The sequence below is a fragment of the Siniperca chuatsi genome, linkage group LG9 (genome assembly GCF_020085105.1).
Source record: "Siniperca chuatsi isolate FFG_IHB_CAS linkage group LG9, ASM2008510v1, whole genome shotgun sequence".
Taxonomy (NCBI): domain Eukaryota; kingdom Metazoa; phylum Chordata; class Actinopteri; order Centrarchiformes; family Sinipercidae; genus Siniperca; species Siniperca chuatsi.
Genome location: NC_058050.1, coordinates 14,194,955 through 14,435,769, shown reverse-complemented (window position 1 = coordinate 14,435,769; position 240,815 = coordinate 14,194,955). Strand labels below are relative to the sequence as shown.

Here is a 240,815-nt window from a genome sequence, read left to right as displayed (position 1 = left end):
TGACAGAATGTATTTAATTTTTACCTGTTCGGAAGGAGGATTTATCATGTTTGACAAGCTGTTACATTAACCACCAGATTTTACATTACCAGCTTTTGCAAGCCACAGTGCTGATTTTAAACCGTTGAAGCCTGAACCTGAGAAACAGCAACCAGCAGCATCGTCCATGCAGAACTTCAACCGAGGATAATAAGATGTGTTATTTTATGGTCCATTTCTTCTTTCGTTGAATAAAGTCTATGATGTTGGAATATGATCTTTTGAACAATAAAATCTGCTTTGCTTTTTTTTTTTTTTTTACAGATCAGTGTGTGAAGTCACCTGGGAGGCTGTGGTTTAATTCAGCATGAGCTCTCAGGTAGGAAGATCGTTCTGGACTTTCAGAACTCACTGTGTGATCACTTCATGGTGTTTTTCAATTATATTGGATACATCATAGTCTGACAGTAGCCATCATCAAAAAATCACAAAGAACAAGCTTCACAAAGCATCCCCTTAGGATATTTTTACCTGTTCCCAAAACATTTAAAACTGCAGTTTCATCCAGTCCACATAGCTTTTCTCTCTGTGTCATAGTTTCTACAGTACAGCATTAAATGTCCTACATTTTCTGGTGTCCCACATTCAGCACTGACACTGTATATAGATCAAAAATACTTTTGTCAGTTGAAAATAAAGTACTATACCTAAATGGAGAACTACTTCTTTTATTTCCTGTAACACAATGTATAAAACACAGATTTTTACTGACTCAAATATCACAAGCGTGAGAGTACTTCCACACATTTAACAACTTTCATTTGAATATTAGTAATATGAATATTATCCTGTGGTGTTTGTTGATTAATTTACTGGAGACTTGAATTGAAAGGTGCCTGGCTTTACCAGCAGCCATACTGTAGCTTTCCGTGGATTCGATATTTATTCTTTCCATCTGTCCAGAGCCTCGCTGACACATTGACAATCTGTAAAGCCTTCACAGAACAGATGACACCATCTGACTCAACTCACACAAACACAGAAGGAAGGTTTCACTTTTATTTATAGATTTTGAATACATGCTTTTTTTCCCTCCTCAATTTGTAGCCTGCTTCATAGTCACACAGTTCAACATAATCCCACCTGGAAGCTGCCCAGTACGGCTCAGTCCTCCACTGCAGGCCAGTAAGCTGTTTCTGAAGGAGTTGCTAATTAAAGGGAAATTTCACACATTTCCATTTGTAAAATATTTTTATATTATATATTATTATTTTTATATATTCTCTTACCTTTAGGCAGCGCTGGCAAAAAGTTAAACTGCTACCAGAACTACGACTGCGTCATGATGATTGGCTCTTGTGCTAATTTCACACAGAACAATATTCTGCTCTGTGATGAGAATTTTATGCACACATTTAATAACTCATTTCAGACACATTTCATACTCATTATTGTTCTAACTACCGAACCTTAGCTATCCCTCATGTATGCATTAATGTTGGCAGAACTGGTTTCAGGTACTATGCACCTTAATTGAATGAACTGCAAACTGCCCTCAAACTACAGTCTTAGATTCCTCTTGGAGATTTTAAAGCTTTATTATCTGTTTTCAATGACTCTTGTAACTGTTTTGATTAATTACCTTGTTTATTGAGTTGTGTTGATTCTGTTTTTGCTCTCAGGTCTCTCTTGGAAAAGAGATCTTAATCTCAATGAGACTGTCTGTCTAAATAAAATAAAATAAGTCAATGCAAGTATATTAGCAGTTTAGCAGCAGATCAAATGTTTTCTTATCAGTAAACATTCAGATCCTCAGACCAACCTGTGAAAATGGCCAACGTAAATATTTTTCTTGAAACAAACAATTAAACCCTCCTCAGCTGAGTGCTGACATGAGTAGTTGATTAATCGATCAACAGAAAATTCATGGACAACATTTTACTAGTAGTACTTTAAAGACAAAAAATGCCAAACATTTGCCTGCTCAAGCCTCTCACGTCTGGATTTGTCACTTTTATTTGTTTTATATCATTGCAGTGGTGCAAAGTAACTAAGTACATTTACTCAAGAACTGTAATTAAGTACAATTTAGAGGTACTGGTAGTTGAGTATATAGTTGAGTATTATAGTTCTACTCCACTACATTTCAGAGATTATTATTGTACTTTTTACTCCATTACATTTACATCTCTTAAATTACTAGTTACTTCACAGATTAAGATTTTTAATCCAAAACATATGATCAATTTATAAAATATGATCCAGGACCTTTACTTAAATTGAGTATTTTTACATTGTTGTTTTGGTACTTTAACTTGAGTAATAGATCTGAATACTTCTATTTCCTCTTCCTTCTACACTATTTCCTAAAATTTTATAGACCAAACATTTTATAAATTCATTGAAAAACAATCATCAGATTAACCGACAATGAAAATGATCATTAACTGCAGTCCTAATTCAGTCAAAAAGCAAACTACTAATGAGGCACCAAACAAAGCCACTGCAGTTTATAGGATAATGTTTATTGTGTCAGTGCATATCCAGTAATTCAGTTAAACAGTGAAACTGTTGCTAAACCACATGCTTGATCCAAACCAGAACACATCACAGCCCTCCCACCCTCAGGCAGCTAACACAGTAGCCATGTATGTGCAATGTGTTGCATTACATACACGATTCATCTCTACAGCTCGTTTATTAAAGCTTCAAGTGATGTAAACTACTTCATACTCTCTGTTCAGAGAAGTGCTCTGACTGTAGTTTAAATATGGAGTGGATGAGTTGAGTTGACAGTCACAGTCTTACAAAAATACTCAACTCAAACTTGTCAATATCAATGTATTCTGAGTGTAAATGTGCTTCAATACTGACAGGTCAGCTAAGCGTGTTAAAAATGAAAAGCTTGGTTGCATGTATGTGCGTATGTGCAGTCACAGTGTGTTAAAAAAAATTAGGTTAAGCTTGAAATAAATTAAAAATGTAAAAACAGAATCCCTCAGTAATCCTCTGATCTCTGGATTCAGACCAAACTGCCTGAAAGCAGGACGTCTAATCTGATCCACTAAAATAGTCGTCATCAGAATAAACCAGAGACATTTGCTACGATTCAACCGTACAGATACTAAAAAAGTGGTAACAAAGCCTGACCAAGGAAGAGCAGGAGTGTGAGTCTTTGTTAAAGCAGAGATCTAGTGTTGCAAACTCACAGCTACAATCACTGAAACGTGAATGACACATTAAGTTAAACTAAGAAACAGTCATTGACTCCTTCTCTTGAGCCAGGCGTGAGGATTTTCTATGGCAAGAAGTGTTCAGTTCATCTTCACTACAAACTCTATTTGTGCCTCCATGAGGAGAGAGGTAGGGAGTACAAGTACTGCACAACCACATGTGCAGGGTGGAAATCAGGGGCTTTGTAGATAAAATATATCATCTTACAATTCACCATAAACTGCAAGAAAATTTTAGGCATTTTTAAACATTACAAAATCAATTTAGGCACTGAGATCTGAGAGGTGATGTAATTAGCATCAACGTCTCCACCATTCATAATCGTAAAGCCCAATGTGAGGTCATTGGTCCATGTTTGGGATCAGGATGAACGCTCGCATCTGTAATTTTTAGGGTCTTAAATGAGAGCAGCTGGTGCCATATTGCTCAGAGAAACCGTCTGGTAAGCAGACGGCATCATGGTTGACCAGCCATTACGCCGCCATCTCTTCTTGGTCGGGGGCCGACTCCTGTAGAGCCGGGTGGCATAGGGAGGAGCTTCAGGGAAGGGAACACTTCCCCTGACTAATTAGCCAATAGGAAGCCAGGTGACATTCCACAGGGACACACCCTCTCGCTCTCACTCACTGGTCCTCTTCAGGACAGAGGGGGTGGAGTCTGTGAAGGTCCTGAGATCGACAAGCGAGAGGACAACGATGGTATGGCAGCATTTTATTTAAATATTTTATCAGCACACTGAATGTGATCTGATCTTTACCTGATGGGGTGGAGCGGCCAGCTGGACTGCACTGGTGTTGGCACTGCAGAGCTGGGGCTCATCAGCATGGCACTGTAGATGTTGGCTGCAACTACCAGGATGCAGAGGAGGATGGGCCCGATGATGGCACCCTCCAGACCCAGATAGTACGCTCCGCCTGCCACCGCCAGACCTGTCAGATACGGGTGTCCACCCCTGACACACAAAGACAAGAAAACAGATCAACACAAAGAAATATTACAAAATATAAATGTATAGAAATGTAGTAGTACATATTTGACCTTGCATATACACAATATAAATCATGTTGTATATTTCACAAGAAAAAACACCAATATGGTTCTCAGTACAGTACACTGTCTCCACCACAAAGCTGTTGTGCTGAAGTCCTTTTCCCAACTAGTCCTTTTTGTGACACCAAATCTTAACCTAACATTAACCTAAATTAAGTCCTAACCATGAAGGGCAGCGTTACAGGAAACACTGTTCCAAAGGGAAACAGACACAAGGCCGGGCTGCCAATAACGGCTGAGATGGAGCATTATCTGGCCCGCTGTCTGGTGTTGTTTTCTAACAGCTGACAGTTTATAAAACAGACCGAGGCAAACGGACACACTGTTTATAGACTTCACCAACAGAATGGTTTCCTTTCAAAGCCATATTCGGGTACCAACCAGGTGGTGGGTTTGTTGAAATTTTTTTGGGTAAATGTGTCAGTGCTACGAAGTAACAAACACAAGCTGGTAACAACAGTGTCACACATACATACCCTGATATGTCAGAGTAGATAGCCGTATCTACAAAATATGTTGGAAGCAGATGGCAGATCAGCAGCAGCACAGCCTTGACTCCTTCGCCCTGCGCCAACCACAGGTCACACATTGCCGGCACCGCTGCCCAGTAGGTCCCCAGGAACGGCACCGCACCCAGGATGGCAGCCAGGGCTTCAGTCCAGGAGAGAGGGATTCAAAGAGTGAAAAAACAATGACTGTGGCTGGCAGGTGCAGGTATAGTGACGGCACGATCTGCTGTGAGCATGCTGACTCACCAGAAGGAATGAAGACGATGTTGATGCCAAAGATGGTGTGAGTGAGCCAAGTGTAGAGGCCGTAGAAACCAGCCATTTTCAAAGAGGCGTCAAACACTCCTCTTCAAAACAAACACACACACGAGGTCAAAAGTAATCTCCTTAAGGCACATGTTTAGATTGTTTAAATGTCATTGCACACTCGGGATTGAGTTTTTGTGAGTGTGACTACCTGATGGCCTCTTCTACAGACTGGCCTATGATATTTGAGGAGGGTCCGGGCTGGGAGAGGGGTGTCAAGCTGATCACCCATTTGACAGGTTTGTAGTATTCACCGCTGGAGCTCAGTAGGTAGAAGAGAGTGGTCAGGAAAATCACCTGCGTATAAACAGGAAATATGATGAGCACAAATATGATGAGCAAGGCGATTCCTCATAATGTCAATAAACCACCCCATGTAATTTTGTGCTGGACGGTCAATGTTTCATACCAGACTCAGGGCAAAGTTGAGCAGAGCAGTGCCACTGTGGAACAAGACAGTGAAGAGAGTCGTTGTGGTGGAGATGAGGAGGCCAACATTTCTACTCATTACCACCCACAGAGACTCCAGAATCTACAAAACAACAAGGCAACAGTAAACATGTCATCCACAGGAACACTGTACACCTCTTTGAGACAGAATTGTATATGTCAACAATTTATGACCTGCAGTTGTTCTACGCCCATTTTAGGCCAATTAGGGCAGTGCTGACATGCAGCATTCCAGCACGATTTATCGAAATCCATTCACTGATTCTCATAAATATCAGGGAAACAAATAATGTAGCACCCCCTGGGCTTTAGCCAAACTTTTTTCAATTAAGTGTCTGTAATATTGCATGCGATGATGGACCGGCACATCTACGAAAGCAAAACATATGCAAATCCTCTGCCTCATACAGAAGAGAGTATTAAACACATCCATACTTACAGACAGCAGAGTCTCAATATTTTCCTGCAGAAAAGAGGCAATGTCCTTCCAGTCCAGGATGTCGACCAGCCAGCTGTTCTGTCTTGGAACCATCATCTTCTGACCACGTTGGCGTCCAGGGTGGGTCATGTTCTGGAAATGGAATATTTTGTGAGCATGACATTTTAAGGGGATAAACCTGTCCCCGACATCAAGGAATTAAATGGACTGGCCTGACGTCTACCTTCACAAACCAGGAGTGGTACAGTCTGTCCCAAAGCTCCAAAACCTGTTTCTCAATCACAGCTGTGTGGTTCACTTTGTCTCCTAACATCTTATGGAGCTACACAAAAGAAGAAAGATTCAATGCATAACAGGCCACTACAGTATTCTGTTTTTGCTTCCATATTTTGAGTCAAAGAAATCAATAGAAAATATAAAGGCAATTATTAATCTTACCTTTTGTGTTATCCATTCTCTACCATGTTGATAAACATTAGTAGCAGCTGAATTCAGAGCCTTCTGCACCACACGAGCCTCTGGAAGCCAACTAGAGGAGGACAATGTAAGAAAAAAGGGTTAGAAATGATATACTCCAAAAGAGAAAGATACAAATAAAAAGAGAGTAAACTGTCATACTTGGCCCATTCTGGATGGTTAGACACAGTCTCGTTGATGAGGTTACTGGTTACGTCAATGATGTGAACACTTTCATGATGAACCTAGAAAGATAAAAGTTACTTTATCTAAGAGAATGTCAGCAATTAATTAAAAGTCATTCGAAAAAACTAAAACAGTACCATAGCGGTGAGCAGCAGAGCCATGAGCAGGGTTCCTGTGACCAGGAGGAAGATGATGAAGATGCTGATGATTTTATCCAAAGATCTCTCCAACCACACGATCATCTACATACATATAGAGAGAGAAGAAGGACACAGACAGAGAAATGAAGTGGGGGGGGTAAAAGATACAAAGTCAGTACAATTCTGAATAAGTTGAAAACATACAGTGATGGAGTGACACATGGAGAAACCTGTGTCCTTCCCATGTGAAGAAGACATATTGGATCTAAAAGCTGCCCCCTTGGGCCCTGAGGACAGTAAGGTAGTCGACTGAGTGAACCAACAGCCAGGATATCTGTACACATGCATGCCCACATCCTTGTACTTTAACATGGAAACATGCAAGTGAAAAACTCTGGCTGTGCGCGTTTGAATGCATGACTTTTCTGTCAGTATGTTTTTAATTGTTGCAAGCCTGTCCATCAGTCTTTCAAAATTAATTCTGTTGAAAGGTGGTGAAAATTTAAACTCAGGTTTCTCAATGCTCCCAAACTGCATCAACAGCTGACTTATAACAGCTTTAGTCTCTATTTGTATGTGTGTTAATGTCCCAAAAGCCATGTGTTACTGGAGTCAATGGCACGTTACTGGAAAAGGCTCTGCTATAGTGGACACCTCTCTCCCATAAGGCCATGTCCTAATGGTTTGTCATTATATTGATGGTGAAATGATATGGCAGTGAAGGTCCCACTGCATACTAATACAGCCCTAAAGTCCAGAATAAACTATTTAATACTCTCGGTGAGTGTTGGACTTTTTTCTTTCCGTCTATAAGAATGTAGCCTTACCTTACAAAAGAATGATACTTAACACGCTGACTGATACAAACCAGTAAAAATAGTTTTACAAAAAAATGGAAACACCACATCAGCAAGAATTTTGAAATAACTAAACCAGGCAATTAAACAGGCATGTTAGCCCAGTATGTTGAGTACCAATTAGCAGCAAGGGTCTGCTTTAGAAGAGGTCTAAAAATCACCACCTACTACAACAGAAGACCACTAATGAAGCTTCAAACCACAGTCAGTGCAGTAGTTACAAACTGCATTTTTTTATGCAGCAAGGGAAAAACCTCATGAATAAGCACATATTTAACCTTATAAACTATGTATTCAGAAATCTCAGGATTGCACCCTCTGTGACATTTTAACTAAAGGAACCCAGTGGACACCTTCAATGTACCTCTGATGCTGGCTGTTTAAACACTGGTGGATCTGTAACAGCAGCAATCTTGTAAAAGTCAACAGGTTGTTATGCACATTATGCTATCAGGGCTTCTTATATCACCATTTAAGATGGGTTTCATGTTAAAAACCTGCCATGACCATGCCAGGGTTCAAGATCTAAACTTAACATTTAAAGAATAATGCTGGCATTTTTCTCTACTCTCTTACTGTCAACAAATCTCATGAAAGACCAAAACCAACAATACGTTAGTCCATCTCTCAGTACCCTGTCTGTAGCACTCAGCCCCAAGCCCATCGGTACCTACCGAAGACGTAAATCTTCTCACAGCTCACAAAGGTAGTTTCCTTTTCTTCTTTTTTTTAAAGGGCTCAGTAATTTCCTCAAACAGCTGGGCACTGTAGTTTTTAGCAAATGTTACCCAAACAGGAGTACATTATGTATTTCTAAGGAGAAAAAAGGAGAAGTGAAGCTCTTCTAAAGGTAAATCTTGGCCCAGGTTTTCATTTAGTGCTTCATATTGACAAACTGTTAGGTGTTTCCATTGTTTTGTCCATTCCCAGCCCCACTCCCACCCATAAAAGCTCCTGAAGTGTAACCACATATTTCCAATGGGTTCTCTGGGAGACTACGGGCAGTGTTTTCTCCTACATCTCTATTAAAAACATAGTTAACCATCAGGCTTATTGACCAACATGTATTCAGAAACACTGCTCTCTCCTCCCACTCAGCTCTGCTCTCTCTACATCAGCCATCTTCTCCATGCAGCTCATACACTCTCAAGCCAAACCTGCCAGTTAGCCAACAGCAGAGAAGGTACGGACAAGGCTGAGGGACCAAAGAGTCCCGCCTCCCCGACCGCAGGAAGCAGGAAAGCAGCAAGAGGACAGACATACAGACAGGGATGAGAGGGTGATGACAGTGGATGGGTAAAGCGCCAGTCCAAGCTACTACAAGGTGTACTCATGCCTTCACACAGACACACCCACATATATATATATATACAGGTTATTTCTTTCTCTTTGTTATCTCGCCTTCTCTCATACACACTCTTTCTGTCAGTCTGTCAGCACTGTGCTCCTCCAAGTCATTACCTGCTTGTTAAGCCAATGCCAGAGCTTGGGAAGGAGACAAAGAGACATTGGGAAGATTATTATTGGAAAGATCTGTGCAGCAGTTATCACATGTACCCGTGCAACAACAACACAACCTCTTTGGGTACATACAGGAAGTGGAGCGTTACAGGCCATACAGGGGGTGTGGACTAGCTATACAGTGGGATGCAAATCATTGTGATTACAAACATGCAACATAACTACATCCCAAAAACATCAGGAGAAGGACATCTTTTAGTTTAAATAGTGTCAGCAATGAGGCCATTAGTGTCATTGTGGGAAACCTTATAAGAATTTCTTGTAACCGAGAAATGTAATTGTCTCTTTCTAAGACACACTTCAGGTTGTCTTGTTTGGAAAATTCTGAAAATTCTATTCATTACTTTTTAAGGCCTTTTTAGCGCAACATTGATGCATTTTTTTTATCCACTGGGGGCAGCACCACAACACAGACATATTATCGCCTTATAAATTTATTATGATGAAGAATGTTAGCAAACAGTTGCCTATTGAGACATCCAGCAGACATGGAGCAACATAATCATTCATTTGGAGTCGTGTTTGTGCTCACCTGAAGTCCAATATTCACTCTCTTTTAGCTCTGTTTTTGGAAATATCTGGTTCTTTAGCTGCTAAATGCTCCACTATGTTCACCAGCTAGTTGCTAACTTTGACCCTCTGCTGATTGGTGCTGGACAGATAGTGTATAGTTGGTTTATCAGACCTTTTTCACTAAAAACAGAAGGCTGCTGCATCAAAACAACACTATGCAGTGAGAGTGAATCAGAACAGAAAGGGTCCGGGCCGGACCAAAACAATGAGCTGAAAGACGCCATAAAGCTACGTAAAACTGAGGGAAACTGCAGAGTCGGGTGATAATTCTCTGTGGAATCATCACTATATGACACCTTCCACATTACACATTATGCTTTAATACATCTTTAATATACAAATATTGATTAGTGCAGCTTCAATGCTTGTTTTGACTATATTTAAGAATAAGTTGGTATCTGAAAAATAAGCATAAGAAAATATGGTGCAAATAAAACATCGGAATTAATACATGATTTTTTTTTGTATGTTTGTATGTTATTGAAGGAGATTACATATACAAGATTTCCTTCTGCACTTGTGTACTGAAGTCCTAAAGGGACAGGTGCATCAGAAAGGCACCATCAGGACAAATGATAAAGAAAGGATTCCACACAATCACAAAAACCTATCGAAACTTATTTGTCAAGGAAATGTCCTGGCTGCAAGCTTCAAACAACGTGACGAATCCTTTCTTAGCGAACAATTTAATACCCCTACACACAGACTTTCAAAGCTGTTATACATTGTAGAGAATTCCATTTTTGCTGAACTACTTCAATATTTAAAGAATAATTTATCCCCTAATCTTTAAACTGCAGATACTCAGTCGGCCTGACGTAGCCACAGTCCTTGACAGCCACTGAGGGCTTTTAATGTGGACAGTGACGAATATACTATATGAACACTAAAAAGATGTACTAGTGTAACAGAAAATGTGTGTGTGCCTGGGTGAGGATGTTTGAAATCAAAGATAGAGGAAATAAGGACAGCGTCTGCACCAGCGGGACCTGGAGATCGGTCAGAGACATTACCTTGGTGTCGATACGCAGCAGGAACTGAGCCAAGCCTTTGATTGGTCCAGGCAGCAGGGCCTCCTCTCGCTCACGTCCAAGCTTCTCCAGAACCGCCCACCACGAGGTGAGAGTCCGCTCTGCAAAGCTCTTCAGGCCAAAGTGGACCACCAGCTTCTTCAGCACCCACACTGAAGTATCAATGCGACATCAGTCTGAGTACAGCAGATCTGAGAAAGAAGCATGTGAAAGGGAGTGTGCGTGCATGTGTGTGTTACCAGCCACAGGGATAGGCAGCAGTTGTAGGATCCAGAGGTTGAGCCAGACCTGAACTAGTACAATGGCCCAGACCAGTAGAATAAAGTAGATATCACTGGCTCTGTGGGAGCTTTTCTCTTTCTGGAAGAGGCCGCCTGGTAATGAACGAGAGCCCCGAGGGAACCCAGGCGTGGAAGGAAGCGGGCCCGCAGGCTGCGAACCATCTTGAAGGAGATACAGAGGAACCACATAAGAGGAAGAGAAAGAAAGAACAAAGCAATGAGGATGGACTTTGGTTTGTTGTACCAAGTGCCAACCACCATGGCTAAATAGTGAAACCAAAGCAGAAATGTCTTGAGCTGCAGTTAGGCTCTTAATACTTCATTTGACTTCCTTCTTATGTGTATCTCTGTGATGATTTTCAGATTAACATCCATTAAAGAGATATAAACACCTATAGAACAGTATGTTTTAGGGCCTGTTTGCTTGATTAACCATGGTGGTTGTTGACTGCTCATCCCAAATCACCACCAACCTTCCTCCTCTTTGCCTCAATCTAGATTTTCTCACTCTAGTAAGCGACAAAGATGGAAGCAAGTGGTAAATCCCAACGCAAGGTCACAGAGACGACACCTCCACATTATATTACAGCACACAAATTGTACCTGTAACAAACGGTCCTCTGAATACACAGAGTAGAGAGTGAGTTATCTTACCTGTCGTAGAATTTTCACTGGGCTCAGTTTTCAGCTGAAGGTTGCTACAGGAGATTGCCATGTAAATAGTGTTAGCAGCGAATGACAACACCTGCCCTGACAGCTCTCCTGGGGAGGTGAAGAGAGACAGAAAACAACAGTAACACATAATGGCAGAGGCTGTGCAGAGCAAAAAGCAACACACTTCTTTGTGTGTGTTTCCCACATGGTCTAATAGTCCTAACTGTTACAGGACAAACTGTCCGCCTCAAGTCGCTTACTATATGTTTCAGGTAAAGCTGGACTGAGAAAGCCGAGGCTAGATACTGTATAACTTTAAGCACTGGTTGAGCTTGAGGACCAGAAAAGACAAATTATAATAAAGGCGATTACAGGAGGTATACTTTTCCACTGTTAAAAAAAAAAGATAGTTGGTTAACAAGATTCTTTCCTAACGCAGTTCAGCAAAGTTAATTATACGCTGATTTGACCCTCTTGACTTTTTAAAGCAGTAGTTCAACATTTTGGGAAATACGCTTATTTGCTTTATTGCTGAGAGTTAGATGAGAAGATTGATACCACTCTCATGTCTGTGCAGTAAATAATAAGCTACAGCCAGCAGCCAGTTAGCTTAGCTTAGCATAAAAACTGTAAACAGGGGGAAACAGCTAGCCTGGCTCTGGCCAATGGTTACAAAATCCACCTACCAGCATCTCTAAAGCTCATGAATCAACATATTATATCTCTATTGTTCATACAAAAAAACATTTAGCAGCACTATTTTTACCATGTTTATTAATGCCCAGTCGATGGGGGGTAGAGGCTTCTTACTCCTTGGTAAATGTGAATGTGTGTGTGTCCATAAATTTTCACCTCTGCCAGTGACAGGTGGTTTCTCTTGGGAGCCCACGATGATGAGTGTAACCACAACCACAAATATGGGCACTCTCCACGAGCCGGTCAGAGACACTAAAAACAGACACAGATATCTGGGTGATCACTATGCATTTTCTCGCTATTTTGGAGAAACATGTTGCTCTTAAACTGCACAATATTTTATTGACATTACTGGTTATTTCTTGGCAAAAATGTTGACCTCTGGTGCGCTACTGTGTCTTGTTGGACCAGCTGAAACGTATTTCTAGATATGTTTTGCCATAAAATTATAAAAATATATCAGGATCAAATAATTACTGAGATAATATTAATCATTTTAGCAAAAAATATGGTCACATTTTTATTCAGGCACATGCCAAATGGAGAACACTTTCTCAGATTTGCCCACAGTCATGTGAAAACCCTCCTCCTTGCACTCCTCTTGAGCAGAACTTCTTCCTACTAGTTCTCAGTCGCTTTTAACATTTCACGCCTAAAAGGTCAACATCTCTTTTCGGCACGCCTTAAGTGGGCTAAAAATACTGAAGACTTCCTCATCGTACTATGTAACTCTGCATGAGACAGCGCCTTATCTTAACTAGAAAACTACTTCATTTCCTCCTCTTTGGAAAAACACAGTGTTCAGTCTCATTCTGTGAAGCCTGCTTCGAGCTACCTGCCTCCTCATGTGGCCAAAATTTGAAGAAATCTACCCAGGGGCAAAGAATTTGCATAAAAGTATGAAATGACAACCAGCGTGTCTGAGCTGGCTCTCCAGCCCCACTCCACCCTCACCAATGTAGAAGAGCAGGATGGCCCAGACAGGAAGAGCCAGAGCCCTCAGGTAGTGCTCAGTGTGGGGACTCCACTTGAAACAAACCGCCAACAAGTAGCCAAACACCACAGTGCACACCTGAGAGGATAGAAAAGAGGCAGAGGGGCAAAATTTAAAGGGGATGTTATGTGGTACAATCAGATGAACAGAGATCAGAAATCAGAGAACATGTTGTGGCTTATGCTCAGTCGATGCTTCCCCTTCTGAATATCCTGAGTTAAGAATTTCAGTGTTTATAATGTACACTCAAGACCACATCAGCCAATACCTCAGCAATAAATATCACCATACCTAGATCTCAATGTGTCTCCTACTATCTCAAAATGTCATTAATGTGAGTGTAACATGACAGAATAAAATTTTTCCTAAACTGCTGCACATCTCAAAAACATTTAAGGATCTTGAAGTGATGAAACTGTACTTTCTGGGCTTCCCAGGCCTCCGTTAACCAACACACTGCAGCAAGCAATATGCTGCTGTTTGGAAGGAAAAGCATGAAATATGACGCTCCTGTCTGTAATCAGCTGGTCACAAAGGTCTTAGCTGGTTGCACTCCACACAAAGACATCTTTCGATGTAATTTAATATAGTGTCCTCCATCCTATTTATAGACAAGGGCCCTGTGTCAGTCTACCTCTGCATTTAGAGAAAGGACAGGCTGTCTGAGGAGGAACATTTAATGCAATTTGTAACTCGTCAAAGCGTGGCTGCTCCCCTGGAGCTGTTTTAGAATAATAAGGTATTGATCAATCAGACACTGAAACCACAGGAAATTAGATCAGCTGAGATACAAGTTTAGGCATAAATTCCAAGAAAAATACTCTGCATTGAGGTTAATGGGATAGCCTATAATAATAAGATAATGCAGTTCATACATTTTGCAGCTATTTGTCATTCTGCAAAGCTTTTCATTCAGTATATTACTATTGATTATCGTCAATGCAATTATGTTGGCATGATAATATCAAATTGTGTCTTATCAATGTAACTTGAGCACATTAATGATTCTGAGCTTGTCATCATTTACTCCACAGATTATTTTCTCAAGTAATCAAATAATCCTTTGGTCTATAAAATGTCAGATAATAGTGAAAAATGCCAATCACAACTTCCCAAAGTGCAGGTTTTCATATTCAAATTGCTTGTTTTACCCTTCCAACAGTCCAAAACCAAAATACATTTAATTTACTATCATAGAAGTAAATTAACAGAAAACAGAAGATATTCACACTGGAGAAGCTGGAACCAGTGTACTTTAAATGATAAATCGAGCATCAAACTTATTGCTGATTATCAAGCTAATTCATTTTCTGTCATCAGCTCATCAATTGGTTGTTTTAGCTCTATATTTGAATTCTTGTTTTACATAGATAACAGTGGAAAATGGTTCTTTGCACTACATCATTTTGGGAATCTTATATCTGATTTTGCACACATTTTCCATACAGTAATATAATCAATATTGGAAATAATATTCTTATTAATATTGTGATATTGATTTCAACCATACGGCCCAGCTCCACTCTGAGCTGCTTACAGCCTGTTTAGGGTGACGAAGTTGAGTGGCATCCACACTGGGTGACACAGAGGGGCTTTGTTATCATTACTGGGGGGTGTAACCACTTGCCAGTGTCCATGCACTCACCCACACAGTGTGGAAACAGTCCAGCGCGGCCCCGATGACCCCACAGACGTGTCCGAGGATCACCTGCATGCCGATGACGCTCCAGAAAAGGTAGAGGAAGTAGACCAGCGGCGCCCCGGCCCCGATCACCAGCAGCACCATCAGCCTCTCCAGCACCAGCCTGCCCATCGCCTCCACCCCATAGTTCACGCACCACACTGGGATCAGAAGGGTCCCCAGCACTATGGGCGTCCCGGTTTCCTGCAAGCCGCTGAGCCACGAGCGGCCGAGCCGGGCCAGGGAGTACTTGAAGGGGTGGAGGAAGGTGCCACAGAGCACTGCCCAAAGCAGCGGGCGGAGGAAGGCCTCCAGGATAAAGTAGACCAGGACAGCCGCTCCGCAGCAGATCGCCACAAAGATCATCGCCCCCGTGTTGTAGAAGGCCTGTTTGATGTTTTTGTCAAACTTGAGGGACGAGGGGTGGGTTAGCAGCTGGCTCACCATCCCGACGGCCGGCTGGACGCTCTCGGAGAAAGAGACGGTGTGAGGCTGCCCAGGGTGAGGGCTCTCCGGGGGAGAGACAACAGCAGGTTCCGGCGCCGAGTCCTCCTCGTCTGCCATGTTCCCCGATTCCGCCTCTGTAGTCTACCCGAGGGATCCGCGTGAGGGAGGAAAATATGTGACGTAGCACTAACGAAATGCTGAAGGGCACTATGGGCAATGCAGTGTAAGTGGAAAAACAGCACTTCCTGTATTTTATCTTTTATTTAATTTCATATCATTCTCAGTTTTCTTTTAATTTTATTTTGTTGTTTTGTTGGTTGTTGTATTGTTTATGATTATTATTATTATTATTATTGTTATTTCTTATTATTGTTATTGATTACTTTTACAATAATATCTTATCTAAAGAAATGCAGTTTATTTAATCTAAATAAACAAATAATGTTCTTGTTTTTGTGATGTGGTGCTGCATAATTTATTAAGTTATTTTAAAACTATTCTGTGTAGAATTTTCCAATTCACACTTCAGACAGACATAGTGGAAGACAGCAATGCACTTCACCTACAGTATGCCATCAGAACAATTTTAAAGATGCTATAATCACATGAAATGTTTACACATGGAGATTTTAATATAATCATAACCCAGTTTTTTTAAATACTGAGGTTAAGAGTCCTGCATGTGGCTTTTGTGGATAAGAAGTGTTTTTATCCGGTGTGGTGAGAATAATTACTTTACAGTTGGCTTATGATAACAGCCACTATTTGATCATTTTTATGTAAATGTTTTTAAAAATGTGGGCATGGAAGCCAATAAAGCAGGCCCATTGTGACAACGTTGATGGTTAAGTATAATATACAATGTTCATTTTATTTAATTCATAATACATGGCATCTGTGACTTTTTTTCAGCTACACAAAAGAAAAAGGTATCTGTAATAGGTGAGACCAAAATTTCTATTTATTGTTTTTTACATTTTCAAAAATTTGGTTTTAAAGTTTTTAAAATGCAAGTTGGGTTAGTCACTGACCGTTACTCTGGAAGACTACTTCCACACCTGATTTCCATCTCAATTTAAAGTTACACATAGTAACAGGCTGCTAAAACCTGTGCATTCTCAAAATACAGGGGACATGACTTCAGTGTCCTCAATGGTAGCTACAGCCCTAAATATAATTACTTTTAATTCTATTAAAAAATCATCACTGGCTTTATACAAACTGAGTTGTCTGTTCATGTACAGCAACATCTGTATTTTCTTGTGTATATTGTATTATTTCTTAAAAGGTTTATTGATAATAAACACAAACATGGCATATTGTTTCATTGGGAGATGTTTTAACATAAGGCTACAATAACAGCATGGGGGGGGGGGGTTCTTCAAGTCCACAGGTTGTTCCTGCCTGTTCAGTGTGTTATTGCTTGCATAGGCAACAGTAACAGTAATGTTGCAGTCTCTCTCTGTCTGTCACAGTGCCACAGTACTGATAAACAAACCCAACAGCCACTGTGGTTGAGAAAGGAGGGACTCTTTAAAGGAAATTATGGAAAAGTGAGTTGAGCCAAGTGTTTATGAGTGCCAAGCATAAACACTAGAAAAAGAAAAAGAAAATCTTTTACGTGGTAAACGCATACTATAGGCAGTCCCTGGGAAACTATATTTTGTGATAGTACGAACCACCAAATAAACCGTCTTTTTTCTTTTGTTTTTGCAAAGGTTGATATCCGTATAAACATAACAGGGTAAAGGGACAGGAAGAGTGTGTGCAAACAGCTGTGAGCCGCTTGGTTTCTTTTGTCCTCAGAAAACCTTTGTGTTTCAGCCAAGGTCAACAGGAGGCCCTGCCTCCTCATCACCAGTGAACAGTGGGTTTTTGAAATCATTCCCAGATTTCCCAGTGCAAGCAGTATTTCGAAGACTTGTGAGGTTTATTTATTGGCATGTGCAGTCCTCATATTGTTTTAATACTTAGAAGCTATCATAAATACTGAAAATAATTGGCCTATTTATACTATAGCTACTCTTTTCTCAGACCTTTTGTTTTGTACTGACAGCAGTACATGACACCTCTACAATACAGGTTTAATACTTTGTCAAGATCCTCTGTATGAGTTCAGAGTAATGTATATATTCTCTATGTTGTGTTTAATATATCTAATACAGTGTCTCTTTGTGTAAAAAGCACACACTTGAATGTGGCATCAGACAAAATGGCAACTTTTTTTTATTGCTGCTTCATCTTCTCTTCCCTCCTTTTCCCACTATGTGCCCTGCTGTGCTTCATTAAGGCGTTCCCATTAGTAGATAGAAGGTGAGGGCTACTATGAGCAGTAAGCAGAGGGGAGAGTTGAAGGTCTGGTAGGCTGTAGAAGGCATGAAGATATCCTCATACTTATAGATACTGATCATGTGGTCACTGACTGGCGGACTGTCGATGTCATGCCTCGTGATGGAACCTGTTGGAAAAAGTAAAACGATGTAAGATATCTTAAAAGACACACAAAAAACCCCCCTGCAAAGACAGCTGACTTGATGCTAAAACTTGATCAATCACCTTGTATGGCAGGTCCCCATGCAAACAGGTAATACCATGACAGGTGTAAGTCCACAAGTGTTTCCTCTCTGGGGACGTATAACGGCCGTTTGAAACGGCAGGTCACCCGGTTGCTCTCAAAAACGCCTTCTTCGTCTCTGGCCGGGTTCCTCTTTATCTCCTTGGCCCACTGGCCAACATTGTAGAAGTGATGAATCCGTACACGACCGTTATCGTCATGGACACAGCCCATGACATCGTCTCCTCCCTGAGGAAAAAGGAGGGGACAGGAAGAGCTTTATTCCAAACTGCTACATATTCATTTCTTGAAAAAAAAAAAAGATAAGATTCTTATACAAAATATAAAGACACTATACTGTTATTGTTCATGCATGTAAGCCCAAGTGTTTTCTGCCAAAGAACTGTCATACAATGACTGGAGACATATTTTGACTCTACAACTGATTCTCTAAACTTTTTATGATGAACATGAGCGCTATGTGTGAGTTTTCCATGTTTTTCCTGTAGGAATTGGCAATATAGGAAAAATAAACAACAGTAACTGGCAAACCCTCTTTTATTATTGATGTACTCTAGTTCACCATATCAGCTGAAACACTGTCTAGCTGATGTCCATCACAATGAACTGCATGTAAGCTGGATGTCAAACTCATCTTCAGCTGGCTGATACAGTATGTCAAAGTTTATTCTTGGGAGAAGTGTAGACAATTTTGTAAGTGCTTTGAATTGTTAGTTTAAAACTGACAAACTATATAAGAAATCCCTCAATATGGTTATGTAGATATCGGACAATAAATGATAAATATTGATATAGTGCCTAGCCTTCATTATGGGGCTCTAAACATTTGATTGCATTTATTGTTAGTGACCCCAAAGAGTTCAAAGAAAGTATCCAGTATATCCAAGAAAAGGGAAAAAATAAGTCAGAAGAGGTAAATGTAACTTTGTGCAACAGAAAGTATTTATGCCTTTAATAATCTTGTCTAATCATCTTTGGACCCCCGCTGCTTTAAAATATGGTGTATACATCCTATATTTATCATTAAATGTCTTACCATACAATGTATAAAGCTTTTTAGTTAATCATTTGGTTTCATAATTAATTGATTTCATTTGGTTTCATAATTAATTGACTGCAAAGATGCATTCATTTCAACACATCCATGTGTTTGATTATATATTATGGACCATACATTTGCAGTAACTTGATCTGATAGAACAAATAAAAGTCAAATTAGTTGTGCTATAAAATAACACAAACATCTGCTGTCCAAAACTGAACGCAGGAATTTCTTAAAGTCAGAGATGTTGTGCAGCCACTCACCATTTTCTTGTCCGAGGAGAAACCTACGGCCACCCAGCCGTCTGTGTCTGCACTCATCTCATACTCCACATCTGTCCCGATGCGACGATAACTCAGAAAGTAGTCACACGTCTCTGCATCACACCCTGGCTTCCCATATCTGTACATAGACAAATGAATATAAGCACTCACGCTCACTCATTTTAAAGGCACTACAGACAAACAGACCTCAGTTGAGAAGGTAAGGTTCACAATATCATAATTATGTTATTGTAAAAGCCAAACTAGGGCACTTTTTAAATTAATTTCATCCAGGATTCAGAGAAGTCCATGTTTAGCTCCAGCTTTCTGAAGTCAGGACACAACATAAAGCAGCCCCTGGGGAATACAGCTGCACTGTAGCTCTGTTTACAGAAAGTGAGAGCAGGCAAAAGATGTATCCTTCTCTAACCTTATGCAGCCTTTGGTTATTCCACAGTCGCTGACTTTGATCTTGGCAAAGGGATCCACTGGTGGGGCAGTGGGGAATGGATAACCTGCGAAATGCAAAATCAGCACTCTGTTGGTTTTACACAAAAACAATTGATGCTGGTTTTGAGGACAGTCAAAGGGCCAACTAGGGGGAGGCCATCTGCACCGTGTGTGTGTGTGTGTGTACGTGTGTGTGAGGAAAAGGGGGTGGGCAGCTAGCACCGGGGAGCTGGCCTGGGTGCTGAAAGGCCTTGCACAGTGGAGACAGGTTGGATGCATGACAAAATAAACAGCTCATGATCAGTTTCTGCTTACAGTCTCAGGCCTGTTCTATAAGCTTGTGTGTTATAAGTTTGTTTGTTGCGCAGGGCATGTAAACAAAATCCACCAACGGGTAATCTTTAGTACAACGCACGAGACCCTTACCGTCATCGGACAGATATCTGGACTCCAGGAACTCGGAGGCGAAGGTGCTGTAGGAGTCCTTGTGAGGCTCCTGGTGTCCCGGCTCTCCGTGCTCCCCGTGGCCGGCCCGGAGCGCTCCCTCGTCGGTGGGGCTCGGCGCGACCCCCCACCATCCGCTCTGGACCAGCAGCACCAACAGCTGCACGAGCCTCCGCAGGAAAATCATGGCGAATAATGTTTAAAAAAAAAGCAGCGATAAAAACGACTAAACCAACTTGTCAAGTCGGATCCTCGTTATTGTTTGAATTTCGGTATCTTCGCAGGTACCCATTGCAGCGTCACCAAAATCATCGCCGCATCCTAATTGCCTGTTTGGCTGCTTATTCGCATGGGTGTGGGGGGATTCAGCGCCGATGGCCGTGTGATTAGGAGGCTAATCCAATCCGAAATTACCCAGATTTGTAATCTTACCATCTAATATAGCTACACACACATAATCCTCTTTGAAATCCGAATCTAGATTCCTACTAGAGCTCATAAATCTTTACATATTTTTCTGTCGGAGTATTGGCCGGATGAATGGTTTCGCCCGGCCTCCCACTCTTCTCCTTCCTCAGTCAATCACAGTAACAACCAATGAGGAGCCGCTACGTACTGTTATCAGGATCAATCAATTGGGCATTATTATGCCATTATTATACAGAAGTCAGAGATAGAGGTATTTCAAAAACAGTTCACACACAATCGGTCAGAGATTTGGAGTACATGGATCATTACCCCTCATGTAATGCTCAAAAGGCAGGCCACAGGTGAGCAAAACAAAAGTATGAACAGGCTTAAATAAATAAAAAAGAGATTATAGTTGGTTGGAAATGACATTACTGTAACAGCCAAAGCCATAGACAGGATTTTAGTCGTTATCGTCCCCCGTCACCTTATCTCCCAACACAAAGGTTTAAATGCTGTTTCAAGGCCCTCTCCACACTACCAGGAATGAAACTCTGGAAAAATCCTTTGTTTATTTTTGTTGGTCTAAAAGCAGCTAAATTTAAATGTACTGGGTCTAAAAAAAGCCTAAAAAAATACCCACCACTGATTACTTTGTTTAAATTATCCTAATTTGCATTTTCTTGAAACTATGTGTATTTTTATGCAGGTCCGAATCTAGATGGAAATAAAACATTTATAAACGATTGTGCAGCCTTGTGTGCATTCTCTGAGCGCATTATTTATTTAATATTCTGCAGCTCAGCTTTAATTTGTGAATTTGGTTCACAATGTCCCCCGTGTTTAGGAACACTGCAGTACCGGTGACCACGTAGGTGTACCTACAGTACTGGTGAATTTCTAAATTCATACACAGTTTGTAGACATACATGATTGTGTGAATGGATGCATTGTTTCAGCTGAACAAAAGGGTAACTCTTCTTCTCGAAGACATCATCTAACCATCCTCACTCACATCCTTGAACTCCATCCTCTCTGTCTTTTTCAGTGGTTGTACACAGTCCTGCCACTTGATGGTGATATAAAGCCACGGTCTCTACGTAGACTACCATCTAACTTTTTCACTCTTACATTTCTCTGTTTTACACCATAAAACATTAAAACACTACCACTTTCCAACTGATGCAGTGCAGTATGTAATATCTTGGACTGCCATGGGTTAAATAGATGTCTCATCAACTTTTGTCCAGGTAAAGGACAAATGACGAGCAAAGTTTTACATATTTGTACAGACTTCAGTCACTTCAATGGGCTTATGTCTTACTTAGGAATAACAGATGATGAAATCTTGGTAAATTATTAGTATGTTACTCAATCTCCATAGTTCAGAAATACAGAAGAAATCTGTAGCCATTTGATAGATTACTACTGTGCCCCTTGTAGAAATAATGACTCATGAAGACACATAAGGGTGACAGTGAAATTAATATTTTTACACTTGATCTGTGCCCAGTCATCATTCTCTAATTTCCTCAATACTTCATGAGTCAGTCCATTAGGTCTACACTCTCAGAACTGTAATCAGAACTTTAAAAGCTTGCAAGCTAAACTGATTAAATATACAACACAACAAGTTACTTAATAAATTGTTTACTTTTGTTTAGTATTTGGCCAAAAAGTTAACAAAGTGTCAAAAATCCTGTGAGTTTCAGATTTTTTGCAGGGACAGTGAGGGAGGCACAAATAAGGCTGAGAAACTTTGCTGTTCATGTCTGATTCCTGTAGGTGGTGCTGGTGTTACACAGTCTGAAACAGACTAAAAATGTAAATAGACAACAATGACTATCAGAGAGATTATAGGGCTAACTGACATCCATAATCACACACACAAACACACACAGCTTAGCAATGCAACTGTTCGAAAACACATGAAGTCTGATGAATATCTTCACTGTCACAGTAAATAATACAATAATAACACTCATAACAATATAAACCTACGGCATGTGATCACTTTTTCACTTTGAGTTTTCATGCATGTTCCAGCGTGTGTGTGTGCATGATTGCATGTATGTGTTGCATGTGTGCATCCATGCTTTTAATTATTTTACATTGGAGACATACATACATTTACATGTCTAAAGAGCATCCACTCTTGCATGTAAAACGTGTGGTTTTGTATCATGCATGTGCATATACATGTGAGTACAAGTGTGTGACCTTTAACCCTTCCTCTCTTCACACCGTTTCTCTTTGCAGACACAAATCAACCTGATCAATCGCTCCTCTTGTTCTCGATCTGCCCAATTATCCCTCGTTTATTCTCCTATTATTTCCACTTCTACCCCAAACCTCTCTCTCTCTCTCTCTCTCTCTCTCTCTCTCCTTCCCAATTACCATTCTGTGTAGGGGGCAATGCTTGCTGGGTAATGAGGGACTCTGGGCGTACCAATCTTATCTTAATAGCCTTAAAGGGCCACTCATTAACACAAACACTCACTCTGTCTCACACACACATATATCCACACACATCTGTCCCCCACACATCATGCCATGGAGAGAAATGGAGTGACAGGAAGAGAGAATGAGCGAGGGACTTGATGGAAGCAGAAGGAGAGAGAGAAAGAGACAGGAGAGAGGAAAGGGATGGTGGGAGAGAAGCGATGAGGAGAGGGCGGGGGGTTCTGGTAAATGTCAGTGGTGTGTCTCCTGGGCCTGAGAGACGAGTTAGTGACAGGAGAACAATGGCCGCTGGACCCATTCAGAAACACAGCTGCTATGAGTGTATGCCTGGATCTGTCTTCTGCTTAGCCATCAACCGGCACTTGTAAAGGCAGAGCTAAACACAAACACACACATAAGCACACACTCATAGAAAAATACATGGCTGGTGCACATCCAGCCACGCACAATTGTACGTCCGGACACACAAGTTAAGCCCTGGATGTTATGGGGGATCAGCAGCAATGTGGATGACTTGGTCAGGGCTGTCAGTCAATAACAGCCCCTGTAGACTGGTGAAGACTGGCCAGTTGAACAGACGTCCTGCATACTCATATCTACTCTGCCACTGCTTCTTCTCTTCCCTCTGTCACCTTAAAGGATAAAGCTGGCAATATTGTATATTTCTCTTATTGTCAATAAATGCTATGAAAGGACCAAAACCGACAATGAACTGATCCTACTACAGTATTGTTTGTGTTGCCAGATATCTCTTATCCCTCTGTGTCATAGAGCTTGTTGTCCAAAAGCTATTAAAAATGCATAAACGACATGTTTAAGAGTGACGTGTTCCTTCATCAGGATGAACACAGGCATTGTAATTTCGTTCTTAGTCAATCTCAAATCTAATCCCAGATTTTTAGATTTTTCTCATTCATTGGTGTCACAGAGCTGAGCATCAGTTTTTCCAAAAAAAAAAAGTTTAAAAAAATACCCAGCATTCTGTGAAAAAGCCAGAAGGTCGTTTCACAACTCTTACCGTTGTTCGGAAGGCATAACCAGAATCCTCTAAGACTCTATTTTAATGCAAAATAATGTATTTATATTTTTGTGCCAAACAAGCTGTCATTTCCAGCTACCTGGATGGGACTCACAGTTGCAACTTGGGAAACAGGTTAGAGATTTTTTTTTTTATTGCGTAGTGGACAGAATTTTTTTTTTCATCCACATCGTTAGAAGAGTCTTTAAGTATTCTGGAAAATTCCTTCAGAACAGCAGTAAGCTCACCTCTGGGTTTTTCAAAGATCGCTGGGTATTTATCTTTCAGAAAAACCGATGCTTAGCTCTGTGACTCAATTGTAATGGTAATACATGAGAGGCAAAACTGGGGCTATCCCACATACTCCGTCCTGCTGCCTTAAATATTCACTAGTGCACCAAATGTGTATTTGTCACGAACAAATGCAGTATTAGCGTCTGTTTGAGCAATTTTTGTAAAAAAAAAAACTATACAGTGCCCAGCTGTTTTTAGGAAATTACTGAGCCCTTTAAAAAAATGAAACTAATGTTTTTTACTGTATTCAGTAGGAACAAATGGGTTTGAGGCTGACTGGCACGGACAGGGTAGGGAAGTCAGAATGTATTGCTGGTTTTGGTCTTTTAATGGGATTTGTTGACAATAAGTAAAATATAGAATAACTCTAGCCTTGTTTTTTAATCCAGGTCTACCTCTTCTTTGCCTGTATATCTCCTGTAGTTAAAAATATCTCACCTCTTCCCAATCCTTTTGTTCTGTTACTATTTGGTGGCTCATGGCTAACACTGTATGTGTAGTAGAATTGCAGAGGTATCATTTTATTCCCTCATAGAGCTGCAGAAATAAACCTGTAGGTTTTATCTTATTTTGGCATCTAAACGCAACGATGAAGCCTCCCACCTCATTCTCTATCGGAGAGTGGCTAGATCACTTATCGACTCAACTCCTCTTACAACGGCAAGCTATTACCTCTAACTCTCTCACACACACCAACACTCATAAAGCAGGTCTGTGGTCTAGCTGCAGGTCTTGCCACCCCCAGGGCTTCATTTAGGAGTTGTCAGAAATCACTTTACTCACGGAGGACAGTAAGCACTATTGGCATGTTCTTCTGTCTGCAGAACAAATACACCTCCACCCCACCCCTCCCACCTTCACACCCACAGAGACACTAAAAAGACACTAAAAAGACACGCATCTTTACTTATTACACTTATTGGGTAATTCTCTGTTACTGTGGGGAACAAAAGCATGTCTGTCTTTGTCTTATTTGCATACATCCTTTGGCTTGTGCAGTTTGTCTGGTGGGGTCTCTGTGTGTACCAAAGGCTGAAAGATTCCATTGTGCTGATAAAATGTTTGCTTTAGAGATAAGGCGTCGCAGATGAGACATCGATCAGCACTCATTAAACACATCCAACTGTGGTGACACACACATGCACACACACAAATACAGAGGCACACATTCACATGCATCACTCAGCCACATGAACACGTAAAGCTGACAAACACAGAAAAATGTATTTAAGCTCTGAATGCATTTGATCTCATTGCAACCTCTCATACATTGGTGTCCTGCCATGTGAGTGACTCTCAAAGCTTGTATTGACAGCTGACTTAAAATGCTTGTTGTCAGTAGACTTATCCATTAAGCTGTGACACTGCTCTCTCTCCATATAGACATGTCGACTGGCCAGGGCCTTAAGCAGTGATTATGGTGTTGGGCAGTGGGAGCTGGGGGCTGCACCGTCATTAGTCTGGTTAATCAGAGCCTTGCTCCAGGTTAAGCTCCGCAGCCTCAAGAGACAGGCTGATGAGCTGAGAGCCGTGCCCAGCCTACAGTTCTCGGGTCTGGGCTCCAGCGGCTCCCCTGGCCCCTGCCTGCTCCAGCCAGTAATCTATAACTCTTCCCTGGAGCACCGCACGGAGGCTCAGCCTCCTGGACAACACTGACACATGATGCATGGTAATGAGACACACACAGAATGACACACTGTCACACACACCTGTTCGCACACCCCCACACTTCCCACTGATGCAGTGTTAGCAATCATCACTGAGTTTCTATGAGTTTGCTTTGCCTGGCTTCCAAGAGCAGTGTATTATGCTCAGTCGCACTCGAAAAACAAGTCCCTCTGGGTCTTACCAGTTAGCATTGACCTTGACTTAATGGTTGATGTGATTCGACATCTAAATGCTTAACTACCCCTGTCCATGGAGCGCAATAATAACCAGCTCAGCAGAATGAGTGTATAATGACCACAGGGACTGTTGGGTTTTCAAACAGGAGCTACACACACACTCATACACAAACTAATTCTCATGGGGCCGTGAGGGTCTCAGCTCAGCAGGGACCCTACAGAGAGGTGCATCAGAGCCAAGCCTGCCATTGGCCAGCCACCTCTATCCCAGCATCCCATGTGAGCTCATTAGCCCCAATCATAACCACTTCCCTATGTCTACATTACATGCTCCATCCATTGCCACCCTGCCACACACAAATTACACTCTCCATCAGGGTCGGACAGATAGTGTGTGTGCCTGTGACTGCAGGAGTGCATGTGTGTTTAAAGGACAAGGAAAGTCAGAGAGCCCCGTGAGCCCCAAACATTTCCCAGTGGACTTTGCAGACCCTAGTAGAGCAGAGAAAAGTGGGCAGGAGGCGGGAGGCGAGAGGAGAGGAGACAGCCGGGGGTGAAAAGTAGGTAGAAGGAGGTTAAGAAGTGTGTTTCCAAGTGACGAAGTGGATGACCAGGTTTCAGTTCGGGCCCCTATATTTCTCTTATGTGCTGTGTGACCCAGATGGGCGGCGAGGGAGAAAAAGAGGAAGGAGGGGGAGGCAGAGAGAGATAAAGAAAAAGGTTTCTCAATTAAAAATGAGTGTATGCTGCAGACACAGGAAGGACCCCAGAGAACCACAGAATGGGATGAGACAACAAAGAGCCCCATCATCAATTTAGTGAATAGATCTGTCTATCTATCCCTTTTATCTCTCGCTGCTCTTCTTTTTTTCACCATCTCTTCCTCTCTTAATCAGCCTCTCATTGTGCCATTAGCTGAACCTGTGGTCTTAATCAGAGGCTTGGCACAGACATCATCGCTATCCACTTCCCTTCTCACACACACACGCGCACTAACACTAAATAAACAGATTTTAATGCGACACCAATCATGTCATCTACTCAATGAGCCCTCCTCCCCTCCCTCTTGTAGCCCACCACCCAAACATAACACATGGGACACCCGTCTCTCCCGTCCATCAGTCAGCCAACACACTGCCGGTCTAAAAATATGTGTGTGTGTGGATATGTGTGTCCATGGCTTTTTGGCGTAATTCCCGAGGGAAGGGAGAATGATTTCAACACAGTAACCTGAATCACCTCCTATCCCAAATCTTTGCTGCATGAATACTGTACACATACACACACACACACACACACACACACACACACTTCTGCATGTCAGTGAGTGTGTATTGATAATAGCCATTAGCATATTTATGATCATTGCCAGCCTCTTATTGTTTGCACGCTCCATTAATCTTCATCTGCTGCCTGCCGACTGACAGCTCAATCTAACCGGCCATCACTGGGCACTGGGCACACACACACACACACACACACACACACACACATTAAGATTGCATGGTTGTACATAAGGCATACTTGCATCAACAATCGAGGGGCATTGTCTCACACATGCAGACACACACACACATTCAGGCAGACAGCGTGATTGACATTCACCCCTGTGAGTGTAATCACCGGGGGTTATCCTCCTCAGCTATGTGGGGGTCTGCTTTGCTTCTCCTGCGCAGCGCTGTGGAGTCGTACCCACAGGCGAGTGTGACTCCCTTCTGGGCCATAGGTGGGTGATGGTACTACTTAATCAGGGTGCACCATGACAGCCTCTCTCTGTGTGTCTTCCTGCACACACATCCCACAAATGCACTGTTGTCTATACCAACCATCCACCCTCATCATTAAAGATCCCTTCCTGTGGTGGCCCTAAGCCAGTGCCCACCAGAACTACACTAAACGCACCTCTGAGGCCAACGTCTGTAAAGAAACAAACACTACTTCTGAGGGCGAAAAGCATGAAAGTCAGGAAAATGCACCAGGTAAGAGTGCAGCAGAAACACCCAGGGTGCTAAACTGTGCCTGGTTGTGTGTGTGTGTGTGTGTTATTAATGCATGTGTTTGTGCGTGCGCAAGTGAGCGCCCGTGTAATGTGCACTCAAATGTTAATGTGTTTGTTTAAAGCCAGAATGACTGACTGACTCACAGCTGATTACTGGGTGAATGAGTGCTGGAAGAGAGCCAAGTTCAATGGGAGGTCTGTTCTCTATTGCCTCATCCCTTTCTCTTAACCCCCCACCCTGCTGCTCCAGGAAGAGCAACCACAGAGCCAGGATATCTGTGTGCATGCATGTCTGTGTTTGTGTGTGTTCAAACATATGCCTATCTGGGACATTTAAGATAGCAGATGAATGAAAGCAGAAAGTTCACGACATAGTTTCACCTCTAAATTGAATGCTATTCAGCATGTCGACCTGTCTTAAAGGAATAGTTCAACATTTTGAGGAATAAGCTTATTCACTTTCTTTTTGAGAGTTAGATGTGAAAATCGATAACACTTTCATGTCTGTGCATAACAGATGGAGCTGGAGCCAGGAGGCGATTAGCTTTAGCTGATAATCAGACTGAATTGCCATTTGTTTCACTTCATTCATTCAGCCTGACATTATATTCATGTTAGTCGATTTCTTGTTGGGAGTGGTATTTTCTTTTGGTTTGTCCTGACCAATCAGTAGCGAGTGGCATATCTGTCCCACCGAAGTCATTTTCAGTTGACACAGAACCTGCAGTAGTGGTTGCTAGTAGCAAACAGCTATTTCTGTACACTGATCTCATCTACTCTGTTTTTCTATTGCTATTTTCATTAATATACCTAGCTAGCTAACTATGTAGGAAGATGACATTCCTACATATGCTCCATTCATACAATGTCAGCAGAATGAGAACAGGAAAACCCGTCCACCCAGCATGTCTCTGTAGCCTCTCATCTGGTTGCCTGGCAACTTCAGCAATACTCCATGAAGTCACTGATCCCGGCTGTTGTTCGCCAAGTTATAAATGTCTTCTTTTTCCCATCCAAAGTCCATTTACCCTTTAAAGTTTTGAATTATCTTCATGAGAAAGTAGTTTGCTTTTATGTAGACCAGTTTGGATAAAACGCTCATATCGCTCTAGATAGTATCTTCATTACTAAACTGCAGGGCAGGTTTGAGGTACCAATTGTGAAGTGGATTTATAATGCTACAAGCCATCTTGAGCTGTGAGAGTGTACAAACATTCCCGGGTTGTGCCTGCTGGGTTCACACTGTGCAATAATAACTGTGATGTACTGTGAAACCTTTCCGCTGATACACCAGATGTTTTAGTTGTAAATGAGAGCATCTGGAGCTAGGATGTAGAAAATTGACAACCAGTTAACATGTGACATTATCAAATAATATTCACAGACAGACAGAAAATGTGTGTCACAGTCCAAATGAAACATTAATAAACATCGGAAGCTCACCATTGTTTTGTGGAAACTTTGATGACTATTTAATCTTATCAATAAGTTACAAGTCTGTGTATCAGAACAGAGTGTGCAGCATCGTTTGTTTTTTCACAGTGTTATCTTGTGTTGTTTCTTATCTGACTGCACCCCATTAATGCTGGTGAACATTTCCTCATAACTTTACATCTGAAACAAGACTCCTTGCATTTTTATGGATAAACCCACTGTGAATTAGATGACGTTTGATGTATGAAATCTATGGACTCGTTTATCTTTAAGCTATAAGATGGTTTAGACCACAACACACAGGGTAGAACAAGTCGTAATGCTTCTCTTTTCCTGGGCCATAAAGCTATTTTTATAGAGGCTATCTATAATATTCCACTATCACAGATTATAGAAGTTTTATTGTGATCTCCCACAGAAAGAAGAGTTTTATGTAGCTTTAGTAAATCATTCCTTTCCTCTGTGAAATCAGCTCCTAACACTGTTTGCCTGTGTGAGTATAAGAGTTGTGCAGTGTTAACATTTATGAGACGTAAGCTAATATATTTGAATAGTTTATGGAAGCAGTAAAGAGTGAAATACATAATTTGCTAACATGCACCATGTAAAACAGCTCTTAAAGATGAGCTGTGAATACAAATGCAGATTTTCTATTGTTTAAACATATTCTGTCATTCATAACCAGGAAGGCCCCTTCTCCTCGCTACAGTTTTCCAACAGTAAAACTTCTCCTATGTCTTGTGCAAAATGTGAAAATATTTGCAACAAGGAGGAAGCCTATGTTATATTACACTAATGCATCTCCACACATCACAGAAAATTGAGTAGTGTAATCTTGTAGGTCCAGAATTTTTTTTACATTGATCACTGATTAAAACACTTTTCATTTTTGTATATTTTGTACTGAAAAATAAACATTTAACCTATTGATTGGTTAAGATTACAGACACACACTAAACTTGTTTTTGCTGCTGCGATATATGTAAGACTGGAACTGCACACCTCGCTTTTCAGTTAATATTGCACATCTGGTGTACAGTATTTTAAAAACAACCACCCTGATGAAGGCAAGATAACAGGAAATACAATAACATAGTAAGATAGAGTGGACTTGTTTCTGATAAATTGTCATGTGACCTCTTTGGACATTAGAATAATTCAATGGTGAAGAATATGGTTTTGTTCCCATTATGTTTGTACTACATTTGCTAAAATGTTATAAGATCCTCACTAACAATAAAAAAAAAAATCACAAACACTTTGATTAAATTACTTCTAAGAATCTTAACCCTATATCACCCAATACGTTATATTTAAACCTGCATTACACACACCATACGCTGCTCTAAACACAATCCAGTACTTGCATTATGTTTAAATCTCATGTACATTTCTCTGTTTCAGGGCAATGAGTCGATGACCTGGTTAGTGTGCCCGAGGAAGTTCAGATTGATGTATTAACACTATAACTGTGTTTCTCTCATCAGCTTCATTTAGCCCATGATTAACTCCCAATCATAAGGTGTGATTAAAAGTCAGAGTAAAAATATTCCATACATATTTAATATTCCACTAACAAGGAAACCAGCTCCCAAACTGCCAACAAAATAGATATATACCCATAACACGCACACACTCCCACATACATCTCTCCTTTCCTCGCCTGAAAACACACACCTAAACATTTGGCAGCTATCTCCCCCGCACCCCGGCGCTGGCTAGGTGGAATTAGAAATCCAACCCCGCGGTCTCATTAATTAATTAAACCCCATGTGCCAGTGGCACCTGGGTACCGGTTATCACTGCCACTCAGACACACTGTGATCTCAGTAACCACCCCCACCACAGGGCACTGAGAGAGGGTAGGTGGGGGTGGAAGCAAGGGAAGGGACATTGATTCTTTTTTCACAATTTTGAGGAAAAGACAGTTTCTGTAAAAAGAAAGGAAAACAGCAAGAGATGGAAAAGAGACTTCAGACACCATCTTTCATTTACACTGAATGGAGCCTGATGAGTGTTTACTGCTGTGTATTTTCTTTCCCTCCTTTACAGGCTCCACAGGGCCTTTTTATCATCTTGCCTAGTGGGGCCCCTAAATCACTGCAGCACTGCCCTACTCGTCATCTGCTCTTAATACCTCTGCATGTGGAAACACTGCAGTAACACACACACATGCACACACACACACACACACACTCACACACTGCTGCTGCTTTTTGATTCTTGCCCTAGTAGCATTTTACATTCATAAAACAGTCTTTTTACTCTTAAAAAAGGTTAAAGAAATGTAAACTCTATACAGAAGTCACTGTACAGAGTGACATCTGTACACACCTTGTTTTCTTCTTGGTCACGATGTATTTATTTATTTTTTTATATCCAACAGTGTTTCATAAAGGGTTTCAAAAGCCAAAAGCTCTGCAATATTTGTAAACCATAAAGGGCCATGTAATCTATAATTTCTTTTTTAAAACAAGAGTTAAATATGAAGATCACACGTATTGGTCTTGTTAGTTTAAAACAACAGCAACGCGGATTTCATTAGGTCATGGTTTATTTTATGAATTGTGGACCACAGACCTCACTCATAACAGCTAAGTCACTAATGTTACACCCACATATTGTCTATGTTTTATGCAAAAGTTTTTTACTGTTTACTGAAAATGTTTAATTTATGCTTTTATCGTAAGTTTTATGTCTTAAGAGTGGTTTGTTGTTTTGTTTTTATGTGAGCTCACAAAGCAGATTCCTAAAAAACTACCGGTAACACTTTATTTGGATAGTCTGCCTACAGACTATAGAGTATTTGTAACATTTCAACTGTTTTGCTTTGTCTGTAGATGTTTAACAGATTATCAATCGAGCATATGTGACAATTCATGAACATACCCTAACCGAGATGTTTTTTGTACCTAACCCTAACCAAACCTTTATTTGTGAAACAGCTGAATTGTTGAATCTCAACTAATAAGCTGTTCAAATGTTACAAATACTATATAAACTATCTGTAGGCGGACTATCCAAGTAAAGTGTAACCAAACTACCTTAAAATGGCAATAATGTATCTCATTTTGAATTTTATTAACAATTCTATGTCTATGTCTATTATTGAATGTACAAGCAAACAACCCACAACAAATATATATAGAACTGGAATTTCTTAGTCTATTCAGATCCTGAATTTTACATAAATAAATATACAATATATACTGTATACATTTTTTATTCTATTTGCACATAAAAAATATCAGGATCACTAACATAAATTGACTGACGTCTATCTCTGTGATATTCCAAATACTAGACTTTAGTATCTATTTCAAATCAAACCAAGACCACCTGCACTAATTGGACCTATAGGGACAAATCATTTTCAGTTCTGAAAATCAAGTGGTATCGCTGTTGGTCTCTTTGCATTTCAGCTTTTGAAATCGACTCTGAAGAAATATCTGAGTCAATATGAGAAGCGGGAATTGAAAACTCAATGCAGGTTACCCACACATTTTAAATAAACTGAAACAAACAATAATAATAAAAATATAATTTAAAATAAAATAATATATTTTTGAAAGGATTGTCTCAGTGTCTGTCTGAACCTGAATAACAGAGCACATATTATATTAATATGTAACATATTAGGCTGCCTATCATCTTGAAATAGTCACAGTCAAGGCTATCTGCGACTAATGATTGGAAAACGCACTTCAGTCCGTCCGTTGACCTCAGCTCACAGCAACAATGGACTTTTTGAGAAACTGGAACAGCATTTTTTCCCAAATGACAAGCCGGCAGGTGAGCATTATTTTATATATCCAGAAATGTTTCTCGATGCAGCTGTGCCTACAGTCCTGTCAAAATATGTGCATTTTTGTTTGTTTGTTTGTTGACCATGTTTTCCAGTTTAAAAAGTGGTATAAACAGGTACATTTTCCACAGTAAAGGTATGTTAGAGACAAGGACTATGAAACTTCGAAAGGGTTACTCAGAAAACTAAAATGTAGCAGGTTCATTTTATTGAAATTTCATCTCTTTTATACACTTTCTTTCTTTATTTCCCCGTAATACTAAGATGAGAACATGACACAGAAAGCCTGCCGCAGCCTTCTTTAACAAATGGTTACAAAGTCAAAAGGTGATTGTGTTCTGAAGAAGACCAGAATCTGCACACAGCACATTACGGAGATCACAGTGCCTCCAGGAACTTGCATCAGGGTCAACAACAACAACAAGCACAACCTGGTTCCATGTCCACAGGAGATGATGAGGAATTGCTGCAAGACTTTTCTGCACCAGGAGTTCAAATACGACCTGTTGTACTTCAACAGTGAGCATTTGCCACATTTGTTCGATATGGCCACGCTGTGAGCAACCAGGTAGGTTCAAAGAGTGACTGTGTGGTGTGCTAAGTATTAGATCTATAGCCAATCAGCGTGTAATTTAATGTTCCAATTATTTATTTACTCTTGCGTTAAGAAAAAAAATGACGTGGATACAACTTAGACTCTGCAAATGATAATGCAGTAATGGATAGAGACACTTAAGATCTTCTGTGGTTCTTCTTTTGTACATTTGTCACTCTGACTTTGTTAATGAGCAAAAATAAACCTCCATTGCTGCTACTTTGTCTGAGAACATTTCATTTAACAATTCAAGGCACAATAAATCTGTTCAATGTAAAGAAAAAAAGGATGGTGCAACATTAACAACATTTCTGTGCCTCCACGTTCACCCAAAAAATCCTTAGCAAACTCTATTAAAGGCCAAAAAAACTTACCAACAAAGCAAACCCCATAAGAGTCAGGAAACTATGTGTCCTCTTGTTTATTAAGTCTTCAGGAATGTCAATAAGAGCATTTCTATACAGTAGGAGAGCTGAGGAGGCCAGCGCGCAGACACAATGACCTTCTGCTATTCTCCTAGTTGATAATGACCCAGACAAAGACACACTGCCCATCAGCCAGACCTCTAATAAAGCCAAACACCATCATCTGCTAATAACCTCCACAAAGCAGCAAGAGTCATGGACAGGCCAGCATCTTCTGAATGCGAGGAGGGGAACAAAGCTCTGGGCGGACAGGAAGTAGTGGAAAGCATCCTGTTTATCGATCTGGGACTGTGCACTGCCTGATAGCACGTAGTGGTAACTACATACTTCTTCATCATCCCCCAAACACACAAAGACAAAGACTACTGTAGAAAAGCAAGGGGGAAAAAAACAAACACAGTGCAAAACATTTCACTCTAACAATCAATCCTTTTGGTACACTCATTTGCTAGGCTCTTGGTTGCTGCGCTGCTACACATGCAGTATTACACACACACACACACACACACACACACACACACGCACGTTCACACTTGCAGGGGTGCTATGTTTCCAGAGATAGGGTAGGTAAACTCGTTACTCTTTTCTTAATTGGTATAGAGATTCCGTCCTTTTTTCCTCTCAGCAACCCCTCCAGGGGAATGCTGATTGATTGTCCTCATAATACGCCCCTCCCCACACATATACACATACATTCTCTGTTAGAAGAAATTCACTTCAACTCTCTGCACACCCCAGTCGTCCAAAATTCACAGTTCAGTAACAAATAATTGTTCCACTGTTACACTGTCTCCTGCCTCCCCTCCAATTTTCACATCACTGGCTCAGCCTGACAATGTACCCATACAGCTGGTCTGAGAAGGCCTGAAGAGAGAATTTATCTCGTACCCTCCTCCTCCCAGCTTGTCCCATGTCCCTGCGGAGCTGCGGCTCCCTCACGAGCCTCTCCATGGCCTTAGAGAAGGCCTCTGCCGTGGGCTTGCACAGGAAGCCGGTCTCCCCGTCTGCCACGCTCTCTAGGGGGCCCCCAGAGTTCACAGCAATAACAGGGCAGCAGCAGTACATGGCTTCTACAGGAACTATCCCAAAATGCTCCCTGCTCGGGGTGTACAGCACAGCTGCGCTGCCCCGCAGCAGTGCCACCTTCAGTGAATCAGAGGGGGAGCGCAGGAAAGTGACACAGTTCTCCAAATGGATCTGCGCTGCCAGCTCTTTCAGTTCAGTATAATGTTGAACATTCTCAGTAACTCGGTCATCGTAGCCCCCCGCCACCACCAGGTGAATGCCTTCTCTCTGACATGGAGGAAGGCTGCTCCTCAGGGCTGCGAGAGCCTCCAGAGCCAGCCCCAGATTCTTCTTTCTCTCATATCGGTTCAGAGAAAGAAACAGGCAGGAGGTTCCCTCAGGGAGCAGCCCTTCCAGGCCTTGTGCTTCAGTGGACGACTGGTCAAAGGTACGCGTGTTGAGTGAGGGATAGAGGACATCTGTCTGGACTCCTCTTAGACCATGAAAGGTCTCCCTGAAGATGCCTGCGGTGAACTGGCTGTTTACCAGAATCTAAGAGGAAGTATAGAGAGATTAGTTCATAAGGATCTCACATATATCACAGGTGTTTTAATTCTCTATGAGTTGGATGACAGCCTGCAGTCTTTGATTATCCTAAAGTCTAGACTAAAATCGAAATGTCATTTCCTTTCTATCAGGGCCCTGAGCTTTTACAACAGCCTGCCTGTGGCGATCAGGCTGTATCACATTTTAAATAATCACTTTGGTTCATTGAAGCTGTTAAAAATAATATATTTTGATTTATTCTATTTCACTATAGTTTTCAAGAGCCAAGCTCAGTTGGAAGTAGACACTTCACCTCTCTTAAGCTGTTAAACAACATCTGGGTGAGATCAAAATAATTCTGAGCAAATCAACTATTTGTTTGCAGGCACACAAAGCTCAGTTGGCAACAGAATGTATTCTGGGTCGTTAATTACAGGTTTGTATGAACTGCAGCAACATTGTGTTGCACTGGAGGTAGACAAAATTATAAAGACATCATTTCATCATCATCATCATTTAGAAACTGACAAACTTCAACCACTGAGCTATAAAAGAAACAATTTGTTTTAATTTTTTTCTTGACGGCATCCTGTACCTCTATCCACTTAAAGTTTTTTTTTTATAATTTGTATATATTGATAGATGTCTTCATTATATTACCTGACCCACGTACAGAAAAAATACATAGCTACATCTTGGCATGATTGCAAGGTATCACATATATAACAAAAATACATCAGTATGTAAGAACAGTAGTTCTGCTTTTTCTGAGCTACCCTTATATTCTATGTCATAAGTATGCAATATGTAATAAGTCAAGAAGACTAACATTACCATTCTGTAGAGGAGATAACAGGCTGTGATCATATATTAGGTCTGTCATCATCACCACCAGTTTGCTGTGGGACTGTGTACTTAACATTTTACTCCTTTACCTTTCATGACTTTTAAATGATGATTTACTGTTTTATGTACTGTGACAGCACTGAAAATGCCAGTATTAATATAGTTGATTGTATGCATGATCTATAAGTATATGGCTCTGAGATTTTCTGTCTGGTGCTATAAACCCACTATGTGCACCAGAATTAACAAATTTCATAAAATAAAATAAAAGAAAACTCTTAACTCTTGTTACTGCAGTTAAACTCAGAAAATGACTTTCCCTTTCTGAAACCTGTGTAAAAACAAGCATTTAAAATAGAATTGAGATACTGAATCGTATTATCCTATTAGTTTTGAAAATTGATTTTGAATGTTTTTTATAAGACATGCATAGTTTTAGCCCTCGGCTCTCCTGTAGACTCTGCTGAAACCCTCACATAGGACTCTCTGGCCATTCTCAAATCTGTGCATAAAAGCACACAGCATTTACTATGAGGGCCCATCATATCATGTACTACACTTAATGTGTCTTTTCTTTATTGCTGGCTGAGCATGTTTTACCACCATGCTATATAAAGCAGCCTGCAATCAGACCACCACAACCTGTAGTGCCGTTCCATACCATATCAGCCATGCCAGTGGTGCGTTCCTCCAGCCAGTCAATGGGAGCACGGTAAAGCTTCTTCAGGGCCGACTTCCTCTGAGTCAGCAGCTGGTCTGGGAAGTGACAGTAAAACAAAACCTTCTTCCTGTGACGGGACAGACGTAGCACTGGGATACACACTGACACCTGGAATGGAATGAAAGGGGTATGAACAAAAATGTCTTCCCTAACAAATTATTCTCCTTCCTGGCTAATCAGAAGCAAATATGGCAGCTGAATAAAACAAACAAATAAAGCACTAAAAAGTAAAGAATGTATAACTCTGTGCAAGTATAATTATAAATCATATACTGTGTTAATACTAAACAATGTATCTAACCACTAAATACACATCCTGAGACAAATACTGTAAAAGCTCTATGTGACCTTTGCATGACATGTTTTGTTTGATTTCAGGTTTTTTTACATTTCAAAAGTGAGGCTTCTTCTAGTGTCACACTGTAAGTCGATCTGAATAATGAGTTTTTTTGTACTTTAATAATGTGAAAGAGAAAGGTGGTAGCTGTGTGTTTTTGTGTGAAAGACAAAACAGTAGAAAATAAGCAAGGGAGTGTCCACTTCATGGCGTGGTATAGTTAAAGGGTGTGACACAAAAAGGGAGACACATAGAGATGGGCCACTGATAACAATGGAAGCTGTTCTCTGAGCAACAGAGACAGTTACGAGACACAGATGGCTCAGAAGAACTCAAATGAGTGATGACCAAACAGAAAGATAGTTATGTCCTGTATGACACAACTCACTTGATCACAGAAGATGACGTCGTACTCCACCCCGCTGAGGAAGACCAGGTAGAGTGCCACATAGATCATCCTCAGGTAGGCACACAGGGCATGCAGGTAACCAAATACATTGGTGGGTAGCCAGTCACCCACACATACCTATTAGAGGAGTAATAAAAACAATAAAATCATATGTGCGTGTCTTTAAAAAAACTGCCTTTACATATGCTATTCTTTGTCTTTGTTGTGTATCTTTGAGGGACAATATTATGCAGTAAGATCTGTGTTACTTACCACAGGCAGTTCTGGGTCCAGGGTCTCAGAAAAGCAGTGTGTTGGGTCGTAATGGGCCGTCCAAATCTGAACGCTACATCCCTGAGACCTCAGAGCTACAGCAGCATCGACCACCAGTCGCTCTGCTCCACCAATACCAAGGTCTGGATGGAGGAACACCACCCGTGCCATCCTGCACACAAAAAATAAATAAAGTTTCAATTGAATCTGGAATTTATTTTAAACATAAACATCCATAGGAGTGACTGTCTTAAAGAAATTTCATTTTCAGGGTCATTCAAACAATCTAAAACTTAATGTTGGCGAACACAAACAACTCTCTCTAACAGAAGGAACCAGAGATTTATGAAACCAAGAATTTGTCCTTGTGGTTTTGTAACATAATTCAGTTCATAACTTGTACCTTCATGTCATGACTGTTTAACAGAAAACCTCTAGCTGGCACCGAATTTGCGAGTAAGAAGTCAAACTGATTGCAAGAACACACATGAGACTTCTGATTTAGTTAGCAAGATAACTGTTTGCTTTAGAAAAGGTAAGTGCCTTTAGCTACGGTGATAAGATTGTGGATAGTAGCCTATGTAGCTAATGGACATATAACCCGTTTTAGATAGCTAACCTGTTGGGCAGTTATCTTTGTAACTGGACATCACAACTACATCTCCGTACAATTTAATTATAACGCACTTATGTTTACCTTTGGAGCTCTTGACTACCTTGTCCAAGTTTGGGAACCTGTAATTATGCTCGACTAGATGCACGTAGCAGCAAGAACAACTGTCTTGAAACTCTACCGTTTTGGACGCCATGATGGCTCAAATCAACCATTGTGATCAGGCTAATCGCGCTTCATGTTGGAACCACAATGGCGCCTGTTTCCTCAATGTAACGAACGCGCTTCCTGTGAGACACGTCTCCCTCAGAGTCAAGGCGCACCAATTATTTGCCTTTGAATTAAAGTATAAGTGCATATCTAAATTCAGCATACAAAAATGTAGATGGGTTTTAAAAATACGTTGTATTAAAGCGGAATAAAAACAAGCTCCTCAAATAATGCTTGGTTCATTATTTTTGTGGTGAATGCAATTAGCCGGTCAGGCTTCTGCTCGGTCTCTTGCGCTGGTCTTGTGTTTTGCAGTCGTGTCCTTTTTAGACAAGCGTCAGCTTTGTGAGACCTCTTCTCAAGTTTTGACCAATTCACACATCGACTGCTTGCTGTTCATTTGACGTGGACATCAGTTTGAAGAGAGGCTCAGGGTTTCAGCTCGCATCGGAACAAATAAAACAAAATGGTAAGATTTTCAGCTCTATCTGAAACTGTTACTAGTGTTGAAGCTAACCATCTATATTGCACTCATTTGACGTGAGACCTGAGCTAACGTTTCGCTATCTGTTAGCTAGCTTGCTAACGTCAGCTCATCAATTGTGGACGTGGCTGTTCTTCAGCAACTCAAACTGTCCCAAAACACATATTTTAGGCTGGCCACCACTGAATTCATTAATCATGTATGTACGTGAAGATATTTGGTTGAGACTGCTTGTTAACCACCAGAAATTGAAAGCAATGAACAGTGTGGATCAATAGTCAAGGCCTTTGCCACCAGTCTCTGACAAAACACACTGTAACGTTACTGGTCAGAATCAAAAGTAAGCTAGCTATTCAAGAATCATCTCTTTATCTGAATGTTGTTGGTTAGCTTTAGCTGTAAGTGTGTCTGTGAGTGAATAACAGAGATTTGACAGACGGTCAGAAAGTTCATATAATGGAGTTGAATCATGTTTATGTGTATTAATTCTGGTGTCTTCCCCTCAGCCTGGACCAGCAGCAAGTGCAACCAATGTTGGGGCATCTAGCCGTTCCCCCAGCAAGACAGTGGCTCCCCGCGCAGCAGGCTCCACAGTCAGACAGAGGTACACACACACACACAACCTACCAGACTTTTAACTCTAATGTTTATTATCCAGTAGAAAGATGGGTAAAGTTTCCATCAGTGCATACAGATAAATGATGAATTAAAGGAAAGACCTGAATAAATGGGTGCAGTAACATAATGAATGAAGATTCTTCTATGTAGGACTCACTGCAATTCAGTGAGTCCTACATGGAGTGTGAAAATGATGTGAATCATTTGCTAAGGCTGTCACAGTCACCAGATTTCAACCCAGTTGAACTCCTATGGAAAATTTTGGTCCGACTTTTTGGCCTCTCGACCACCACCACCATCATCAAAACACCGCCACAGTTCATCCCTCCAGTAGAGTTCAGAGACTTGTCAAGAAGCACTAACGCTGTTGTGGCAACTCGTGGTCTTCATTGGATACCATGACACTTTGTTAGTTTTTTCCAATTCATTTGTCACACTGGCCACCACTGTGAAAAAGTATCCATTGAAGACCACTTTACATTACACATGATAGATAAGTTATGCGGTCGTTTGGCCTGCAAACACTCTCCATAATTATTTTCCAAATCCTCCCAGCATTGACCCCGCCTGCTCATGTCATCATACTGTAAAGAGTGATTGATGATTTTCAGATAGCCCTTCCCTATATTTTTTGTTTGTCTCCTCCATAGATTAGAGCAGCAGATAGATGTTGTGCTGTGGGCTTAATCAGTGTGTAATCAGAGGCTCACTGTTACCTCTCTCATTATTACCCATTACTATCACCCTCTTCATTACCTCATTAACCTCTGTTTAATCTCATCACATGAGTGAAGCAGCCATGAATCATTCTGCTCTTTTGGCACCAGCTACTGTAGTTTTCTGAATACAGGTTATAATGGAAATTTGTTTTTATTTTTTTATTTTATTTTTTTATCAGTGTTGTCAAAATGTTTTAAGAAGCTGCTGAATGAGTAAAAGTTATCAGATTTTTACAACATTGTGTTGTGTTCCCTTAAATTGTGTCTCTTTGTTCTTGTTTTCTTGTTGTTTTACTATAGAGTACTTTGTAACATGAAAATTGCTCTAGGAAAAAAAAGCTACAGTTTAAGATCAAATTAGTGGTCATGCAAAGCCCTTGATAATGAGATGTCGACTCATACTTGACAGTGTCGATATATTCTTGACGTGTGTGTGTGTTCCACAGGAAAGCTACCAGCAGCAGTACACGCAGCGGTGGCAGGACCACAGGATCGGCAGGCACCGGTGGCATGTGGCGCTTCTACACAGAAGACTCGCCAGGCCTCAAAGTGTAAGTGCAGTTTATAAAAACAGTTATACCTCCACACAGGAACATACACACCTAGCCTCTGACATTTTTAACTTTCCTCCTCTCACAAACACAAACTAATTCTCAGGATTTACGACACACGCGCTATCGTTAGTGTTATTTATGTTCATCAGGTAGAATGGGAGGAGTGTTTAATGGCAGGAAATTGGGCAGACGTGCCTCTGTGGTAAAACTAATCATCTCTGAGCAGTGGATCAGCTTGATTTAAGTGTTTGTGTCTATATACACACACACACGATTGTGTGTCAGGAAAGCCCACATTTAGAAAACTCTCAACTTCATAAACTTATATTCTGCTGCATCCTCGCCCCTAATATTAGAGAAAGCGTCCTGTCTCCTGGCCATAGCTGGCCGTGGTTGATCGATGGTGCTGTGGTGGTTATTGAGTGTGTCTCTCAGCAGTCGAAGGAGGGCAGACTCGCCATACAGTGCTGTATATCGAGTGCGTGTTTGTTCCTGCGTTAGACGTCAGCCTCAAAGCTTCATTAAAGGATCCACTCTGAAAGGTCAACTCAATTACAGCCTCCTGACAGGGGGAGGAGGGGGACGCTGAGGAGATGGTTGGCATGGCAATGCTGCTACTTAGCGATGCACCCCCACCCCCACTCACTCTCTCCTTCAGCGATGAGAGCCCCTCCTTGTTTCCGAAGCTCATCAATAAAATCACCCACTCCACTAAGACTCTCAATGTGGTTGGGGTAACAGCAAATGATAGGATTTTGTCTGTCTGTGTGTGTGTGTGTGTGTTTGTTAATCAGTTTTTTTCTTTGTTGTGACAGCGGCCCAGTGCCAGTGTTGGTGATGAGTCTGCTCTTCATTGCTTCAGTCTTCATGCTGCACATCTGGGGGAAGTACACCCGCTCTTAAACTCTGCCTGATGACCTCTGACCCTGCGCCTCGGCTTCTTAACGCATTGGACCTGGACCAAACAACAAATGAACAACAACCTTATCCCCTTAGTTCCTTCTCCGCTATCACTACAACACACACAGACACACAAACTGGATTTTTATGCGACCGTTTCAGTACATGATTATCATCTGCACTGACGTTGGTATCCACCTTGTTGCTTTTGCTCATCCTGTGTTTTTAAGATCTAATGGGGTGAATGGGAGAAAGCCATGCTAGCCCACCTCAGATGAGATGTCTGTGTGTGTATGTGGCCCTCCCTCCAAGCAGCAGCAGCATGTTCCTGCCTCTGCTGCATAAAGGTTCAGTGCTCAAGGACTTTGTTGTTTTCGGGCTCCAGCAAACATTTCTTCTTGTAGCCTGAATTGAATTTTTTTTTTGTGAACACCATTTGTACAAATGTGATTGTAATATTGTACAATAAAAATTTAAAATCAATGTGTTGAAATGTACCCTTATTTTGTTTTCTGAACTAATAACCCTGTTTTGTGTCATTTCGAGTTGAAATGTCTGTTTGTTTAATGAGAAAAAATGTTTCTCAACCATATTTTCAGTGAGGTAGTGTTCTCACTTTGAACCTTCTGTAACTACTACCAGACTATTGAAAGCTGTACATTTTGCCAAAAAGCATTTACAAACCTTTGCTTCAACAAAAATTGCATTCTGGATGGTTGTGCTTTCAGACAGAACAAGATTATTAGAACCACAGAAATGTGAAATGTTATGTTTCAGTGTGATTGACAGTTCACCTGTTCACACATTCCAGCTACTTAACAGCTTATTTGACTGAGGTTTGGGCCTGACTCAGTAATCCTATTAATTTTCTGTTTAATTTGTTTAACCTTGTAAGTACATGTATACTCAGCCTTAATTGTTTAAACTAATTATGTCATCCTATGGCTCTGCATGTAACAAGATTACACAGCGCACACACATACTGTATGGCATCTTATCTGCATGAGTAGAAAAGCCTGGTCTTGTCTATACATATGTGTACCAGCTGCTTTAAATTGATGTTTGACCAGTGTTTCAAAGTTTCAAACCTTTTCAGTTTGCATACTTCTATAGAGGTTCAGAGGCATCTGCCTCCAACATGGGCTGCCCCAGGGTTTGTTGGCAACACCCGTACTGAAGCTTTTTTCTGCTGCTCTCAATAATTGCAGACAGGCAAAATTAGTTTTTGAAAAGTAGCAAGTTTCCATAGTGTCAGAGTAATACCAGAAGGCATACAACATGCAAGACATCAGAAATTGGCTTGTATCTGCTGAGCTAAATACTGATGTTACATACTAACTACATATTAGGTTTCCCCTTCCCACTTGACTGTCCATTTGAATCTGGTTTACTGCGTCTAGGAGAAGAGAGCATAACAATCAGCATCACGGATGTATAATAAGGTCTTATTATACATCCATGGAAAGCATATACCTGCATATATCCAAAGCACAATAATAGTTTTTGTTTAAATCATTCTCTAAAAAACATCAAATAAAGAAGTTCTTATAATGTTCTTCAAAACATTATATTGCACTTTCTTGTCCAAAAACCTGGCTTGCAAGTTGTGTTGATGTTAATCTAATCAAAGGAATACTGTGTGCATTTAGGTTTTCCTGTAAAATTACCCCAAATGCGCTTTTTCCCCAGGTGTCTTTTCCTGAGGGGGGCGCTACAGACTATTTTCTGAATATCACTGGCTCAGAGCATATCAAGAAATAACTGTCCTCACTGAGGGAGGGGCATGAACACATGTTCTGTGTGATGTTTTTTTACTTAGTCAAATCATTATAAGCCTGTGTGGTGTAACATGTAACATGTTTGTATTGCCACACTCAACGTAATCATTCAGCCTGTTTAATAATGTTTTCCATAAGCAGACTTTTTAAAAAAAATCTTTTTGGATTAAAGTCACTAGAACTGAGCTGAATGAAAGAAAAGTAAATGATGAGAAACAGCTTCAGTTTTGATTTGTCCACATTAAGTTAAACACTGTGGAACCTTCAGAAGAATTAGTGACATGATGTTCAGTATAATGGCCGCTGCTGTGAGCTGCTGGTTGAGTGTTTTGTAGTTGTAGAAGTAGTTCTGGCCCAACCTGCAACACCAGGTTATCTGTGTTGAATATGAAACTAGCAGCTGGCATGGCTTGTGCTTCTGTGTGTCAGTGTGTGTGTGTGTGTGTGTGTGTGTGTGTGTGAGCTTGTACCTTGTGTTAAACATAGCATTCGGATCCTGTTCATTAATTCATTCTGTTGCTATGGCTCTGCTTTCCCACAGGCTTCCAGTGTTCGTGGCAAACTCAAGCACTCCTGCCACATCACTCTCCCTCTTGTCCCTGTCATACACACACACACACACACACACACTGAGATACACTCAAAAAATTCACGGCCCAATTCATGGTGGCACAACACGGCAGTGAGCCAGAATAATTCAACATAACAATTAAATATGAAGGAGCTGTGGCGAAGCTGTCCCTCATTGTTAAGGAGTCAAACAGGCAGCATGTGGAGCGCTGTGACCCTCCACACTGCTGCAACCTGTAGGTCCAAACTCCTCTTGACACCGTCTATACAAGTCAACTCAGTGTTTCATCAAGGGGTAGAAATGAGGTAAATTAGGTTTTTATTTCCTTAATACTAGGTCCAGAGTCTTCATTCTTTGTGTTTTGGACAGACAGACACATCCAAAATGCTCTTAAATCACTCAGTATGTAAGCTCTAAAATGTTTTCTGTATAGATTTTTACACTCCAGTTTGTGCTTGTTGGTTTTTTGATATGTGGAAATGTTTTTCTTGCAGCCCTTCCATGGTTATGATTGGCCTTTAGGTACTCTATTTCTATGTCCTTCAAGTCCTGAGAGCTCTGCTTTGACGCACCTGCCCTAGTTAGTATAAATATTAGTCAGGTGGCTGCTGGATTTTATCCTAAAGAAGGCAGTTTGCCAAAATATTGATGTTTAGAAGTTGAAGTTTATATCAAGCATTAAGTTGGGAGTCTTTATTATTCTTCCTTTGCTGCACCTCACTAAACATAGGTGTGTTTCCTTTAATTCTTCAGCAATCACTCAGTAAACATTATTCATACTGGGGTGACATAGAGGAAGCATGGCTTACATTCCTAGTTACATTAAATAACAATTTTTAGATTAAATAAGACACATAGGAGGAGGATTTTATGCATCCAACTGCAACTTGATTTTTGAGCTCCTCAAGTCAATGTGGTCTTTGTTAACAGTCTCAGGAAACACTGCACGTATTTCTTTATACTGGAATTTACAAGTGATTTTTCCGCTTTGCAGATGAGATTATTAGATAAAAGGGGTCTGGATGCATATTCATTTCCACTACATCAAAAAAGATTTAATCAACGTGAATGTTAAAAGTTACCTGACAAGCGAAGCCTATATCTCTCTATTCTACATAAATCATCCTGAACATCCACATGTGAGACAACGTTTGCCCCGTGGAAAGAAAGAGAGGAGTGAGAGATGGGAGGAGAGAGAAAGAAGAAGAAGAAGAAGAAGAGAGGCTCTCTCTAGAGCGCTTCCTCTCTGTGTCTTTTTCACCAGAAACCCATATCCTGTGAAGAAACCACACGCTTTTACAAGGGATGGTCCCTTACATAGAGAGAAGTATGCATGCACACGTGCACACACACACACACACACACTTTTGATGAGACCTGTAAATAGGTCACATGTATTTTCTGTTCTACATAACACATGCGGCTCTGTGGTTTAGCATGGAGGAAAAATGAAACTGTTTCAGACTATCAGGCACTCTCTCTCTCCCTTCTCTATGTCACCCTTTCACTTATCCATCACACATTGTTTATGCCCGGAGATGTTCTTCCCTGCAGGTAAACACAGCTATCAGGATATCAGGTGCAGCAGAGGGCTTATGATTTGAAACTTCTTTCCTTTCAAAGAAGTGCAGAATATTCCTTCTTTAGATGAGTGAGAGCCCAGTCATGCACACACATATGTCAAGTATGTGTGTGTGTATTTTTGAACAGATCACATGGTTGGTAAAGCGTGGAATGAACAGAAAGGCGGGTGGAATCGATCCACGCTCACTGACCAAGTGAATCCTGAGGGACGTCCCAAAAACTGAGGGCTGGTTAAGGGGATGAAGGGACATCTGTGACAGGATCAACACTGTGAAATGGTATGAAAGCTGTACACCCGCCCTTCAGCGAACTCATTTAATGTACAGAGATCTGCTGTGTATGTATACAAGTATTGGCAGTGGTGCAATAAGTATTCAGCTCCTTTACTTGAGTAAAAATAGCAAGAAAACAATTTTGAAAATACTTTATTTAAAGAAGAAATCATGCATTTTAAAGTAAATATACGTACATAAAATAAAAATTTTGCTCTTAGCAGCAACATGTCCTATCTTGCTTTAGTCTCAAAAGTAAAAGTACTTATTCAAAGTGTTATATTACTGATAATGTATAAGAAGTATTTAAATATTGTGGTGGTCCCCTCGATGCTAAAACTGACCATTTTATATACTTCTGGGAATCTTAATCCACATGGGGATGCATCATATTCCGTGAGCTTATTATATGTTTTATTTTACTGTACTTTTACTTGTAAAAGCATAAAGTTACACTCAAGTAAGATAAAGAATGGCTATTTATGGCCCCTCATTGTCTTTACCTCACTCTGGTTAACCTCCACTTGCTTATAATGCACTCTATAAATACACTTATGTTATTATTATTATTTATACCAGTTCCCTTAAAATACTACCTATGTACAGTTATTAAATAAATGTACATAGTTTAACTGCTCCTTTCCACCTCCGAGGTTCAGAACATTGAAGGAAGATGTACAGCATATCATACATGTTTATGTTGGTCTGCTGTCACTGTGATCATGAGACCAGTGATTAGTCAGTAGCATAGCAGCCAATTGGTGCAACACTCTGTTAATGGCCAGTGATCAGTAGCACAGGCTGGTCTGCTGAGAGGTGAGAGCTTGTTCACTGTAAAATAATCTGACTCCATATTCTGCCACCCAGACCACATGGTCACTGTCATATAACTGTATTGGGTCAGGAGGGTCAGAGGGAGCTGGGGGATGTGTGTGTGTGTGTGTGTGTGTGTGTGCCAGCTGGAGGCTCCCTGATCTTTCTGGACTTGGATCCTCCTTCACAGAGAAATAAGAGAGTCAGACTCTGAGCCAAGGCTGAGTCTGCATCTATCAGTACCTCAGCTCACGCTCTCTAATCTTCTGTGTGACACACACTCACCTCGTGCTTTCTGCATGAAAGATGAACAGTGTGAAAAGAGGTTCAGCTGTTATAGCAAATAGAAGGCATAACAACTGCTTACATTTCTATTAAGTTCTGCTGCATCTGTCCATTGTGCATTCCAGCAGAGTTGTAATTGTTAGTTGTAGTCCCAAAATCAAACTGTAGTCTTGTAAAAGTTAATATATATATTTACAAGGTTTTAATTTTCTAATATAGTGATATCCAGGTTGATAACAACATGTAGTGGCAGAGCTGTTTATTGTGTTTAAACTATTACTGTAATATTTTATCCACAGTACTTTAACACAAGTAACTCCTTTGATGGATGTACTGCATCACTGTAAAAGATCAGATTCTCAGATCAAGTATTTAGAGGTGGTATGTCTACACTCCATGCTGGCCATTATCTGCACCATTTACAACCAAATACACAAATTACACAAATTGAAACAGAGTTCCACTTTTTCCAAACAGAAAGTAGCTGCTCCACACTTAACAACAAAAAAGCAATGAATACATTACCTGTAACCATGACTTCACCATCAAGTTAAACCGGCTATAATCAATATTTTTATAATAACAATGTATCAAATGACAATATGAAAACAATGTGAAAGGTCTCGCTCGTAGTGACAAACCTACAGAGAATTATCATCTGAATCTGCAGCTCCCCTCGACTTTACAGAGCTTCATAGTGAGTTTCAGCTCATTGTTTAGCTGTCCGGCCCGCAACTTTAATGTTTTGGGCCACTCTCACCACTCTCATAGTGTCGTTTCCGGCCGCAGCAGGCAGCTGTATTCAGTGAAAAAGCTCTAAAAACCCACTGTGCATTACCTGCTCAGCACACAGTAGACAGTCACAGTTAGCGACTACCTGGTGAACATAGTGAAGCACTTAGCAGCTAAAGAGCCAGACATTTTCCTCAGGAGTTGGTAGAGACCAAAAACAGAGCTAAAAGGAGAGTGACTATTGGACACAAACACGACTCCTAATGAATGCTACTGTTGCTCTGTGTCTGCTGGACGTGTAAATAAGCAACTGTTTGCTAACATATTCGCCATATCAACTTAAAAGGTGATATTATGTAAGTGTCGTGTACATAACTTGTTTCCGTGGCCAAAAAAATCAGGCATTGCAGGTTTAATTTAAAATTCATTCAGCAACTTTGTTTGACAAACTAATGTCATATAGGAATGAGTCTAGACAGCTGCAAAGTCTGTATTCAGTCACCCTGTTGTCAGACCCTCAGTCACCATGGACACATTTTTTTACATGTTTTGTGAGGTGGTTTCCACAGTGCTGGCACTCACTTTCATGCCTGTTCTGAATGTGGAATGGACAGAGCAAACATCACATATTATAGCTAATACAGGTTTATGATAGACATCTCTGTGTGAAATGATGTTCAGAGCTCACACACAAAAACAGGACATTTCCATCAGTTTAAACCTAAAAGGTTTCCTGATTTGTTCGAAAAGTAAATTATATACAAATCATTATTTGTAAGCCTACATTTAAATGTATTTCTTGCATACTAATCAATTTGAACAACATATTTAAGAATCACATTAAAATTAAATATTTCTCAACAAATGCATAAGATCTAGTGTAACATGTTCAGATAAGACACATGAGAAGCATAAAGAACAAATATCAGAACACAAAGGACATAAAGAGAGAAAAGAAAAAGGAGGAAATGTAAAAACAAAAAACTGACAAATGAGACTAGAAGTTGTTTAAAAATAGACAAGTCAAATAGAAATGGAAATTAAGATCTTGAAGTAGGATATAAAAGCACAAAGGAAAGAAAACATAAATACAGAGAGTTGAAAGAAATAGAGGTTGAGCACAAGCAAGAGGTAAAACAAAGAGAGAAGAAGAAGCACAAGGTGTTGGAGAGAGATATGAATAACTACAGGAAGATGGAAACAAGTGGAGACAGTCGATGGTGGGAGAAAACCAAAAGAAATTGAAGAGGTCTATAGTGATACACGCAAAGAATTTAAAAGAGTGGAACAATGTGGAGGCTCAACTAAAGACAAAGATGAGAGCTGAATAAAACCTTAAAGAAGAGGAAACCAAACACAATTCTTCTTTTTGACGAGAAGACAAAAAAACAGGTGGCTCAAACCAGAAGCAATTAAAATATATCACACACTAAACATTTTGTAGAAAAATATACTGTAAATATAGTAAGCTTTTTGTGTGTATACATGTCGTAGTGTGTGTATGTCTGTGTGTGTGTTTGTGTGTGTGGGGCAGGGGTGATAAGGAGAATCCCGGGATGGAGGCCACGTTGGTTTTTGTGGCCACGTCAGGCCTGGTGATGCCCCGTGTGACTGCCACAAGCATGCAGGGCCAACTGGGCTGTGATGTCATAAGCATGTGTCCCCCAGCCCCCGTCCCCGCACACACACACACACACACACACTATGCCAGCCTGCAGCAGAGCGGATCAGACTGGACCCTCAGGGACACACTGACTACGGCTGGACTAATTTAGGGAGGAAGGAAGCGTGGGGTGAGGAGGGTGACACCGCTGCGCTGAGTGTCTCAGGTGTCAGCCTTGTGTTTTCTAATATTAAAGACACTTGGCTTGTGTGTGTGTGAGGGTGTGTATGTACCCATGTGTTTGTAAGTGTGCTGTTTATGTGCAGTGTATTTTTAGGGGACTGTATTTTCCACTCCTTGTGCAGCGCTCCACAGCAGCCGGGGGGTGGGGGGTGGATCTGGGGATCACCCGGCTCTTATATAATAATGTTCCTCATTAAAATATATTGATATTGTCTGAAAGACATTCTGTGCATGATTTCAGTTTATTTTATCACATAATTCTTGAAAATAGTTGAAATATTTGTTACATTCCTTTTGCATTACAGCCTAAAACAATGCTGGGCTTACTTGTGTTCATTGAGTCAAACATTATTGAACATAGAATCAGAATCAGAAATACTTTATTGATCCCCGTAGGGAAACTCTTTGTTACAGTAGCTTGCCTTTACGTCAGTGCACACAGGAGAAAGTACTAAGAAAACGATATGATACACTATAAACACTATAAACAGGTAAGAAAATAAATAAGTATCATGTCGGTATAAGTATGAGATAAACTAAGTGTCGAGTACCAAGTGGGTTTACTGGTTGATGGTGAAAGTACAGTATAAAATACAATGTAACTAAATATGTAATAAGTAATAGTAGTAAGCGGAGGTGCATGTACTGTCGAGAGTAATAGAGCTATATAGTATCAGTAACAATAAATAAGAAAAACTAACATGGGAAAACTAATATTGCACGGGAGTAGTACACAGAATATTGCACAATTATTATTAATTATGGCGGAGATGTAATGCTCAATGTCCAGTTTAGTGACCTAGGGTCATACAGACTAACCCTTAGAGGGAGGAGTTAAATAGTTTGATGGCCACAGGCAGGAATGATTTCCTGTGGCGCTCTGTGGTGCTTTTTGGTGGGATGAGTCTTCCGCTGAATGTGCTCCTTTGCTTGACCAGCACGTCATGGAGCGGGTGGGAGACACTGTCCAAGATGGCGTGTAGTTTGGCCAGCATCCTCCTCTCTGACACCACTGCCAGAGAGTCCAGTTCCACCCCCACAATGTCACTGGCCTTACAGATCAGTTTGTTGAGCCTGTTTGCGTCCGCTACCTTTAACCTGCTGCCCCAGCATGCAACAGCATACAGGATAGCACTAGCCACCACAGACTCATAAAACATCTTCAGCATTGTCCGGCAGATGTTGAAGGACCTCAGCCTCCTCAGAAAATAGAGGCGGCTCTGGCCCTTCCTGTAAAGAGCTTGAGTGTTCTTGGTCCAGTCCAGTTTGTTATCTAAGTGTACTCCCAGGTACTTGTAGTCCTCCACAATGTCCACACTGACCCCCTGGATGGAAACCGGGGTCGCTGGTGCCTTGGCCCTCCGTAGATCTACAACCAGCTCCTTTGACTTTGTCGCATTGAGCTGCAGATGGTTCTGCTCACACCATGAAACAAAGTTACCCACCACAGCCCTGTACTCAGTCTCATCACCACCGCTGATACATCCCACCACAGCAGAGTCATCAGAAAACTTCTGAAGGTGGCAGGACTCTGTGTGGTAGCTGAAGTCTGTGGTGTAGATGGTGAAGAGAAAGGGAGAGAGGACAGTCCCCTGAGGGGCCCCAGTGTTGCTGACCACGCTGTCCGACACACAGTGCTGCAGGCGCACGTGCTGTGGTCTGCCAGTCAGGTAGTCCACAATCCGGGACACAAGGGGGGCATCCACCTGCATCGCTGCCAGCTTCTCTCCCAGCAGGGCAGGCCGGATGGTGTTGAAAGCACTGGAGAAGTCAAAAAACATGATCCTCACCGTGCTTGCCGGCCTGTCCAGGTGGGTGTGGATGCGGTTAAGCAGGTAGATGATGGTGTCCTCAACTCCCAGCCGGGGCTGGTAGGCGAACTGAAGGGGGTCCAGGAGGGGTCTGACCATGGGCCGCAGCTGTTCCAGCACTAGTCTCTCCAGGGTCTTCATTATGTGGGAGGTCAGTGCAGTCTGTAGTCCTTGGAGCCACTGGGGCGTGGCGTCTTCGGCACAGGAACGAGGCAAGATGTCTTCCACAGAATGGGGACCCTTTGAAGACTCAGGCTCAGGTTGAAGACATGTTGAAGGACTCCACATAGCTGGGGGGCACAGGCTTTTAGCACCCCGGGGCTAACGCCATCGGGGCCTGCAGCCTTGCTTGAGTGGAGCTTCATCAGCTGTCCTCTCACCTGGTCAGCAGTCAGGCACACAGCAGAAGTTACAGGTGGGGGAGGGGGGGAGTCGTCGGTCTGGAGAGGGCCGTTAGCCTGATGGGGAGGGGGGAGCAGAGTACTCAGAGGAGCTTGAGGGCCGACAGCAGCTGAGTTAGAGGGGGGATGAGGAGGAGCCGGTGTTGCGAATCTGTTAAAGAACAGATTGAGTTTGTTGGCCCTGTCCAAGCTGCCTTCAACTCCTCTGCTGCCAGTCGATCTGAAGCCAGTGATGGTCTTCATGCCGCTCCAGACCTCCCTCATGTTGTTCTGCTGGAGTTTCCGCTCCAGCTTCCTCCTGTACTTCTCCTTGGCTTCCCTGATTTTCACCTTCAGGTCAGCCTGGATAGCCCTCACCTCCTCCCTATTACCATCAGTAAAGGCCCTCCTCTTGGCATTCAGAATGTCCTTGATGTCCTTTGTAACCCACGGTTTGTTATTTGGGTAACAATGGACCATCTTGGTTGGGACATTGCAGTCCACACAGAAGTTAATGTAGCCAGTGATGCACTCAGTGAGCCCGTCAATGTCCTCTCCATGAGGCTCACAGAGTGCATCTCAATTTGTCACCTCAAAACATTCCTGCAGTGTCTCATAGGCCTCCCCTGACCATCTCCTAACTGTCCTTGTGGTCGCAGGCTGCCTTTTAACCAGAGGCACATGGCAGGGTTTAAGGTAAACCAGGTTGTGGTCTGACCTACCCAGAGGGGGGAGGGGGAAGAGCTGTATGCATCCTTAACGTTAGCATACAGCAGGTCCAGTGTCCTCTCCTCTCTATAAGCCCACATTAGTAGCAGAAATAGTCCAAATAATGACAGTCTTTCTTTTTAGGTTTTTATTAAAGACAGAGCCAACAGCTTTTATCTCTGAATTTCTGAGTCACATTTCTAATTTTCTTGACTCGTTGATCTGTGCTGCGCTCATGAATGTAATACTTCCTACATTACATAAAATAAAACAATATTTTGAGATCAATATTCGGAATGTGAAAGAGCAAAATTAGGTGTATATCTTGGCATGGACAAACATCCTGTAGAAGTGCTGAATGGGATGAAATAAAATAAAAAAATTCTCTCCAAGAAATTATATTATCAGATTTATGACTTTGTGACTTTGTGTGTGTGTGTAATTGTGCACACGACAGGTGCATGACTTGGGTGTGGTTTTTTTAAGGGAATATTTTTATTACATTTTTATTACAAGATGTTTCATTAAGGGATGCCAACATTCAGATTATCTCTCTCTCTCAGCACCATTTCAACAGGCTTGTAAGCTACAGGTATGCCAGTATATACAGTATCTGGCTGTTTAGCTGCTAAATTCTCCACTATGTTCACCACCTAGTTAGCTTGTCACTAATGTTGTTTATCTGACATTTGGTGCTGGGCAGGTAGCATAAAGTGATTTTTTCAGAGCTTTTTCACTGAAAACAGCTGCCTGCTGCATCTAGAAATGATGCTGATAAGAGCAATGACAGTGAACCAAAACAGAAAATATGCAGGTCAGAAAACCAAAACAATGAGCTGAAAGATGTTATAATCATCACTACGAGCGTTGTTGCTTGTAGGTTCCTGCCTGATTTGCATATAGTGTGTGTTCTTTCGGATCTAAGGCATGTTCATTCCTTCTTAACAGGTCTGTCAGGGCAGGTTAAAGCATGTGCTGTGTGTGTGAGTGTGATTGCGGCAGGTGAAGGTGCATTACAAAAAGTGTTCAGGGAGTGGAAGCGCTTAAGGAGTGGGGACATTATGTGAATCGGTTTCTCATGCAATGCAAGTCCCCTGCTTCAAATACAGAACCCAGCCAACAGAGCTCTGTTTGTGGGTGAATCTTAGATTTTATAATATATAATAGAAGTCCTTCACTGAGTGTTTCTTGCATTTTGCTGTGGGCCCTGCGTCAGATTAACGCATGTGGATGCAAAGAATGTGTGTGTGACAACTTTTTAAACTATACTTTCATTCATAATTCTCCTACAGCTGATGTCTGCACTGTCTTGCTGTGACCTGGCAGGAAGCAACCGCAGTCTTGACACACTGCTCTGACTTTCTCCAGAACTGTTACGTAAGCTTTTCTCTCTGCTTACGAGATGCAAAAATTTGCATTTCGCTCTTACATTCTTGGCACTGTTGCGCTGAATGAGTACATACCGTACTATACTCCTGGGATGTCTACTCATCTCTCTCTCCGTCTCTCTCTCTATCTCACCTGCCTACCTGCTGCAGGTCTGATCAGGGAATTCCCTCATAATGCTCAATTGTAAATCAGGACTAGAAGTGTTTGGGGGCGTATATGCATTTGTTCATGTGTGTGGATGCGTGTGTATGTGATCATACACATGTCAAAGCCCCAGGCAACAGAGAGGATAGTAACATAATTACAGGCCAGTCCTCTAATCATAATTCTCTGGTAGCCTCAGAGTGAGGTGTGTGTTTGTGGGGGTTGGGGTGTGTCAGTTAAAAAACTGTTAGGAGCTTATTCATCTTCTGTTTACCATCGCGTAAACCCTTTCCCTTCCTCCCTTTCTTACAATGGTGGAAGATGTATTCAGATATTTTACTTAAGTAAAATCACCAGTACAGCACTGCAAAATACTCCATTAAGTAAAAGTCCTGCATTCAAAATCATAATTAAGTAAAACTATAGAAGTAAAAGCAATCAGCAAAAGTATCAAAAGTACTCTATGCAGAAAAATGTCCTCTGTAACTGATATATTATTATATATTGTTTATACTGATACTGGATCAATGCATAAGTAGCATTTTACTGTTGCAGCTGGTTGAGGTGGAGCTAGTTTTATTTACTTTATATACAGTTTGTTACAGTAATTAAGTCCAGTGTTTTACAACCTAGGGGTCAGACCCCTCCAAACAGTCAGAAGCTAAATCTGAGGGGTCGTGAGATGATTAATGAGAGAAGTAAAGAGAAAAAACATTTATATTTAGGACTTTTCTCTAATTTTTGCATGTTTGTGATATCATTTTACATCTTTGGGGCTCAAACAATTATTTATATGAAACCATATGAGATGTTTAGAGGGGAAATTTGATGAAACTGCTGACAACTCATAAAAGATGGCAAGGGGACCCCAAGTAGAATGGTTTTTGTAAGTGGTTAAACACCAAAAAGGTTGGGAACAACTGGTTTAATCTTTAATGATGCATTGTATTTCATAAGCTTATAATACATTCTTTTAAATAAAATCATAAACTGAAAAGCAACTAGTAACTACAGCTGTCAGATAAATGTAGTGAAGTAAAAAGTACTAGTAGTAAGTAACATTACCCTCTGAAACTGGAGTAGAAGTATAAAGTAACATAAACTTGAAATATTCAAGTAAAGCACAAGTACCTAAAAATTGTACAGAGCTTGAGTGAATGTTACTTTCCACCACTGGTTTCTTCCTCCTCGTCCTTTCACCTCATGCGCTCTGAGCTCCTGCTTCCCCTTGATGTTCACCAGTTGCTCGCATGAATAAAGTGAAGAGAAGAAGAACTTGTAAAACAAACCCAAACACACAATCTGCTGGGAGAGAAAAATGCAGACTTGCAGATTTTTCTCAGAGATTTGTCACGGTGAATGACTGATGAATGGGTACAGACAGTAAACCCGAGTGTGTGTGTTAGCTTTGAACATTGGACTTTAGCTGTTTCTCTATGTATTATTAAGAAGCTTAGAAATACAAGGAAACACAAGAGCTTGTCTTGTTTGGCAGGAAAATTGTTAATCTTTTATGAGGGTGATTCATATTGATGACTGTTGTGAGTCAGTGATTTGTAGCCAAACAGAAATAACTTTGATTCAGCTTCATGTTTTGGGAATTTACAGATGACCTTTTGGATACTTTCATTTAAAATGTTTTCACAGTTAGACAGATTAGACTGGATTAGTCGCAGATTTACAAGGTTACATGCGAATAGGCACATGTGCAAGTGTGTCTTTGTGTGTGGCTCTGAGGAGTGGTGGATCCAGGTTGTCGTTGGATGTCATGTCTAATATCGTCACATGGCCACTGGAGCTCTATTATTCATGGGATCAATGCTGAGATTTAACCAGGCCTGATACAGGAGAACCTGTCTCCCTCTGAGGCTCTTCCCCTCCGTCCTCCATACTTCCTCCTCTCAGAAGATTATTTTTCCCTTCACACTTCTCTTTTCTTCTTTTATTTATTTATTTTGAGTTTTAAATATATTTTATTTTACTGTGTTATTGTATCATATATTTTTTCTTTTAATTTGTGCAGCACTTTGGTCTGCACCCGTTGTTTTTAAACGTGCTTATAAGTAAACTTGACTTGACTTGCTGAGATTGAATTGTGAGAGTTGTGAACATGAAAACTGAGAGTGTTCACCTCAAGGGATGCCAGCCAGTGACAGACAGTAAGAGGGGGAGCACCGCTGTCAGACACCCAACAACGATCAGGGAAGTGTAAACTTGTGCTACGTATCCCACAATTCCTAAGCTATATCTCTTGGTCATTCATTCACTATTCCCTACATGATAAACACTCAGTAGACTACTCTTTAGTGAGCAGTAAATACAGTGCAATTGGTTCACTGTAAAACACCATACTGGAATTTTGTGGAATCAAATAATCTTCTATCATTAACTTAATGTGAATATAGAATTTCTATTAATTTCACGGTAATTCAACTTAAAGTTTCTAGTTTTCAAATGTTTTACGGTGTAAAAAGTACACTGTAAAATGTTTAACAGTGTAACAAGCACAAGTAAATGTCCAGCACAAGGTTTGATAAAAATAGTAAGTGTTACTCAAATGTAGAAAGAACAATGTTACATATTACAGTCAATCCTGATTACCCTTTCCACAAATCCTCCAACATGCAACAATTCCACCCACACAAATACTCAAACATGCACATTTGTATTCTTCCATGTGGAAAACATGACTGGTGTGCCGGGAGCAAGAGTGACAGGGAAGGAGGGACTATCGATGCATGCTGCTTGGTTCAGGTCGGGAATCAACCAGAATCACTATACATGAAGAATCACACATACACACCAACCAAGACTCTCAGCAGCATTCACCACTTGTACAAATGTGAGAATCCATGAGCTTGACTCAAACTGTGTGTCAGTTTTTGCACACATAGGAGAGGCAGTTAGAGGCATTTTTCACAGCAGACATTTTGACATCACAGTAGAAAAAGCACAGGTGTTACTGATAACATTAACAATGGCTCTGTTCTTTTTGAGCCAGCATGCACAATACCATGACCCTGAAAATGAAGCTGCTGAATGGAATTCAGTCATCATTACATTTATTATTTACACCTGTGCTGTTCATACTGAGACCTGTCAAAATGTCTTCCATGTAAAATGTCTATAAGAATGAGAAAAGTGTAAATTGTCTCACCTCAATAGGTGCAGCACAATTAACAAGAGAGTGAGGGAGATATCAATAAAGCACAGTGTGTACATGCCAACACGGTCCAAAGAAGAGGTCTAATCAGGCAGAATAAGTAACGCCTGTGGGGGTGGACCATGGGTGTGTAGGGCCTTTAAAACAATCAGCCACATAACAACTTACAGTCAAAATTTGATAAGTTTCATGATTTTCTAGATCAAAAAATCAGACTAAACATTTGATGCTTGACAGTTGTTGATACTCTATACTATAGACACATTTCAAAAAGTATTGAGGTTAAATATCCAGCCCCATGCATGCTACATCTCATGTTGAACTCTGTCTTGTTGGTCCAAGCCATGTGTGCCATATGTACTTTTAGAACTGCAAATAAAAATGGGCTACTAATGATATCAGTAGATACATTCAAGTGTTCACATTAGGTCCTTAATGTGAACACTAGGTTCTTAATGTGAACACACAATTTGATGTGGCCGATCCTAGCCATGTTAGCACATTAATTCAGTGTAAATACACCTTTAATAAGATCTGTTCTTTCTGTGTGTCCCACCAAGCATGTCAGTGTTTCATAGCAACTTACAAATATTTCCAAGTCCTGTACCCATAATGCTTCAACCCCTGAGAACTACAACTCAGAGGCCATGGGAACTACAACTTCCACAGAGAGACATCAATGTGTCTGCGTGTCAGTTGTCGTGGCTGTGACGTCTCTGCAGGAGTGAGTATGTGCTGGTCCGAGCTGCCTGTGCGTGGACGCCTGGACAGTGATGGCAGCACACAGGCTGCGACTGTGGTCAGTGAAGTTGGGTTGAGGTTTGGGACCGTGTGGAGCTGCAGCAGCTGGAACAGGCTCCCGAGGGAGAGCTGGGAAAGTGGCCACAAACCTCCCCCCAAAGGACTCAGCGAGAGACAGGAGATAGGGGCCGACTCTGACTACAGCATGTTATTAAAGGCTGTATTGTGATGTTGTTCTCTCAGTCTGTGTGTCACATTGTTGTACGTAGTTACTAAATATTTTTGTGTCTGTATGACTGTGTCTGTGAGTGTAGCAGGAAGCAGTGATGACGCTCTCACACCACCCACCATAGTTATTACAATGCAAAGCCCATACTACTGAGCAACCGTGCCCTCTGCCTTCCAACACACACATGGAAAACTGCCATAGAGTTATCCTATGGTTGTACTGGCCAGCTGGCGGGTATACTAACTAACACTGGCACAATAAAGGCTGAGTCAGGACACATTAGTCTCTGTATGTGTATCTGTGTGTGTTTGGGGACAATGGAGAGATGATGGCAAAGCAAAGTGGTGTACACACACTCACATGCTTCTCTCTTGACACGTGTGAGGATAAACATCGATTTCCTTGACTGATGTTAACACCCTGTTGAGTAAACACACACCTTAAAGGGACAGTTCGACCCAAAATCAAAAATACATGTAGGAACTATCAGTAGAAAGAAAATTGTTCCTACATGAAACTGCTCACAACAAATCTGGATGGATCTGGATCTACATGTAAGAGGAATAATATGTATTTTTGATTTTGGGGTGAACTGTCCCTTTAACTCACACCACTGCAGCCACATACAACAGCCAGTCCGATGCCTATAAGCACCTCGGCTGCGTCTACAGCCGCCTAGTTAACGGCGACAGGCCCAACAAACAGCGTCAGTTCAGGGTTCAGAGCAGCCTCGCTACAGCTCTCCCACTAAACACAACAGCACATACCTGTATTATGGTTTAACATCCTCCAATTGTCAACACAGTTCACTGTCATGCCCCACAGGGAAAGAAACAGAGACACACAGGTCACGTAAAAAGTCTTCACTTCATGTTTTACTTCAATTTAAATAATTGAAAATGTTTTAATGTCTGTGCACCTAAATCACCCTGAGGTCAAACTAAACATAGTTAAAGTTTTGTCTATTTTATAGACTGTTCTTCTGTTGTAAGAACACAGACTTTCTGTTCACTTGTAGTTTAAATGTGGTTACAGTTCTGGTTATCTATATACTAATCACTCTAGATAAAGAAGGGCCTTTAGGTGAAAGAAATCTATCTCATTTCATCTGCATAGTTTATATTGACCTTGTTTGTTCCCTCTGACAACGACACAAACACAACAAGCCCGAAAACAGAAGCAGTGTCTCAGAAAGGAGCAGTGAATTTCTGTGAGCCGCAGGCAGGGAGGTTACAAAAGGCTGAATATGAAAATAGCTTATTGAGGCAAAAAAGCCATTTTACTTAGGGAAAAAAAATGTTAAATATTCTCACAGCACAATGGGGTTTTGTTATGATGTGAAGGAAACTTAATTGTACTATCTTCCCTCAGGCCGCAGGCTGATCAAAACACTGAGCACAGGACGTCAGAATTGGATACGAAAATGTGTCTCTGGGCGCAGTGTGAGGTTATTGCGTGTGTTCCGAAAAAATTCTGAGAATTTTGGTTTTTGGCCTCCTTTCATGAACAAATGTGATCAAATGCGTAATTTGGTTTATTACTTAACTGTGTGTGTGTGTGTGTGTGTGTGTGTGTGAATTTGTGTGTGTGTTAGTGATGTTGTGCACAAAGAGACAGAAACAGAGTCACAGCGAAACAGTCCAGAGGGGGCAGTCATGATGCTATGACAGAGTGCCTCTCCTGTATCAGAAATCTGAGAGTCAGGTGTGCGTGTTTGTGTAAGTAAAAAAAAAAAAAAAAATCGTGTGAAATCCTTAACCACATTTAAAACCCTTCACTTATCTCGCCTGTTTTTCCTGTCATCCTGTCCTGTGTAATAGCTCAGTCAAGCCATGACAGAAACAGGGTTAAGTCCCTCTTCTCTCCTTTCATGTTGAGAACAGACAGATCTGTGAGAGACGAGGAAAGAAAAGACTGAAAGCACACAGAGCGGCGAGGAGAGAATGTCCTGAATGTGCGAGTGTGAAAGGGTGGAGGGCGGCTGGAGCGTGGTGAGGTTGGGTTTGCACAGGAACATGCTAGAGGATAAGGCGTGTTCCCTTTGGCAGGGCAGTGCAGTGTAAATCCACCGGTGCCATCTGATGCCTGTGTTTGTGACGGTGCAACAGCGTGCGGCAGACGCTGAGAAAAGATCTGGCAGCTATAAATAGGCTGTGTGTTAAAGAGGTGCGTTGTAAATACACTGTGTGTGTGTGTGGTGTCACTTTACACTCCACCCCCCACCCCCTCTTGGTCTCAGCCCCAGCCTCTACTGGACTCCTCTTAACAGTTTCATTATGCCAGAGTGCGTCATGAGCACTGGAAAAAAAGAGACCTGAAAACACAGGAAGAAAGGGAGGAAAGGGAGAAAGAAAGAAATGAAAGACGGGGGCTGGCAGCGGTGTAGTTATGGGACAGAATACGCTCAAGTTGTGTGTGTGTGTGTGTGTGTGTGTGTGTGTGTGTGTGTGTGTGTGTGTGTGTGTGTGTGTGTGTGTGTGTGTATGATGTAATGTAACTGAGGCCAGGCTTCCCCGAGTCCTCTGGTGTCTGCAGGTTTGGGAAGCTTCCAGAGTACATGAGAACAGAGGAGAAGTATTGAGAGGGAGGTGATCCTCTCCTCTCTTCTTTTTTCCTCTCCCTCTCATCTTCTCTCCTCCCTTCCATCTCCTTGCCTTTCCTCTCTTTTTGTCTCATGGATTCTCCTCTCCTTTCTATTCTCGTTTTGCTTTCCCTCCCTGTCCTCTCCTCTTTTCTCATTTCCTCTCCTCTCCTCCCCCCTTGTTTCCACTCCTCTCCTCTCCTCCCCTTTTGCCTCCTCTCATCTTATTTCCTCTCCTTTCCTCTCATTTTCTCTCCACTTGTTTCCTCTCCTCTCCTCCCCCTTTGCATCCTCTCCTCTTATTTCCTCTTTTCTCCTCTCCTTTCCTCTCCTCGCCTTGCTTCTACTAATATTCTCTATTCTCTTCTCCACACACTCTTCTCTCATCTCCTACCTGTCCTCTCCTCCTCTCTCCTCCCTTCCATCCTCTTGCCTCTCCTCTCTTTTCTTTTCCTCTCCACAAACCTGTTGAGAAAGTGCTTTGCTGGGTGTGGGGTGTGGTGTGGTCTGTGTGTAGTCAAACTCTAACCACTGTGTCCACTGTGCTTTAAGACTTTGTGTGTGTGTGTGTGTGTGTGTTTGTGGGGGGGGGTTCTCATATCGCATATAAAATCCTTCCTATGACATCCCACAGTGACGTCCCTTGACATTCAAAAATCCACTACACCAACTTGACAGTGTCAGTGTGTGTGTATGTGTGGTTTTTGCTCTTGCACATGTGGCAAGGATTTTCAAGAGTTTTTTTCTTTTTGTTCCTTTTCAGCTTGAACAAGCGACTTCTTTACAAGAGACAAGTCTGATACACTCTCCCTCTCTCTCTCTCACGCACACACACACACTATGTGACGCAACAGCCACTGGTCATGTTCCCAAGGTCCTGTTCTCAGAGCAGTCTGACTGGAGGCCTTTGTCTGAGCTCACTTTAAAAATAAAACTGGAGCAGGGTTACCACACACACGCACACACACACCTACACACACACAAACACACACACACACACCCTCACTCACTCTTTGTGCATGAACTAAGCCTGACCTGAGGTGGAAAAGGAGCCCACTGCCAACTCATGATGCTGTTTAAGTAAAATGTGTGTATGTCTGTGTACCCACATACTGTATTCATGTGTGTATTATTCCACTCAGCCTCCTCCTGACAGTGTAATTATGGGCTTGTGTAACACCTATGTGTATATGAGCACACAGACACACGTATGAGTATGTGCCTTGAACATGATCACACCACCTGTCATTTTAGGGCTGTGCACAGAAACATGATCCCCCCACAAATTACAGGACCCAGATTAAACTCGTCAAACTCTTCATAACTCCTCATAAGTTGAGGAGACTTTCTGTTCTTACAGTGTTACTTACTGACCCTCCCTAACACTCCCCATATAGTACTCCAGCAACATCCCGGATCAGCGTCTGGAAGGAGTTCAGGATCAGCTATAACTTTGACCGCTAACATGTCATCGCTGTCAGCTGAATATTTTACAACGCCAATTTATAGATTTGGCCTTGTAAAATTTTATGTTATGTTATAGCAATTGAAACGCCACATAGTCCTGAATGGGATGAGATAAAACTCTATGACCCTTAAATTGATGACTTCTTTACAAAACCAATTACAGTTGAGAACTTTGGGTGTTAATCAGGCTGCACTAATGAGGATAAGCTGATGACGGCCTAACAAGGCAAAACATATGTTGTTTTCACCCTCCAGCTGTAAAAAAAAATGGTGCTAAAGAAACTATAAAATATATAAAGGTGCTTTAGATTCTTTAGAAAACTTTCTGGCAAATTTTCATCCAGACTATGCAAATTATCCTGAAAGCACCATGAGTACTTACATTTCCATCATGGACACCCACACTGGGATTCAAACCCTTCACTGTGCCATGTTTTTCCAATTGAGAAACACTCAAACCAAGACGCACTTAATTAGCTTTGTCTACTAACTCCGAGATCCCTTCCCTTCTCCATTAGTTTCTACTCCAAAAACACCTTGGCCACAAATGAATCACTGTCATCCTGAAGTTGTCAAGGGTGCATGTTGCCAGCAAGCACAGATGATACCCAATGAGAGCTCTCACAGCGGATTAGCAAAGCTTTGCCACAACAAGGCCCCGGAGGTCCACATCAATGATAATAGAGGTGGCAAATGGAGAGCCAATTGGTAAAAATTTAAATAGAAAAAAAATTGCATTAATTTTTCATGTAACTTCATGTCGTCTCGTTTTTGTTTTTTTTTTACTCAGTTTTTCTGTTTTTCATAAAAGAAATAAAGAATAAGGTGGCAAATTGTATTTAAAATGATACTGTTATTGTGAATTTAAGTATTTAATTCCATAAAAACAGTTGATCAACTAAACTGACAAATTACACACTTTTAATTATCTGTTTATTATTTGTCTGTATCCCTTTTCAATTTTATCTCTATTGATAGAGATAAAGCAAATAGATGAAATATCAATGAATAAACTGCTTTGTAAGCATTTGCAAGGCTCTCTAGCTCCTCCAGAGCCCTCAGCCCCATCCCTTTGACTGAAAAATATGACTGCCCTGGTTTCACATTATGTGTGAGTATGACCCCTGGCAGGTCAGCGGCCAGGCCACATCACAAGGCAAACCCTCCTCAGGACACTTAGACACTTTCCAAGGAGCCAGAGAACAGCGAGGACATTCAGGGGGGACACCTGCTGAATCAGGCGCTTCTGCGCCACAGAGTGTGATGGAAACTGATCCACTAATATCAGCCATGCAGCTATTAGTGGCCTGTACAAACACACTGCCATCTATTAATAATGTAACCTGGCACCTGGCACAGGCGCTGCTCTATAAAAGCACACTCACGCGGTGGCTGTCACACATACCTGATCTGGTTTCAGCTGCACAAACCTTCCCAGCAACACATTATACAAACGAGTACACTGGCCCACACATGCAGACACACACATATACATACACAGACACTAGTTGGCCGTGGCTCTCAGTAGTGTCCCGTTCAGCAGACACTTGAAAGGACACCCTAGAGAGGGGTCCTTTTCACAGTAATAGTGCCCAGCAGCACTTAGCGCAGACCTGGTGGTTCACTCCCACTGTTGTGAAGGGGATGAGGGTTCTCAATTCCACGGCAGCCCACTCTTCGCTTCCCGCCGAGTGGGGGAAGAAGAGTCTGTCATGGACACAGCACTCCACCGGCTGCACACTCACGCACACTCCAAAGCACTCACTCAGCCGTCGTCCACTATGGAGTGCGAGATCTCAAATTTGAGTGAAAGAGAACAAGTGGGAATTGGCGATGAGTGTGAAATATTTCTGATTATGTTCAGATGGTTCACACTCAAAAAGCTGAAACTCAGCTGCCACAACAGAGTGAGCACATGAAAAATGCCCAGCATACACATAAAGATGGGTGATAAATTGAAGGAAAAACCAAAATACAGTCTCTACGTAAGCTATTGTGCCTCAACAAACTGCCAGAGCAGCTTCAGTGCTCTTTGAAATTATCTCTTCAAGTCTCCAAAAGATATTTCCTCTTTTGGTGTTTTGATGATGATGGAGGAGAGTGCTGTCTAAGGCCATGTTCAGACACACCTTACTACTGTGAGAAAAAACGCAGTCTACTCATTCATTTCATTTCATTGGCATTGTTGGTATAGCAAAGTGCCAACAAGTGCTCTGTCGGGTGGAAAAAAATCACAGTCGTACGGCAACAGTTGAACCTGGCTCAACTTTACCATAACACAATATAACAGATCACTTTGTAACATGAACACCCTGTTTCTGCTGTTTACCTTAAGATTGTTAAGACAGAGGACAAAATGATTGTCACCATTATAACTTTCCAGAGTTCCCCATATTATTATAAGCTACTGTTCAGTGTTGTAGCAGTTGATAAGCCTTCAAACCTAGTGATCTACTACTCAAACCAGCCACTCAAAATTGATCATATTTTATTGTCTCTGTCACGATATCAGCCTGATTCTTGCCATTTTCCTCTCCCAGTCTGTTCTCAGTCTTGTTTCCTGCCTCCTTCCTGCCTTTTGACTCTGAGTAAAGACAATCTTTCATCCCTATGTACTTGGTTTTCGAGTCTTGCTTTTGGCTCCAAACCTGTGACGTTACAGTTTCACTGGTACCTGAAACAACAGACCCCGACCCCAAAAAAAAAAAAACCACATTGTGCTGTTTTCGGTCTAAACACATTGGTAACAAATTGATACAAAATCTCCCATAGGTGTTCAATTGGGTTAAGATCTGGTGACTGCAGAGGCCACAGTATATGATTCACATCATTTTCATACTCATCAAATCATTCAGGGATCCCTCATCTCCTGCATGGAAGCATCTGCATTTTTTAATGTTTCTATACTCACTTCTCTAGTTTCTTCCTTTAATTTGTCACAGGTTTGTACACCAAAAGTATACATATGAGGGGTGTCAAAGTATGACCTCTTTTGTATGGGACTGTTTGATGTTTGTTGACCAATTGTTTGGGTTAATCCCCTTAGTTCCAGTTAAGGGAAGTATTAATGCTACAGCATACAGTCATATTTTAGACAAAAGTGTCCTTCCAACTTTCTGGCAACAGTTTGGGGAAGGCCCTTTTCTGTTTAAACATGTCAAAGTCCCTCTCCAGTCCCCCTTATCTGGTGGAAAGCCTTCCCAGAAGAGTGAAGGCTGTCATAGCAGCAGATTAATGCCCATGGTTTTGAAATGAGTTGTTCAACAATAATATATGGCCATGTATTGTAGCTGCCACCGCTTTCGAAAGGGAGATCCTGCAGCTCCTTGTGTCTTTACCAGCTGACTCTGTGTTGTCTAAACACAGTAGAGTGCAGAACCTCACTTTACCCTCACAGTGGAAAAATTAACCCGAGAGCCTGTGGGTCTGACACGGACAGGCATGAGAACAGCCTGAGGGTAGGAGGAGCTGTGGTGAAAGCCCACCTCTCATGTCCACAGCACGTATTTAAGTCAAGTGAGACACCATCTTTCAACAGGTTATCTATCTTTTTCTCTCCTTATGTCACTCTCTGTCTTTCTTCCTCTCATCTCTCCTGATCATATTGTGCATATTCTGTTGCCTCTGTGGTATTCCTGCGTGTTTGCCAGCTCAGCATCACCAATGGAATTCATCACTCGTGGGTCAGCATGGTCAGGATTACAGCAGCATTCCCTGCTGCTCAGTCACAACGTAAATTCAGCTCGTCCAAGTGGATTTCTGGGCTTGTTGGACTGTACGTGTGTAAGTGTGTTTCTTGGCTGAGGATCTAGACAGGATGAGCATAATGCTAAGCCTTTAGGAATCAGGAAGATAGTTCCTGAGATGCCTGGAATTCCTTCCGGAAACCTTGCTGTCTGACATAGAGGGTGAATTAGAGTACAGCCAGTGTGTGTGTGTTTGAAACAGAGAGAGTGAAAGTGAGAGATACAGCAACTATCTCCCCCTCTCTCTCTTCCTTTTGAGGCCAGAGCCGGCTGTATCTACTCACGAGACTAGAATTATGGGACAGTTATTCAGAGAAGCCTATTATGGTATGAGGACACAACACATCCCACACACCCAAACACACACACAAACACACTCATAGACAGAGACAGTTACACCATCACAGGTGATAGGAATCAGACTGTTCCAGTGTTATCAGACCAGTATGTGATGATGCTGTGGATTCCTCAGATACCTAAGTGGTCAGCTTTATTCCTCACTATAGATGAGTGTTGCAGACAATTGCCTAATAGCAGTTGGAAGTGCAATAAAACAAAATCTATGATTTGCCATTACGCTCATGAAGTCATGCAGAGGAAAAAAGAAACCAACTCACAGATGAAAGGAATGTAGAGGAAAAGTGAAGAGAGGGACAGAGGCTGAATCTAACAAAAGTAGTGACAGACTATAAATACTCACAGGCTTTCTTTGTCCCTGTTACTGTGAAAGAATAATTTAGTATTACTCGTTATGTTTAACAAATATATATTTTATATACTTCAACCCTTCTGTGCTTTGTGTTTATTGTGTCCTGAGTGCATTATTAGATCATTTCCACAACATTTTCTTCACAGATATTAGTTCAAAACCCATGTACAGTGTGTTGACATCAGCGACAGAGAAGTGTTTACACAGGCATGTAAGGCCAAACTACAAAACCATGCCTTAAAGGATGATTCCAATTTATTAAAACGTCTTATTTTCGTCTCATTGTCATAGCTATGGTCATTGTTTCTATAAAGGATGATAACATTTTACAGAACATTTTGAGATCTAAAAACACAACAGGATCACAACAGAAAAGTTTGCAGAGACAAGAAAAACTGTCAGATGATCAGATTATGAACAAGCCAACAGTTTAGCCAGATTATCCAAACCACTTTATTTGGATGTGAAATTGACAGTGAGCACACCCAAAATGTCTCATTGCTCAGGACAACTGCGTGTGCGCACAACTACGTTAAGTATGGTAGGTCAAAGTTGAACCAGAAAGTTGGTCTATATACTGTGATGACAGCAGACAGTTTGGGTAATAGTTTTACCATTGGCCTTTGTTTCTCTTCTGAATAAGAGAGGCTTATTATGTGACTTGTCAGTGTTTCTTGCTCATCTTTTTAGTGATGGCACCATGCTCCCAGATCTCAGCAATAAAAAGCATTCTCCAGATATTTAGTATCACACTTCCATAAAGTTGGAGGACTTGCAGAAGACAGACTAACAATAGCAAGTTCAAAAGTGATGCAGCATAGGCTGAAATATCCTAACTTTCAGTTCCTAGTATAGGTCAAGCCCAAGCTTAGATAACTGTGATCTGAAATCATCAAGGTTATTTTCTTAGACTTTACAAAGCTCCTCTGGAGACACGGAAGACATTATACTAACTTTTTTCACTCTTAGTAGTGCTAACAATGACTAGTAAACTGATATTTATGCATAAGATCTGTGGAGTAACCCTTTAACTTGTTGAGTACAATCCTATTATTACTGATAGAATTGATGTCCAAAACTATGAAAGTTTTAATAAACCAGAATTATCCTTTCACATGTGGTTTCATTATCTATTTATCAGTGTGTATCTGTCCTTCTATCTATCATGATTTTTGTCACAATAGCTGAGACAATGGACGTGGATCAGGTTCACCAGGCAGGTAGGAACTGATATTAACATGATGTCAGAAACAGCACAGAGGCACACCTTGAGGGGCGTTAGAGCAGTTAAAAGAGAAAGAACATGACACACATATTTTACACCTCTCACATACAAAAAGGGCACATAGGAGATTAACCAAGACATGCAGTTGTGGGCATCCCTCTCCACACACACACACACACACACACACACACACACACACACACACATATAGGCATGAACAAACACACTTAACCACATATCTGTACAATGCCAGAGTCAGAACAAAGACATTATACATTTTTACTGCATGTTGGCAAATGAGCAGTCCATTTGTCCAATTCTGATTTGTTTTAAATCATAATGTACCACACATTCGTGCTTGTTTCCCACTGTTGGAAACTTGCAGCAGAGAATAGTGCCCTTGAGGGCCTTTGTTTTGTTTTGTTTTTTGGCACCATTTTTGCCATTTTCTTCTACTGCTGGTTTTGTGATGCCAACATTTTCTACTATTCTACTTTAGGCTGCATTTTCTTTTCTTTTTAATTCAGATAAAAACCATCAAATTCTTTTTTTCACACCCAGAAGGCAGTGGAAAAAGCATCCCACCGTCACCAGTTCCCACGACTCACCTACAGTAGCCCATGAGGGACAATAGATGCATTCAATCATGAATAGCTGGCAGCTTACCGAAAACTTGTAAGCAGGGTGAAAGGATACTCCTAAATTGCTGTGCTATAAATTCACAGTCACATCAAGAACCTTCAATGTCATTTCTGCCCCCGGCCCTTGTTAATTTCTGATTTTGCATTTGACACAGCACACACACTATCTGTCCAAGTGCAACCTCCAACTATCTCTCTATTGTACTGAGTAAGTTCACACTGTGATGCTGCATCTTTCCTCTTACCGGCTTCTCAAGCACAGACATCATTACTTCAGAGAATCAAAAAACTCAATGGATTCAAATCTCCGGAGAAGCGAATGCAGCGTCTAACAGCTGGCTGACAGAGTTTCACTGATAATGAGGTCATTTTCTGTTTCTCCTAATAAATGGGCAGTCACTTGGGATGAATGCTTTGATCTCAAAATGACCTACTGATCATCCATTGTGTATATGTGTGTGTGTGTGTGTGTGTGTGTGTGTGTGTGTGTGTGTGTGTGTGTGATATCTGTCACTTAGAGGCTCCCAGCACTATTATAATGAGCATATGGTTGGCATCACACACAGCTCATATTAACCCGTTGGCTCTCTCTGTGTTTGCAAGATTGTGTGTTTGTATCTTCGTTTCTATCTTGTACACACACATTTCAATTCACTCATGCGGATGGCCTCATCCACAGCGAAGCGATGGCTAATGTAAGTGTTTTACTCATGTTTTAATGTCTGATTATGTGCAGTGAGTCAAGGAGAGAATGAGGCAAAGTCTCTGGCTCAGAGCTACAACTTGAGTGCTGCCTCGCTCTCCTCGTCTAGCCTCATCATCCAGCTTTATCAAGCCTGCACCCTCCAGTCGCTGTCCTAAACTTTCGTGGTCAGTGCCCTGAGAGAAGTCAGCCGTGCACCCAGAAAACTCCCTCACACTCCCATAGCCGCTCAATAAGGACTATTCATGGCCTACACTATTGGCAGTAACAGAACAGAACATTGTGCTTACACACATTTATGCCAGCGTAAGGGTGAGCAAGAAACCTCAAGAAGTCCCAATCCGATTTTCAACAGAGAAATTCACTGTAGAAAAAAATTCACAGAGACACAATGAGATGTTTCAAGTGCAACTACAGTCTCTGAAGAATTGAGTCAAACAACCCGACGATCCCACACTCCCCGCCACGCTCGAATCCCTGCTAGAACAAGATCCATGAGTGGCTCCTGCAGATATCTAACCTGGCAAGCATATGAATGTGTGTGTGTGTGTGTGTGTGTGTGTGTTTGTGTGTGTGTGTGTGTGTGTTCCTTGGGCTGTCCCACAGGGGATACGTGCGTCTCGTCTGTGAGTCACAGGCAGGGTCTGTGTCTGTGTAAGAGTCCATCAGAACATATCAGCGTCAACATCCCCTTGTTCACCTCAGGCAGACACACACACACACACACACACACACACACCCACACACTCACTTGCATTGTACATCGTTAAACCTCCCCAGGGCTATGTGCTATCCCCCCACGTCCCCTCAAGCTGAAACCTCAGTTTCTCTCCTCCCTTCACTTTCCATGTTATACAGGCCGTCCTCTCACACTGGACAACTGCTAGCATATGCTGCTCGCCTGGGAAACACAGAGAGCTGTCTGGGACTGGATGAGACACTTCATAACACACACATTTTTCACCACAGACAAACTACAGTATGCATAAGGGTCCAAAAGGACCAAGAATGCCCAACTGATTTTCACTCAGATTTTATGTCAACACACACAAAGGTTGTTGTGTTGTCTGGTGTAAGAAGCCACCACACATCACAGTTTACAGTAAACAATGTCCCCTTGTGACAAGCCTGGCTCTGAAAATCTTCCAGGTATAGAAACTGAACAATTATGTAGAGAAAAGTGGCTGATTACGCACCAGAGTCTAAGCAATTGACACAAAAACCAAATGATTAAACAATGAGTGTTTGTCCTGTAAATGGTATTTTTAAAACCAGATTGTCACACAGATTTTGGATTTTTTTAATGTAATTTCCACAATTGTTTCATGATAAAAATAAAGGCAGATCAATTCCCAGATTTTTTTTAAAGAAAAAATTAAAGATAGATAAGTGTGTGGAATATGCAAAAACACAGCCGCAAATTTGCATATTGTGGTTTGGATTTTTACTTTACTTACTGGCACACCATTAGGAAAAACTTAAGATGTTTTCCAGGAAGTAAAAATAATAAGGTTTGACACCGAGTAAAACAAAAAAAATGTGTTTTTCATATAAATGAAACATTTGTGAAGTAGTTTTCATTTCTTTGTAAGTCCATACATTCTGACTGCTGGGGATAATAAATTTGGCTTGTAGAAGAGAGATAGCAAGCAGATAGAAACTGAGCAATGGAGACAAAGACAGACAGAAGAGACACGGGGAAACAAAATCAGGGAAATAGACAAAAAGAGGAGAGCATGGAGACAGAGAGGCAGACAGACAAACACAACAGATAGACAGGGTAGTGTAGAAACAGACACAGACAGACAGACAGACAGACAGACAGAAACAGGGAGGTGTAGAGACAGATCAAAAGAAACAGGGGAGCGTACAGACAAGCTGACTGAGTGGACAGCAAAGCTTTACTCTCTGAGTGCTTCAGCGAGGCTCTCTGTGCTGAGAGTCATTAACGTTCTATGACACAGATGAATGGTACATTAGCATTAGGGAGGGCCTGACACGACACATGACAGACACAACTAATTCTCTTTTGCTCCGTCACCATTTTATGAGCTTTCTTCCACCAAAATGCACTAGTGACATCTTTTTCCTGCCTGCAGCATGTGTTTGCTGTTTGTCTGTTTACGTGGCGTATGCATGTAACTGGGTGACAGGCCATTGTACTCGATCACCCTAACCAAGCCAGCCGTAATATGGTACGCAGGGTGTGTTTGTGTGTGTGTAGAAGAGAATAAAAGAGAATATAACAGCTCTGCAGAGCCTCACTACACAGTGAGTGTTAGTTAAGAGCCTCTGTATGGACTTGTGGCCTTGTTTGGAGTGCGCCTCATTCTGGTGTGTTGTTTAACGAAGAGGCTCTTAGAAAATACACATATCCACACTCACACACACACTCACTACAAATGGTATCAATGGTTTTCTAGCACATGGAAAATGAGTGCATGTTTAGTGGGTGAAAGCAGCATCCCAAAGTCTTCCATCTGTTGATTGTTCTGCATTCCTGTTAATAATTTCCAGAGTGTATATGTCCGTGACTATTCCTGGCATGTGATTAGGAGTTTTGTGTAGACAGAGCCGAGTGCGTAGGGGAAAGTCTCTTACCCTGGCTAAGCTCTGGGTTTTCAGTTCACCCTCTGCAACTCTGCTGACTGAGTGGAAGTCACTTCTTGGCTTCTTCCTTGTCTTTGTTGACTCACTGGGCAGGCAGCGTGTATGTCCACAGAAATAGCAAGGGGATCCTTGGTGCGTATGAAGTGTCCGCCTGATGTGGACCACTTCAGCACCTTAGAGCTGGGAAACACCGGGATTGCCCGGCCTATCCATCCAGTAATAATTGGCTCAGTGTGTGTCCGATGAGGCCCGGGCCAGGCTGTTATCAACTAATGTCCTAATTGGATTAGTGAGCGTGGCTATATGTGTGTGCGTGTGTGTGTGAGGGCTTCCCCAGCTTACCGTGTCCCCGGCGTGTATAGTAAAGCTGCTGAAGTAAGACGTGCATGTGACGTCACTCTCTAAGGCAGTTGTCCGGTCACTGTTGTGACCCGATGACAGGCTTTTTCCTGGCAACAGGAAACACCAAACAGGAGATTCCATCAGCAACACGAGCATGACGTCTCTGAGCAGGAAGAGGAAAGACAGAGAGGAAAAGACAAATTTACCTGACAGAATCCAACCAAGCAAACTGTTGATGAGTCGCTAACTCTGCTGCCGAATAAAGTCTGAGTCTTGACAGATGGGGATGGAGCCTATTGTGTGCCCATTACAGCGATTACAAGTTCTACTTGGGATCACAAAGAACAAATACACAGACTAAATGTCACAATTTTTTTATTTTATTGTATTTTCTTTGGCATCAGGGTGGATCAGAGGTCAGCACCTTTATAGTTTAGTCAGTCATCTCATAGGAAGAAGATCCTGGGTTCTCCAGGTGCTTCTCCAGGTTTCCTCACACACTCCAAAAACATAAAGGGTTGGTTAAGTGGTGACTAACATTTTTTTGTAGGTGGGAATGTGAGTGTAAATGGTTTACAATATATGTTGCAATGTCTATCTAAAGTTTGCTAACATTAGCTAGCATTAGTCACCTACTGGTCATACCAGACCAAGAAAGGCTGTAGCAGCAAACCCACTGAGTGTCTTGAACTGATCAAGAGTGTGTTTTATTGCTTATGAATTGAATTTGCATTTGTAAGAGGAAGATTGTGTTTTTTCTTTTTCCACGAGTTAGATAGTCTTGCTTTAAGGGGTAAGGGAATGGATGTATTTCGTTAATTTAGCCCACCTGCCATTTTTAAACTCTTCTTTTATTCAATGTGTCACTAAAACCAAGCCTGGAGGTTGTAGAAGCTTCTCAACCTGCAGAAGACCATTTCATCCTTCAGTAAATGTGAGCTGACATTAAAATCACCAAATTAGCCATCCTAAAAGAGTAAATTCTCAGTACACCTAGCAAAAAAGTATGCCATTGCTATTTATGATCCTGAATACGTGTGTGGATTTGGATTTATGCCTTTGAGAAAAGAATTAATTAATTCAAAACATGAACCCACAATGAATTCATGCACTGGCTGTCCAACTCAGGACACAAACTCATTCATAGAAAGGGCGAACACAAAGACTCTTCTTATGTATCACTAACAGTGTGTGGTATCAGTATTGACAATGTTCTTAAAGAGACAGCATGTTCTGCTAGTCCATAACTAAAGAACTGTTAATTAAGGCTTAAGTTTATAGCATCTGCTAGGCCTTAAGTTATTACTCTTGATTACTAGCTCAACATCCATGCACAAATACAGAGACCACGTGCCACCTTGACATGCATGATGCATTGTGATTTATGTGAAAGAGCTCTCTGTGTGTCTGTAATTAAGTACTTAACAACAAAAAAGTGGTTAACATGACAGGACTATTTAGTTTTTTTAGTCTTACTTAATATATATTATATACATAATAATGCTCAAAAAGTACCCCTTCTGTCACCTGACCAGTGCAACAAAGTCTGAATCTAGTTTGCTCCTGTGTTTTCATGTGTGGGCGGGTGAGTAGGGGCAGAGATGCTGAATGCGCCAATCCATAAACCCCATCGACAGAAAAACTACTGTTCCTCAACCGGAAAGAGCACTGGAGGAGAAAGACTCAAACTGTCCTCAGAGCAGTTCAAACACACACACACAGACACATGCAGCAGGCAGGCAAAGATGTCAATACTCAATTTTGGCCATAGAAACATTGCACAGTGTTGTGAGTGGGAGACTGAGCAAGAGAACTTGTTTGAAGAAAATCTGCATTCATAACCAATAGACAGTAATGATATCAGGCTTTGTCCAAGTCAAAACATAAGCAGACAATTATGAAGGATAACAGACATGTAACTGGTAGCTGATTGAGTCTCGCTACAAACATTTCCCTCAACATTAAATGGCTGTCTGGTTGCTACTGTACATCACAACTTGGCACTGCAGCATTTGTGTCAGTTCGGCCTCGTTCATCAGTAGTTACAGCGGGTTATCAGTAAATCCCAGTTGTCTAGTTTGTAAAACTATCTGGTGTAAAATGTTCACTGCAGAGGCATTGGTGGTGATCCTCAGCTCTCCATCAAGGTGGCTCTTCACAAAATCAGTCCACCTCTTCCTGATCTCATCATTCTTGGGAAATTTAAATAAGGAGACCAAGCTGTTTAGTAAATTTTTACATCCAGGGAATATGCATTGGTGGGATGAAGGCAAAGCTAGCTAGCAAACTGTAGGCTGTAACTAAGGGTAAAAACTGTAACTCACGATTTAGCGAGAACCACTGATTCTAATGCGCTCTAGTTATTATATAGTGTTAGGGGAGGGCCATGCTCTGTGGCTCCAGTGCATCAGCGAGCCATGATTTCAGCCCTGCCCACAAAATCCTGAACACAAAAGTGGTGAAAAACTTTTTAACGGTCTAACTCCACAATTCAGTACTACATAGTTAACAGTCTTTGTAACGTGTTTTAAGCAATACATTTCTAACATTTATAATGTGTTTAGAAACAAATTTCAGAATTTCCTTTACATGGACTTTAAGCAAAATATTTACATAACCATCTGACTCTCATCTGAAGACTTCTAGCAGGCGAGGCATGAGGTGAACTGTGTTAAAGGGTCAATTCACCCAGTTTACAAAAAAACATATTTTCTCACTTTTCTCTTGTGGTACCTGGCCATGCAGATTTGCTCAGAATTATAAAATATAAAACCTTTGTGAATTAAAAAAAATAATTGACTTTGTTTGCAGTTTGAGGTGTTATGTCAACAGTTTTACAGACATCTCTTTTATAATATGTGGTCTATGGGGAAAATTCTTTTCCATTACAATACCGCCACTGGGACAAATTAGCAGCAAGGCTGTGTGGTGGCACCGTATCCAGCTCTCTTAAAGGGACAGTTCATCCCAAAATCAAAAATACATATTTTTCCTCTTACATGTAGTGCTATTTATGGATCTAGATTGTTTTGGTGTGAGTTGCCGAGTTTTGGAGATATCAGCCGTGGAGATGTCTGCCTTTTTTTAATATAATGGAACTATATGGCAGCACTGTATCCAGAACCATATCCAGCTACAGTCACGGGATATCCACACCTGAGATTTCTTCCTCCACCTCAGTACAAAGGAGGTGAATGAAATTTTGTCTGTGAAGCTGAACTGAAGTTGAAAAGTGACCACATTTATTAAAAAAACAAACCACAACATTTATTTTAAGAAACAGTGTCCCCATCACTCAGGATTATCCATTTATTTTTTCAGTAGAAAAACTTTTCAAAAAATAAATTCCATTCATCCCCATTATATTGGAGTGGAGCCAGGAATCTCAGAGGTAAATACAGTATGTAAAAACCTGAGAAACAAAACTAAAACCACCACAATATGTTTTTTGTCATTTGGATGAACTTACCCTGTAAATTACATATTACTTATAGCAGACTTAAACCTACAGTTAACTATGATTTGGACATAGTAATGCACTAATCTCTTCAGGACACCCACAAAATAAACCTAGAAGAGTATATGTCTACAACAGAACACATTGTGATTGAATGAGTCAGTGTACAGTAGAGAATACCAGTTAGAATATTGAGAGCTTTATTCTGTGAGCGTGCACGTGCATGGTCATGTGTGTTTGTGTTTTTAAGCCCTGTATGTGGCTTGTTACCACAGATCTTTCATGGCATGTTAATCAAACATTCAGCTCTTCATGTAAACTGTCCATGAAGCAGCATAACACTATAGGGAATTCAAACATAAGGCCGCAACTTTCCGCATGTTGCATTTCATCAGAGTCACATTACAAAAGGATCAAATGAAAGTCACCATGACCCTCATGCCCTCTGACACAACCTCTGTCATTTTAAACCCTAACCCTACAAGCCCCACTCTTTCACACATCAAATAAACACCTCCTCCCACACAGACCACTACCACACACACCCACACACAAGCACACTAACACACAATTCATCTGTGTATTTTCGGCACATGGGTAGTTAGGTACAGGACTGCACATATCCTATGATATTCTCATCAAAAAAATAAAAATAAAAATACAACCTCAGACTTGGCATGTATGCATTATCCAAACCGTGGTTCATTCATTTAGAGTATGTGAGCATAAATGCCTTCCAGCCAGTGTCTGTGTGTGTCATTGCTTACATACAAGCATGTGTATATAATGTGTGTGCAATTTATTTTTTCAGGACTTGAGGAGGTTACACAAAAACTTGAAAAAAGTGAAATGTCTTGACAGCATTTACAAAACCACTTCAATAGGCAGGTGAAGCAACCTGCTATCCAGCATGCAAATCACAGGGCTGATATTTTATTATTCCAATAGTGGCATTAGGTTGAGTGATAAACTAAAGGACAAAATTGTACTTAAAGCAAGAAACTTGGGAGTTCATTTATTTAGACCGTTATGAATATGTATGTGAATATGAATATGAACAAAGCTTTTTATTTTCAGGTGAAAGATAAATAAAGTAATAAAATCCATGCAAAACAGATCACAAAACTACAAATCAGGGAACAAACCTTGCCTGTTTGCTCAAATACTTTGGCAATCTTGGCCCAAGACGACCTTGTTTACTGTAAATTGATCAGCGTAAGGTCCAGGAAACAACAACTCTTTAGTTGGGAACATAAAATCTGGATGAAAATCAGTTTAAACCAATCTCCATTCAAAAAAGTAAAAAACTTAAACAATTTAAAACAACCACCTTAAATATGCAACAGGGAAAAGCATATACTCAAAAATGTTAGTCATAATCAACAATGCTCAATGCTTCTGTTTTTGTTTCATGGTTGAGTGATGTAAGATTTGTCATTTTGGTGAACATATCTGTTCCATACCATCAAGAAAATTGCAAATTATTTGATAGCTGTGAGGCTGCTGCAGTCATACTTTGAAATATAAATTTGTTCTTTTTGGCGTGGGCTGAGTGACATCATTTGGAAAAAAAAATTAACTGTTTCTCTCTCCCTTGGAAACAGGATGTTTTTATCAATTATCTCTGAAAAGAGGCCCGCTGAGACCCCTCAACACTCTGGCCCACATGCATATACGTGCAAACACATACACACAATCACACAAATACTCCCACAAAAAAAACACACATTCACAACTACCTCAAAGACGCACAGTCTTTGCCATTGAGAGGAGAGCCTTAGCCAATCAGAGAAAGGAGGGCGATAAAGGAGGAAGTTAGTGTGGTCGCACTGTATGTGTTCATCATCGGCGCTGACAGAAATAGCTCTGTCAGTGAGTAAACAACACATCCCATTCATAAAAAAAGCCAGAAAACGCCTACTCACCGACAGTGCAACGAGAGGAAAAGCAAGAGATAAAGACAGGGAGAGAAACAGACAAATGCACAGAGAGACAGATACTGTACAGAGACAGACACAAAGAGAGACGGAAATATAGACACAGACGAAAAGAAAGCGACAAAAGAGTAGCGCGACACATGGGGCCGCAGTTAGTGAGAAAGAAAGCCTGATGATGACATCACATCCTCGTCACTGCTGGTTCCATTTCTTTGGTTTGGAAAACACCAGAAACCTACGTCACGTGGTGAGACACTACTTTCCAACTCTCAGTCACACACACAATGACACATGCACACACTCACACACACACACACACACACACACACACTCATAAATGTATATACACATGTACTATCGTACTATCGCAGATGTACATATACAGTATAGTAACCCTAACACAGAACTCTATGCATCCACGTGTGTTCACAGGAGTATCCAGCTGTTTCCCAGCCCACACGTTGTGCCATTACACCAAACCACTTTCCATTCACACCACAGGCAGACACACAATCAAACACACACACACAACATGATTACCACGCAATGCCAGATAAGGAAATTGTTAAGCGTTGTTAAGTTACGTGCATCTATGTGTGTGTGTGTGTGTGTGTCTGTGTATGAGTGCATATATAGTTTGTCAGAAAGAGGAAATGATGCAAGATGCAATGGAAGGTATATTTTTAGAAAAGAGCGGACGTGTCCATCTCACTTCTCTTTCCAGGATTAGCACATACACAAAGTACAGACATTCACACACACACACACACACACACACACACACACACACACACACACACACACACACACACACACACACATACACGAGACTAACAAGTGAAAGTGCACACTTCCTTGCCACAAACAACAATTCAGTCTTCCAGTGGTGCACAGTGGCAGATCTGATGCAATGTGTAGCACTTTAAAATAAAATACAATCATTACTTGGTGGTAGTGTTCTTCTAACAATGTACAGACCTGCAGCCAACAAACTTCCACTCATTTCCATTAATGTGGTAGAACAACAAGTTATAGTCCATGTAGAAAACAGGTATGAAAACACCCACAGGTCATAGTTAAGGTCGTAAGATACAGTAGCTTGCTTTCATATGTACTTAGACACAGACACACCCACACACTGTTTCAAATCAGTATAACCAACCAATCAGCAACTTTCTAATCCTACTTTCTGAAATCACTCACAGGACTATCCAGGTGATAATAAAGCTGTGTCATTGCAATACTGATGTCATATGATTGTCATGGCACTGAGGAGAGAGTGGGTGTTTTCACTTCCATTTACATCACATGGTAACAGGATGAAACCAGCATGTGAGACTCGAGTGGGCGACGCTGTCACTACCTTGATCAACGGACCATAAACCTGCTTTCTATGTGACCAGAGGATTCAGGGAAAAAGATGGCAGATTGTCTGGGCGATTCCAGTCTTACAGTTTAAACCTCAATCCCCACAGGACTGTCTGTGCAAGTATTGATAGAACTGGCCTCATTGCTCACGCAACATGATTAGTGACATGTAGGTGTTAGCCAGTCTGTTCTGTGTTTTCATTTTTCACTCAAACATAACATTTAGTTACTACCGTTAATTACAGTTTAAAGTTTCTGCTTTAAAAAAAGGCTGTCTTGTTATTATAAAGCAATACATGAAATAATCACAAACCAGTACCGCCATTAAAGGATCATACCATGTCTTGGGCCTTTTATCTACAAATCACATTTTCTTTACATTGTTGAATACCACTATCTTAGGCAGTTTTTAGTTTTGATTTCCTCAATTTGGAACTTGTGCTACATACTATAGGTAATCCATTGCAAAAAATGCAACTGATATAAGCACATACTGCTTTAAATACTCCATGTACTGCATTCAAGGAAGCACTGACATCCAAAATTTGACATTTGACTGCTGAAAAGCATTGTTTTCATATGAAGGTTGCCAGAAAATGAAAACGAGAGGAATCAGGAAACAATAAGGAAACATGGATGTCATGTAACATAATGTATTTTCTTGCATTAAAATGGTTGTTGTTGGCATCTCATGTGGGAAGTTGGAGTTCCCCACAAACACCTGAATGCATCAACAAACAAGGAGTTTTCCAAATAGTTCCATTTCGGAGCTTTATTACTTCATGAAGACAACGCAACACTGACAAGAAAATAAAGATGATGATGGATCACATGTCTCAAACAACTTTCAAGTCTCTTCAAGTGATTTTCACAGCGTAATGAAATGAGTGGAAACCAATGGCTGCTTGAAAGGTGGGAGATCAATACAAAGACGTTGCATTAAAGGTGCACTCCATTGATTTTACATGTCAAAGTCAATTTACACAACATGGGTAGTACGATTCAGTCTGAGAAAACCCTTGTATAATGTCTTCTGTTGCTCTGTCATATCTGAGAAAATTAGTCAAATAACATTACCCAAGTATCTCAGCTTTGAACAGGAAACATGAAATACAAACTGGGGTGTGGAGTTTGATAAAAGATCAAAATCAGGGAAGGAGGGTCTAACAAAGAGATACTATAGAGTTGCATTATGCAAAGTGTAGGATCCAGTGTTTCTTGACCCATACAAGTACTAGCGAATAACAGTCAGGATATCTACCAATCTTTGTCTCTTGCAATGCCCCCAACTTCAGGAGGGAGCAACATTGAATCACTAGAGTGCCTCTTTAATGGACTAAAACATAAAAAATAAAATAAATAAATAAATTATATATATATATATATATATATATATATATATATATATACACCAGTAGAGGTAAGGAGGAGACAAAACAACAAGGTTTTCTGATGTTATGGGTGCATGACATCATAGCATGGGAGAAAGAAAAAGAGAGAGGATGTTTTTGATGCATTTTTTCAGAACCAACTCCACCAAACACACACACACACACACACACACACACACTTAGCACAAGTACAAGGCCCAATCCCCTCGCCCCCTGCGGTGTACCTTTGGGGGGGTTAATGGACGCACTCACTTGCTCTGATACTTTCCTCCCCCCTTAAGCTCATCTTCCACTGCCCCTGTCCTCCCACTCCCCTCTTTTTCCCACTCCACTAGTGTTTTCCACCCCAGTGGAAACAGGGAGGGGTGGGTAGCAGGGCTGCTCACCAGCGTCTACAGTGTACACAGGAAAATGGGTCAGATACAGGAACAGAGGATGGGGGTGTGGGGGGTGTGGGGGTGTAGTGTATGTGCTGGGGGTGTGTGTGTGTGTGTTTAGAGGTGACTGGGGTGAGCTGGTGGTGAGAGCCCTGAGGGTGGCATCACCTTCAGGCACATGCTGCTAGGACTTCTCTCTCAAAGACGCTCTTTAATGTTTTTGATGACAAAAACAATCTATCATCAATTCTACCTTTGATTTTTTTTTTATTCTGAATCACTGTCTTTCGGTTTTGGATTTATATTTTGCTAATGTCTACATGTTAAAAGAATACAAAATTAAAACAGGTTTGGAAGTAATTATAAATGAAAAAGGAGCCAAAACGGTGTGAGTGATATGAAAAGTTGTTTCATTTCAGGACTTCTCATTTCTTACATCAGTCTGCGCAGAGTAAACAACGCTAATTTTATCTCATAAACAAGTATCTCTGTTTTGACACTCAGTTTTAAATCTGTCGTATACATCGTTGTGCGTGTGGGTGTCTTTGTTGTGTGTGTGTGTGTGTGTGCAAGCGTGTGCATGAGCGCATGTGTGAATGGTGTTGATGCGTAGGAGACAGTTACGTGTTTTGGCTTATAACATGGCTGTCGATGGCTTGAGTTGTCATGACGATTTTTAGTAGGACTTCACCATGGTGACCATGACTGGACACACACACACACACACACACACACACACACACAACACATTTTTAATCCAGTGCAATGGAATATTTCTAATATAAATAAGTGAATGACACACTCATGTTAATTTTTTTACTTTTTAAAGAAATGCTTTTCTGCCTGACCCAGTTTTTTAGAGAAGAAAACAGGCTTTTTGTCAAAATAGCTCCTGCTGCCACACTATCCACTACTGATCAATTTTAAATCCAGATCAAAATCACTTTTAATATAAAAATTTGGATATGAATTGGAGGTCTTAACTGGTCCGCTCGGTTCCTAGTTATGGAGACCTGACCCAGAATTATTCTAAGTATAATCTGGTCAAGTAGGGTCCCGTTGTATTACCATGGGTCTCAGGTCTGTGTAAATACGTATATCTAGTACCTGGGTGGATCCAAATGGAATCACTATCAGCTTTGATCATATGGTGCGTCATAATTATTACACACAGCACAAGCTGTCAGACATTAAGACCGATTTTAAACAAACTCCAGAGTAAGCCAGCCTCATTTGGAAGAGAAAAATAAGGCCAAAGGTAAAATTTGTACCCAAACTGTCTGTTGTAAACATCCATCACAGTTTATAGGCCGACTTCTTGGTTCAACTTTGACCTACCATACTTACCATAGGTGTGTACATACAATTTTCCTTTGCAAAGATTTATTATTATGAACATTTCGGGTGCACTCACTTTTTAAAGGGGAACTTAACACATCAAAGTCTGCTTACAGGTCTTGGGGAGTACTACTATATATGTGAAAAAAAAGATGTATAAAGCCTTTTGTGGCTCCAGAGGGAGCTGCCTGAAGTCTGATAAATTGCCTCAAGTGATGTCCCTTGAGTCAGCGTTGGTTGGGGCTGAAGACTACAAGTTTGAAAATGAAAAAAATCTGGAGGTGTGGAGTTAGAAATTAGTGAGCTTATCGGGCCTTGGTAGCCCACTCTTCATCTCTGCTTCTGGCTAGCAGCTCGAGGCTTCATTAGCTGCTACTAGCATAACTCACCTGAATCTCCGACCAAACTGTTGGCACAACTGTTTCATTGTGGGTAATGTAGGGCACATGGGAGAAGTTTCCCCTCAGGGATTTCTGCTAGAAGGCCTTTCTGCCAGAAAGCCCTGAAGGCAAGGTTTGACAACAAAAAGACGATATCTCTGGTTCTCTAGCATCGATTGTGATCCTATTTTTTAAACTGTCCATCGTGAGTCAGACAATCTGCAATACTAAATTGTTGGAGTACTCTTTTAACCCCAGATAAAGAAGTTTTAAAAAAACATTTTTTTTGCAACCTGTCTGGTTGTCTGACCACTCCTGTTTATTTCCCCATCAGGCTTCGTTGTAGCAATGTCACCAAGTACCCAAATCTTTGCAATTAATTTGGTGAGAACCATGTTACCATAACTGATATAAAACATAGCCAACACTATAAAAATGAGACCCAAATTGTAAAAAAAAAAATTACTATGTAAAACATTATTATAGGTTTAACCTTCTCTCCATCTCTGAAGTTACAGACAGCCTGGGTTAAACTTTAAAGTGCAATGTTGTCATGCTATCACACACATGCCCACATGAGTTATGGGTCACTAGTATATCTGTAGCAGTGTAACTCGCATCCGTGACACAAACGTAACACGTTTTTACACTGCGGTGACAAGACAGACGTAAGTGTTCTACTGTAGGATAAGAGGTCGCAGATCAGTTGACCACGACTCTCTGTGGCACAGAGAGCGACAGTCTCCCACATAGTACCTCCCACATACACAGGACGCACTCAGACGTCAGCCAATCACACACAACAAAGCTCTGACATCATGGCTGACATGACAACTAAGCAGGAACAGCTGTCTAGTAGTTACAGGCCACACCACAGGAGAGTGACGCAACAGTGTAAGTGTGTGTGTGTGTGTGTGTGTGTGTGTGTGTGTGTGTGTGTGTGAGCGTAGGAGTGTGTGTGTTAGTGTGTGTGTTTGTGTGTGTTGGCGTGCATGTACTGTATGACAGTCTAGGTCAGCAAAGCGTCTGTATAGGATAGACAGCACTGGTGTGGTCAGTGTGGGAGAGATGAGTCACAAGGTCAAACTGAAGTTAAATTCCAGTGAAGGGGGAAGAAGAGGGAAAGAGAAGAAAATTCAGAGAAAGTGAGAGCAAAGAAGTCAGAAGTAAGACAGAGTACAAGAAAAAGCAGACTTGACAGACAGACAGAAGCAGTTTGTGTTTTAGTGATTTGGTAACACATCCTCAATTTTCAGATTGTGTAACCTAAAGTAAAGATCTCATGAACTGTGCAATGAGGTTAAGTCCACACAAATGGATGGGTTTCCATGCTTTGCTGTGCTACGTGTTCATGTTGCGTACAGATAGTCGTGTGTGAATGGTCCGCTCCGCTGGGGAAAAGAGGGAATCCTGCCCAGACATTCCATGGCACAGATTCCCATAGAGTTTCCACTACAAGTAAGACACACACTCATACACACACACATCCTGCCTCTCAGGATGAATTCCTGTCTAACGTACAATATTAGACAAAGAAAAAACAGAGGACAATGTCTTAAAAGAGGCACAGGCACTCTGACGGCTAATAACCTATTGGTATATTAGTGACATGAAGAGTGGCATATGAGCACTCAATCAGGAAGGTGGTTTCAGAGAACTAGCACATAGCCTGCACCCAGCATGCAAATCCCTCACAGGACACAGCTCCAAATGGGGTTTCCCATAATGCAAAGTAAGGGCAGTCCCTCTGATATAGAAGAAATACACACTGAAATACACTACACTAGAATATATGAATATATTAACACCAATGTTGTGAGTTTCAAGGCCATTATGCTTCATCAAACAAGACAGGAGAGAGGGAATTGAAAATAGTCTACTAAATATTTTATTTACATACCAGTACAGTGCAATGTCATATGACTTGCCACAAGACTCCAAGCAAGTGTTATACTTAAGTAGATGATGTAAACGCACTGTATGTTCTTGTATGTTATGGGAAAAGAATGAAAAATACACATATTTTTCAAACATTTCTTTACACAGAGGGTAAACAAAATTTAAATGAAAAAAACATTTTAAGTTTCACAAAGGTAAGATTTATTGATGGGATCCTGTATTGGATTAGTTCAACAATCATTGAGACCCACCCTTCATAATCAAAAAACAAATACAAACCATTTCCTCAAATAGAACAAGCTGTCTAGTGTACACAAACTATCCACCAAAATCAAGCTAAAACAAAAACTGCCATTTTGAGTCTACAGCCACACTTTCCTATGAGGCTGTACATGGGCACAGCAATGCTTTGAGCTTAATACTAGCATGAGCATGCTCACAATGACAATGCTATTATGTTTAGTAGGTACAATGTTTACAATCTTTGTATAGCGTGTTAGCATGCTAACATTTGCAAATTAGCACTATGCACAAAGTACAGCTGAGGCTGGTAGAATTAGTCATTAGTTTTGCAGGCAGTCATAAACCAAAGTATTGGACAAATTTAAATTTTGATCTGATGGTGGTGCTAGATGAAATGTCAGGGGATCACCAAAGTTTTTACAATTCATCCTGAGGGGAACATGAATGTCTATACCAAATTTCATGGCAATCCATCCAAAAGATATTTCACAAAAATATCAACATTATAGTAGCGCTAGAGGAAATCACCTCAGGAAATCAGTCCAATAGTTGTATATTTTAGTATGGACCAAAGTGGTGGACCAACTGATTTGGACGGTGGCTAAAAACCATAGTTGACAGTGTATAGCTACTTAAATGTAGAATGAGTAGGATTTTCCTAAAAAAAAAAAAAACAATGTATAGACCAATACAAAAATAATCCCTTATTTTCTTCTTCGTTTGTTGTGTTTGGGATGTTTCTGTGGGATGTGCGTTAACCTTTGTGCAGAGGTGTGTAGCCTCCAGCCAATAACAGCGCGCAGGCCGTGAGGTCAGGACTCTGTAAAAACGTAGGGACCAGGTTACATCGCTGTCTCTGTCTCTTTCCTCTGCTCTCTGCTCAAAATCCTTCCCACAGGGTTGGGCGGAGGTGTGGGCGCATTTATTTGTGCATTAAAACATAACCACTGTGAAACAATCAGAAAATAACATTTTATTTATCTATTCCACTGCTTTGTTCTCACTCGCTCTCTCTCGTCATTCACTCTCTTGCTCCCTCGACCACCGCTGCTCTCGCTCTCTCTCTAGCTCGTTGAGCCGGGAGGAGGGGCCAACTTTGAATCATGTGTTTACAAACAGCAACTGACAAATCCTACTCATTCTACCTTTAACAAGAGCATTTGAAGTTTGACCTGCTTGTTTTGGCGAGTTAGACAGCTTCCATGTTGCACTGTACGCATGCGGCAACAGTCACGAAACAAAAAACAGGAAACAAGACATAACTGTGTCACATCAAGTCAATCCCAGCTGCGACCAAGTGAAAACAGAGGAGGTCTGGTTTACATAAGATTGAAGTAAGCACAACTTTTCCCCTCTCCTTTTGCCACTGTTTTTCTGGCAGCGCCACAATTTAACAGTTCCCCTTCTCCATCCAACCATCAGAGTCCCCACTCACCGATCATCCATTCATTCATTCATCCATCCGCCTCTCCACCACTGTCCCCACTGAGCAGAGTGGGGCAGTGGAGTATTTCCACAGCCATGGCCAGGAGAGCTTCCAAGGCGTCATGGACACACACACACACACACACACACACACACACACACTCACTCACATACAATCACACAGTTGCAGTTCCACAAGCTTTCCAGATACACACACTGAAACTTAAAGCGCCAAGAATTATGTAAGTCCCAGGCATACCTTATATAAAGACCAGATATGTTCATGGAGAAAAGGAATATCTTGACTATGGAAAAGCCATCTTTGACAGCCACATATGCCTGTACAAACACACACACACAGAAACAATGAAGGCTACTGGTCATGGTCATTGTTGAGGTAATGGCTACTTGCTTACGCCCCTGTGGTTACCTCATGTATTCTGTTTCTATTCCTGTCTGCTTTGAATATGATGACTCTTCTTCCCGTGTATCCTGGATGTGTGAATGCACATGTCTGCGTGTGTGTTCTCCCCAAAGTGCCTACCTATGTGTCTTGTCTATCAATTAATGTTGATAAGTAGCCAATTATAGCAGGAGAAGATCAAAAATAACACGCACACATTGACAGGTATAGACCTCTGCTTTGCATGTTGCAGTCGTTTCGGATGTTCGCTGGATGTTAATTTGAATGGGAGTGCCGCTACTGATGGATGGTGATATAAAAAGCGATCTTTCTCTAATGTCTGTTAAATCATGTGTTGCCAGGCTATTTGAAATTATTTGTTTGGTAACCAAAAGAATAAAGTCGTTACAGCATGGTGTGAGTCAAAAAAAGAGATGTATGTGTGCTTGTGTACATACGTGTTTGTGGAAATGTGTGTGTGGATGCAGTTACATGAAGCCAATCTCCCCCTCCCCTGCGTGGTGTGGAAAGTGAAGCGGAGCAGTCTTATGTAGCTGTGTTTCCACAGTGGAAGCCTGTTTCTGGATAGAAGCTGCAGTGGAAGTTCCCCCTCATGGAGCGAAGGAACACAAGGAGGGAAAGAGGAGAAGGAAAGAGGAAAGACAGAGCAGAGGAAGGACTGAGTGGTGAGTTTAAAGAGAGGGCAACAGAGAGAGGAGAGTGTATCCAGAGACGGCAAGAGAGGAACAAAGAGTAAGGGAAGAGGAGAGTGGAACAGAGACAGTGATGATGAAGGGGTTGAGGGGGAGGGGGAGGGGGCTATTGGCATTGGCTAAGTGGGTCAGTCTGAGGTCATGACCTGCCATTGACCTGAGTCTGGTCAGGCAACTGAGAGATTTTAAGAGCAGCCTGTCTGCCTTATGCTGCCATGTTCAGACAGAATACACATATGAAAAGCTAATTAAAGGTACCCTGTGGAGTTTTTGACCACTGGTGGCGCTGTGGAGCAATGTTTTTATGAGCCTGTTCCTGTTTTATTTGCATCTTGTGCTTTACTAGCACGCGCATGAGGACATGGGTGGCGCGATAAACATTCCTGACACCTGTAGAAGGCGATAACGCTAATGTGTAGCACATGCAAGCCATACAACATGAAGGAAAAGACAACCAGGGGAAACAAGAAGCAGAGGAGAATTCTTTGAAATGGAAATGGTGATCAAATTGTCAGTTTCGGAAAGTTACAGATGTCGGACATTTCAGTCGCATTAAAAAGTTTTTAAAAAATGGATTCACAAATGTTTTATAAGGAACAAAATATATTCATTACGTTAATTAAGGATATACGCAATGCGTAACAAACTGTGGCATTTTCTAGTAAACTAACACACCTTTGATTAAGGAACAAGCCATGATGATCAGTGCTGTTAACAAAAAATATAAGGTGACACAGAGTGCATTATTTTTCATAACTGCATTTGTTGAATTAAATTATCTCGATAACAACATGGCCACTTTACAGCAATCAAAATATATAATATAATATAATATAATATAAGTATAGTTTCATCATATTCTGGGTCTGTTCTTTAAATAAATAGAAACTCTGTTAATCTCGGGAATGTTCCTTAGCAACTTCAGCATGTAGGGACGCCGTGACCTAGTACCAGCTGAAACAAGTAGCCTTCAAGCTCTGAGTTTTAAGGTTATGAAGCCACACACACTCTCCGGCCAATCAGAATTGTGTATTCTCTGCTGTCACAGTACAATCTAAAACAATAACGTCACTGTGTGTGTGTGCAAAAATATCTGTCCTTTTCTAATGACCCCCTTAGTCACTTATTGGATGAGGATTTCAAAGCAGCACAGCAGCCAGCCAGACCGAGGCTCAGATGAAGTTATTTATCTCACAAGCAAACTTTCCAAACATTACACAAAATTACTGACCAAACATTTAGACAACAGAACCCTCTCTCTAACAGAGTTAGTTAGGTGAATCACATCCGGTGAGTAAGCAGATTATTCAACAAACAGGGAGGGGAGGAGTGCTGTCTACTTCGTCCCAGTGACAGAGCTAAAGCTGCTCTGATGGTCACTCCTGCTATCACCAAAGGATCAATAGCACACAATCACATAAACACATCAACATGCTGGTGACTGACAAGGTACAGCTCACTGTAGCATCGCTATTATAATAACAGCCTTCAAAAGGACAGTTTGGTTTTAGGGCAATTTGGGTACAAAGAGCACAATGTCTACTCAAAGTTAAGGAAATATACCTTTAAACCTTTCTAAACATGGATGGCTGTTCAAACTAAACTACATGCTGCAATTTACATATTTATAAACAAAGGTGGAAATTCTACTATTAAAGGGGCACTCCACCAAGTTCAGTTTACTCATCATGAGGAGCACCCCTCTGAAATATCTTCTGTGGCTCTGAAAGAAGTAAAAAAAAAACACAAAAAAAAAAACCCTAATGATGCCATCAGGTCATCACGCTACTGAGTTGCAATACAAGTGTAGGATTCTACGTTTTTGGAGCTTGATCCTACTAGAAACTAAAAGTCAGGATACCTCAGCCTCTGCTGATTTGATTCTTTTTCTTGTGAGCCCTCCAACTTTATGGAAGTGAAACTGGAGTGCCCCTTTAACAAAAATATGAGATCATATCAAAGGTCCAGTTCACATCTTGCTTGCATGTGCTCACAGCCATATTATTTTCCAGTGATAACAGAATTGATAGTATATGTAATGGTGAAAATATTTCCTCCAAAAAGTTTTAATGCTAGGATAAAAAACAAATTTTAACACTTGAGAAGGTGCATTTCTCAACCATATAGAGCAGCTGCTACTAATCCTATAGACATCCCATGTTTGAGCTCTTCTGTCATTTGCCTTTTTTTAAATGTTCTAATATATGAAAACTATTACAGAAGGTTTATCTAAGAAATGTTTATGAGTAGGGTTCAAAGTATGTACCCTGTTTGCTTGATTTACCAATATCTGTCACACTTCCAAGTGATTTTAAGCAGTGGATCCAAGGTTTCCTATCTTGACCTATCTAGAGGTCAGTGCTGGCAAATTGCAGCAGATCACTATGTATGTATCACAGCTTTGAACAGAGAAAGCAGGACCTTGGTAGTCTTGGACTTGGCAAAACCCTGAGCCTCAAAAACCTCCAGTGTGGTTGGAGCTCTATTATGTGGTCATCTGAGTGTGCGTAGGGGAGGACACTGGGAACGTAAGTCTTCAAATTATTGCTTTTAAAAATATATAATTTTACTATGTTGTTACACAAGCAGGTGGGCGTTTGGATGTAGGCTTACAATAAAACTGATTTTTGATTTCCAATATTCCTGAAAATTATGTGATGCTGGAACTCCCTCTGAACATCTTGCATTAGCAGCAAATTATGTCAACATTTTTGGGCACTGCACTCCCACACAACCAGTCAGCACTTCCAGTCATGGGGAGCGGCACGCATAAATACTTGCTCTTCAGGTATGCAGCTGGCTGAGCATCAGGATGCTCCAATCTCTCCTGCGAAAATCTTTCTTATGGAAACTTCTGGGAGTGTCTCTCACTGCGCACCAAGGGCTTCTGGGAAGATCACAATGGCGCCCAGGGGTGGATAGGTTTATTAGTAGTTGGTGCCCACGCAGCAGCCATGATATGCCATGTTGCGTATGTTAGACTCTCAGACCCAGATAATTGTTGAGCACCGAGTTTCAATCATGAGAAGGAGATGAAATTTAAATGTCAGAGTCGAGATACAGTGAATCATAAGAGGTAAACTTTTTAAAAAGAAAAGGTCAAGGCTGGGGGGAAGCCAACTTAAATAGCAAAATGAATCGTCTTGTGCAACTCATAGCGAGATGTTATTCTCAAACGAGATGCCGCTGTTATCACATTGTAGCAGTGACTTGTTTCTGCAAAACAAACAACTGAAAGCACGAAGAAGAGAACAAACTATAAAATAATTCTTGTTTGCCGTTGATGACAAGGCTGGAGGTAATGAAGGCAACTACATGAGGTTATTCAAGGTCACTCCTGAATGAATTGAACGATGTGTCTAACCTGCTAGAGGTAGAGGTACTGTATATGTAATGGAGAGAGATTACCTTTAAACCACTATAAATTAATTTATGTAAGGAATATATACATTGGGTATCAGCAATCAGAAAAATAACTGTTTTACCGTTTATTTTATTTGTTCAGTATCTTTTTTTAATTGTATGTTCACTTTTTTGCATTTATTTTACCTGTCCTTTTTATTCTTGTTTGCCTTGTGTTTTTGATTACACTTGATTGTTTACATATTGGAAAGGATTTGTACAGTCCTATTTAGTTTTATTATTAGTATATGTATTTTACCATGATGTTTTAATTGTGCAAATAAACTAAACTCTTATCTCAGCTTGTGCGGAAAATCTTTAGTTATAAAGTGAGATGAGAAAACATGCTTTTCTTCCCTTTATAACATTCATATTTCAAGCCACATCATCATAATTAAGCAGTTTTTGCATGTGCTTGTGTATTGATCACACATTCCTTACACCCCTCAGGCTACTGTATATGGACAAAGTTTATACGGCAAACACATATACAAATGGTCTGGAAAACAGTTGGAGAAGCTGTATTTTGCATTTGTACAAAACTGAAATATTTTTGAGAACATATCTCTAAACAATTTTAAGCACTGCTCAACCACCAGACCTGAATAATCTGGTACCTACAGTGAATATTACTTTTGTGCTTTCATCTTGAAAACCTGAAAGACCAACTGTTCTCAAAATTTGACCAAAAAAGAAGTGAAAGTGTTTGTTTTGTTTCTGGTTTTGACTGATTAAAATATGTTTTTGTCAAATGATGAAACTTACTAAATAGTCATGTTACTAATAACCATTTTGAATAATTTCAAAGCAGACAGTTTTCTCTTTTAACTCCAGCCCATTCTAGCACTGTGCATATTTCTATAACTAATTCACATTTGTTCAGTAATATGTAATTGTGGGGATGTTTTTAACAATGATCATCTTGAGGACATTTTGTGGCAAATAGGGGGGAATATCAACAATGTCAACTCTTCATAAAATGATTGATGTTCTTTCTAAATTCTTCTTTTTCCGCCCACTGCAGTCTCATTTGGTGAAAATGAGGCTTCACTGGAACTTCATATTGTGAGGAGTTCTCTGGATTTGATCTATGTGAACCAAAACAGGGAGGTGTGAAAACTCCCTAAAGATTACCTACAGATGAAAACTTTGAAGTTGTCCACAAATCTGACAAGAATTATTACATTTTATCACTTTAAAGTTTCTTTGAATTTGTAACACTGACCGCTGAAAAAATCTAAATCTGAATGCAGGCGCTACCTGTAGATTCCCAAATGCCAGTTTTGTAGGTCAACTATCCTTGAACTTTTGTAAAGGTTTATGTGTTAAAAGGTAAAACAGTGACACTATATTGAAAACTTATTAATCCCATCCACCCACACCGTACAAAAATTAAAGCGTAATTGGGTTTTGAAAAATGAACATATTTAATGAGTCAACTTGTAAAGAAAATTATAAACTTTCATATTACATGTACATACAAGCACCCGTGATCAAATACACACATGTACACCCAGACGCGCACTCACAGACGGCCACAGGCAAAGACAAGATTAGACAAGTTCTTCTCTAAAAGCTGACATTTGCTGTTCCCTCTCTCTAAGCTAAACTGCACATACCTGAGGTTTATGAAGCATAAACATATTACATCTCATTAACAATAGACTCTCTGCACAGCCTTCCAAGCATTTCATTCATACACTGTGAGGAAGAGGGTGAAAGGAAGTTTGGCTGGTAGTGCTGTTAGTATTTGTTAACCCTTGGATGTATAATTGAAAAATTAATTCATGAACATCTCAATAAAAGTCTTTACAACTCTTCAAATAATGATCAAAGTCAGTGATAAAACCGAATACTTGCAATGCAAAGTCAGATTTAGCGGTGAGGTTTTAAAAAGACATAGGCTGACAATTAATATGCGAACATGAAGATTTACTGTGAGGATGTAACACACCAGAAAAAATTATTTTGTCCCTTTAGTGTAAATGTGTTAATATACTGCATGAAGTTTTTCTGACCTTTCATTAACCAGGAAGATTTCATCAAGTCTCTCTTTTTTTCAGGAACACCCTGTACATGTCACCCGTTTACTCACTTTCACTGGAAAGGAAGTGGCCCAACACAACCACAGTGTGATCTGCTGGCCACTGAGCAGCTAAACTGGAGTGGTTGGGGGTTTAGGGCTTTGCTCAAAGGCACCTCAGTGGCAGTAATGGGGGAAGAGTAAGTTTTGCTCTTTCATTTTCCCCAAGCAGATCAGTTTTATTTTCTCAAAAATTAAAACTAGAGCTGCAACTAATGATTTCTTTCATTATTGCTTAATATGCCTGCTATTTTCTCGATTAATTGTTTAGTCTATGAAACATCAAAAAGTAGTGAAAAACACCCATCACAAAGAGCCCAAAGTGATCTTGTTAAATTGATGGTTTTATTCGACCTACAGTTCAAAATCCCAAAATATTTCATTTACTTTCATATATGATCAAAACAAGCAGCAAATCCTCTTATTTGAGAAGCTGGAACCAACAATTATTAGGCATTTTCCTTGAAAAATGACAATTAATCGATAACCAAAGCCAAATAATTTTCTTTTGATCGACTAACTGATCAATCAACTAATTGTTGCAGCTCTAATTAAAACGCATAAAGACTTACTTAAGTACAAGCTATTTATCTAATTTGAAATAACACATTTCACACATTTCTCAACACTTTTTAAATAAAAAATTGTATGAAGTATTCATTTGTTATGACTGAATACAATATCAAACATAAATGTTGCCATTTTAATGTATTGTGCCAGAGCTAGGTTAAAGAAAATTTCCATCAGATCACCTTTAAAATAAGCACACATTTATGCACATTTATGGGGGGAAACTCTTTAGTTACAGCAGCCCGCCTTTACGTCAGTGCACACAGGAATAGAAGTACTAGCAAAAAATATAATACACTATAATACAGGTCAGAAAATAAATTAAGTACCAAGTGTGTATAAGTATAAAATAAAATAAGTGTGAAGCACCACACCACCATATAATGTATATAATAGAGAGAGCAGAGAGGGAAAGTAGTTTGGATGTCTGTAGTCTTAGCAGGTATGAATCCACTGTCCACTACAAGTTGACTTGGGATTAGAAACACATCAGATACTTCAAAAAAGTATCAAAGTGTCAGCAGGGGGGAATAGCCCAAACAAGGAAACTTTCCACCTCTGCCCACGACTGTGACTCATGCAGAAATGCAACCACTTGTTTATCTGTAAGTGTGAGAGTGATTGTGCGTGTGCGTGTGCCTGTCTGCTTGTGCACATGCCCATGTGGTCAGTGTGTGACCCAGAGTGACATTACTCTGAGCTGCAGCACTTTGCTGAAGCACATATTTAGACCCCATACGCTGAGTAAAATTCACAGAATACACACACACACACACACACACACACACACACACACACACACACACACACACATTCTGCTCAAGTGTTGAATATCTGAAGGGCAACGAAGACACTGACTCAGCTCCCAAAATGTCATCAGTCCTTTATATAAAGTAAGACTGAACTACAATTACAAGCTGTCAAGCAGATACCTGGGCTGAAGTTGTGGGAGTGGAATGAGTGGAGGTGAAATTAATCGCGGTGTGCAGGGCATTAAGCCACATGGCACAAGTGTCTCCCCCAAAGCAGGGCCCAGATGTGAACAACTAAAGGGCAACAGTTTCTCACACGATCACAAATACACACTGCAAATACATATACACACTTTTGCATGCAGCTGAAATTCCCAAACTGTAAAAATAACATCCACACATAATTCCAGGCTATCACCAGCATGATTTACATTGCATTTATTTATGGACTGCATGCAAGTATTTGGTCAATCCTCTATCACTTGCTACACCGCTCAGCGAGTTTTCCAGCGGACACCTACTGTATCTCAGCCATGAGGAGATTCTGTCTGTGAAGTTTGTCTGATATCTTGATCTAAACACTCTAAGAGGGGGAATCCTGCGATGTTTAAACTCAAATGACGAAACCACATCACACATCCTAACACACAGACACACACATATATTTATACATGTTCCTGTTTCTGAGATCTCCTAGAAAATGGCCTTTAAACAACTGCCTACACTAAGGTGACTCATACACCCACTGTTCACATATTTCCACACACAATCTTACAAATTACACCCACACACACTTAAATTCACCACCTGCAGTTAAGTTGTAAACTTAATACCTGTAGTAGTGACACAATTTGTTGTTTCCAGTAACCTTACATAACAGGTCAGCGGCCAGGCTTCTGATTGGCAGGTGCACAGGTATTGATTGACTTGATTGATTTTTTGTCTTGATTGATTTTTTGGGGTGGGGGTGGGGTTAATGCAATATGACATTAAGTGACCACAGACACAGAATCATAATTGAAAACCAGAGAGATTTGGGATCAAGAGTCCAAAACCAGAAACAACTGGGAAGCATGTGTTCAAAAAATGTTTCATCTGATGTTTTTGCTCAACACCAAGATTAACCACTTATAACACTTAAGGTCAAAATTCCATAGGGTTCAGTGTCTTCAGGGAGTTTTCTGTCTCTTTCTTTTTTGCAGCCTGGCAAACTACTGTATGTGGCACACAAAGTTAGGTTCAGAACATGGAAACATAGGCATCATGGGTTTAAAGATCCCATTCGGACATGTTTTAAGAAATACAAAAATACTCATTTGTGTCTGATATGGTTATCTTATTAAAATTACATCTGCTCCTTCTCAATCATTGAAAAATCCAGAATCTATGAATATGCAAAATATTTTTAATTTTAAAAGTTTGACTGCTGGACGCAAGATGACTCCTACCTTGCATATTGGACCATGATTAGCTTCCAAACTAGTTAACTAGTTTGGAATCTAATAATCTGGTTCACAAAATCCTGCTCATATGTACATGTCTTAAATTCAAATTTAAGGTGGGAACAGAGAAACATTCTACCTTTAACAGATGAGAATTTAAAAAGCCTTCTTGTGTCAAGCTCTTCACATACGTCATTCTGCAACATCCAAGCGAAGTAACAATAAGCAAAATACATTTCTGAGTGGAGGGGGACTCTAAGTTAATGACAAAGATCTCTTCTGAAGATCTGCTCTGTCAGTAATAACAGGATGTGAATAAGCATCCTTCACACACGCATTATGTTGTTCAAGCCGTTGGCGTTTCTCTACAGTCAAAAGTGCACATCACGAGTGCACCATCACCTACATGGGATTCTCGTTGTTCAGAGCCAGTTTGATCTGTGTGTAATGGACATGACTGCAGTAGTCATCGATCAACAGTCCAAACCCTACAATACAAATCTTACTTTTAATTACTGATCTACCGTTGTTGCAGTGTCTCATTAAACATGCAACGACATACTGTTACCCATTTAGTTGACAACCGTCTGCAACTGACAATTGTTCCGCCCCAGCACATAACTGCAGACTGGCTAATAATGGAGATATCCGCCATGTCTGCCAGCATACCCAGCCTTGAAGGGTGTAGACAAACTCTCAATACTCACAACAATAGTCATTATAAAGGAGTCGAGCCAGTTTCACAGATTAGCAGCTTTATATCACAAAGCCTGACAATGATAATACACCTCCAATTCCACCTCTAAAGATAATTGTTAAATAATGTGAAGATATAATGCACTTATTAATATTATAAATCTTTCTAAAAGCACACACTGTCATGTGTTGACACACACCTGCGGCTCACAACAGTGTGTGTATGTGTGTGTGTGAGAGAGAGAGGGTTATGTATATTGTTCCTTTCATACAGTGCTTAAAGAAACTTCTGTATAAGTGTTTCAGGAAAGATTTCTGAGCAGATGTAAACACAATATAAGGACACTGCACACCTCTCACTACTGTCAGAACAAGCCTCCATTCTTATTACCCTGACTCTACACATGTGCACATAAGATGCTGTGGACTTGACAGCAAAAATGCAGGAACTTTAATGGATATATTTCTTTGTAACCATGCAAATTATCCCACACACACATCCCGCAAACGTTTTCTTGCTTAACTATTACACTAATGCGCTGCCCTTGAAGAGAAATGTATGGATGCACAGTGGAGGTCTTGCCAGTAGTGTACACATTCACATACATAAACGTGTGCACAGAAGAACACAGATAAATGCACACACAAACAAAGAAAACAAACAAGGATCTGGGTTTTACTCACACTGCCACACACCCTACAAAATTTACACAAAGTGGTGAATCATGCTGTCAGATTTCATTGCAGGGTAATAATGAGAGGTGATAAATCTCCCATCAAACAAGCAAGGGAAACTACAGAGCTTTAAGCACAAGCTGCTGCACATTACCCTTCTCTCCCTCTGTCAAGACACACACACACAAATGTTTTTTAAAAGTGTAAAAACACATCATGATAACATCATATAATGGCCCACAAAACCCGGAGTGATATACAGTACACCTCCTGTGTCGTGGTTCATGGAAACACTTCTGTACACTCCTCTCTCCTGTCTTTGGGCACTGGTGTGATAAGGCAGTGATGGGTTGTATTACTTCACTTGGGTACTCCCGGGGGGAATCCCCCTGATGTGGCTGTGTGTGTGTGTGTCTGTGTGTGTGTCCCCACAGAAAGGGGAAGAATGCCACCATTGAGCACCCTGCCATTGCGCCAGCAATCCTCTCCCCCGCAGCCCCGCCCCTTTCCGTCCTCGCTTGCACTCTGACGTACAGTTGGAGCAGATTTGGTGACATGAAGATAAAAGACTTCCTCTGTTTCTCTCTTTCTCTGCTTTCCTCTTTCTCCAGTGTCACCAGAGCGCTGAGTGCCGGTGCCTTGGCCGTAGACATAGAGAGCTCATTCAAACTGACACAATCACTTTTCACTTCTGCTTTGTGATAAGCCAGAGTTCAGAGTGGCTTGGTGCAATATGCCCACCATATAGACAGCAGCTCTGTACAGGAGGCCTAAAGATGCTACGCCACTGTATATACTACAACTGTGTACTAAATGTGACAAGCACTTTTTATGCAAAGGACCTAACTTCCTCTGTCATAAATCTGACAACAATGACAAGCCTGCAGAGGTTTAACAGTTCAGTACAGAGGCAGCAGACACTCAACCTGTCAGTGCAATTCTTTATTGCCAGATCATTCGTTTTAGACCCAGGAAGAAAAAGAAGAACAAAAAAATTGAATTGATTTGTAAAATTCAATTTGGCTGGCAGAAAACTGTGATACTCATTACCATTCAATCAAGATGTTTTTGCTGTCTGGCAACAATTGGCCACCTTGTCGACTCAGAATGAACTCTGCAAAAAAGCAAGACCAATGTCAAGCAAATTTCAGAGAGAATGGGATGGGATGGACCTCATCGTCAGCAAGTGCTGATTATTTCCTTTTTCTTGTTTGTAAAACTGCATGGTTGAAGAGCAGCAGATTTAAAGGAATATTGCATGAATGGCAGTGAATGCGAGGACAATGACAGAGGGTGGAGAGAACAAAGTGTTTGATAAATAGATTAATCATTTTTAACTTGTGGAATGGTAATGTAAGTTAACAAAACTATACACCTTTTTCCTGTTCCACCTGCCTTTTGCCAAAGTATCTGAAGAAATATGCCCTTTCTAATTCTGCTCTGACCACAGTATAAGGCAGGAATGGGGGAATGAAGTTGGGGGAGATAGAAAGATGAATTCTCAGGGGCACTAACTTCATAGAGTACGAAAGAGGAACGAAAACATTTGGTTGTACATGCATGAGTACATGCTCAACTTCCAGTAAGGCAGTTGGTGTTGCAGAGTTATCTTTTACATTTCTATTATTTATTGTTTCTTGCTTGCTAGCTGGCCGATAAGATAGCACAGGTTCCTAATGAAGCAAGGAAGTGTATGCTCAGTGAAGCAAATCAAAGAGCAGAGCCAACATGAAAAGAGGAAATGTACTGATACATAACATAAATATTATTTAGAAAAACACAAGTTAGGGTCAAAATTTAGATAAATATTACACAGTCACCTTATGGGACTCTCCTCCCATTTGGGGACAAAAAGCATAGACCCTACAAGGGAATTTTAGGTTAGGTAGGTAACTTATTTTTTGGTTAAAATAAGGTTTAGGTTAATTTTGATGTTAAGCATGTAGGTTATGGTTAAGGGTTGATGTGAGTGTCCAAGGAAATGAATGTAAACCAATGCAATGTCCTTCTTGGTTACAAAAACAAGTTCTTGTTCTTGTGTGTGTGACTGTGTGTGTGAGTGTGAGTGAGTCACCTGACACGCGACGCTGGTGGACGCAGTTGATTACCCACACGTCCAATTCTATTAAAAGGACACAGTCATAATCTCTAATCACTTCCATGTCTGGCGGAATAAGAGAGCAGGTTAATCTGGATTACACGTCACCATGGTGAGGTCACAGCCGAGGCAGCTGATAGAGACCGAAGGTAAAACACAAAGACAGGAGGGAGAGAGAAGACAAACAATGAAGCTTATGAGTTATAAAGACAATTATAAACATCTAATTTTTTAAGATAAATGATCCATTTACAAAACCTGATAAGCATGCTTACAGATACTGACAGGGGACATGAACAACAAAGGTATTGGAAAATATTAAATGAGCAATTTTTCACATTAATAAAACAATTATGAAGGCCTTTTTATAAAACAAATCATCCATTTATAAGGGTTCTTCCTGCATGACACAGACATTGCTTTACAATTCTGAGAAGAGGGAGAACAGCACAGGACATGCAGAACTTGTGATCTATGCCTATAGGATATGTTTTGCCTTAAAAAAAAAACAGTGAGGATGGAAGGACGTATAATTGATTGAAAAGTGTCATGATAAGATGGCACATGAGAAACAGATAAGAACCACATCAGAGAGCTGAAGAGAAAAATAAAATGATGATGCCAGGATTATCCATGAAGGGTGCAATATCTGCTGTGCAGTTTATGCACCTATAGCCTCCATCAGATGGAAGAAACAATACTGCAAACTATTCACAACTGTTTCAACAAGTGTGAATTGTACACAATTCAGCCCCTGGTTGTCTGAGGTCTGGTAGCATATGATCTGCATGCCCTGCAGCTGCTCCTGGCCCTGTGAGACTGTCCACCCTCTTCTCTAGCATTAATCACCAGTCACTCTTCATGCATGTTACAAACAAACTCAGCAAATGACTGGAATACTGAATGCTCTGCACATTTCACTTTATACTCGAATGTGATCAACTGGAAGAATTTGGGTCTCGTATGTTTTGGTGGACACACAGGGCTTTAATCTATATCAGTGGTTCGCAACCTTTTTTGTCCAGATCAGATGCACCCCTTTATCATACCGATGGGATGGCTTTATGGTATTGTTTAATGGTATTTCTTTAGTGGTGTTGGACGAGTTTGCATTTGTACTACTGCCATTTGGAGTGACAAAAACTGGTTGTTTTTTAACCATATACACTATCTTTACTTTCAACTTTTAACTAGTCTTTCTGCAGTCTTCATCAACTTACAATTGACTCGGTTGGTGGAAAACGGAGGCATGTCTTGTGCAGACTACCACAATTGGTAAGCTATTGTGACAATAACTAACTATAAAGATCAGATGTTGATTTTTCTCCTAAACAGATATATGTGGATATATATTATCAAATCATAATTTCAATTTGTTTATTAAATTAGCTGAGCTTCATAATTTTTCCACCTACCCACTGGTAACTGCAGAAGTACCCCTGTTTGGGACCCACTGCTTTATATGCACACATGCATAAGCAAATGTATGGCTTCCCTTTCTGCAGGTCAGAGAGCATCTAAAGTGTTCACACTCGCCTTGCTGTTTTTTGTTATTAAAATGCCTTTAGCCTACAACTTTTCGCCCTGGCTGCTAAAACGTCCCCCAGCAGCAGCAGCGGTGAAGCCTGACCACTGTGCTTCTTCACCCCACCGGTCCTCTCAGTTAAAAAGCGCCTCAAATCTGTGCTCAGCTGGTGAGGAAGAAGAAGCAACGCTGCTGTGCGAAGCCTTCACGTTCACAAACCTGTTGTATGTGTCTGCTTGATGAACCGAAGGTTATTTATCTTCGGGTCTACGGTCTTTTCATCCCCAGCTTTTTCAACCTTGTCCCCGGATCGAGAGAGAACCTGTGGCAGTGAGACTTACTCTCCACAGCTCCTACAGTTGTTTCTCTCTGGGTATGACGGCAATAACAGCTGACTGTAAAACTATCCCCCACTGAATAACAGGTTAACACTGAGTGTGCTGATATTGGAGCAGTGGCTCATTTCTGTGACTGTATGGCCCAGGTCGCCTTTGCCGAATGAACACGGGGACGCGCTTTACGGCTAAAAATACCTGTCTACGACTATATTTGGCTTGGCTGGATCACAATCACAACGCTAAAATAGTTGGGCCCGCCCCTTCACAATGAATGGGCTCTCTGCTATCTTCCTCTGCCTCCGCCGGTCAAGTGCTAAACTTAGTAACAAGGCTTGCGTCAATCACGAGCCTCAGTGCGTCAAGGCTTCCCCCGCCCCCCGGAGCTCATCATTGGTCAGAATTAGGACGTCGACTGAAAAATACGCGCCTTGTGATTGGCTGTCGTGAATTATTGTTCTAATCGGCTCCGGAGGCACTTTTTTAATTTTGAGGTTGCTGAGTACGCTAGGAGGATGGCTTCTTCTCACATCCTGTCACCTGGTTGCCTACAGTATTTCTTCACTCTTGACCCAGTTTGTTAAAAAAGAAAATAAAAAGATTAACCACAAGCGAGTTGCAATGGAGTTGAATTAACTTTAGTCACGTTTTCCTTATGTTGTAGGACTTTTGCTATAGCCTAGGCTATGCGGCATACAACATTTTCTGATAGGCTAAAGATGGGAAGCAAATAAAATGTTATGTTTAAATTACAAAAACAACCATTTTAACAAGTCAGGTAGTCAGCCTTCAATATGTCATTTCTTAGTTAAAAAAAGATTCTGCTAATAGGATGATATTAGCCCATGTACTCCCACTGCAATTTCCCTTGTGTCAGGACTTTTCTTTAAATGTGTGTCAATGTCTTGACAGAATAAGGCTGGACACTGCCATCTGGTTTAGAAGGATTACTGAAATAAGTTGATTTGTATTGGAAAAAGGGGTAAAATCATCTAATTGGATCATTTCACTTGACAAAATAACATTTTAGGACCTGATGATAGACTAAATGACGTATTATGATTGCGATTTTTAGCAACTTAGGTTAAATAAAGGTAATAAAAATAGCCAAAAAGAAGCTATTCAGATATTCTATCAGTTGATTTAAATTGACGATGCTGATCAACAGCCTGTGTCATGACAAAATAACACAAGAGAGACTTATTATGGCCTTAAGGCACAGAGTCTATATTGACCATCTTCACACTCAGGCTCATATGTCATTAAGACAGAGAAAGGTCAGCCTTTCTGCACATTAACAGATCATTTACTTAAGTACAAGCAGTAAAAGTAGTAATACCACAATGTAAAAATACGACACTGCACATAAAAAGTCCTGCATTCAAAATTTTACTTAAGTTAAGTACAAATGTATCTACAAATATACTAAAAGTAAAAGTACTCATTATGCAAAATGGCCCCTTTCAAAACATTATATTTCTATTATTGATGCAGAAACATGGAAGCATCATTTCAATGTTGTAGCTGGCCAGGGTGCTGGAGCTAATTCTAACTACTGTATACAATGTTGAGTTTGTTTTTAAAAAGCATCATATTTTATAAGATATACCCTCTATATGTTTTGTATGTAAAACCTGATTTTGTCTGATACTTGTTTATAGAAAGTGAAGTCTTAAATGTCTCCCTAATAAGATCATTTTAAATGAGTAATTTTTCAAGCAAATTTATATTTTGTCATATTGTTTACGCTTTTTAATGTACTCTTTATTATAATGATAGGAATAAAATTTGGACTAAAGAGCCAGGCACGATGTGGACTATCTGCCATGACCAGTAGCCTAATGGAGCAAGCTCGCCCGCTGGATCTCCCTCGGCTTCCTGCCCTGTAACCGTCAAACCAACAGCCTCTCTTTCTCGCTCCCTCTGATCCTCTCTCTCTTTCTGTGTGTGTGTGTGTGTGTGTGTGTGTGTCTGGCACGGCGCGCGGGGCTTATGTGTCTGGTACTGTACGGAGAGAGAGAGAGAGAGAGGGCTCTACTTTGAGTGACGTCACCTCTCCCATGGCGTCACATTGACGTAGCGCATACCAGCCGCTCTATGTGGAGGCAGAGCCCACATAAATGCACTATTTGACTTTCTCCCCTCAGACGGCGCACATAAACAAACCCGCGTTACAACTCCACACTTTGCAAAGCACACATCAGCACTGACAACACTCAGCTCACGGGAACGGACGCAGACACACTCCTTATACCTGGGAGTTTTTAATTATTTTTTATTTTCTGCTTCCTTTTTTTGTCTACTTTGTGTAGGCTACTTTAGATTAAAGTAAGAAGAAGAACAAGAAACTTTTTTGTCGCCGATGCATCCCGCTCTTCTGCAATATTACTAAGAGGTTATTTTTTTTAACTTTTTTTTCTCTTCATTACTTCGACTCTTGGTGATTATTCTGGATGGAAATAGGATACTTCATGCGAGGTTATTACCACATGTAAAGACGGAACCGCTACAGCAAACCAGTAAGTAAATTGTGAATGAATGAGTCGCGGATATTCTTCCGTATAGCGTAGACTACTTGTTAGATTGCCAGACGCATACAGACCAAAACATATTAACCCTCAGCTGTGTGTATGCATATTTATATTACCTAAATCCTATGTCGTGTTGAATTTAGACTCTAATATCATCATCTGTGTCTGGTCTGTCCAACTTTGTGCGTCTAACCTGTTGATATGTCGAGCTCCAATACGCGTACAGCTGCTCACATTGTCTGTCCGTGTGTGTGGTGTCTCCGAGAGCAAATTAAGCTGAATTAGAATTTAATTTGCGCTGGGAAGGTATCATATCCTTTCTGGTTGTCATGGAAATGAGATGCCTCTCACTCACACAATGAATAGTGGAGTCAGACGCACTAATGGTCTGAGAGGAGAATAGTCTAACCTACATTCAGACAGGAGCTGAGAGAGGAGAGTTAACGCTCTTTGATTTCGTGCCATGTGGGTTGGGGTTTTTTTTTTTTTTGTCTCATGTAGGATTTTCTAGGGAGGTTGTGCTGTTAATGAGTGATTTATACGATTTACACGGCGTGTTGCGTGTTTCTGGGTGGGTGTGATTGTGTTTATGTCACTGATCACTGTCACACTGTACCACTGTCATACTACCATGAGTAGTATATTGTTTGACAAATGAAGCCTATAGCCTACAGCAATATGATTCTTAACCCTGGTTTGCGTTTTAGGATTAAAGCTCCACAAAAATGTGATAGTTGTTTTCCAAGCAGGCATATAGTCTGAGTTGTCGCCCGACTGGTGGCCAATCGCAAATGTCAGCAGTCTCACTGTCTACTGTCTCGAGGACACGGCCTCTCCTCCCATTGATCGCAGGAAAAACACCCTCAGCCATTCACCATAAAGCCACATCAAATTTCTGAAGCCCTCTGTTATATATTTCCTACATCTGATGACAACACAGACACTGTGTTCTATAGCAGCTGCCAAGGCTTTGGGCTACCCATGTAATGTATTAAAAGAAACTGCCACTGCTGAGTTAAGGTACTTGAGCAACTTGCTGATTTTACCTTTCTTCCTTTCACACACTCAGGTTTACGCACGCACGCAACCGCGCACACAGGCTCTTCTGACAGTCTCCCTCTCAGGGCTGATTTACAGTACTCACATATTTCTCTGGTCTCCCCTTTATGTCCTCTCTTTTCTCTGTCTCTGTTTGCTGGAAGCCTCGCGCTGTCTGGGGTTATTGGTGCGAGGGGCTACCGGGGGCTACCGGCGCTCCGGGGCGCGTGCTTTGCAGCTCCTGTGTCGTTCTCTTGGTTACCGGTGCGCGCAGGGCCAGAGCCCCACCGACCGGCTCGGCCTGAGAAGAAAGCGAGAGGGGACCCGTTTGCTTATTTAGGGGGAAAAACAGACTGAATATCTTGCTTTGCAGAAAAATATTTTTGTTGTCTTTTTTCTAAGTGAATATGACACTTTATTTCAACTCTTCACAAAGGTTATGGCTAGAGCGCATTTACGCACAATTATGCTCTTAACTTCAAGTTTGTAAGAATGAGGCTGTTTAGTTTTGTATCAATAAATATCTTATTTCTGCTGCTGGAACCAACTATTTTTTTTACGCATAAAGGTTTTTTTTCTGCACTGAAATGGCTCAATACATAATTGAATAATGGCTTAACTGTTCCAAATCAACCCTAATTCAATAAATGTTACACAGCCTGGCTTGTTTGTTTACTCTGGTTTGTATTTTCTTTCTTTTTTTCAACATATTTGAGGCATTAAATTTGTACAAAAACCATATCCTGACCAAGGAACCATTAAAAGAGTTAGAGGTCCACTGTTTCCTCTCAGAATTGGTCTGTAAGTTCAGAGTTTGGAGAAAAGTGGCTGCTCTATCTAACACCAAGTGGACGAGTTTGATCTGTTGACACAAAGATAAGAGACGACAGCAAGCTGCATGTGCCTATAGCCCTGAGCGTCGGTTATGAGAGCTGTGGCTTGTCAGCACACAGTATTGAGATGCATACCGGGAGATCGAGTGGTCTCTCGACTTGATCGTATCCCAGAGGGTCTGTGTGTCTAGCAGAGAGAGAGAGAGAGAGAGAGAGAGAGAGAGAGAGAGAGAGAGAGAGAGAGTGTGTATATAAGAGAGTGTGTGACAGAAAGGGGGCGCTCTGGGCCTTGAAATCCGGCGGCCACAGTGCGTCCTACTGCAGTGAGAGGGAGTTGGAGGCGCACGGCGCACAGGAGTCCGCTGGTTTGGTTTCAGGTCCGACTCTCCAAAATTTCTAGATTTCTCTCTCCCTCTGGATGAACCCTGAGCAGGCGAATACGGTGGTGATCAGAAGCAAGAAAAGCGATGGCCTGGAGGCACTGACACAGACTGCTTTTTTAAAAGTTGTCACTTTCGTAGGTCTGTATTTGTGGAAGTTGTGTATAGTGTTTAGCCTGGTTGAATTTGTATTAAAACTGTAATAATAAGGGAGCTCAGCTTGTGTTAGAATGAAACTTGTCGCCCACGTAAGCGTAAGTCTTGATATGAGCTAAAAGTCCTCAGTTGTGGTTCATAATATTATCTTTGTAGCATTGTCATACTTAATGCCATGGTCTATGTTTAATTCACATGCGTGAATCTTCCTCTTACTTTGTGTTCCTATGGATTTACATGGATAATTGCAATGATTTCTACCGTTTCGGCGACTGGAATCTCGTTCTGCTGCGCGCAGAGCAGTTTGCGTGCACTTTCATCTTTCTGCTTCTTTTCATCCGATTTGCTGACTTTATTTGTCACATTAGATTTTCGCTAATAATAATCTCTTTTTAGTGTAAAATGAAATCGTTGCTTATTGTCTTTAAATTGTGCCAACATTTCTCTGGGCTCTAATGTTTTGGGATGTTAAGAATGTCCAACCTCACCTATAGTTTGCTAAATGAAGTTTGGGAAGGCAGTGCTTATCGGAAAAAATATTAAAACATCGATTAATACTTACCTCTAAGTGTGATTGCGTGTTTTATACTGCTACCTTATGGTGATCGCTGAGTGCAGAGGACGGTACCCACCTTTTTATTCAGCCTGCCGCCACATGACTGGCTGTAACCCAGACATCTCTACTCCAGACACAGGTTCGGAAGAGCGAGCCCAGCCGAGCTCGGAGCCCCGGCGATCGGACCCTTCCTCTGCGACGCCCGCCGAGTCCTCCCCGCTCCAGGAGCCCTGTCCCGGCCGCAGCCACGCCACCTCTCAATCCCGGACACCCAGCACCATTCAGCGCGAAGCTCTTTCACCAGGTACAGACCCGAGCTCCTCCTTTTCAATTTCATCAATTCTTTTACTCTTTCTTTCTTTCTTTCTTTCTTTCTTTCTTTCTTTCTTTCTTTCTTTCTTTCTTCATTTATTTCCTTTTCTCTTTCTTTCTTTCTCCACTTTATCTCTTTTCTCAGCTGATGCTTTTGTAGTAAGTGCGACTGTTGTGGCTCAGATCTGTTTTTGTGCACCTAGTGTGGTGTGGGATAAAGCACAACAGCCCCGAAAAGTCTATTATCAACTTAGGGGTTAAATCAGGATTTAACTTAGATAATAGGCTATATTTGAGCTAATTTCTTCTGTCTGCTCATGTTAAAATTCAATAGCAAATCGAAAAAAGTTTTATGAACACGCTGGTGATCTTTTCTTTGGCCGCGTGAGTCTCAGCTCGTGTGCCCGAGTGTATGTGTGTGTTTGTGTGTCGGCTGGCAAGTGTGTACTGAGTTGACATTTCAGTCATTAGACAGACTGGCAGAAATAAGAGACTTTTGAGACCAGGCGCACCTAAATCCAGAAGCTGTGGGCGAATCACATAGGTCATAGACATCGATCCTCCTAATGACTCAACAAGCTCTTCAAACGTCTTTATGACTAAAACAAAATAAATATTTTAACCATTTTTTTATTGTTTCAGTTATGATTTTTTATTTCTTTATTATTTCATCACCAAATTATTTCATCTTTGTGCTTGGTAAATAAAACAAATGATAAACCCCTCAAATAATAGGCTTAAATATAGATATTTAACATATAGCTTAATGATATAGTGTAATTGTGTCTGTGCTTTGTGTGTGTGTGTGTGTGTGTGTATAATAATCATCTTACTCATTGTGTGAGGCCACTGAATTCAAACAATTTGTCTCATGATTCACTGACAAAAAAATCCTGTGTTTTTGTATTTATGTCTGCTACTTCATGTTTTTATTTGTTAGATCTATGGCATTCTGACAATGAACAAGCGCACTCAGTTATTGGAACAGCTGCAGTTTGTCCAGTTGAAATGCACACCTCGAGGTTAGAGACTGTTTCCCTTCGCCTCACTATGCTGCACCACCTGTGTGTGACTCTGCTTGGGTTGTCTGTCCTCTTGATTGCACACACACACACACACACGCACACACACACACACACACACTTGCATGCAAGTGTAAAAAAGGCAATCTGATGGTGGTGTTGGAGTGTAGAAGGTTTTCCTACAGATTTGCTTCAGTGACATAAAAATAAAGACGCTCCACTGATACAATTCTATTTGTATTGGTGAGTGTGTGTGAGAGAGGGTGCATGCTTTTGAGCATGGGTGTGTGTGTTAATGAGTGAAGGCTAGGCACACCACTAAATGTAAAGCACCGAAGAGGATGAGACATTTGCAGACGCAAGTGCAGGTTTTACAGGTTCTCCTCAGGATAAGGGCACATGTTATTGGCAGAATGAGCGAATACAGGTTCATGTTGACATCTTGAACATTATTAGTGATGAAAATATGTGTGTGTGCATATGCTTTTATGTGTGTATGAAAAAACAACCCATCAAAAGCTTCTTTCCTCACCTGATACACACACAGACAAACATCACAGTCCATACAGTTTGAAGTAACTGTCAGCTGTCAAGTATATTGTATTTGTTTTACATTTCTCTGCCTCTCTCTCTTTTTTTCTTTCATCTCTTCTCAGGCACATCAACAGAAAACCTATTGTATTTAAAGATATATGTTTGCTCATAGCTGCTGCTAAAATATTGAATATGACAGGTGCAATAAACGCCCCCCATACACATTCACACACACACACACACACACACACACACTAAAGCCCAACACCGATCTAAGGCTTGCACTACTGACACAACACAAAGAGCCACAAAGTTCACCACTGTACTCCTCTCACAGTTGATTTTTTCTCTCTCACGTCTCTCTTCTTCCACTGATGCCTAATCAGTACCCAAAGTCTTTGGGTATAGCCCAGAAAGGCCCCATGACGCCCATGATACCATGTGTGTTTTTCCACGTGGGTTGAAGAGCTGGTCACTTGTAGAAGTAGAAAAAAATTGGATGACGTCAAGCACATGTAGGCCTACAGCTTGACTCATATCCTCAATTTTAAAAACAGAATCTTGCAGTTTGATATTCCCATTGAGACAAACTGTAGGTCTGTCTGTATATGCTGTGCCTGACATACTTAATAGTGATTTTTGAGAAAATAATTTATGCTTGAACTTCAGTATTACCCAAGAAAACTGTGGTTTTAGGCAGGGATTCTTTTAAAATGAATTGTAGGATTTATTATATTTTTCCCCACCAGGTTCAGTCTGAGAGGTCAGCTCTCTTTTGACCTTTTGTCTTTTGGTTATAACAAATACACCTAATCAATTAAACAAATAAAAGAATGAATAAATAAATATATAAATGTATGTAGATGAGTGTCCCTCATATTGTTTTTTCTTTCTTTTACTTAATTAACGCTTTGAGTCATCCTTTCGTTTTTCAGCACCCACAGCCAAAACGCTTGCTGCCCCTCAGGTATAAATTAATTGGAGTTAGAGCGGCTAAAATTAATGTGTCACTCTGTCTGCTTCCGCCATGAGTGACATTTATGTAGTTTATTAGGCATATATGACTGCAAACTAAATGTTGTAAGCCATTTTCAAAATCTATTATTATTAGCCTGTTAGTAGAAGTATAAATAGGAATATAAAAATGTGATTTTATGAAGTTACAGGACTTTTTTTTTGTTGAAAAGGGATTGTAGCCTCTATTTCTGACCTTTTTTAATGTAACGCAACAGGAAATAGCATGTAATTCTCTGACCGAGCCTGAGTGAGTCCGTTTGGATGGAGGTATTTGTGAGTGCTTTACCAACAGCAGGACCGATATGTCCCGTATTTGAGTAGACAAACATGACGCGCGGGGAACAGGGGGCGATTACGGCAGAGCTCGCGCATGCTGGGCGTCAATGGGAGCAGCGCTGTGTTGACAGTTCCCTTCTCGGGAGCGACGAGCAAACACCACAAAACCCTGGCTGCGCTGACACTCATGACTGATTAGCTCGCACACACACACACAAACACACACACACACACACACACGTGCGCGCGTGTGCACGCAGGTTGAGTGTGTTACGCAAGAGGTTTGATAAGACAAGACCATATAGTCCAAACACACGCACAGATGATGAGGTGGTGGCCTGCTGCTGTGATTGTGACAGAATTAAATCAAGGGGAAAACTCAAGACATACCGACTGGCGTCTGCAGCAGTTAGAGGAAAGATCTGTGTCTGTGTGTGTTGGGGGGGGCAAGCATCCAGCACCACCATGGGGTTCCATTATTATTTAATGTTATCTCATCTGCTTTGCCATCTGACTAACCATAGTACACCCACCCACACACACACTTGCACACACATGCAAACTCTACACACACATACACACATTCTTAACAGATAGTTCAGCATTTCAGTATTTAGTGAAATGGATCTTTGCTTTGACTGCTTTGCCTCAGCATTGCGCACTGATGAAGTGCTGCTTCTCTAACTGAACTAACTGTGGGAGAATCAGCAGGGTCTGAGGTTGTGTGTGTGTATGTGTGTGTGTGCACATGCTCCAGATTACTTTTTCAGTGAAGTGCAAGAAGTGTTAAAGCAGGAAATTGAGTAAATGGAAAGATTTGTTCAAAGTTTTTCATATTCCTTGAAAGGTGCATTCAGAAAACTTTTATAACATTGCGAAATCTCAAGACACCTTAAGAGGTTAAAAAACTGCCTAGTCCAATAGAGCTGTGCAGAAATGTTTAGTCATTCACTGTTTAATTGTTGACCCTGTTTAGCACTACTCTTGTGTGCATGTGCCTCCAGCAGAGTCTGCCTGTATCCTGTAGATTTACTGTAAGGTTGTTCCTGTACTGTGCTTCTGTGGTCCTGCTTTTCTGTTTAAATCAGATGTTAACTAATACGTCATTAAACTTTCCTCACTGACTAATGATTGTTGCCCTACAGCTGTACTCTACTAACACCATAAAAATGCTTTTTGAATGAATCGTTTTTGTCTGATGTGCCACGCAGCTCTAACGTACGTGTGTGCTCTGTCTCCCTGGCAGACATGCCCTGTGTGCAGGCTCAGTACGGGCCCGCCCCTCCAGGCTCAGCCTACTCTGGCCAGTCCTTCAGTTACCAGGGCGACAGCTACAGCTCTGACCTCATGACCCCTGACTACACCAAGCTGGACTTGGGTGGTGGTGAGATCTCCGCCGCCGCCACCACTTCCCTCCCCAGCTTCAACGTCTTCGTGGAGGGGAGCTACGAGCCCAAGTCCTCCTGCCTTTACCAGATGCCTCCTCACAGGCCCACCATCAAAAAGGAGGAGGAGAGTTACCCCACTGCCCCACCACTGGAGGCCATGTCCTCCTCCGCCATGTACTTTAAACAGTCTCCCCCTTCCACCCCCACCACCCCGTCCCTGCCACCCCAGCCTGGCACCTCCTTCCTGTGGGAGGAGCACACCCTGGGCCCTCCGTCGCACCCCCACTCTCTTGGCTCCAGCTTGGACACAGGCCCCCTCAAGTCGCCCCGCTTTCCGCACTTCTACCAGCACTCGCCGCCCCACAGTGGCGGCAGCGTTGCCGGTTACGAGAGTCTGGGTGGAGGACTGGTTCGCACCTCCTCCTCTTCCTCCTCCTCCTCATCCTCGGTCTCCCATCATCACGGTCCACCCCTGGAGCAGCCCATGTACCAGTTGCACCGCGGGGCCGGGGGCAGCAGCCTCGCCTTCCGCTCCCTGGCTATTGGGCCCTGTGGCCCCCTACTAGGAGACAGCCTGCCCTCGCCTCCCCCACGTGGGCCCCAAGGAGAGGGCACCTGTGCAGTGTGTGGAGACAATGCGGCCTGCCAGCACTACGGCGTACGCACTTGTGAGGGCTGCAAGGGCTTCTTCAAGGTAAATACCATTCAAAGTTAATATGTTGCAGTTTCAAGCTTTCAGTTTTACTTTAAAGCCATCATCAAAGCTTAAAACTGCAGATCTCGTTGTTTCTAATAAGACATGGTCCACCTCTACCGCTTCTTCTTTATATTCCTAAAAGTCTTTTAAAGTTCCCACTCCTCTTGTTCCTGACCTCTGTGCCTTCAGTCCCACCAAACACACAACCAGATGCACACACTCACATACATAACTGACATTCCACCTTAAAATATCACCCAGTATCTGTGAACTAGCTGCAAACTGACTGACATATTTCATTTGAAACAATTTTATTGCATTTGCCTCGCTCCCACTCTGCACCCTTCTCTGCGCTCTCTAAATCGTCTTTAGAGTCATTATGAAAGCACAACACACCCACAGGGGTCGTCTCTCCCGGCAACCAAGTGGGCAAAGTGTGTGCATGCATGGTCTGTGTGTGTGTGTGTGTGTGATTGCTTGTGTTACGTGAGAACACAGGATGATAAAAACACTCAGACAAACAGGGAAAATTGCCCTCAATGCTTGATGCCCAGCTACTCAGAAATAAAGTGCAGTGAGAGTCCATGTTTGTAGTGAATCAGTGCCCACAAAATTGACTACAATTCACTGACATAATTCTTGGGACGATATGAGTCAGTTTGAGATCTGTCAAATTATTCACTCTTACACTTCTGAACTGTCTCAGTTTAACATCACCAAGAGATGGTTTTTAGTCAGACATTTTCATTTTCCTTGTGCAAGCCATTAAACACAATATAGACATAACAATTTCTCTGACACATGCATGTGGTACAATACTTCATTCAAATTACAGTAAATTCACACTCAGTGACACTGAAGTAATTTCTTTGCACAGTTTTTGAATTATAATGTTTTCCGGCACACTTGTTAAGCATACTATTGGTTGCATGAGACAAGAGAGCGAAATTAAGAGACAGCAAGAAGGAGGGTGCAAACACAGAGGTAATTGAATAATGCCTCTGGTAGGTGGAAATGAATTATCCTTCTTTTCAATTAGTTTCACAATTTGTTTTTATTTAGTAATTAATGAAAGCATCGTCTGGTAGCAGCAAGCCGCGGGCTGTCTGCTTGCTGCAGCGCTCAGCAGCCACACAGCCTGTCAAACCTTGCTATGTTTCCTTTACACACACATGCAGATGCAACCAACCATGCACACGCAACATATGCACACAACCACATATTCGTACAGTAGCATGTACATATTTCTCAGTCTGTTACACGCTGAATCCGGGATGCAGCAGCAAAAACTGAACCCTGCCTTTCACACACCTGCTCTTTTTCATATTCATATTATCAGGCACATTAACTCCATTATCCTTATGGTTTTATTGTCCCCTAAAAATATTTTCCTGATTATATTTAATTATCCCTGAATAGTTATTACACATTAACCCATAGCAGAGGCTTGCTGTAAATTATTGTTATTTCATTAGTGCAATTTGAAACACATTTTCACTGTGAATTAATTTTAGCTCTTAAACAAGTAGTTAGTTTTTCCTGTGTTTATTATTTTGGCAGAATAATGTAGTCCATTCACTGGTTTCCATTAATTTTAGTGAACCTATTCAGAATTAGAATTTTTAAAATTAAAAACTAGATCTCAGTTAGTATAATACAAACATTATGCAAGAAACAAAGAAATAACATTAAAAAGTGACCTGTTTTTATGCACCCACTGTCCTACCCTTACTTTGGCTTTGCTTTTATCAGTGAAAATACACGGCCAGCTCAGTTCACTGCTCACCATTTTATTTATCTGCACAGCACGCAAGACATAGAAAGGTTGGGAGGTGGAAGTCTAGTTTTGAAAGAAGACTGAAAAACAAGCTGGATGGTAACACACACTTAACTTTATCACTTAAATGCACATATGATACATATAAGTTGATAATTTTATTCATTCAGGGCAAAAAATGCTCCCAGATAAACCCATACACATACAAATGTAGCACTTTAAACCAGGTTATAAAAGTTAAGTCAAGTTATTTCCATAAAGAAAACTGTACAGACAGAGAGAGAGAAAGGTCTGATTGCCTCTGAATAAGAAGCAGTGAAGGGGAGGGGGTAGAGGAGACAGAGGGAGGAAAAGGAGGAACAAAGTCCCTAAAGGCTTTCAATTTAAGCAAAGGCTATTAGCACATGTTACATGTCAAGAATCTGCCTCGGCATGCCTCCATCCAGCCCCCACAACACCCACAGCATGTGAGCTTCTGGAAGCAAGTTCATTTGTGAATGTGCTTTTAGTGCTTATAACTCATTCCTCAATTCTGATTCTCAACATTTAACTGAACGTTTTTTTCACTTGAATTAAGTCCTTGCCCACACAAACATTACTGTATTCACATTCAGTTTCACATTCAGTTTCTGATACCAAGCAAATTTTAAATTAGTCATTTTTCGTCCTTTCTTTTTTTGTCCTAGTGAAATTCAGCCACTAACATCAGTATAAATTACAAGACAAATGAGATTAATTAAACTAGAACTAGAACACTCACACACCCACTCATTCACAAACACTGATAGGCTGGCCTAAATAGGCAATGTGCAGAGCACAAGAAGGATCTACAGATTTGATAATCATATTGAAATAATTTGATCTCTGTGTGTGCGTGTGTGTGCGCGCGCGCGCGTTCACCTGCACACACGGAGGCATCCCATTGATGAGTATCAGAGACTAGTTAGTTACGCAGTATTAGCTCTGATACGTTGTGTCTCCGCTGAGACGTCATGCTCCATGCTATTTATTAGAAAGCAAAGTCACGAGAGGCCCAACCACACACACACACACACATACACACAGCAGTGGAGAGAGACAGGAGACAGCAGGAGATTGGCCAGCACTCACTCATGAGAGCTTAATTTATCAGAGCCTTAATTGATCGTTTCAAACTAAGGCTTTTATTGCAACCAGCTATCTTGTAAATTAGGCCCTGAGGTCACGGAGGGGAAGAACTCTCAACCAACCAGGGTGAACTCAGTTTTCACCGCTTTAACCCCCAATATGCTGCAGGAAAAACACAAGCTCTTATTGCAAAAGATGAGTTTGAAGAAAAAAGAATCACAAAAAGTTCACAGAACTCTAGCATCTTAATTAGATTTTGTTGTTGGACAACATATTCAAGAAAGACTGTGAAAATGTCTTTAAACTTTGTGTTGGCCTTGGTGCAAAGTTGTAAAGGTGTAAATAAATGTTCCATGTTGAGGCTCTGTGCGTCATCCAGCCTCTCACGCAGTTTCGGACTCCCACTAAACGGATGCTATTTTCCCTCAACCACATTAATGACCATAACTAACTTATCCCCGCGCGCACGGGTCACTGACCATTGAAGGGATGAGAGGGAGACATTCACAGCGATCTGCGGTGCCATGGCAACGACTCTCATCCGACGCTTGCGCCCATTACGCGCCAGTTCCGCACTCGCGCCGGAGCATATGGAATAATTGGTGTGTTATTGGTCTCCCGGGGGCACGGGCATGTGTGGCGCGAGGGGTTCCTAATTGGATTTATTTGTTTTGATGTGTTTTAAAGGCGTTAAAGAAGAGGAGAAGCCGTGACACTTTCCATGTGTTCCGATTGTTTAATTTACAGTTTGTTCTGGTGCTGCCTGAGTGGACTACTGGAGTCACGGCTTGACAGCGTATAAAATGTGAACCCTTGCAAATGACATGTGTATTTGTATTTTTTATTTTTTGCAAATGTAATTGTTTCGTTGTAACAAATTTGCACCCCAGGCAATGACTTGCCCAAGAGTTTAAATCCTGTCAAAGATGTAAAGATTGGCAGCAAGCCCCAGGAGGCCTCACCGGAATTATCCCACACAAGCACTGATAGTATATGTCTGTGGTTTGTTTATATTAAGAATAATTACCTAACTGCTTACTTTAAATAGGCTTATCCTGCATTCCCACACTGCACTATATTAAATGAAGAAACTGTAGCCAGTGTCTAACTGTAAACACAGGCTACCTCTAATTCTGCTCAGGGAAGTTTTCATTGAGTTATTAGAGCACTTATTTCACTTGACTTTGTCTTTATATACAACTTTATCCAGTCCCAAGCGCACGGGATTGTCCCATTGGTGCGCGCGCGCACTGAAGCGGACAGGCATTCAGTACAATCTCTGTTATTATTGTCTTTCGTCCACGCGGGGAACGCACCCGGCCCCTAAGTGGCCCGTTTCTGATTTCATTTTAATAATGTCAGTAATAATCGCGCGAGCCAGCAGAGGAGAAAACAGCTCCCGCGGGGCCCATTGAGAGAGGCGCGATGCGCGAGGCCCCGGAGGAGCCACGAGCTGACCCGCGAGCTTCACAAACAATCTGATCAGGCAGCTCTTGCGGCCGCTGTCCCCCCTGTCTCGCGGGATCCGCCTCGGCACGCCACGCGCTCGGTCCCCATTGTCAGCTCCGGCGCTAATAAAATTGTCCCTCCTGCAGGCGAGGCTTGTTGGAAAATTAATTTTATCTAATTATACTGATGTCACCGCCGCCTTTCAGCGCGTAATTAAAATCTGACCTGCGAGCTTCTGCTTTCATTCTTTGATGGGGAAGGAAAAAACACAGAAATTGAATTAAACAAATCAAATATTTAGTGGTTGATTGTGTTTGGAGGCTGATTATAGGTATGCCTGTTTCCTCTCTCCCCAGCGCACCGTGCAGAAAAACGCCAAGTATGTGTGTCTGGCCAGTAAGAACTGTCCTGTGGACAAGAGGAGACGCAACCGCTGCCAGTACTGCCGCTTTCAGAAGTGTCTGAGTGTCGGCATGGTGAAAGAAGGTAAGAGAAACGACGTGACCACACACCTGGTTGATACCCAGTGAAAACTTTCTAAACAGGCAGGAAAGCACACACACCCCAGGATGGTATAACACAAATCTGACCTCAAGTTTATGATGATTAAGTTTGTCTCTGTAATCAGGGTTTAATGGATGGTAATGAGCTGGTCTGTGGCAGCATCACACACATCCATGGAGCAGTAACTTGTCCTCTCTCTGGTGAGAAGAAAGTAGAAAATACATCATACCAATTAGTGCCCGTCACCTTTTAAACCTCTGAATCTGGATGATTTTGAGAGCTTCAAAAGAGACACAAAGGTGACCATCCTACTCAAAGATTCTCACACTTTCCATCTCTCCATTTGTGTCATCACATCTGATACAGGTGACTGTGGATGCATAGCAGAGATGTTTTGCTGATGTGTAGCTGATGCGTAGCATGGCACTCATGCTGCCCTCATTTCCCTGAAGTTTCTCACCTGTCTCTCTCTCTCTCTCTCTCTCTCACACACACACACACACACACACACACACACAAATGCAAACAAACCCACACAACACACACACACGCACTTCTCCATCCTGTTAACACATGTCTGCAGCCTGTGGAACAGCTCCACTGCCATCTACTGGCTAGTAACCTCCTGTGTAGGGATTGTGGGAATGTTGGACAGCTCCGGTGGGAAAAAAGCCTCCTTTCAGTCATAATTCTACTACTATAAAATATTGATAACAAGCCTATCAGTTAGAGAATAGAAGGTCTTTGTGCATGCTGCGTAAATATTACCAAATTCAATTGAACAACCTCTTCATTATTGCCGGTTATCTCTTTCTCTGGTTCACAGTGGTACGTACTGATAGCTTGAAGGGGCGCAGAGGCCGTCTGCCTTCCAAACCAAAGAGCCCCTTGCAGACAGAAGCGTCTCCTCCTTCTCCACCTCTCAGCCTGCTCTCCGCTCTGCTCAGGGCTTATTCCCACTGCACGCCCCGTGACCTCGACTACAGCCAGGTACCCCCCACCCCACTTTTCATTTTAGTTAGAGAATTGCACCTGTTCAGTGAGAAATATGGCTTGTTCAGAAGTTTATTCAGCAGTTTATCTCTGTCTTTCTCCACAGTTTAGCGCTGCCGACCCTCCCTCCTCCTCCTCAGATGCAGAGCACATCCAGCTCTTTTACAGGCTGCTCACCATCTCGATGGAGACCACGCGATGCTGGGCCGACCGGCTTCCCGGGTTCTCTGAGCTTCAGCGTGAGGATCAGAACCTGCTCATAGACTCTGCCTTCCTGGAGCTGTTTGTCCTGCGATTGGCTCACAGGTAAGAAAGAGGAGATGCAGCCTGTTTTGTACCAGAACAAAAAGCGAACTTTAACACATTTAATTTCACTTTTTAAACTTGTGCACAAGTCTCCATCCATATGCACACATCTAAAATGTTTTGGATTACACGCTTTATCAGCAACTTGACATCATTTGGCTCCTCACATTGTGTTAGGAACAACAGGCAGTTCATATCCTTTACCATTACAGTACAGTGTGTAACTTTGGTGGCAAAGCTGTGTGCTGCTGTGTTGGTGTATCTCCAGAGTAGGAGGAGAGGAGCTGAGTAATCGCCATATGAACCAAATTATGAATGGAGTCTGTAGCTATGACAGCAGCTACACCCACAGAGTTCCGCTCCGCTCATCTGATATCTGACGCACAGAGAGCTCTGTGTGTGTTCTGCGGGCTAAAACTGTGCTAACATTGTAAACTGTGAATTGGATCATAGGAATAGGATCAATTCCATCTAAAAGCTAGTCAGCTGAGAAACTGAAAAGGGCTGTTATTGAAGGAAATACATATTCAATTCAGCTGACTGAAATAAAAAGGGAATCGACTTCATTTACCTCATACGTCCAGTGATGTGTGTGTGTGTGTGTGTGTGTGTGTGAGAGCACGTGTGTGTCTCGCTCATAGATACCTGTGGTGCCATTATGACTGCCCCTGCCCATCTTTGCCTCAGAATTGCCCTGGGTTACCGGTCTGCTCTCGTAAGGCATGTGGCTGGTTAAATTTATGGGGAGGAGGGGGGTTGGGCTACAAGCTCATCCTTTTGTCTGCACTGTCGCCTAGGGCAGAAAACCAACACTCAGTCACACACACAAGCACACTTACTCACACACGCACACACACTCATGCAAACTGATGATGTAGAATCCCAACTTTCTCTCCTCCCAGTGTAGGTCCAGGTGCAGGGTGGGTAGAGGATGGGTGGTGGCATCACAGTCCCAGCAGGAGGGGGATCAGGCTGGGACTCTGACTCATGCTAAACGGTCGAGTCTATCAAACACACACATGCTCACACACACTGCTCATCTTCCCATCAGCTAGGCTGAAACTCCCACGGCACAGAGGAAAACACACACAAACACAGCACTGTCTTACTTTGTCGATCCTCCGTGAGAGCGATGGATGCAGTCCACACTCCCATCTCATTGTCAACGCAGCCCTGCATTGACCCTGTGTTGAACTCAGATGCCTTGCAGACCCCCGCGCAAGCGTATGTCTGTATGCTTGTGAGTGTGTATGTGTGTGTGTGCTCAGTGTGTGTAGAGTAAATTTGCACCGCTCTTCTGGGCCGGCATTGCTGTAAGCACCCCGTTACCAAACAGTTTCTGTGGTTATTGGTTGATTACCGTGGTGACAGTGTAGTCAGGGGTGAGTGGAATGTGTGGCAGACATCCAGCTGTGTGTGTGTGTGTGTGTGTGTGTGTGTGTGTGTGTGTGTGTGCCTGTATGCATCTGCCCGGCTGCCTACCTGTCTGTGTAGTTTTACTCATGTCCTACTATCAGACATGTGTCAAATAGTATTTTTAAATATCTCTTAGTATTGTTAGATTTTAACCAGTGCACTGGAGGAATATTGACTTAATCTGGACAACACAGACTTGTCAGCTAAGACTCACAGTCTTTTATAGTGAATTGGCTTCATATTTTATTGTAAATCAAAGTCTATGATAGTTAATATGTAGTTTTGTTCTGTTTTACAAGGCAAATTCCAGCCATTAGTTTGTAGTTGAAGATTTAATCTATTCCACCTTGCTGCATCTATCTGTCAATTCATCATTCAAATGCATAGTGTTGAAAAGCATTGTTCACAAACACAAAGCATCTTTTTAGAAATTCCAAATATGCACACTATGTCATGCTACATTTGAGGGAAATGTATTAAAATAAATGCAGCCATAAAATCAAATGTTTGAATTTAGCTAAATATAAGCACACTAAAGCAATGAGCAGATCCAGAATACACCATAACCTTGAGACTATAGTTTGCATAAAACACTGAAGCCATTTAAGGGGGAATTTAATGTTCCAGGAAACTATTAGCATAAGACATTAGTCAGAAAAACTAGAATCAGAGTTCAAGAAAGCCACTTCCACTCTCTCCCAACACCTGCATCCATCCCTGCTTCTTATTTAATCCCCCCGCCCCCCTGTACTTACTTCTTTCTCCCCTCTCTCCAGCTCATGGATGACCATTTTGTCCCTGACAGCTAGTACTGATTGTTTCTGTATTTGTTGTGTATTAGAGTGGAAAGGTATTTTTAATGTAGGATTGACAGAGCTGGTGATGTGCGAGCATCTGTGTGCATGTGTTCTGCTGAGAGTAGGTGGAGTACCTCTTTTAAACTGTGGTAAGGATAATTAGACATAAATGGGTTTTCATCCTCTCCTCATAACTGCTTAACCAATGTTTGTGCAGGGTGTAATTTGAGGCTTTCCCTCTTTTCCCCCTCTCTCTCTCTTTGGTCTCCAAGCACACACTTTCTGCCCTCGTCCTTCATCTTCCATCTCTCTTAGTTTCCTGCAACCCTTTGTCTTCTTGAGATCTACCTCCTAAACACTTTACCAGCTCTCTGAAGAAAGCCACGCTATTCTTTTAGGCACTAATAAAGACTAGTCATAGCCCTCCCTCATTCACTGCTTGTTCTTTTTCCCTCTCTGCTCGATGTTAAAGGAGTGGGATGTTGTGTGTTGTGAGTAACTGATGGCTAGATACATCTGAGAAGTCTTTTCATTTCCTCATTAAGGCTTTGTGTTTCCACTGCACACCACAGCCTGGGCACATTAAAGCCATAACAGTTTACCTATCTGCAAATACACACACACATAGAGCAGCCCTCTGCCCTAACCCTTCACCCCGCCCTGCTGAAAGGAAACACAGGAATGTTCTAAAATGCTATAATTTGGAAAACACAACCTTAATCAGCTGCATGCCTGTGTTTGATGTGTGTCCCGTTTGTGTGTGAGTGCGCATACTGCCAGGTTTTCTCATTGTTTTTATTGTAATTGCTTCCTTGCCTCAGTATCTCAAGCCATATTTTACAATACATGAGGGAAAATGCAGCGTTTCATTGGAAGAGAGATCTAACCAGAGTTTTCATCTCCTTTTCTCTCCGTGTCTCAGGTCGATGCTGTCAGAGGATAAACTAGTCTTCTGTAACGGCTTGGTGCTGCACAGGTTCCAGTGCCTTCGTGGGTTCGGAGAATGGCTGGACTCCATCCGGGACTTCTCCACCCACCTCCAGAGCCTAAACCTGGACGCCTCTGCCTTCGCCTGCTTGGCCGCCCTCGTACTTCTCACAGGTAAAAACACAAGCCAATAACATCATATTTCAAATCTCAAAATTAGAAGACACAGCGTGTATGACATTAACAAAAATAGAATAGACTGTTTTCAAAGTCAGCTGCCCCTCTCCACCACACACAAACTGCATTTTCGTATATAAATACGGATACAAATCCACACACACACATTCTTTCCTTTGTCCAGAGCTTTGCCGGTGGTTGATTCAATGTGACAGCGATCAGGTGGATACATCCACTAACGTCACACGTACGCTCAAAAACACACATGTGCATGCGTGTTCTCGCACATCTCTGCCTGAAACAAGAACCCGATACCCAGAAGCACCTGCTGCACCTGCCACACACCTGGCCCTCTAATCAGTGTGCATCTGTGAAAAATGAAGGGAGAGTCACCGCTTTCTCCGCGAGTATACGTCTGAGACGCAACAGAAGAGACAAGAATTTAGTTGTCAGTAAAGTGCATTAGTAATGCATTAGAAATAGTCAATTACAAATGTAGCCCAAGGTCAAAGAGGACGCTTGTGCAATTAAGTGTTCACATTTCATTTTTTCAGAAACTGTATATAAATGTGTAATGGGTAAAACACCACTCCCACTACGCTCAGCTTCCTTTCCTCACCCTGCCCCCGCCATTTCCTCCTCTTCCTCCACCTTCTCTTCCTCTGTCTAAGCCCTCCGACCCCATCCTCACTCTCTGGGGGAGCACTTAACTCTGTGCCTGATCGACCAGCCCACCGTGGAGCACAGCTCTGGAATGGCGTCTGCGCTGTTCTCAGTGGCGCTCTGCCACCTCGGCAAAGCACACAGCGCACTGCCACGACAGGGCCGCCAGAGCCACCAGGCGATCGACCGCTTCAGAGTGGCCTGTGCAGAAAGGCAGTCATCGATCCCTCCCCAGGAGCTTGTGCACATAGAGAAAGAAGGGATAGGGAGAGAGGAAGGCGAGGGTGTGTGAGAGGTCTGAAAGCTGCGCTGAAAGGAAGGCTGGAGTGACTCTGCAGCAGCAAACACAGAACAAACAAAAGACTCACATAAACAAACAATAAATAAGCTTTAGATAATGGATACCTCAAAGTGAGACTGGTCTTAGTGACAGCCTCCCTGCAGCACGGACTGGCTTGTATATGTGCCTGTGTGTGTGGGGCTGGACACCCTGTTCTCTGCAGAATGAGTTAGTGTCACATTAAGCCTAGTACGGGTGCCACTGGAGTTGCTATGGGCACCAGTGTGTGTGTGTGTGTGTGTGTGTGTGTGTGTGTGTGTGTGTGCGCGTGTATGTTTCTAATTTCATTTGGCTGCTCACAGGGCCAAATAATCAGCTAATTGTTGAGCACTTTTGTTTCTGTCAATGTCTTAAATTGAAGGGACTATTTGTGTGTCTGTGGGCAAATGTTTATATATATACTGTGTGTGTGTGTGTGTGTACACAGTGTGCAGGGGGCTTATTAGGTTAGACTGTGTATTGATCTGTAGTGAGTGAGACAGGTTAAGGCCTGTTAAGAACATTAGCCATACAGGGTAATGAGGTGGAATTCAATATAAAAGAAGATGTAGCTAACGCTCTTTCAGTTGAACGAGCTCTGATGTCTGTGTGTGTGTGTGTGTGTGTGTGTGTGTGTGTGTGAGTGTGTATTTGTTTTTTGCTATTTAATGAATTCATCTCCTGACATCGCTGTCTGTCTATCCACAGAGCAAGTCCCAGGTCTGAAGGACTCAAAGCGGGTTGAGGAGCTGCAGAATAAAGTGATTTGTTGTCTCAGAGACCACCTGGGTTGCAGTCCTTCTTCCTCCTCGTCCAAGGCTGCGCCCCCTCTGAGTCGTATTCTGGGTTTAAGGGCAGAGCTCCGTTCCCAGAGGACCCAGGGCCTTCAGCGAATCTTCTATCTGAAGCTGGAGGACCTGGTACCACCCCCTCCGTTGATTGACAGGTTCCTGGACACTCTGCCTTACTGATGGCCCATGCTGACCACGCAGAGAAAAACCCATGTCACGTCCTGTTCAGGCCTCCCCCCCCACACCCCAGGAGCATGCACACACATCCAGAAAAGAGACTTACTCCCCTCTGACTGATGCAGAACAGAGAGAGCCAATCAAATGCTTTTCACTCAACAGGACAACCAACTAAATGCTTTTCACCATTTTAAAAGACAATTACTCAAACTCTTTACCACTTTTTATTTGATCCTCCTGTTTTTCTCATGTGGGGGAGGATGACGAGGCTGAGATGGACGACAGAAAAATGACTTTTTACTGTCCTCTCTCCGTCTGGGTGGCAACTCATCCAGCAAAAAAGAAAGAAAACCAAGGTTTATGAGCACTGTTTATCTATGTTTTGGCCTGGCTCATCCAGTCTGAAGAATTCTTTTTAGTAAAGAGGGAAGGGGAGGTGTTGGTGTGATCGAATGTTTTCAAAGCTGAAGGTGTCCCAGTGAAACACAAGTCACTGTGTATTCTAGTTCCTCCTGCTGAGAGAAGGAAGGGGGCGTTTTCATACTGAAATGTCAGAACAGCGTAAGCATAGATGCACAGAATCATCACAAAGGACACACATATTTCATAAATACATGGAAGTGGCTGTTGAGTTGGGCTCTTGATTCCAAGTGCAATTTCTTAAGTGCTATCTCACCACAAAAGGAAGAGACGGAGAAGGAATGGTTTAATTTCAAACTCTAAATTATTTGAATACAAAGACTTGTCCTGTACTGTCAGTAGCTAAAAGAAAGCAAGACAGTCTCCGTCTGGCTTTAGACAGCAGAGGAGATACTGCGCACTAACGATTGAGTCACCCAGACTTGAACTTGCTCTAGTATGGTTTTTTTTAACTCATTTTGAAATCATAGGTCGAGTAGGACTATGGAGGAATGAACATGGACAGAAATTGGCTTTTGGAGCACTTACACCCTGAGAAGGGCTAGAAGCACAGACACACACCCTACCTGTTCCCCTGGAGGACGGCGGGGAGTCGGGGAGAGGAGGGTGCTCGACAGATAGCTGTACGTCCAGGGGTGAAACATTCCGCAGTCATGCTCTTTTTCTATTTGTTTCTATTGTGGAGGCTGTGTGAGAGTGTGGAGGACATGGTTGCATACTGTCTTTGTGTGTACGCTTAGAGAAGGATCATATGCATGGTGTGTTATAAGCTGTCAAGAGCTGCCATAGCCTGTCAAAACAGCTCGACCTGTGTTTGTGTCTCAGACTGCGGGTCTATGGGGATCTCCCTGGGCCTCCACCACCCACTCACACACTCACGGCAGCAGTTTGAAATATGAAAAAAGCAGATTCTATAGATATAAATATAAATAAATATATATATATATATATATATACAAAACTAATATTTTGAAGTGTTTTTAGCTTTTTCAAATATTGTGGTACGAGTTGTGCATTGTTTTTTGAAGAAGAGAAACAAAAAAGAAAAAAAGTTGCTGTTTTTTCAATGTCCCTCTTTGGTTTGAGTTTCCTGTTCGATTATTTTTGTTTTCTTTCTCTTTGGTTCACTGGATTTTCTGTTCAGCACTTTGAAATCATAAACTAGTTCTGATTATTCTGCCCGACTGCGTCCTGTGTTTTGATTTTTTTTTTTATGAAATGACTTTTTCACACAAAATGCAAAAACACATTACAGTGTTTAAAGACTTTTTAAAAGTAAACAATAGACCAAATTTGAGCTGATTTTATACAGAATATGTGTGTGTGTCAGACACAAAAGCCTCTTGACAGGTAAAAGGCCTTGTCTCTCTCCCAAGGGACCCTTGGGCTCTCACAGAGAGTAGAGGGGGATTAGGAGAGTGGGAAGGGGGAGGAAGAGGGAGGAGAAGAGAGGAGAGCTTCATGTTAGCATGAGGTCCAGATCAGCCTCCAGCCTCGTTAAACATCATCGATCGCCACGGTGACATTTCACAGCACATGCCGTCTATACTGTCACTGCCATCACTCACTCGCCCTCCTGCGCAACAGTGTGAGCACTAACACACACACACTCTCTCTCTCTCTTGGACAGCCAGGTGATTGATAGTAACTGTGGTGGTGAAATTGTGAACAGCTCTATCTGTGTGTGTGTGTGTGTGTGAGAGAGAGAGAGAGAGCCTGAGAGAGAAAAAGAGGGAAAGTGCACCAGAGTAAAGTTCAGAGTGAGTATACAAGTGTGGAGTGCACCATGTTGAACATGCTCCATATAAAATTTATGTTCTGACACCACACAACACCAAATCTTCTATCCCAAAAAATGGGAACCAGAAATACAATTGTTTTTAGCAGTAAATAATAACCAGGAAGTGCACTTAAACATGTGGGTTTTTCTGTGTGTGTGCATGTGTGTGTTATGTGACAGTAGGAATCTGTCCAACACCTCATGCTCCCGATGAGGTGATGTCTCTGTGTTTGATCAGCATGCAGGAAAAGACCATTCACACCTATTTTTGTAGTGGTGTGAGTGTGCGCGTGTGCACGTGTGTGTGTGTGTGTGTGTGAGTGCAAATGAATATGCGTTAATCCTATGTCTACGACAGTGACATTTCTGAGTGACAAGTAAAATAACATGACCACGGTGCAGACAGCTCTGCTTGAAGCACACACTCAAACTTGCACATGTGCACACACACACACACACACACATACACACAGTGAGCTGTCAGTCTCCCGGCCAATCGATCAGTGCTGACAGATAGCAGATACCCCCAGAGTTTTAATTAGAGGTCCCATTAGAACACACACACACACACAAATAAATATGCACATGCACACACACATTCAAAGCAGCTATTTTTCTAGCTGTGGGTTCATTACGTATTCTAATCCATTCAGAAATGTAAACTGACCCCTTTAAGACTGATGATATCAAAATGTGTACATGTGAAGAGACCTGCAGGCTTTCAGAAACATACAGTAGGTTGTGATCTGAATAGGACATGTTGACAGGTCTCAGTAGGAAAAGCACAGGTATAAATAATAAAACCAATGATGGCTGGATTCCATTTAGCTGCTTCATCTTGCATGCTGGATGACTGTCACACTGTCATGGCTTACTGGGACACTTGAATGGAACGGAGCCATTGTTAATGTTATTAGTAACACCTGTGCTTTTCCTACTATGACAAGTCATAATGTGCTGTGAAAAAGGCCTCTTTCCACTGAGCCATCAGGATGTGCTGATCACACCTGCTTTCAAAACAGTAAGATGCAGGAGGTAAGAAGTAAACGGAGCTCCCTGCTGGCTTCCTCTCCTGCTGACAAACTTCCTGGATTAGACTGAAACAAATGGCACCTGAGTCCTCCTGAGCCTAACACACACACATACTCTCTCTCGCACAAACACAGAGGCAGACACATGAACCCAAACATTTTTGATGACTTGCTATTTAGACATTCACTGTCAGCTTTGTTCTTCCCCCTCAGTCTGCATCTCTGGGAGTCCCCCTGGAAGTGGACAGAGAGATACACGCACACTCAAATACATGCAGACACACACACACACACATACACATACACATTATGTGTACAGCACCAGGGGAAATCCCCTGTAGCTGGGGACTGTGTGTTTTACTGTGGCCCCTCGCATGGAGCATCCGCTGAGGGAAGAGTGTGTGGGGGGTTGGCCTAAATGTCAAAGGTAAAAGGTGGTGAAGAAGAGAAGTGGAAACATGCAATATACCCACTCACACAGGCTGATCTCAGAGTAGAGGAGGGGGAACCCCAATTCTCTCTCTTAGTCTCTCATCCATACACAATACAGACAAAAATATCACACATAATGTTTCTTTCCACAGGATTGATGCTGTTTATATACGCAGCCAACTGTGAAAAGCTAAATGGAAATGCCAAAAAACTTTTGCAAATATGTCAAATTAAATCTAACCACTCATCTATTTGCTATAACCTTAATCAGATAACTATAAATCTGATCTGTGTTATGTTGGGACTAGGGCTGTGACCTTAAGAGTGACTTTCTATACAGACAGTCATACTATTAGGAATTTTTGATATATTGCCACTGCTTGAAATTGTACCATGTTCACATTATTTTGATAGTCTAGCTGTTGACTAATGACTAATTGTGAAGCATTTTGAAAGGTCACAAATTTTAAATCAATGTTACTACATATAGTGACCCCACAGTCACTAAGCAAGGAAAATTTTGAGGTTATAAAGTCCAAAAGACCCCCAGCAAAACCCCACCCACTTAAGAAATGTTTGACTAGTCCCAAAAAAAACATTTTTAATATATTTACATTTAAGTATATTTAAGTATTTAAAATAAATTATAAATCCCCCAAATTCTTGTTTTGTTATATTTAATCATTTAACTATTCAATTATATTTCCTGTAACTTTTATCTCCCTTCATTATGATCAAAATTATGTTGTATTTCTGATGGAGAACACTAAACCCCTTTTATTCTAATTTATTTATCCATTTAGTCCGTTTTTATATTATATTTAGTGTGAAAAGAAAATTATAATCCTCCTTAAAAACTGACATACTGTATGTGTGCAGTAGTCAAAGTAAGCCCCAAATTACCAAAAAAAATAAAGCCGTAACCCCATAGTATTTAGATCGAATATTTAACTGATAGCAGAAACTGGTGACCACTAGTGTACGATGTATAATTATTATGAACTCTTTATTCTTTCTTTTGTATACTGCACCTTTCTGGTACAAAACAACACGATCAAGTAGAATCAATACGATAAATAAACACTGTAAGTGCCTGTAAGATTATTTCAGAAATCTCACTTGTCGTTAGGGATACTATCACGGGGCACAGTGATGAGGAACACAATGTGCTGTTGGTGCTGGTTTATGGTCGGAAACTATTCGTGGAGGCACTGGGAAGATAGTTGTTTACAAACAACAAAGTGTCAGAAACAAACCGAAAGCGTTGCCGAAAATGAATAATTGTAGATAATCGTTAATTTTCTCAACAGTACGGAGGCTCACAACAGTCTTTAGTGAATATAAAATATATCCTCGAATAATATTAACACCGGTAAGTGTCGCCATATGTCGTTGAAGTTTTGTTTACCTGACTGATGGTCGGCAGTAGACGTGTTTCAAGATTTTCTGGCTAAATCAGTGAGTTAGCTAATATCGTCTGAAGAGTTATCAAACCGCACACGAAGCTGTTAGCTTCAGTACGTAGCTAACAGCTAATAGCATGCTAGTCCGTTCATTTAGCTAACGTCACTTAACTAGCCAGCTGTTGCCAAACTGGATCTGTGCATTATCAGTTTCCATTCAGCAGGAAAGTAACATTTACTCAAGTACTGTACTTAGGTTACGTACAATTTTGAGGGACTTGTACTTTCCATTTTATGGTACTTTATACTTCTACTCCACTACATTTTGGAGGCAAATATTGTACTTTTTACTCCACTACATTTACATTTGCCAACATTAGTCACTAGTTACTTTGCAGGTTCATATTATTAATACAAAATATAAATCAACTAATAAATTATGATATATTGTTATAGGTTAAGTTACCCAGCAGTATATAAAGTAATTAAAATTAGCCCCATCTTTACCACCTGCAACATTAAAGTGATGTACACATTGATGCATCACTAACTATAAACCAGTAATATATATCATTCTGAAATGGGCCGTTCTCCATAATGAGTACTTTTATTTTTGGTGCTTTAGGTATATTTTGATACTAATACTTATGTACTTTTACTTTGAAAAGTTTGAATGCAGGACTTTTACTTGTTATAGAGTATTTTTACACTGTAGAATTGCTACTTTTACTTAAGTAAAAGATCTGAATACTTCTTCTACCACTGCCATTCAGGTGTTACAGTTAAGGAGATGTAACCAGTTCTCTCCTAAAACTAGGCTGAAAGGAATAAAATGATGTAATGTCAGGATTCACAAGCTGTTTCATTTCTAGCTTCACATTACTCGTTTATGTTACACAATTTCTGAAACATAAAACTATAATGTGACAAAAACCCTAAGAATGGCTTGTCAGAAAAGCGTAGTAGATATTGGTATCAGCTTCTAATAACCATAAAAAATAACCCTCACTGACTAAACTGTAAGTGTATCATAAAACTATTGTAAACATTTTCATGGTACAGTGTTATATAAGGCTGCAACAAGAGTATTTATTATTATCATTATTGATTAATCTGTCAGTTATTTTTCAATTAACTGATGAATTGTTAGTCTAGAAAACATCAGAAAATAGTGAAAAATACCTGTCACAATTCCACATAGCCCATGGTGATGTATTCATTCATTGCTTGTTTTGTCCAACAACTAACCCTAACAGTCCAAAACCCAAAAGTATTTAATTTAAAATGATATAACAGAGAAAAGCAGCAATTTCTCATTTTTGAGAGGAAGGAAACAGAATGTTTTTTGAATGTTCGTTTTTGCTTGATAAATGATGTTCAATCCATTATCTAAATTGTTGATTCATTTTCTTTCGACTAATTGTTTTATCGAGTAATCGTTTCAGCATAGATGTTATACTGTCAGAAAGTAAAACTTGCAGTTACTTCTTTCACTAAAAGGATGATGGCAAAAGAAAAATATTTATTAGTCTTATGGAGGTGCCAATTTTAAATGTGTGGGCAGACTTGCATGTGTCACAGGGTTTATTAATTTGATTTGATTTATGTATTTATTAAATCATACTCTGCTGGTATTTACAGTGTCTGTGGGGGCAGTGCGATAAGGCTGAGCAGGTGCAGTGTCTAAGTTACACAGAGGTGTTGGCTGTGGGCAGTCAGCAGGACACATGGCAGAGGAAGGCAACAAGCTGACACTGAGGCGCCTGGAGGCACCAATCCACAAGTTCATTAAAGTCGCTTTACCCACGGACCTGGAGAGGCTTCAGAAACACCACAATAACATACTGAAGGTGACGGCTGAAATCTGGCTCAACACATGATCGCACCCTCACATCCACACTCTTCCTTCCAGTCCACAGATGGATAACAGATAGTTTTTCCTTCATTTTTGCAGTACCAGCAGAGCCAGCAATGGGACCGCCTTCACCAGGAGCATATCAATGCCAGCAGAACTGTTCAGGTATAAGATAATACTCTGTAAACTCCAAATAATTGGCCTGCCAGTAATCAACATTCTCTTGTAATTTTGTGAAACAGAAGATGTGAGTCACAATGTCATGTTGTTAACCAGTAAGCTATATATGACAAAATCAAGTTTCTTCATAACACTAAACTTCACATCCCTAACTACTAGCCTCCATGTCATCACAAAGGCATTTGCTATATTATTCAAGTCTGAGCCTTGCGGATATGTGAATGTGAGGATTGTTTAGATGATGATGTGACTCATTGCCTCTCGAAATTCCTGAAAATGCATGACCCTGCAAATGCATAGTATATTTTTTGTCTCAAATTGTCTGGAGCTCAGTTTTAGAGAAACTTAACGTTTCCTGATTTGTGTTGATCAAGTTTTTCCAGTTTGAAAATCAAAAGTGAAGACCAGTTGCAGGAGAGCGAGTGGTGTCTTTATCCAGTTAAGTATATGAGTGAAGGAGAGAACTGTCCACCTCTTATACTGGTGTATGACCTAAGCAACTGAACCCTGCCGCACCACAATGAGCAAAGTGAATATTGTAGTGTCTGGAATGATACTCATTATTCAACAGAAAAACGAAAAACAGCAGCTTGACTAAATAATTCTCAGGCCTTCCTTTATTTTTTATTGTTTATAGTTTATTTTTTATCACATGACCGAAGTATCCGGTGCCAAAGACCAGTCTTGAGATAGGTGTACTCCCATATATGACCCTTTGTTATTACATGACCAGAATTCCTTTCTAAGGTCACCTTGATAACAACTAAAGCATCTCCATGACAACTGAGCCACTCCATCTGCTGAGGAAGGCAAAGAGAGGTGGTTGAAAGCAATAGAATAAATCTGTCAAGTCTATTGATATAGAATAAAGTTCTGTTCTGTGTGTGTATACATATACAAACATATGAAATACATAGAAAGACTGGATCAGTTATTTATAACGGAATTAACTCTCTGTATAGAAAGTCACTCTTAAAAATCAGGACAAGAAAAGAGCTGTTACCAAACCTCAAACGGGCCATCTCGTGTGTGTGTGTGCGCGCGCGTGTGTGTGTGTGTGTGTTTAAGTACTTGCGTACTTGTTCACATGGTGGGTGTGAAATGCCTCAGGGGATGTTGTTGCCTGGAAGCCACCATTTCTCTGAAGGTGAAATAACTCCAAACAGGCGCACACCTATCCTCTCACCATTACCCTGCAAACCCCAGGGACACACACAGAGTGCTTTCCCATGTTCTCGTGGTGGTAATCCAGAGTTGGGGTTAGGCTACTCTGCTTCAGATGTGTGTACATGTGTATACATGTGCTGTCTCTGGCACTGTGCTTATGTTCCATAGCATAGAAAGATAGATAGTAGGTAGGTAGGCGGATAGATTGATAGATAGTAGGTGTGTCCTTCTGAGTATGTTTTTCATTCTGTTTAGTCTGTCTGTTTATCTTCATTGCTTTGTATACATCTGCCCTCCCAGAAAGACAGAGTGCTGTCTCTCCCCCCTACTTGATGATTGACATTTACTCCCACTAGCCTAGCGCCTAGCTAACCCCCAAGAGAAAGGCACAGGCAGACTCAGTACCTACCTTAACCACAGCAACTACAGCAAACACTGAGACAGGGGAGCTGAGTCAATACTGTTTTATTATGAATATCTGCTATTAAGTATGTGTTTGGTTGGTCTGTCTGTGTGTTTGTGCTTCGTAGGGTCACGGTTAATTTGCAGGCTGACAGGTGCCTGACCTGACTGTCTCGGTGTTAATCAGTGTGTTTTTCAGTTTTATGCACATGAGGACAAGTGTATGGATGTATGTTTATTCATGTCGTGTAATTAGCAGAATGTGTTATCGGCAGTGTGTTGACCCCCTGAGCCCGGGTCGTGCTGTGGGCTGGAGGGCTGATGGCTGGGATGTAATCCTCCTGTCACCCTCAGGGCACGGTATGATGAGAGGGCTTGTCTTCCCCAGTCTCATATCTGAACCTTATTAAGCCCACAACCCCCAACGCACACACACACATCACTAGAACAGTTTACTGGGCTGCTGAACCTGTCAGCATGATCACTTCTTTCTTTCCAACAGGCAAAAGAGAGAGAATTGGTTGTGATTGTGGATTTGTGTTGATATGTTACCAGGTAACATGGCAGTAAAGATTGATATTATTGTAATGGTTTGTTATGCTGTGTTGTCTCTTCTTATCTGTATCTTGTATGTTTTTGCTGTGACAGCTAGATTTAACCACAGGTTTGCTTGTCCTTCTGTCTGTCCATGCGTCCCGTAATCAAGTCAAGCATCCCAGTACCTTGTATTTCATTCAATTATTTGTCTGTCCACCTCTGAAATATTTCAGACATGACACCCAATCTTACTGAGAAACATGCTTCTTCTCTGTCTCCCTGCAGCAGTTGAGAGCTAACATCAGAGAGATGGAGAAGCTGTGCGCTCGGGTCCGTGCCGAAGACGCTGCCGCTATGGAAGCACTTGTCAAGCCAGTCAGGGACAGGGCATCAGCCGCCGCACGAGACTTCCTGCTTTTGCACTCTAACCCCATGCCTCAGCCTGTGTCAGCACCACCACCTGCCGCTCAGCCATCCAGCTGTGTGTCCAGCAGTTGCCATGCTGATGACTATGTGGGCGAGGAATCGGTGTCTGGCAGGCAAATTCAGCTCCACCTTCCAGAAATCCCTGCTGATCAGAGTGCTGCTGAGTCCTGGGACAACCTGGAAGAAGTATGCATGTCTGGACCCAGTAATTTCCTCCACATTTTGAACAGTACTCTAACATACAGTCTGGATATCATACCCTATTTTATACTTATTTTAGATTAAAAGTAAGGTCTACTCCTTCCTGTAAAATAAGAAATTAAAATAGGGCCAGAGCTCGTATTTAACTTGGACAGGCGCTACTCAAATCTTAGCTCTTGTGGTGTAGCGTCATCCTCCATGTTTACAGTCTTTCTTTTCCTTGTCCATGTGATCATAAACAAAGGAGGTGAATGTATTTTTTCAGCCCAGCACTTTTAGCTTTATTAAACTCGCTTTAACCATAGTAAACAACAAAACTATGCCCCAAAATGCTGTCTAAAGATATCTCTAAAATAACTCTGATATACAACAATAATAATGATTCATAACAGTTTTTTTTACTTTTTTGTTTGTCTGTTTGTTTTTTGCTATCAGTAGATGTCATTATCAATTTGGAGTCTAATAATAGCTGCCAATGCTAATTTTTCACCTTTTAAAATGGGTAGAGAAGAAAATCCAAAAGAAAATGCATAGAATGAAAGGTCTATTAAATAACAGCTGAAAGGTTATGAAAGTAATGTGCAGAGGGAGAAAAATGCAAAACAATAAGCAGACATTTTTGACTTGTCATAAGAGGAAAAGCACAGGTGTTACTAATAACATTAATGATGGCTCTGTTCTGTTCATGTGTCCCAGTAAGCCATGACAGTGTGACAGTGAGCCAGCATGACCAATACCAGGACCCTGAAACCAAAGCAGCTAAGTGGAATTCAGCCATCATTAATTTTATTATTTCCTACTGTGACGTGTCAAAATGTTTTGTGTGAAAAGGCCTATGTTGAATTAAAATCAAAGCGTTAAATGCAAAATACAAGAAAGTAGTTTCCATTCTTGGTCTGTACCAAACGTTGCTATGGTTACATGCATTATTCATCACTATTGCAAGATCATCTAATGCAATTGACCCCTTACCTTTTCCTACAGACGCACCTATTGCACACTGCTCCACTGTGATACATACAACGCACATTAATATTCACTCTCATTAGTTAATATGATTGTCAATCGTTGACACCGACAGTTTGGACAAACTGTAGCTGTAGATTTGTGTGATAAGCAGCACAATGAAATAAATACGGTATGTTTTTCTCTCTCAGGATCTGAAGGAGCTAAGTGGTTTGGTGACGGAGTTCTCTCTGCTCGTCCATGTGAGTATGAACGCTCAGCTCTGCTGTGTGCTTCCTGGCTGCTACATTCACATTTCGACGCTGTATGCATTTCTCTGTCTACATGTGTGCACAGCAACCCCTGTGAACGAAAACAATGTGACAGAAGTAGTTTGCCTATAGCGTTTCCAGGAAGTGGTGTGTGTCTGACCATGTGTGCTTGTGTTGCCTGGTAAGGCTCCTCTGAGAGGAGGTTACACAGATCGGCTCAGGACTACTGCTGGGGCCCCAGAGGCCCTTCACCAAGGCTAGAGGAGACATTGAGGAGTAGACGAGGGCGAGAGGGGGGATTTGGGGAAGGACGGTGGGTTGTCCACAGGGGGAGAGGTGGGTAACAAGGGATACATTGGAGCAGGTGGAGAACAGACGGCTCAGATTATCACTCTATCCTCAGGGATGGAGAGAGAGAAGCAGAGTGAAGGAGAGATTAACAGTGAAAAAGAAAGAGAGCGTGAAGATGTAGTTAGGGTAAAAAAACAGACAGAGGCATGGGGGGGGAGAAAGAGCATAGACATGTTGTTGTGGTGTCTCAAGGGTGAAAGACGCCGTTAGGGGAGTAATATTCCAGCGCTCAGCCACAGTGGAAATATTGAGTGAGAGTGAGTGTGTGGTTGTGTCTGTTTCTGTTCATGCGTCATGTTACTGGCTGTTCCGGTGTTTGTCTGTGTTCTTATCGGTACGTTTTTTCTTTGTGTGTCTTCTAGGGCTGCTCAATCATAAGCCTATAATGTAATTGTATTTTTTGTTATTTATTTACTCTGGAAAATGTCAACAGTAGGGGCAAATGCCCATCACCAAGTCACTAGAGTCTTAAGTTTTCAATTTATTTGATTTCATTTCATTTAAGATTACCATAGCTTCAAAACAGTTATTATATTATAATATTGTTTACCTAAACTGGAATAGATACATTTTGTGTAGATGCACAAATCAGTTAATCAAAAGATTATTTCAACACTAGCTTTCACCTTCCTACTCAGGAGGTAAGATTAAATAAAATTTGACAAATGTAGTAAACATTCTCACTACAAGGTCAATTTCATGGAGCTTTCAATCAAATCACACAGTTTTCCTCAGTAGATGGATTTTGCCCAGTTGTCATGGAATTGTAGGTGTTCAAATTTCCCTTTTTTTGAGCCAACAACTACTGAATGGACCTGGTGCGTATTTTCTTAATTTTCACCAAAGCTCATGAACAAAACGTGTGACCACATTATAGGACATATTACAGGCTTATTATTTAGAGCTGCGACAATTAGTTGATTAGTTGACCAGCAGATAATTAATCAACAACTATTTTGATAATCAAATAATTGTTTTTGTTATTTTTACTTTATTTATAATTTTTTTATTATATAGCAATAGTGGAGATATGACAGGAAACGAGGGAGGGAGAGATGCAACAAAGGTCCCTGACCGAACTCGAACCAGGGACGTTCCTTGCGTTCTTCAAGCCACGAGGGCTCCTTGTTTTTTAAGCAAAAATGCCAAACATTTGATGGTTCCAGTGTCTCCAATGTAAGGATCTGCTGCTTTTCTCTGTTTTATATCATTGTAAACTGAATATCTTTGGGTTTTGGACTGTTGGTTGAATAAAACAAAACATTTGAAGGCGTCACCTTGGGCTGTGGGAAATAATAATGGGCTTTTTTCACAGTTTTATTGGCTAAATGATTTATCGAGAAAATAATCAGTAGAGTGACGAGGGGAAAGAGGGAGACGCGGTATTGAGGAAAGGTGAGGAGGAAGAGGAGAAAAGTGCTCTGGATGTTGTTTGGTCACTGTGTCCATCCAGCCTTCACATGGAGAGAGACAGCTGCCACTCTGAATATTTCATGAGATCTACACAATGCCACACACACACACCGTATGACCCCACCCCCAGTGAAATCTCCTTTGAATATACCTACAGCCTCCACACACACTCACACACCCTTCCCGTTGGTAACTTGTGCCGTGGAGCAGAATTTGGACAGATAAAAAAACAAAACAACGTAATACACAACAGGTGGTTGCTCTGTCACACACGTGTGTGTGCATATGTAGGTGAATGTGCTTGCTTGAGTGTGTGTGTGTTAATATGTGTATGTGTGTGTCTAACCCCTGTGCATCAGTCCCAGCAGGAGAAGATTGACTGCATAGAGGACAACGTGAACACAGCCGCTGCCAACGTGGAGGAGGGGACCAAGAGCCTGGGGAAGGTGTGTATGTGTGTGTGTCCTGATGATCTGATGCGTGTGTGTTTGTGTGTAGTGTTTGGGAGATGGGGAGATCGATGGCACTTTGCCTCCCAGCCATTCCACAGCGTTTGTCCCTATTGATCCATGCGAATACGGAGGAAAGCTGCAATTAAGGAAATAGACAGAGGAGTGGAGGGGAGGAAGAGTGATAGAGAGGTAGGATGAGTGGGGTGACAAGAGAGGGTCTAGGTGTTTGTGTGTGTCAGTGCAGCATTAAGGAGAGGTTTGAATGACTGTTTAATAGTTTCTCAGGAGCAGCATTCAGGCTTCCATTATCAATTCAATACATTCTTACACCCTGAGTGTTACTCAGAAGGACAACTCAGTGCCCTTCACACATATTACACACTTGAAATGTTGAACTTTTGTAATACTGTAATACCCAGAATGAATCACCTGTTTTTGACAATCTACAACATACACACACACACACAAACACCAGGGCAAGCCGTTTTCTGCCAAGGATTGTGTTTATCAAAAAAATACTTTTTCTGACTTTACTCTCAGTATTTTGTTTGCGATTAAAGGAAAGGAAAGAAAGGCTCATCTGTCAGATGAAGTAGTCTATTTTGATCAATTTTTTTTGCTCACACTTTTAGGAACATAAAGGAGGTGTGATGTAATTAGACTATAATTACAGACTCTCAGAGATGGTGTTGACACGGAGTCGTGATTCCTGTGTGCCCAGGAAAACCTGAAAATTCTAACACTGGACAGTAAATGACCTGAAATGAAAAATAGCATTTTCATACTGTTTATACAGTCAGGTCTGCCATGGCTGTCTATTCATCTAAATTACAAAAGAAACCATTTTCTCACTTGCAGTGGTATGTAGCCATGCAGATATTGATTTGTCCTGGTTACTGAGACTTCTGCCACCACCCAACTAGAATTGAGGTGAGTTAGATTTTATTTGTGGTGCTCAAAGCATTGAAAAATGACATTTAACCAATTCAACTGCAATATCCCTTTCTAGAAAAAGTGTTTGCATTACTCTGGATAATCTGCACAATTATGATCAATTTTCAAATTAATGGAATTTATTTTCACTTATTTTGATTGTAATTTAATGGTGCTCACACAATTTTCCACTCACCTCCATTGTCTTGGGATGGCACCAGGAATTTCAGACTGATATATCAAAATCTAGGCAAATAAAACCAAAACCATCTGCATGGCTAGATACAAGTAACGGTAAGTGAGAAAATCAGTTTTCTAAAGTGATGTTAGTGCACCGACCCTTTAACAATTTGAACTTTAGTCCAAACATTTCTAAAATAATTGCCTCAAATAATGAAATATTCTTTTTAAACGGTTAATTAAAATTAAAATTACCCAAATGGCGACACAAACAAAGAGACCTGTATGTGAGGTTGCTGGTAGATGTAGTGGGCTGCGCATTAGACGAGGGGGCTTGGAGAGATAAAGCAGATGAGAGGGATGTCAGATGTTTTAACGTGTTTGAAAGCTTGTAATCTGTCATCAGGTCAAACAGCATTACACACAATCACACAACACCCACATTTCCTCCATCCTCTACAACCTGTGCCCAGAGTCCTTTTAACTCAGCTCAGATGAAATTAAAATTCCCTCAACTGCCACAGGGGTGGGGACACGCAATGTTAGCTTTTGAACTAGATTAATTTAATGGTGAAGTGTTAATCAAATGTGTGTCCCTGTGTGTACGTGTGTGTGTGTGTGTGTCATTAATTGTCATCAGCAAAGAGCACCTTCTACTCTGATGATAACAGCCGTAATAACACACAGGCCACATCTCTCTGATTTCTCCTAAATTAAGATAATGAAAATGCTTTGATGCAGCTATGGAAGTGCTGATTTACATTTGCAGGCTTGTTTGTGTGGGTCGATGTATGATCATGAAAGGATAGACACATCCAAACTCTATCGCAGACGTGTCTTGAAGCCACAAAGTACTAATGCCTCCAAAGGTGTGTGTATGTGGGTGTTAAATTAAGCTAGAACATGTCTCTTCCTCCTGTCTCTTTAGGCAGTGGGCTACAAGTTGGCGGTGTTGCCGGTTGCTGGGGCACTGCTTGGCGGTGTAATAGGAGGTCCACTTGGCCTGCTGGCTGGGTTCAAAGCTGCAGGGGTGGCTGCTGCTCTGGGAGGGGGCGCCCTGGGGTTTGCGGGGGGCAACCTGGTCCGGAAACACCACAAAGCCCAAGTGGATATACAGATGAAACAACTGACTGCACCACCACCAGAACCACCATCTGAACCAGAGTCAAGCAAGGACAAATGACCCACCAGTTCTGGTCCGTCCTCTGATCTCAGGTGCTGGCTAATCACTGAGGCGTCAGTATGGACTGAGCAGTCAGAAACAAACTAGACCTCCGGCGGTGCTCACATTGCCTTAAAGAGACTCAATATTAGACGTCATCGTCAAGCTTTGTGGTTACCAAGCACAGCTGTAAAACAATTATGTAATAACAGCTTTACTTGAGAGTCAGATCCTTTGACGTTCGGATGTGAATGGTGTTTCTGTGAGGACATTAATCTAATTTTGTACACACAAATGATTTTTTTTTTTTTATTCTGAACACAGTTGAGGAATTATTTACACTACAGTTTTTAGTGTGTGGTTGTGTCAGCCTGACATGGCTGTGCGCACATCTCATTACTTAAAGAAGTCTTTGGCACCAAATAAATTAATTTAACAAACCCAACCATTCTGTCAAATGCTGTCACTAACAAGAACACCGTTTGTGTGTTCCTCGAGCTAGCATCTTTTTTTCAAATTATTCTTTTTCACCAGTGATTATGCCTCAATATTCCTTTTATGCAGAAAATAATATCCTAATGTGAATACATACAATAATAATGATGTATGGAGAAAATGTTTATTTTGCCTACCGTCACTGTGGTGTTACTTATACTTAATAATGTAAATTCAAGTGGTCCTGCTTTTAAATTATACTGTATATATATTTGTGAGAGCAACATTGCACAAAAAGCGCCAAAGTGCCACTGTCCAGATCACTTCAGGGATTGGAGTGTAAAAACCTGCCATGTATTGATTGTACTGCTGCTGGTTTTCAATAAAATGTTTCTTTTCAACACTAATGAAATTCATTGGATAAATAGAACAGTAACACCAGTAATGGTCAGAGAGACTGACATACAACACATCAGACAACTTAATATCCTGTAAAATGGTTTTTAATTTACTTTTTCATTTTTTTACTCTTCTTCCCCTCTGAGATGACTGGTTTAGAAATGGCAACACACTCCATACCCCCCCCCCCCCCCGTATGTGAGCTGATATGTCACTATGCAGGCATCTGTTGGCTTCTATGGAAGGGCAGGGCGCACAGTACAAACCTAGCAATGGGTCCCCCACACTCTTAATCTGGCTTCCGCTTTTGGATTCATTCATGCTTAGTGGATCTCAGGGACTTAGACTTGTACCAAAACCTCAAAGACATATAAAGAGACAAAACCAGTTTTAAGAGAACTTGTATAAAGTGGCAGACTGTAAAGTTCCACCATTCATCACATGGGTTTTCTCCTCTTTTCTGTCAGCTTTTTAAAACACTGGGAAGGACGCAGTCTTTTCTCTCCCAGCATGATGACACATTTGACTTCAGGTAACAGCAAAAACAACATTTCATAAATTTGTGATCATTTTAAAGTACACCATTTCAAAACATTTTTTTTCTCCTCTATTTGATTCCTGGGATCACAACTCAGGGGTGTTAGGGCAAATACTGTGCCATTACAAGGCATCCAGCCCGCTTTGACTTTTAATGTTTTACTGTTTTACAGTAGTGGAGGTAATCAGCATTTAAGAGAATGAACAGAAATTTCTACGAATTGGTCTTAGGTACAAAATTAATAAAATTCCTGATTGCACAAGTATTTATGTCCTTCAAGACAATACTTAATAGAGGAACCTTTGGCAACAGTTACAGCCTTAGGTCTACTTCATTAGGCCTGTAACAGCTTTACACATCTGGACACTAATTCTTCAAAGAGAGGTTTTTCGAAGAAGAACCTTTCAAGTTACTTTGGTCAAGTTACATGCTCATACTTTGAGTGAATAGGAATTATAAAGTCCTGAAAAATTCTGGATTGGACCAAGGTCTGGACACTGATTTACCCAATCCAGGACATTCACATGTTTGTTTTCAAGCCATTCCTGTGTAGATTTGGCTTTATGTTTGGGGTTGTCTTGTTGTAAAAAATATACATCTTTAGCTGTAAGTTTTCACCTGGATTTCTTTGTATTTTGCTGCATCAATTTAACCTTCTACTGTCACAAGCCTTCCAGGGCCTGCTGCAGAGAAGCCTCCACACAGCATGATGCTGCCACCACCAGGCTTCATGATGGGGGTGGTGTGTTTTTAGTATTGTGCAGTGTTCGGCTTATACTAAACACAGAATTTAGTATGATGGCCAAAAGCTCATTCACTTTGACATTATAGTATTTAAAAAAAGAAATCCTAATTACATCCACTGTGATTCAGTGTGTAAAACAGTAACACATGAAAAAGGTCAAAGGGGGCAATACTTATTATAAGCACTGTAAGAGACATATTCTATAGCCATTTAGTACCAGGGAGAGAAGGGGTGCATCTCAATAGGCTGGAGTAGCTCTGTCTCTTTATCTTCTGTCTCAAGTCATGGTTTGAAATTATGTTACCCCTACCAAGTATTTCAAAATATTTTTCTATTCCTTCAGAACTCCGTGTGTGGAGAAGATATGGAGATAAAGCTACTTCAAACAGGCATATTGTTATAACTTGTGCTATACAAATGAATTAGACTAGAGTTGGTCATATTGAGATGCAGCCATGAGGTCAGGCTGACAGGCTGAACTGGACTACCCACAGATAAGAACCGTACAACTGGACTGAGGGAACTGTTCTGGGGGGTGGTTTCTACAAAAAGCCAGGTGATGAAAAAGAAAGAAATAAAATAAAGAAAACTCTGCATTTAATTTAGACCAACAATGAGACTCCCATGTAGCACAAACATATTTACAAGCTCCAAAAAATAAAAGTAAAAACACTTCTCTTGATGTCCTAATGCCCCTAACCCCTGCCCTCACACATTTTCTTCTTTACCCCACTTCCTTTTTGATCCAAAATAAAAATTGTACGTGAAAGAGTTATGAAAATATAGGTTATTCCAACATGGTTGTGTCGTGGACTGCACTCCTCTCTTCACCTCCTTCTGTTCTTTTCTCCTCCTCCTTCCTCTTCATTCTCCTCTTCTCCATCTCTCTATCTCTCTCTTCAGTAAGGGTGTTGGGTGTTGCTGTTCTGTCCCGCTGGCCTGTCCCAACCCTAACCCCCTCCCTGACCCCGGGGCGTGGCATTGAGTCACAGGATCACTGGAAGGCCGTTGAGGTCACAGCTCGTCGCGGTCCCGTCTGAGGATGGTGTAGCGAGTCTCGCTGGGCGCCAGCTTCTGGAACGAGCTCTCTGGAGGGCTGCTGGCCACTTCTCTTCCCGTCTCCTCCTGAGGGTAAAAATCAAATTCAAAGCGAACAGTCAAGTTTCACATGACATAGCAAAACCAACTTTCAGTGACTCCGTAGTGCGTGTTGACGCTGCTGTCTGACCTTTCCTGGCGTGCTGTCTGTGGGGTCAGGACCATGGTGAAACTCTCGGTGCAGCTTTCCAGAGTGAAGGTCCAACACGAACTGTCTCAGCTTGCCAGGGACACTGGAAAACACACACACACACACACACACACACACACACAGGACGTCATGAAAGAACATTTTTGTATTCTTATCCTAAATCTCTCTTCCGGAGAGCTTCATGTCCTGCTGTTGGAAATCAGCAAACAGTCAGTAGTCAGTAGTTGTATTAAGGGAACTGAAACTGGTAGAAAATATCATTAGTACTGCTGTCAACAACTTCATTAGAGCAGCGCTGTACTGTGACAGAAATAAAGAGGGAATGGTCTGACATGGTAAATTGACTGCACTTATATGTACTTTTCTACCTTAGCAGAGAAAGCTCTTTACAATTTAGCCTCTCATTCACCTATTCACACACACACACACACACACACACACTTTCTCTCTCACACACCAATGGCGGTGGAGCTGCCATGAAAGGCACCTGCTATCTTGCTCACTTCGGGGATCAAACCACCAACCCTGCAATTAATGGACGACCCGCTCTACCTCCTGAGCCATAGCTGCCCCGCCCCGACATTACGTTAGATGCAAAAACATCTTTCTAAAGCAAAGTAGTCCATAATGGGAGGAAGTCAAGGGGATGTGACAGTCAGGTAAATGGACGAGAGCATATTATACAGTAGGTCATGTTACACTGCCAGGTGTTTTAACGGAGGATGTATAACCTGCATAAAGACCCGTAGGCAGCTGTTAGAATTTCCCCTCAACAACAACAACAAGTCATAATGCAAAAATATAAACTAATAAATATTAGTGAATTTGCAACCCATGATGGTGATATGATGTGAACAAATATTAATTTAGATTTAAGTTTATTTAAGTAACTATTTTTATGATGATTATGATTGATTATGATTTTGTTGACACATTTAAGGCATTATTTATGATTCTTAAGTGTTTTCCCCTTGTGAAGAGAGGCAGACTATCTGTACATGACTGAATAACAGGTCTGAACCACTCATGAAGTTTGTTTGTACTCTTGCATGAGGCCCATTAATGGTGTGTTTGACAAAGGCATTCCTACACACAAAGTTCAGCAATAGAGACAGACCTGCTTGAACTACAGAGCAGGTCAATGTTGATATGAGACTAAACAGCTTTTGGCAGCAGCAGAGGACATTAGTCTCTGCAGACGTGTCATGAAGCAGCATTAATCCATATCAATGCTGTCCTGTGAAGTGTGCTTATTAACAACGGGTCATGAGCTTTTTTTTATATATCACCCAGACGAACCTGGTCCCCAGTCACAGCTAACCCTGTGTTGCAGAGCAGCATGCTGACACACACAGAAATAAATAAATAAATAAATATATATACATACATACATACATACATACACACACACACACACACACACACACACACACACACAGCGCTAATGTAATTACAAGCTGTGTGCTACATGCAGTGGTGATGTGATGTAATTAGGTTGTGGAGGGCTGGTCAGTCCTGGGGGCTTCTGCCTATCTGATCAGACTCTGATTGGGGACTGGGGGAGGCAGAGTGGTGGTGGTGTTGGGGGGGCTGAATAAATAAGATTAAATTAGATTAGACTGGATTAGTTTAGCACTTATTGCACGTGCCAAATCATGTCACATTAGCTCCAGTGTCCTGGCCCATTCATAAAGGACAGATTTTAGGAGGTGTGACATTTCTCTGTGTTGAGTGCACAGTGGATTATGGTGTGTGTGTGTGTGTGTGTAATGAAATTAACTTTATTTAAGGAGATCTTGTTATGAACAATTTTAATGCTCAAAAATGTCCAAAAGAATGCTGAATTTGACATGTGAATGATTCATTTGTTAATCACAGTTGGATTTATATTTGATTATTTCTTTTTGCATGAAACAATTTTTTCCTAATGTTTAAAAAGGAGAGATGCACACATGATGGTATCGCAAAAGAAATGAAATATATTGGTATTGTTTGAAATGACTACGCAGTTAAATCGTTTATCAGACATTGACAACATTGTGCATCTAATTTTAAGGACTAAATTGCTGTGTGCGCACACACACACACACACACACACAAAACTAAATCATCTTAGAGAAAGTGCAAGGTGGTACTTACGCGAGGTCTTTGAAGTCGGGAAAGACATACATGTGTCTGAATGAGTCTATAGCGATGACGGGACAGTCAGCAGGAGTTTTCTGGATATGGAGCAGAGGATGGCGGAACTTCTCGCAGTCGGCGTGCAGGAAGTTTATAGACCCTGAGGAGGAGACACCAATGTCAGGAACACCATGTCTGTACACAACTAAAATTCACATCCCTGACAGGTGCTAAATGCCACACACACACCTTTCTCGCTGATGAGCTGGCGAGCCACTTCATGTTGGAACTGCTCTAAGCTCTCCGCGTCTTCTTTAACATGGAACAAGATGAGGAAAGGGATTCCTTCTTCAGTCAGCTCCTGGAAAACACACACAAAGACAGATTGCGTCAGGGCCTTTCCATGGCTCAGAAGATGGACTACCCACGGACTTTATGAATACCCTCCAGGCTGTTGTAAATATCTATATGTACATCTACATATCCAGATTTATACATCTAATAGCAGACCATAAAAGCCAAAAAAACAATAGATTATTATCAAGCTGACAATGCTCTATATGATATAGCAGGTAACAAACCTCTCCATTTTCAAAGGTGATCTCCCTGACCAGAGGCACGCACTTGTCCTGGGCCCAAGCGTAGGTCAGGTCGAAGTTAGTGAGTGAGCCGAGGTAGACCATGTCAGGGACACTTTCCCCCATAGGCTTGTAGATTACATTGTCTCCACCGAAGCGCTCGGACTCACATGCAGTACTATAAGAGTAAAACAGTTAAAAAAAGTTTAAGATAAACAGAAATTGAAGAATGCCTACATATGGGCTTCATTTGAATGCTTAGAAATAGATCAAAAGAAGGTGCTGTGTCTCACCCAAAGGCAGCCAAGAACGTGCAGTCATCTCGAAGGATGTTGGCAACTTTTTCATATGAGTGGTAGTTATCGGAGTCCTTTTTTTCAAAGTAACCTATGATGTTTCTCTTGCTCCTCTGTTGAATAAGAAAGCAAAAGAAAGTGTTGAGAAAACAAATGATACCATTTTATTTTACAATGACTGTGGAAATGTGTGATTTTTTATAGACACAGAGTTTGTGTTTGCCACTCACATCCACAGTATTAACCTCCTCCATTGAGTGTATCTCTTTCACAGGGTCGACCTGCTGCTGGCGGATGAAGTCAGCGATGGCCGCCACTGACCTCTGACCCCTGTACTCCCTCTTCATCATCATCCCATTGCGGAACAACTTCAATGTTGGATACTTGGTGATGCGGTACCGCTGGGCTATGTCCGCTACACAGAGGCAGAGGAAAAGTTAAGTAAAGAAGGACAAATCAATTGATGAAGAGGAAGAAGCAGAGTAAAAACACATGGGGATGGGTGGATGAGGAGCAGAGCAGTGACAGAGACGGCGCTTAAACCTCAGTCTGAAAACACTGCCTTCAGTCAGCCCTGAGCTCTGATCTCCCACATGAAAGCTGCCCCCCACCAAGAGTAAATATTCTCTCTGCACACAGTGAACAAGTGTGTGTGTGTGCATGTGGCAGGTGTCAATCTCCCTGCGGGGTGTCTCTAAGCCTCCCGTCTTCACAGGAAGCAGCAGTTTTGTCATTAGTCTTCAAACAGTTTGCAGGTCATCAATAATTCTCTTTAATTTGCTTTATCTCAAAAGGCTGAGGCTGACGGTTTATGTGTCTGTGCTTTGGTGTGCTGGCCATCCATGTGTACGTATGCGCATCAAATATAGCAAGAGTGTGTGTGTGTGTGTGTGTGCGTGCGCGTCTTTTTGTTTCTTGTATATAAATTGAGGGTGTTATAGCAGTTTAGGGTATTAGATCAACCACCATCCCATATACTAATACTACTACTAATAATAATAATAATTTGGATAACATTTAAGTAAGCTATAATGTAAAAATTCAAACATTTTCCAGTTTCAGCTTCAAAATTAGATTAAGATTAGTTTGTTTGTCTTTGTTTCACATGTTTATGAAATAAATACTTTGGTTGCTGATGAAATGAATAAATTATATATGGTTCTGGTAACTTGTGATGGGCATTTCTCATTATTTTTTCATGTTTCAAATTTAATTGTTAGTTGCATCTGTATGTTGCTGTTTGGTACTTTTCTTGACAATGTTAAAGAACACTAAAAAATAATAATAAGGTAAGTAATACTCACAGTGTTGGTCACAGTCGACACGGGCAAACACCACCTGCTTGGTATTAGGGAACTCCTCCCTCACTATGTTCGATGCCTCCTCAAAAATTGGATGGAGCATCTGACTGAACCTGCACCTGTAAGGGGGAGGGGAGTGGTGTGAGGTCAAAAGGATTTCCATATTTTGTAAGTTAATTAAATAGATTTTTTTGAATCCACTGGACTACATTTTGCAGTATTTGACCATGTTGTCGAATGATTTTTGCCTACAACAGTTCCAGTTCAGAAATATATGAGATTAAAAACAAACACACTATGTAAAAATCCTTTAAAAATAAATCAACAAAATCTCTACTGCGGATGACAACATGTGGCATTCACAGGAAACGTTTTCATCATGAGCAAAACTCAATTTAAACATCACTGACATAATATACAGAGGTCCAATGACTGGGAGAAAAACAACACACTTACCAGTCTGCGTAAAAATTCACTAATGCCACCCCAGCATTATCTGCAACACACACACACACACACACACACACACACACACACAAACAAACAGGAAATAAATATAAACCTCTTTACATTTCTCAATACACTCATAAATGTATGTTTTGCTTGTAAAATTAATTAGGCAAATCAATCTTGAACCCCTCCGTTTTCTGTCACTGAAGTAAAAAAATTAAACAAGAAAGCTATTACAGAGCCCTTCAGTAACAAATATTTATAGCCATATACATTTATTTATCTATCATAGCACCTATTGGTGAAATGTCATAAACTTTTTATTTGGTGAAAAGGTAAGCCAAGGGCCAAGGACTATCAAGTACGGCAGACCCGCAACAATGTGACATTTTTAAGAAAACAGTACAGAACATTAAAAAAACATTTCCAGGTAATCCAAATATTTTAGTAACCACACCTGGTGAATATTGGATGCATCTGTGGGAGGCATGCAGCAATGGCTGTGGCCAATATGAAGATATGTGTTGGAAGGAATCGGGGTAAGGGGGAACTTTGCCTCTCCACCTCACAGTTCAGGAGTCATTAGAAAATGTAAAAGGTTTACTAATTATGTAATGGGCCATGTTCTTCCTTGACCACCAAATTTCAGTGAACTCTATTAAGTGACTTTTGTAATATCCTGCTAACTAACAGAGAGACATGCAAACAGTCTGACAAAATGGACTGAAAACATAATGTTCTTGGTAGGGATGGGACGATATATGATTTTATCGTGGATCGGGATAAAAAACACTCACGATAAACTGATCGCGGTGAATTTCCATTATCGGGATAATTGTGAATATCCTCACGAGTGGCTTAAAAAGCCCAATGCCAATGCCAATTGGACTTTATTTTTGTTAAAGGATAATTCCTGTATTCATAAATGATATATGCTGATGCAATTGATGAAATTGTTGTCTGCCAAGCTAAGCCAACCAGCTGTTGGCTGTAGCTTTCTACTGAATAAACAGACATGAGAGTGGTATCAATCTTCTCATCTAACTTTCAACAAGAAAGCAAATAAAAATATGTCAAACTATTCCTTTAAGTCACTTTTGAACAGTAAAGTGTGATGCCTTACTTAGGACGTCATCAATGTTGCCTGAGTCCAGACTGGTGATTTCTGCTTGTCCAGGAGTAGAGAGGCCCATCACCTACAGACACACAGGGAAGAGACAGATCAGCAATTACTGACAGTTAAGACAAATATGTGGGGGAGGGGAGAAAAGATTCTGAAGATAGCTGACTAAAGACTGAGTGAACCAACAAGCCTGTCAGCACACTGTTAACCAGCATATCTACAGCGTGACTAAACACCAGCTCTCACAGTGTAAAGTGCAGACCATAGTACCAAATTCATGCCTTAGCAGCCAAGACGTCCTTTTAACCAGCAACTTTCTCCAACTCCTCCTGTGGAACCCCCAATGTGTCCCTGGAAAGCTGAGAGGTGTAATCTCTTTTTCCTGGTTTTGCCCCAGGCAAAATGTTATATTATTTTCTCCCCTTAATATTTCCTGTTTGTCCAGAACCTGTCGACAAGTGTTTTTAGAATATGTGTTCAGTCTCTCCTTTAATAAAGTATCCAAAGAAACAGTGTTTTTAACTTTGATATGTTTCTCAAAATGTGTGACAAAACATGGCCCAGTAGAGCAGCATTAATTTCTTACTGTGTTTTGAGCCCACATTTCTCCAAAGGTATCCAAACTACATCATCTGTCATCTTTAAATGAGGCCGCAGCATTGATTATGAGCTCCACCTAGATCATTCAATTCTTCACTGAATCATAGAGAGTGAGCCACCTTAAGGCTTCATTTTGGCTGTATGTTCTGTATTTGCATATATTTCAGTCACTCTTTACTCATGTGGCCATTACACACAATGATACTGCACATATTTTTACAAACATCCTATTTTTGTCAGACATTTTCTCTGATGTCTTATCTGTTAGAGAAAATGGGCTACAACTATGGTTGGTCTAATGCTACATGTCAAAGAGATTCCAAAGAAATTCCAAGTTGAAGGTTGGGCAGGGTGCTCAAGAGTTTTCAGAGATTCAATTATTCCACATCATGTCATAAAAAAATATTAAAAACACTGAGGTTTGATTTTAATAATTGCATGACCTTAAGTCTGCAAAATCACTACTATGGTAAATGTAAAAGAGCATTTTACTGTTGCTCACATCGTGGTAAAAAATCTGCATCCACAAATATCACTGAATATTAGCTGTTGTCTGGGGAACAGCATTTTATGTTAGGAAACTAAAATCTTGCAGCCATCCATTTTTTTGTATCTTTTTCACTGGAAAGAATAAGGTTGTAATTATGATGTACCAACTGGGGATTTCTGAATTCCAGCTATCATTGCAACGCTGTATAAAAGAATCCTATATGAAAGAGATCGGCACAGAGAAAATTTAAGGGCTAAAATGACATTCACTGGAGGGTGAAATGGGGCAAAGACACCAATGTTGGAGAGGTGCTGACTGCCAACTGAAAATACAGAGATGCAAATAAAAAAGGCAATTGTAGCCTGAATGAACTCTCTCATGACAGAAGAAGACCAAAGAGGACCACATGATCAAAGCTTCCACTCTTTTACTAAATTATTTCATTAAGGCTGCAAAGGTAATCCCATATTTTTCTGCATCATAATGATGCCCACTGCCCCTATTTAATGTCAGCCACTGTAGTCAACACTTCTATAACATTACAATGCTTTAAAATGATGCCTCCACTATCTGTTTATCTGTTGTGATCTGTGCAGACTCAAGATCCTCTTCAAACCGGATGTACGACAGTGATCTTCTGGGCTGACACTAATACCAATATGGATTCTAAGGAACATTGCACATTTTCAAACAGTGAAATAGCCAGCTCTTGCACTGCTTCATGAGTTTAACTGTCACTGTCCCTCCCTTAGTTTAGTGTTGTTTAAATGTTTCCTGATGTAAAATTAGGATCTGCCAATTATGTATTTGATTAAATGATTAATAATCTAGTCTATGAAATGTCAAAATAGTTGGGGGTTTTTTAAAGCCTATCGCTATTTCTCAGAGCCCAGTGGGATGTTTTGAAATTGCTTTTTGCTATACAAACAATAGTCCAAAACCAAAAGATATTCAATGTACAATGATATATGACAAAGAAAGGCAGCAAATCCTCACATTTGAGAAGCTGGGACCAGTAGTATTTATGCATGAAAAATGACTTAAAACAATTAATAAATTATCAAAATAGTTGCAGCTAATTTTTCTGTCGATCGACTAATCATTTCAGCTCTATAGAAAATATTTCCTGATTCCCTTTGAAAGTTGAACCATCTCAACAAAACAGTCACTGTGCCTTTTTGCCATATAGGATGTCACAGCTTTAGACTGGTATGAAATGCTACAGTTGCTGTCGTTAGACCAATCAAGACACTGCTCTGCAGCTCGGAGAGAAGTTGTAAGTTTTCATTTCAGGCCCAAACTCTCACACCAAAACTGCTGCGCTATGTCTAGTTCCGGGTTGCCAGCCAATGAGAATGAGCCACAACAGAGGAATTCACCAACCGGCGAGCATCATTCAGAGACACATACACGAAGAGTCCGACAATAAATTCGTGCATCCGTACAATAACAAATATTATGCTTGATCAAACACAGCAGACCAACCCATTCAATAAACAAAACGCTTAAACTAACCATGCTCGCAATTAGCAATTCTCTCATTGCTGTCAATTATGTGGTAGCACCCAGTGCTAGTTGGATGCTTCACTCCTCCTCAACAAAGTTATAAAGAATCCAACTTTAGCTCATTTTTAAAAAATTAGAAATATACAGTCTGTAATACGAATAAAAGCTTGATTATATAAAGTGGATTATGGTTTGTTATAACACTACAGCTAACGTTACTCAACACTACCGGCTAAGTTGACATTGCAGCTGGATAACTTGATTAGTTATGGCACTCGTTTGGTAAACCCCAGTCAAAAGGCCTCCTCAGTGAACCTGCGAAATAACTGCACTTCCAGCAGCGAGTGAGCTTGCTCGCTAGTCACCTTGGCCACTTTAAAAGCCACGTCTCATGCCAGCAGAGGCTCATCGGTTAGCTAGCAGCTAACTATCCAGCGGCAGGCTAATTAACGTTACTTAGCTAACGTTAGCTTGCTCTTGTAGCTAAAGAAGCCTGATTGTTGCATATTCCAAAGCTGAAATATGTATGCTTACCAGCGATATAACCGTGACAAAGCGGATATCGAGAGAGGGAGATAATGTTAACAGTTTCATTGTACAGTATAGTTATTGGAGGTGGTGGTGTTGAGTCTTCCCAGTCTGTCTCGACGCGGCCCTTCTTACTGCAGCAGGAAACCGATGGCGAACCAATCTCACGGTGACCACGGAAACGTGAGTGACACTTCCTGGTATTCGCTTGGCTTTATGGGTAATGTAGTTTTCCTACTCGCCAAACGGCTGACCCGGATGATGGTGAAAACTCCAATCATGGCGATTTATTGCTTTACAACAGTAACGGGAGTTGTAGTGTTTTGTTACCCAGACGGTGACGATTCAACGGGGCTACTTGGAAGAAAACTTTCCTAAGATTTTCATCTGAGAGAAAAGGAAATCAATCGGTAAATATAACACGGACGAAGGAGGAGTGGAACGAACACTTTAGTAAAATACAATAGGATTAACGTTATACTTAGTTTATCCACTGTCACACATTTCTTCTCTGTACTTCTTTAGTACGCTTATGAATAACTGATTTCTCCTGAACAGGGGGGAGTTGCATCATTATGGTCCACTTTTTGCAATACTTTGTTCGACACATTTTTCAGCATCTAGCAATGCGGTTTATTTATGTTACTGAGCAAAAACAGACTTTGCAGCACAAACCTTTAGGTACTCTAATGCACAACTCTGCAAAATCTCTGCAAATATTCTCCATACATCCAGCAAAACTGTGTGTTTAGCTGCTGCTTAAACAAACACAGCGTCCACAGCTCAAAACCAAAGACTATCACTTAAACAAAAGATTGTTACACCTCATGAGATTAGATGAGAATACTGATTAACACAAACAATATGTCACTCTGAGGCATCCTCCCCTCTGCCTGTTATCAGTGCAGTAGCCATGTTATGCTGGCAGTTATTTGTGTGAACAGGTGGGCTGGTCTCAGTATGTGAGTGATCCTCTTTCTCTGCCCCTGCAGGAGCCAGGATCAGGGCAGGTAGGGGACCTGGACGTGCATCCACACCCCACAAAGGATGCACTGAACTGATAAACATCTGCTGAAGTGTCCCCCTCAATGCAGCTATGGTAAGAAACCAACACACAGAGAGCAGCTACCCAGATTTAATTTAGGTTTGTAAATCCCAGAAGAGTTTTATCTTTTGTAGTTAGTTATTGGGTGTATCTGTTGGCTTCTTTGGTCTGTCACCTGTACTACCGGTTTGTAATTATTTGACCATCGAGACAAACCTAATTGTATGTGCTTGAACAGCCTAATTGTTAAGGAGATTAAGGTGGACTGTTGAATTGAATCCCAGCATTAATATTTTATGGGCTAAAGCTGTCCACAGGGGGTTCACAGTGTGTGAGCCATTCACAGATGGAGTCAGAGGAAAATTTCTCTCTCTCCCTGTCTGAATATCAGTGGTGGAGCAGAATGTCCTTCTTAGTAGTCTTAGGTAGTACGGTAACTTCAATTCAAACTGGAAGACATTTTTCTGGTGCGAATTCTCAAGTATTTCTTCAAGTACATTTATTTTTAATTTAGACTTGTAATAAACTTGTACATCACAAGTAAAATAAAATAAAAAACACAATGCAATTATAATGATAGATGATGACAATTGTAAATATATCACCGAGCCCTACAGTATATGTTACTAATATAAGTTTACTGATATTTTACTTGCAGAAAAGAAGTATTGGTGTAGAGATCTACTTAAGTCAAAGTAAAAAGCAGCCAATTTAAAATTATTCCAACTAAAAGTTGCTGAGTTTGAAGATGGATGTGGTTTATGGATGTGATCTTTCCTATGTGTCTCTAAAAGGATAACAGTTCAGACTATAAGTGAAACTGGGTAGACTAAATAGAAACAGAAGTAACTGAACATTATTGAAAATGTTTCTTGAAAGGCAACACTTTTTTTTTCTGTTCGGCGTGTAACATCAAATGAATATGACGCTTGCTTGTAAAGTTTAACGTATGATTGAAGCTGTACTAAATTAATATTTTCATTAATGATTAATGTAGCCTATTATGTTGTTTAGTCTATAGCATATCTATAAAAATAATGACAGATGCCTTTTACAACTTACCAGAGCCAAATGGAAGGTCTTCAAATTGACTGCATCATCTAACAGTCAAAAAAACACAAAAATGTTCAATTTACAGTGATATGAAACAAAGAAAAACAAGCTAATCTGTACATTTGAGAAGATTTAACCAATAAAATTAATAAATATTGGCACTTGTCTAATAATGACTTAAAAATGATCTATTTTTTCTTTGTAGATTGACAAATTGAGGCACAGCGTAATAATGTCTTCTTTCAGTGCTCCTGTCAGATCCAGCCTGTTGTTACATGTCACAAGAACATTTGAAACTTTGACTTTGTTATCAGCTTGTGTTTTGTCTTGTGCTCTGCTACGAGGCAAATAAAGCTATGTGGGAGTAGTTAGTTTGGTCCGTAACCACACATGAATATTTTCCGAAGTAACCTTGTCTAAAGACATAATGCAGTGTCCTGCAGCACACACCCATACCGCTCTCCCTGCACTCTGATTTCATCTGTCCATCCTCTCCCTATTTTACCTTCTCCTCCCTTTTCTGTTTTCTCCGTCTTCTTCCATTTCGCATTGCTCCCATTGATTTTTTTGTTTGTTTTTCCAGCTGATTATGTCCCTGTACTCTGATTCGCCGGTGGGCACATTGCTCTCTGCACTTTAATTGGACATTTAATTAGATCACAGTTTTAGTCCAATTAGACTCAGAGGTGTTGGGAAAAGGATATGGAGGGGAGAAGAAGAAAAAGTCCCCAAGCTGGTCTCTGTCTCCCTCCCCCCTTCTCGTTCTCTCCACTCACTCTTTTTCTTCATCTGTCTTTTTCCTGTCCGCCTTGCTGTCTCCGCCCCCACCCTCCTGAGGGCGGCTCATTAGTGATATAATGGGATGACACAAAACACACTGCTCCCCTAACTCTCAGAGCGTCGCATCAGCAGTGCCTGAACCGCACACACAAGGTGACAGGGACAGTATCAGCTCACTGTTGCAGATGTTGTGTGCTTGTTTTTCGGGGGGGTTTCTTGATAATATCTTGCACTAGCCTGGGTGTTATTAGTGCCCCTGATTAATCTCAAGCACCACCTGCCAGTCACAGCAGCTTCAACCAGCCCACACACATACACCACAAACATGAACACCACAAATAACGACATGCTGGGCAGAACCCTATCGACTCTGGAGCGCTCCAGTATGATATCACTACTCCTAATGAGACTAAGATAAGCCTCATTACCAGCAGCACTTCCTTACATGCCAGTTAAATGCAGGGCTATTCTGCACCACTTTTAGCTCCCCTATGGTTCCGCCCTCTTCCGCCTTTTGTTGTCATAGTCCTCACACACAGCTCAGACTCCGAACATAAACAACACTGTGCCCCCAGTGGGCTAACACATGGGCAAATGTAAACACACACAAACACACACCCATATGTATGCGCATATGCACACACTTACGCTCAGGTTTAAGACTTTAGAGGACCCAAGTCAATCTATGTGTCCCTCGAGCAGTCACACACACCACCTCCCTTTCTGACTCCCTCCTACCCTCCACCCTCAGGAGAAAGATAGAGAACCAGCCTCCACTGTGTCCCCTACTCTACACACACACACTCATACATGCTACACTTCATATCTGCACCAGTGACTTGTGTGTTCCCTCTCTATATGTGTATATATGTGTGTGCATGTAAAGATGGTGTGTGTGTGTGTGTGTGTGTGTGTGTGTGTGTGTGTGTGTGTGTGTGAACGACAGGCAGCAGGCAGGGGTGTTTTAGCCACAGGCGTCACTACCTGACCCCCATGGCTGTGAGATTGACAGCTGTGGTCCCGCCTAATTGCATTACTCTCCCAGGTGATTGGCTCACACCCTGGGGCCTCATTTGTCAGGATGCATTGTGGTAATGATGTAAATTAGCAGATCTATGTGTCACTCAGCCTTCTGCCCCCCTGCTGATTGGCCCTGCTGTGCCCCAGGGCTCGGCCCCCAGCTGAGGGAGCAAGCTCATTGGACCTTGGGGAACCAGGAAGTCCCCCAGAAATAGGGCTTTACAGATTGGGCATCCCTGTGGGCTGATATTATTCTTACTCCCACTTCTTTACCTGTCAGTCAAAACCCAGGGACTGATCCCTGCAGCCTCTATCTCCTATCTGAGACATAGGTACACACGCACACACACAGACACACACAGAAACATGTAGGTGGTATAGGCACCCATAATAGCCCCATGTTGGCTAAGAGCCTAAACCCACTCTGTTATAACTGTATAAACTGTGTAAATATAAGCTTATATAAAAAGTGTGTGTGTATGTGTGTGTTTGTGTGTTTGTGTGTGTGTGTGTGTGTGTGTGTGTGCGCGCGCGCGTGCGTGCGTGTGCGTGCGTGCGTGTCCGCGCGCGCTTGTCTAGAATTGAAATAAAGACCACAGGCTCAGGCTCTGTTCCCCACTGCTTACCCAGCATGCCCTAGCTATGTCCTCTATCAAAAGCAGACACCTTCATAGTGACAGACAGCTAAAGAAACGTATACAAACACACTGTACACAAACATGCACACACAGACACTTTGACTCCCCGATTTCTTTGCCTCTCAATAGCATCAATTGAAGTGTTAGTTACGGAACACGTCCGGTGTGTGTGTGTGTGTGTGCGTGTGTGTGTGTGTTTGTGTGTGTGCAAGGAGGCAGCTGTGTGTACGTGCGCAGCACTCCTGTAGTGTTGCTGAAAGGTTTTGTGGGAGTGTTTGGATTCTTTGTTAAACTCACTGCGGTTATATGAGGCCGAATATGAATAAAGACTAAATAATGTCAGCATCAGCATGAATCAATACTTATACAGATGCACAATTACTTGGTCTGGACCTCAGCCCGTGATCAATAATTTACTCTGAGTTATTGTCTTCATATTAACAAGTGGAGCGCTCCCTGAGGAACATGTGTGAATAGCTAAATGAGACCACTCCAAACCTCTCAACAGGACTTGGTGTTGTTTTTACACCCTCCTTTGTTTGATTTCAGACACTGCATTGCAAAGGCCTTTTTAGCCAAATTTGGATGCACTGTAGGTGTTTCCAAAACACTCAGGCCCTCATGAAACTCTAATTGCCTGCTCTTGGCAATATGAATGTCTCTCACATAGATTCAAATATCGACTTGTGTCCCTCATGTCAGTGTTTGGCCAAATTCAGATTTTTTTCTGCATCCAAGATTATTAATAAATCAATTCATATGTTTATTGTGGCAGCTGGGGGCTTTCATATTGACTCCAAAAATGCTTAAAAAGATCAAAATAAGTCAACAAAAGTAAAGGAAAAGTTTGGAATGAGCTTTCAGATTGTCTCATTTAGTTGTCCGTGTAAGAGGATGTTAACATCAGAATGATATTACTCTTTCTGAAAGTGCGGCTATGGCATCTCTGCTATTTCCGCATGTGTTAGATATTAGTATCTGTAGACTGTGTGTGTGTGTGTGTGTGTGTGTGTGTATGTGCACATGCACGTGCATTACTGGCTGAGTAATCATTGTAAATTAGAGATGTTTGTGGTTGATTTTGGTAAAGCCCCTGTAAAAACTCTCTCTCACGGAAAATCACTTCCCATGACGTGGCACATGTGCCAAACACACACACAACGACGCTCACACACACCTTTAAGTTCCGCACCTATCATCTCTCCCTCCCATCCTGCTTTGCAGTAAATGTATTAACTAACCTGTATTAAGTCTTCGCCACTACCTGGCAGAGCGTGAGAAAGCAGTGAGCATGATGGGTAATTGCCATGCTGCACGCAGTGTCTACAGGGGCACTCTTTATGAGGTGACGGCGGGGAGTGAGAGGGGGATGAGAAGGAAGGATGGAGGACACCGGAGTATTCCCTCCTCCCTTCAGATCATTTAGCTTTCTCTAGTTTAAAAGTTCTCAGACTGTGACCGAAGTAATCAGTCTGCCTGCCTCAATATTTCCAGTATTTCCAGTAATATTATCAGTTGTATAAAACCTCTTTATACGGTCAGTTTCATGGATAGTGAGTCAGATCTATTCATGACCCATAATGAAAATGTCTTGGAGAAATCTCAGATTGTGGAATGAGTTTGTGCCTCCAGCGTTTATGTGTTTAGGGGCAATAATTGATTTCTGTATTGTGCCCCACAGGACTTGTCCCACATCTCTAACCCCCCCACACACACACACACACACGCACGCATGCACACACACAGCAAGGTATGCTGCAGTATTAATGAGACATGAATAAGACATGAAGAGAGACCCCCCTCTTACACGCTCACACAGGGTCTCCCCCTCCCCAGCTGCTTCCTGTCTGCAGATTACCCAGCTTTCACGTGGTTAAGTGGGGCCAGGAAGAGATTTAGCCCCCTCAGCAGGCGCAAACGCACACACGCACACATACAAGTGTGCACACACACACACACACTCCCTACTGTAAGCAAACATCGAGAAGTATCTGTTTTATTTTGTGGTTGACTGCTAATGGAGCTTCAGGTGTTTTCAGGTCCTTTCAGCTGCCTGAAATATGATTGATGTTTAAGGATAATGATTTTATGTTTGCTCCTCTATCTATTAACTTAGGCTACAGAAAAGCATAAACTAACCTCTTGAGCTTGAGGTGTACATGTAAACTAAATTGTAACTATTTGGCAAAAATTTAAATGCTGTCTGTGGATGTGACAGTTAACTAATATTTCCTTTAATTTGTGGTTTTTTTTGTGGGGACTGGAAGTGATTTTAAGATTCCCAGTTTAACCTATTTTATTAGTAGTAGCCATTTAAACATGGCTTATTATGGCGTATAATATAGTATTATCTATGAGCTACGTTAGTGTAATTATGTCCAATTGTGGGGTGTGCTTGAAGCTAAATGAATGGTAAGGAAACTGTCTAGACTCAGCTTAATGTCACCGTATTAAACACTTGATAAGTAAGCTGAGTGTATGTTGCTGCAGGGTGAGTTGTGACCTTCTATCTGCTTGTGTTGCAGGCCTCAGCGACGTCTAGCCCAGGACCTGCCTCTCTGGGCTCACAGGTTCATGCTGCAGCTGTCAATGGAGATAGGAGCGCCCTCCTCAAACTCATCACAGGTAAGTAGCACACAACCAATCAGCCTCTAAACATATTACAGGTTTATTCACTACATCACCTGCATCACATAGGTAGAGCACACAATTTCAGTGTTTTTATTTTTTATTGGATAGTGACAGTTGTAAAATAGACAGGAAACATTGGGAGAGAGAAGGATAAAACATGCAACAAAGGTTCTTTGAAATTGAAGCGGGGACATTGCGGTCATATCATGTGCGTCTCAACCCCTAGGCCATCAAGACACCCCAAACACACAGGGTTTAGTTCACATTAATCTGTAGTGATGTGTTGCTTTATTGATTTCTATGAGGAACATTTCTTTGCATTTGCCCCATCTGTAGGAAAGTCAGAGTGCAGGGTCAGCTGCAGCAGCTTGTAGGAGTTTTTGCGCAGAGAAACTACAGCAGAGCTGGTGCTCGTCAACGTGGAAGCTGGAACTGCGGCCCCTCTGCTAAAGGATGGTCCAGACTTCTGCAAAAGTTCTGACATTATCTGGACATTTAGCCATGTTGATATTTAATCTTGAATATACACTAGAAATGTGTGGTGAAAAATATATGAAGAGCATCGAATGATCATTGCAAATTCTCTTTCTCTTCGACCAGGTTATCAGTACAAATTTTACAGTATTTCCTTATGGCTTTCAGCTGCTCTGACTTATTTAGAAAAGTGGAAGTGGAATTCCTATTAAACCGAAGCAGTAAAAGACTGCATTTTAAGTACAAGGAGTTGCCTTTTAAAAACTGTTTGTAACATATTCCACCACAAGCCACATAATTGTACTTTCTGTTTATATGTTGAACTGAAAATTCAACGCATATTGACCCAAATCTTCATTAACGCTTACCCTCTGACTTAAACCTTCAAACTGTGCTTTGTTTGTTTGTATGTGTGTGTCCGTGTGGATAGCAGATCCCTCACTGCGGGACCGTGAGGACCAGTTTGGCCGGACCCCTTTGATGTACTGTGTGCTGGCTGACCGCCTGGATTGTGCAGAGATTCTGTTGAAGGCCGGAGCCTCGGTCAACAAGACCGACCACAGCCAGCGCACCGCTCTGCACCTTGCCGCACAGAAGGTATGGACACAAATACAGAGATGTACACTGGGGCACACACAAATGTTGACTGTCACACATGTGTCAGCCCCTTTTTGTGGTTGACAAAGTTAATTTAAGAAGAATTGATAAGTGGATGGATTTATAAAGGTGGAATGAATATGAAGACTAGGTGGGATCTCACAGAAGTTTAATGGCAAAGAGAGATTATTTGACAGTCCATACGCTCCAGTGGGAAGCTGGTGCCCCCTAGTGGCTGTAGTTATGGCCTTGGGGCTTGGGGGGGGGGTGTATCAACTGATTTATAATCCTGCCACACAGACATTGTAGGTATGAGTTTCATTACACATTCTTATAAATAAAGAATTATTCTGCTTGGAGAAAGTCCTGTTCCACAGAATTTTGGCCACTGAAACCTATGAAAGAAGAGGAGCTTAATGTTCGCTTCACCTTAGTCTAGACTGCAGAACAGTCAGAGGAGACAATAATAATGAGAACACCTCTAGACAGGGTGGTGTGTTTGGTCTAGAGGGATGTGGCAGGGGAACAGTGGGATGTGGTACTAATGACATCCCTTTACAACTCAGTTATTTGTTGGTGCCTTCTTTTGTAGGAGTGTACTGATACAGGATCATCATATCATTGAAGAAAGAGGCGAGGTAATAGGTTATTGGGGTCTGTCTCATAGATGGGGAGTGCGTTCGGTGTGTGTGTTGGGGGATGCTAGTGATGGGAAGCCCTGTCTCTTTGACATCTGATCAATAAATGGCTGAGACAGGGAGAGAGGCCAGGGATTACCGATCTAATTGGACTGAGAATAGGGAGGACGGGAACACACACACACACACACACACACACACACTCACAGTCTAGATGCATGCTCACACACAAGATAGATCTGTCAGACAGTGTGGCTTTGTGGTCACAGGATGGCAAATATACAAAACACACTCACACATGTACACGGTCTTGCCCACGTGGACACACACACCCAGCTGTCCGGCGACAGCTGTTGCACAATACATCACCCAGCGGCCTGGTGGTGAAACGCTGAGACCAAAACTTGAGGATGATGATGATGATGATGATGTGGAGGGGATGACAGGCAGAGAGCGGCTCCCGCAGAGCCGCTGTTTACTGTTTAACAGCTCATCACAGACGCTGAACAGAGATGGATGACCTGTGGATTGAACCAGACACAGCTAAAAGCATGGGGAGTCTGTGTGTGTGGGAGTGTGTGTGTGTCATTGCTGCTGGTTCATGACTAATATTGAGGAGAGTTGGTGATTTCTGAGCTAATTTTTAGCACTTTTTTTTGGTACTCGTGTGTTGCAGGGGAATGTGCGTTTCCTGAAGCTGCTGCTGTCCAGGCGTGCTAACTGGCTGCAGAAAGATTTAGAGGAGATGACCCCGCTCCACCTGGCCACCCGACACCCCTCCCAAAAAGCCCTCGCCCTGCTGCTCAAACATATTGGACCTGGAGAGGTTGACACACAAGACAAGAACAAGGTACTACAGTACAAATACACACAAATAAGTTGTTTGCTTGTCTTCCCAACTGTCCACAGTTTGTCCTCAGTCAGAAACCAGCCAGTCTGGGCGTCTGACCAATAACCTGCAAAGAGATAACTGACTGACTAAAGATAGTTTATTAAAAGCAGGAGAAATTTGAGGTCATACACGCATAAACACTGAGAGGCACAATCACACGGCAGTGAATGATTTGACAATTGTGGCTTTGTCATGTGTCCTGCTGATAAGACCACAAACATAAAAACACACAGTCTCCTATGTCTTCTGGAGCTGATATGTATCTGACATCAGTAGTTCGTATTGTAATAATCCAATATGCATCATCGTGTCAGATGACAGTGGTTTCAGCAAATCTCAGAATAGCTCAGTAGCCTTCATGAAGGCAGTATCTGGGTTACAATCTCAGCTCACTGCTGGATCTTCAATATGAGCTTTGTGTAGCACGTTGCCCTCATATTTCCTGCCCATGTCAAAGAGGAGTAATTTTTTGAACGTAAATGGAAACCTCAAACCTGGTGTTACAATGGCCCCCTCTGTTTTGAACTCATTCATCACCTTTGTCTCTTCCTTTTCATCTCTGTCTATCTCACTTTCTCTCTGTACAGCAAACTGCTCTCCACTGGTCAGCGTTTTATAACCGACCAGAACACGTTCGCCTTCTGATCAAGCACGATTCCAACATTGGCATCCCGGACAGCGAGGGCAAGATCCCTCTGCACTGGGCAGCGCACAGTCAGGAGCCCAGCGCTACACAAACTGTCCGCTGTATACTGGTACACACTATTACGCACACAGGCACACTGATGCTCTCAAGTAAATTTGTCATCATAATCCTCCATCCTCACCTGTCAGTCTGCATGTCCTTTTCTTTTCTGCGGTTGTCGTGTGTGTGTGTGTGTGTGTGTGTGTGTGTGTGTGTGTGTGTGTGTGTGTGTGTGTGTGTGTGTGTGTGCGTGCGTGCACGTGCGTGCACGTGCATGTGTGAAGGAGGCAGCTCCTACAGAGTCCCTGTTGAACTGGCAGGACTATGAGGGGCGGACTCCCCTGCACTTTGCCGTTGCCGACGGTAACGAGGCAGTAGTGGAGGTGCTGACGTCTTACGAGGGCTGCAATGTGACAGCTTATGATAACCTCTTCAGAACACCGCTGCACTGGGCAGCTCTGCTCGGTGGGTGAACACACACCCTGTATGTGACCTATTGCAGCCTGAATCACAGCTACACACGTGTGAATGAAGGATTTAAGGCTATGTGGAAAGTATGACCACTTTCCCCAAAAACAAAAGTCCAATTAGAAATGTTTTACACTGGTTAGCTAAATCAAAGCCAGAATGGATGAGTTATTACCCCATGATAAGATGATGTTTTATTTACTTTTAACCATGATAGGCGTGGCTCTAGAGATGGCAATGTTTGTTTCTTTGTTTTGTCTGTCAGTTGGTCCACCACTGTGGTCCAGACTGAAATATCTCAACAATTATCAGATGAATTGCCATGAAATTTTGTACAGACATTCATGTTGCCTGGAGGATGAATCCTACTGACTTTGATGATGCCCTGACTTTTCCTCTAGTGCCAGGTGACATTCCTATCAGCCTAAGCTGTACTTCAGTGCTAATTAGCAAATGTTAGTATGCTAACACTCTAAACTAAGATGGTAATCATGGTAAACCTTATACCTGCTCAACATTAGCATGTTAGCATTGTCATTGTGAGCATGTTAGCATGCTGATGTTAGCATTTAGCTCAAAGCACCGCTGTGCCCAAGTGCACAGAGCCGCTAGCATTGCTGTGGACTCTTAGTCTTGTTTCTTCTGGTTTATGGTTCTTAACTACCTGTTTTTATAGCACCACACAAAGACAAACACAGTGGTTAGTAATTATGTAATCAGTGACAGTTGACTTATGTTGACATGAAAAAATAAAAATATAAAGTGCCTTTGTAGGACAGCATAGTTGAGCAATTGTCCCAGCTCCTTACTGTGTATACTTGTCATTATCTGTCATCCTCATATCCCACTAATGTAAACATGTGTTTTGCAGGCCATGCCAGAATCGTACACCTGCTGTTGGAGAGAAACACATCGGGCACTATTCCTTCAGACAGCCAAGGAGCAACACCTCTGCATTATGGTGCTCAGAGCAACAATGCTGTGAGTCATGTACACTTAACACACAGAGCTGGAAAACGTGCTGAGTCAGCATCATGCACCTTTATCCAAAATACAATATTGTTGATAATGAAATAAAGCTGTCTCATCCTGTATGTTCTAAATCCTTCTGAGAATGTAGGTTTGCAAAGGCAAAATATTTTTAAGATTTTATATGCTTGACTGTCAAGGTCAAATTATAGCTTATGGGAAATTTGGAAATATAAGTTTATTACTCTACTTTGAATACAGTGCTTTGCAGTTTGACCTGGAGTGATTTTAATAATGATAATCAACGTATTTATTTTTTATTATTATTTATTTTATTGGTTTGTCCTCAGTATGATGTTGCCTAGTCAATTGGAGCTACACATATTTGATCCTTGATGTGTGTGTGATTTAATGTCTCCCTTCTCATAATGTCCAAAAAACTAAACTGAAATAATGGTCTTTCTGTATGTGTGTGTGTGTGTGTGTGTGTGTGTGTGTGTAGGAGACAGTGGGTGTGTTTCTGTCTCACCCATCTGTGAAGGATGAACCCGATCTGGAGGGGAGGACGGCCTTCATGTGGGCCGCTGGGAAGGGCAGTGATGATGTCATCCGCACCATGCTGGCCCTCACCCCTCACATTGACATCAACATGGCCGACAAGTACGGAGGCACCGGTGAGCACCTGAGAATCAAGAGGGGGAACTGAGGCTCGTCTAAACTGCTTTGACCCACACCCCTACTCTTCCTGATACTGTACACATACACAAACACACACACACTTTTATCCTTATTCTGTTTGTGTGTGGCCTGCTGTTTGTTGTAGGCTAAGGATGATGATGTCACAGGGGATTTCCCCCAAGGTGCTAGAGAGACTGAGTGAGAGAGAGAGAGAGAAGTGATACTGTCAGCAAAATTAGTGTGAGCTCGCTGAATAGACTCCCGCCACTGCCAGCACTGTCCTCTGACACACACACAAACACACAAACATGCAGACACACATGACTTACTGCCGCGCTCTGACCCCTGTTTGGACGTATAATCTCCATGGTGATAGCCCCTCTGCTCAGCCAGGCGGTCATTGTTTATGCATGCATAACATGCAACGGTTGAGTCATGCTAATGAGACGGTGTGAAGGGCAGTGGAGCTGACTGGTGCCCAGATCACTTCCATGCACTTGACTCTAGTCTGTATTGTCTGGCGACTGGAGGGGGGGGGGGGGGGGGAAGAGGAGCCACGAGGAGGCTTAAGTGTATTGCTCCTCATTAAATATCTCTGTCAGTTTAACCCTCCATTGACCAGGCTTTGGCCACAGCCCCAAGAGGAGCTGCAGTCAAGGGGATGAATGAACAAAGAAGAGGCAGATGAAGGAGGAGCAGTCCTGAGGGTGTTTATTGTCCAGTTAGATTCAGGACCTCGTATTCTTATCTCTGTATTTTCTTTTAATGTATGTGTGGGTGTCCACACAGCACTCCATGCGGCCTCCCTGTCAGGCCATGTGAGCACAGTGAAGCTGCTGTTGGAGAGGGGAGCGATGGTCGACTCTCTGGATGTGATGAAACACACGGCGCTGTTTCGCGCTTGCGAGATGGGACACAGAGATGTCATACTCACACTCATCAAAGGTGGGTGTAATTGGTACATACAGTATGTGCAAGCATTCCAATAACTACACATTCTGTGTGTCAGTTAAATGCCTCAACTGAAATGTAAATGTAATGAATAAAGGTTCTGCACGTGTGGACCTGGTAGACGTGGATGGTCACACTGCTCTGCACTGGGCAGCTCTGGGAGGGAATGCTGAGGTCTGCCAGATACTGATGGAGAATGGGATTAGTCCCAATGTACAGGTACTCAAAATATATACAAAAACTTTAACAAAGTAGTCAAAGTACTCATTTAATTGGTCTGCACCTGTTAAATATTTGACTACTCCTGGGCAGGACCAGGCAGGACGGACTCCTCTGCAGTGTGCTGCTTATGGCGGCTACATCACTTGCATGGCTGTTCTCATGGAGAGCAATGCTAATCCAAACATACAGGACAAAGAGGTAAAAATCTACTCATACGTCCACAAATGCACCCACACATCCGTCTATGTTATCTGAGCTTTTGGACACAACTCTAGTTTGAATGGTTGCTCTTTTTATGGATGCACAGGGGCGGACTGCTCTCCACTGGTCGTGCAACAATGGTTACCTGGACGCTGTGAAACTTCTACTTGGCTACAATGCCTTTCCTAATCACATGGAGCACACTGAGGAGAGGTGAGAGAGGTGGGAGACAGGGAAGTAGAAATGGGAACACAGATGTATGAATGACACTGGTGTTTGTTTTGTGCAGGTACACCCCTCTGGACTACGCTCTGCTGGGAGGGCACAGCGAGGTGACTCAGTTCATGCTGGAGCATGGTGCTCTGTCCATTGCAGCCATCCAGGACATCGCTGCTGCCTCCATCCAGGCTGTCTACAAAGGCTACACTGTCCGCAAGGCCTTCAGGGAGAGAAAGCAGCTCCTCATGAGGCATGAGCAGCTGCGCAAGGATGCGGCCAAGTGAGAGATGAGCACACACATATACCTATACTCACATATTTGTGTGCGTAGACAAACAGACACACATGCACTGAAGCCTCAGTCGTTGTTTCTAGTGTTTCATGGTGCTCATTTGTTGTAAGACTCTCATAAACATCCCTCTCTTTGTCACACGACACCTTTTGTATTTTACATTTACATGCATCGTGTTCATCACTCACTCCTGTTTCTGTCTTCATTATTTGTGTCTGTCTTCCTCTTCTTGCCCATATAGGAACAGTCACACTCTCTCCATATCTATCTTTCGCTCTGTCATCCCTGCACACACATACGTCTTCCCCCTGTCACTTTCTTCTGGCTTACCCTCCTTTTTGTCATTTGCTTGCCAGTCTCACCTTTATTCTGTCTTACACAATGCTTTTGAGAGGCAAATTTGTTTTAAGAGGGCACATTAACTTTTCTTAGTATTTCAAGCAGGCAGTTTTATTGAAATATAAGTCTTGTATGAGATGTTTTTCTTACAAAGTACTCTATTCTACCACATCTTCTTATCAGATTTATTTTCCTGATATGTACAAAGTTGTGACCAAATATATAAAACTTGTTATTGCTCCACAACTAAAAAAATGTCTTTGCACAGAAAGGGTACCTGGTTTTGCCTTGACATGAACCAGAAAGTTGCAATTTTGCCTGTGTGAACTGGTCAATTTGCATTTGTACACTTGATGATGAAATAGCACAGCTAAAATATATGTAATATTAAATATTCTCATCAATAATCTTTGATGTGAACACAATGTTTTGATCTGTCTGTTTAAACATTGTAATAACATGTTTAAACAGCTTAAAATGTAAAGGATTATGAGTGGACATAACATATATTGATGTGCCGTAACCTAAATATACCTGTCAGGCACCATAGCCCACAGTTTAATCCCCTTTTCTTTTCTTTTTTTAAATGTCCATACATTTAAAACAAACTCTACACATTCATTGTTCCGCCTGGATCTTGGCTGTTGATGTGGTGCATTTCAGACAAAACTGTATGCCATGATCAGATCCAACTGCTTTTCTTTGTTTTCAGGAAACGAGAGGAAGAACAGCGGAGGAGAGAAGCTGTGCAGCAAGTCTCTGTGGCCACTGCAGAGAAACGGAGGGTCCCTTTGGTGAGAACAGAGCAGGAAAAGCTCTCCCTAGTGAACATTATAAAGGACTTATCCATGAATGACTCAGTGGTGGAAACAAAGAAATCATCCAAAGCTGAACGTACTAAGAGCAAAGAGGAGAGACACAAAGGTACAAAGAAATTCTTAAAGTTATGATGGAATTTACGGTTTGAATCGCTGTATAGTGGGTTAATAGTTTAAGATATGGTGTTTTATTCATTTTTCATCACTAATTTGAAAGTTGATTTGCATGAGGTGTGATATTGATTATATAAAATAACATAAAAATATCAATGGTCTTGAAATACAAAACAGCGTTCCTACAAGTAAACACATAAAGCAGAAACATTTTGCACAAAACCTTTTCTTTTCTCTTTATTTCTCTCACCAGCCCACAAGAGCAGATCCTCTAGAAGAAGTAAAGCAGCTGAACCACATGAGGTCCCTGATGCTTCAAGCCGTCATTGTCATGTGGCGAGTGACACTGTGCCTGGTGCTCCCCAGATCACCAGGCTGAAGGAACTTCTCTCTCCTGCCAGCTGCAGCCAGCCACCCAGTCTCAAACCCAGACCTCCCTCCATGCCCAAAGTCAGGGAACGACCTTCCTCAAACACATGCACTCTTTCCACAAGCATCTCTGTGACAGACCAAGCTGACACTATTATCAGAGAATGCATTCCTCTAAAAAAGAGAGACGCTCACATGACTGTGCAGACTGCCCCCGGCAAGACTGACGCCCACACCTCTCCACAAAAGCACAGAAACCACAAGGAGCAGACTTCAGAAAAGGCCGCCACCAAAGACCAAACTCACACTCCCTCATTAAGAAGCAGTTCATCTTTAGACCACAAAAGCCCTTCGAGAAAGACTCAGTCTGCCACACATGCACCTATATCCACACGCGCACACAGGGAGCACAACAAAGAGCAGCGCAGGACGAGGAACGAGGCTGCACGCATCATCCAGCGAGCTTGGCGAAGGTGAGTTTACGTGTGCGCACTTGTGTTTGTACCTGGAGGGGTGTTCAGTAGCTGGAGCTTATCTGCCATGTGGTGCCCACATGTGCCCTCCCCCACATACATGCCAACCCCCAACTCATCTCTCCTGTAACTCTCCCCCATGTTCGGTCTGGATGCCATCAACACTTGAGCAGTGGGGGGGAAAGCGTGGGAGATGGGTGAGACAAGGAGGCAGGGGACAGACAGGCTATAATCTAGAGCTTTCATACTGGTTTAACAAGAGGCTAAAAGTTCAGCCGTGCTGCTCTAATAGCTACCAGCAGCCTCTCTTTGCTTTTCTCTCCCTCTTACAAACTCTGTTTCTCTTAGAGGCTGCCAGTCCACCGCAGGAGGCCCTCTGTTTCCATTCAGCTTCACAATAATATTCTGTATGTGCTGCCTATTAACTGCCTTGAATAAACTCTGTTTACTTTGTTTATGCTTAGTGAGTATTAGTGTGAGGACTTGCCAGCTTTTAGACCTTTGAACGTAGTCTGAGATTTTTTTTATTGAACGACGTGCACGTGTATGCGCTTGCATGGATGTGTGTCTGCAGGTTCCACGCACGCAGACGGAGAGAGGTAAAGGCCCGCGAAGAGGTGGAGTCAAGTGATTCAAACCACACCCACAACAGGAAGAAGATGGAAATCCGAGCTCAACCCACTAAACCATCAGCGAGTAAGAGCTCTGTGCTACAAAGTATCTATGGTGAGCTTGTTTTGCTTATTAATATGTATATGACAATAAGAGATCACAGGTAGTTGGATCAAAAACAAACAACATAAACAACCTTACACAATAACAACATTCCACTTACACACACACACACACACGTACACAGAAAGAAAAAAGACTCGACACCACCCACCCCTCCTGAACAACTGGACTAATATTACAAACACAGGATTTCGATATTATATATAAGACTGCATTTGACTGCAGTTCAATGAAATTGATGAGAGAGAGGGGATGACATGCAGCAAAGGGACGCAAGTTTAATTCGAACCCACACCACTGCAGTAAGGACATTTATTATGGACAACAACTCTCATGAAAAACACAAAACCAGTGTAGCCAAATCCTTAAATAGCTTATTCCTCTGTGCTATAGAGCTCCATTGTTGTCCAAAAACTGGGTGCACTTGGTGACCTGGTTATTCATTACAATGAACACAGTACTGTGGTTTATTTTGAGTCCGTCTCACATACACTGTCCTGCTGCCATACATTAAACACTCGCTAGTACACCAAATTCGCAGCTGAAAGTAGTCCCCAACAAATGCACCATTTACTCCAGTTTGAATAACATTTGCTAAAAAATGTCTTTTTATAAGACTGTATATTTATACCCAAGATTTACGTCCTCACTGGGAACAAATGGTCTTGTAGCTCAGTCCCACAGACAGGGTAAGGACGTCGGAGAGAGTACTAAGAGATGAACTAATGCACTGTGGCCTTTGGTCTTTTCAAGGGATTTGTTGATGTTACCAAAAATATAGAATATTGCCAGCCTTATCCTTTTAATGGTAAACCAACCGTGAATCACTTGTGGCTGAAAACAGCTGCTGTACTGCTCTCTATAAGCTGAAACTTTCAAGCATACTCTATGTCAGTGATGTCAAAGCCTGTATTGGTTACAGTGTGCAGCATTTTCTTAAGTTGCAACCTATAGAGAGTGCAACAGCAGCAGTTTTCTGCCCCACATGTTCCTGTGTTGATTTACCCTTCGAGGTGGGAGCCTTTCCATCTGAAATGAATCCGTAGCTCTTGAATTACATGGAAACAGAATGAAGAAGCAGCTGGAAATCAGGATGGTTGTCATACCATTGTAGAACAAGCTGTAAGTGACTCTGGGAACAGGAACTCGTGTAAATGTCTGGGTGATGCTTCAATCCACATACCAGGACAGTATCTGCCTGGTTGGCTGTGTGGAACCTCTGGTAGGGTTTCGCCCCACAGTCAGGCCTGACCTTCATCACACATCACCAGGTGATGATGGGAGAACGGGCAGAAACCTTGCTGTGCCAAAACACACAAGCATACACACCGTCTCCAAAATCCTTGCTCCAACCCAACCTTCTGACATGGTTTTCCCCTCCCCCTTCTCACCTCCCTTTCTCTCTCTCCCTCTTTCTCTCCTTCTCGCTCTCTGACAGTCCTGGCACTGTGAAAAGTTCAGAGCTGTCAGGGGGAATGTCAGACGACTGCGTAGAGCAATCTGCTGAACACACACACATAAACCCCAACATGGTTCCACACACACATTCATGAGACTCATTCTCGCACTCATTTTGAGAAGTATTCAAACATTTGACACACAACTCTGGACTGTGTCACACTGCTCCGTTTATCATCATAAACCATTTTTTAAATTGGCTGTTAATTATTTTATCTCAAATGCATCTCTAATATCTGTAGCAACACACACGGAGAAAGAGACATTTATTTTTGTATCACAGATAACAAAACTACATGTGTCAAAGAATTGCTGTGTGCAAGTTTGATTGATTGATTAGTTGATTTAAAAAAAGGCTATACCTCTGTACTGCAGAACACAATAAAGTTTAATAGTTTATTTCCACTATGCTTCACCAATAGTAGACAATTATACATACTGTACATACAAAGGTGGAGTGGCAACGCTTACATGTTCCAGGCTCTCTTCATAACATTAAACAAGCTACCAAGAAACCATTTTTTAAGCTCTCTGATGTGATCAACATTAAACATGTAGGAAGAGTCTTCCATTGTACTGCAACAGAATAAAATAATTCTGAATAAAATATAGGAAACAGTATTAAATCTGTTGAACTACCTCTTGTGGAATACCTGTGAGTGTCTGTAATCGGTGATGAGTAGTTCCCTTAATACATTGGAATTTTGTCTGTGGCCACTAAGGATTAAAAAAAAAAAAAAAAAAAAACACAACAAAAAACATCAAGGCTCCAGTGAGGTTCGAACTCACGACCCCTGGTTTACAAGACCAGTGCTCTAACCACTGAGCTATGGAGCCTTTGTCAGATATGCTACCAACAGATTACCTGAACCTGACTAGATCAACCAGTTACAGGAGTGTCCTGAGCTTTGTTGTGCAGCACCAGCTGATTGAAACTGCAAATCTAAGTGAAGATATCCAGACATTTTTCTTTACTGTCCTTTAGGCAACTCTATGGCCAGACGAGGGCGTTCATTTCGGGGCTCTCAGTCTCAGCTGCTCCTGGACATGCCTTTACGCACCCAGAGCCAGTGTAAGTGCATGTACATACCCAAACATGCAGTTTTAATAGAGTAAAAGTCTCTAAAAGGTAATTTTATGTGCTTGTTTTACAGTGAGCGGTATAGATTGTGTGCACCTGACTGACGCCGTGAACCAAGCCAAGCAGTACTCTTACCACCTGAGACCACATAGTGCTGGACAGGGGACCAGAGGCCGGGGAAAACATTGAAGCCCCACACACACACATTCTTTGATGTTTTCTCAGCTGGCTGGCGGCCTCACCTCTATAGAATTACTATACACATTGTTCGCTCAATGTGCCAAGCTTTCTAAAATTAAGCCATATGACATCAGAGCCATGACCTCACAGGGTGGGGTTAAGTCTACAGAAATGGTGTGTGTAAAAGATAACCTTTCATCCATTGTGGAAGGAACACATACACACACGCCATCTCCCTCGTTCTCCATCGCTCTCGCACACACACTGAGATAACCTTTCCTACTGTTGTGGAGAATGAGGCAGTCTATCAACAGCCAGTCATACAGATAGCCCACCTGCAGCCACGGACACACGGACACACACACACAGTTAGGTCTCCAAGTGTTTTCCCTCTCAAGAGAATGATGTATTTCTATATGCAGTTTTTATTTACTTTAATATGCATTTGCACAAAAATAATCCATATTGTGTAATTTTAGATATACATATACCTCAATGTTTGTTGTTTTTATTGTATTCTAAAAATAAAACAAAAATTGACACAAAAGGCAGCGGGATTTCACTTTATTATTTTTTTTTTCCTTTTTAGTTTTTTTTTTTTCAAAATTCGCCAGGTGCCCCAGTAAGCACTGGCCAACGTTACTCCGACAATACAACAATACTCCGAAAAGGAAGGACAAACAATTATCAGGCTAAGAATGAAGCAGAGAGAGAGGCAGCTTAAGACACAGAAAAAAACGGGACCTCTTAAAACAAGAATGTGGAGTATTCCCCATTGTCACTCACAATAAAAAACACTTATTCCTGCCTGAAAGCTGTGTTGTATGTACTCATTGCTACTGAGCACTGTGAGTGTTTTGTCTGTCAAAGTAGCTGTTGAAAGATGTTTGAGAGGGTGAACTAACGAACCCACCAGGTGCCGGTCTGGTGGGCACGTCGGTCAGTACATGTCTCGAAGGCCCAGGTTTCCACGGCGAGCGGAAGAGCTGTGAGCCACGGTGACACTGTAACAGTAGAGCAAGTCTGTCAACCACTGCTCCCTGGTCGAACCCCGTGAATACCTCTGAAACACACAAACACACACAGAAATCAGGTGAACAGCCTCCATGAGAGGTTAACATACTTTATCTCTCCATCCAAACTTGTACAAAAGCCTTAAAATCCATCTCTGTGAATTTCACGTCTGAGCTGTTTACCGTGAGGTGTTGTATGATCTCTTGCAGCAAAGCAGCGTTGGCCAGCAGCTGGTTGTGGAGGGGCGTGTGCTGCAACAGCATTGACAAGATCTGTCCGAGCTGTGGCAGCTCCTCCTCACTCAGATTTCCAACTCGCAACAACTGCAGAACCATTCGCAGCAGGCGAGGAACGGTGCTTAACGCTGACACACAAGCACCCCATATTGCCTCTCTGCAAATGTGACACAAAGGTGTTTTAAACCCAGTTGTTGTAAATCTTTATCATGCGATAATGGCAAACAGCTGCTATTAAGGTCAAGATTTCATATCAACAGGAGATCAGTAAAGGGTTGTGGTCGTTCAACACACACCTTTTGTGGTTGGTTTCGGCAGGTAACTCCTGCTGCAGGGTGATGAGCAGAGCCAGCAGGCTGAGGCAGCACTGAGACAGGAAGCGCAGCACGGGCTCAATGGGCAGAACAGACAGGTCCAGTAATCTGGATACAGCTCTGAGCAGCCCGGCCGCCATACTGTCGGGCACCACCCCTAACTTGGTCTGAGACACACACATAACATACACAGGAGCAGTTCAAGGAGTAAAATGAGCACTAAATCAACTATAATTGAGAAATCCTCAAGGTAATTTTCCTGCTTAATGAAAACTGTTTCTTACCAGGTATTTGCAGATGCCATTTTGCAAGATGTCAAAGCACTGAGACTTCGAACCCAGAGTTTCCAGACAGTGGCAGACTTCCTATGAATGAAACTAATTTCATATCAAACGTGCTTTTTCCATAGAAATACTTCATTGACATACTGCTTACACAAGTGTGATTCTAATTTTAGCAATGCAATGTAACCGCCATGTTTCGGAAAAAACTGATGCTTGATTTAGTTGGAAGATTTTTTTTTATATTTTAACTCTGCAGTGGACTATAAAGGTGTGCTTCTGAAATACAAAAAAAAGAAGAAAAAAAGCAATGGCAGGAAGGTGAAATCAAACAGCTTTAACCTGCATTTATCAGACAAACCACATTACTGCTGTAAATGAACAGAGCGTTAGTGCACAAGAAAGCATACCAGAGTATTTCTACATTCCTGTCTTAAGAAGTGAGGCCTGCACTTCATCGTGCCTTTACCAAAGAAAAGAGTCACCAAACAGCATCTAAATTTCATTCTTGCCGGGATGGAGACGAGATTGGTTTCAGGCCTAAGCAGCTGCCACAAACTTTTTAAAAGTGAAAAATAAGGCTCAGCTTTTCCTCATTAACTTCAAATCCAAATCAAATTTCTCATTAGCTTTTTATCAAATTGAGGTGTGTGTGCGTGCAGGAGTGAGTGCGAGCCTGCCTGTGTCAGAACGGTGCACCTGTTGGCATTCTCGGCGTCATTAAAAACAATCCCATCTCATTAGTTGAACCAGAGTTGACACAGTCCGTCCCGTAATGCTGCCCCCCCCCTCGCCACAATGTGTCCCCTCCCTCCTCCTTTCCGCCACTTGCCCGTGATTGACTCGGACAGGGAGATGAGAGAGGCAGGATCTGAGGGCTTAATTGAGGAGCTGAATTAGTGATTATAAGCCCCCCCACTTGCTCACACACTCACACACACTTGCCCCAGGGCATAGTTACGTTAACTGTAATTTCTGTGCAGAAATGTCACACTCCCATCATGCCATGGGCTCTCATTAGCATTTGTGCATATCCGCTATGCCCGATAACCACGCATCTCCAACCTGCGCAATGCGATAAAGGTTCCCCTCTCAGCCGGAGTGCCACGATAAAGCTTCTACCCTCTGAGCTCTATATGGGAGACAGAGAGGGACCAGAGGGGACTGAAAGACCACAACTGTGTCCAGAATATCAACACTTTTCAAAACAATGTCTTTTCCTCCTCTTCCTTCACCTGCTAGCCTTCTAGATTAATATTCAATGTTGCGTCCAAGTGTTGGTGTCCAGAATGTATGTGAGGTTTGGGGTAGTTGTGGGAAAGAGTGTGCAGCGAACGCACCTCAACAACATCCCAGTGGTGTGTGAACTGCTCCAGCGGTGTGAGGTAGAGGCTGAGGGGTGAGAGGGGGGAGGGAGGCAGGTTGCTCTCGTCGCCGGCCTCCTGCAGGGAGGCGAGCTTGTCGGACGAGAAGCCCGTCAGGGTGGAGAACAGGAAGCTGATGTAGTCCACGTCCTGCAGAGCAGCTTCCTGGCTCCCAACTGACCAGCCACTCAGAGATGACCTGGAGAACATAATCAGTGAACATGTTATACAATTATTGACGCATCAGCTGCGTTAAACACAAAGCTGGAAAGCCACATCTTCCTGAGTATAAAAGATTTTTACAACTTGTAATTTTAGCAACTTTTCATAATGTTACGCTTTTTGGACACACCAGTTAGATTAATTTTCAAATAACAACTTCCTGCATATATAATCCTTATCACATTTCTTAGAATTATTCATGATGATGTGTTTTGTAAGAGCATAATATTGAGGATAATAGTGCACAGAAGTACAGTTATGAAAAACTCTTCCTTGCCTTGAGGGGAGGATAGATCTGTAACATTAGGAAATGTGTGTGAAAAACAAGTGTGTTTTGTGAAGCCTGGGAGGCACATGCAGACAGAACGGTCTTCTCAATTCTCCATGACGAATCTGCATTCCAGCCTCCCAAAGAGCTCTTTGTATCATACCCATTACACACACATCCCATCCCATATGAACTCAGCACTCCCACCGCTCAAAATTTGTATAACACTGCCCCACTGACACAAGTGAAAGGTCACACACACACACATGCCTGCGGACACACACACCATTACAGGGAAAGGTAAGCTGTGAGTGTATAAGAGAATATAAAAACTGCTTTTATTGTCACCAGTAAGTTGAATATCAAATATACAGGGCATCCACATCAGCACCTGTCAACAGGCAGGTAAGAAACCAGATAGAATGTCAGGAAGTCATCTGTGAAAGCGCAATACTGCCATCTGATGGTGGAAGGTTTGAGTGCATCAAGTGTTTAACACAATTGCCTGATACGTTTAAAGGTTTGATTCTAAAAGTAAGGGCATTTCTGTGCTGTCCAAAATCTCTTTCCTAAACAGGAGTGCCTCCTTACACACATTCCAATAAATTGAGTTCATGTGTCCTCCGCAGGTGTATGGGTGTTTTCAAGCTCACCTATGGTGTATAATACGAATCAGCGAGGCAGCGAGACCAGCAGAGATTCGTCCAGCAGTGCAGCAGCAGCTCAGATTGGCCAGAAGAGACTGGGACATTTTGGGTAGGAAGTAGAGCAGCTGCACCATTCGTTGCTGAGACTCTGCTGGTAGCAGCACCACAACTCCTTCCTGTGGATCTTCACACACACACACACACACACACACACACACACAAACTCATATGCACACTTCACGTGAGACAGTAATGCACTACACCCTCTGGGGATATAACAGGCTTTATCAAGAAAATGAAAGCGAGACCAGGAAACCAGACTATGTTCAGTCTAGTAAAAAGAGACAGACAGACAGATATGCAGTAGCCACTACAGTGAGGGCTTAGATAATATGTGTGTGTGTGTGCGCATGTGTGCGTGGTGTTTTGTCTGTCTCTGACGCACATGCTGATGTCAGAAGCCCTCAGACAAAAGGAGTCTTGTGATGGTGAATTGCTGGTTCTGCGGCAGTTTCTATCTACCTCCCCCCTCCCCTCCTGGCCCCCTCTGTCACACACCAGCCTTACTATCTGACCATCCTCAGAGCAGTGGATATGGTCTTATTACTGCTTTACGCCTCTGGTTGCAGTTCAGTTTTACAAAGTTGTCTGGGATGGGAAACATGAAGTTCCACCGCCTCCTAGGGAAACTATGGTGTATCTTGGGTCTGTGGTACATAATTCTCTTGGCTTAGTAACATTTTTCTTGCTGGTAATCTGACCATTGTTGCTGCCTTCTGTATTCTATTGAACTGTTTATGCATACGAAAATTATTATGTATTTTTTCCACATGCATGAATGCATTTATTTTTCATTAATCGAGTACTGGGAATAAGAAACATCTAAACAGAGAGCTTGCTTTTACTGCTTCTCCCTTGAATTAATTGTTCCTAAATTGGAAGCTGGAACTGAGCAGGAATTGTATTTAATAAACCAGACTACTCCCTAGTTCCCAAGATTATTACAACTCTCTTTGGGTTGAAAGTTTTAAACTTTCTACCTCTGACCACACCCTAATCAGTGCTTCCACATCAGATCTTTGCCAGTTGATGGAATAACACCTGATGGGCCATAGCTGACAACAAGTTTCAAACTACAAAGATCAGTGCAATAGCAGTTTTCTGTCCTATGTCAGTTGATGACGATTTGTTTTTCTAGTATGGGTTGTGATATAAATCTGATAATTATATCTAATATTAATAATTACATGTGATGTCACAAAAAAGATGTTTCTGTCAAGTTGCCCCAACCTCTATGATCATTGTCTCTTTGTTTTTCTCTTTAATGGAGTGTTTGTACCGTAGAGACTGCAGGCTTGTGTCTGCAGACTGTTGAGCAGGTCTTTGTTTCCTCGAGAAGCGGCAGCCTGGATGGACAAGATAAGTCGCGCAGAGAGAGCAGGGTTACGGTGGCCCAGCTGGGACAACTGCACAGGAAGAGATGCCAACCAACGACACAGCACCTTACTCCTTCAGAGAGACAGAGAGGGGTAACATGCAGGTTTAGGAGTTTCGTGGGGCAATCAGTTTTGTTATCGTACAGATATTCACAGATCTATCTGATCAGATTTATTTCTCTAATGATTCTTCCCAGACTAAATTCCTGCAGTGAAAGCTGAGCTTGTGAGATGTAGTCTGGCTGTTCAATACTATTATGCTATTGTGCAAAGATATTAATTAATTATTAATTCAGAAAAATCTCATTTAATATTCAACAAAGGTATGCTATAATATGGGGCTACTGCTGTGGTTATGGTTGCATCATTTAGCCGTATACAAGAACTCTCCAGTTTAAAGATCCCACATGTTGAAAAACAATGACTGAAGTTACCTCGCTATGTGTGTGTGTCCTTGCTCCTGCAGGTAGAGCTTGCTGTAGAAAGACAGCAGCAGAGATCGTGTCTGTAGAGTCAGGTGTCTCTGCTTATAGTAGACATATACCGCTGCCAACAGGTCCTCTGTCACTGCTGCACAAATACAAACACACATACAGATATTAAAGCTAAAATGACATTACAACATGAACATTAAAAAATGTCTTGTAGTTCACAAACTAGTATCTGGAAACCAACCCATAATGTGAACTGAAATAAACACTTCTATTTGTGGGTGTGTTCTGCAGCCCACATTTGCATTATTATTAACACTGAACTCTACTAATCTTATTGAATTCATGCTTTTGTGTTTCACAAATACACCGCACGTGCTTACTTTTGCTCCTCTGTGTGAGCACCATCTTCCACACAGTACCCAGCAGCATGTGGAGCTGCCTGTAGCTCAGTTTCACTCCGCTGCCCAGAGTGTCTCGGACAAACGTCCTCAGAAGTGTCAGCCAGTCTCCATCCGTTTCTCGGCCGAGTCCCTGCCTCTGGCTGAGGGACACCATGACCTGACAAAGTGTGATGTTTAAGGCCAGAGGCTCCACAGTCAGTCCTGGAACAGCTGCAGTCTGCTTACTCCTGAAGGAAGGGCAGTGGGATTACAGTAGTTAACTTCACTTTAATAAAAGGGGGAAGGAAGGAATGTTTTCTTGACATATTAACACATATTCTTTACCTTTTGAGATCAACCTTCTTTTTATGTTTGGGTGTGTCCCGAGTACCATAGGGAAAGTTTTTCATGAAGTGCTGCTTAAATTCTCCCAGGTATTCTTTATGGAACCATGCGTCCTACACAAAGTCAAAGTAATTTTTTAGAAAACCTTGTACAAAAAATGAGATATGTGATATGTGATATTTGTGCAGTCCTCATCTCACCAGTGCATCCCGGTGCTCCTGTTGTGGTGCCAGTTTTCTCAGCAGCTGTAGAATAGACAACACCTGGAACATTACTGACATGGCATCTGGGGAGAGCAGGTGAGCGCCCTCAGTGCTGTTCCAGGGACAGTCACTGGTGCTGGCTTCTACCCACACTTCTAAAAGAAGAGGCACCAGTGTGGCTGCAAAACTCTGAACAGCCTCAGCTGAGTCCAGACCCTCACCCTCTCCGGGTCCAGGATCCACCTCTGGCCTACACAGTCAGAGAATGAAATAAAGAATATGTTAAACATGAAATATAATTGTTTAAATTCAACAGAAACCAGGCTAATTATTTGTTATGTCATATGTTCATACAAATTCTGTCTCTCATTCCTATTTCTTGATGGTTACAGGAGTTTGTGGTATCGTACCTGAGTCTAAAGGTGGACCGTGGAGTTGGTTTGGCCCCCGAATACTCATACACCTTAACTCCGACCTTGCTGTAGGTGAGCTCTTCCCAGCTGAGATACAGAGGTGTAAGCCTGTCCTCTCTACTGTAGCCAAACACTCCTTCAGTTGGCACAAAAATATCACTTTCCTCCACTGGTCGTTCCTCGACTACTGCCTGCAGAAAGCGTCCAAGCCTGAAATACAAGTGACCCAAAACAAAAAGTTAGCAGCTAGAATTATAATTACATATAATTTTCAGAATCAGTGTGCATGTACATGGCCTCCATACCTGAGGAGCACAGAGAGCCGCCACTGCTGGCTAGTCACAGCCCTGCTAGGATTGACCGAAAGAGCCCAGGTCCGTCCCTTAGCATCCTGGGCTTTTTTGGCTCCTCCGCTGTTTTGTCTGTGAGAGATCAACTCCAGGAAGTTAGTGAGGAGTACTGCAGGCCTCGCTGCTAGCAGAGCAGGGTAGTGTTCCAGCAACACATCGAGGACCTTCATGGCGTCCTCCTGGATGCCTGTCTCGATGTGGGTCATGGCACAAGACAGGTGGGCACTGAGGAGGGGGAAAAATGGAGCCACTCGTTCTGCAGGCACAGACTGTGCAATAAACCTGGAAGCAGTGCATAATTTTAGACATTTTAGCCCGTGTTATTTGAGAAGCCAAGTGCTCTTTTTACTGTATTGTTGTATTTCTGTATCACTGTTGTTTCACTAACCTGAGCACACGTGTAGCTGCCACACGAACATTGCCATCCTTGTCGGTGAAAACAGCTGCCACTTCAGAAAGCAGGCGAGAGAGATGCTGTTCTAACAGAGAAGGATTAAGGGACAGCAACTCTCTCAAACCCAACAAGGCACTATGTTTCACATTGGCATTGTAATGGTGGAGCTGAGACAGGAGGTCCTGGTGAGGCAGGTGGAAAGGGAGAGAAAGCAGACAAATTGTAGTACTCCAAAAATTTATTAGAAGTGAAAGCATGTTGGCGAGTTTGCTGAAATGTGAAACGCAGATTAAGAGCTTACATTGATACCAAGCTGCCTGTGTGTGGTGGGACCACTTGTGTCTCTCTTCAGCTGTTCAGTTAGATGGATTGCCTTTGAGCGGAAGTTGATGTTGGTGGCATTGTCAGCTTTGGGCTTCGTCTTTCCCACCTTTAGCTTGACCTTCTGGAAGTCATCCTGTCTCTTCTTCTTCTTGGACTTCATCTCTGCAGTCTATACTGCTGTCAGTGTTACCAGACATGCAGGTGAGACGATGAGTGCATTGATTTAAATAAGAGCCATACTGCCCACTGGCATATGTTTGGAGTTGGCGGCTGATGCATTAAAACATAAATTTTGCAGCACAAAAAAGAAATTGCTCAATTTTTGCTCCGAATAGTGAGATTAGGGAAGCGTTTAAACCATAAGAGGGACAACAGGGCCGCTGCACCTACATTAAAGTCAGCTAAATTAGATAGCTTGTAGCTAACTATCTCATAGCCTGGTCCGGCTTCATGCATGACAGTTCTTATTTTACTTACCACAGAAAAGGGTCCTGGCTACTACCGTCCGAGGTCACAGCATCAAACACTCACTCAGTGTAAGAGTAACCCCCTGCTAACAATTGTCAATACAAATAAAAAGAAACTATTCTGTATTCAATCAATCTCGTGTTGGTGCATTGGGTCCTTGACTGTGTATGTTTCTGCTTACTAACCCGAGAACCAGTTAGATGTGTACAGCACAACGGCTGCGGGGCTTACGATATAAAACCTCTATGACTGGGACCCCATAGAGGTTTTTTAAAGATGCCCAAACAATATTTTATGCGCCAACTTGTAATTAAAATGAACGAAATAGAAAAGTTGTCCCCAAGTGTTTTGGAAAATGTTAACGTTTTCAATACATTGTTCAAGTTTGCTTCAGCAAGATATAACGGTATAGTCTGGTGTAAAAACGAACGCACCGCTTAGGCGTCCGCACAAGTGCCTTAAAAATATTACATTATTCCTTGCTAATGTCAGACAATGCTCGATTGAATGTGACACATTATGGTTCAGTTTTATCATGAGAGCCTGTTTTGTTGTCAAGCGCAGATATAAAATAGCGTTCAATTTCGTGTTTTCTTTTTAACAGGCGAAAGAACGGCTCCCTATTCTGCCCCAAGCGGCTGTCGGCATTGTTTTATAGTCTATCTAGTCCGTCCTCCTGAACTTGTTCTTAGGGGAAGTCGCAGTTTGCATTAAATCTATCGGGTAAGTTATGTAATATTATCTTACTGTTTAACTAGTGGAAATGCCTGTGATATCTGGCGTTTGGACTTGTTAGTTATTGTCAAAAACTGGTCTAGCGTAAAGCTCGGTTGGGCCTGAGCTTAACGTTAAACGAAACAACGCATAGCGGAAAGTAAAACGAAACAACGCAAGTAAAACGAGTATCTGTTAATCCAGATGGATCATAACTCAGCCATTAATGAGAGCGTGTCTCTGTGGATTTACTTGGAATATAAATAATTTTTTATACGGTCTCCTTTGTCGCACAGTGGAAAAACTGAGGAAATGGACGGTCAGGCTTCAGTCAACCAGCCTCAACCCAAAAATGGGCCGCAGTCAAATCAAAAGAGAAATGCCAGGGTAAGTATCACATTTAGGCTGTAGTTACATTAACACCACATTCGACAAAATATACACTACTTTTCTTGTTTTTTTAGTATAACGCTACACACCATGTGTGCATTATAATTATCCTGTACAATCATCCATCATGGTCATATCTGTATAAGTAAGTGTGTATATATATGTATTTTTTTATCACTCAATCACTCCTTTCCTGTACTTTTGACTGTTGAGCTGCTGTATCAAGTGGATTTCCCCAGTGTGGGATCAATAAAGTTTAATCTTATCTTAACATACAACATGACAATACAATTACACACTTATTACCTCACATGTATGATGCTGACCACTCATGAAGGAAACATGTTATTTCCTTTTGATGATTTTTTCCTATTAATGATATTGTACACTGGCTGTTGTGATGCCTGATGGAGAGCCAGGCGGCAGCAGTCTTTGGCAGGTGGACTTGGTGCCAGCATCTGTGCTCTCAGGCTTGGTTGTGTTTGCACTCTGGTTAATGAAGACCCCACTGTGTGGTCTGGGCCTCACATCTGTGGCCTGTTATCACTGTTGTGGTTTAAAGGAATTATTTTTTTTGCATCAGTTTTGCAAAGTTCAGTTCGTCGGCTTCACGATGCAAACATTTCTTCAGTGTTGTGAAACTGCTTGAAGTTTTCACTTCTTCTCAGCTTTGACATTGAGCTTTATGTGTGATGTGACCTTGGTTCTCTGAACCAATATCTAATGGCATGCTACTCAGTTTTTACTTCTGAGTGCTGTCATGCTCAAAACCAAAAAAAAGCCTAATATTTGCAGGGCTCCTGGAGGGATTTTAAAAGCAGTTGTCTGCATTGTTACATAATAGGTAAATCAGCTGCAAAACAGACTATCACTGCAGTGGTTACTACACATTAATGAAAGTCAGTGCAACAGATCCCACTATTAAACTTCATGAATTTGCTGTATAAGTTAATTCATAACACACGCAAGGGAATTTTAATTTTATATTCAGATATTTTACTTTTATGAGCAACAGTACATGCAGAATTTTTAATTTTCCTGGTGATTGGCTGCTTGCTTCTGTCCACCGTCTCCTTTGCTTGTCTATTACAAGGCTTGAAGAAAGGGTATGTTTGGGAGCATGTTTTCTTGTTCAACAGGTGCCCTCAGCCCGAGTAGTTGCCACTTACAGGCTACAAAATATAGCAGGAACTACCTCCATATTTTTATACAGCTTATTATTCAAACTGACATCACTCCTCTTTGCTCTTCCTTAAAAGGGGGTGAATGTTTAGTTGTTATCGCATCATTTGTGTTTGCTGTTTTCATCTGTCAAACTTCATGGCTCCCAAACACACCACACTGGATGTGAGGCCACAATGCATAGTGGTAGAAGAGCAAAGACTTGGATCTGTTTCATTCTCCTGGGAAAATTACTGAGGTCTTGACCTCGGTGTTCTTTAATGTGGCCACTGTAGACATGTTTGCATATTGAACTTTGTGTTTTAGCCTTCAGTGTATCAACTTTTTCTCTTTCTTCCCTATTAAACAATAATTAAGTGTTGCTGTTCTGCATTCTCATTTGATGAGAATTTAGACTAATGACCAGACTACATGATTCACACCATTTATACACTTGTCTCTGTGACTGTCGCTGCTTGATGCAGGGGTCATGGAGAATGAGGAAAATAATGGCTCTATGGCACATAAAGTGTGGCGGACATGGACGAGGAGTTCAGTCCTCTGCTAAGTGTCATCCTGTCACTAATGCCTGTATGTGTCTCTCTCCTTCATGTGGGTTTATTCCCTCCATTGACAGAGAAAGCAGCCGCAGCATTCTGCTGATATAGGTAAGTCCTTTCTGTACGGTGCCACTGCCAGTGCTGAGAGTTGAAGCTTGAGATCTTGTTTTCCCTGCTTCGTCATGGGTGGTGGCATGTTCACCACTCTTTGAGACTCACACTCTCAGAGATGGGGGCTATTGTGGTGCCATCCATGGTTTTGGTCTTTGGAGATCAGAGTTTGCCACTGCAGAAATAATCTTGCAAAACATTTTCCAGTATCTTGAAGTTTCCTATTTAGAAAATCAAAATTTCAACATTTAGATGGGTTTTTAAAAAATATACTGAACAATTTTAGAAATGTCAACCTATTCTCCTAAGATGTTGCTACATTTAAGACCAGCACCATAAGCTCCGTTAGTCCCTAGCGACACCTACACATGGTCTCAAAACAGCGGGACATACAGTGATACAACCATGCATCTGCAATGGTTGCTGATGAAGTTTTAATGCACTTTTTGTGCTGTGATGGCTGTATAAACTGTTTTTTTTTTCCTCCATAGAACACTGCTGAATGCAGTATTTATTTTTTATTCAGTGCTACACTGGCTTGAGTGATAATGTGTTGTATTACAGTATTTCTTAATCCGAGTAACCCTTACCTGCTTACCACAGTATTTTAAATTATGCAGGGATTTTATCGTGCGTTCGCAGTTGGGCTGCTTCATTAGTGCGGCACAGAAGTGATACGATACTTCTGTGGTTGAGCACAGCGAGAAGCAATGCATCACCGGAGCTGGTGTCCTGCAGCCCAGTTCGGGCCTAAATGGGGGTTAGCTGAGAACTGCCGTTCCCGTTCTCTCCCCCCCAGGCTTCAAAAGCACACATGGGGAGTTTGGGTTTCTAATGGTTGTTCAGTTAATATAAACAGAATATTGTTCATTGGCCATCAGACACTGCAGGTAATGTAAGAACACAACACACTTTAACTTCAGTGTCTTCTTTTACTATGATTATTACGATTACAGGTTTCTCCCCAGAAATGTATAACAAAGTGGCTTGTTGAACTAGTTTGTTGGACATGAAACTTGTGGTCTCAGTTGTTTATCAGTTGTGGACCATTATAAATCTTTGTGCTGACCACTGTTGTGTTTTCCCAGTGTTCACTAAAGGGACATCTATCCAGACCATGCCCTCTCTCAGCAAACAGTTGAAGGGGGTCACAGAGTGTATCATTGGTAAGCAGAAGGGCTATTTCCCTCACATATATCTACTTTACCTCCTTCCCTTCATATATTGAAATGCATAACCAATGATTATCATGTGTCTACAGGTCTTCAGTATGTGTGGGAGTACCGCAGCCCAAGTAAATCTGTCCCACCACACTACCAGTGCAAACTCTGTGCCGTCTCCCGCTTGCAGCATGATATGCTTGCCCACGTGAAAGGCTGGAAACACAGCTTCAGATACTTAGTGAGTATTGTTGGTTTCTTAGTCTACCTCAAAGGCAAGATTATTTATTTAAGTTATTTATAATATTTGTATATTTCTCTGCCAGAAAAAGGTCCACCCTGACAAGGTCACCTGTGAAGAGGAAGAGGCCATCAGAGAGCCTACTGTAAGGAAGACAATTAAAGAAGTTGCAGCTGGGGTGGAGAAGACAGAGGGGAGAGGTCAACTCAAGGTGAGTGTCAGGCCCATATCGCTGCAGCAATGGCACAAAAGTCTTGTTTTTATCCTCGTCAGTCAGAAAGATTGTGATATTGGCTAGATTTTCTTGCCAGTAATGATCATTGGAAATGAAGGTCTGTGTTGAGGGGATGCGTTGGCTTGGGGATGTTGCTACAAGTACTGGTGAGAAAATGAAATACGATCTAGGAGGTCCAGTTTAAGTGCTACATCCACGAACTTAACTGCTATTAAGCAGCAAAACACTGCATAGTGGTTTATAATACTGTGAGGCGTCCACATGCTAAAGTTATCACAGCATTAATCATTTGATCTTCCAACTCAATGATTGCCAGGTAAACAGTAGAACTCGTTATAAAGCCACCTATCATGAATGTTTGATTGTAGGTATTTGTAAGTTTGCTTTGCATTGGCGCAAATGTTAAGCGAGATAAAACTTTTTTTTTTTTTCGCTGGGCAAGCCTGCATTTTATTTATTAATCGAGCCCTCACTGTCTCATGGAAATGAATGATGAGGCAGTTGTTTCTTGGAAGCAGTGCTATTATTGGTCAGAACGTAGCCTTCCTAAAAATTCTTAAAAAATAAAAAATGTCATATATTCAATTACTAAAAATGTCCCATGTTTATATTTGAGCAGTGGGTTTACTTATTTTATACATCATGATTGTGGATTTGACATTTTTCTGTTCCTGTTGTGGCTTTTAGGTGATTCTGAAGGAGCCCTGTGAAGTACCTGCTTTCAAAGGACTCCGTAAGTTACTCTTTATTAGTTTAGTAATAAAGGATTTCCTGTTGGTTGGTTACCTGAGTTGTGAATGTCTCTTGTGTCCTTTCCTCTCTAACAGGTTCTGCTGCTCCTAAAGTATTGCCTCCACCAGCACCAGGGATGGGACTAAAGGGACCCTCACCCTTTGGCAAGTCATTTTAATTATTGAAGCATAATCTGTGTGCATGTGTGCCCCTTTTTCTATTGAATTACTGTATTTAACTGTAATAATCATGTCTCTCTCACAGGTCCCAGGTTCTCTGACCAGAGGTTTCCAGGGGAGTTTCCTCCTCAGGATGGTTTTCTCTCTGACTATCCGGTCGGAGAGTATGGGGAGCCTGGCTTCGGAGGCTACTCGACCAGGCAAGATTTCGCTGTCTCTGGTATGGATCGAAGACCTTTCTCAGATGGTATGGGTCATCGCCCAGCTGGAGATGGTTTTGGACTGGGTGGTGGAAGAGATAGCCATGAAAGGAGTGGACTACTGGAGAAGAACCCAGGCAGAATGTATCCTGATGAGTACCGGGGCAACCAAATGGGGAGTAGCTTAATGGACAGACCAATGGACAAGCCACTGGAGAGGCCAGGCTTGATGGGAGCAGCACCAGAAAGTAGCAGCCCTCCTAATACACTACTTGCATACCTGGTACGTGTCTCATTTCTCACAATAGGTTCCTCCCCAACTTAACAAAAGTGTTAATCACTTATAGTTGTATTCAGACTATGTAACTACAGTAACAATGTCTCACAATGTATATTTTAAGGATTCTTTCCGGATAGAGAACGAGAGTGATGCACAGCTGGTGCTGAAGGTGACACAGAAACTAACAGATGTGCTGATGGAGTACAGACTGAGGAGCGTATCGACGGTATGGAGCTTGTTTTTACTAAAAAAAAATCAATCCTGCTCTCATATCTTCAGATGTTCAAGATAAATCATTAAATCTGATCTAGCCTACTAAATGTTAGTGTAGTTGTAATTTAATTGTATCTATGTTGTTTTGTATATAGTATCAGTCACTCTGAGACTGACAGTTTAAACTATCTGCTTTTGAAGATCTGATATGAGCAAAACCAGATTTGCATATGTCCATATTTTTCAGTTGTATTATCTCATTAATTGAAACATGTAAAAGTGTATTTGGCAACATGTGTATTGTCTCTTCCTAAATGTTCTGTCTTCTCCATTTCCTCCTCAGGGTTCTAGTCTGAACAGCTTTTCAATGAGCTCCACAAGCTTCTCCTCCACACTGCCAAGCAGTAGCAACCGATACTCAAGTAGTTTCTCAGGTATGTAAGCACCAGGTCTCCTCTCAACGTTTCCATTTGATGCATCCGTGACTCAAATGTAGAAAGTCGTGTAATGGTATTTGTTGACTGGAAGACGCCAAAGAAAAAATCCTGTTGCTCAAATTCGAAAAAACATGTTAGTCAAAATATGAGTGAAGCATCTTTCTTGGGCTGCCCTTTTATTGTTTCTGGCATATTGTCTCTCTGCAGGTCCATCCAGGTACTCTGATGCTCCACCCAGGTATTACAAATGACAATCAGAAGATGCGACACCTCAGTTTTCTCATCCCATCAGTCACGACTGTCCAGGAGTTGAAAACTTTGTTTTTGTGTAAATGTATATGTTTTTAGGTATAGTTTTTTTTTCTGTTGCTACCTAGTAGTCTTTTTTTTTGTTTTTGCCTTCTTTAGAAGATTTATAACTTGGGAAGTTTTACACAAAGTGACTTGTGCATGTTTTCAGCAGCTTTAACTGATCTTAAGTGTATGACCAAGAATTTCCCACGGTCCAGTTCTATTAAACAATGGAGAAAATTACATTTGAAATCCATTCATTTCAAATGCGACTGCAATTAAACTATTTCCTTAACACGTTCTTCAATTCTTATGCTGCATAGACAATAATGGGGGAGGCTCCAATAAGTTATGAATGTAGTCCCAGAAGTGTTCGAGATACCTTACAAGTTTCAGTGGACACATCGAATAACTTGAAGCATCCAAAGATTACACTATAAAACATATCCTTCCCTTTATCATTGATTTCTGCAGCATAAAAGCCCCCAGCAGTTTCAAAGTGGGTCCTGTTCCAACATCGCAGAGATATAGCCATATACACCCATAACTGGGAAATTCTCTTGGGTTAATAAATAGACCATAAAACAGTGTTAAAAAAGCATTTATTTTAAAATGTATAGAGGGAATGTGAAGAACTGATTATTGAGCAAGATGAGAAACATTTAACAAGTAGAAAACTGAAGTCAACAGGTTGATGCAATCCAGCAGAATTACAGTTGGAAGACAAACTTGATGTGGAAAAATTAAGATCTCACAATCGGTCTTTGTCTGTCTGCATTCAAGCATTAATGTTCGACTTCCTCAAACATTTCTTTCCAAGATGTCTTCCGTCTGTTTCACGTCGATGCTGGTAAGAAGCACTTTTGCCCCCAGGAAGTCCTGACCGTGGAGCCTTTGAGCCAGTTCAGCGAGCTTCTGTGATTTAAACTGAACCAAGGCCTCACCAATACCCTTGCCATCACTGTCAAGTAGTAAGGTGATATTATCAGTCTTAACTTTATATTTGCAAAAAAGTTTCTTTATTTGACTTTTCTGTACATCTGCAGGCATGTTTCTGACAAACAGGCATGTCTGAGCTGCTGGGTCCGGATTCATGCTTGGTGCTTCTTCTGGTGTCTCAACTGAATCTGATTTCCTCTTTTTATTTGGTTTCTTCTTTATGTACGTCTTCAGACCATGCTGAAGACTCCTGGGTTTGGTTTTGGCCATCATGTCCCTCATCATCTTCTTGGTGATTGATGAGACCTCAATGGCATCAGAGCCCACATGGCAGCCGCTGAGATTCATTGCATAGTCATAATCCGCAGTGCGGTTAAAAAAAAGAAAAGCTGTGTCTGTTCTGTTGCCTTCCTTGTCAAGCAGATGTAGAACATTTTTGTGTGCAATGTTTGGACATCCAAACAATTCTTTTATTTCAGTCTTTGTCATCTTTTTGGGTAGATTTCTGACCATGACAATGTACTCCATAGTTGGTGAAAGGGCAGTTGTTGAGTCACCGTCAGGTCTTGGCTTTTTTGGTGATTTAGATGGCAACCGGTTGACAGATCGCCACCTGATCTGTAATGCAGAGGTGGATTTTTGTCTGTGGTTTGCTGTTTCCCTAAGAGGGCTTTGTTTGGGTTTCACTCTCTCCCCAACATCCAAAGCTTTTTCACATTCTTGTACCGCACTGGTCCACATCTTCTCAGTTGCTCCACGTACTTCCACACAGACGGGGCCCAATGACTGTTGGTTGAATAGGAGAGCATCACATGCATCCTGCATGTTTGCAAACTTCACAAGGCAGCAATGCCTAAGTCCCAACTTGATGTTCACTATGGCTTCCTGTACTGTCAACCCTCTAAAAAAGTGGCAGATGACCTCTTTTGTAGCTGTGGCTGGCAGACCAAAGAGCCTGACGTAGCCTGGCCCTGAGTTCAGAGTTTGCTCTGGTGCGCTCACTTCATCAGACACAACAACTTTACAGTCAGTCTTGGGCAAATCAAATCTTGGCGCTGCCTCACTGTTGTCTCTTAGATGGGACGACTGGATACCTTGAAGGACAGTACAAATTCCAAGAAGAAAGGCAGTATTGGAGTCAAGTGAGTTTGCATTTGAAAGTTGTAGATTTGAAATATCGGGATAAACAGGCTGTGGCACTTTTTCAGTGTTGGGATTGAGTGGCTGTGCAGTAGTAGGTGGTGGATTTGCAGTATTGGGATTATGAGGCCATGCATTCAAAGGTAGCAGACTTGCATCTGGAGATGGCTTAGGTCTCTTTACTTTAGGCTGCACGGGGGAAGGTTTCTTTCTCTTTAACAATGACTTTAATTTGTGTTCCAGCTCTTCCATGCAGCTTATGTGTAGAGTCACCTTAGACCCTTTAAGGACATTTCCAGTGAGCCGCATGGCAAGCTGGGCATCTCTCTCAGTGGTGAATGCAATAAAAGCCTCTCTGAGACTTCCTCCCACTATGTACACTCCACCATCAGGTATGTGAACGCGTTCAAAGAATGCCCGTATATCTTCAGTACCTGCCTTCACATCAAGGCCTTGCAATCGCAGGATTATGGTCATTTTCACACCAGGCCAGATGGTGTCTGAAAATGAAGACAAGAATGGTGAAAAACACCCCAAAAAAATGAAAAAGCAGTTGTATGTTAACGAATTCCCACAAGATATTCAGGGGGAAAACACGTGCGTCACACAGGAGCACTGAAAGAAAAAGTAGAAAATGTGGCAAAAACAAGTTTTCTGTCTCCATGAAACGCGCACAAATACTCACCACAGGTAGGTACAACACATAACCGTTAACAGGTATGTTTAGTTAGCGTTACTGTGGTCCTATCTCAAGTTCGCCGTGATTACATGCTGAAAAATTCAATCACCCTGTACCTCCCCGCTCAGCTCCGGAATGCGCTTTTTTTCCCTCCCTTTACCTTCATAGTCTCTTAAATGTGTTTAAGGCGTATTACCGCCACCTACTGGACTGGAGCGCGGGCTGCAGTCAGGACAATACATATCTACAAAGTAACTCCTGTTGGATTCTCCGGCTGAAATAGAAGTTACACAGCATTAAATGTCGATCCTTGCAGTAATCAGCACTGCATTAATAGCCCACACACATAATCTACTGTCTTCCATTTGTGACAGCAATGATATCTTTGTTTTCACACCTTTTATTGAACTCTTTTGCCATCTGTGCTATTTGATTAAAAACCATCACACACTACCACACACATCTTTCAAGTTCAAGTCAGGAAAAAAAAGCATTTTCCCTCCACAAAAATGCGGTCTTCAGTCCGCAACCTTAAGATCAGACAATAAATGTTTTCTTCCATTAGAAAAAAGGACAGACGACATTTCACCATAAAAAGAACTGACCTCAATATTCAGCCAGAAAATAACTATGATTAAAATGTTGATTGCTAAAACATTTAGCAATAAACAGTGAGCTAATTTCATGCAGAGAGAGGCTCTATGGCTCTATAACTTGGCCCCACTCAGCCCCGCAGGTGTCTTTCCTCTTAACAGCTTATTTCTTCTTGCCCCCCTTTAACAGTCAATAACCCACACATTAATAGAAAAAGTCCAACTGGCTTTGTAAGGCTTCTAATATACACCTTCTAATCTACTCTATTCCTTTAAACTCATTTAACTTAAATTCATGACTAAAATAATAAGCTTATCTGAATCATTTTTAAATCTTACTTACTTAATCTCATTACTTATGCAGTTCTCTCTCCCTTGAGGATTATGCAATCATATTATCGTACTGTGTTACAAGGAAGTGACTGAGATACAACTGCAAAGCTGTCACCTACATTTCCTGCCAAAAGCCCCTATGACTCACCCATTCTGTGGAAAGTTACTGAAGAATCTCAAGATAAGCCAAAAGAAAATTAGCTGTTTCATTACAAATCTTTCTACAATAAACCCAGTTTAAAAATGTTCTTCCAAAAGATTATTTACTAACCTCAACAAAGATTATATATTCTATTAAAGATGCTCTATATTGTTTTGTAGTTATATGTGAATATACTTTTGCAGCAACAAAAAATGATGCATTTTATCAAACATTTAGGCCTATCACACCATCTACATTATCTTTGTATGTTTTGCTTGTAGTCCACAGAACTGCAAATTATTAAATTAAATATAAAGTTCCAAATATCTCTTAAACTCATATTTCCTTGCTTTAAAGTTTATTTGGACATTTTTTTGACGACGCACACATAAATTTAGTCAAACGTCATCACGCATGATGAAGAGGATTGTGGGTAAAAAGGAAGACCGTTGTTTACCATGGCGACGGGGACGCTATCGTATGCTGTTAACAGATACAAAGTGCTTCTAACATTATTTCTTTTAATATACATAGATTTACTTAATTGCCAGCAGTTTATCATTTCTTTTAAGTCTCCTACAGACTGTAGTGTGGAAGAATTTTTCGATATCTCCAGTCTCTCGTGTGTGAGGTGCGGTCCAAATCAGGGACGGAGCACAACAGGTCGGTTACCATCACACAACATCACAAGAACTGATTTACTGACGCTACTCTGCCAACAAAAAATGTTATTAGTCTTACTTTAAAACAAATTAACTGTAACTGTGAGGTGGTCAGCCACTCACGACGCAAAGAAACCTCAATGACCTGGGTAACAGTTTGCTAACAGCTAGTTAGGTGCAAATGGCTAAGATACTTTAAAAATCAATTGAGAACCCAACGTTAGCTACCGTTAACGTGAACCGTTAAAGGGAAAATCCACCCTAAAACACTGCACAGTGATTGAAATGGAGTAAAGTTAATACCTGCAACCATAGACAACAGTAGGTCTGGGCAATGTGGTTGAAATCAATGTTGTAATATTAATGATATTATATATTGTGATGTTAATAATATTTCCCCATATGATATGTATCATGATATGGCTAAAAGATGCACAATCATATATAAAACACTCCAAATGATATTTAACTAAAGCAATAAACTATGTTCCACCTTTTTATGCATTAATCAACCTAATCTCTTCTTATTGATTTTCCTTTTGGTCTATGAAATGTCAGAAAATAGTGAAAAATTCCCATCACAATTTTTTCAAAGCAAGTTCAAAAACCAAACAGTTCAAAACCAAAAGATATTCAGTTTACTATCACGTAAGCCAAAGAAAAGCAGCAAATTCTCTTAATTGAGAAAGTGGAACTAGGGAATGTTTGGCGTTTTTGCTGGAAAAATTGCTGTTAATTCATCATCAAAATAGTGTATATAACTATATATTAATATTTTTCTGTCAATCAACTTATCGATCAATTTACTTGTGTCAATCCTGTCAGCTCTAAAAACTCCAATAACACATTTTGTTACTTTGTAATTAAGACTTGCCCACAATCATCATTTTGAACAACAGAAATTTGTAGTACAATAACATAAGTTCATATCATCACAATTTGATACAGCTGAAAGTCAGCGATAATACTGAAATATCGCCCAGCCCGAGACAATAGTCCTCCTAAACTGGAAATCAAAGTATCAAGACTTTAATTCACTTTATGCTTTTACCAGGTAATGTTTTCTGAAAGTGGTCCGTGACAGTGAATTAGGGACCGAAACAGAGGCTGGTTGATTACACAACTAAACACTACATCAAAATAAGTTGTATATGAAACTAGCGTATAGCTGTGAAATAGAAAATAACTCACTATGCCAGTAAATCAGTTGCTGTCAGCATCCTAGGAGCAGTTCTATCATTCACAGTCTCACAAGTTGAATGTGAATTGTATTTTGCAGTGATTTTTCCATTTAACATAATGTTTTAAATTACTTACGCAATCTACTGAAACTTACACCACAGTATAGCTAATATGGTTCCTGACTGTTGACCTTTTACATGCCCAGTCCTCAATGGCAACATCTGTCCCACCTACAGTTGTAACAGTACTCTAGTGGACTTTTGTTCCTACATTCTTCCTCTCAGCTGCCCTAAATACATCCTCACTGGCTCTGACAACAGAACTTGGCGTTCTTGCTGGAAAAGAAATCATGTAGCATGTATACTAATACTGCAAAGGGAATGTTGCTTTGACCTACTCAAACATACTGACCTGCAAGTGTCCAGCGGGAGAGAAATCAAATTCAGATCAGAATTCTGGTATCGCCCAGAAATTCCTCAAATAAGGCTGAGCCCAGCCCAGTTTCCACCACTTCTACTTCTCCTTCACATCTGTCATCCAGTGGAGTCAAAGTACAATTTGTACATTTCTATAGATGACTGCGTACTATGCAAATTGATTAGATTAGAGAAAAAGGAAGTAGAGCAGAAAAAAGCAAGTTTCAAGTTTTTACAGGCAGACAGGAGATTCTGGTGGTTTCCTGTTCACTCTGGTTTTAATAACGTGTTAAGTGACCGTGACCTTGAATTACTTACTACTTGATGACATTGCACGGAGTGTAGGTGCTTTGTACTTTTTTCTGCTTGCCTCTCCATTGCTTTCCACTCTTTTGTTGTTATTGCGGATACTTCCAAATACATGTAGTATTGATATCAGTGCAAAAACAGTCATCAGCATTATGGATGAGTCCTCCTCCTCCTGCACACTCCAAACAGGGTATTTCCAGTTGGTGAGAACACGCCTGACACGGACAATCTCCTGTTGTGTGCTACATGTGTGAAAGTGCAACTCCAGATAATGTCCAGACCTGATTCTCCAGAGTTCATATGAGAAAACGGCTTTAGTGTCACCTACTCTTTCAGTGAATTATAGCAACTAGTTATCAGAACTTGATTTTAGCATGATATGAGTATGATGATCATGAATTGATATCAACAATGATTAGTCTTTATCATAATCTAATTATGGTAAAATATGTCTTTGTACTTAAAACAAATTGATAACAATTTTATTCACTCAGTAAGCAGTGTTAGCATTAATACTCAAGGATATCTTTTCTTTCACTTCCTCATAATGTTTTTGCCTTTGGAGGGTGAGAGGCCATTTGTGCATGCCCCATATTCACATCCAGTATATCCATATCCAGCACACAGAGCATGCACCAACCCATGTCCATCTCCATGGATAATCCTTTGTCTTACTTGTGGTGGTGACAGCTGAGATTTGTTCAATAAATAATATCTCAGAGCTGTACAATATCCTCTGTTCTCACTAACTTTGCACTGGTTTCCCTCTTTTTGCAGGACTAAGCTGCATTTGCAAAACTGGGTACCAAACTCTCATCACTGATAAGGCGTCCATTACTTGTCAGCAATGTCCCACTGACAAGCCTGTATGTGCAATTTACCTTGAATGTCTTTGTTTGCTGCTTATCTCACTTTATACTGTAGATAACACAATTTCTAATACCATTTGCAATATTGCTTTCTTGACACGTTGTCTTTCCTTACAGGCAGTAACTACAGGTGGGTTTGGGTGTATTCGCTGTCCGGGCAGTCTCAGTGATGAGGGGAAGTGCCAGTGCCCACCAGGAAATGTCCTGGGTGAGTCACCAATGACAGGACTAATTTATGGATTACAAGACTGCATTTAACAAACAGTCTTTAATGTTGAATGTGCTTGCTGCAAATTTAATACAATGAGGCATTGGTATAGATAATTGTTTTTTATGTATGAATTGCTGAATATTCGCTGTTTTTTCCAGTGGAGAGAGATGTCAATGGAAATCTTTTGGATGAGGCCAGATGTGAAACGTGTAATGGAAACGCCCCTGCTTTGTCTGTACCAAACAGCAGTGGAGACAAGTACGTATCAGTACCATACAGCGGAAACACTGCTGTATTCAGCGGTTTCACACAGCAGATTCACATACAAGGCGTCTGAGGTTGTGCCTTTTAGAAATTATATGATCTTGAACAGTACAGGAATATCATTATTTCATACTCTGTCTCAACATAAAATAAAATCATCAGGATATACTGGATAAAGATAAAAAGCAAATAAAGGCGGTGCCGTCCTGTGAAATTTGTTACGTTTTTACATTAAAGTAAGTACAGTAACCGTATGTCAATAGTCTAACAAACATATAGCTGGAGAGCACAGCACAAACATGCATGTGGAGTTTAAAAGACATAGACACAAGATGCTATCAAGTTGTGTTATGTAAATTGTAGGATCCAGTGGTTTTGAAGCTTAAACTCAGGATATCTCAGTCTCTACTGCTCCAGCTTTAATCATTCTTCTCAATTCTAAATCGCCTGAGTATTCTTTTAAGAGGTTATTTGATCTGCAGCATAGCAGACACAAAAACAAAAAAATTGAAGGGAGTATTATGGATTTTTAAAATGTTGAATATTGATTATTATGTTTATACAAGTGACTTCTACTAATGCTACTGTAAATATATTAAAAAACCATACCAGTAGTAATTGTGTTAAAGACTCTTTCAGAAGAGGGTGTTCAAGTCAAAGTGTGTTATGTTATCTAATAGATAGTGCTTTGAAGGACCCCTGCACAGCAAACCCACAGTTAAGTGTGGAAGTTAAATTAGTGAAGGTCAAAAGTTGTTGAGAGAATATAAGAGCTGAAGAACATTATTTAAATTCCTTTGACAGATAATTTGTCCCTTGTTATGTTTCCACCTCTCTGGCACTTCTCATCATTTTGAGCACTGACTGATGGTTGTTCCAACTCTCATATCCGCAGTGTATCTTCCCTGCCTTCATCCCTCTGTGCCTCTCATAAGCACTAGCCCATGACCCTGACCATTTTGTTTGTTCTGATAAATGGCTCGTGCCTGCTTACTCTCTCTTAGCACCACTGTTATAGTGCTGTCAGAGTGTGAAGACAGTGTGACTTGATTCCAGGTTTTCTTTGTACAATATATAAGGGATGGAACAGTTTCCAAAATTGTCTTTCAGGTGTGAGAGATGTCAGGCCTCCTTCATTAACACCTCCTGTGTGTGTAACCCTCCTAATGTCCTGGTGAGTTCTACTGACCCTCTACCCTCATACCCTCTTCCAGACCCATCATACACACAACATTCAGTAACAGACAGAATATATAAAGCATCAGTGATTGGTATGTGATATTTTTTTTCCAGGCAGGAGGATTATGTTTCCCTCAAGGCAGCCTCTCCACCAATGTGAATCCCAGTGTCAACTATGCCCAGTTGGTGAGTCTCCTTCTCCTCCCTTACTTGCTCACTTTATTTTTGTTTATTTTGATGTATTCTGATTTGTGTTTTCTGCTCTGTTCCCCTTGCAGAAGTTCAGCGTCCAGTCTGCCTGGTTCGTCAAAAACCTGTACTCCGCGTCAGCAGCCTGCCTGGTAATTCCAATTTTCTTTATCTAAAATCACAGGAAGCCAGTTCTGCTTGTGCTCGCAGCCACGTACTGCTACAGGTGATGTGCTCATTATTGTACTTTGTACTTTACACTTATTTTAATTTTATACTTGTACTTAATTTATCTTATCTGTATTATAGTGTATTATATTCTGATTTGCTTATTCGTATAAGTATTCGTATTCGAGTATTATGAGGGGGTGATTTTTCTTAAACATTTCATGTGTTTCAGCTGCTGTGCATAAACAAATTGTGTGGTTACAGGTCTTCTCCAACCTGACTGCGTGCCAGGCTCTCGGGAACATGTGTGTGATGAACATGCACTCCTTCAGCAGCTTGACCACTGATGCCTGTGGTCTCTTTAACACCATCTTCAGATCTAGGGCTGCTTTGAGCTCAACTCAAGACATTTCCTACTGGTAATAAACACTATCAGGGCATATATGTATATATTGTGCTATCTTTGAAGGTTTCATTCCCCTATACTGTAATTTTGTTTCACTCAGAGTGGACAGTAAGCACTTTGGTTACTCTGTCTCCAGGAGAGTTAATCTGCCATGGCTTTACTACGGGGACGAACCAGGACTGGCCAGTCGAGTGCTTCAGACCGATCCTGTTCCCATTGGGTTCAGTTTCAGAGGAAGAAACAAGGTAAATGATACACTTTAATAATCTTCAAGTTATCACAATGAAAAAAAAGGAAGAACTCTAAAGGAAAAGAATAGCACCATAAAAACAGTACTTTTATAATACTACAAATTGAGCAATAAACCTGAAATGGTACCAAAAATGTTCTTTTAATTGACATATTCTGTTTATCTGACAGAACACTGACATTAAGCTGATTGCTGCTGTCTATAATGTTAGAGGAGAGTTCCTCAGATGGGAACAAGTAGGAGGAGGCAATCTCCAGGTAAGATGTCAAATGACTGATGATAAAATTGAATATTTAGTCTGAATACACAAGAGCATTGTAACTTATTATAAAATGTATATAGAGCTGCTTGGGTTACACAGATAGGTTGGTGGTAGGACAAAATCCCAATCGTTGTTGCCCACCACTTATGCATGTTAACGACACAAATGTATCATTTGTTACTATTGACATATTGGAGGCTGGTAAATACTCCACACCACCTCTCTTCTTCCTCTCTTTTAGCTTTGTCCAGAAACAACCACCAAACAGGCGGCAGCCTTCAGCTTTGGAACCGCTTACCAACAAAGTGTGAGTGTTTCTTCTTTCATTTAACTCAGAGACTGTGCACAAACACTCTTGCAATGCCCAGTTGCAGTTTTGTGCAAATTCACACTTCACAAGAGCTAGCTCAAAGTTCAGTTCACACAGATTAAAATGAACTAGTTCACATTCATAGTTCACAATTGGAATTTTGAACTAAGTTCACAGTACCAAAAATTAATTACCAAAAAAACTAGTAAAACACAGCACGTGAGCAAAGTTAACTCTCGCAGGAGTGAACAACACTCACGTTCATTAGTTGCTAACGGATACGTTCAGTTCACCATCCACCAAAAACATGAGCATGTTCAATGAACGGCGCTCTTTGAGCATGTTCATGCACAACACTGCCCAGTTGTATTATAAGTTGTCTGTCTGTGTGTGTGTGTGTGTGTGTGTGCGTGTGTGTGTGTGTGTGTGTGTGTGTAGTGTGATCTCTCAGTAGCAGAGCTGTTGGGTAGCCATCCCGAGCCGTTGTTCTATGATGTGTTTATGGATCTCGGAGGAGGAGAGAGCAGGAAACTTCTCCCCCTGCCAACACTAGTCTATAACCAGCAATACAATGGGCGGTTCATCAACCAAGGTGGGGTTTTGTTTTTTAAAGAGTGTGTGTGTGTGTGTGTGTGTGTGTGTGTGTGTGTGTGTGTGTGTGTGCATTGCTTTAATATATTTTGTCGTTGTACAGAGAGCATGACGAACTGGTACCTGTCACGACGAATGTTTCTTGTCGACACACTGAGTGGAAGAGAGAAAAGCATGAGTTCCCTGCCTAAAGTCATCCGTGTTGCCAGCAGTGTCAAAATAAGGTGGACTCCCAATGTGCACACCACCATGATTTAAAAAATAAATAAATACATAAGAAAGTGAAAGCTTCCTTTTGTAACAGCTCTGTGAGGTAGTGATGGTTTTGATTAAAAGTGTGTGTTTGGTAGGTTTCAGCTGGTTCCACGAACCCAGGAAGGACAAGTATTTCCCCCTCTAATGACCGTGACCTACAGTGACGTTCCCATAACGGATATCAATACTCAAACTCTGTCTGTGAGTATGGCACGTGCGCACACACACACACACACACACACACACACACACACACACAGGCACACATGTTTGTCTTTCTATAGTTGTGAGGACCCTTACTGACATAATGCATTCCCTAGCCCCTAACCCTAACCTTAACCATCACAACTAAATGCCTAACCCCAACCCTAACTTAAATCTAATTCTAACCTTAAACTTAAAACCGAGTCTGAAATTTCAAATAGTCTTTGAAGTAGTGAGGACCGGCCAAAATGTCCTCTCAATGCAGAAATGTACTCACTACGATGGTTTAAGACTGCAATGGGTCCTCTCAAAGATAGCAATACAAGCCCCCCCACACACAAAAACACGTTCAGCTCATGTTTTCTATCTCAAACAGTTACGGTAAGACTGTTTTTCTTAGTAGGCTTTCTGTTAATGAGTAAAAATGGCTAACTGAGTTGCTGTCTCTTTACAGTATTTATCCCGCCAATCAAGCATTTCATTGGCTTATGCATTGAACTCATTTATCTGTTTATAGACAACGTTTGCTGTGGAGTATGAGATGGATCAGAATGAGGCTCGCATGAAGACAGATGTGAGTAGAAGTATGAATGAAACATTTATTGTTAAATGGTCAAATATGACCAAAAGGAGACGTTGTTGTGTATGACTGATGCTTTTCAATGTTTATGTCACAACACACAGTGATACAGTATCTCTGATATTTTTGCGTGTGCACAGACTGCTCTAGGTGTGATGGGTGGTGTGGCCGTGCTCTACTCTCTTCTGAAGACAGTCAGCTGGAAGAGGAGGATTGCCTCTCCGCTCATTGATGTGGAGGTACCGTGTCTTTAACATGTCTTATTTAAGCCACTTTAATCCATACATTGGTGTAAAGTTTGAAAGTAACGTTAGTCTCTGTCTCCTTCTGCCTCAGACTATGCTGAAGTTTTTGTTGTTTTATGCCGGAGATCTGGCAAATGTTTTCTTCGCCGTCACTGTGGGAACTGGACTTTACTGGCTCATCTTTTACAAGGTTAGTCTAATTTCTTTGGGACTTTCTTTTATAGGATTTATTTTCATGCTTGAGTGGTCTTTAATGTTTGTACAAGTATCTCCTTTGTGTAGCTTTTTCTTTTGAGCCCTTTCTTTAACTATTTCTTTTCCAAACACAAAGAGTGTTATCTTGTTTTTGCATGGACTTTTAACTGTTTTTTCCTCTCTGCACTCTTTAGACGTTAAAGGCAAGTCATTTTACTCCTTTACCTTCTTTGTCTGAACAATTTTTTTGAATGCATAGATTTAGGTGTGATTATTATTGGCTGCTTTCTGGGATTAATTTGTGTATGTGTGCGTTTAGGCCCAACAGTTTGTATCAGTGCTGTTACCACTACCTGCTCAGGAGGAGCCGTTTGTGACGTACATTGGTTGTGCCTTCGCTCTCAAGGTTAGACACCTACTGAACAGATGAGCAGTATTGTTTTTGCTTCTATTAGGATTATTGAAAAGGTATTGTTTGGTGTATTTGTATCCAGGCTGTCCAATTTCTCCACAAGCTGATCCTTCAGGTGTCAGTTGATGTATTCTTTATTGACTGGGAGAGGCCACGAAGCAAAGCTAGCAGGACAGTGCAAGGTACAAACATACGTACTCTGACCTTATATTTTGCGGTCTTAATAAGAAGTAATTATCCAGTTATTCCATTCACCTTATTTGCTCCTGTTTCAGCTACTGGTGAGCTTAAACGCGACCCCTCTCCAGTCAGCATCTGGAGGACCTACTTTGTGGCCAATGAATGGAACGAGATCCAGACCATCCGCAAGATCAGCCCAACTTTTCAGATCATGGCTGTGCTCTTCTTTCTTGAAGTACATCTTACACCAACACATATGCTCTGTTCATTTTTGCAGCTTTTGTTATGTCACTTCTCCTCATTGCTAACATGTCACCCTGTATCAGGTGCTGGGTTTCTCTAACCTGGCCCTGAGGGACCCCTGGCCAACTTTAGAGCGCTCCTCACAGGCGTACACCCCTTCATACAGCCTGATGCTGCGCTATGGTCTGGCAGCCTCGTTGTGGCTCTGCATCGGACTTCTGCAGGTAAAACTGCCACCATTTATTCTCATCTCCTCCTATCCACACTTCCCTTTGATCTCTCACCTCTTCCTCTCTTTCTTAAGAAATGAGAGAAATATACAGTACGAGTGTGGAGCGCTCCTTTAAAAGATAATTATTTATCCCTACAGGTGATTTTCTTCACTGTGTTTCATGAGCACTTTGTGGAGGACAAAATCCGTCAGTTTGTAGATCTCTGCTCCATCAGTAATGTAAGTAACAATGTGCATATTATATTTTAAACAATTTATCTGTCTGGAATGTTTTACATAAGTGTATTTTGTCCATGTTTCTATATAGATTTCTGTGCTGCTGTTATCCCACCGATGTTTTGGCTACTACATCCACGGGCGTTCAGTACATGGGCATGCAGATACAAACATGGAGGAAATGAACAACAATCTGAAGAGAGAAGGTGTATGTACACCAACAGACTACATGTTGTGTTAATAGTTGTAGGATATTTATGACATTATTGATTTCACATTATATCCATCCTCTTTCTTTCCCTCTCTCTGTTTTTTTTTGTCTCAAGGAGTCCCTGTGTGGTCAGAGAGGTTTACTTCCCAACACAGAGCTCCAGACCTTTCAGGTGTCTATTACCAACCGTCTACGGTCGCAGTATGACAGGATACGGGAGCCGCTCAGCAGGGTGTGTGCTTTCTCCGTTGTGTTTGGAATTGAGCTATAAACCATTAAACAAAAAGAAAAATGATTCCTCATTTTCAATTGAAATGCTTGTCTCCTCTGCACCAGAGGAGCGGGCCATCACGGCTCATGGACACATGCTCTGCTAACCAGTTTAAACAGAACACCAAAGCCTACCACACCATGAACCACTTCCTGGGATCTATTATAGACCATGTAAGTACAAATGCACATAAATTAACTCACACAAGCACACTGAACCCAGCAGAGTTTGATTTGACCTGATTATATCTACTTATGTTGAAATATTTTGTACAGACGAGCGTGTTCTGTCTCTCATGTTGCGTTATTTACCTCAGGCCCACCCTGACATGGACTATATAGTGAAAGACAAGCTGATGTTTGAGAGGGTCATAGGGATGGAGTTCCTTGAACCCAGTGAAAAAAGCATCTTTTACAACGGTAATGACCTCTTGGCCCAGACAGGTTGTCCATTTCTGTTTCTTTATATACGTATGTGTGTGTATATAATGTCAGTTTGCATTTCTCACTGCAGATGAGGCCCACTCCTTCAGCGATATGCTATTTTATGGAAATGAGGCCACGCTGCTGATTTTTGACACTTTGTTCTTCTGTGTCGTTGACCTCGGATCTCAGAGCTTTGTGCTTGCAGCCGTGCTTACATATGTACAGCAAATGGTCAGTATTTGGTGTGTTTACAGTGTGTTGCCTTCACTGTGCTAAAAATGGACATGTATTGAAAACCCATCTCATTCATTACAGATATTTCGCTTGATCCGTAATGCTCTTGGAAGGAAGAACCTTGTCAACAAGACTCTGGTGGATAAGAGATTTCTGATATGAAATTCCTTGCTAAGTAATATGTAGTCAGTGTTGTTTAGTGGAATTTCTCTCAAAGATGTTTACTGTTTACAGCTTGTGCCGCTCTTTTTTTTTTACTTTTCTTTACATATACAGTATTTTCACTGCTGTTTCATGATGTAAATATCATAATTTTTGTAAAGATTTTGATGTTTTTATTGATTAAAATGTTTTCATATGAGGACAGTCTTGTTTTGAGTTTTGTTTTGGGGTAATTTTAATGAAACTCAATTGCATTTTTATAATCATGAATTCATATGATGACATAAAGATAAATCTTTACGTAAAGTAAAAGTTAGAAGTGGCGAATATATACTGTGAGACTATAAATGTGTCAACCATCAGAGGCTTTGTCACTATAGCAGTATGCCTATCCCTTTAACATTTCCTGGTACATTAGGCCATTCCTATGTGTGGTTTGTTTGCACAGCTCAGTCATTATTTAGAAACGTTTCTTGTGCCTTGAGGCTTTTGTGTCTGTTCAGAATTCAGCGCGGTGCTCCTGGAAAACTAAATGTTTTCTTTGCGTTTGATTACAATTTTTTAGCTGTTTTCAAAGCAATCTTAACGGGAAATAATAGAACAAACAAATTATATATTAAAATGTGATGATAAGATGTTAATAAGATGCCTTTCAATGTTGCCGATTACAGAGAGAGGTTGTCACAGTATTATTGTCACATTAACGTTAACCAGATAACCTGATATTTAAAGGCCTCTATTTCGTGCGTGTGGGCTTGACGCGACGTCATCACGGCTGTCAGCGCTCAGCCAATCAGCGTTCACTCTGCTGTGCGGCGCTCCAGAATGATACAGACGAGGGAGGTCGGTGTTCAGTCATGAACTTCAATAACTTCTTCACATCCATCTATTAAGGTGAGTCTGAATTTTGCTCTGCATTCACCCTTTTTGACAGTCTAGAGGGTTTTCAGCAGGTGCCGTCATGTCTCACGTGAGCAGACATTATCCAGTTTGACGATAGTTGGTGGGTGTAACCCACCCAGACACCACTAGCTACCATTAGCAGGCTGCTCTGCTTGGTTGACTGTCGCACATCGTATCCATTGGAGAGCTAACGTGAACTTTCTGTTGATGTCATATCGTGGCACCGTTTGGTAGCTCTGACACTGATGTTCTGTGTTGCAAGTCCCGCTAAGTGCTCTGAGGTTAGCTTACGGTTCTGTAGACTCGCTTTGCTGTTAGCTGGGTGAGGCTAGTGATGTCAACAAACATGGCAACTTTCTTGCAGAGCTGGGACGGGCCCTCTGTGGTCTGCCTGACTCATACATAGTTTGAGTTTGGGAGGATTTTTGGCCGCCCGGTTTACTGCAACACAGCGGGGTCAGCCTGTAGGGCATTTTCACTAACACGCTTGAGCAGCGTAGATTTTCACCTGAGCTGTCGTCACCTGTGCTGCTGCATCTTTCTCCACAACCAGACTAACTAAAAGGAGAGGGGCTGCAGATATACTTAAATTATGCAATGAGGACAGATTGCAGGGAGAGACGCAGGTCATGACCAGACATTTACCAAGCTCTAAATGTCAGGGCTGAGTTTTCTCGCCAAAGCTATTTTTAGCAGAGCGTGCAGCCCAGCTTGACCTGTCGTTGGAGAAGAGAGCAGAGTTGCAACTCAAGCCAGAGGCCAGTACATGCCCTGATGGTGCTTTCTCCTAATATACATTTTCATGAAACTTCAATAAAAAAAGTCAACCGCTGTCGGTGTATTTTTGCATAGGGCTCTATAAAATCCCTATGGCTGTGGCATATCAACACTTAACAAAGTTAATAATAATACTAAACTTTATGTACTCGGTTCGACATTCCCGGCCTAAATGGATGCAGTATGCAGGATGTTCGAACAGGAAGATAAATAGATGAATCAGAGGAATTTAGCTAAATGTATTTTAGTTTCCTTTAAGAAATATTCTCAGTTGCCAGTGTTTTAAGTACGCCTAGCTAAAACTAATGCACTCTAATATAACAGTCCTGCAGTAAATCCAACCTTCATGTAGGTTATTTAGAGAGGTGTTGATTCAACTTTATGATAATTGTGGAGAATGTAGTCTCTGGTGCTCTTTAACTGTATTGCGTTATGGGTTTTCTATTTACCTACCCTTATTGATATGAATGGGTTGGACACAATAATAGAAAGACCTGTCAATATAAGGCAGTACAATTCAACAGCACCATAATGATGGTAATTAATGGTATTAAAAAAAATACCATGGATCTTTTTTGTCTTACTCTTAACTTTCTAGTTAAATGGCCTCATATGTACTGTAGCTCACCACATGGGAATGCCATTAAGTTTTGTCTAATGTTAGGCTCAGTAACCATCCATGGAGCAGAAAAATGGGATGGAAGTTTCCAGAAGTTGAGGTTTCTGCAGAGTTCTCCTGTACAGCGAGCAGTTAATCAACAACCTGTTTAAACCATTGATCTGATTTAATCTGAATTGCTCACGGGCAAAATATGTGAACTGTGGTCAGAGTTGAAAAAGGGCAAATCCAGTGACTAAATAAATATTCAAATCTTATGGTTTAAAGTCAGAATTATTGGCCAGTGTGGTGGGTTTGTGATGTTGTTATTTAGACACCAAGTTCTTACCTGTATTTGTTTTTTTGGAGACACTAATTTAAGGCCCTGCTACTGCCAATCTGTCCCAACTTCTAAGCCTCATCACATAATCTCTTTCTGTATCCACATTGTTTGCATAGTGGTGCCTAGAAGGAGCACTCTGTTCTCTGTAGATGAATACATCTTGTTAAAAGTACATCCAGCTGTGCCTCTGAGCTGTGTATGAATGCCTCTTCAATAGGTTTGTATGCATCAGTGGTACACTGTTTGTGTATGTGCCTGCACCTTCAGCCATGCCTGTGACATCTCAGCTGCTCAGGGGTTTGCCCCGCACCAAGGTCTTGACAGCCAGTCTGTTACCATGCCAACAACACCAGTCCCAGTTAGCACCCATCACTCGCCGACCTGCCTCAAGACGGCCCTCTCACGTATGGCAGAGCCCCCAGCACGCACGAAGTTACCAGACAACCTCAGTGCTGCGCAGCTACATCCTCTCTCCCCCGCAGGTCAACTCTATTCTGAAAGCCAACGAGTACAGCTTCAAGGTTTGTGGGGTCATTCACAGAAAACACTTTTCGCCATCTCTGCATTTAAGTTTTCATCTTACCATTTTTATATGTTGTGATTCCAGGTGCCGGAGTTTGATGGGAAGAATGTGTCATCAGTGATGGGTTTTGAGAGTAATCAGCTGCCAGCCAATGCTCCTATAGAAGACCGTCGAAGTGCAGCCACATGCCTGCAGACACGAGGAATGTTACTGGGTGTGTTTGATGGCCATGCAGGCTGTGCCTGTGCACAGGTAAAGCTGAACGTATGCTGCTTGTCATGATAATGTAGTGTTTAAATTTACTGTTCTGGATGCATGCATTGTTTAAAACTTAAAATTTCATATCCAGTGTTCTCATATCCACTCTCTACTCACATACTTGGAAGCAGGTTCTTTAAAATGAACAAATTAAAAGAGAAAGGATGTTTCTTTAATTGTAAAGTGACTGTTTTGTTGGGTTAAATATGTTGAATTAGTCTGCAAACAATATATTTTCAAACATGCCTGAAGCACCAAAACATTTTGTAGTTTGTAACAATATAATAGTATATACCATATGAATCTGGCCATGTTATATAAACAGCAAGCAGGTATGTAATGTGTACTGTGTACAGTGTAAAAGAAGACAATATGTATGTAGTTAATATAGGAACAATTTTTAATGCAAGTGGAAGGTCTGTATTGACCTCCCAAGGATTCAACATCTTTATTCTAGCTATACCCTGTTGAATTGACATTATTTTCTCCTGGAAATTGTTTGTTTCCAACTCTCCTCTTCTCTGCCAGGCGCTGAGTGAGAGGTTGTTTTACTACATAGCAGTGTCTCTGCTGCCCCACGACACACTGTGTGAGCTCGAGGCAGCGGTGGAGGCCGGCAGGGCCCTCAGTCCCATCCTGCAGTGGCACAAACACCCCAACGACTACTTCAGCAGGGAGGCTCAGACTCTCTACTTCAACAGCCTCCGAACCTACTGGCAGGAGTTAATAGATCTCACCAGGTGAGGACAGGGAAACACAGCAGAGGGTACACTAACTTCAGTGAGACCACTATGTTATCTCAACTGGGGGTGCCATCACTTAAGGCACTGGCAGAAAACAGGACACTGCTGGTCTCTGCTCATCTTTTGTACGACTTTGACCAATCAAAACTATGTGTACCAGTTACTTTTGTAGCCTTTTACCTCAAAACCATTAAGACAGAGGAGAACATTCTTGAGCTGTACAATCCTGTCTCAAAAGGGTATAAATTGCTGTCCAGTTTCATGGCTTTTGCTAACATTTCAAACTGGACTTCCTGGTTTCTTATTTTATCTTCATCTGTACCTTGTAGCAACACGCCCACACCAACACCGGCCCATCTGTTGTTTTGCCAATACTGCTGTTGTTGGTCTCTGCTCTCGACCTCTGGCTTCCTCTCTATCTGCTTCACACATATTATTCTGTCTCTGTTTTCAGTCCAGGTGAAGTTCCAGACACCCGCGAGGCATTGCTGAATGCCTTCAAAAGGCTGGACAGTGACATTTCCCTGGAAGCTCAGGTGGGAACTGTCTGCTGTCTTAATGTGAAATAGTGCTGCTGCTTCTTCTAAAAGTGTCTTGTCTTAATGAGGAATTCAGATGTTTTCCCTAAGACCCGTTAACATCTGAGTTTCTCTTTAATTTTGCTGAGTAAATCCCGGAAATGGACATTTTACATCAGTCCATGTTTGCAGATTTGGGGAGTTCATTCTGGGTTTTACTCAGCAAATGTTCATAGTGAAATAGGCCCTTGGACAACACCGCTGTGGATGAGTAGTCAAGCCATCAAACTTAACTCCCATGTCAAAGTCTGAGTATCTTTGACTCTGTTTGCTAGATATTTAGTTGAACTGAAGTCAAAACTTTGAGGCTGTTATAGTCTTTTATTTAAATTGTCATTTACCTATTTTACATTTGGACCTACTTTTAACACTAGTTAATCACACATGTTGCATAAGACATGTGCTATAGACAAGTTGTTAAACAACTAGATGATCAGGCACAAATTCAAGATAACGTTAAAAATATGTTTTGACTTCCAGTCATCAATATTCAAGTCTGAATCAAATTGTCATTAAATTTGTTCTGAGTGCAGGACTTGAGTGCTGTTTCACACATATTGAATATCACCTTTGCCTCATGGCAGCAGTGCAATAAATGCGAGTGTCCAAATTTAAACTTTTATGGATTAAAGAGGAGCTCAGGTGTCATTGCCTCTCATTGCCTTGAGGCTCACAGTGTTATTTTGCCATGCAGGTCGGAGACCCGAATGCTTTCCTGCACTACTGGGTCCTGAGAGTGGCCTTTTCTGGAGCAACGGCCTGCGTGGCTCACATCGATGGATCAGACCTGTACGGAGAATAAATACATGCACACACACATTCCTGTCAATGTATCAAAGTGTTACATAACTGGATCTTTAAGATTCAAGACACTAATTTTAACCAAACGGATATTTCTCAGCCTTGCTTCTTCTTCGCTCTGTTCCTAAAGGTTTATAGCCAATGCAGGAGATGCTCGGGCAGTGTTGGGGGTGCAGGAGGAGGATGGTTCATTCAGCGCTCACACACTCTCTAATGACCACAGCGCCCAGAACGAGGATGAGATTGCTCGGATACGGGGTGAACACCCTCCATCAGAGAGGAAGACGGTTATACGACAGGTACTACACCTTATTAATTTCTACACCTAAGTAATTTGCTCACTGTGGTTGTATGTTACAGCATTTATGTTTTAATAAATGGCTCTTTCTGTCGTCTTCTTCATCAGGACCGGTTGCTTGGCCTCCTCATGCCGTTCCGTGCATTTGGGGATGTGAAGTTCAAGTGGAGTATTGAACTGCAGAAGCGTGTGTTGGAGTCTGGACCTGATCAGCTCCATGAAAACGAGCAAACCAAGTTTATCCCTCCAAACTACCACACACCCCCCTACCTGACCGCTGAGCCCGAAATCACGTACCACAAACTGCGGCCACAGGATCGCTTCCTGGTGAGAGAAGAGGCACACTTTCATTACTTACAAATCCTCTCTGTATTTGTTTCCAAAATACAAAGTGATTCACAAAATAATTTCAAAAAGGAGATTACTAGTCTATAATCAGACTGAATTACAATTTAGTATCAATGTTTGGAATGAGAACTCGATGACCTTTGCAGACAACGGTTGTTTGTGAGGAAATAATTCGTTTTTCATACTCTGTTTCCAGTGCCAGTATTTCCCAAATTGGATATGAAGTGTTTTGTAATGAACCCCATATCACTGATCTCACACTAGTCATGACAGCTTATCTGATGTTACAATCGTGTGTTTTCTGATTCCAATTCTCCTCTATCTGTCCCTGCAGGTGATTGGCTCTGACGGCCTCTGGGAGACCCTCCACAGACAGGAAGTGGTTCGTATTGTGGGGGAGTATTTAACAGGGGTGCACCAGCGTCAGCCCCTCAAAGTCGGAGGCTACAGGGTCACCCTGGGACAGATGCAGGGGCTGCTGGAAGAGAGAAAGGCTCGCGTGTCTTCAGCTTTCGAGGATCAGAACTCAGCGACCCACCTGATGCGCCACGCGGTGGGAAACAACGAGTTCGGCACGGTTGACCACGAGAGGCTGTCGAAAATGCTGTCGCTGCCCGAGGAGCTGGCTCGTATGTACCGCGATGACATCACCATTATCATCTCTCAGTTCAACCCTCATGTGATTGGAGCACAGAGACAGGAAGGGCAGTCCTGAGCTCTACAAAAGCCATTCACTGGTGTACTGTAGATCTACACATAAGCACACTCTGTGGACAAACAGGCCATATTAAGGAAATATCTGTCTAGCAGTTGGAATGAATTGTTTTAACTCTATTTATGTAAAGAATTTGTACGTTTGTACGCAGTGCTAGAGAAGATCCAGTTCCTTATGATATGAAGAGATCTCTGTTAAAAACTGGATCAGAGTCTCTTACATAACATGTTATTTATGCTGCCAATATCCTCTGTCAGCCATTTCAACACACTTCTCTGGGTGGCTCATAAGACGCTGTTACAAACTGATTTCTGTGCCAAAAGATTCAACCTCCCCGTCTGCTGAAAAACTCGGCAGGGTTGAAATGATAGAAATTCCAAAGAGGGTGAAGGTTTGGACTTGACAAGTAAAGAGGTCTTTGTTGATGCAGCAGTGACTCGACCTGCTTTTCTGATAGGAACTCTTAACTTGGCTGTTCCATTATAAAACCACACTGTCTTTCTCTGCTGTCTGGTTTTGTTATTTGCATCCCAGGCATCTGTGAGGCTGATGTTACGACAGAGGACTGTTGCATCTGTTTGTTTTACTTGTTTGTCTATGTCATTGTAAATAGATATATTCTTAGTACTGTCCAAACATACACATGTTGTTCTGCATTTACACTGCAGTCTGTGAGTATTTGGAGGATGGTGTTTACTCCAGCACACTGGATTTCAAGTAAAACTGTGACAGCATCTGATGCAGATGTTAATACTCTACAATTAAAATTGACAGTTGAACCTCATAGGTTCCCATCCTGTGTGAGTCCCAAGATAAATATCAGGGGTCACAAGATGATTATGGGGAAGAGAGAGAAAAATAATTCTGTTACACAAAATTGTATCTATTTTCTGACTTTTCCCTGTTGTTTGCTTTTTCAAATAAATACGTAGTCTTTTACCTTCAGGCCTCTAATAATCAAATAGACATTTCTGCATTTTAAAACCAAAAAGGCCACTGAGCTAGTGATTCTTTTCATTTCAAATCTAACATGCTGGAGCACAAATATTTACAGACTGCACAGTCTAAAGAGTCATTAACTATTGTTAGACTTGTACTGTGCATCACTACAGGTATACTGATAATGCAGTTAGAGTGAAATGAAAGTTTGTAGTTCTTTTTAAAGCTGTGTGGGGCTGAAAGGGATGCTTGTTGAAAGCCTCATGGTTTATTTTTTTTTCTTCTGACCGGTCATTAGCAGAGTGGGTAACAGTTTAGTGAAAGCAGAAGCAGACCGCTCTCCAGTTAAACACTAATGAAAGTGTGGTGGTTGTGTGTTCAAGTGTATTTAAGCCCAAATGAGTGAGCAGAATGTAAATTTGAAAGCAGCTGTTTGAATATTAAAGATTATTTATTCAGCTTTAGCAGTATGTTACACATCTTCACCTACAGTATGTATAAAGTGTAACTTATGTGGGTTAAGTTTTGTATATGGAATGGTTTAATAAAACACTGAATACGCAACACTTGGTACTGTTGTTGTGTTTTGGTTGACCCAGCGGTGAACACACTGCCACACCCCTGAATGCACCAGCCTACAACCAGCTGGAAGGTCAGTGTGTCTAAGGTTGCAAGTGTGACGGTCACTGCGACTGGCTGGCGAGTCATTACTAAATTTGAGGTACTTGTACTTTACTTGAGTATTTCCATTTTATCCTACTTTATACCTCCACCCCATGAAATTTCAGGGGGAAATTGTTCTTTTTACTCCAGAACCTTAGTTAATACTTACTTTTCATATAAAATTTGATCTTAGTCAATTATGATTGATCAAAGAAACAATCGGCAGATTCATCCATAGTGAAAAATAATCATTAATTACAGCCCTAAATAAAACAGATAAAAATGAGTTCCACCTCAACTGATTACAGCAGTATAATGCAGTTTACACCTTAATGCATCAGTATTAACAATCTAACAATGTTATATAAAACTATAACGCTCACAGAGGCTACTTTTCTGCATTGAGTACTGTTACTTTTAGTAAGTACATTTTCCTGGTAATACTTACATACTTTTCCCCCAGTAACATTCTCAATGCAGGACTTGTAATGAAGTATTTTACCAGTGTAGTATCACTACTTTTACTTAAGTAAAGGATATGAGTACTTTCTCCACCAATGGCAGGGCAACAAAGTTACTTTCATGGTTAACCGCCACTAGATGATGCTGCAGTATCAGACAGGCCAAAGTGTCTTAATAGAGGAGGTTAAACTATGATGACACATACAAGATCTGGAAAAATACTCAACTGGATATTTTGTGTAATGGTTGTATTCTATAACAAAATATAACTCAATACATGAATGAATAATATTGTTAGTGAAATAATTAAAATGATGTGTAAAAACAAATATTAAGCTGTTTACTTTTCCTTTAACCTCCAATCAGTAGGTAAAAAAGCAAAACGCTGTTTATTTTTTCCTTTAGCCTACCCTCATTGATATAAATGGGGTGGACAAAATAATAGAAACACCTGTCAGTATAACACAATACAATTCAGCAGCACCACAAACTGCAACCTCTAAAATGATCAGAAAGTTGAATCAACACCTCTCGGAAACAAAAACTGAACATTATAACCTTCATGAATTTATAGCAGGAGCGTTGTATTAGACTGCAATAGTTTAAGCTAGGAGTACCTAATAAACTGGCAACTGAGTGTAAATCTTCATAGGAGAAGTTATAATTGTTGACAAATACTGCACATTAATAAACACTTGTCCTTATTACAACTACATTATAGGGTGTTATAAACAATTTATTCAATGTTTATATAGCACTTATAAATGCTAAATAGTGGGGTTTACAGTAAAATGTTTCCTCACTTAACTCCTTCATTGTCCTATTTTTGGGGTCTTGGCACACATTAAATCATTTATCTAGGTTTAGGTTTGTTTAAGGGCTCCATTTATCTCCATAAAAATAGGAATTTTATTTCTGTCTTTGGAATCATGGCCCAATTTCATTTAATATCAACACCATTTTATAAAGTTTCAAACCTCTAAATATAAAGAAAAGTAAGGATTTTCATATATTGTTTTGTCTGTTTACTTAATGGTGGCTATTATTTAAAAAAACATCTACTGAGAATATAAATTATCTGGTTTTCCAACAAGCTATAACTTCTTTTGAACAATCTTCACCACTAATAAAACAGCTAACCACCGTGACCAAGTGGACTTTTGAGTTATCTTGAAAACATAAAGTATTTATTATAAACCTACACATTTATTATATATACTTGAATGAAGTACTTTTCCAAGTCTTTTGTAATAAAGGGGACTATTGGTCACTTTTGCCTCTGTTGTTCTTTTTGCCTCAGTTAACCTGTATTGTGTCACAAAGGGTCACAGAGAAAAGGAGGTTTTACTTTAAGCCAACATCTCTTTTTGATCGTCATCACATTGACAAACTGTAAGCGTCCGGAACAACTCATGTATTTGGTTTAGAGGTGACATTCAGTCAGTTTACTGGAAATAAACATCTCCACATAATATTTTGGTCAGTTACATGCCTCATTTCCGCTGCAGCAGGGATGTTTTTCCAGGACTAGTTCGTAAAAGCAGACTGAGTGACGTCTGCTTATGGAATTTATTTAAATGCTTGTACTTTTCTGTGGGATTAAGGATGTGTAATAAAAAACATCCCACATAAACAATATTACAACAAAGGAGAGCTCAACACCCAATTCAGTTAAAGTTATCCAACACTAGGGGCAGTCACAAATTGTCAGGCCTGCAATATTTAAGGAACACAGTGTAATATTTGATTTGTTTGTTTTTATCCCCACAGAACTCATTTAAAAAGTGACACAAGCAGAGTAGATCATTTCAGTCCTCGGTTGACAAAATTTTAATACTTTACATAGTACAGAAACTGTCCAGTTGTATCTTTGGAAATAAAGCACATAGATCTATAAAATGTTGGTAATAAATAAGAGGAAGGTGCACCACTTTTGCACGGGACTTCAGTTTGGAGCTCTGCCTTAAAGATAACTGCAATGTCAAGAAAAAGGGCAGTTGAGCAATGTTATGATATTTTCAAATTCATACGTCCTCAACATCTTGCATCTTATCTTGCATCTTGTGGCCACTGTGTTTTGTTTGTATTACCGGTGCTGTCTTTGTATGTTGAAAAGCATAATAAAAATGCTGTTTGAATAAGAAAAAAGGCACCACTCCAGAGGTTAAAAACAGCAAAAGAATCACCACATATGGAGATCTTTTTGGTGAATTTTGTTACAATCAATAGGCTAACAAATTCCTAACTCTGTTTTTGGGAAGCACATGTACTGTATATAATAAATCTTGGTTTTCTGACACCTTTTTGACTTAACATGTAAATATGCAATGTAAGCTGGTGTCAAATCAACTGGTCGTTGTTGATTTTGATGGTGAGATGTCAACATATTTTCTTAGTATTTCTATATTAGGATAAAAGGGTTCCACAGAACAGTTTACAGGGTAAACACATAACCAAACGTGTGTGTGTGTGTGTGTGTGTGTGTGTGTGTGTGTGTGTGTGTGTGTGTGTGTGTGTGTGTGGTGATGGTGATGGTGAGGTTTGATATCCAGAGGTGGTCGGGTCATCCATCACACAGTTTACTCTCCCTGTCTTTCCTCCATTTCTTCTGTCCCTCAACCTTTCAACTTCTCCCACCAGCTCTCCAGGACTCTTTGTGTGTGTGTGTGTGTGTGTGTGTGTTGTGGAAAGTGTTGCCAGGATACAGGCGAGGAGAGAGTGCAGACATAAACACTGGAGAGGCTCCATGTTGAGTTTGTCGTTACGAGGCTGTCCACTCCACTAACTCTGCACTCCATTTGCCTCGCAACAGGCCATTCGATAACTCATCTCAAACACACACACACACACACACACACACACACACACACACACACAGAGTTACTCACAAATGTGGCACATGGACTGGAAGGATGCATGGTCTTGGCAGAACATGTGGCATCCACATTCAACTCTCAATTGTGTGCCTGTGTGTTTTTTTTTTGTGTGTGTTCGCGGCCTCTTTGTGCTGAATAAAAGCCCACAATCATGCCATTCTCCTTTCAGCCCTCTAACAATCTGCGGCCTCTCTCCCACGGTATAAGAGATGACTCAGAGCATCACTCTCTGCAGCAGCACCGTGGCCTTGACAGACCGGCAGAGAGGGAGTACTGACTGTAAGCGCAGAGTAAATAGTCAGAAATCTTAACAGAAGGCTACCTGAAGAAAGAGAGAGTGAAGAGGACGTTGTGTGTACTGAGTACTGAGCTGAGGTCTGGATGTCTCAGGTCACCGATCACCTGCAGCACCACGCGTCTGCCCTGATGTGTACAACATATACGCGCACCCACACAGACAGACACACACAATGATGATGTGAAAACCAAGCTGGTTCCTAGTTTCTTTGTTTATTGGGAAACAGAGCAGTAATTGCTCATTATTAAATAAACACAGTAATGTTCATTACACAGACAGCACTGTGACAGCAGTGACATTCTGGGTTTAAAGATACTTCCAGCTGTCGCACAACATTCATTCAAGCAGAAGAGAATAACAAAACAAGCTCTCAGGTAAAGAATTGAATTATGTGAGATGATGAAACTGCTAATGAAACAACCTGAGTCTGGGAGTGAAATTTAAATAAATTACGTTAACAAGCTTTATAAATGCACGATTAGCATGACAGTTTAATTAAGTATGCACAGTTCTTTGTGGAAGATGTTCTTTGTCAATACACTCAATAAACTTTAGTCAAACAAAACACAAGGAAGAGAGGCAGACAGTACCTCGGTCCACTTTTTGTAGATTTATGGCACAATAAGCTGAGCCGAACTCGAGATACAACTGAAGAATCAATACAGAGTACATACGGTTTTATACCAACTCACTGTCCTATGTGTGTGTATGTATTCTGGCTAGTTCCTGTTTTCTCAGCATCTAGTGTCAGTAATTAAGTGTCTTGTATTCTCACCTTTGCCCTTCATGGAGTGTCTGTGAGGATCCAGTTACGTTTATGCGTTAAGTTTCAGCGTCTTTCTAATCTCCTTTAAAACCAGACGTTTCCTGTCGTTTGTTAGTAACTTTAGCCATTTAAAGCCGTCTCTGGTGTCAGCTGAGAGTTGTCTTTTATAGTGAGACCTGAATACATTTGTCTTATTCATACCTGATATTTGGTTATACATCCATTTTAACATTTCCCATTTACCATTCTGTGATTATGTTTTTTCCAAAATTATATCATTTATGTTTAACATATTCAGAAAGCATGTTCTTGGTCACCCCAGCGCCGTTTTGCTGAGTCTTATCCATTAAAATTTCCCACAACTTATTAATCAAGCTTAACTCCCTCTTGTATATAAAATAAAATAAGCTAAAGTAAATATGTGTGTGTGTGTGTGTGTGTGTGTGTGTACATCTATCTTTGTGAGAATGAATTCATCTTTTAGATCTTGAGAAAGAGGACATTCTTAGAAAGTCCAGTCCTCACCTCTGCTGTTGTGCTGGGGAGGGTTTATTGATTTATTTATTTAAAAAAAAAAAAAACAGTAAATGAGCCAGAATTAGTTTAGAAGTCTAATTTTCATCTGTTGTCCCTGAGCAGATGTTAAAATAGAGTAAGGGTTCAGGTTAGGCACATGGATGTGACGGTTAACAATGAATGAATGCATTATGTCAGAGAGTATAGTATATTCGCAAGTATAGAAGTACAAATGTGTGTGTGTGTAGTCTCTACATCATGGCGTTCCTCTCTTCCTCTTCAGTCCGGACTTTCTTCTTGCCCTGTTTCTTTATGCGATTGATCACTATAATGAAGAGAATAACTGCAACAAGACAAAAAAAAAAACAGAAGTCAATTACAGCAGGGAATAAAATGGAGTCAGCACCACCAACACAAAACTAGATAATAACTTTAGACTGTACAGTATAATGGATACTGGTTCATGTGTGAGTTGGTTTTAACAGACTTACTGCAGAATCCCATAGTGCCGACCAGGATCCCGATGGTGGTTCCCATTCCATATTTGAAGCCACGTTCATCTGGTGCCATGTAGCAGTAGCCCAGCTCTGTGCAGTTACATACTCTCACTAGTACAGAGAGTAGAGAACAACACACGTGCATTGCACTTTTATCAAACACATGATGTGCAGTAAAGCGTCATTGTTTGACTTTAAAGGATGAGGCTGAGGTAAATTTCTTATTATCAACAAATCCCATGAAAAGACACAAACCAACAATGTGTTAGTCCATCATCAACAACCAATCTCTTATCTCAGCCCTCAAAAATCTGTGTAACCTGTCTCTGTCTCTGTATACATTTAATTACATTTTCTTTTCTTTTTTTGCTCTTTTCTTTCAAATGCTGTATATTTATTCTAGTTTTCACTTTTATTTTATTCACTTATATATGAAGAAAGTTGTTACTTTTTGTCTAAGTTGTCCACTCTTTGTCTTGTTTTTGTGCTGTTGTATCCTGTAGGAAAACCCACAGCTGTTAATGTTTTTCCTGTTGAAAAATTTTTATTAAATAAAAATGCAACCTCCAAACCCTTACTGATTTCCCTTACCTGTCTGTGGAACTAAGCCCCAAGCACATTTGTTCTTACTGAATATATAAATCTTTAAAAAAAAAAGAAATTATATATTTATATGTAATTTTAAAAAAAGCTAAAAAAAACAAAACTAAAAAACAATAGGCTCAGTAATTTCCTAAAACAGCTGGGCACTGTAGTTTTTAGCAAACCTTACTCAAACAGGAGTAAATAGTATATATGTTGGGGACTATTTTCAGTAGTGATTAATACACATTTTGTGCTCTAGTGAGTATTTACAGCAGCAAGCAGCAAATGAAGGAACATGTCACGCTTTGTAACAGTGTCGTTCACTGTTGTGTTTTGATTGACTTGATGTTTTTTTTGGACAACAATGGAAGACCATTGGGATAGAGGCATAACATATCTATAACTATATCAGGCTTTGGCTACACGGACAATACTTGTTAGGATCAATTCATTATTGTTTTTTGTCTTTTCATGGTTTTGGTCGCCAGACTTACTCTTTAAGCTTAACTTAAACTCACCCTCAAATGGCTGTGTGACTCCCATGCCTGCACTGTCTTTAATGTTAATGGGGAGTGTGAAGGTTTTATCTTCAGTTGTTTTTTTCTTGAGGGTCAGTTGAGCTGTTGTACCTGCATGACATACAAAAGGAAACAAGAAGAATGTAATGATCTGACTGTACAACTTTTTACACCATCTTTTGATATATCACTTCAGCAGTACAGTATGGTAGCGTACCGTCAATGCTGCGCAGTTCCCAGTTGGGAGATTTCTTGCCGTTACCCAAGGTGAAGGTGAAGGGCTGGGAGAAGGGGGCGCTGTCTCCATCTTTGGCCTTGATGATGATGGGTTCGTTTTTCGCCACACAGATGAAGGCCTGGGTCTCTGTCAGTTTGGGGACATTGTCGTTCACATCCAGCAGCCTCACGGACACGACACGCTCTGAATACTTTTCCGGGTTCCCTTCAAAGAGAAATCAGAGGGCATGAAAAAGGTTCACTGATTCAACACTACTTTGTTGTTTAACGGCAGACAATGGTCAGGTTTTAAAGGTCAAAGGTTTAATAAAGTTAAAGTTTTCATAAAATAAACAAATAAAAACTATATCCTTTAATGTTATTAAATAGATATTTAATAAGAAATGTTCGTTAGAAAATGTTAGTTCCTCTGTTAACATTATTTTTGCCTTTTAACTAAACAGCACAAAACTTAAAAAGTGTTGTAAGCGAGAATGAATTCAAAAACTGTGTGGCCTTTATAACAACTGATCAACAACAAAAAAACACTCTAATAAGCTGTGATATGAGTCCATTATCTCACCCTTCTCAAATGCAGTGACGGTGACTTTGAAGGTCTCCAGGGTTTCTCTGTCCAGCTTGTCTTTGGTCTTGATCTGTCCTGTTGCAGCATCGATCTCCAGCCAGCCCTGGGTGTCACCGTCCAACTTAAAACTGCACAACACACAACAGCAATTACACACAAAGACACACACAAAAATAGTGAGCAGATATTAGAAATCATCCATGATGCAGGCACTGAACTGGGGCCCAGGGGAAATAATGGTAGTCAAAACAAATCAATAGTCTGTTTTGGGTACACGTGATAGTCCTAACAGATGAAACACCAATCTAACAACCTGTAAGAAGCAGTAACGTTAAAAACAAAGCCAGTGCTGATGTAGTGGAACAATTCCTAAACTATGAAAGCTCAGCGTGTGTTTGTGTTCAGTCTACTATCATACAGTACATCTTGTTAGAGTCCAGCTCATAAACTGCAGAAGAGCATGGGCATAGCATCAATGTTGTCTCTGTCAGTTTTCTTTGAAGTCTGTATTTGGGTTTACAGCTCACAGCTGTTTCAGTAGTTACTACACCAAAAAAAAAAAGAAGCTAGAGTTAGAGCTAAAACTTTGATAATAAGATATAAATAGTTAGCTATGGATAAACAGAGAAATAGTTAGCTAAAAGTAATGGATAAATGGTTGAAATAATTACCTCAAAGTAAAGGGTAAACAGATGAAATAATTAGCTAAAAGTAAAGGATAACCAGTTGAAATAATTAGCTAAAGATAATGGATAACCAGTTGATTTAGTTAGCTAAAGGTAATGGATAACTGGTTTAAATGTGTTTTTAGTACCTTTTGGACAACTATGCCAGTCTATGGCACAGGGGAATACGATATATCAGACTTTGGTTACACAGACAATACTTGTTACTGGGATCAATTCATTGTTGGTTTTGGTCTTTTCATGGGATTTGATGACAATAAGAAAAATATAAAATATCACCAGAATTATCTTTTAAGGCAATGTGGTGGTTGCTGCTTGGTCTTGCCTGTGTCATCTTATTAATGTATGCTCCATTGTATATATCTGTCGTACAGTGCACTGGATTTCACAAAGTCAAATCCAGTGTACACCTATTGTACTTTAAGCAGTTATGACTGCTGAGCAGCTATTTGTCTGCGTTTACCCGATCTCTTTGCCCTCTGGATCCTTTGCCTCCACCGTGAGCAGAACTGATCCCTTGGTGGTGTTTTCAGGCACAGTCACATCCAGGATGTCCATACTAAACTCTGGAGCCTCGTCTACGTCAGTGACAGACACAGAGACGAAGGCTGTGGATTCGTTGCCGTACTCCAGACCTTCCATCAGTGGCTCTGGGTTACGAGCATCAATCTGGAGCTTGCGGGTGGGAGAGGACTCAAAGTCCAGAGGCTGTTGGGAGACAAGAAGGCTGGTTACATATCTTGGAGCTATATGTTGCCATGAAATACTCTCTGCTTATCCAAGGCATTTTACAATTAAAGTCACGATAGGCAGTAACATTACCTTCTTATTTCAAAACACAAGTAGTAAGAAGTCAAATCCAGCAGCTGTAGAATTAGCTTACACTCTTGGGAACAGCAGCTATCAGGGCTGACGATTTTCATAAATAAATCTATGAAATAATAAATGTTTGATTTCTAATGTTTGTGTGATATTGGCAACTATTTTGACAATTGATGGTTTAAGTCATTCACCAAGCAAAAACACCAAACATTTCCTGGTTCTAGCTTCTAAAATGTGAGGATTTGCAGCTTTACTCTGTTTTATATGATTATAATTTTTACATCTTTGGGTTTTGGACTGTTGGTTGGACAACACACACTTTTAAAGATGACACCTTGGACTTTGGGAAATTGTGAAGGGACATTTTCACTATTTCCTGACATTTTATAGACTAAACAATATATTTATTAATAAAATAATAATAATAATAATCAATGATGAAAATAATCATTATTTGCAAGCCTATATAAGAGTATATCACACAAATACAAAAAATACACCATGGGAGGTTAAATGGGAACTTTGTAATGTACAAGGGACCTCAAATGTTTCAACGAGCACAGTTAAAGATCAAAGTCGATGAGTTGTATGAAATCACTGTGTGCGTTTGAGTTGAGATGTAGTGAATGGAGATAGCGTACCTTTACTATGACCAGTTGGCCGACACCTTTGCCGTCAGTTTCCACAGCAAAAACGTAATCGTCGTTGCCAGCAGAAATGTGGAACTCGATACGGGAGCTGCCGCTGTCTGGGTCATCAGCATCTGTTGCTCTGATGGTCAGCACTGTGTGTCCCACAGGAGTGTCCTCTGCTAGAGTGTGACTGCCATACTGCACACAGACATGCACACAGAAACATGAAGATAATCAGCCAAACAGCATGAGAAACAGGAGACAGGTGGTTCAGATACTTACATCATTCTTCTCAAACTGAGGCATCTCATTGTTGACGTCAATGACCTTGATGACGACCTTACAATCTGTGCTGAAAACTGGGAGACAAAAGCCAAAAGTAGTTGGAGTGAAAACTTGAGACTTACCTCTATTTACAGGTGTGTTACATCGTACAGCGTGTGTGTTACCTGGGTCATTGACTCTGACATTGAGGTTATACACCTGTTGGTCTTTTCGCTGCAGCGAGCGCAATGCCTGAATTCTTCCAGAAGCAGCCTCAATGGAGAAGGCGTTGGGTGTAGTGGGTGGATTCTGGGACATGATGGTGTAAGTCAGTTGAGCATTCAGTGTCCCGTCTTCATCGTCATCACGGGCCAACAACTGTCCAATCAGGACGCCTGGAACCACAAGAACCAGAACTTAAGAACAAAAGCTATCAGTTTTCTTATGTTCTTGAATTAAAGGGGGCGAGTAAAGAGAAAATCCTTCTGTAGATGCCCTGAGTAAAAAATAAGGATCTTCTCTGACTGTTTATTAGTGCTCTGAGTATACGTGTGTTTAATCATGTGATCACTTGAGAGCTGCTCTTAAAGGTACATTTACTCGTACAATTACTAGTACTGTACTTAAGTACAATTTTGAGGTACTTTTACTTTACTTGAGTAATTCCATTTTATGCTACTTCTACTCCACTACATTTTGAAAGGCAAATATTGTACTTTTCACTACATTTTAGATTTAGACAGATTTTGTTACTTTGCAGATTCAAATTATTTATACAAAATAGAATTAACTAATAATAATATAACATATAAGATTCTCAAATGGGCCGCTTTGCATAATGAGTATTTTTACTTTTGGTACTTTTTAATATTTTGATGCTAATGCCTATGTACTATATAAAATTTTTAATGCATGACTTTTACTCGTAACACAGTATTTCTACACTGTGGTATTGTTATTTTTACTTTATTTTAAGGATCTAAATACTACTCCCGCCACTTGTCACTTTATAAATGTGTCTTCACACTCACACTTTTTTACTCCTAACATGGCTCTTTGATAAATATGGACCCAGAAACACAGAAAACAGAATGCAATGGTGAGATCAAAGTCAAAGAAAGAGAATAGAAGTTTAAGAAATAGCGTTGACTGAATGAGGCAACATGTAGCAAACTCCACGCCATAAATGGGTTATGTAATAATCACACACACACATTTTACCTAGAGGCTCATCCTCCTGCACCTCAAATACACTCTCCTCATTTTCACACACGGGTGCGTTGTCATTCACGTCCTCCACCAAAACTTGAATCTCCATGGGTGGATCCACCTCTTTGCCACTGTTATCCGTTGCCATCACAACCAGGATGTACTGAAACAGAACCAACACAAGTTCAAGAATAATCCCTAGAAGTAAATTGTTATTTCTACATGAGATACGAGAGATTTATTGAGCAAACTAAGCATGTGTCCTGTACCATGTCCTTGTCTTCTCTGTCCAGCTCCTCTGTCAGATGTATTTCTCCATCCTCTGTGATCTGGAAGGGGAATTTCAGCACCCGCTCTTTCTGCACTAACGTGTAGATGGCGTTGAGATCATTAGACTGGACCTGAATCGAAAAAGGGAGGAAAGAGGACAGCGTGGGATGGTCAGTAGGTATAGTGAGTGTTTGTATTTTAATGTGTCTGCATTTGTGCAGAGTTGGCATGTGCATCCCACCGCACCTTTGCGATGACCAGAGGGTAAGTTTCATTTAAGTGCTCTTTAACAGTTAGTGGTCCAGGATTGAACCACAGGTTTTGCTGCACAACAATGTGCACTCTTGCGTTTCCACTCAGCGCGGTCTCCGACGCTCCTCCCAGGTCCTGCACGCGCACAGTCAGGGTGTAGTCTGGGTCCTCCAGGGGGGCAAAATTCCTCCTCCTCATTTCTGACACCACAGAGGAAGATGAAGGTTGCAATTAGAACAATCGTACAGGCAACAAAAAGAAAAAGTTTGGGGGGATTGAACATCACAAAAACATTTCAGTAGATCTCTAATTTTGGAAAGAACACAATCTTAGAAATTAGTGATGGCTTAACCGCTCTCCCCGGCTGAACTCATCGACTCAACACCCAATAAATCACACAACCAGCACTAATCGCTGACAGTCGTTAGAGTCTGTGTTAATCTACATTGACACCATCCGTCACTCGGTGTCATCACATGCTCCACAAATCCCTCGACTGGGACCACACATGACTTTTAAGATTTTAGAAACACACATGTCAAAATAAACAAAAGTACGCGCATGCAGTTGTGTGCCACAGGTCACGCTGTAGATTAGTGGTTCTCAACTCTTTATAAGATATTATAATTTTATTGTCGTGATTATTTTTTCTTATTCTTTTCTTGTGAAATTCTTAATAGGTTTCTCTTCCGAAAAACCTGAAAATGTCACCTGAAAATGTCAAATCATTCTTTATCATCATTCTTTTCTTTGATTAATCCATGAATTGTTTAAGTTATAAAATGTCAGAAAATGGTAAAAAATGTTCCATCACAGATTCCCAGAGCCCAGGGTGATGTCTTGTTTCATCCAACTGTCCAAAGACAAGACATTTCATCTGCTCTCATAGAAGACTATGAAAACCAGAGGATATTCACTTTCTGTGAAGATCTCATTCATAATACTTTATGGGGGCATTCATAGTGAATTATAATGCATTCATAATGCGTTATGACTTCATTCATAAACACACATAATGCTTTCTGATGCACTATATCAACAGTCATAAAACATTATAGATGTGATTTGAATTAAAATTGAATTGAAATTAATTATAAGTTAATGTGTCTTATAGATGCTCTTGACTAGTTATAAACTAGATGTTGACTGATGGGGCTTATAATACATTATGACTACCTATACTCACCTATACACACCTCAACAATCAACTGTAGTAAGGACTCATAGCATGCTATAACAGTCCTTACAGTATCATCAATTATATGTGTTAAGTAAAGTGAAGTTCATATTGATGCATCTATAATAATGCATGCTTCATCATAACGTTTCATTGTAGGTGGTAAGTAAAGTGCATCATTAAGTGATTATTAGATTATTATTATAAGATGTCAAAATTAAGAGAATTGTAAGTAAAATTTGTCTGCTTTAGGAATGGAACCTTAAGATATGAAACCTATATGACATATTCATGATATTTGTTAATGTTAGGGTGTAGTTTTCATATTAAGGGCCAGATGTTTAAGTTTGCGCATTTTGACTCTAATGAAGACACAGTAGTGTTGAAACGGTCTGTTTGCACTATTTAAGGCTGTGAATCAGTCAGTCCCTTTCTTCCCTGAGACAATACCCACATTTGTGAAGACGGAATTAGTGAATTTTTGCTTAACGTTGACTAATTTATTAATAGACGACTAATCGTTGCAGCTCTACGCTCGACCCATCTGGATACAAACCTGCTCTCTCCACACAGGTGAAGAAGGGGTTTTCTTCATAGGGGACCTGCTGCACTGGACAGTAGTTGTTAAACTTTGTCCTCAGTGCGTCAATGCTCTGATCTTCTCCTCTGCCATACTGGATGCCCTCTCTGGCCTTTATGCCCTGTTGCCCTGTTAAAGAACACACATACATCAAATATTGTTCAGTGTCATTCCACACATTACAACGTGTTTTCATACAGATCAGTGGAAGAAGAACATCTCTGCTCTCACACTCGCTGTGTGGGAAGTGTGATAAAACCTTCTTGCACAGATGTGAACAGGCATCTTCAAATAGACTCAGTCATATGCTCGCATGCAGTCAAAGTAATCTGTGATCAACAGCACGCGACACATTTAGGCAACCTCCCTCCAATCAGTGTTAATCTTGAGCACACAAGATGAGCTGTGTAATCTGGATTTACAGTGGCACTATACTGCCAGATTACAGGCAGAGATGGACAGATTACAGACTTTCCCACGGACAGTGCACCTAGTTCTGCACGCTGATGTCTGTGCATTCATTTGTGTGTGCACAGGCGTGTGTGTTGTTACCTTCTTCTGTGGTGGAGATCACTCCAGTGTTAGGGTCGATCTGGAACAGGAGGATGTTGTGTTTGTTGGGGATCTGGCTGACCAGGCTGTAGGTCAGATGAGCGTTGGGAGTTTGTGGGTTGTCCTGATCCAACGCAAACACACGGGTAAATGGGACTCCTGGAACAACAGACAAAACTGATATTAAAGTCTTACCACAGGGAGATGTTAGCCCGAGGATTTCAAAACAGTCATAACATATCGAAATACTACTTAACCCATATACATGCCAGGAATCCCTTAGGTAGTCTTAAAGAACCACAATGGTGTTTTTAGATGCTTTAGCCTATGAACTACACATTGGTTGTACTTTATTTTACTGCCAAACACATTCAAAAGCACACCAATTTGTGGGTTTTTAGGAGAGGTTTCCTACATTCAAGACAGCCATTGTTTTCCCTCCAATACATGAGAGTACACTACCAAATAGCAACATTTTACCTTCTTAAAATCCAGTTTGCGCCTTTAGCTTCCCCTTAAGTAGCTTTAAGGTTAGAAAAATTCTCTTGGTTGATTCCACATGGTCTGACCGTATTGTATTTATATTGTGTATATGCCTGTTCTAACACTGAGTGAGTGAAATATTCAAACCCAAGACTCGTTGTGTTGTGTTTTTTTATTGCTTCACCATAGCATCAAATGGATATATTCTAGATGTCTTGTGAAATCATTTTATACACATTTCCCCAAAATTCAGCCTGACATACTTGTAAAACTTTTGCATCTGCGCTAGAATTTAAAATAAAAAAACTGTGGGTTTGAACAAAGTTTGGCTGCACAGCATGAGTTTGTAATGAATGACCCACTGGTGGGTCAGCGGGGTTGAAGAGCTTAATCCAAGAACCTGCATAAATCATGTTTTCCTTTTGACACTGTCCATGTTTCCTTGTTGTTTTCTGACAGTACAGCTTCAGTTTTTACATGAGTGGGTCCCCGTTTTGTTTGTCTCACGCACGCATACTAAGATGCACGTGCACACGGATGACACGATACACAGTCTTGCATTGGCTTGACACAATTCCACTGATCTACAGGTGGCACTAACGCACTAAAGAAATACAGCGATGCCCTAGCAAAGGTGGGGTAGAAGAAGACTGCAAGCAAGTAAACATGGATGAAAACAAGGCAAGATTTAAAATATCTGCTTTGCAAATGTTTTATGAGGAAGGAAATGCATTCAACACATTTGTTAGACCTCAAGGATACACCCAATGAGTTTTAGTGAGTAACATTGAATGTAAACTTTTGTTTGTTTATGAGAAAACCCCACAGGGCACCTTTAAGTACACGTTTTGCAGTTAATAGGCTAAAACATGCAAAAATAACAATATTTTAACAATGATCTTTTAATCACATTTACTTTAAAGTACAAAGGGTTTCTGAAAAGGCAAACAACAAAAAAAGAGAGAAAGAAATCGCTTCAGCTGCCATTATTGTTGCCTGTGATGGTTTGTATGTACTCAAAACTCAAAGCTTTAAGTGTGCACAACCTGTATAGCCATACTAACTGATCAAAGGCCACTACATAAATTTTCATCTATGCCACTGTTTATATTAACAGTTTTCTTTTTGCATTAGTAGTTTCCTCTCCTCTAATTTAAGTACTTATAACACACACACACACCTGCCGGATTGTTTTCTCTAACCACAGCTGTGTAGTCACTCTGGTTGAAGTACGGAGCGTTGTTGTTGATGTCCAACACATTTATGATCACGTAAACTGGGCCATGCACAACTTCATCATCTGCCAACGCCTCCACCTGGATATAGACGGGTACACACACACAAACACATATATAAATACATATTTTATTGCTACTACAATGCACAAGTATAATTTTCTGTGTTTATAAGAAGAGAGAGGACCATCTTACCATGATCATGTAATGGTCATCTTGAGACCAGTCCAGAGGCTTCTCCAGGTACAGCCACCCGTCCCTTGAAATCTGAATGTCTTCCTTACCTTCCCCACTCAGCCTGAAATTATTAACGCCTGGATGGGTCACCTGAAACTATGGCGTGAAAGATGGCAAGGAAGGGAGAAAAATGAAGAGACTTGTAAAAACAATAGCAGATTCATTTATGGCCTTTTGAGATGAAAGCGAAACTATGCAGTTGCATTCTTTATTTTATCTCTAATGGTTTGTTCATGATATTGAGTTTTGACAAGATGTCCTTCTTGGCAGTGGAGGAAGAAATACTCAAAATCTTTACTTAAGTAAAAGTACCAGTACAACAATGTAGAAATACTTCATTACAAGTAAAAGTGTTAATATTAATGCATCAATGTGTAAGTAGCATTTTACTGTTGTAGCTGGTCCAGGTACAACTAGTTTGAACTACTTTATACTGTATACACTTTGCTGGTTTAGTTCAAACTAAACACAAAAGGAATTTACAAAAGGATAATAAATGAAAGGAAACTAGTTCAGTGGTTCCCAACCTACAGGTCGCCTCCCAAAAGGGTCACATGAGAAATATGAAGGGTCGTGAGATGATTAACGGGAGAGGAAATTTTAAAAATCAAAGTTCTGCTGCACAAATTTGTACTTTTTTTCTGACTTTTCTCTAATCTTTGCTTTGGCGGAACTGCTTACAACTTATAGACATCTGAAATCTGTGACAAGGCGTATCATATGTTTTTTTTATGTAAAATCTTAATCTGAAAAGTAACTAGTAACTACAGCTGTAATGTAGTGGAGTAAAAAGTACAAAATATTTCCCTCTGAAATGTAGTGGAGTAGAAATATAAAGAGGCATAAATGTAAATAATTACCTCCAAATTGTACTTGTACAATTGTACAGTACTTGAGTAACTTTTTTTTGTTACTTTCCACCACTGCTGGCATGTGTGTAATACCTGATGTATGGGATACGGCACTGGTGTCCCCTCTGGCACGTGTAGTTCCGTGTTCTCAAATGGGCCCTTCTTTTCCTCCAGATCCTTCCCAGCAGCCTATCAGAGCAGAGAAACAGAGGTCAAAGGTCATTGAATACAGTACAGGCTGAGGTTAAATTGAACCTCTCACACTCACGCCCACATTTGCCCTTTTCACTTTAGCCCTGTGCTGTAGCTGACCGTAGTCAGGCATTGAGGGCAGGTTTTTACAGCCCGGTTATTTATTGAACCAAAATGACACGACAAGTGGGGGAATTCTTATATCCCACTGCAGGACAGGAGAGCAAAGTCTACAGACAAAGAACTAACGATCAGTTTAGTAACACTTCATTCACACTTTACACTTTGTTTTGGTGTTTTAAATAAGTTGCCAAAGGTTTTCTTGCACACATTTCTTTAACCTTACAGACAGTTATCAACATTTTCTTATTACAGGATGCTTCAAATGCCATAAAGGAGTCTGCATGTATGCACTTCCCATGTACCAAAACTGTCCCATCAGTTGTACATGAATAAAATCTAAGCATTAATCCAGTCTGACTGTTTAACAGACCTTTTCACAGGTTCATGTATTTGAGTATTTACTATGAATATGTATTGAAGGGCAGCAGTTGGCAGTGCTATGTACTCACAATGCTGAACAGGAGTGGGAGCAACAACAGATGCACCATGGGTGTCATGATCACAGTCTGGGAAGGAAGAGGAAGAAGAGGAGGAGGAGATAAGGGGGATAGGAGTTAGAAAAAATGGTGAAGGAGAAAGCAGGAGGTTGAGGAGGCAGAGAGGTGACATGAAGAGGAGGATTTAAATTACACATTTAAATTTTTACAAATAAGAATATTCACTGTGCTCTGCTGTTCAAAATCAGAAATCCACATCTCATGCTTGTAGAAATAAGGAAAATTGATGTGGATAATTGTTACTGAGCCCATCTAAAAACAGCTAAAACCAGTGTGCCTCGGTACGTTACTGTCTCTATTTAGCACAATGAGTTAGTGATTCATAAAAAAAAGAGCCTCGCAAAGAAAATCTGTCCTCTGTCCTTGAGTATCCATACATGTACATGCTATCTCTCTCTGCTTCATACTTTGAGCTGAATAGGAACTTATAAGCGCAGCTCCACCTACACAACCAGGTGACCCACCCACCTCAGCGTCCAGGAGAAACTGAAACTCAGAGCTTACATGCAATGCCAAACTGATTTTTTTCAATTCAGCTTTTTTCACAGTGGGTGTCAATAAGACTCAAGTACCAAGAGGCCAAAGTGTGTAATCCCAGTGACTTTACAGTAGTCTAGAATAACACAACAGCCTTGATCGTGTGTTTGCATATGTGTGTGTGGTTCAGGAATCTCTTTTTTGTGTGTGTGTTTATGTGGCATATGGATCATGTTAACAGATCATGTTATGTGTCATACTCTTTGAAGCTGCTCTGCAACAGTATTCCTGTGTGCCTCAAAAAAGTTATACACTCAGTGTTACATTCAGATGACAGCAGAATATATGTACAGTATTGTTTGAATTAACATTGCTATGACACTGTTTTGGATGATGACAGAAAAAATACAATATTAATTAATGTCAAACATGACTAACATAACATGCATGATACATTGTGCTTGACAAATATATCAGGAATGTACTGATAAATGGCTAAAGGACTTGTAAAGTGCAGGCGAGACAGAAGGGTAAAGTCAGCTGCCACAGAAAAGTGAAGGTGACATTGAGTTGTGGCTAATGACCTTTTTGAAGCACAGCACCCTTTTAATGTCAGCGCCCTGCCACACTTCTCATTAACAGCACACAAATTTTTACTTTAAATTACCTGAATTTATTGTCTACCAATTATTGGTTTTTCTGTCTCCATGTTGAGCACTACCTCTGCTGACTGGCACAGTTTAACCACAAGCCATTGCTGGCATTACCAATTTACAGACATCCACTTCTGACTGACTTCCAGTGAGAAAATATTTTATAAATTGAAATATTCACTGTATTTGTCCAGCAATGGATTGGTGGACAAAGTGGCACAGCTGTATGACACAATGATTTGGGTGTTACAGGCCCTCTCTTTCTCCTTTTAGCACAATAAATCTAAGTCTAAATTTCAGCAAATTTAGTGTCCCGTATAGGTAATATCTTACCAAAGCCCTTACTGGTAACAACCCAGGAAGCCATAAAGAAGGAGAGGTTGGTTGTCAGATACGCTAACACCTGACACTAAGGCCCTGCCAAAGTCAAATCAAGATCACAGCACTTCTGTAACAAACTAAAAGCATCAGACACATCAAACATAGCCTTTTAAAACCAACAGTGGCAGTCCAGTCTGTGTCCTATACACATCATCTAAAAAGCTACTCCAAATACTCAACATTTCCAAAACTGGGCGACAGGAGAGTGCGGAGACTTACCTTGCTGGAGAGATCGAGCAAGTCACTGCTCAGACTTCAGAGTGATCTGAGCAGCCCCATCCTGTCTGGTCAAACGTTAACCAGTTATGTTTTATTGGATCTAATGATTGTCTAATCACCCTGCCCTCGTGTCGAGCTAGCCAATGGGGGTAGACAGAGAAGAGGGAAGGAGACAGGAAGAACAGAACAATGATCCGTACAGCAGTGTAAAAGACAAATCCATTATCACTTCATTTTAATCACTGGTTTTACATAAATCCTCGAATGCTAACAGTTTGATACCTGTTAGCGGGTTATAGTTGTAAAAAACAAACCAGTTGAAGGAATCTCACAGCATTAATCAGGATTTGTACTTTTCAGACAGCATGTGTGTGAATTGTGAACAAAAAGAGAAAAGTTAGAACAAAAAGGGTATAATAATGGGGGAAATTTCTCTAAAAACCTGCTATTCAGCGTTTAAGTTTCTAATTTCCCCTCAGACTTTGACCTATGCACCTCTGCTCTGTTTCCTGTCAGATTTTCCATTGTAGCAGGGCCTGATAAGGAGCTGTGTGTAGACAATAGGACTAAGATTACACTGAAAATACATTGCATCATAAGAATGCAAAGCAGTGGGGTTTTTCAGCAGGTCAAGGCACATACCATGAAGTTGTTCTAAACGTTTCCACCTCTAAAAATTGCATAAATGAATACAACAGAAATACTATAAAGGTGACCTAAGGAGAGGATGCCAGCCTATGTTTTGTCATTGAGTGTTATCCTTTATCGTCACGACCCAACCTCACATATAGCTGGGATTATCTTCCATACATCCTGATGCACACGCTACCATCCCGGGCTGAAAGCACCGAGCTTTATAAGCTGTAGAAAGCTGCTTGGAAACAAGGCAGAAATTTGTGTGAATCTGCAACTGTAAGAAAAATGGGCTGTGAGTGAGTCACTGTTTCAGCACCACTATTTAACCAGAACCTGTGACTGCAGTGTTGACGGTTCGGCAGATGAAGCCATTAATTCAGATGGAAGTGACTCCATTATGTAAAGCATGGGTGCATGTATCTGCCTTGATCCTGTGTGCAGGCAGCCTGATAGATATTCTGGTCAACATGCACTAACACCATCTGCCTGACGCTCCCTGGACCGAACATACAAAACACACACACAAACACACACTCACACTTCCTGGGCTCCTCTGAATGTAACCTTGGCAACACATTTTCCTGCATTTTACCGCTTTTCTGACAAAACTGAGTTTGGGATTGGAGCAGGCGGCATCTGAGCATGATGTTCGGTGTCACACTGTAACCCAAATCTCTGATCAGTCCCTGAGTAGTCAAATCGCTGTACTTAATCAGCTGTCTCTCTCTCACACACACACCCACAGGGGACTAATTGTTTTTGAAAGTTCAGCTTTAATGTCACCACCTGACTCATCTTCTATCAGTTGTTAAACCCTGTTTGTGTGAGTGTGTCTCTTTTGTGTCAAAGCTGAGTCACCCATGGTAATCTCTCATTAGTAAGGTTGAGATGACAGACAAACGGGACAGTTTTTTTCTCCAAAATGGATGATGTCACTTTATTTCAATAAGCAACACTGAAACTACATACACGTAGCATAATACAATACATCATCAATCTGGTATCTATTTACAGTAAGTGCAAAATACAACACATTATAAATAAACTCAATGTAACAACTGAATGATCATCGTACAAAAAAGACCTTAATCATCAATAGCTTGCAATTGGTAATCGTAGCACTTAGGGATCAACAGACGACACATTTGGCAGGAATGAGAGCAAAAGAGAGATGAGAGAAGAGAGGAGAGAAAAGGCTAATATTAATGTATTTGTTCAAAACACAGAAATGAACAAACATCACATCCTTCTGTCAGTTTCCATCAGATGAGATCTACCTTCCAACATTTTAGCCACACAGACATGACGAGTCTCTGCGACAGGAAACGTCACTTCATTTCGCTGATTGTCCAGTCCATTACACAGGCTGACAAACCGAGCTCAGTCCACTCAGCCTTGTTCCGACTGCAACACATGGATGGCAGTGCAGAAACACCTCTCATGCACACCATGCTGGCTGTGCCAAGGGTGGATGTGAACACATTGAGGGCTGGGTTTGAACCATCCAACTTTTAGCCCCTTAGAAGCAGGCTTGCCTCCAGCCCATGTCCAGATAGTCTGTTCTCCAGGCTGTAACTTGTTCACCTACTCAAAGGTTTAGTGTAGAGTTAAAAAAAACTCCTACAGCACAGAGAGATCATGGCAGGACTTAGATTTTAGCCAGAAGGCCACACTGGGATTGTTCTTTGCTACCACCTTGTCGAGGAAACGTTTGGCCTTCATAGGAAGGCTCTCTCGGCGTGTGTTACAGCTTCTGTGCCTGCGACGCTTGTTGGCTTCCTTGGAGTCTCGGCGTAGACGCAGCTGTCGCACTATGCCGTGAAAAGCCTCCCAGATGTTGTGCTGCATGGCGGCTGAGGTTTCGATAAACTTGCAGTCAAACACAGCAGCACAGGCACGACCCTCTGAAACAGAAAGTCAAACATCAGTACTTGCATATAGAAAACAATACTCACAGTAAACAGTGTTCATCACACACATAGAGATGGGGATTGTGTCTCCTCACCACTGACTGACACCTCTCTGCGTCGCACCAAGTCACATTTGTTCCCCACCAGGATGATTGGTGTTTGCTGGGCAGGACGGAAGCGGCGCAGGGTAATCCGGAGCTCCGAGGCTCGCAGGAACGAGGCCCGGTCAGTTACAGAGTACAGCAACAGGTAGGCGTCACCTGTCTGCATGTAGCGCTCCTGAGCCCATTCGCCGTCAGTCTGCAAAGACAAACACACATAATTAGATACAGGATTTACAGTACGGTGAGTGCGCTGGCATACAGGCTGACGTGAAGTCAACGCATCAGTTTTTCATCTCACCTCTGCATCCCATGTGTCAAGCAGAGTTATAGCCGCAGGCTCTCCATCCACTTCAATTGTCTTCTCACACACTTCATCTGAAATTATACATAAGAAACACAGTACATTAATAAAATCATAGACTTATAGTCCTTTTGTTGACAGCAATGTGTTGGACATAATCATACTATCAAAATAAGTACAGTATTATGATATTATTATAGGAAATTAACAAGTGTATGGTGCTCAATACTGAGATTATAGAGACCTTTAATCTACTGTCTGTATTTTATTACGATAATATGCTAGTTTTTTTTATTTATTTATAGGGATTTGGTTAGTGTCCATCTAAAATGTATTATAAAAGTAAGACAGATCTGTCAATAATAACAGTAAAATAAGTTTCAGTATAGTTATCTTTTTCTCACCTCCACACAGCTCGCAGTCATCACTGTCCATGCTGTCCGCTGCCCCGGCGAAGATGCTGGCAAAGGCCGTTTTACCGACACCGCTGGCCCCTAACAGCACCACCCGGTACGGTGCCCCGGGTTCCGCCGGCTCCCCGGTGGAGTCGGTGGAGATGACCGAGTCTGAGGACGACCAGCTCCCGCGGCTCCCGTCCGACTCCCCGGCGGAGCTGGTCCAGGACTTGGAGCGGGAGATGCAGTCGGGGACCCGGGTCAGGAAGCTGTCCGGGAGCAGGTGACTGCCGGGGTCGCAGATGCTCCACCGGTGGAGCTCGGTCTGCAAGCGGAGGCTGTGCCGGCGGACACTGGACAGCATGGTGCCGGCGACAAATTTAGGATGAACTGAATTAACAGATAAAACCGTTTTGCAAGGCGGTGCTTTAACCTCTATTATCACAAGGAAAACACCCCGAAAAAGAAAGTAAAAAGAGTCGATTTCTTCGCTTTAAAATCTTCTTATCCGCTTCAGTTAAACATCACAAATGTCCTTTTGTTTCGTAGAGATTCACTTAAACCAGAGGGGTGCCAAAAGGACAGTGAAGTAGGCTAAGTATGAGTTTGTGCTGCAGTAATAGGCTACTCAACAGTAAATTATTGCACCCTCAATAAGGCTGATAAGAAAACAGATGAAACTCAGACGAGTTCAGATGCAAAGATCCCACATTAAAACCTAAGTTTAATTCGGGCATTGCAGAAACATTTGATTAAATCCCGGAGCGACATTTACAGATGGCGTCTTCTTGATGTGTCTGCTGTCGTCTGTCCCAGTAATCTCCAGCTGAGTGTGTCTCTAATGCTCTGATGGGGTTTCCCTGTGGTTTATATAAAGAGGAGGAGGGAGGGGGGTCACACAAGTGGAGCATGAGGGTTTACTGTGATGTGGTGGGAATTTACTGTTTTGACTCACTGCTCGGATTGTATTTAGACCAAAAGGGTAATGAATTGTGCAACAGGGATGTAGGGCTTTAACTAAAAAAAAAATCGGTAACAGTTTACAATAAGGTAAACAAGATTTAGAGTAGTTACTAGGGAACTAATGAGGAACGAATGGGGAACTACCTATTAGTTAATGGTCAGTTCTTGAGTAACTCCTAATCAAATGTCACTAGTGGGGCCATTCTGCTGCGCAAATGATTACTGTCACTTTTGATACTTTAAAAAGGTGCAGTGTGTAAGAATTGAGACTTAACTCTCCACCTGTCGAATTCATACTCCACAAAAATAGGGAGCAATATATCACATTTCAGGTCATAACTGCTGCTAGCTGGTTATCTGAATGAAGTTTTTTTTTATGATGAGTTAACAAGGCATTAAGCTGGTTTTAGTTCGGTAAAAGAGAGAAACCTGAATTCAGAAGGTGTACGGTTGTATTTTTCAGTTAAATAAGGAAAATAGATGTATGAATATTTCTTTTTTTTTTTTTTTACATTTTGTGAATTTATATTGTTTATTAGACTAAAAAAAGCTAAAAGAGCTTATGTTACGTAGCAAACTCGCCGCTAGCACATCTCCCAGCTGAAACTGTGGAGGGAGGCCTGAGCTGTATCGGACTATCGCCTCTTGAGGTACTAAGTGGTATTACGAGACAGGATGGGCTGGGGTTAGCTGGTTAGCATGCTAACTTCAAAAGATATCTCTGCAACACAATACATAGATGTCTTTGACATAACGTCAAAACTGTTATTTCTTCACAGAAGAAGGTAAAGGGTAACTTTTCAACCTGTTTGAACCCCTAGTTTCCCATCTTTTTGCCAGGAAACAGGCTGCAATGTAATCCTTCTGGGCAATTGCGCACCGTCAATTTACATCCACGAAAAGTGCCACTGACAGGTTCACATTGTTATTCTTAGTGTCTGACAACATTATGGAAAGGACCCTCCAGAGAAAGACCTTTTTGTTAAAGACTAAGATCCTTTTTGTTTAACCAGAAACAGACGTTATATCGCTCTCCTCAAAGCCACCAGACTCCATTGACAAATACAGTAATTTTATCTCACAGATCATCGTAAACCAAAATAAAACTCAGCAAAACCATTTTGGTTTGTCTTTCCACTGTTCCAACAATCACCAACTCTGGTTTGGTCGATATAAACCCTTAACTCACCGAGTTAGATGTGAAAATATTCTGGCTCTACACGCTGTTTCTCCCTGCTGCCTCTCTGATGCCCGACCTCCCTCTTGCTCCACTCCCAATATTTGCACAACAAACTTGGATTATTGGAACAGTGGAAAAACAAACCAAGACAGTTTTGGTGAGTTTTATTTTGTTCTGTCGAGTTTGAATGAAGTGTTACTATGATATGATGATCTACAAGGTAAAATACTGGTCAATACTAGGTCAGTACTGGACCAGTTTAAAAAAATGCTGTCCCCATTAGTCACTTAGACACACAAAAAACAAAACAAAAAAAAAACAATGGGGAAAGGTTTAGGTCTAGGTTGAAAAATACCAAAGTTACCCTTTAATTTTTGAATGTTTTAAACTCATAAATTGTTACACATTTCACCTTTAATTACATTTTACTGACAATACTTCCTTACTTTTACTTACTTGTCAGTACAACAAAAATATGAAATGATTCACTGTGAAATTACCAGATTAAAATGTCAGAGGGTAGAAATTTCACAACTAAGAACTAGTGTTCTTCCTCTATCTTTTAAATTTGGCAAGTTAAAATACATCTAGGAGGAAAATAGACACTTAAAATACATTTTTCATACCAAACCCTAAAATATTCTGATGTACAGGTTGATACATTTTGATGTGTTTAAATTAGCTTGGAAAAGAAGGCACGATGGACTATTTAATTAGATTTTATGTTGATTTCTCCATTCAATTATAATTACATATGTTACAGTATATGTTTTATCAGTAATTTACAAATCTGATTATGTAAGGTACTGTATATGACATAAAAATGGGTTCCGGATGTGGGTTTGTGGTGTTTTCTAAGCCCATGCAGGCTGGGCATAGTTTTGACAGCTGGTCTGAGAGAATGTTCTTGAGAAAGACAGACAGAAAAAGCGAGAAAGAAATACAGAGGGAGACAGATAAAAAGGGGGGTCCTTGACATCTGCTGTTCCCTGGACTGAAAAGGCAACTTTATGTCTGTTGGAAAACATCTTGATATCGAGTCTGTACGGGCTGTCTTGTAAAACATAACTATTCTCAATATTTTCTTTCTTTCTTTGCATGTTCAAGTAAACATACATTTTTACTTAAAGACTTCTGGTCTTTTTAAAAGAGGTTCCATTCAAATTCAATGTAATTTCTTTCCCTGCAGACAAAATAATCTCACAGCGAGCTGTCTGACATATTAACAGCAAGACATCAAGGGTTTTTCTATGGAACGTTCAGCAGCAAGTGGGAAAACTCTTGTTTTGCTATCAGCATCGTTCTTTCCACCTACATTTCTGTCAGCTGAATGCAACATGTTACAGGTTGTAAAGAGAAAATCTGAAAGTCACTAACAAATCACTAAAACTAGAAAAAGACAACAGTTTGAGGTGGATACACAGATAAAACGCCATTACAAACCTAATCACAAAATAACTTCTGGGATGCATTGGACATCACAGGCTGCAGGTGAAGTGTTTAAGGTTTTTGAGGTGGAACTTTATTTGATCTTTTAACCTGGAGCTGCAACAATTAGTCAAACAACATAAAAACAACTGGCAACTATTTTGATAATCAATCTTAAGTCATTTTTCAAACATTCTCTATTTACAGCTTCTTAATTGTAAAGATTTGCTGCTTTTCTTTGTCGACAGTATAATAACATATAATTAATATATATTGTATATTATAAACCGTAGTACATATTCAGAAAATCTCTACCTATCTTCAGGTTTGGTCAAACAAACAAAGAATTTGATGCGATTACCTTGGGCTTTGTGCATTTTTCACTATTTTCTGACATTTTATAGACCAAACGATTAAAATAACCTGCAGTTTAACTGATAATAAAAACAGTCTTTAGTTTTAGCCCAATTTCAACTTCTTGTGAATACAAGATAAGGGGAATCTGCATCTACTTCCCATCTGCTCAAATCTGCACGAAACTGCAATAAAGGCCAAATTAGAGGCTGATTTAGTTTGTATATGAATTATTCAATCACTCATGTCTCTTCAATATATTTATAAATGTTGGCAGAGTTCTGTGCAGGTGCCAACGCGAATAACTGATCCAAACCTCTGCTGCTGTCTGTCCAACCTGATAGATGATTAAAAGACATGCTAGATTACAATTTGGGCCAATAAAGAAAGCATAAATTATCCAATTTTGAACTCCATGTTGACAAACAGCTGCTAAAGATCACATATTAAGAAGCAGTATTTAGCAGGTTATTTCAATTCACAAAGCTACCCCTCGCTTGGATGAATAATTTTAACACTTTCAACCGGCATGTGCTTTTTAGCAGAGAAGCTAAATAAATACAAGTGATTAAGCAAGCCACAACTTCCAGGAGCATATCCAAGACAAAAACACAAATGGTCCTGTCCCAATGTCACTAAAATGACTGAAGGAGTGTCAGCAGACGTTATCAGGCCTCTAAAGCGAAAAGTGTGTGGTTTTATATCAAACGAATAAACACACCCTGGGTACGCTTATGGCAGATTTATTAGCTGTAATTCTGTAACTGTTGGGAGTGAAAACAATGATATCTAACATACCTGTACTAACTTCTGTAGTGTCTTTTCAGTGTCAGAGAATATCTAAACATAGCTTCCTATCAGGAGTTACTGAATAAATACTTTGGGAAGAGGCTTAGCATGTAAGCCTGAGATCTACTGTCAGCAGCACCAGCATGTTATTAGTGGGTTGAAAACCACCAGTTGGTATTTTGTGAGTGATCCATCTAACAACGCACACAACTGTCCAGAGAGATCCTGCATCACATCACGCACTCTCTCAACTCGTAAACATCATATTTTCATTTGCCAAAGCACTTTGTGTGTGAGAGAAAGAGCGACTGAGAGCAGGGAGAGTTATTACAGTGATTGTGGGATTATGCTGCTTTTTCGGCTGTTGTTTTTCAGGACTTCTGTATCAGGCTGTGGCCTCATCCGCTCGGACCTGCTGCTGTGTATTACAGCTCTGATCTGATCTGCCTGACAGATGATTGGGGGACATTAAATCCTTGTAAAGTGCTGGAGCAGGACCAGAGTCAGGAGGAGGGGAGAGTTGTGCTCAGGCTGGCTGCAGATCGGCAGAGGTCATGGTGATGGCTAGAGATGGAGTGTGAAGTGACCTCATTTGATAATATTTTGTCAGTACTTTGTTAAAATTTAACATCTTTACTCACATTCATTCATTCAATTCATGAGCAGCCAGTAGTCAGTTTGGGTTTGAGGGGAGGTTTCTGACAGAAGACAAGCGAACGCTGTTGTAGGTTGAGAAGGAAGCAGAAGATATTTATGTTTCGGCCTCAAAGCTTTAGCTGCAGAGACCTCGTTTCAGATTTCTTTCACTTCTTTTGATTCAGATGTGGGCCAAGGAGGTTATTACACAATCAAAGGCTTGAGGGTCTATTTTAACAGCATAATTGCAAAGACCACTGCAGAGTAAAGTCAAAGAAGACAAATCCAAGTGCACCTTGCTATGGATATATAGAAATATTACAACCTACACTACTTCTGGTTTAACTCAGTACAGAATGTTCTGTGGGCATTCGTGCTATAGTCACATATAAATTAGCATTTTTGATGTGGATCTAAATGTGTCTGCTGTTTGCACACTCAACAATGTTTATTTACTTTATTCAGTGTTATTCTGTAGTTGCTGAACATGTCAGACACTAGACTGCACTTACTGATGACCAACCTATCAACGGCTGATGTGCTAAAAAACAGACCAGGCCAAGTGCAGTTTTCACCAAAATCCCAACACCTAGCATTACACTGCCTCATCTGCATCGAACTCCCTCCCTCTCATTGTAGCGCACCTTTCCTCCTACCGTTGTATACCTTTTTTCATTATCGATTATGAATTATTTTATTATTACTATCTCTCAAATAATTCATTAATCATGTAAAAGAGCCCAAGGAGACGTTTCCAAATTCGTCTGACCAACAGTACAAAACCAAAAGTTTTTTAGTTTACTATGATGTACAACAAGAACAAAACAGCTTACAGTAGTGAGTAGTGAGATAAAAAGAAACTAAATAAAAGGGAGAACAATTTTAATGGTGTGTGGTCTTTGTCCACACAAAGAGCTGACATTATAATGTGGACCTCAAACATTATATTTCAATTAAAATGTCTCTGCTTACTTTGGATAAGCACTTATTACTTGATCAGATTTTAAACAGAAATGGAGGTACAAGGCTGTAAAGTAAATTTGGTCAAGATTTTCTGGCTTCTATGCCCCCTATCTCTAAACAATCTAAGAGAGCAGTACAGAGGAGAACATGAAGAGAGTGTGACTCAGAATCATAAGCACGGTGACTGTCCAACTGTCCTGAAGGGAAAACAGTCCAGTAAACTGAACCTGAACATGTATTTCAAAGGAGGGTTGTTGACATGGAAACCACTGTGCTGCTGATGATATCTGAAGCCTTGGTCCCTAATAAATGGCTATATTAGTCTGCTGAAACTCAAGTGTATACAGTCAGGTGCCATCAACGTTGGAGACTACATCTTAAAGCCCTGAAGTACAGAAACGAGGTCTGCCCAAGGCCTGTGGAGTACAGACCATGTGCCACGGTCTGTAAAATCATGTGCAGCTTGAACATCAATGATTCTAGTACTGATGATAAACAAAATATGAGAACTGTGACCTCAGTGAAGGTTAATAACAGAGGCTTGGTCATCCAGCCTACACAGTACATTCAAATTTTCCACAGAGGTCCTGGGATCACAGGG

General features: G+C 41.2%; 15 protein-coding genes, 1 long non-coding RNA gene and 1 other non-coding gene across 38 annotated transcripts; 7 read left to right on the top strand and 10 right to left on the bottom strand.

The window, feature by feature from the left end:
• Positions 1-2,483: 2,483 nt before the first annotated feature.
• Positions 2,484-15,745, bottom strand: tmem245 (transmembrane protein 245). Of its 2 annotated transcripts, XM_044207316.1 has the most exons (18): positions 15,002-15,745; positions 13,317-13,434; positions 12,519-12,614; positions 11,667-11,774; positions 10,971-11,174; positions 10,714-10,883; positions 9,068-9,091; positions 6,747-6,851; positions 6,586-6,668; positions 6,406-6,496; positions 6,191-6,289; positions 5,968-6,099; positions 5,488-5,610; positions 5,230-5,375; positions 5,019-5,119; positions 4,740-4,914; positions 3,971-4,165; positions 2,484-3,881 (listed from the first exon to the last, which is right to left on the bottom strand). In XM_044207316.1, the coding sequence occupies exons 1-18, from the start codon at positions 15,599-15,601 to the stop codon at positions 3,833-3,835; spliced, it is 2,619 nt and encodes an 872-aa protein (XP_044063251.1). In that variant the 5' UTR covers positions 15,602-15,745; the 3' UTR covers positions 2,484-3,832. The 2 variants fall into 2 exon arrangements, with proteins under 2 accessions (XP_044063251.1, XP_044063252.1); XM_044207317.1 differs by lacking the exon at positions 9,068-9,091 and having other exon boundaries at positions 15,002-15,744.
• A 678-nt stretch (positions 15,746-16,423) lies between these two features.
• Positions 16,424-20,826, bottom strand: LOC122881301 (DOMON domain-containing protein FRRS1L). The gene is made up of 5 exons (XM_044207323.1): positions 20,241-20,826; positions 19,795-19,879; positions 19,365-19,503; positions 18,041-18,287; positions 16,424-17,942 (listed from the first exon to the last, which is right to left on the bottom strand). The coding sequence occupies exons 1-5, from the start codon at positions 20,443-20,445 to the stop codon at positions 17,770-17,772; spliced, it is 849 nt and encodes a 282-aa protein (XP_044063258.1). The 5' UTR covers positions 20,446-20,826; the 3' UTR covers positions 16,424-17,769.
• A 12,883-nt stretch (positions 20,827-33,709) lies between these two features.
• alg2 (ALG2 alpha-1,3/1,6-mannosyltransferase) lies at positions 33,710-39,645 on the bottom strand. 2 transcript variants are annotated; one of them, XM_044207312.1, is made up of 5 exons: positions 39,347-39,645; positions 38,660-38,831; positions 38,387-38,524; positions 37,602-37,769; positions 33,710-36,100 (listed from the first exon to the last, which is right to left on the bottom strand). In XM_044207312.1, the coding sequence occupies exons 1-5, from the start codon at positions 39,466-39,468 to the stop codon at positions 35,360-35,362; spliced, it is 1,341 nt and encodes a 446-aa protein (XP_044063247.1). In that variant the 5' UTR covers positions 39,469-39,645; the 3' UTR covers positions 33,710-35,359. The 2 variants fall into 2 exon arrangements, with proteins under 2 accessions (XP_044063247.1, XP_044063248.1); XM_044207313.1 differs by having other exon boundaries at positions 39,357-39,493.
• A 155-nt stretch (positions 39,646-39,800) lies between these two features.
• sec61b (SEC61 translocon subunit beta) lies at positions 39,801-43,240 on the top strand. Its single transcript, XM_044207314.1, has 4 exons — positions 39,801-39,951; positions 40,473-40,570; positions 41,750-41,854; positions 42,673-43,240. Exons 1-4 carry the CDS (start codon positions 39,949-39,951, stop codon positions 42,758-42,760), a joined length of 294 nt encoding a protein of 97 aa, XP_044063249.1. The 5' UTR covers positions 39,801-39,948; the 3' UTR covers positions 42,761-43,240.
• A 1,764-nt stretch (positions 43,241-45,004) lies between these two features.
• On the bottom strand, positions 45,005-102,014 carry LOC122881295. Of its 2 annotated transcripts, XR_006379141.1 has the most exons (4): positions 101,621-102,014; positions 99,853-100,009; positions 73,228-73,390; positions 45,005-45,134 (listed from the first exon to the last, which is right to left on the bottom strand). It is a non-coding gene; the product is annotated as an uncharacterized LOC122881295 (long non-coding RNA). The 2 variants fall into 2 exon arrangements; XR_006379140.1 differs by lacking the exon at positions 45,005-45,134 and having other exon boundaries at positions 71,894-73,390.
• Positions 102,015-103,862: 1,848 nt separating this feature from the next.
• On the top strand, positions 103,863-125,480 carry nr4a3 (nuclear receptor subfamily 4, group A, member 3). Of its 3 annotated transcripts, XM_044207310.1 has the most exons (9): positions 103,864-104,255; positions 107,364-107,534; positions 108,483-108,564; positions 111,638-112,473; positions 117,166-117,295; positions 118,140-118,303; positions 118,413-118,612; positions 121,748-121,926; positions 123,620-125,480. In XM_044207310.1, the coding sequence occupies exons 3-9, from the start codon at positions 108,501-108,503 to the stop codon at positions 123,880-123,882; spliced, it is 1,836 nt and encodes a 611-aa protein (XP_044063245.1). In that variant the 5' UTR covers positions 103,864-104,255; positions 107,364-107,534; positions 108,483-108,500; the 3' UTR covers positions 123,883-125,480. The 3 variants fall into 3 exon arrangements, with proteins under 3 accessions (XP_044063246.1, XP_044063245.1, XP_044063244.1); XM_044207309.1 differs by lacking the exons at positions 103,864-104,255; positions 108,483-108,564 and adding an exon at positions 106,420-106,659; XM_044207311.1 differs by lacking the exons at positions 107,364-107,534; positions 108,483-108,564 and having other exon boundaries at positions 103,863-104,255.
• Positions 125,481-128,690: 3,210 nt separating this feature from the next.
• On the top strand, positions 128,691-140,259 carry stx17 (syntaxin 17). Of its 3 annotated transcripts, none has more exons than XM_044208659.1 (7): positions 128,691-128,914; positions 130,587-130,795; positions 130,900-130,965; positions 133,375-133,698; positions 134,871-134,921; positions 137,054-137,140; positions 139,188-140,259. In XM_044208659.1, the coding sequence occupies exons 2-7, from the start codon at positions 130,673-130,675 to the stop codon at positions 139,440-139,442; spliced, it is 906 nt and encodes a 301-aa protein (XP_044064594.1). In that variant the 5' UTR covers positions 128,691-128,914; positions 130,587-130,672; the 3' UTR covers positions 139,443-140,259. The 3 variants fall into 3 exon arrangements, with proteins under 3 accessions (XP_044064594.1, XP_044064592.1, XP_044064593.1); XM_044208657.1 differs by having other exon boundaries at positions 128,697-128,914; positions 133,372-133,698; XM_044208658.1 differs by lacking the exon at positions 128,691-128,914 and adding an exon at positions 128,980-129,000 and having other exon boundaries at positions 133,372-133,698.
• erp44 (endoplasmic reticulum protein 44) lies at positions 139,717-151,942 on the bottom strand. Its single transcript, XM_044208654.1, has 11 exons — positions 151,787-151,942; positions 148,657-148,729; positions 147,540-147,579; positions 147,087-147,202; positions 146,013-146,197; positions 145,780-145,895; positions 145,490-145,664; positions 145,158-145,269; positions 144,927-145,068; positions 142,767-142,869; positions 139,717-142,663 (listed from the first exon to the last, which is right to left on the bottom strand). Exons 1-11 carry the CDS (start codon positions 151,844-151,846, stop codon positions 142,553-142,555), a joined length of 1,233 nt encoding a protein of 410 aa, XP_044064589.1. The 5' UTR covers positions 151,847-151,942; the 3' UTR covers positions 139,717-142,552.
• Positions 151,943-152,084: 142 nt separating this feature from the next.
• invs (inversin) lies at positions 152,085-172,347 on the top strand. Of its 6 annotated transcripts, none has more exons than XM_044208644.1 (20): positions 152,085-152,190; positions 152,773-152,879; positions 158,842-158,941; positions 159,284-159,403; positions 159,855-160,018; positions 161,333-161,506; positions 162,136-162,303; positions 162,518-162,698; positions 163,573-163,682; positions 164,173-164,344; positions 165,138-165,293; positions 165,397-165,518; positions 165,612-165,719; positions 165,829-165,935; positions 166,012-166,221; positions 167,285-167,496; positions 167,758-168,346; positions 168,921-169,072; positions 171,525-171,611; positions 171,694-172,347. In XM_044208644.1, exons 5-20 carry the CDS (start codon positions 159,902-159,904, stop codon positions 171,807-171,809), a joined length of 2,781 nt encoding a protein of 926 aa, XP_044064579.1. In that variant the 5' UTR covers positions 152,085-152,190; positions 152,773-152,879; positions 158,842-158,941; positions 159,284-159,403; positions 159,855-159,901; the 3' UTR covers positions 171,810-172,347. The 6 variants fall into 6 exon arrangements, with proteins under 6 accessions (XP_044064579.1, XP_044064576.1, XP_044064578.1 ...); XM_044208641.1 differs by having other exon boundaries at positions 159,284-159,421; XM_044208643.1 differs by having other exon boundaries at positions 159,284-159,421; positions 159,852-160,018.
• trnat-ugu lies at positions 171,304-171,376 on the bottom strand. Its single transcript has one exon. It is a non-coding gene; the product is annotated as a tRNA-Thr (tRNA).
• Positions 172,348-181,113, bottom strand: tex10 (testis expressed 10). Of its 4 annotated transcripts, none has more exons than XM_044208645.1 (16): positions 180,903-181,102; positions 180,403-180,602; positions 180,096-180,283; positions 179,663-179,989; positions 179,355-179,567; positions 178,942-179,194; positions 178,742-178,854; positions 178,397-178,644; positions 178,017-178,152; positions 177,486-177,655; positions 176,153-176,330; positions 174,986-175,208; positions 173,649-173,729; positions 173,347-173,531; positions 172,997-173,207; positions 172,348-172,863 (listed from the first exon to the last, which is right to left on the bottom strand). In XM_044208645.1, exons 2-16 carry the CDS (start codon positions 180,583-180,585, stop codon positions 172,741-172,743), a joined length of 2,832 nt encoding a protein of 943 aa, XP_044064580.1. In that variant the 5' UTR covers positions 180,586-180,602; positions 180,903-181,102; the 3' UTR covers positions 172,348-172,740. The 4 variants fall into 4 exon arrangements, with proteins under 4 accessions (XP_044064580.1, XP_044064581.1, XP_044064582.1 ...); XM_044208646.1 differs by having other exon boundaries at positions 180,403-180,599; XM_044208647.1 differs by lacking the exons at positions 172,348-172,863; positions 172,997-173,207; positions 173,347-173,531 and adding an exon at positions 174,711-174,777 and having other exon boundaries at positions 173,659-174,523; positions 180,903-181,113.
• Positions 181,114-181,450: 337 nt separating this feature from the next.
• si:ch211-197h24.6 lies at positions 181,451-188,040 on the top strand. Of its 2 annotated transcripts, XM_044208655.1 has the most exons (12): positions 181,451-181,616; positions 181,904-181,994; positions 183,796-183,826; positions 184,918-184,995; positions 185,091-185,230; positions 185,316-185,441; positions 186,153-186,198; positions 186,293-186,361; positions 186,462-186,859; positions 186,978-187,082; positions 187,413-187,503; positions 187,714-188,040. In XM_044208655.1, the coding sequence occupies exons 2-12, from the start codon at positions 181,920-181,922 to the stop codon at positions 187,755-187,757; spliced, it is 1,203 nt and encodes a 400-aa protein (XP_044064590.1). In that variant the 5' UTR covers positions 181,451-181,616; positions 181,904-181,919; the 3' UTR covers positions 187,758-188,040. The 2 variants fall into 2 exon arrangements, with proteins under 2 accessions (XP_044064590.1, XP_044064591.1); XM_044208656.1 differs by lacking the exon at positions 183,796-183,826 and having other exon boundaries at positions 181,562-181,616.
• A 342-nt stretch (positions 188,041-188,382) lies between these two features.
• On the bottom strand, positions 188,383-191,631 carry rbm12ba (RNA binding motif protein 12Ba). 2 transcript variants are annotated; one of them, XM_044208649.1, is made up of 2 exons: positions 191,492-191,631; positions 188,383-190,376 (listed from the first exon to the last, which is right to left on the bottom strand). In XM_044208649.1, exons 1-2 carry the CDS (start codon positions 191,499-191,501, stop codon positions 188,599-188,601), a joined length of 1,788 nt encoding a protein of 595 aa, XP_044064584.1. In that variant the 5' UTR covers positions 191,502-191,631; the 3' UTR covers positions 188,383-188,598. The 2 variants fall into 2 exon arrangements, with proteins under 2 accessions (XP_044064584.1, XP_044064585.1); XM_044208650.1 differs by lacking the exon at positions 191,492-191,631 and adding an exon at positions 190,562-191,446.
• A 289-nt stretch (positions 191,632-191,920) lies between these two features.
• Positions 191,921-203,158, top strand: tmem67 (transmembrane protein 67). Of its 4 annotated transcripts, none has more exons than XM_044208637.1 (29): positions 191,921-192,286; positions 194,970-195,058; positions 195,179-195,269; positions 195,431-195,530; positions 196,647-196,710; positions 196,830-196,901; positions 196,994-197,056; positions 197,337-197,491; positions 197,615-197,723; positions 197,899-197,985; positions 198,232-198,297; positions 198,739-198,892; positions 198,995-199,115; positions 199,242-199,347; positions 199,868-199,924; positions 200,071-200,169; positions 200,267-200,365; positions 200,565-200,573; positions 200,690-200,776; positions 200,865-200,964; positions 201,058-201,197; positions 201,289-201,429; positions 201,576-201,656; positions 201,745-201,861; positions 201,980-202,096; positions 202,246-202,308; positions 202,452-202,554; positions 202,649-202,791; positions 202,876-203,158. In XM_044208637.1, the coding sequence occupies exons 1-29, from the start codon at positions 192,082-192,084 to the stop codon at positions 202,954-202,956; spliced, it is 2,919 nt and encodes a 972-aa protein (XP_044064572.1). In that variant the 5' UTR covers positions 191,921-192,081; the 3' UTR covers positions 202,957-203,158. The 4 variants fall into 4 exon arrangements, with proteins under 4 accessions (XP_044064572.1, XP_044064570.1, XP_044064571.1 ...); XM_044208635.1 differs by having other exon boundaries at positions 202,201-202,308; XM_044208636.1 differs by lacking the exon at positions 200,565-200,573 and having other exon boundaries at positions 202,201-202,308.
• A 536-nt stretch (positions 203,159-203,694) lies between these two features.
• pdp1 (pyruvate dehydrogenase phosphatase catalytic subunit 1) lies at positions 203,695-211,346 on the top strand. 2 transcript variants are annotated; one of them, XM_044208653.1, is made up of 9 exons: positions 203,695-203,850; positions 205,845-206,098; positions 206,185-206,352; positions 206,887-207,098; positions 207,556-207,637; positions 208,374-208,468; positions 208,611-208,779; positions 208,887-209,105; positions 209,461-211,346. In XM_044208653.1, exons 2-9 carry the CDS (start codon positions 205,847-205,849, stop codon positions 209,839-209,841), a joined length of 1,578 nt encoding a protein of 525 aa, XP_044064588.1. In that variant the 5' UTR covers positions 203,695-203,850; positions 205,845-205,846; the 3' UTR covers positions 209,842-211,346. The 2 variants fall into 2 exon arrangements, with proteins under 2 accessions (XP_044064588.1, XP_044064587.1); XM_044208652.1 differs by having other exon boundaries at positions 203,697-203,850; positions 205,795-206,098.
• A 3,909-nt stretch (positions 211,347-215,255) lies between these two features.
• Positions 215,256-230,655, bottom strand: cdh17 (cadherin 17, LI cadherin (liver-intestine)). The gene is made up of 19 exons (XM_044208200.1): positions 230,556-230,655; positions 228,778-228,834; positions 228,107-228,202; positions 227,121-227,258; positions 226,871-227,006; positions 225,208-225,366; positions 224,632-224,784; positions 222,893-223,098; positions 222,646-222,777; positions 222,389-222,539; positions 221,353-221,562; positions 221,186-221,262; positions 220,913-221,101; positions 219,913-220,157; positions 218,761-218,891; positions 218,179-218,403; positions 217,962-218,072; positions 216,853-216,969; positions 215,256-216,704 (listed from the first exon to the last, which is right to left on the bottom strand). Exons 2-19 carry the CDS (start codon positions 228,823-228,825, stop codon positions 216,613-216,615), a joined length of 2,616 nt encoding a protein of 871 aa, XP_044064135.1. The 5' UTR covers positions 228,826-228,834; positions 230,556-230,655; the 3' UTR covers positions 215,256-216,612.
• Positions 230,656-232,096: 1,441 nt separating this feature from the next.
• gem (GTP binding protein overexpressed in skeletal muscle) lies at positions 232,097-234,760 on the bottom strand. Its single transcript, XM_044209190.1, has 4 exons — positions 233,911-234,760; positions 233,504-233,580; positions 233,197-233,401; positions 232,097-233,095 (listed from the first exon to the last, which is right to left on the bottom strand). The coding sequence occupies exons 1-4, from the start codon at positions 234,263-234,265 to the stop codon at positions 232,812-232,814; spliced, it is 921 nt and encodes a 306-aa protein (XP_044065125.1). The 5' UTR covers positions 234,266-234,760; the 3' UTR covers positions 232,097-232,811.
• Between the last annotated feature and the right edge of the window lie 6,055 nt (positions 234,761-240,815).

Bases quoted from the DNA above. Each gene is read 5' to 3' on its own strand.
- tmem245 (XM_044207316.1), bottom strand. From the start codon at position 15,601: ATGGCAGACGAGGAGGACTCGGCGCCGGAACCTGCTGTTGTCTCTCCC. The intron at 11,775-12,518 runs GTGAAAATTTAT...TCACCTCCCCAG, and splicing joins ACCACCTGTCACTGGCAGAG to GAGAGCTGTCAGGGCAGGTG. The intron at 6,852-9,067 runs GTAATGACTTGG...ATATGTATGTAG, and splicing joins GGCATTGGCTTAACAAGCAG to ATGATCGTGTGGTTGGAGAG.
- LOC122881301 (XM_044207323.1), bottom strand. From the start codon at position 20,445: ATGATTTTCCTGCGGAGGCTCGTGCAGCTGTTGGTGCTGCTGGTCCAG. The intron at 19,504-19,794 runs GTTAGAGAAGGA...GTCTATGTACAG, and splicing joins ATAACCAAAGGCTGCATAAG to ATATGGGAAGCCAGGGTGTG. The intron at 17,943-18,040 runs GTGATTGATCAA...TTTTTCCAACAG, and splicing joins ATGGGGACCTGCCATACAAG to GTTCCATCACGAGGCATGAC.
- alg2 (XM_044207312.1), bottom strand. From the start codon at position 39,468: ATGGCGTCCAAAACGGTAGAGTTTCAAGACAGTTGTTCTTGCTGCTAC. The intron at 38,832-39,346 runs GTGCGTTATAAT...TTTTGTGTGCAG, and splicing joins AGCTCCAAAGGTAAACATAA to GATGGCACGGGTGGTGTTCC. The intron at 38,525-38,659 runs GTAAGTAACACA...CTCCTCTAATAG, and splicing joins TGGACCCAGAACTGCCTGTG to GTATGTGTGGGTGACTGGCT.
- sec61b (XM_044207314.1), top strand. The intron at 40,571-41,749 runs GTACACACACAC...TGTGTTCCACAG, and splicing joins GGCTCCACAGTCAGACAGAG to GAAAGCTACCAGCAGCAGTA. The intron at 41,855-42,672 runs GTAAGTGCAGTT...TTGTTGTGACAG, and splicing joins GACTCGCCAGGCCTCAAAGT to CGGCCCAGTGCCAGTGTTGG.
- nr4a3 (XM_044207309.1), top strand. From the start codon at position 106,557: ATGAACCCTGAGCAGGCGAATACGGTGGTGATCAGAAGCAAGAAAAGC. The intron at 106,660-107,363 runs GTCTGTATTTGT...TCTCTACTCCAG, and splicing joins AAAAGTTGTCACTTTCGTAG to ACACAGGTTCGGAAGAGCGA. The intron at 118,304-118,412 runs GTACCCCCCACC...CTTTCTCCACAG, and splicing joins GTGACCTCGACTACAGCCAG to TTTAGCGCTGCCGACCCTCC.
- stx17 (XM_044208657.1), top strand. From the start codon at position 130,673: ATGGCAGAGGAAGGCAACAAGCTGACACTGAGGCGCCTGGAGGCACCA. The intron at 133,699-134,870 runs GTATGCATGTCT...TTTCTCTCTCAG, and splicing joins CCTGGGACAACCTGGAAGAA to GATCTGAAGGAGCTAAGTGG. The intron at 134,922-137,053 runs GTGAGTATGAAC...CCTGTGCATCAG, and splicing joins AGTTCTCTCTGCTCGTCCAT to TCCCAGCAGGAGAAGATTGA.
- erp44 (XM_044208654.1), bottom strand. From the start codon at position 151,846: ATGAAACTGTTAACATTATCTCCCTCTCTCGATATCCGCTTTGTCACG. The intron at 145,270-145,489 runs GTTTGTTACCTG...TGTGTTTTCCAG, and splicing joins TCACCTTTGAAAATGGAGAG to GAGCTGACTGAAGAAGGAAT. The intron at 145,069-145,157 runs GTGTGTGTGTGG...TCTCCTCCTCAG, and splicing joins CCAGCTCATCAGCGAGAAAG to GGTCTATAAACTTCCTGCAC.
- invs (XM_044208638.1), top strand. The intron at 167,497-167,757 runs GTACAAAGAAAT...TTCTCTCACCAG, and splicing joins CAAAGAGGAGAGACACAAAG to CCCACAAGAGCAGATCCTCT. The intron at 169,073-171,524 runs GTGAGCTTGTTT...ACTGTCCTTTAG, and splicing joins TGTGCTACAAAGTATCTATG to GCAACTCTATGGCCAGACGA.
- tex10 (XM_044208645.1), bottom strand. From the start codon at position 180,585: ATGAAGTCCAAGAAGAAGAAGAGACAGGATGACTTCCAGAAGGTCAAG. The intron at 179,195-179,354 runs GTACGATACCAC...CTGACTGTGTAG, and splicing joins CGGTCCACCTTTAGACTCAG to GCCAGAGGTGGATCCTGGAC. The intron at 172,864-172,996 runs GTAAACAGCTCA...TGTGTGTTTCAG, and splicing joins AGATCATACAACACCTCACG to AGGTATTCACGGGGTTCGAC.
- si:ch211-197h24.6 (XM_044208655.1), top strand. From the start codon at position 181,920: ATGGACGGTCAGGCTTCAGTCAACCAGCCTCAACCCAAAAATGGGCCG. The intron at 184,996-185,090 runs GTAAGCAGAAGG...ATGTGTCTACAG, and splicing joins GGTCACAGAGTGTATCATTG to GTCTTCAGTATGTGTGGGAG. The intron at 186,860-186,977 runs GTACGTGTCTCA...GTATATTTTAAG, and splicing joins ATACACTACTTGCATACCTG to GATTCTTTCCGGATAGAGAA.
- tmem67 (XM_044208634.1), top strand. From the start codon at position 192,082: ATGGCGACGGGGACGCTATCGTATGCTGTTAACAGATACAAAGTGCTT. The intron at 196,902-196,993 runs GTGAGTCTCCTT...TTCCCCTTGCAG, and splicing joins GTGTCAACTATGCCCAGTTG to AAGTTCAGCGTCCAGTCTGC. The intron at 198,298-198,738 runs GTGAGTGTTTCT...GTGTGTGTGTAG, and splicing joins GAACCGCTTACCAACAAAGT to TGTGATCTCTCAGTAGCAGA.
- pdp1 (XM_044208653.1), top strand. From the start codon at position 205,847: ATGCCTGTGACATCTCAGCTGCTCAGGGGTTTGCCCCGCACCAAGGTC. The intron at 206,099-206,184 runs GTTTGTGGGGTC...TTGTGATTCCAG, and splicing joins CCAACGAGTACAGCTTCAAG to GTGCCGGAGTTTGATGGGAA. The intron at 206,353-206,886 runs GTAAAGCTGAAC...CTTCTCTGCCAG, and splicing joins CAGGCTGTGCCTGTGCACAG to GCGCTGAGTGAGAGGTTGTT.
- cdh17 (XM_044208200.1), bottom strand. From the start codon at position 228,825: ATGACACCCATGGTGCATCTGTTGTTGCTCCCACTCCTGTTCAGCATT. The intron at 225,367-226,870 runs GTGTGTGTGTGT...CTGTTGTTCCAG, and splicing joins TAGAGAAAACAATCCGGCAG to GAGTCCCATTTACCCGTGTG. The intron at 218,892-219,912 runs GTAAACGCAGAC...TGTGTTGTGCAG, and splicing joins CCAGAGGGCAAAGAGATCGG to TTTTAAGTTGGACGGTGACA.
- gem (XM_044209190.1), bottom strand. From the start codon at position 234,265: ATGCTGTCCAGTGTCCGCCGGCACAGCCTCCGCTTGCAGACCGAGCTC. The intron at 233,402-233,503 runs GTGAGATGAAAA...TTGTCTTTGCAG, and splicing joins TTGACACATGGGATGCAGAG to ACTGACGGCGAATGGGCTCA. The intron at 233,096-233,196 runs GTGAGGAGACAC...TTTCTGTTTCAG, and splicing joins CAGAGAGGTGTCAGTCAGTG to AGGGTCGTGCCTGTGCTGCT.